At 44.7% G+C, this 288,358-nt stretch overlaps 3 protein-coding genes across 7 annotated transcripts in view; 2 read left to right on the forward strand and 1 right to left on the reverse strand.

The window, feature by feature from the left end:
- Nucleotides 1-28,131: 28,131 nt before the first annotated feature.
- Nucleotides 28,132-174,430, reverse strand: RPS19BP1 (ribosomal protein S19 binding protein 1). 3 transcript variants are annotated; one of them, XM_082266186.1, is made up of 5 exons: nt 174,427-174,430; nt 57,459-57,516; nt 40,509-40,661; nt 37,590-37,687; nt 28,132-28,298 (listed from the first exon to the last, which is right to left on the reverse strand). In XM_082266186.1, the coding sequence occupies exons 2-5, from the start codon at nt 57,511-57,513 to the stop codon at nt 28,152-28,154; spliced, it is 453 nt and encodes a 150-aa protein (XP_082122312.1). In that variant the 5' UTR covers nt 57,514-57,516; nt 174,427-174,430; the 3' UTR covers nt 28,132-28,151. The 3 variants fall into 3 exon arrangements, with proteins under 3 accessions (XP_082122312.1, XP_082122311.1, XP_082122313.1); XM_082266185.1 differs by lacking the exon at nt 174,427-174,430 and having other exon boundaries at nt 57,459-57,570; XM_082266187.1 differs by lacking the exon at nt 174,427-174,430 and having other exon boundaries at nt 57,406-57,523.
- HMGXB4 (HMG-box containing 4) lies at nt 71,034-172,879 on the forward strand. Of its 2 annotated transcripts, none has more exons than XM_082266181.1 (9): nt 71,034-71,178; nt 79,588-79,666; nt 106,263-107,089; nt 113,183-113,264; nt 123,175-123,239; nt 123,346-123,451; nt 123,810-124,006; nt 168,547-168,669; nt 172,741-172,879. In XM_082266181.1, exons 1-9 carry the CDS (start codon nt 71,053-71,055, stop codon nt 172,783-172,785), a joined length of 1,650 nt encoding a protein of 549 aa, XP_082122307.1. In that variant the 5' UTR covers nt 71,034-71,052; the 3' UTR covers nt 172,786-172,879. The 2 variants fall into 2 exon arrangements, with proteins under 2 accessions (XP_082122307.1, XP_082122308.1); XM_082266182.1 differs by having other exon boundaries at nt 123,810-123,985.
- A 69,877-nt stretch (nt 174,431-244,307) lies between the features above and the next one.
- TOM1 (target of myb1 membrane trafficking protein) overlaps nt 244,308-288,358 on the forward strand; it is a 400,254-nt gene continuing 356,203 nt past the window's right edge. For both annotated transcript variants that reach the window (XM_082266183.1, XM_082266184.1), the window contains exon 1: nt 244,308-244,444. In XM_082266183.1, the coding sequence (XP_082122309.1) occupies nt 244,393-244,444 (52 nt within the window). In that variant the 5' untranslated portion in view covers nt 244,308-244,392. The remainder of the gene's footprint in view (nt 244,445-288,358) is intronic.

Consider the following 288,358-nt stretch of genomic DNA (forward strand, 5'->3'; position numbering starts at 1 on the left):
TTCTGGGTTCCATTTCCCTTCCACTGACAACTGTGTCATCTCCTCCTCTCCTTATATCCATTCTGGGTTTTATTTCCCTTCCCCTGACAACTGTGTCATCTCCTCCCCTCCTTATATCCATTCTGGGTTCAATTTCCCTTCCTCTGTCAACTGTGTCATCTCCTCCCCCCCTTATATCCATTCTGGGTTTCATTTCCCTTCCCCTGACAACTGTGTGATCTCCTCCCCTCCTTATATCCATTCTGGGTTCTATTTCCCTTCCCCTGACAACTGTGTCATCTCCTCCCCTCCTTATATCCATTCTGGGTTTTATTTCCCTTCCCCTGACAACTGTGTCATCTCCTCCCCTCCTTATATCAATTCTGGGTTCCATTTCCCTTCCTCTGACAACTGTGTGATCTCCTCCCCTCCTTATATCCATTCTGGGTTCCATTTCCCTTCCTCTGACAACTGTGTAATCTCCTCATCTCCTTATATCCATTCTGGGTTCCATTTCCCTTCCTCTGACAACTGTGTCATCTCCTCCCCTCCTTATATCCATTCTGGGTTTAATTTCCCTTCCTCTGACAACTGTGTCATCTCCTCCCCTCCTTATATCCATTCTGGGTTCCATTTCCCTTCCTCTGACAACTGTGTAATCTCCTCATCTCCTTATATCCATTCTGGGTTCCATTTCCCTTCCTCTGACAACTGTGTCATCTCCTCCCCTCCTTATATCCATTTGGGGTTCCATTTCCCTTCTTCTGACAACTGTGTGATCTTCTCCTCTCCTAATATCCATTCTGGGTTCCATTTGCCTTCCTCTGACAACTGTGTCATCTCCTCCTCTCCTTATATCCATTCTGAGTTCCATTTCCTTTCCTCTGACAACTGTGTCATATCCTCCCCTCCTTATATCCATTCTGGGTTCCATTTCCCTTCCTCTGACAACTGTGTCATCTCCTCCCCTCCTTATATCCCTTCTGGGTTCCATTCCATTTCTCTGACAACTGTGTGATCTCCTCTTCTCCTTATATCCATTCTGGGTTCCATTTCCATTCCTCTGTCAACTGTGTCATCTCCTTCTCTCTTTATATCCATTCTGGGTTCTATTTCCCTTCCTCGGAGAACTGTGTGATCTCCTCCCCTCCTTATATCCATTCTGAGTTCCATTTACCTTCCTCTGACAACTGTGTCATCTCCTCCTCTCTGTATATCAATTCTGGATTCCATTTCCCTTCCCCCTGATAACTGTGTGATCTCCTCCTCTCTTTATATCCATTCTGGGTTCCATTCCCCTTCCTCTGACAAATGTGTCATTTTCTCTTCTCCTTATATCATTCTGGGTTCCATTTCCCTTCCTCAGACAACGGTGTCATCTCCTCCCCTCCTTATATCCATTCTGGGTTCCATTTCTCTTCCTCTGACAACTGTGTCATCTCCTCCCCTCCTTATATCCATTCTGGGTTTCATTTCCCTTCCTCTGACAACTGTGTCATCTCCTCCCCTCCTTATATCCATTCTGGGTTTCATTTCCCTTCCTCTGACAACTGTGTCATCTCCTCCCCTCCTTATATCCATTCTGAGTTTCATTTCCCTTCCTCTGACAACTGTGTCATCTCCTCCCCTCCTTATATCCATTCTGGGTTTCATTTCCCTCCCTCTGACAACTGTGTCGTCTCCTCCCCTCCTTATATCCATTCTGGGTTTCATTTCCCTTCCTCTGACAACTGTGTGATCTCCTCCCCTCCTTATATCCATTCTGAGTTTCATTTCCCTTCCCCTGACAACTGTGTGATCTCCTCCCCTCCTAATATCCATTCTGGGTTCCATTTCCCTTCCCCCGACAACTGTGTCATCTCCTCCCCTCCTTATATCCATTCTGGGTTCCATTTCCCTTCCTCTGACAACTGTGTCATCTCCTCCCCTCCTTATATCCATTTTGGGTTCCATTTCCCTTCCTCTGACAACTGTGTCATCTCCTCCCTTCCTTATATCCATTCGGGTTTCCATTTCCCTTCTTCTGACAACTGTGTGATCTCCTCCTTTCCTTATATCCATTCTGGGTTCCATTTCCATTCCTCTGTCAACTGTGTCATCTTCTTCTCTCTTTATATCCATTCTGGGTTCCATTTCCCTTCCTCTGAGAACTGTGTGATCTCCTCCCCTCCTTATATCCATTCTGAGTTCCATTTACCTTCCTCTGACAACTGTGTCATCTCCTCCTCTCTTTATATCAATTCTGTATTCCATTTCCCTTCCCCCTGATAACTGTGTGATCTCCTCCCCTCCTTATATCCATTCTGGGTTCCATTTCCCTTCCTCTGACAAATGTGTCAGTTTCTCTTCTCCTTATATCATTCTGGGTTCCATTTCCCTTCCTCAGACAACTGTGTCATCTCCTCCCCTCCTTATATCCATTCTGGGTTCCATTTCTCTTCCTCTGACAACTTTGTCATCTCCTCCCCTCCTTATATCCATTCTGGGTTCCATTTCCCTTCCTCTGACAACTGTGTCATCTTCTCCTCTCCTTATATCAATTCTGGGTTCAATTGTCCTTACCCCCATGTCTATGTAATCTCTTCCTCTCCTCTTACCTTTTCCTGTGTCAATCTCCCTTCCCCAGAAAACTGTCATTCCTGCAACATCAGCGCAGAAACATGTAATGGGGCAAGTAACCACTGAATCTCAGTTTCCTTTTTTTACTCTCACTGCCACCAATAATGGGCATTTTTTAATCAATTGATAGAAATTTAGATCCCCACTGACACCAAAACTGGGGTTTATTATATCCCTCTACACCAACAGCGAGGCTTTTTTATCCCACTGACACCAAAGAAGGTGCTTATGTTTATTCTCACTGATATCAAACATTGCCTTTTGTCTTTTATTATTTTTTATGTTATCCAAATGACACCAACAACCAGGTTTATTTTTTCTCCCACTGACCCAGATGTAGGGCTTTTTTTTACCAACTGACATTATAGATTGGAGGTTATTTTTATTCTCACTGATAACAATAACGCAGTTTATTTCATCCCACTGACATCAATGATGGGGCTTATTTTATCCCACTGATACCAATGATGGTACTTATTTTTATTCTCTCTGACAACAATGATGGGATTTATTTCATCCCACTGACTCCCAACAATGGGGTGTATTTTATCCCACTGACTCCAACAATGGAGTTTTACCCCCACTGACACAAATGCTGGGACTTATTTTACTCACACTTTCCCTTCAGGATACCGCCACAACCTGTTTTGTCTAGGTCTAGGACATAGCAAAGTATGGGAAAAATGATCCCCACTTTTAGACATTCCCCCCAAAGTGTTTGACATTTTTCTTCACCCTTCAAGTTGTCCCTCCTAATTATTTTCAGCTGTGGGAAGCACCTGTAATGCACCTGCACACCAGCCAGAAGACAACAGGAGATGTGTATAAAGTAATTAAAAAAATGTAGAAAAGCCTTTTGAAGGAGAAGGGGAGGGCAGGTGGTGGAAGTCAGAGAAGTTCCACTTTAAGACATCTATGCATCAAAAGCTTTTTCAGATGTCAATATCCTCTGTTCGGAATGTAATTAAGAAATGGCAGTCATCAGGAACAGTGGAAGTTAAAGCAAGATCTGGAAGACCAAGAAAAATATCAGACAGAACAGCTGGCAGGATTGTGAGGAAAACAATTCAAAACCACATTTGACTGCACGATCCCTCCAGAAAGATCTGTTAGACACTGGAGTTGTGGTACACTATTCCACTATAAAGAGATACCTGTATGAATATGGTCTTCATGGAACAGTCATCGGAAGAAAACCTCTTCTACGTCCTCACCACAAAAATCAGCATTTGAACTTTGCAAATGAATATACAGACAAGCCTGATGCATTTTGGAAACAAGTTCTGTGGACCGATGAGGTTCAAATTAAACTTTTTGGCCGGAATGAGCAAAGGTACAGTACGTTTGGAGAAGGAGGGGCACAGAATTTAATGAAAAGAACCTCTGTCCAACTGTTAAGCATGGGGGTGGATCAATCATGCTTTGGGGCCGTATTGCAGCCAGTGGCACAGGGAACATCTCACGAGTAGAAGGAAAAATGGATTCAATAAAATTTCAGCAAATTTTGGATGGTAACTTGATGCCATCTGTGAAAAAGCTGAAGTTAAAGAGAGGATGGCTTCTACAAATGGATAATGATCCTAAAAACACCTCAAAATCCATGGGGGATTACATCAAGAGGCATAAACTGAAGGTTTTGCCATGGCCTTCACAATCTCCTGACCGCGGTTTGGTTTCAACAGAACCCCTCATTTTCCACTTCTTGATTAGAGTTTAAACACTGCTGATTGGCATTTTAAATTCCTTGGATATCTTTTTACAATACGGTGCCTTGCGAAAGTATTCGGCCCCCTTGAATTTTGCAACCTTTTGCCACATTTCAGGCTTCAAACAAAGATATAAAACTGTAATTTTTTGTGAAGAATCAACAACAAGTGGGACACAATCATGAAGTGGAACGAAATTTATTGGATATTTCAAACTTTAACAAATAAAAAACTGAAAAATTGGGCGTGCAAAATTATTCAGCCCCTTTACTTTCAGTGCAGCAAACTCTCTCCAGAAGTTCAGTGAGGATCTCTGAATGATCCAATGTTGACCTAAAGGACTAATGATAATAGAATCCACCTGTGTGTAATCAAGTCTCCGTATAAATGCACCTGCACTGTGATACTCTCAGAGGTCCGTTTAAAGCGCAGAGAGCATCATGAAGAACAAGGAACACACCAGGCAGGTCCGAGATACTGTTGTGGAGAAGTTTAAAGCCGGATTTGGATACAAAAAGATTTCCCAAGCTTTAAACATCCCAAGGAGCACTGTGCAAATGATAATATTGAAATGGAAGGAGTATCAGACCACTGCAAATCTATGAAGACCTGGCCGTCCCTCTAAACTTTCAGCTCATACAAGGAGAAGACTGATCAGAGATGCAGCCAAGAGGCCCATGATCACTCTGGATGAACTGCAGAGATCTACAGCTGAGGTGGGAGACTCTGTCCATAGGACAACAATCAGTCTTAAACTGCACAAATCTGGCCTTTATGGAAGAGTGGCAAGAAGAAAGCCATTTCATAAAGATATCCATAAAAAGTGTTGTTTAAAGTTTGCCACAATCCACCTGGGAGACACACCAAACATGTGGAAGAAGGTGCTCTGGTCAGATGAAACCAAAATCAAACTTTTTGGCAACAATGCAAAACGTTATGTTTGGCAAAAAAACAACACAGCTCATCACCCTGAACACACCACCCCCCACTGTCAAACATGGTGGTGGCAGCATCATGGTTTGGGCCTGCTTTTCTTCAGCAGGGACAGGGAAGATGGTTAAAATTGATGGGAAGATGGATGGAGCCAAATACAGGACCATTCTGGAAGAAAACCTGATGGGAGTCTGCAAAAGACCTGAGACTGGGACGGAGATTTGTCTTCCAACAAGACAATGATCCAAAACATAAAGCAAAATCTACAATACAATGGTTCACAAATAAACATAACCAGGTGTTAGAATGGCCAAGTCAAAGTCCAGACCTGAATCCAATCGAGAATCTGTGGAAAGAACTGAAAACTGCTGTTCACAAAGGCTCTCCATCCAACCTCACTGAGCTCGAGCTGTTTTGCAAGGAGTAATGGGCAAAAAATTCAGTCTCTCCATGTGCAAAACTGATAGAGACATACCCCAAGCGACTTACAGCTGTAATCGCAGCAAAAGGTGGCTCTACAAAGTATTAACTTAAGGGGGCTGAATAATTTTGCACGCCCAATTTTTCTGTTTTTTATTTGTTAAAAAAGTTTGAAATATCCAATAAAATTTCGTTCCACTTCCTGATTGTGTCCCACTTGTTGTTGATTCTTCACAAAAAATTACAGTTTTATATCATTATGTTTGAAGCCTGAAATGTGGCAAAAGGTTGCAAAGTTCAAGGGGACCGAATACGTTCGCAAGGCACTGTAATTGAAAATCTATGGATAGACCTTAAAAGAGCAGTGCGTGACAGACAGCCCAGAAATCTCAAAGAACTGGAATACTTTTGTAAGGAAGAATGGGCAAAGATACCTCAAACAAGAATTGAAAGACTTTTTTTTAAATCAAGAAACAAAGTTTATTAAACTGTACAGAGTTACAACAGGTATCAAAAGTTAAGCATGACATAGAGCATAAAACATCCATACAGTAACAATGTAAAACATCCCCAAAGGAAAAAAAAAAACCCCAAAACAAAACAAAAAAGAAGGGTCCCCCAACAGCCCATACAGTCCCACCCCAATCATGCCAGATACATTAGGCAATACAAGCATAACGCCCCGTCCCACTAATATAGTCTAGGCATAAAAGTCTCCAACCTGACACACAGCAAGTAAATAGAATCATCAAGTTGAGCATGTCTGTGACCGACTGTAGCCATCTGTCCAAAATTGTTATATTTAGTAGAAAAGCCCCTGTTAATGTAAATGAGCCTTTTATATGGCAGAGAAGCATTCACCTCAGCAATCCACGCAGCCAAAGTAGGAGGCGAGGATTGCATCCAGCTCCGAGCCAACACTTTCATGCATAAACTTCAGCGAGTTCTTATCTACTTCCAAGTCCGGAAACAGCCCCAAGAGACATTGCCGAGGGTCCAGTGAGACCGGGAGCCCATCTGGTCATGCAGAAACTGTACCACTTGTTGCCAAAAACAGTTGACACGAGGGCAGTGCCAGATCAGGTGCTCAAAGGTTCCAGAGGACAAAAGGAATTTGGGACAGTCCGGACTATGGGAGGGATCAAACTTTGCCATTCTAACAGGGGTAAGGTAAGTCCTATGTAGAATATAGATCTGCGTGAGCCTGTCCGACATCTTAGGAGACACCAATTTACCCACCTCCAATACCTCACTCCAGTTCTCGTCATCCATCACCCCAGCACACTCCTCCCAGGCAGGCTGCAGAGAATAGGCCAGTTGTGTCACTGATAGAGTAATAAGCATATCATAAAACAGAGATCAGCTTCTTTGGTTCATCTCCCTTCATGACCATCAGTACATCTAAAGGTTGTAATTGGGGGGTAAGTGCCATCAAACTGAGTCTGTAGTGCATGACGCAACTGAAGGAACCGAAAGAACATGGAGTTCGGCAATCGAAACTCAGTCTTCAAGCGATCAAACTGTTAAAGCTGACCATCATGAAGAACATGGGAAAGCTGATAGATACCGTACTGGATCCAGATCCGTGGGTCCGGGACCAGCAGCAGCTCCCCCAACTGTCTATTGAACCAAGGGGCGTGTCGTCATGAAAAGGAGAGCAGCCTAATTTTACAACCGCCAAGTCCCAGATCCTATTATTGTGAAATGCAAACGTGAGTCTACGAGAGCCACCAGTGGTGCCTCTAAGGATATCACAAAAGGGGTGGGGGAAGTGGCAGAGTGACTCCGCACACACGAGTGACTCATAACGCTGCCTGTCAACCTTATCAGAATAAAAGAAATGTGACAACTGCCCTGCTATGTAGTATAGGCCAAGATCAGGAACTGCCAGTCCACCCAGGGATGTGGGACATTTCAAAGCCCTCCAAGACAACTTGTCTAGAGGAGCCCCAGATAAAGGATTTCAGGATAGACTCTAGAACCTTAAAATATTTCAACTGAATATAAACCGGCGAATGCCAGAGGACATAAAATCTTGGGGAGCAGGACCATTTTTACCAAGCCAATACGACCCATAACTCCCAACGGCAGCTTGGACCAGACCTGCGTCTTGCTCTTAGGTAACGAAATCAGGGGTTCGACGTTCAGAGGGACAAACTCCAACAAATCCAGAGACACCTGGATTCCCAAATATCTGATTGAGCTAACCCTCTGCAGAGGCAGGGAAGCTTGCTCCACCGGGGGGGGGGGGGATATATCGATAGGAAGGATCTGTGACTTGTCTCAATTGATCTTCAAACCAGAGAAGGTCCCAAAGGTCTCAATAAGGCAGAGGGCATTAGCAAGGGAAGGTCCGGAATCAGAGAGGTACAAAATCATATCGTCGGCATATAAGCCAATCTTCTCCTCCAGAGAACCGGAGCATAGTCCATTGACACCAGGGTGGGTTCTCAAAGCTATGGCTAGTGGTTCAACTGCCAAGGCATATAACAGGGGAGAAATGGGGCACCCCTGACGCGTCCCCCTAGAAGGGGGAAGGCGGCAGAGGTCCACCCATTTGCAACCACGTGCTCTCGGGGAGGTATATAGTATGGAAAGCCATTTGATAAAGTTGGGGCCAAAGCAGCGAAGGCACTGCCATAGATAAAACCATTCAACCGAGTCAAATGCCTTGGCCGCATCTAGGGATACTACTACCCTGGTGCCAATCTGTGAATGAGAAGCCTGGATGTTCATGTGCAGATGCCTAGTGTTGAATGCGGTATTCTTTGCGGGCATAAACCCAGTTTGATCCGGATGCACGAGCGAAATAATTACCTTGTTCAAGCGTAGGGCCAAAATCTTGGCTAGGATTTTAACATCCATCTGCAATAGGGATATCGGTCTGTACGAACCTGGCTCATTAGGGTCCTTACCTGGCTTAGGAATCAGCACAATAAGTGCTTCTCTCATTGAATCCGGTATATTATTAGCCTCAAACACCGCTTAGTACAATTCGAGAAGCCTGGGAATCAACGTATCTGGAAATGTTTGATAGAATTCAATCGGTAAACCATCCGACCCTGGGACCTTAGACCATGCAAAGAGGGACAGTGCAGCCACAATATCCCCCTTTGTAATAGGGGCCTCTAGAATCTGAAGCTGTGAGTCAGTAAGGGTAGGGAAGGTAAGTTCATCTAGAAAAGCGGAGAGTTCTTGAGGGGAGTACTCCGCCCTAGTCTCAAAAAAACCTCTCTGAAAAAAGTGATAAACTCAGCCGCAACTGCAGCTGGTTCTGTCACAAGGCCCACAGAGTGAGATTGCAACGTTATCACTATAGGAGGCCTAGAGTCAAGATGGGCTAGATAAGCCAATAACCTACCTTCTTCATGCTCAACGAAAACCGAGAAATCTTCCAAATGTTCTCAAAAGGAGGATTTTGAAGAAGAGATAATACCAAATTGAGACCGTCTCGGAGGAGCCATTTGGCGCACTCCCTGAATGAAAGTACGAATCAAAGCATGCATTGGAAATATATAGCCAAGGCCGATACTTGGCCTTTGATAGTGCCCAAAGCCAACCGCTGTTCAACCCCTTTCTGCAGAAAAGCCAAAATCCTAGCGATTGAAAACAAGCGAGGATGCAACTTCAGCGATTCGCACCATGAAATGTACGATTTCCACGTACAATGATATATCCTCCTGGAAGTCGACTTCCTAGCCTTCAACAGCGTAGGAATCACAGAGTCAGAAAGACCTCTATCTCTCAACACCTGGCTTTCAAAAGCCATGCCGTTAAAGCCAGCAACTGTAAAGCAGGATGGAAGACCTGACCTTGAGACAACAGATCTTCCCTGAGAGGAAGCCTCCAAGGAACATCGGCGACCAACCTTAATAGGTCTTATACTTAAAAGGCGAGGCCAGTCTGGGGCCACCAGAATGACCGGAATCCTTTCCACCTCTATCCTGCGTAGAAGCCTCGACAGGAGTTTCAGGTTTCAGCGGAGGAAAGGCAAAAAATCAGCCGATACCGACCCCCAATGAACCAACAGCGCGTCTGTGGCGTCAGCCAGAGGATCTCGAGGCCTGGCTACGAACCTCTGCACCTTCTTGTTGAGATGAGAAGCAACAGATCGACCTCGGGTGTCCCTCACCAAGCACACAGGAGATGAAAAACCTCTGGATGTAGGGACCACTCCCCTTGATCCAACACCTGATGATTTATGTAATCCGCTTGCCAATTCTCCACACCCGGAATGTGCTCAGCAGAGAGGGCTGGAACAAACCTTTCTGCCCAGGCCAGAATCTCTGCCACCTTCTTGGCCGCCAAGACCCTTTTTGTGCCCCTCTGGTGACATAGCCATGGCACTGTCTGATTGAGTCCAAACAGGACAATCTTGCAGACGAGTCGTCCAGTGATTCAGACAAAGCTTTATTGCTCTGAAGCTCCAAAATGTTTATCAGTAGTTTGGACTCTTCTACTGTCCAGGTTCCTTGGGCACAGAGCTTCCCCAGCACCCCACCCAAGCCTGGCAGGCTGGGGTCCCTGGTTACCACCGTCCTAAACAACGGGAGGAAAGTCTTGCCCAGGCATAGTGCTGTAGACTGAATTGCAAAGGTCTTGTATGGAACTGAGCAAATGGAAGCACCTCAAAAGGTTGATACTATCAGATCCAAGGCCCGCATGCAAGTCCGCAGTGAAGACAGATTGTTTGCCAACAACAACTGAATCGCCCCCTGCATTTTTTGCAGCTTGTCCAGGGGAAGAATAAAGCTGGATACACACTATCCAACTTTTGTGGTTAGATTTCCTTTAGATTTACATTTTCTATGTAGTGCAAGGGCCTGCCAGAATTTATACAAATTGAAAGTGTTTAGGTTTGACCTCATATTATATGGTTTTGGTAAGTCTAAAGGAAAAAGTCTTCAGAAAATCTTAGTGTGTATGGCCCTTTAGTCTCACCAAAGCGGAATCCAGAGTCAGGTCCAGATAATGTAGTCTGAAGGAAGGTATCAGGGCGGATTTGTTGAAATTGATGGTCCACCCGAACTCCTGCAGGGCTTTGACAGTGATTGTCAGGTCGCCCATTAGGGCTGAATGGAAGCTTGCTCTCTAGAGATCATCTAGGTACCCCAGTACCGCAATCCCCTGTTGGCGCAGCAATGCCAACACTGGTGGCAACACCTTGGTAAACACGCTGGGAGTGGAGGCGAGACCAAAGTGTAATGCCACAAATTGACAATGCTCTTCTGCTACCGCAAAGCTAAGAAACCGCTGGTGCCCAGCGTAAATAGGGATGTGTAGATATGCATCCTTGATATCTATGGAGGCTAAGAAGTCTCCCTGGTGCAGTGACGCCACTACAGTTCGAATGGATTCCATCTGAAACTCCTGTACCTGCACAAAGCGGTTCAGGGCCTTGAGATCTAGGATTTGCCGTACCTTGCCTTTCTTTCTGGGCATGGTGAACAGGTTTGAATCAAACCCATGAAAGTATTCCTAAGAAGGAACCGGAACAATCACTCCTTGCGACAGCAAATCCTGTACCGCCCCTCACAAGTCCCTTAACCGGTCCGGGCCATGTGGGAGACACAGCAAACATGTGGAAGAAGGTGCTCTAGTCAAACGAGACCAAAATGGAACTTTTCGGCCTAAAAACAAAACGCTATGTGCAGCAGAAAACTAACACTGCACATTACCTTAAACACATTATCCCTATTGTGAAACATGGTGCTGGCAGCATAATGTTGTGGAGATGCTTTTCTTCAGCAGGGACAGGGAAGCTGGTCAGAGTTGATGGGAAGATGAATAGAGCCAAATACAGAGCAATCTTAGAAGAAACCCTGTTGGAGTTTACGAGACTAGAGCCAGAGCAGAGGTTCACCTTCCAGCAGGACAACAATCCTAAACATACAGCCAGAGCTACACTGGAATGATAATGATCAAGCCTCCTCACTGCCAAACAAACCTATTTTATCACGCTCATCCAAACATTCTCTTCTAGTCCCCGTCATGTCTTCTCTACCTTTAACTCTACTCTGTCCTCCACCAACTCCACCCTCTAACTCGCTCACTGCCCAGGAGATCCCCAATCACTTAAAAAAAAAAGGATTGATACAATTCGCAAGGAGATCTCAAATAGGCAAAATCCCTCCCCCACTTAACCCATATCCACAGCTACAATCATTACTTCCCTCATTCCACCCTACTAGTATTTACGAGGTTGCTGTACTTTTATCTAACACCCATCTAAGCACCTGCCCCCTGGATCCTGCTCCCTCACACATGCTACACTCACCCTCTGACTCTATTCTACGCTCTCTAACTCACATCTTCAACCTCTCCCTCTCTTCAGGCATCTTCCCTAATTCTCTAAAACGCGCTAGTCACTCCCATCCTTAAAAAGCCTTCACGGCACCCCACCAACCTTCACAATCTATGCCCCGTCTCCTTACTCCTCTTCTCTTCCAAACTCCTTGAATGATTGGTCTACAACCGAGTGACCATCTGACTAAGAACAATCTTCTTGATCCCTTCAGTCCGGATTTCGCCCTCATCATTCCACTGAATCTGCTCTCCTTAAACTCACAAATGACCTACTAAAAGCAAACACCAATGGACACTATTCTGTACTACTCCTGGACCTCTCTGCTGCCTTTGACACAGTACACCACCCCCTCCGCCTCAAAAAACTCCACCCCTTTGGCCTCTGTGACCGTACTCTTCACTGGTTCTCATCCTACCTATCCCAACGCACCTTCAGTGCTACTTACAACTCTACTACCTCCTCTTCCTTTTTCTGTCGGGGTCCCCCAAGGTTATGTCCTTAGACCACTCCTTTTCTCAATCTACACCTCCTCCCTGGGTCAGCTGATTGCCTCCCATGGCTTTCAACATCATCTCTACGCTGATGACACCCAAATCTATCTCTCCACCCCTCAGCTCACTCCATCAGTCTCCTCACGCATTACCAGCTAACAGACATATCAGCCTGTATGCCACATCACTTCCTCAAACTCAACCTATCCAAAACCGAGCTCATATTTCCTCCTCCACTGATTTCTGTCAACATCAAACGGCACAACTATCAACCCGTCCCCCCATCCAAAGGTCCTAGGTATGATCCTGGCCTCTGAACTATCCTTTCGGCCACACATCCAGTCACTGTCCAAAGCTTGCCACCTCAACCTCCGCAATATCACCAAGATACATCCCTTCCTAACCAATGACAACACAAAGCTTCTAATCCACTCTCTGGTCATCTCTCGTCTCGATTACTGCAACTCCCTTCTCATTGGCTTACCTTTAAAAAGACTATCCCCCTTCAGTCCATCATGAACGCTGTTGCCAGGCTCATCCAACTTGCAAATCGCTGTGTCTGCTACCGTTCTTTGCCAATCCCTCCATTGGCTGCCACTCAACCAATTAATTAAATTCAAGTTACTAACCATAACTTACAAAGCCATCCATAACTTGGCGCCCAGCTACATCACTAATCTGGTCTCAAAATACCGACCAACTCATTCTCTTCGTTCCTCCCAGGAGCTCCTGCTCTCTAGCTCCCTTGTGACTACTTACCATGCTCGCCTCCAGGACTTCTCCCATCCCCTGGAATGCTCTACCCCCATCTATACGACTATCTCCTACTTTGTCTACTTTCAGACGATCCCTGAAAACACATCTCTTCAGAGAAACCTATCTGGCATCCACCTAACAACTGTACTTTTATTTTCTCCATCAGCCCATCCTCCACAGTTATTACCTCTTGTATTTCTTGACCCTTCCTCTTAGATTGTAAGCTCTAACGAGCAGGGCCCTCTGATTCCTACTGTATTAAAGTGGATTGTATGTGTACTGTCTACCCTCAAGTTGTAAAGCACTGCGTAAACTGTTGGCACTATATAAATCCTATATAATAATAATCAAAGCTTATTGATGTGCTAGAATGGCCCAAAGTCCAGACCTAAATCCAACTGAGAATCTGTGGCAAAACTTGAAAATTGCTGTTCAGACGCTCTGCATCCAATCTAACAAAGCTTGAGTTATTTTTCATATTAGAATGGGCAAAAATTTTACTCTCTAGATGAGCAAAGCTGGTAGAGACATACCAAAATAGACTTGCAGCTGTAAGTGCGGCAAAAGATGGTTCTACAAAGTATTGACTCAGCGGGGCTAAATACAAATGCACGCCACACTTTTCAGATATTTATTTGTAAAAAAAAAAGTTAAAAACCAGTTATCAATTTCCTTCCATTTCACAATTATGTGCCACTTTGTGTTGGTCTATAACGGGCATCACTAAATGGCGGCCCGCGGGCCGTCTCCGGCCCGCGCTGCTGCTCCATCAGGACCGCCGCCATCAGCTGCTGGATTTCTTCCCTGTCTCTGCTGCTGTCATTAGCAGAGCAGGGCGGATGGCAGGAGGCGGGACTGAGACTGGGGGCGGGACCGGCATTGAATGGAGGGAGGCAGCTGCCTGAATTAGCATTTCAGGCTGGAGGTGATTGGCTGCTGGGAGGCGAAAGGTGATTGGCTGCTGGGAGGCGGGAGGTGATTGGCTGCTGGGAGGCGGGAGGTGATTGGCTGCTGGGAAGCGGGAGGTGATTGGCTGCTGGGAAGCGGAAGGTGATTGGCTGCTGGGAGGCGGGAGGTGATTGGCTGCTGGGAGGCACACAGTCGGCTGCCTCTATGCATGCAGCGCTGCTGTTCCTCTGTCTTCCTCGAGATTGTCCCGCCTCCTGCTCTCCGCTCTGTGTAAGGTAGGAGAGTGAAGGGAGGACAGGGCTGTGAAGTTTGATTGGGGAGCAGGGGTCATGTGCAGGGGGGGGTAGTGTGGTGTTTCATGTAAAGGGGAGCAATGCTGTGGGGGTGATATGTTAAGAGGGTAGTGGTCTGTGTTGATGTAAAGGGGGGCAGTGCTATGGGGGTGTGTGTTAACAGGGCAGTGCTGTGTATGTGTGTGAGGGTGATGCAAAGGGGCAGGTCTGTGGGGGTGATATAAGGGGGCAGTGGTGTGTGTGTGTGTGTGTGGGGGGGTGATGTAAAGAGAGACAGTGCTGTTGGGGGGATATGCAAGAGGGACAGTGCTGTTGGGGGGATATATGAAGCGGACAGTGCTGTTGGGGGGATATATGAAGGGGACAGTGCTGATGGGGGGGATATATGAAGGGGACAGTGCTGATGGGGGGGATATATGAAGGGGACAGTGCTGATGGGGGGATATATGAAGGGGACAGTGCTGATGGGGGGGATATATGAAGGGGACAGTGCTGATGGGGGGATATATGAAGGGGACAGTGCTGATGGGGGGGATATATGAAGGGGACAGTGCTGATGGGGGGGATATATGAAGGGGACAGTGCTGATGGGGGGATATATCAAGGGGGCAGTGCTTTGTGTGTGTGTGGGGGGGGTGGTGATGTGAAGGGGGACAGTGCTGTGTGTGTGTGTGTGGGGGGGGGGGGGGACAGTGGTGATGTGAAGGGGGACAGTGCTGTGTGTGTGTGGGGGGGGGGGACAGTGGTGATGTGAAGGGGGACAGTGCTGTGAGTGGTGATGTAAAGGGGGATAAGCAGCTGCACAGAAAACGTGCAGGGGTACAATTGACTCTTAAATGCAATGAAATACAAGGTGCGGTTTCCCACACATGGAAATTGCATGGTACATACGCGCCATGCAGTTTCAATGCGACAGCGTTTTTAAAAAGGTGCCAGGGCCTTTTCCCAGCAGAAAACACAGACACAACAGCCCATTCAAATGAATGGGCTGTCGTGCCTGCACACCTGGGCTGTGATGTAAAGAATCCGAGTCATCACGCAAAAATGCAATCTGGACCTCTGCTGGAAGAAAATTTTGCTAATCGGACCTCCATGAATTTTAATTCAATACCCCTGGTCTATAACATACAATCCCAATAAAATGGGATTTTTCACTTACCATAAATTCATTTCGCTGATGCTCATTGATGGACACAGTTCCTGATATTCATAACCATTGATTATACTGCCCCCTAAAGGAGTAGGACACCAGGCAGAAAAAAAAAAGTCTCGCTATGCCCGTGGGCAGTTCAATGAGGTATACTTCCTCTCACTGCTATAGGCACTCAGTTTAGTTACAAGCAGTATCAGGAGAATTACAACTCCACAGAGGGGTGGGTGCTGTGTCCATCAATGAGCATCGGAGAAATGGATTTTACAGTAAGTCAAAAATCCCATTTTCTCTTTCGCTCATTGGTGGACACAGCTCCTGATATTCTTAACCATTGGGACATCCCAAAGTAGTGTAAAGCACGAGGGTTGGGAACAGAGAAAAATAAATTCCAAAGGCTAAACTATAGCCAACCAGGTAAACAGAAGCTCAACCAAACAAACTGGAGCCCACCTTAAAAAAAAAAAAAAAAAAAAAAAAAAAACACAATACACCCTCAAAGAGGATCAGGTCCTCCTAAACAGCAGCCTGCAAAACCTTGCGGCCAAAAGAAGCATCTGCAGATGCCCAACACATCCACTTTATAGAACTTTGTGAAAGTGTGCACAGACTAAGTGGCCGCCTTGCAAACCTGCATCACCGACGCCCGATGACGGAAAGCCCAGGAGGCACTAAGCGCCCGAGTAGAGTGCGCCTTAACAGAGAATGGAGGAACCTGACCCTTGATGGAATAGGTCTGAATCACTGTCTATCTGATCCATCTGGAAATGGTTGCAGAGGAAGCGGACAATCCTTTACGAGGCCCATCCGTGAGCAAAGAGAGAGTCTGACTTCCTGAAAGACTCCGTAGCTGCCAGGTACACCCCAATTGCCCGGACCACATCCAAGGCAATTTACTTTGGATGTTTAGGCCTGGGACACAGGGAAGGAAACACAATGTCTTCATTCAAATAGAAATCAGAAACAACCTTTGGAAGGAACGAAGGACAGGGACGAAGAACCACCTTATCTCTGTGAATCACCAGGTAAGGTGAACGACAGGATAACGCCACCAATTCCGACACCCTGTGCACAGAGGTGATAGCCACCAAAAAGGCCACCTTCTGGGACAGTGTAAGCAGGGGAATCTCCCAAAGATTCTCAGAGAGAGGCTTCTGGAGGACAGGAAGCACCAAAGTGAGGTCCCAAGGCGGCAACGGAGCCTGCACTGGAGGAACCAAATGTTGGACACCCTGAAGAAAAAGTACATACCAGGGAGTGCGTGGCCAAAAGGTCCTTGGAAAAAGACCGCCAGAGCCGACACCTGGCCCTTGCTGGTACTCAAGGCCAATTTCTTTTCAACCCCCTGTTGAAGGAAGGTCAAGATCCGAGCAAAACGAGAAGAAGGAGCGAGGATGAACCCCAAGAGACTCACACCACGCAATGTACGTCTTCCACGTACGATGGTAGATCCTCCTAGAAGTAGATTATCTAGCTTTAACAGTGTAGGAATCACCTACTCAGATAAACCTCTATCCTTCAGCACCTGGCGTTCAACAGCCAAGCCGCCAAAGCCAGCAACGGTAAAGCAGGATGAAAGATCAGTCCTTAGGACAGCAGATCCTCCATGAGACGAAGCTTCCAAGGAACGCCGGCGATCAGCCGCACCAGATCAGCGTACCAAGCCCGGCGAGGCCAGTCCGGAGCCACTAAAATGACAGGAAATTGCTTCTGCCTCGATCCTGCGTAGAAGTCTTGGCAGAAGCTTGAGATGAGGAGGATTGTGGAGCTGTGGACCAGCGACGTACCGGAACCGGAAGTGAGGGTTCGTGCGGCAAGGGAGAGAGGAGGAAGGAAGAGGAGCTGCGGGGACACGTGCGGGGGAAGCCGCACAAGGGGTGCGGGTGCACCGTGCAGGGACCAGCAACTGAGCGGAGGTGGAGGACGGGAGCCGAGGCAGAGAGCGGCGGCGGCGGCGGCGGTCAGAACCCGCCTTCCTTAGTGCCTGGAAGAAGAGGAGGAGGACCGTCCGTGCCCAGTGAGGAGGAGGAGACATCCGTCCCAGTGTGTGTGTGTGTGTGTGTGTGTGTGTGTGTGTCAGCAGCTGTGAGTAGAGCAGCAGCTGCAAACAGGGGGAAAGCTGTGTGACTGTACTCTGTAAGAAATCAATAGCTGTTTGTCTGTACTGCGACTGACTGCTGTGTGACTGTCTCTGCAACTGAGTACCTGGGAAGTCTGGTAAGTATCCTTGCGACTGGTGAGTATCCTTGCGACTGGTAAGTATCCTTGCGACTGGTGAGTGTCCTTGCGACTGGTGAGTGTCCTTGCGACTGGTGAGTATCCTTGCGACTGGTAAGTATCCTTGCGACTGGTGAGTATCTTTGCGACTGGTGAGTGTCTTTGCGACAGGTGAGTATCCTTGCGACTGGTGAGTATCCTTGCGACTGGTGAGTATCTTTGCGACTGGTGAGTGTCCTTGCGACTGGTGAGTATCTTTGCGACTGGTGAGTATCTTTGCGACTGGTGAGTGTCCTTGCGACTGGTGAGTATCCTTGCGACAGGTGAGTATCCTTGCGACTGGTGAGTATCTTTGCGACTGGTGAGTATCTTTGCGACTGGTGAGTATCTTTGCGACTGGTGAGTATCCTTGCGACTGGTGAGTATCTTTGCGACTGGTGAGTATCTTTGCGACTGGTGAGTGTCCTTGCGACTGGTGAGTATCTTTGCGACTGGTGAGTGTCCTTGCGACAGGTGAGTATCCTTGCGACTGGTGAGTATCTTTGCGACTGGTGAGTATCTTTGCGACTGGTGAGTATCTTTGCGACTGGTGAGTGTCCTTGCGACTGGTGAGTATCCTTGCGACAGGTGAGTATCCTTGCGACAGGTGAGTATCCCTGCGACTGGTGAGTATCATTGCGACTGGTGAGTATCATTGCGACTGGTGAGTATCTTTGCGACTGGTGAGTATCTTTGCGACTGGTGAGTGTCCTTGCGACTGGTGAGTATCTTTGCGACTGGTGAGTATCTTTGCGACTGGTGAGTATCCTTGCGACTGGTGAGTACCTTGTGACGGGTGAGTATCCTTGCAACTGGTGAGTATCCTTGCAACTGGTGAATATCCTTGCACTGGTGAGTATCCTTGCGACTGGTGAAGTAGCTTGCGACTGGTGAGTATCTTGCGACTGGTGAGTATCCTTGCGACTGGAAGTATCTTTGCGACTGGTGAGTGTCCTTGTGACTGGTGAGTATCTTTGCGACTGGTGAGGATCCTTGCGACTGGTGAGTATCTAGTGACTGGTGAGGGTATTAGCGACTGGTGGGTACCCCAGGTTTTGTACCAGGGAAGTTAGAGGTAGTGTAGGTAAGGAAGAGCAGGTCGTTAATATTATCCCCATAGAGTAGAGGGTAATAATGTCCGACAGGATTGGGGATGCCACTCAGTGCACTTCTTGCGGCATGTATGCGTTCCTTGATGAACCAATCGAGGACGAATACTGCTGTGCAAGATGTGAGCGACTTGTTGCTCTGGAAGCCCACATCGTGGATCTAGAGAACACAGTGACAAGACTGCGTGGCATCTACAACCTGGAAAGGAGCTTGGACTTTACCCATCAGGCGCTGGCAGGGGTCAGCAAAGAGGAGGAAGGAATAGAGGAGATGCAAGCAGCAGAGGTACGCAGCTGGGTGACTGTTAGGAATGTTAGGGGGAGGAGAGTCAGGGAGGCCAGTCCTGAGTTGGTACACCCTAACATGTTTGCCGAGTTGCAGGTTGAGGGGGATATCAGCTCAGGGGTGGCAGAGCTGGAGCATGCGCCCTCCCCCAGCTGCCAGGGGAGGGACGGCTCCAGGAAGAAGGGGGGCCGTAACTCAGGAAAGGTTAGAAAGGTTGTGGTAGTTGGGGACTCAATTATCAAGAGGACAGAGAGGGAAATCTGTAAAAAAGATCGCATGAACCGAACAGTTTGTTGTTTACCGGGCGCCCGAGTTCGGCACATCGCAGATCTGGCAGACAGATTGTTGGGCGGGGCTGGGGATGACCCAGCGGTCATGGTGCATGTGGGCACTAATGACAAAGTTAAAGGTAGGTGGAGGATCCTTAAGAACGATTTCAGGGACTTAGGTAATAGATTGAGGAAAAGGACCTCCAAGGTGGTTTTCTCTGAAATACTGCCTGTACCTCGAGACACACAGGAGAGGCAGAAGGAGCTTAGGGAAGTTAACAAGTGGCTGAGGAATTGGTGTAGGAAGGAGGGGTTTGGGTTCCTGGAGAACTGGGCTGACTTCTCAGTCGGCTACCGGCTCTTTAGTAAGGATGGGCTGCACCTTAATGGGGACGGTACAGCTCTTTTGGGGAGAAAGATGGCCACCGAGTTGGAGGGGCTTTTAAACTAGGAGACGGGGGGGAGGGCTCAGAAATAGAATCAGTCAGGAGGGAGCAGAGGACTGAAGGCAGTTGTAGGGTCAATAGCGACAGTAGGTCAACAACATCAATTGGCGGGTCTGTGCGGGAGAACAGCAGACCAAACAGAAATAAACAAAACCGCCAATCACGTTTAACTTCCGTAAAACTAAGAGGGGTATATGCTAATGCCAGGAGCCTAGCTAATAAGATGGATGAGTTGGACATGTTAGTACATGTGGAGGACATAGACCTTGTGGGAATAACGGAGACTTGGTTCGACCCCTCACATGACTGGCTGGCCAATATCCAAGGGTATTCGGTGTACCGGAAGGACAGGGTTGGTAAAAGAGGGGGAGGGGTATGTCTCTATGTCAAGAACAATATAAAGGTGCTAGAAAGGAGTGACATTACGGATGGGATGAGCATGGATTTAGAATCTGTGTGGGTTGAACTCGATAGGGAAGAAGATAAGGGAAAAGTAGTTGTGGGGGTTTGCTATAGGCCACCTAACCAAGGGGAGGAGGTAGAGCTGGAATTTTTAGCACTAATAGGTAAAGCGGCAAAACTAGGATCAGTCATCATATTGGGGGACTTCAATTATCCCGACATTGACTGGGAAGAGGGGACTGCACACTCGCATAAGGCCCGGCTATTCACGGAAACCTTACAGGATAACTACATGTCGCAGTTGGTGGATTCCCCTACTAGAGAGAATGCTATCCTGGATCTATTGATCACTAATGACCCAGACATAATCTCGGAGGTAGGAGTCCAGGACAACCTGGGCTCTAGCGATCACAGGATGATCACATTTAGTATAAATAACAATATAAAAAGGCAAGTGGGGAACATAAGAACCCTAAACTTCAGAAGGGCAGACTTTCCAAAATTGTACTCATTGATGGAAAGGGTAAACTGGGACCAAACCCTGGGATCACTGACCACAGAGGAAAAATGGGAATGCTTTAGAACAATATTAAGCAAAGGCATCTTGCAGTGCATTCCTATGGGGAATAAATTTAGAAGAGACAAAGCCAAACCTGGCTGGCTAAACCGTAGCGTTAAAAAACTTATTAGGGGAAAAAAATTGGCCTTCAAGAAATATAAATCAGAGGGCACCGTATCGGCCTTCCAGCAATACAAGGAGGAAAATAAGAAGTGTAAACACGAAATCAAGATGGCTAAAATCAACTTTGAGAGACAAATAGCGGAGGATAGTAAAAAAAACCCAAAGAAATTCTTTAAATATATCAACAGCAAAAAAACTAGGGCAGAGCATATTGCACACATAATTAGCGATGATGGGAGGATGGTTACAGAGGACACTGAAAAAGCAACCGTGCTGAATTCTTTTTTCTCGTCAGTCTTTACGCAGGAAAAGGAAGGGTACACTGACCATGACTGTATGGTTAGTAGTAATACACAGGACTTGCCACTATGGCTAACAGAGGGGGAAATCAGGGAAAGACTGGATAAACTTAACACAAACAAATCACCAGGCCCGGATGGCGTACATTCGAGAGTGCTCAAGGAACTCAGTATGGTTATATCTAGACCACTGTTCCTGATCTTTGCTGACAGTATTAGGACAGGAGATGTACCAGGGGATTGGAGGAAGGCTAACGTGATTCCGATATTCAAAAAGGGCCAGAGACATATCCCGGGAAATTATAGGCCTGTCAGTCTGACATCAATAATATGTAAACTTTTGGAGGGGATGATAAGGGACTATATCGTAGAGTATGCTAAAGACAACAACATCATCAGTAGTAACCAGCACGGGTTTACAAATGGGCGATCTTGTCAAACCAATCTCTTAGCATTCTACGAGGAAGTGAGCTGTGAGCTAGATAGGGGAGACCAGTGGATGTGGTGTACTTGGATTTCGCTAAGGCGTTTGATACAGTTCCCCACAAGCGCTTAATTTATAAAATAAGGTCTGCAGGTATCGACAGCAGGGTTTGCTCTTGGATACGGAATTGGCTAAAAGGCCGTGTCCAAAGGGTAGTAATAAACAGCGCATACTCAGACTGGTCTGAGGTAGTAAGCGGGGTGCCCCAGGGCTCAGTCCTGGGACCAACCTTGTTCAATTTATTCATAAACAGCATTGAGGACGGGATCAGTAGTTCGTTATCAGTTTTTGCAGATGACACAAAATTGGCCAGGGCAATAACTGCACAGCATGAAGCAGATATCCTACAGAATGACCTGGACAAAATTACCGAGTGGGCAACGACATGGCAAATGAGGTTTAATGTGGAGAAGTGTAAGGTTTTGCACTTGGGGACCAAAAACATAAAAACACAATACACGTTAGGAGGGGAACCCTTGGGGGAATCAAAAATGGAGAAGGATCTGGGAGTCTTAGTTGATGATAGATTAGGCAACAGCATGCAATGCCAAGCGGCAGCTTCCAAAGCCAACAGAATATTAGCATGCATAAAGAAAGGGATGTATTCCAGAGATAAGACTATAATCCTTCCACTTTATAAAACTCTGGTCCGACCGCATCTGGAGTATTCTGTCCAGTTCTGGTCGCCAGTCCTCAGGAGGGATGTGTTGGAGCTGGAGAAAGTCCAGAGAAGGGCAACTAAACTGATTAGGGGGTTGGAGGACCTTACCTATGAAGAGCGGCTGCAATCGCTCGATTTATTTTCCCTGGAGAAAAGACGTCTGAGAGGGGACATGATAGCAATTTATAAATATCTTAATGGGGATCTCAGCTTAGAAGAAAAGCTGTTCATTCGAAGGAATTGCATGAGGACTCGAGGACATACAATGCGATTAGAGGAGAAGCGTTTTAACCTCAGGCAACGTGGGGGGTTCTTTACTGTTAGGGCTACAAGATTGTGGAATTGTCTACCACAAGAGGTGGTTTCTGCGGGTAGTATGGTGACTTTCAAAAGACTCTTAGACTTACATCTCAAGGATCAGGAGATTGAGGGCTATGTTAGATGATTACAGTCACACACACCTACACAGGTTGAACTGGATGGACTATTGTCTTTATTCAACCTCACCTACTATGTAACTATGAGGGACAGGCATAAATCAGATGATACTAACCCCATGGGGGCCACCAGCACGTCTGTGGCGTCCGCCAGAGGATCTCGTTAGAGCTACAAACCTCTGCACCTTCCTGTTGAGCCAAAACGCCAAACAGATCCAACTCGGGGGTACCCCACTCGAGACACAACTGATGGGACCACTCCCCTTGGTCCAAACGCCTGCCGACTGAGGTAATCCGCCCGCCAGTTTTCCACCCTGGGAATGTGTACGGCGGAGAGGGCTGGAACAAACTGTTCTGCCCACCTTAGAATGTCGGCTACCGCCAGAGCCACCAGGACACTTCTCTGCCCCCTGTGTGATTGACATAAGCCACAGCCCTGGCATTGTCTGATTGAATGTGCACTGGACAGCCCTGAAGATCCATCCAATGGTTCAGACACAGTCTGATCGCTCAGAGTTCCAAGACATTGATCGGTAGTCTGGACTCTTCCACCATCCAGATCCCCTGAACAAAAAGCTCAGGGCACCTCCCCAGCCTGGCATCCGAGGTTACCACTGTCCAATACAAGGGGAGGAAGGATTTGCCCAGCCAGAGCGCAGGAGAACAAAGCAACCACATTAGGGACTCCTTCGTTCCCCAATGCAGCCGGTTCAGATTGTCCAGAGACTGCGGAGTTTTGTCCCATTTGGTCAGAATCTCCCTTTGCAGAGACCTCATATGGAACTGTGCAAATGGAACCGCCTCAAAAATGGTAGACACCTTTAGCTCCAGCAACCGCATGCAAGTCCGGAGGGATAACCATCTGTTGGTCAGCAGGAGATGAATTGCATCCTGCAATTTCTAGAGTTTGTCCAGAGGAAGGAGCATTCTGGGTAAGGCAGAGTCCAGAGTCAGGACCAGATAGTCCACCTTTGTGGACGGAACCATGGCAGACCTCTGAAAATTCAGAATCCAGCCAAACTCCTGCAGAGTTCGTATTGTGATCTCCAGGTTTTCCATCAGAGCAGGAGACTTCGCTCGCAGAAAGAGATCGTCCAAGTAGCCCAGCACCGTGATCCCCCATTGGTGTATCAAAGCTAGCACCGGGGCTAAGACTTTTGTGAAGACCCGAGGAGCAGACGCGAGACCAAAGAGTGACGCCACAAATTGATAATGCTCCTCTCCCACGGCAAAGCAGAGGAAGCGCTGGTGACTGGCACATATTGAAATGTAACGGTAAGCATTCTTGATGTTGATAGAGGCAAGGAAATCCCCCTGATGCAGGGATGCCACCACCATGCGAAGGAAAAAACCTTGCCGAGGGAAAAGAGCAAAAGTCGATCATGTAGCCAGACCGAATGACTGTGGACCCACTTGTCTTGCACCAGGGAAGTCCACGGGTCCGGAAACGAGCATAGACGTCCCCCCATCCCCGATACGTGCGAGGGCGCACCTTTATGCTGAAGGAACCTTGTCCATGGGTCTGGAGAAGTGGGCTCTCTGCTTGCCAGACCAGGTTTGTTTGCATCCTTCCGAGGAGGCCCTGAAAGGCTTCAAGCCTTTGCCAGTCAACCCCGAGGGATGAAAAAAATGTCTCTTACGAGTCAAAAAGGAAGGCCCATGTCTACGACGAGGTTTCTTGCCCTTAGTAGCCTGTGGAAGAAAAAAGGTACTCTTTCCCCCCCCTGAGAGACCTTTTATGATGTCATCCAGGGTAGCTCCAAACAGGCGATCTCCTTGAAAGGGAAGATCAGTCAAGGCCTTCTTTAGAAGTCTGGTCCTCAGACCAGCATTTGAGCCAAAAGACACGCAGAAGGACCACTCCAAAAACAGAGAGCCGAGCCACTAGGGGAGCTGCATCCAAAGAGGCATCACAGATAAACTGCAGCCCCTGGACCAGCTGGTCCACCAGCTCAGAAAAGGCAAAAGCTGTCCCTCCAGGTCACTGAAAAAAAGCTTAGCCCACTAGGTCAGAGTTTGCGAAACCAGGGCAATGGCGACTACCAGCCTCAGTGCCAAAGTGTACATATTGGGGGGCCACAGCCTCTGCCTTCCTGTCAGCCAGCCCCTTAAAGGCTGGGGACTCGGCAACCAGAATCATAGTTGCATTGTGCAATCTGGAAAGTTCGCTCCTTCTACAGTAATCCCAGAAGAATTCTGGGCTTTTCCCATAACGGTCATCTTTTCTTCTGCATAGTGAAACCTCACAATCCCATCTCTTGGTACACACCCCACCTCCCACCCTGACCCAGTACTGTATCTTGGCCTAGGCCAACAAGGCCCAGGCCTAGGGCAGCAAAAAAAAAGAGAAAAAAAAAAAAAAAAAAAGCCTTCTCCCGGCTTCCATGCAAAAAAGGGTCCCGCCAGCTTGCGCTACACTTTTAGTATTGTGCCAGTTTTTTGGAGCGAATTGGGAAGGGTCCAGGAGGCAAGTCAGTCTGGCACCCCCAAAAAGCGGTCACACTGCTACCTGCCAGTATGATAATACCGGCCGGTGAGGACATTCAGACAGACCGCAGGCCGTATACCACACTTAATACAAATGGCCTGACGGCCACCAATGCTATTAAGTGTGGCACTGCAGCCTAATGCTCCACTGAAGGCCACACTGATATGCTGCACTGATGAGTGGGCACTGATGGGCAGTAATGAGGCTGCACTGATATGCACTGATAAGGCTGCACTGATGGGCAGCAATGAGGCTGCACTGATGAGCACGAATAAAGGCTGCACTGATGGGCACTGATGAAGCTGAACTTATGGGAACTGATGAGGCTGCACTTATGGGCACTGATAGACTGTGGTTGTGGTCTGTGGTTTACAGATGACAGGACGGGCCATAAACAGGAAAGGGTGTGGCCTTTACAGGAAGGGGTGGGTCATATTTAAATTTGGGGGTGCCCAAGCTTAGTCAGGCCTAGGGCAGCACAAAACCTAAATACACCACTGCCCTGACCTCAATATCCTCAGGCCCTGTGCACGCTTGTCAATTTTTAAACGTTTATGGGGATTCCTTCCCCAGCATAGGATTAAAGAGACCCTGCATGGTCTTCCCGCTCAGGTTTCTCTGGCAAGCGCTTAATTAGGCCATTTTTGCTTCGACTCTCCTGATCTTCTAATCAATATAGTAAGGAACGATTATCTCTCTGCAGCTGCTACATTTGTTTACCAAAGTCCTCCAATACTCGATCATGTACACCTATCCTCTCCTCCACTTGGCTGAGTACCTGTCCAATATCTGCCCAGACTGCTGCTCTATCCGATTTCAAGGACGTTTCTATTTTAGCCAGCAGTCCACTAAAGCTTCCTTAATAAGAGGTAGACTTGCTTTGGGGTCCTCCAGGTCTTGATATGCTAAGGCTGGACTCTCCCCTTTAAATCCTCCACTTTGTGCTTTGGGTCCCCCTTGCGGGGCTCCTCCAATACGTTCTGGTCTAGTTGGCCCTAGGCCACTTATCCTCCCTGCTGAGAGCTCCTGCGCTATGGGTCTTTGCTTTCCTGTCCCAGGGCTCCTTATCTAGGGCTATTAGGGCCTTCTTCCATCATACTAGTCTCTGCTGACAAAGTATTACATGCCCTCTGGGCTAGGGACAGGTTGAGTTACTTTACTGGCTTTTTATTTCTTCTCATCCTTGGCTCCAGATGGTATTGACCGTGAGAAGAGGGGAGGGCACAAAAAAGAAACCGGTGCCCAAGCCACCAAAAGAATAATTCCCACCAAGAAAAGAGTGGCCGAGTGGATAAAGTAAAGGCAAGTCCAACATTCAGGGCAATCTGGCACAGCCTGCAGAGTTCAAATATGAACTCCGTCCCTTTGGGCCAACAGGTGAAGTTTATACCCAAGCGCATAAATGGAGTGGCTGTAAAGAACACAGTGGTCAAACAGAGCATACACAAAAAAAAAAAAAAAGCCCGCTGTTGATTGCTATAGGACGACAATAATCTCTAATAGTCTTCCCCCCCCCCCTTCTACTAATTTAGGGGGTCTTCATCCTATCTTCTTCCCCATATAGGGCTCTCACATTACTTGACACAAATCCCCCCTGAGGGCCGGCTTACCCTCTCCAGCACTACAGTCCAAAGACGGGCACAGCTCCTCTTCATCCACATCCTCTGTAGATGAAAGCGGAGGGGAGTTCTGGAACCTGTATAATGGTGAAGGGAGCAAACGTGTAGAGGTTTCCCAGCAGACGAAAGTGGCAGAACGATAGAAAAGGGATCAGAGACCCTGGGTCCAGCAGCACAGGGCCCCGCTTAGACGATCGAATGCCGTCTCACACTAGCGTGGGCTGCACGATGCTTCGGGAGGCGGCGGGGGAAATCGGGCAGCAGCCCGTCTACTCCAGAACTGCAATGTGGCCACTTGGTAAAACTTCTACTTTGTCTACAGAAAATTATATAGCACCTTATAGGTCTCCTTTGCTGCTAATGTCAACAAGCCCTAACAGATTTACTGGCAGGATAAAACACTTTTGGAAATGACTTTTCATCCCTTGAAAAGGACTAAATATAAAAAGTAATGCAATACCTTAACCCAGTTGGGATTTAATTGTCCTCACATTAAAGCTTTCAGTACCTTTTGACAAGCAATATTTTTATCAATGCCCAAACATTTTTAGACCCAACTGTCGGGCCATATCCACAAGTGAATAGACAAAACACCATGATAAACCACCAACCATGCAGATGGCACTTTACGTACAGAGTAGTAGTAAAACAGGCCAATTAGCTGGAGGTTTCATATTTCTATCAAAAGTACTGCCCTTATAAAAGAGTATACCATTATTAATATTATTGGCCTGTCACTGTGCATTGCAGTGCCTTGGTTTAAACAAATGTGAAATCATTCTTACAGTAGAGTATTAAAACCCAATAACATACTTCTCTACACCCTGTGCCTGTGTTAACAGTATCCAAAGCTTACAAATGTATCTATAATAATATACATTTTATTTTCTTCCCAATATTCTGAGTTTTGAATATTGAATAAAAAAAAAAAAAAAAAAAAGGGGGTGGGGAATAAAAATGCACTAACTGTATATACACTGCAGCAAAGAGACAAAGGCATGACACAAAATGTGTATACTGTTCTTTAAATGTAGCTGTCTCTGATCCAGAATTTCCATCACTGACATTTTTAGCTTTTTTGATTGAAAACAAAAATTTAGTTATGGAATAGAAGCATAGAAAATAGTCAGTCAATCTAGTCTCTAGTCTTCTACTTGGACAAAATCTGTCTGCTTCCAAAGTATTCCTTTTCAAAACGTTTGAAGTCTGAATCTGAGAACACAGATTTCTGTTGCACTCTCTTTTTCTTCTTTACTTTCTGGTCTCTTGCTTTCCGTCCGCAGTGCTGATTCACAATCTGTAAGGAAAGACGACATGCTTAGCATCAAAAGAACATCATATGCAGGTTGTGGTATAATAGGTGTACTTAGAGATACAACTTGGTAGACTTACAAACCAGTATACCATACATTTCTCATGTATCCCAGAAACTGCAAAGAGATAGTAAATTTGAAGTGTAGGTTAACCCTAAAACCATATGAAAGTGTGGAATAGCTCAATAAAATTGTCTTCACAGATAGTTTATGGATAGATTTTACTTTGCTTTTATTGTAAAAAGGAAATGGATGAGCACACATTGCCTACAAGCATCAAAATCACTTGTGTAAGAACAAATAGTATTTAAGTTACAACTATCAAGCTAAAACATCAAAGCGGTTTTATAGCTGAAGAAATGCGAGGTTGATTTGGACACTGGCAAACAAAAAAAAAAGCCATTGGACAGCCAAGTAAAACCCTCCCCATTACCAACATGCAAGTTTTGTAGAAAACCAGTATTTGGCATTAAATCACAAATACAGAGGGGTGGGCCCTGTGTCCTCCTGTCCTGCGACTTTAAGAACATACAGGAAGTATAAAAATTGTATTGTTTATTAGGGACACAGGATTCAGTTAATCTGAGACAGAGGGATGGGCAACACAGCAAACAAAACACGAAGAAGCCCACAAGCAAACAATAAATCTGGGACTGCCTGAAAGACCTTCTGCCAAAAACTGGCATCAAAGGAGACCTGAACAGCCATCTGGCAAAACCAGAACAGAAAACCAGGCAGCAGCCTTGAAAATGTGGGGAATAGATTCTTTTAATTTTTGGAGAGGGAGGCGGAACTCCGCTTTAAGGTGCACTCGATCGGTAAGTGCCCCTCCTGGATTTAAAGTCAGCAGCTACACATACTGTCGCTGTTGACTTTTAATATTAAGACACTTACCTGTCCTGGAGTCCATCGATGTCGGCACCGCAGCCGATGTTTCCATCGGCTGTCGGGTTCTGGCGCTGCCATTGCCGGTAAGGGAACCCGGCAGTGAAGCCTTGTGGCTTCACGGGCGGGTCCCTACTGCGCATGCGCGAAGCACGCTGCGCATTCCTACTGCCTCGGCGGCGGAGGAGGGGGCAGAGATTCCGAGGGACGGCACCGTATCCCGGAAGTGGTTGAAGGGTACCTGTCAAAAACAGGTACCAGTTCCCCCTACCCCTGAAAGGTGCCAAATGTGGCACCGGAGGGGGGGGGGGGGGTTGGAGGAAACAAAAGAGCGGAAGTTCCACTTTTGGGTGGAACTCCGCTTTAACAGGAAAAAGGTGGGATTTTATTTTTAAATCCTACATTTGGATTATTAACGGTCCTAGCCACTGGGAAATGTTAGAATGAGAAGACGGTTCCTCCTTATTGGGACCATCAGGTCTGCAAGTGCAGAATGCAGGTTTACTAACTGTTGCAGAGAAACGGGAAAGTTAAAACAAAGCTTGGTGGAGGCAGAGGATCTAGTCTAGTTTGTAGCCCCTGGAAGCCATGTTATCCAGGCATTAAAGATTTTTTCTGACCAGGTGTTCTAAAAGGCCAACAGATGATCCCATTCTTTGGGAAGTGGGGGCATGTCCCTTCAAACTGTTAGAGAAGCGCCAAAAAGACATCCGCCATCATTAACAATAGGCGTTTTTATATTGCCGTCTACAGACCAACAGCCATAGAAACCTTCTTATGTTTAGACGGGAGACTAATTCAGGAGTTAGAACAGAATATCAAATAGGGGTGTTGAAAATGATCGGCGCATCGATGCATTACTATGCAGCCTTAACGATTCTGCAGTGATGCAGAATTCAGGTTAATCACGATTGTGCATGACCTCATACTTGCTCCCTTGCTCTCAGCAGAGGAGAGAGGGCCATCCTCCAGGGACACTAGCAAAAGACTGAAGCATTTGGTTTGTCAGTGCCCATATCCTTCTGTAGGTGAAAGTATAATTAAAAGGTTTCAGATTATCTGAATACTTGGGTTCTTTAATGCAGAGGTTCCCAACCCTCGGACAACACAGCAGTTGAGTGAGCCAGTACAAACTGCACTGACATCCTCCACTCAATAGAATATGCTCATTTTCTTCTTCTCCCAGTACCACTTTCTGCCCCGAGAATTCATTCACAGTGTCCACAACTGCCACCATAATACCTGGAATGGTGCCCAACTGCCCCCGACAGCGCTCAGTCCCCATCTAGTCTACCACAACTGGACAAATGCTCCTGCTCACACCACGAGACTTGCAGCAAGTTCCTCTATTCAGGATTTCCCCCCCCTGCCCCCAGAGGCGACAGGCTGAGGGGAGAAAAATACACCTGCAGAATGAATAATCATTGTTATAGCCAATCAGAGGCTATCATAATGATGTGATTAAGATTTGGTTCCCCTGGGGCCCGTTAGTAGGAGACCCGGAGCGGTTGTGGACAGCCTGGTCTCAGTGACGGGAGTGCTCGATCAAGCGAACTTCCAGCACAAACATAGGAACACATATGCAGTGCCCAGGTTTAAAGCCCACCTCCTGGATGCCTCATATAGGTGTTAGGCGGTCGTAAAGATATTAAAAGGTCTCCTTGACAACATCAAAAAAGGTACACAAGTTTGTTTTGGCATACCCCGCTTGCAATACTATGCCATCTCATGTGGTCTTCCTTGTTCCTCATGCACAATACCACATTCTTAGGGCATGGCGAAAAAAATAAACATAAATTAGAGACGCACCGGAATTTTGGCAGACGAAACTGGTGTGTTGGCATTTTTGACGATAAAGAAAAAAGGTGCCGAAAAGCGATTTTACTGTGCGAATTGTATGCAAGAGAGATTTTTACCCCACAACAGAAGTGCAAGGAACCAGTGTGAGGACATAACATAGAATTTAAAGGGATGCATTTTTCTTGCGTTAAGGTGCAGATAATGGCCGACAATAAAATTTAGATTTAAGTTCATGATATTAAAAAGTCAAATGGAATACAACTATATAAAAATATTTAGGGCTGCAACTAACGATTTTCATAATCGATTAGTTGGCCATTTATGATTTTGATTAAATGGAATAAAAACCTAAAAAAAAATTTATATATTATACACATTATATATATATATATATATATATATATATATTATATATATATATACACATATATACACACACACACAGTGCCTTGCGAAAGTATTCAGCCCCCTTGAACTTTGCGACCTTTAGCCACATTTCAGACTTCAAACATAACTGTCATTTTTTGTGAAGAATCAACAAGTGGGACACAATCATGAAGTGGAACGAAATTTATTGGATATTTTAAACTTTAACAAATAAAAAAACAAAAATTGGGCGTGCAAAATTATTCAGCCCCCTTAAGTTAATACTTTGTAGCGCCACCTTTTGCTGCGATTACAGCTGTAAGTCGCTTGGGGTATGTCTCTTATCAGTTTTGCACATCGAGAGACTGAAATTTATGCCCATTCCTCCTTGCAAAACAGCTCGAGCTCAGTGAGGTTGGATGGAGAGCGTTTGTGAACAGCAGTTTTCAGTTCTTTCCACAGATTCTCGATTGGATTCAGGTCTGGACTTTGACTTGGCCATTCTAACACCTGGATATGTTTATTTGTGAACCATTCCATTGTAGATTTTGCTTTATGTTTTGGATCATTGTCTTGTTGGAAGACAAATCTCTGTCCCAGTCTCAGGTCTTTTGCAAACTCCATCAGGTTTTCTTCCAGAATGGTCCTGTATTTGGCTCCATCCATCTTCCCTGTCCCTGCTGAAGAAAAGCAGGCCCAAACCATGATGCTGCCACCACCATGTTTGACAGTGGGGATGGTGTGTTCAGGGTGATGAGCTGTGTTGCTTTTACACCAAGCATAACGTTTTGCATGGTTGCCAAAAAGTTTGATTTTGGTTTCATCTGACCAGAGCACCTTCTTCCACATGTTTGGTGTCTTGTGGCAAACTTTAAACTACACTTTTTATGGATATCTTTAAGAAATGGCTCTCTTCTTGCCACTCTTCCATAAAAGCCAGATTTGTGCAGTATAGGACTGATTGTTGTCCTATGGACAGAGTCTCCCACCTCAGCTGTAGATCTCTGCAGTTCATCCAGAGTGATCGTGGGCCTCTTGGCTGCATCTCTGATCAGTCTTCTCCTTGTATGAGCTGAAAGTTTAGAGAGACGGCCAGGTCTTCGTAGATTTGCAGTGGGCCGATACTCCTTCCATTTCAATATTATCGCTTGCAGTGCTCCTAGGGATGTTTAAAGCTCGGGAAATCTTTTTGAATCCAAATCCGGCTTTAAAGTTCTCCACAACAGTATCTTGGACCTGCCTGGTGTGTTCCTTGTTCTTCATGATGCTCTCTGCGCTTTAAACGGACCTCTGAGACTATCACAGTGCAGGTGCATTTATACGGAGACTTGATTACACACAGGTGGATTCTATTTATCATCATTAGTCATTTAGGTCAACATTGGATCATTCAGAGATCCTCACTGAACTTCTGGAGAGAGTTTGCTGCACTGAAAGTAAAGGGGTTGAATAATTTTGCACGCCCAATTTTTCAGTTTTTTATTTGTTAACAAAGTTTGAAATATCCAATAAATTTCGTTCCACTTCATGATTGTGTCCCACTGGTTGTTGATTCTTCACAAAAAATTTAAGTTTTATATCTTTAGGTTTGAAGCCTGAAATGTGGCAAAAGGTTGCAAAGTTTCGCAAGGCACTGTATGTATGTATGTATGTATGTATGTATGTATGTATGTATGTATGTATGTATGTATGTATGTATAAATATTATTCTTGAATATCTATATACAGTGGTAATTGTAAATATCCAGCAATTTAGTTGGATATTTAATCCACTCAGACAGATATATGTATTATTAGAAATTTAAATGTGGTACATAAACTCAGAGATTAAATTTTTTAAAGTCTGAAAACCTAAAACACTGTTTTACAAATTTTCAGACCGGATTATACAATATTCATGACAGACTCCCTTGTAATATGCCGGTAGCTTGATACAAGTTCCCTGCTCCTGCTGTCACTTATGCTGGCCATACACACTAATTTTTCTTTAGAAAATTTTTAAGAACATACAACCAATTTTCTAACCATTAGTGGAGTCCATTCGGTGTTCATTGTCAACTGCAGTGGCAGGAAAATTAGAAGGAACAGAATGAAAAACTTCTCAATCAAATGAGTCTTCAAATAGTGTATGTGGTTTTTGCTCAGAAGTTATAGTCATTTTAAAAAATTGAATGTTAAAGAGGAAGTAAACCCTCCTCTGCAAGTTGTACCTATAGGTGGTAAGCCTATGATAAGGCTCATCTATAGGTACTATAAATATCTCTTAAACATGTACTGTTTAGGAGCTATTTACCTTACATGCAGCCAGTGACATCACTGGCGCATGCGCTCTGAAGGAACGGCCGCTGGTGCCGTTCCTTCAGAGCCCCGTGCCGTGACCGTCGGCGTGCGCGGGAGTGACGTCACCGTGGCTCCGGCCAATCAGATGGCCGGATGCTGCGATCCCAGAAGACTGAACATGTCGCCCGTCAGAGGTAAGCGGGCGGCATGGCGGGGCTTGTTCTAAAGGTAAGTATTTCATAATGAGCTAGTATGGGATGCATACTAGCTTATTATGGGTTTCTCTTCAGGTTGGAAAAAAAAAAAAAAATTTAAAAAAATTTGGGTTTACAACCTCTTTAAAAGCAAGTGGAATTTTCAAACACCACTTATCCATTCAACGAATATTCATGCAAATATTCTTTTCCAAAAATCAATACATGTATGGGCAGCATAAGATATGTAGCAGCAGCATTTTTTTTTTTTTAAATCACCTGTCATGATGGGGTATTTATATAAGAAAAAAAAAAAGCCCTTTATAGAACAGCAGATAATCACTACTATAATTATAATTTCGGCTGTGAATGTATTATATCTTGTATCCAGTGGCGGCCCGTGCATAGCGGGCGCCAGGGCGCCGCCCCCCTACCCCTAAAAAAAAAGAAAAAAAAAAAAAATGACAAAGCGAACAAATAAAAAGTTTTACAAAAAAAAAAAAAAATTGGGTTCGCCGGCCTTTGTAATGGAAGTGGTGGCTGGGGGGGGGGTTACGTCCCAGAAGAGGCGCCGATCGGCAACCTTCTGGGGGCGTAACCCGATCGCAAGTCCTTGCGATTGGACACCCCCACTTTCGGATATCCTGGCTGTGATTGGTCCAGTCTCCAGCCTGGACCAATCATCATCCAGGACATCCGATCCCTGACGTCACAATGGGGGCGGTGCCGGTGCGTGAGTCAGTCACTCACCGTCACCGCCGCTCGGAGGACGAGGGAGAAGCCGCTCTCCTTCCCGCCGCCGCCGCAGAGAGGACGGACTGGATCGAGGAGGGAAGAACCTGCCGCCGCCGCCGCCAGGTAAGTGCATTAAATTGAAGGGAGCACGCACGCTGCACTCTGCAATCATTGGGGGGGACAATGCTGTGGCCACTCTGCAATCATTGGGGGGACAATGCTGTGGCCACTCTGCAATCATTGGGGGGGACAATGCTGTGGCCACTCTGCAATCATTGGGGGGGACAATGCTGTGGCCACTCTGCAATCATTGGGGGGGACAATGCTGTGGCCACTCTGCAATCATTGGGGGGGACAATGCTGTGGCCACTCTGCAATCATTGGGGGGGACAATGCTGTGGCCACTCTGCAATCATTGGGGGGGGGACAATGCTGTGGCCACTCTGCAATCATTGGGGGGGGGACAATGCTGTGGCCACTCTGCAATCATTGGGGGGGGGACAATGCTGTGGCCACTCTGCAATCATTGGGGGGGGGACAATGCTGTGGCCACTCTGCAATCATTGGGGGGGGGACAATGCTGTGGCCACTCTGCAATCATTGGGGGGGGGACAATGCTGTGGCCACTCTGCAATCATTGGGGGGGGGACAATGCTGTGGCCACTCTGTAATCATTGGGGGGGGGGACAATGCTGTGGCCACTCTGCAATCATTGGGGGGGGGACAATGCTGTGGCCACTCTGCAATCATTGGGGGGGGACAATGCTGTGGCCACTCTGCAATCATTGGGGGGGGGACAATGCTGTGGCCACTCTGCAATCATTGGGGGGGGGACAATGCTGTGGCCACTCTGCAATCATTGGGGGGGGGACAATGCTGTGGCCACTCTGCAATCATTGGGGGGGGGGACAATGCTGTGGCCACTCTGCAATCATTGGGGGGGACAATGCTGTGGCCACTCTGCAATCATTGGGGGGGACAATGCTGTGGCCACTCTGCAATCATTGGGGGGGGGGGACAATGCTGTGGCCACTCTGCAATCATTGGGGGGGGGACAATGCTGTGGCCACTCTGCAATCATTGGGGGGGGACAATGCTGTGGCCACTCTGCAATCATTGGGGGGGGACAATGCTGTGGCCACTCTGCAATCATTGGGGGGGGACAATGCTGTGGCCACTCTGCAATCATTGGGGGGGGACAATGCTGTGGCCACTCTGCAATCATTGGGGGGGACAATGCTGTGGCCACTCTGCAATCATTGGGGGGGACAATGCTGTGGCCACTCTGCAATCATTGGGGGGGACAATGCTGTGGCCACTCTGCAATCATTGGGGGGGACAATGCTGTGGCCACTCTGCAATCATTGGGGGGGACAATGCTGTGGCCACTCTGCAATCATTGGGGGGGACAATGCTGTGGCCACTCTGCAATCATTGGGGGGGACAATGCTGTGGCCACTCTGCAATCATTGGGGGGGACAATGCTGTGGCCACTCTGCAATCATTGGGGGGGACAATGCTGTGGCCACTCTGCAATCATTGGGGGGACAATGCTGTGGCCACTCTGCAATCATTGGGGGGACAATGCTGTGGCCACTCTGCAATCATTGGGGGGACAATGCTGTGGCCACTCTGCAATCATTGGGGGGACAATGCTGTGGCCACTCTGCAATCATTGGGGGGACAATGCTGTTGGCACTCTGCAATCATTGGGGGACAATGCTGTGGGCACTCTGCAGTGATTGGGGACAATGCTGTGGCGCTCTGCATTGTGGGGGCACAGCACAGTGTTCATTGCATTGAAGGGGGCACAGCACCGTGTTCATTGCATTGAAGGGGGCACAGCACCGTGTTCATTGCATTGAAGGGGGCACAGCACCGTGTTCATTGCATTGAAGGGGGCACAGCACCGTGTTCATTGCATTGAAGGGGGCACAGCTTCAAAGTCACGCAATTTTTTTACTGCGTTTTTTGGCGCGAAGCAATACCTATTACATTTTTCTTTTTGCGCCCCCCCAAAAATTTTGAGCACCAGCCGCCACTGCTTGTATCATGTGTATGTATATAATAAAAATTCCCAGAAGACGGATATGTCCCCCCCCCCCCCCTTTTTGTGCAAATTTAAAATGTAACCTTCATTTTGTAGCAAATATTTTGAAATAGCCAGAAAAGCCGACTTCACATAGCATTTATTATGGTTGTGTTTTAGGCATTTATTATTTCAAATGGAAATTTTGGTACCTAAAATGCAGGGTGCACATGGTAGAAACCCGAAAATGTATTATTTTTTGGGCTGAAACAACTAATCGATTGATAGACAACCAATTATGAAACTAGTTGTCAACTATTTTCATAATCGATTAGTTGGTCAGCCGAAAATATAGTGCAATGCAAATACAGCTCAGTACACCGTCCATACATGTCAGTAGATGGCAGAGAACTTATCAATGTGTGAGGAGCAATGTAGTCCTGGGCAAGAGAAGGAACCAAGTAATTCTAAAAAGGCAGAGATTTTTACCTTGCTAAAGGGACACTATATACAGTACTATTACTTTGCTGCTCCCTATAGGGGCACTTTGAAGGCAGGAGGAGCCAGAAGTGGAGGGGGAGGCAGAAGAGGAGAATCAGTGCTGCACTGTGCAAAACCATTGCACAGAGCAGGTAAGTATGACAAGTTTGTTTAAAAAAAAAAAAAAAAAAAAAAAAAAAAAAAACAACACACACAGCGAGCGTTTACAATCCCTTTAAGGGCTCTGTGCAGGGAAGATCAGCATCTGAACCCAGAGAAGCTAGAGGCTGATAGACTGGAGGTAATATAAGGCATTACAATTACATTAAAGTATAAGTTTACCAGTATTGTCCATTATATTTAAATTATATCCATGAAAAAAAAAAAAAAAAAAAAAAAAAAAAAAGTCTCAGGTTCTAGTACTACTTTAATATAAAAATTGTATTTCCCCCCTGCACCCTTCATATAGCTTCATGTCTGACTCCCAGTTAAAATACCCTGCTTACCTCTTTGACAACTTTTTTGTTTGCAGCAGTGTGGGATCCAAGCATATATTTGAGGTTTTTTGCAAGATAGTCTTGTGATGCATGTTTTTTATACTCCTCTGAGAAATAAAGAGAAAAAATAAGCGATATTATTCAGGCACTCGTTTATATAAGCCAGCGCTATGCTATACTTAGTGCTTCATTTCAGAATTCATTTTCCTGTATAAAACATATGGCTGGCCTCTGTCATTTAGCCCTCCTAAAAGGAGAAAAGAAAACCAGCAGGGATACAACAGCAATGAAAACCTGGTCTGGAAGCAAGTGGAAATCATTGGCGTATTGGTGTCTACTTCAGTGGATTTTCAGCTTCCAGGGGGATTGGCCAGGTATTGTATATATCAGGGGTCTCCTAACTTCTAAACAAAGGGCCAGTTTATTGTCCTTCCGACTTTAGAACGGCCGCAATGTGGCCAACAGAAGTGGAACTTTTCCTGCCATCAGTGGGAATAAACATCACATTTGGTATTAGGGTGAGGAAAAGTGTTCCATCATTGGTATAGGGTGAACTAGTGCCCAGTGTTTGGTGTCAGTGGGAGAAACACCACCCCATTGTTGGTGTCAGTTGGTAGAATAGCATCTCATATCTGTGGACGGAATGGTGCCCCAAGGGCCAGATAAGGCAAGCAAAGGGCCGCATCCAGCCCCCAGGCCGCAGTTTGGAGACCATTGGTATATCCATATACATCCATACAAGTTGAACCAATATGACCCCTATGCATGTTTTAGTGCGGTTTCAGTTTTGCAGAATCACACTACAGTCCATTTAACATGGTTTGCTATGGGTCACATTCACATGTGCATTTTATGGAAAGGGCTTCAATGGATCAAAAACGTGTATTTAATTTAAAATGCACCTGGAATATGCATCAACTGCAGGTGTGAACCAGGCCTTACACGTGAAAATCCACCAACACGCAGGCTTTTTAGAACATAGAGTCCCTAGCGGTTTCTTATCACAAATGCCCCACCTGTCTGTCAGTGGGATATATGATCTGAGCCGCACATGCGCAACTTGGACCACATTTACAGCCCACTGTGACGCGACTCCCCTTTACATGTGCGTGAATGATGTCACCTGCGGCATGGCTATTTAAGCACCTAAAACTTCACCACCGCTTTAAGACCAGGCCTTTTCTGACACTGTTTTCTAGCAAAAGATGATTTTTACTTGTAAGATTACTTTTTAAAAAACACTTCAAAAACACATAATTTATTATTGTTGTTATTATAATAAAAAAAATGAAATTAGTAAAAATTTTGGTCATTTGTTTTATATTGTACTAAAAAAAAAAAAAAAAAAATATGAGGAAGTTATGCTGAGCAGATAGATACCCAACATGTCACACTTTAAAATTGCCCAAAATTTTGGCTACTGCGTGGTCATCCAGTTGGGGGGGGGGGGAGACACGATCCAGTCCGCTGCTTCTAAAAGCGATCCAGCTGCTCAGATCGCTTTTATCAGAGCGAATGACTGGTTGGAAAAAAAGAACATCAAAATACTGGGGTTATGGCTAACCACTCCAGGCCATAGCCCCAGCAAACCACTTCAAAGCCACAACGTATATATTACACACGTAATGTGGTCCTGAAGTGGTTAAAACACGTATGAGCAGATTAATACAAAAGAGGGTGGGTTTTAAATCTGTCATACAGCAGTTATTGAGGTTACCTGCATGTTCACATTTCTAATCTTTGAAGAGAGTTTTCAAAAGGTGCAAACAATACCATGTGATATGATCTCCTTAATCCAGGAATTCAGCCACTTTTTAAAATGTTTTGGATTACTAGGCGGTAAGTCCAATTCTGTGAGTTTGCAGCAGAGGAGGGACAGGCAGAGCTGCTGTAGTACAAGAAGGCAATGTCTTCTGTCAGAGCACTGGCAGAATAGCGATAGCTGTACTCCCAATGCTCAGTATAACAGCTGTAGATGAAAGAAACATTTCCACAAGGTGGCCTGCACCCCACTGACTTAAGCCCCGTACACACGCACCGATTGTCGGCCGACCGTTCGGCCGTCTTTTGTCCGGTGCCGTCGTATAGGTTGAAAAGTGCTAAAGACTGCACACGAATTTTGTCGGCCAACAACAACCGACTGCAGAAGTGATGTCATGTGATGGTTAACTTTCCGTGTGTTTTTTTTTCTTCTCTGAGCATGCCCAGTCTTGCTCATCTGGCTTTTGTCGGCCGAAATCTGTACTGACTGACAAACAATCGGCCGTTCTTTGTTGGCCAACAAAAATTTTATAGCCTGCACACCAGATTTTGTTCGGCCGAAAAGTTGCAGTCGGTTGTCGGAAGCATCATACTAACAAGCCGACAATCGGTCGATCGGACGTTGTCCGAATATTTACGGCCGACAATCGGTACATGTGTACGGGCCTTTAGATCAGCAGATTTTAGAAAGTGGCTAAATTCCTGGAATTCTGCGTCTTTTTTTACCCTTTGCTACTGAGGTACACCCGAATAACCAATTGTTATCACAACACACTTTAACCCTTTCGTTGCTGCAAACAATTTGTCGGCAACAGAATTGAATTTACACAAAATGCTCAGCCACTATAGCAGCTGGGAGTTCCAGTAGTTTAACCTTTTAAAAGGTAAACCTCTGAGGACTTCTTACAGAGAACTTTTCACCAGCACTACGCTATCACATAGGGAGCTTATCTGAAGTGTGCATTTCAGCCACAGTTTTAAAACTCAACATATTTGATAGATAGAATATAATTATTTTTTTTTTTAAAACAAAACATTTCTTTTTCACCCAAAGAAATAAAAAGCAAATGGGAATATTGTGTTTGTGCAGTAAAAACGCAGATCATTCGATTGTTTTCAATCTTCCCACTTCCACCCCCACAGTCAATTGGGTGAACTTAGCCTTACCTATTGCTGATTTAATAACTCTGCCTTTGGCCGTCGCTCTCTGATTTTGTGGCTGTCCCTGATGTTTCAGTTTTCGGAGCCGTTTCTTCATTCCCATTTTGTTGCTGCTTAAGGCTTCATTCTTCTTGTGCTTTTCTGGTTGCTTTTTGAAACCTGGATTTGCATACATAATTAAATGACACAAAGTAAAAAGGTTGACCCATAAGTCCAGATTCACAACAGTACCCATGATGTGAGCGGGGGGGGGGGGGGGGGGCGCGCAACACCCGGACACATAGGGATCTCCTGCTTTGCAGACATCACAGCTCCACAGAATAAAATAACAGAGCACCAACTTCGTCAGAGCGATACGTCTTCGCTATCATGTCACGGGGGAAAGGTAACCATTGTGTAGCACCAACAAGCAGGAAGTAAAGCCTGCCTATGTTAATGTCTGATAATCCCCACTCCCTAAAAAATATGCTTTATCTAATGTTATTAACATTGTTAATCTGTAGCCATCCAGGACTTACAAAAAACAAAAATGTCCTTTTATAAAACATGACAGCATTAAAAGGCACTTTGAACACTCTTCAGTACCCAACACCCCCAGATATGAATTTCTTGCTCATGTAATAGGGGTTTTCTTTTTCCAGGATTAAAATTGTGATTATAGCAGACAGACTGTCCTGCGCAGAAGAGGAGATGTGACTGTATATCGGTTAACACAGAACAATTCGGTAGAATTCTGCAATAGGTGTAGCACTGCCCCCTTGGGAGCTGCTGAGTGTGGATTCCCCTGGGTTTCCCATTGCAAGTTTGTAAAATTGTATCGCTTTATACTTGGTTCAGTCAATGAACAGTCCAGGGGGATTTGGTTTTGTGTGTTTTATTTAGAATTGGGATGGGAGAAGGGATGAGTGGGATACTCCAACTTGACAACTATGCACAAATCTTGAGGACTTCTAACTGGATTGAGTGCAGCAAGGCCGCTGCTTCACCTTGCCACTGAAGCGAAGATTTGAAAGGTGAACTATTCCTTGAGTTACTCTTCAGGGTCTAACTTGACACCCCCTTTCTCACTTGCTGTGTGTGCTAGCTTCTGTCCACTGACCCCACTGGAGTGGTCCTCTTCCTGGCCAGACCCCTGGCAAGCTCCCGGGTACTCACGGACACTGTTTTTTCTCAGGTTGCTCTGCTTTTAACTCCACTGTCAGTATCCTGGACCTCCTGGCTCAGCACCACACTCTGGCTCACTAGGCCAACTGCCTGTGACCACCTTCCTTGCCGACAGGAGGAGAGAGACAGCCGTCACCCTCCTCCTGGGACCTAGCTTCACGCCCAAAGACCCCGTCACATGTGCCCCTGGCTTTTATGATCAATCACAGGATGCACTGCGGCTGTGCCCTCCCACTGGGACTGCCACAAAAGCCAGTGCATCATTGGCTGGGTTTTCTCCACTATCCCAACAGGCTCCCCTATTGGATACAGTGGGGACACTCCCTCAGACCAAATGAATCACACCGTGGACAAATGTAACAGGCATAACAATCAGACTCTCCTGATGAGCAGGCAGAGCCAAAAACTAAGCTTTTATCTAGCACCCATCTAGGAGGGTGGTACAGAAGTTTTGCCTAAATCCTTTTAATGTACAGCTGTGGCCAAAAGTTTTGAGAATGACTTTAACCACTTGCCGACCGCTCACATTGAGCGTACTGCGGCAAAGTGGTTCGTTATCGTCCAGCGACGTAGGTCTACGCTGGACACCTCCCCTTGTGGGTGGCGCACGCGCCCGCCGGAGGCTCACTCCCGCTGTTTTTAGTCACAGCGGGAGTCGGGCCAGGGGAGGAGCGGCGGTGATCACCGCCACTCTTCCCCGATCGTCGGGGGGGATCGAGTGAGGAGATCCGCCCGCTTGTGTAAACAAAGCAGGCAGATCTCCTAAGTGACAGATTACAGGATTCAGCATAGCTGAACCTGCGATCTGTGCCTGTGTCACACAGTCCCCTCCCCCCACACACGTCAGTAAGCACCAGGCATACATTAACCCCTTGATCACCAATAAAAGTTAACCCCTTCCCTGCCAGTGTCATTTTTACAGTAACAGTGCATATTTATAGCACTAAAATCTTTACAAAAAGTGCAGCGCTAAAGTAATTTGAATAATAATATGGCAAGTGGAAAACCACAAAAAAAAACATATACAATATAAGCTAAATAGTGTCCAAAATACTGAATAAAGTCCCAAAACAGAAATGCAAATGAATCCACATGCAAGGTGTTCAGGACAAAAATCCTTTTCAGTGACACCCAGGGAAAAGTGAAGGATGGGGACACCTCTGTGCACAAGTATCACAAGCAGCTTACCAGAACTCCTTGGCTACTCAATTTAATGAGACAGCCTCTCCCAGCAAGATGTTATACCAATGTCACCAGCGGTTGTCAAGCTCCAATGCTTCATAATCATTCCATCATATATGCATGAGTATATAAAAATAATAAAAGCCCATAGCGTAATTCCGTAACATATAAAATCCAATTTATTAAAAGAATACTACTCACAATGAGAAGGTAAAAAACAGGTACATAGAACAGTGCGGCGTCCCGCAATTGTCCAAAGCAGCATCAAGCAATGTAAAGCAGCCGGCTCCGTAAGGGGGCGTGTGGACTTTGCGTCTGGAGTTGCCAACGTTTCGTCATCAAAAGACTTCGTCACGCCCAGACAAAGTCTTTTGATGACGAAACGTTGGCAACTCCAGACGCAAAGTCCACACGCCCCCTTACGGAGCCGGCTGCTTTGGATTTTATTCTTTTTATATACTCATGCATATATAATGGAGTGATTATGAAGCATTGGAGCTTGACAACCGCTGGTGACATCGGTATAACATCTTGCTGGGAGAGGCTGTCTCATTAAATTGAGTAGCCAAGGAGTTCTGGTAAGCTGCTTGTGATACTTGTGCACAGAGGTGTCCCCATCCTTCACTTTTCCCTGGGTGTCACTGAAAAGGATTGTTCTCCTCAACACCTTGCATGCAGATTCATTTTCATTTGCATTTCTGTTTTGGGACTTTATTCAGTATTTTGGACACTATTTAGCTTATATTGTATATGTTTTTTTGTGGCTTTCCACTTGCCACATTATTATTCAAATTACTTTAGCGCTGCACTTTTTGTAAAGATTTTGGTTATTGATCACTGTTAGTTGATTTTGGTGCTAGCTGCTCACATAATTCATATTGAATACACTGTCATTTATTTAACTTAGCGCAGGAATTTTTTTCTCCCCTTTTATATTTATAGCACTAATTACTGTAGTAATGTCACTGGTACCCCCAAAAGTGTCAATGTCAGTCAAGGGTCCGATCTGAAAAATGACATAAATTTCCCGTAGTTAGTAGCTGCGATAACTTTTGCGCAAACCAATCAAAATACGCTTATTGCGATCTTTTTTTACCAAAAATATGTAGCAGAAAACAAATTGGCCTAAAATGTTAAAAAAACATTTTTTAGATTTTTACATTTTGGGGGGAATTTCATATAAAAAAAGTGAAAAATATTGTTATTTTTTCAAAATTGTCGCTCTTTTTTTGTTTATATCGCAAAAAGTAAAAATTGCACAGGTGATCAAATACCACCAAAAGAAAGCTCTATTTGTGGGGAAAAAAGGACAAATTTAATTTGGGTACAGCATCGCACAACCGTGCAATTGTCCATTAACCACTTAAGCCCCGGAGGATTTGGCTGCTAAAAGACCAGGGGGTATTTTGCGATTCGGCACTGCGTGAATTTAACGGACAATTGCGCGGTCGTGCGACGCTGTACCTAAACGAATTTGACATCCTTTTTTTCCCACAAACAGAGCTTTATTTTGGTGGTATTTGATCACCTGTGCGATTTTTTGATCACGCGCTATAAACAAAAAAAGAGCGTCAATTTTGCAAATATAACAATATTTTTCACATTTTTTTTATATGAAATTCCCCCCCAAAAAAAAAAAAAACGCAAAAAGCGTATTTTGATTGGTTTGCGCAAAAGTTATCGCGTTTACTAACAAAGGGAAAGATTTTTGTCATTTTTGTTGTTTTTTTTTTAAACGCGTAATGGCGGCGATCTGCGATTTTTTTGCGGTACTGCGACATTGGGGCGGACAGATCGGACCTTTGACTGACATTTGACACTTTTGGGGTTACCAGTGACATTTCTACAGTAATCAGTGCTATACATATGCACTGTTACTGTAAAATTACACTGGCATTGAAGTGGTTAACTTTATTTGAGAGGGAGGGGCTGTGTGTGTTCCTAGGGGCGTGATTCTAACTGTGATTGGCTGTGGCTTGAGCTGTAGGAACAATGATCAACGGTCCTACATAGTAGAACCGTATGATCAGTGTTTCTACACAGGGGAGAATGACAGGCAGCTTGTTTACACAAGCTGCCTGCCTTTCTCCCTCTCCCCCGACGATCGCAGAGTGACCGGCGGACATCGGGTCCGCCGGTCACACGCGCGTGGGGGGGTCCGTGACCGCGCGGGGGCGCGCGCTCACTCGCTCCCCAGAGCCTCACAGGCTAGTGACGTATATATACGTCACTTTGCCTGTGAGGGGCTGACCGCCGCAGTATATCTACTTGCGGCGGTCGGCAAGCGGTTAAAGTAACGCAGTGCTGAATCGCAAAACATGGCCTGGTCAGGAATGGGGTAAAATCTTCCGGTCTTAAAGCGGTTAAAAATACGCTCATTGAGAATTTTTTTGTCAAAGACATGTAGCTTAATACATTTTGGCCTAAATATATGACAACAATGTAATATATTGGATAGGTTTTAACTGTCAAAGTAGAAAAATATTTTTTCAAAATTGTCGCAAAAAATGAAAGCGCAGAGGTGATCAAATACCACCAAAGAAAGCTCTGTTTATGGGGAAAAAAAAAAAAAAAGGACGTAAATTTTGTTTGGGTACGGCGTTGCATGACCGCGCAATTGTCAGTTAAATTCGCACAGTAAAAGTGGCCTGGACATAAAGCAGGAAAATCCTCCGGTCCTAAAGTGGTTAAAATTTTCAAAGTCTGCTGCCTCAGTTTTTATTGTGGCAATTTGCATATACCCCAGAATGTTATGAAGAGTGATCAGATGATTTGCAACTAACTACATAGTCCCTCTTTGCCATGAAAATTAACTTAATCCCATTAAAAACATTTCCACTGCCTTTGTGAAGAAGGTTTCATGGCGCCCAAGAAAGTCCAGCAAGTCCCAGGACTGTCTCCTACATTTGATTCAGCTGCAGGATTGGGGCACCAGCAGTGCAGAGCTCATTTAGGAATGGCAGCAGGCAGGTGTGAGTGCATCTGAACACACAGACGAAGACTTTTGGAGGATGGCCTAGTGTCAAGAAGGGCAACAAAGCAGCCACTTCTCTGCAGGAAAAACCATCAAGGACAGACTGATATTCTTCAAAAAGTACAGGGATTGGACTGCTGGGGACTGGGGTAAAGTCATTTTCTCCGATGAGTCCTCTTTCTGATTGTTTGGGGCATCTGGAAAAAACCTTGTCCAAAGAAGAAATGATGACCACTACCATCAGTCCTGTGTCATGCCAACAGTAAAGCATCCTGAGACCATGTGTGGTGTTGCGTCAGAGCCAAGAAGTGGACTCACTCAAAATTGTGCCCAAGAACACAGCCATGAATAAAGAATAATACAAAAACATCCTCCGAGAGCAACTTCTCTCAACCATTAAGGAACAGTTTAGTGACAAACAATGCCTTTTCCAGCATGATGGAGCTCAATACCAGAAGGCAAAAGTGATAACCAAGTGGCTTGGTGATAACCAAGTGGCTTGGGGAACAAAACATCCAAATTTTGCATCTATGGCCAGGAAATTCCCTAGAACCTTATCCCATTGAGAACTTGTGGTCAATCCTCAAGAGGCAGGTAACAAAAAAATATTGACTATTTGCATAATCTTAATGTAATTGTCAATAAAAGCCTTTGACAATTACAAAATGCTTGTAATTATACTTCAGTATAGCATAGTAACATCTGACAAAAAAAAAATAAAAACACTAAGCAGACTTTGTGAAAATTAATATTTGTGTCATTCTCCAAACTTTCAAAACACCCTCCAAACCAGGGTGTGCTGGTTACGAAGTGTGACTTACTTTATTCCATTGAATTTCCCCCCATTGCTGGTAAAAGGCAAAATTTGAGCTGTGGCAAAAATTTTTTTTTTTTTACTTTATGCTATAAAAACATACTCAAAAAATAAAATCAAATGTATTCATCAGTTTAGGCAAATATGTATGCTGCAACATATTTCTTTTCATAAAAAAAGCCCCTATTTGACTTACTGGTAACAGTATTTCCATGAATCTTTCAGGACCGATACTTAGAGAGATGATTGACTCCGCCTTCTACAGGAAACACAAATCAGACACAATATAAAAAGCCTAAAGCCCCGTACACACGAGAAGAAATTCGACCGGGAAATTTCGTCCGACGACCGATCTGCCGATTTTCAGCTTGTTAGTATGGTGCTTCCGACAACCGACTCCGACTTTTCGTCCGAAAAAATCCTGGTGTGCAGGCTATATAATAATTTTTGTCGACCGTCAAAACACGTCCGATTTTCGTCTCATTAGTACAGATTTCGATGGGGGAAAATCTTATGAGCAAGACTAGGTATGCTCAGAGATTAAAGAACACATAGAAAGCAATCCAACACACGACATCACTTCTGAAGTAGAATTCTGTCGTGCGAGAAAATTTGTGCGCAGTCTAGAGCACATTCCAACCAACAGACACCACTCTGGACAAAAGACGGACGACCGTTCGGCGGAAATTAGTTGCGTGTGTACGAGGCTTTACCCTTCTTCCTCTGACCTTCAGTTATTTTGAAGATCAAAAAGAAACCTCCAGCAATGTGCAGAAGGCGAGGAAATAAAGAAAAAATTCAGTAACCACCACCAAACTATATGTCAGAAATGGTGTCCAAAGAAAGGATAGTGTGGGAATCGGTAGCTGTCCTGGAAGGTTTATGGAAATACCGTTACCGATAAGTCTAACAGAGGTTTTTCATCTTCCAGGACAGCTACTTAGAGAGGATAAGCAGCCTGCAGCACTTTCCTTCCAAAAGGAGAGGTCCTGGCTGGAGAGCATTTGTACTCTATAATGTCTGACGAACCCATGGGAAGAAGACCAAACTGCAGTCCTGGAAATTTTTTCCTACGATGCTCCTGCTCTTTCTGCCCAAGATGTGGGCACAGATCTGGTAGAATGCACCCTAATCCTGTTAGAAGGGACCAGACGAACTGTATGCTTCACAAATAGTTTCCCTGATCCACCAAGCAATGGAGATCCTGGATGCCCTAGATCCCCTCCTCCTGGATCCACTAAATGAAATTAGAAGCGGAGAGGATTTTCTAAAATGACTGGTCATTTCTTTTATTTTTTTAACAGAAACGTTTTATTGATATAAAACAAGTTATGGATACACCGTGTGCAAAAATGATAAACGATCCAAAGAGAGCAAATGCACATTAATAACAGACATATTAAACAAACAGAGATACTGGCCGTCATCTAAAGAGACAGTATGAAACTCAGGGCCTCAATAATGCACAGTCCCCCAAGACCCCGGGAGGAGGTGTCGGGGGGAGCTCCAGGAGGTCGAGCCGCGGGGGAGCCGGGACGCAAGAACGCCCCCGCACCCACCCACATGGTAACAAGCTCGCCACCAGGGCCCCGGGAGCAACAACAACACAACAGGGTTGGGTCTACAGTGGTCTAGCTGCAATCCAAACATCCCATATCTTCCCAAATTTTTGAGGGCATTGACGCCCCATATAGGTCAGCTTGTAGAGGGGCAGAGCCGCATCCACCAACGCCCTCCATTGTGCAACCTTGGGGGGGGGTCAGCCCCCTTCCATTTCAGCAGCAACGCCTTCCAGGCATAGAAGCAGAGGAAAAACAGTAGAAGCTTAGAATACTTCGCCTGGGTCACCAGCTCCCCCATCCCCAAAAGGAGGACCCTAGGGTCCAAGGGCACCAGCACCTGCAGCACCGCGCTGAGCTCCCGGACAACGCCCTTCCAATAATCCTGAAGGAGCTGGCATTCCCACGTTACATGGAGAAAGGTGCCTACCGCCTGCTGGCATTTAGTGCATAAGTCAGAGTGGGCGCTGTATATCCTAGCCAAGTGCTGCGGGGTGTAGTATGCCCTATGTAAGAACTTCAGTTGAATAAATGTATCTCTGGCCGAGATTACCGTGGGGATATAATGAGGAATACATTGATCCCAATCATCCTCCAACAATGTGTGGATATCCTGTCGCCACTGACGGAGCAGATGGGGGGTCATGAGCCTGCCGACCACATGTAAGTCTAAGGTAGATAGAGGACACTAGTTTATCAGCATTATGCGTGGTCAAAAACCTCTCCACCACGTGGGGGGCAAGTGTAGGAGATGCCGGGAATTGAGCCTGGGCCGCATGTCTAAGTTGTAGAAACCGAAACAGCATCCGGGACGGGAGATGGAATTTGTCTCGCAGGGCCTGAAAGGGCAGCAGGGAACCTGAGGGCATTATATGTTGTATCCTAGTCACTCCATACCGCGCCCACACCGCCGGATCAGGAATTGAGCGAAAATGAGGCAACCTGGGATTACCCCACAGAGGAGTGTACGGCGATATCGTGCCAGCCTCCCATCATTTGGTCCCACACTCGCACCACCATCCGCATAGGAAGCGTCACCTGAGGGGCAGCCCCAGCCCCCCTGTACACCAGGTTAGTCAACGCCGCATAGGAGCCCAAAATCACCGCCTCAAGATTGACCGCCGGATTGGACCTGGATTGAGCGAACCACCAACGAACGGAGACCAGCACCGCAGCCCAATAATATTTCCGAAAGCATGGTAGGGCCAGTCCCCCGGAGGATAAGGGCAACTGCAATTTACGTTGAGAAATACGCGGAACCAACCCCGCCCAGACGAAGGAAGAGACAACACTATCCAGGCGACGAAAAAAAGACGCCGGTATGGGCACGGGGGTATTTCTAAAAACGTACAAAAACTTGGGGAGAAAGGTCATTTTCAATAAGTTGATGCGTCCCACAGGGGTCAGGGGGAGCGTCCGCCAAACCTGGCACTTAGCGACCAGCTGCCGAAACACCGGCTCCAGATTATCTGCTAGGTAGCAAGAGAGATGCAGTTTCACGATGACCCCTAAATAGCGGAAATGAGAGACCCATTCCAGCGGGGCCACGGGGGGGGGGGGGGGGAGGGAGGGAGGAAGCGTCGCAGCATCAATAGGGAGTAGGCTCGATTTGGACCAGTTGATCCTCACCCCAGAGTATCTGCCATGGCGATCAATTATACTCAAGGCCGCCACCAGAGAATCAGTGGTGTCATTCAAGTATAACAGAGTGTCATCAGCATATAAAGAGATCCGCTCCACTACGGGGCCAACCCCCAATCCCCCCACCTCGTCCGACGTCCGCAGAAAGATGGCAAGAGGCTCAATAGCCAAGGCAAAGAGGACCGGGGAGAGCGGGCAACCCTGCCTGGTACCCCTGTATAACCGAAAAGATGGGGAGAGGAGGCCATTAGTGCGGACCGGAGTGACAGGGGCCTCATAGAGAAGGCGAACCCAGGCAATAAAGCGCTGTCCAATACCAAAGCGGGACATCACCTGCCACAGGTACTCCCACTCTACGGAATCAAAAGCCTTCTCGGCATCGAGAGGCCACTGCCCCCCGGGAACCGCTGCCTCCCCCGTGTGCCAGGTTAGTATGTAGGCGGCGAATGTTTGTGTCCATGCCCTTACCCGGCATAAAGCCAGTTTGGTCGCCGTGCACCAGAGACAGAATCACTGAGTTAAGGCGATTGGCCAATATTTTAGTAAGGATTTTTGCATCCACATTCAAAAGGGAAATAGGCCGGTAAGAGGCGCACAATTCGGGATCCTTCCCGGGCTTAGGCAGGACAACCACAACAGCCTCCGACATAGAGGGCGGCAGAGCACCCGCCTCGAGTGTGTCGCGGAATGTCTCGTGGAGGCGGGAGGCAACCATCTCCAGATTCGTCTTGTAGAATTCTGTAGGGAGCCCGTCAGGCCCAGGCGTCTTGCCCACAGAGAGAGACTTGATAGCCTTGCAAACCTCCTTCAAGGAGATGGGGGCGTCAAGGAGCTGGGCCTTGGCGGGAGTGAGTGAGGGAAAATCTATGCTCTCCAAGTACATTGACAGCTCAGAGGGGGAATAAGTAACCCTGGACTCATACAGCTGAGCATAGTATTCCGCAAACCGAGAGTTAATTAAGCCCGGATCCGACAGTAGGGTCCCGTCCCCCGCTCTAATATTGGCAATGCCCACCGTCCCCAAGCCCTCCCACGCCAACAATCGACCTGATCTCTCCCCCTGCTCAAACACTCGTTGGGACTGGGAGAGGAGAAACCTGCGGCAGGACTCCGCACGGATCAGTGCCACTTCCCTATAGGCCGCCTGCATGTCAGCATAAACCCCATTATCCCGCGAGGCCAGGTAACCCGCCTCAAGGGATGCCGCCGTGGACTCCGCCAAGGAGAGGCGGGCCCGTGAGTCCTTCTGAACCTTAGCTATTGTGTACTGGTAACGTCCCCTGGCAAACGCCTTAAATGCATCCCACACCATGGCCGGAGAGGCCGTGCCATCATTGTGACCCCAGTAGGCTTGCAGCTCAGAGGATACCGGCGGCACCACCCGCTCATCCGTGACCCAGAACCTAGACAGTCTCCACAGGCCCTGGCCCGCAGCAGTGTCCGTCATAAAACTCACCAGTACCGGAGCGTGGTCAGAGATGCCCCGGGGCAAGATGGTAGCCTCCTCCACCCACGACAATAGAGACGAGCCAACATAAACCACATCTATGCACTAAAAGGAGGCATGTGAGGCAGAGTGGCAAGTATATTGTCGTAGAGTGGGATGCTTCCAACGCCACGCATCCCCCAACCCTAGGGCCTCCGCCCAACGGGCCAGGGCCGAGTCAGACGCCGGGTCACCACGACTGGTCAATTCTAGAGAACGATATAAGCATCTTCTAACGTCAAGGCAACTAAACCTTTCCTCCCCGGATTACTGGAGGAGGTACAAAAACTAGGAAGGGTTACCTCTTGGGACCTGTTAAACCTGGAGAAAACCTTAGGTAAATACAGAGGGTCTGGCTAATAACCACCCTATCGTTCAAAATTATCAAAAAAGGGTCTTTACAGGAAAAGGACTCTAAATCTGAAATCCTTCTGCCAGAAGTGATGGCTAACAGGAAAGCCATCTTCATAGATATAGATTTTAGGGAAATCTCACCCAAGGGCTTGAAGGGGGCCTTGGCAAGCGCATTCAGCACTAAAGACAAATCCCAGGGAGGAATCTGAAGAACTAATCTAGGAGTACGTCTGGCTCCAGATAAAAGAAAACTTTAATTCATTGGCAATTGAATGGCAGAAATCTGTACTTTTAGGGTACTAACAGAAAGACCCTTTTCAACTCCTTCCTGTAAAAAATCCTGTCTATAATGGTACTAATAACCCTTTAAATGTAAACTCAGACACGATCCCTTTGTACTGGGTGGGGCGGGGCGATGGAAAGAGATTTTTAAGAGTTGCAAACCAACTCCTTCTGGGTCACCAAGGGGCTATTAGAAATACCTCCGCCTGTTCCAGAACAATCTTTCAGATCACCAGAGGCAAGATGGCAACTGGTGGGAAGGCATAAGAGATTGAAATTCCATGTAAGGGCCAGGGCATCTGTTCCCAATTCCGTTGTTTCCCTTTCCAGTGAGAAGGCTGGGAGCTTCGTGATCTGGCTGGATACAAATAGGTCCCCAGCGGCACTCCCCATCTATTTGTAATCTCCTGGAAGACTTCCCTGTTCAATTCCAAAATGCAGCTGCTGACTTACTCAGCTCAAATAATCTGCTAGAATATTCGTAGTGCCACTGATGGACAGCCCTGATTGAGGCAACACGCTTTCTACCCAGGTGAGGATCTGCTGGGTCAAGGATAAGAGACTGTAAGAGCGGGTGCCTCCCTGTTTGTTAAGGTATGCAACCACTGTGTCATTTTCTTAAAAAAGGAACCGCTCGCTTGCCTGGATTCTTGGTTTGAGAGCTAACAACGCTCTCTCCACTGCAAGCAGCTCTCTGAAGTTTGACAGAGATGCTTAATCTGTTGACCAGGCTCCCTGAGCCTACCATTCTTCTGAGAGCTCCCAACCCCAAAGACTGGCATCTGTGGTAACCTTTATAGGTGACCTCTGTGACCAAAACCTTCCCCTTCTCAGGTGTTCTGGATTTTCCCACCAGGAAAGACCTAGAGAATTTATATCAGAAAGATGAATCATGCGATTCAAAGATCCCTTCCTGCGATCCCTACATCTGAGAAGAAAGGACTGAAGGGGTCTGGAGTGCAACTGGGCCCATGGAACTCCTAGGATTGCTGCTGTCATGAGACCTAACAACTGCATAATCAAGGTCTGGAGAAATAACTTGAAATTCTGTATTGACAGAATGGTCTTTGATACTTTTACTTTTGGAAGAGATCTATTTTGTTTTGTGTCTATTTGGTAACCCAAGAAGGAGCGAACCTGAAAAGGCACCAGACACGATTTGTCTAAATTTATCTTCCAGCCCAGATCCTGAAGGGTCTGCAAGATAAATTCTAGATCTCTTATTAGCTTCTCCTCTTTTGCAAAGACCAAGAAATCCTCTATATAAGGCACGATTTAAATGTTTCGTAGCCAAAAATAAGCCATAACTTGACTCTGCCTTCTACAGGAAACACAAATCAGACAATATAAAAATCTTTTGTAGACGAAAATATTTTAGCCTTTAACCGTTTTTCAGAATATGGAGAACGAAGGCATTTTAGGCAATTTCTGCCCAATGGTCGACAAACATTGTCAACCTTCCTCCCACCCCTGTTCTGACGTCAATGTGAACTCTTGGTAGGGGCTGAAGGAGCAAAGAGAGCCCCCACCATTTGCCTGATCTTTATTGAATGACCATTTCTTTTTGGTCTGGAAACCACCTGACTTAAATTCAGATCTTTTCTGAAAGGGACAAAAAGGTTTTTTGCCCAGAAACCGCTTACTTTTTTCTGAAGAACGTGCCAGTACTTCTAAATTGGAACCAAACAAAAAAAGTTTTCCCTCAAAAGGAATACCATACAATTTATTTTTTGGAAATTAAATCCCCCCCCAAGATTTCTACCAGATAGAACGTCTACTGGAATTAGTAAGTGCTGGTGTTCTGGCTACAGACATAACAGATTCAGCTAAGACTGCCACCGACTTAGCTACCAAGTGAAGGGATTCCCTTATCTCCTCCACCGGAGTATCAGAGGAGAGCAAGCTATCCAATCTTTGAATCTATACATCCACATTTTCTAGCTACACAGGTGGAAGCTAGGGCTGAACCTAGGGAGAGAGATGATGCATCCCAGGCTTTACGCAGCAGTGCATCTGAATCTTCAAAGGAAAGATTCGATTTTTTTTTTAGATACTTGGGATAGAGGTGCGTCTAACCTAGGATATTTAAAAAATACATCTTCCACTTCAGATGGAAAAGGGAAACGTCTCTTGTGACCCTTTGACTCGAATAGGCTCCTTTCAGAAAGGATTATGCCCTTTAGGAACTGATGGACTGGAAAAGTTAGAATTTTACACCCCTGTAGACCCCTGTACATTTTATCCTGCACTGACTGAACCGGCTGAGGTAATTCAATTTGTTAGGAGGTATAGTTTTTAAAAATGTATCTTTGACTGTAAACAGATATTTAGGAGAGCTAACAGGTTCCTCAACTTGTGAAACAGAATGCTCATTGGAAGTAGAAACGGAATTCTCTCCTTCCTCTAAATCAGACATATCCCTAGAACTAAATGCTTAATTCTAGGGGGGGCAAGGGCCTAGCCAAAACTGTGGCTAGGGGCTCTTGCACTACTGTAACGGGCTTAGAGGTAGAAGGGCCTAAGCCAGCAAATCTAACAATAAAGGACTGAAAGGAGGACACTATCTCCTTCATCGAAGACATTAATTCCTTTAAAAAAGCAGCTGATTCTGAAACTGCAACAGAGGAATTACATTTGTCACAAAGCAGGTTCTTATAACTATCAAAAAGCCTAGACCTACAATTCCCACATTATTTCTTAGGAGTTTTGTCAGTCTGGAAAATAGAAAAAAGCAAAGAGTAGAAGCATAATTTCAACTGTTTGTAAATTAAGTCTCAACACTGACCCTTAGGCTGCATTCACATGTCAGCGTTTGGATCGCGGGCAGAACCGCCGCGGTTCCGCCCGCGATCCGGAGACGCCTGTGCGTTGCCCGTTGATTTGCAATAGCCCCCCAAACGCTGAGCGATGTTGCCGCGATTTCCGCCTGCCGAATCGCAGCAACATCGCGCAAACAAAATCGTGGGACGCAATACGCTCCAAAGAAGTACAAGAGCTTCTTTGGAAGCAGGCGGAAATCGCGGCAACATCGCTCGGCGTTTGGGGGGCTATTGCAAATCAACGGGCAACGCACAGGCGTCCCGCGATTTGCAATAATCTCCGGATCGCGGGCGGAACCGCGGCGGTTCTGCCCGCGATCCAAACGCTGACATGTGAACGGAGCCTAATGGGCGCATTTCAGAAAACACACGCCTTCGGGACAGTGATGGAAGAAGAGGAAGCCGCTGGATCAGTCTGAGCGGTGCTCTATCCACAGGGATGTCCTCACATAGCACGAAAACCTCCCTGGAGTGCACCGCTGGTACAGTGTCTCACCAACCAGGAAGTGCACTGCTGCCTGAGCCAGAGGACTCTCTGCAGCCAGAAATCAGCCACCATCTCCACTGGCTACTGGTAAGATAAGTGTCTCGGCGTCCGAAGTGTGACCCGCTACTTTCGGATCCAGGCCCTTTGCGGCGTCACCGGAAATACGTCATTAGACTAACACTGATATCGTGATACAGTTTTCAGCCATATCGCCCAGCCCTACATTAGGCGCTATCTTAGTACATCCAGAGTAAAGGAAGCATGTAGAGACTACCACACCGAATCCTCTCTCCATGTGCACCTAGCGGGAGCACACCTCAGAGCTTGGGGGCCAAAAATTGATAGTTGCCCTACCACGAAAAGGCAAGTATCAAAACATGGGAAATAAACCCTCAAAAAAATGGGGGGGGGGGGGTTACAGTAGACAGGCCACAACTAGTCTTAAAGCGGAGTTCCACCCGGGGAAAGCTTTTTTTAATAAAAATACCCCCGGGACAGTCAGGGCTAGTACATTCCACAATGGCTAGCCTCTGATCTGTCCCGGGTTGCACTTACCTTTTAGAAGAAATACTTACCTTGAAAAAGTATTGTCCAGCGCTGCCATCTCAGGTGTGGGCAGCTTGAAGCCAGCGCGATCCTCTTCTGTCTTCTTCGGTCCCACAATACACTGCACCGGCCCCGCCGTCACTTCCGGTGCCGCAGCGTCATCCCTGAACAGCTTCTGGACATGCCCAGAAGCTGTTTAGCAAGGTATGACGGCGCCTGCACCGGAACTGACGTCGGGGCCGGTGCAGGCGCATTGATTCCTGGGAGCGATGACGTTCAGCTCCCAGGAATCATTGCAAGCCAGGAAGTGATGAATCGCCGTGGCCGCCGAGGGGAGGAAGAGGAAGTAAGGCAAGTATATTTTCTTCTAAACCAGGTAAGTAAAAAAATGCGATTATCCATTTGTTTTTCAGGTGACCCCGGGCATGAAGATGGAGGTAAGTTTAATTTTAGGGTGGAACTCCGCTTTAACACATGTAACCTATAGAGGGTGGGGTCCACCAACCACAGTAACCAGACCCAAGACAAATAACAAATGTAACGTTGTGTGTACTCCTTGAGGTCTGGAAACACAAAAAACTAAGGGTCAGAGGAAGGGGAGGGCTTTCTAAATTGGGTCTGATTTGTGTTTCCTGTAGCAGGTAGAGTCAATCATCTAAGTAGCTGTCCTGGAAGATGAAGGGGGAAAATACCAGTAAGTGTATATTGATTGGTTTGCGCAAAACTTATAGCATCTACAAACTATGGGATATTTTTATTTACTATTAATGGCAGCGATCTTTAGCAGTAATGTCACATTGCAGCAGACAAATTTGACACTTTTTTTGGGAACAGTGACACTAATACAGTGATCAGTGCTAACAAAAAGGAATTGTCAAAGTCTTATTGACAGTGGGAGGGAAGGATTACCATCAGGGGTGACCAAAGGGTTAAATTTGCTCCTAGGGAGTGCTTTCTGTGTGGGGGGTGGCTTACCTGGAGAATGGCATAGATCTGTGCGTTTGCTTAGCAGAAACACTACATCTTCCTCTATGACAGAACAGTTGTCTGCCTTGTTTACAAAGGCAGACCACTGTTCTACCTCGCCTGTGAAAAATAGGTGGGTCCCGGCGGACTACGCGTCCCCCAGACCCACCAATTGGCTCCCCGCTGTGTCCAATCACAGCAGGAGCGGGTCTCCGACGGTGCACACGACTCAGACCCTGTGCATGAAGTTACGTACAGGTCGCACAGGAAGGCCACCTTGCCGCTGTATATCTGCGAGGGACGGTCCATAAGAGGATAATGAAGGACTCATGCATACTGGATGTTTAGCCTGTGGGTCAATGTACACAGGAGTTTGCAGAGGGGAAAAAACTCAGTGCCAGTGTGACCAGAAGCAGTTTCTGTTTAGGCAGAAAAACGAATAAATAAAATGAAAGGTCCTGTGTGCATGAGGCCTTATACATGCACCGATCCCTATGGTGCTGCATTCAGGTACATACAAAACTACATGCTGTACTCTTCTAAACACCGGAAGCTGTTTGAAGGGACAGTAAGCGCTCACAGCCATGTCAATGTTCTTTAAGGCAAAGTGACACAACGTCCCCACATACACAGAACAGATCCATACTGGTAATAAGGCCCGGCTCTCATACTATAGCCTCACCAATGGAATCCGAACACACCAGCGCCAGCCCTTTCTTCAGCAGTGACCGAGACATCTCCGCACTCTGCCAGATCTCCACATATCACACATGGGTGTTCAGAGCGGAAGTGACGTTGAAGAAAAGCGCGGAGGGGCGGGGCTCGTGCTGTGTTGTGTATGAGGGACACACGGAGAGAATATAGGCGGGAGGCTGCTTGGGTGAGTATTCTGTCTGGGTTCATAGTCAGTATGTGGAATATGAAGGCTGAACGTAGCAAATCGTATTCCTCTGTGTTTACAATGTAACTAGAAACATTTTCCATTACTAGAGCTGTGCTGTACAGTCAGGGAAGGATGATGGTGCTTTGTTTTGTAGACTATGGGATTCTACATATCTTCCATACAGAGTCTGACATTCATGACCTTTTTTCTGGAGCAGAATGAATTACACCCAGGTAGATACACATCACCATGCATGGAATAACACAGACCTGACTCATCCACATTACAGTGACAGACACGCATGACAATGTAATACGCAGTATTGTCAGGGCTGTATTATGACATGCACTGTAATGTGGATATGTCAGAGCTGTAGTATTATTTGTATTATTAACCACTCAAGCCCCGGAAGATTTTACCCCCTTCCTGACCAGGGTTTTTTTTGCGTTTTTTTTTTTTACTGGGTGACTTTAACGGACAATTGCGCGGTCGTGCGACGCTGTACCTAAACAAATTTGACGTCCTTTTTTTCCCACAAACAAGGATTTCTTTTGGTGGTATTTGATCACCTGTGCGATTTTTTGATCATGCGCTATAAACAAAAAAATAGCATAAATTTTGCAAAAATAACAATATTTTTCACATTTTTTATATGAAATTCCCCCAAAAATAATGTAAAAAATCAAAATTTTTTAACATTTTCAGCCAATTTGTTTTATGCTACATATGTTTGGTAAGAAAAATCGCAAAAAGCGTATTTTGATTGGTTTGTGCAAAAGTTATCGCGTTTACTAACAAAGGGAAAGATTTTTGTCATTTTTGGTGTTTTTTTTTTTTTTAACGAGATCTGCGTTTTTTTTTTTTTGCGGTACTGCGACATTGCGGCGGACAGATCGGACCCTTGACTGACATTTTTGACACTTTTGGGGTTACCAGTGACATTACTGCAGTAATCAGTGCTAAACATATGCACTGTTACTGTAAAAATGACACTGGCAGGGAAGGGGTTAACTGTGTGGCAGCCAAGAAACCTTTAGGATTTAGAGAAGATCTGTGAAAAAGAGTGGACCAAAATCCCTCCTGAAATATGTGCAAACCTGGTCACCAACTACAAGAAACATCTTACCTCTTTGCTTACCAACACGGGTTTCTCCACCAAGTTTTAAGTCATGTTTTGCTTGGGGATCAAATACTTCTTTTAGTCACTGAACTGCAACTCAAGTTCCAACATTGGCATCATGTGTTTTTTCTGGATTTTTGGTTGATATTAGTCTCTATCATTTAAAATACACCTATGATTAAAATTATAGACCCTTCATTTCTTTGTAAGTGGGCAAACTTACAAAATCTGCAGGGGAACAAATAATTATAGGAGGGCCAGGGCCCTCCTAGCTCTGTTGTATGGAATGATATTGTCACTGTACTTTCTCCCTTTATGATGTAAAGTTTTGCACAAACTTGGTGCTATAAAAACCAGGTTTAACCGCTTGCCGACCGCCGCAAGTAGATATACTGCGGCGGTCAGCCCCGGCTCGGCAAAGTGACGTATATATATGTCACTAGCCTGTGACCGGTTTGTGAGCCAATAGCGGGCGAGCGCGCGCGCGCCCGCCCCGGCTCGTTCACGGAGGAGTCCGCACGTGTGACCGGCGGACCCACTACGATCGTCGGTAGAGCGGGAGAAAGGCGGGCGGCTTATGTAAACAAGCCGCCTGTCATTCTCCCCTGTGTAAAAATGGAGATCAGACGGTTCTACTATGTAATTTTAGGAGCAGTGCGCTCTGAATTACATGTGATCTCTGTGATCGCACAAATGTGAACCGGCACTAAGGCTGGATTCACACTGGATTGCATAGCAGCTCGCTGTAGGAGAGTCCCCTTCACCATTTCAGGTCCGAATTTGGTTCAAATTTTTACTAGAAGATGCACATGAATTTCCTGCAAACCATTCAGCAGCTATCCCGGAGCTGTGTGAACCGGCTCCATTGAGAGCCAGTCACACTCTCCTGACATGTGAATTAGATGCAGTAAAAAACCCACATCCAATTCACACCAGTGTGAACCCAGCCTTAGTAGAGAAACAGCCCCAAAGCATATAATGTTTCCACCTGTGTGCTTGCCTGTAGGGATGGTGTCCTTAGCGTCATAGTCAGCTTTGTTCTTCCTCCAAACATGAGGAGTCCCCCTCCTCAAGAAGGCACATGTAAAGGATGTCTGTAGTTTACCAATGAACATCTAAACGGTTCGGGGAAAGATTGGGAGAAAGTGCTGTGTTCAGATGAGACCAAAAATTTAGCTCTTTGGCATTAACTCGACTTGCCATGTTTGGAGGAAGAAAAATGCTTACAATGACCTAGAGCTGCGTGAATAATCGTTAAAGAATCACAATCTCGATTCAACCCCACTCACGATCTTAATCGGGCAATTCCATGATTCATGTAAGTGCAGTGCAGTTCTGTGCTCACAGCTGTAAAAAATAAAAATAGCCGGCAAAGTTTATAACAACATTTCTCAGCTCTGAGAGATAAAGAGAAACATTGTATCATTTTGTTCTTTTAGATCAAAGGGATGAACTTCGGTCTGTAAATTAGGTCAGTTTAACCACCTAAAGACTAAGGCTCCATGTACACGGGACCTTGTAAATGGCCGTTTAGGAACAGTTGGGCGTTTTTTTCAGAAGCCCCTGAACCCACCTGCATGTTACCTTATCTGTCCATGTACACAGGGTCGTTTACAGTCATTTGCAGGCAGTTGAGTTCAGGGACGTTTTTTGGAACGCAATTATTTGCGTTCGAACGTGTGTTTCCTGGCGTTTCAAACGCAAAAACGGGACCAAACGTGATGAAGTACGTTCAGCCACGTTATACTTTTTTTTTTTCTTCCATTCAAAATCAATGGTTCCCTATGAGAGCCTATTGATTTGAATGGAAGGCGCACTGCAAGTCGGATCAGGATGATCCGACTTGCGGTGCGACTTGCGCTGTGAGAATCTTAAAGGGGGAACTCCACGCCAAAAATGGGAATAAAACTGCGTGGGGGTCCCCCCCAGGTTCCAAACCAGGCCCTTCGGGTCTGGTATGGAATTTGAGGGTAGACCCACGCCGAAAAAGGGGCGTGGGGTCCCCCCCAAAATCCATACCAGACCCTTATCCGAGCATGCAGCCTGGTAGGGCAGGAAGGGGGAGGGGACGAGCGAGCGGCCCCACCCCCCCGGACCATACCAGGCCACATGGGGGGTGTTGGTGCTTTGGGGCAGGGGGAGCTCTGCACCCCCCACCTCAAAGCACCTTGCCCCCATGTTGATGAAGACAAGGGCCTCATCCCCACAACCCTGGCCGGTGGTTGTGGGGGTCTGCGGGCAGGGGGCTTCTGGTATCTGGAAGCCCCCTTTAACAAGGGTGGCCTCCCAGATCCCGGACCCCCTCCCTATGTGAATGGGTATGGGGTACACTGTACCCCTACCCATTCACCCCATAAAAGGCAGTGTATGTAAATAACGACAGGAGACGTTTTGGAAAGTTTATTAAAAATCTTCATCCAGTCTTCTCCCTCTCCGCTCTTCTGCTCTTTTGCTGTCCGCTCTTCTGCTCTTTGGACCTCGGCTCTTCTTCTTCCTCCGGTCCTCCTCCGACGATGTCTCCGGTGATTATGCCGGAACCATTGATTTTGAATGGAGGCAGAAAAAACGCTGCTAAAAGCAACGTGGCCAAACGTGCAATAATGCCAATGGAAAAAGCTACTGAAAGCACGTTTAACAGCTGCTTTTTCCCGGCGTCAGAACTAGCTTTGCAGCACGTTTTTTCTAACGTCCCGTGTACATAGAGCCTAAGCCTTTTTCTGACACTTGTTGCTTAGAAGCTAAAATAGTATTGTTTGCTAGAAAATTACTTAGCACCTCAAACATACTATATATATTAGGGATGCACCGAAATTTCGGTCACCAAAATTTTCGGCCGAAAATGGGCCTATCCCATTTTGGCCGAAAATGGGTTAAAAATGCCGAAATTAACGATCTGTGCATTAATGAACTAACAGACCGGGCGGGAGGGAGGGCGGGCGAGCGGCCGCTAATAGCTGTCACTATGTGAGCCTTAACTTCTCTTCAATTCCCTGTCAGCGGCACGATGTACATGAATTAACTGACACTCCGGGCGGGGGGAGCGGCCGCTAATGGATATAACTATGCGATCCTTCCCTGTCAGCGGGACTGTGTGTGAATGAACTGACTATAACTATGTGAGCCTTCACTTCCCTGTCAGGCATGTATCTCCGCTGACAGGGAAGTGAAGGATCACATAGTTATATCTATTAGCGGCCGCTCCCCCCGCCCCCCCGCCCGGAGTGTCAGTTAATTCATGTACATCGTGCCGCTGACAGGGAATTGAAGAGAAGTTAAGGCTCACATAGTGACCGCTATTAGCGGCCGCTCACCCGCCCGGTCTGTCACTTCATTCATATACAGATCGTAGTAGTAGTGACATCACCGGGAGGCTGGCGGCCGGCCAGAGGTGGGACTTTTGAATAATGGACACCGTGACAGGAGGAGCTGAGTGAGTAGGAGAGGGATGCTGAGGCTGATGCGGGGGGGGGAGGGGGGGGTGATAGCTGAGGCAGCTTACCATTGGTATTAGTATTAATTATGCAGCATGAGGGGGTTAATGTATTGTCACTGCTGCATTAGTGACCGACCAGTGACAGTTAATTAACCCCTTTGTGCTGCATTAGTGCAACCAGTAGCAGTGCAACCAGTGTTAATTAACACTGATACTGGTTGCATTAATGCAGCACAAAGGGGTTAATTAACTGCAACTGGTCGGTCACTAATGCAGCAGTAACCAGCAGTGACAATACATTAACCCCCTTATGCTGCATAATAGAAATACCATTGGTAATTAAATTAACCTCTTGCCAACCCATCACAGTACATATACTGTGACAGGGTGGCAGCGACAGGTGTACGTCGCTGCCTGTTTTTGGTGTATGCCCCTGTTCTATCTATTTTAAAATTATTTGGGGGAAAAATAAATTTTCAGTTTAGTTTCGGTTTTTGGCCAAGGGCATCCTGCATTTTCGGTTTCGGCCCAAAATTTTCATTTCGGTGCATCCCTATTATATATATATAAATATCTCACAAAAGTGAGTACACACCGCTCACATTAATGTAAATAATTAATTATATCTTTTCATGCGACAACAGTGAAGAAATTACACTTTGCTACAATGTAAAGTAGTGAGTGTACAGCTTGTATAACAGTGTAAATTTGCTGTCCCCCGCAAAATAACTCACACAGCCATTAATGTCTAAACCGCTGGTAACAAAAATGAGTACTCCCCTAAGTGAAAATTGGGCCCAAAGTGTCAATATTTTGTGTGGCCACCATTCTTTTCCAGCACTGCCTTAATCCTCTTGGGCATTGAGTTCACCAGAGCTTCACAGGTTGCCACTGGAGTCCTCTTCCACTCCTCCATGACGACATCACAGAGCTGGTAAATGTTAGACACCTTGCGCTCCTCCACCTTCCGTTTGAGGATGCTCAACAGATGCTCAATAGGGTTTAGGTCTGGAGACATGCTTGGCCAGTCCATCACCTTTACCCTCAGCTTCTTTAGCGAGCCAGTGGTCATCTTGGAGGTGTGTTTGGGGTTGTTATCATGTTGGAAGACTGCCCTGCAGCCCAGTCTCAGAAGGGAGGGGATCATGCTCTGCTTCCTTATCTCATAGAACATTCATAGTTCCCCCAATGAACTGTATACAGCTCTCCAGTGCCGGCAGCAATCATGCAGCCCCAGACCATGACACTCCCACCACCATGCTTGACTGTAGGCAAGACACACTTGTCTTTGTACTCCTCATCTGGTTGTCCCCACACACACTTAACACCATCTGAACCATATACGTTTATTTTGATCTCATCAAACCACAGGACATGGTTCCAGTAATCCATGTCCTTGTCTTCATCAAACTGTTTGCAGGCTTTCTTGTGCATTATCTTTAGAAGAGGCTTCTTTCTGGGACGACAGCCATACAGACCAATTTGATGCAGTGTGCGGCGTATGGTCTGAGCACTGACAGGCTGAACCCTTCACCCTTTCAACCTCTACAGCAATGCTGGCAGCACTCGTATATGTCTATTTCCCAAAGACAACCTCTGGATATGACGCTGAGCACGTGCACGCAACCTCTTTGGTCGAACATGGTGAGGCCTGTTCTGAGTAGAACCTATCCTCTTAAACCGCTGTATGGCCTTGGACACTGTACTGCAGCTCAGTCTCAGGGTTTTAGCAATTTTCTTATAGACTAGGCCATCTTTATGTAGAGCAACAATTCTTTTTTTTTCAGACCCTCAGAGAGTTCTTTGCCTAGAGGTGCCATGTTTATCTTCCAGTGACCATTATGAGAGAGTGAGAGCGATAACACTAAATTTTAACACACCTGCTCCCCATTCACACCTGAGACCTTGTAACACCAATGAGTCACATGACATCGGAGAGGGAAAATGGCTAATTGGGCTCATATTTGACATTTTCACTTAGGGGTGTACTCACTTTTGTTGCCAGCGGTTTAGACATTAATGGCTGTGTGTTGAGTTATTTTGAGGGGACAGCAATTTTACATTGTTATACAAGTTGTACACTCACTACTTTACATTGTAGCAAAGTGTAATTTCTTCAGTGTTATCACATGAAAATATGAAATAAAATATTTACAAAAATGTGAGGGGTGTGCTCACTTTTGTGGGGTGTAGTGTGTGTGTGTGTATATATATATATATATATATATATATATATATATATATATATATATATATATATATATTTAGCAGAGGTCCTAGAGAATAAAATGGCGGTCATTGAAATATTTTATGTCACACTGTGTTTGCGCAGCGGTCTTTTGAACACAAGTTTTTGGGAAAAAATACACTTCAGGCTGGGTATCCCTGCATCCAATTCGCATGTCAGGAGATTGTGACCGGCTCTCTATGGAGTTGGATAACATATCTCCGGAGAGGCTCCAGAGAAAATTGCACAGGAGTCCTGTGCATCTTCTGGTCCGTTACAGATCCAAATTCGGACTGAAGTCGGACCTGAAACGGTGAACAGGGACGCAGTGGACCCCTGTTGTGAGCCGCTCCATCTGGCAGTGTGATCCCAGCCTTAATGATTTAAAAAAAAAAAAAAAACAGTAAAGTTAGCCTAATTTTTGTTTATATAATGTGAAAAATTATGTTATAATGAGAATCGTGATCTTTATTCTAAGCAAATAAATCATGATTCTCATTTCATCTAAAATGGTGCAGCTCTCCTATGACCCTAAGAACACCATCCCTACAGTCAAGCACAGAGGTAGAAACATGATTCTTTGGGGCTATTTTTCTGCTAAAGGCCAACTTTACCGCATAGAGGGGCCAATGGATGGAGCCATGTATTGTAAAATCTTGGATGAGAACTTTCTTCCCTCAGCCTGAACACTGAAGATGGGTCTTCCAGCATGACAATAACCCAAAACATACCGCCAAGGCAACAAAGGACTGGCTCAAGAAGAAGCACATTAAGGTCATGGAGTGGCCTAGTCAGTCTCCAGACCTTAATCCTATAGAAAATATACGGAGGGAGCTGAAACTTCAAGTTGCCAAGAGACAGCCAAGAAAACCTTAGAGTGGATGGAAACCCTCACATATACCCAGTGAAGTGAACAGCCTCAGATGATACAAAGAGATGAAACAAATCTCCTCACATAAGTTTTACCTGCATATCTGCTGTCTTGAGCTTTATATATACTTTAAAATGTGCACATCATGTTAGAGATTTTCTCTTACTGTTTAGCACTGGGAGTGTAGTGAAGTCTTACACTGTGTGACAGCTGATTGGAGGAAAGGCACACACCCCCCACTCCACATAGGCTGAAACATAAAGAGCTCTGCTGTCACAAGATATACTCTCTGCTAATCTATTTATAGCAACCTCCCACTCAAATTTCAGCCTGGTTTTATCTGGAAGAATGGAGCAGGAGAGAGCAAGGGGACTCAGGGCTTTGGAGAGAGAAAAGAAAACACTACAGATAGATGTACATGGGTCAAATTTTATCAATCAGGTTTACATCCACGTTAAGGATTTAGAGAAGATCTGTAAAGAAGAGTGGACCAAAATCCCTCCTGAGATGTGTGAACCTGGTCACCAACTATAAGAAACATCCTACCTCTGTGCTTGCCAACAAGGGTTTTTCCATCAAGTACTAAGTCGTGTTCTGCTTGGGGATCAAATACTTATTTTACTCACTGAACTGCAATTTACGTTATTGCATTTGTTTTGTGTTTTTTTCTGGATTTTTGGTTGATATCCTATCTCTATAATTTAAAATACACCTATGACAAAAATTATACACCCTTCATTTCCTTGTAAGTGGGCAAATTTACAAAATCTGCAGGGGATCAAATAATTATTTTCCCTACTATATGTACTTGTCAGGGTTCTATAACTACATGGACTGTGATGTGGATCTGTCAGTTACAGAGCTCTATCCCTGCATATGTATTGTGATGTATACTTGTCAGGGATGTACTGTTAGAGTCCATTCACACTGCCACGACTTTTCAGGCGACTTGTGTGCCCTCAAGTCGCCCCAAGTCACTTGACATAACAAAAGCAATGTTAATCAATGAGTGCCGTCTTAATCGGCACTACTGAAGTCGCTCCGACTTCTGAAAAGGGTCCTGTACTACCTTGAGGCGACTTGTATCCGACTTGTCCCATTGACTTCAATGGGAGTCGCCTCCTTATCTTATTTGAAGCGACTTGTGATCCGACTTTCCATTAAAATGGTCCTGAAACAGAAAAAATATACTTTTTCTTAGAATTTTTAGTAGCACAGGCATAGGGCTCCTCTCCACCTGGGCGTTTTTGTTGCAGGCATTTTTGGAGGCAGGCATGACTTTTTTTTGGATTTAGTATCTGGGGTGTCTAAAAAGTGTACCTGTGAAGTTTCAGCTCTGTAGCATGTCCAGAACCAGAAAAAAAGATAATTTTTCTTAGAATTTTTAGTAACACATGGATATGGCTCCGCTTCACCTGGGCGTTTTTGTTGCAGGCATTTATCGGGCATTTTTTGGGCCTCTTTGGAGGAGTCATATGCCTGTGCTACTAAAAATTCTAAGAAAAATTATCTTTTTTTTCTGGTTCTGGACATGCTACAGAGCTGAAAGTTCACAGGTACGCTTTTTAGACCCCCCCCAGACACTAATCCAAAGAAAACTCTTTTTTTTTTCAATAAATTTTTAATAATTGGCTCTCTATCAAAAACGACAATTTTTAAGAACTTTTTTTGTGTGATTGAGCATGACCCAGAAATATCATATTCAGATTGGCCAAATACAAAGTCGTCTATCATACATGTCGCGCTAACCAGTCGCCCCTTATGAGGCGACTTAGAGGTGGCGGCAGTGTGAACCGGCTCTTACACACATTGTGTTGTGGATTTGTCAGGGTTGTATTACAATATACACAGTATTGTGGATCTGTCAGGGTTTAATTACTACATGAATTGTGATGTATACTTTTCAGGGCTATATTTCTACATGCATGGTAATGTGGATCTGTCAGGCCTGTAGTACTTCATGTATAGTGATGTACAGTATACCTGTCGGGGTTGTGATGTACAGTAGATCTGTCAGAGCTCTATTACAACATGCTGGATAAGTCCGGGCTGTACTTATACCTGTATTGTGATGTGGAATGATCAGAGCTGTATTAATACATGTATTGTGATGTAGATCTGTCAGAGCTCTGTTACTACATGTATTATGATGTGGATCTGTCAGGGCTGTATTGCTACATGCATTGTGATGTATATGTCAGAGACTATATTCTTGCACTGTGACATGGATCTGTACATTGCATTGTAGTATGAATTATTCTGAGGAGATCTGTGTGGACAAGCTGTGATCATCTGTGGCTGACATCAAATTGTGATGCTTCTCAGAGTATTCAGAATTGATTGACAGGTGCATTTGACCTGCTGTTGATCTCCTGAACTGCAAGTGGGTTTTGCATTCCAATAGACTTTTGTATGGAACTGCAAAACCTCCATGAAGCAATCATAAGCCTATGGACACAAGCCCTTAAATTGTCTGAAGGTGTACATGAAATGACAACCCCTAAACCTTTCTGTTTTTCAATAGGATCCTAAGAAGATCTGCTTTATGTGGTGCACCAGGAGACCCAGCCAGTCAAGGTTTATTTGGGGGCAATATGACAAGCTGGAAAACCTGTGTTTGATTTCATATTGTTTTCAGGGGTATGAACCTCTCTTCATTGTATTACTAAATGCTGTCAATGTGAAGATAATAAATGCCTTATAGCACATTCATATTGAAATATCACAACATGATTCTGCCACCATTACAGTGGGCATGGTGTGTTCCGGGTGATGTGCAGTGTTCATTTTCCGACATACATAGCGTTTTGCTTTTAGGCCAAAAAGTTCAGTTGTGGCCTCATTTGACCAGAGTACCTTCTTCCACATGTTTGCTGTGTCCCCCATATGGCTTCTCACAAACTGTAATGGGGACTTCTTATGGCGTTCTTTTAACAATGGTTTTCTTCTTGCCACTCTTCCATAAAGGCCAGATTTCTGGAGTGCACGACTAATAGTTGTCCTGTGGACAGATTCTCTCATCTGAGCTGTGGATCTCTGCAGCTCCTTCAGCGTTACCATGGGCCGCTTGGCTGTTTCTCTGATTAATGTTCTCCTTGTCCGGCCTGTCAGTTTAGGTGGACGGCCATGTCTTGGTAGGTTGGCAGTTGTGCCATACTCTTTCCATTTTCGGATGATGGATTGAACAGTGCTCCGTGAGATTTTCAAAGCTTGGGATATTTTTTTTTTTCTGACCTAACCCTGCTTTAAACTTCTCCTGACCTGTCTGGTTTGTTCCTTGGCCTTCATGATGCTGTTTGTTCACTAAGGTTTTCTAACAAAACTCTGAGGGCTTCACAGAACAGCTGTATTTATACTGAGACTGAATTACACACAGTTGGACTCTATTTACTAATTAGGTTACTTCTGATGGCAATTGGTTCCACTAGATTTTAATTAGGGGTATCGGAGTAAAGCTGGCTGAATACAAATGAAAGCTACACTTTTCAAATATTATATTTATTTGTAAAAAATTTTGAAAACCATTTATTATTTTCCTTCCACTTCACAATTGTGTGCCACTTTGTGTTGGTCTATCACATAAAATCCCAATAAAATATATTTACGTTTTTGGTTGTAACATGACAAATTGTGGAAAATTTCAAGGGGCATGAATACTTTTTCAAAGCACTGTATCTCTTAGAAGCAGAGGCCAAATTATTATTGTACACTTAAAGCAGAGTTCTACCCGTTTTTGTGTTTACAGTGCCTTGCGAAAGTATTTGGCCCCCTTGAACTTTTCAACCTTTTGGCACATTTCAGGCTTCAAACATAAAGATATAAAACTGTAATTTTTTGTGAAGAATCAACAACAAGTGGGACACAATCATGAAGTGGAACGAAATTTATTGCATATTTCAAACTTTGTTAACAAATAAAAAACTGAAAAATTGGGCGTGCAAAATTATTCAGCCCTTTACTTTCAGTGCAGCAAACTCTCTCCAGAAGTTCAGTGAGGATCTCTGAATGATCCAATGTTGACCTAAATGACTAATGATGATAAATAGAATCCACCTGTGTGTAATCAAGTCTCCGTATAAATGCACCTGCACTGTGATAGTCTCAGAGGTCCGTTTAAAGCGCAGAGAGCATCATGAAGAACAAGGAACACACCAGGCAGGACTGAGATACTGTTGTGGAGAAGTTTAAAGCCGGATTTGGATACAAAAAGATTTCCTAAGCTTTAAACATCCCAAGGAGCACTGTGCAAGCGATAATATTGAAATGGAAGGAGGATCGGACCACTGCAAATCTACGAAGACCTGGCCGTCCCTCTAAACTTTCAGCTCATACAAGGAGAAGACTGATCAGAGATGCAGCCAAGAGGCCCATGATCACTCTGGATGAACTGCAGAGATCTACAGCTGAGGTGGGAGACTCTGTCCATAGGACAACAATCAGTCGTATACTGCACAAATCTGGCCTTTATGGAAGAGTGGCAAGAAGAAAGTCATTTCTTAAAGATATCCATAAAAAGTGTCGTTTAAAGCTTGCCACAAGCCACCTGGGAGACACACCAAACATGTGGAAGAAGGTGCTCTAGTCAGATGAAACCAAAATCGAACTTTTTGGCAACAATGCAAAACGTTATGTTTGGCGTAAAAGCAACACAGCTCATCACCCTGAACACACCATCCCCACTGTCAAACATGGTGGTGGCAGCATCATGATTTGGGCCTGCTTTTCTTCAGCAGGGACAGGGACACACCTGCCTGGTGTGTTCCTTGTTCTTCATGATGCTCTCTGCGCTTTAAACGGACCTCTGAGACTATCACAGTGCAGGTGCATTTATACGGAGACTTGATTACAGACAGGTGGATTCTGTTTATCATCATTAGTCATTTAGGTCAACATTGGATCATTCAGAGATCCTCACTGAACTTCTGGAGAGAGTTTGCTGCACTGAAAGTAAAGGGGCTGAATAATTTTGCATGCCCAATTTTTCTGTTTTTTATTTGTTAACAAAGTTTGAAATATCCAATAAATTTCGTTCCACTTCATGATTGTGTCCCACTTGTTGTTGTTTCTTCACAAAAAATTAGTTTTATATCTTTATGTTTGAAGCCTGAAATGTGGCAAAAGGTCGAAAAGTTCAAGGGGGCCGAATACTTTCGCAAGGCACTGTATTAAAAGTCAGCAGCTAAAAAAAGTGTATTTGCTGACTTTTAATAAACACACACCTGTCCCATGGTCTAGCGATACAGCCGGCGGGAGCCTCGGATCTCTCCCTCTTCTCCCCACACCGCCGGCATTTCTAGTGTGGGCACCCATCTGTGAAAGCTTGCAGCTTCACAGCCGGGTGTGCACTGAGGCGGCCTGAGCAGAAGTTGGAACAGGTACCTGTCAAATCTTGGTACCCGCTCCTCCCCCCAAAAAAAATGACATGCCAAATGTAGCATGTCAGGGGGTCAGAAGGCCTTAGAGTGGAAGTTCCACTTTTTTTACTTTTAAGCAAAAAAAAAAAAATAGGACATATTATAGATCCTTCAAGAACACAGAACTGTAAATGGCAGCTAAACAAGTTCTATTGGGCATTTTTCATTTAATGCCTGGTCTTTGCTAAAAATAAATGGCATTGAATCAAGCAGGAATACTGCTCAGTTTTCCAGCATTTGATGCATGGGACTGTTGGAGTTCTGAGTGCCTAATTACTTGACATGCTGTTTTTGTTTATAATCAGAAAATCTGGACACAGATTGTGGAATGGAGGATGTGAGTTTGGCAGTTGGCAGGAGCCAGCGGGAGAAAAAGAGATCATACAAGGATCTTTTACGTGAGGAAGAAGAGATTGCCGAACAAGTGCGTAAATCTTCTAAAAAAAGATCCAAGGTAAGAGTTGTTTTTTCAGGTACTGTATCTTATTTGAACATCTGTAAAAAAAAACGTATTAAAAGAAATGTTAGCAGTCAAGTGAAGATCCCCTATGAGAAAATTTTTTGTCAATGTTGAGGATGCAGCCATCGTTGGCACTCGAGGTAAGGTATGCTTCAAGGGAACAGTGTGAGATTGCGTCTGCAGGGAGCGAGATTGAGCTTCAAATATTTGAAGAATGATTGATTGTTTACATAACTGAAATTGTTCTGATAGAGAGTGCAAAGGAAGTAAAACATCATTATTAATTACTGTTAAATTAAGAGAATGCCAGCCTGTTTCTAGTTCCCTTACCCCTCAAATTTGGATAGTCCATTAAGACACAGAGCTGCGGTTCGGCCCTATCTCTCCTGATTGCCTAACTGACTTTGATCAACACCCGCAGGAGCCAATGGCGCCTCTGCTGTGTCTCAGCCAATCAGGAGGGAGAGTCCTGGATGGCCAAGGCACTCGTGGAGATTGCTGGATAGAGGTGGGGTTTAGGTAAGTATTAGGGGGTGCTGGGTAGGCTGCTACACACAGAAGGCTTTATATCTTTTTTTAAAGGTAGAAGGCTTTATATCTTAATGCATAGAATGCATTAAGATAAAAAAACCTTCTGACTTTACAACTCCTTTAACCACTTGCTGACTGCCGACAGTAATCCTACTGCGGCTGTGCGGCTCCCCTGGGTCCAGCGGTATAGACCTACGTCGCTGGACTCCTAGTGATCTCGGCGGCGTGCACGTGCTGCCTGAGGCTCGCTCCGGCTGTGTTTAGACACAGCGGGAGTCAGGCCAGAGGGGGAGAGGCGGCGATTGCCACCTCCCTTCCCCAATCATCGGGGAAAGTGTGAGAAGACCCGCCTGCTTATGTAAAGCAGGTGGGTCTTCTCAGTGACAAACAGGAAGAGCTCAAAGGATTCAGCATAGCTGAAACTGCGATCTCTGTCTGTGTCACAGAACTCCCCCCCCCCCCCACACGTCAATAAGCATGAGGCTCACATTTAACCTTTTGATCACCCATAGGGTTAACCCCTTTCGTGGCAGTTTCATTATTACAGTAACAGTGCATATTTTTATATTACTGTAGTAATGTCACTGGTCCCCCCAAAAGTGTCAAAAATGTCAGGAGTCCGATCTGTCCTCTGCAATGTCGCAGTCCCGCAAAAAATCGGAGATCGCTGCCATTACTAGTAAAAAAAATAAAAACAATAAAAATGACAAATCTTTCCCATAGTTAGTAAACGCGATAACTTTTTATATATTTTTTTTTAATTTTCAAAATTGTCGGTTTTTTGTTTTATAGCGCAAAAATTAAAAATCGCACAGGTGATCAAATACCACCAAAAGAAAGCTCTATTTGTGGGGAAAAAAAGGGCGTAAATTTTTCTTGGGTACAGTGTTGCACGACTGCGCAATTGTCCGTTAAAGTAACGCAGTGGTGAATCCCAAAATAGGGCCTGGCCAGGAAGGGGGTCAAATCTTCCGGTCTTAAAGTGGTTAAGCTTTGACAGTAAGGGCCGATTCACACTGGTCCGACATACGCTCTGACTTCGAGAGCACAAGTCACGTAACATGTCAAAGTAAATGGTTCCCTATGAGAGCCGTCTTAACTGGTACGACTTTGAAAAAGGTTCCTACACTACTTTGGTCCGACTTGGGCATGATTTCAGCGCAAAATCCCAAAAAATGTTTGAAAATGCTGCGCAAATACCTTGTGACATAACAGATTGGCAAACCCACCAAATTATTCTCAAGGGCCTCTGCTTTAAAGATAATATTTCATTTTTGGGGCTTATAACTAATTTCGCTATTGTTAATTGACAGACGCAGCTCCATATCTTCTTGACCATTAGGTTATGCCGCCCCCTACAGGAGTAGGACACTAGGTAGTAAAAAGCTTTACCATGCCTATGGGGCAGTCCCTGCAGGCATACACCCACACACTCTGCTATAGCCCTCAGTTTGTTCCTGCCTAGTTTAGGAGTAGGACCTAGTTTCCTGCTGGGACTTGGGTCTTCGCTGTTTATTTTTGGGAACCTTTGTTTTGTGATTAATTTCTTTTAGTTAGAGTTCCTTTAGAACTACAAGCAACAGCCGGCGGGGTTTCGGACTGGATATTCTAGATCCTTAAGATCTCCCAGCCTGGCCAGCGAGCGTCAGCAGGTTATAGTCCAGTACCAGGCCTCACCACGACAGAGCCCCGATGGACGGGTCGAGCCGGCGAGTGGACCGTCTCACTGGGACGCGAACGACCTGGAATGCCCTGAGTCGCAGCGTACCCCTGGCTGTCAGCACCCCCACCACGGGTGGGAGGTAGTCTGTTCGGAGTGGTGTCCACCTGATACCGTGGTATGGTGAGTAAGTGTCCCCCCAATCCTCTGGTGGTCTCGAGGAGGACGTGGGCCCCCTCCATGGAATAGTCGGACCCTCGGTTCCCCTGGCCCTTCGGGCGTACCAGGCCCCCCTTAGCTTGTCACCCCACCCCCTGTAGCAGGTTTCTACCTCATGGGGGGCGGTTATTTTGCGGCCACTGCGGCGGTTCTGCGGAGGCATCTGTGCTAGTGGGGTCTCCTTTGGGGGGACCCTCCGATGCCTCTCATATGATGACCCCCCTAAAGGGTCCTGGAGACCGCATGGCGCACCCTGGAGGCCGCCATTTTGCTTTAGACATTTTGCTCTGCATTAATGTAAAAAGGTTTTCTTATTACAATGCATGGGCGGCCATGTTTTCATAGTTCCCCATAGCAATGCATAGGGCGGCCATTTTCTTGCAGTCCACGATCGCTGGACAGCAAGGGGAGACACTAAAAGCTCTAGGCATGACCCAGGTGCTTTTTTATTTCCTGTGCCAGATCGTTTCTATCTTCTATACAGAACGTTCCTAAAGCCTCTAGACAGGTTTTGCAGTAATGTTTTTGGGGTCCCTGTAGGTATTCCTCACTCACACTGCTGCTGACTGTGTTAGGCTGGGACTTGTAGTACTGCTGGTGCAGCGATGTGGATCGCGTTCTTGCGACTTTTTTAAAGTGACACTGCATTTTTTTTATATTCAGTGCCAATGGAGTCCTAGAACAAAGTTTCACCTACAGACCCCCTCAGTGCGGCTGCGGGACCCTCTGGGTCGCAGCCCGTCTGCTTTTACAGCAGTTTTGGAAAGCCTGGTGTCAAAAGTGGATTGAGTCTCTGTCCCGCCATTTACATGTGTTAGTGGGCTCAATACTAAAACCAGTATTTGTGATCACATCAGTGTCACAGACCATTACAGAATGGGCAAAGTTGCTAAAAGGTGACTTGGAATCAAAGCAGCTCTCTCCGGGTCTGTTTGAGCTAACGGACCAAATGGTTCAAGCCCTGCTGTATATATGTGATGCGTTGCTGGATGTGGCTCCCCTTGTGGCCAGAGTGTCTGTGTTGGGGATTGCTATTAGACGCATGGTGTGGTTAAAGAGCTGGTCTGAGGAGCAGGTCTGCAAGGCGGCTCTTTCTGACCTTCCCTTTAAAGGGGGACAGGTTATTTGGATCCTCCTTGGATGAGCTGATCAAAGGCCTTACGGGTAGGAAGAGTACTCTTCTTCCACATTCATCCAAGAGTAAGGCACCACGTACTAGATGGGGGCCCTCTTTCACTGCTCATAGGCGACCCTTTCGTACATCGCGGTCACAGTAGAAAGGAGCAAAGCCATTCCGGTCTTCTGGGGGTTCCAAGAAGACATGGTCGGGTAAGCCAAAAGAGGCCAGTCTGGATCTGTGGACAAATCCTCATCTGCATGAAGAGACGCCCTCACCCGTTTCTGGGGTGGGGGCGGCATCTTAGATTATTTCCAGAACCATGGACTTCGATTCAGGACAAATGGATCCACGAACTGATCCGTTTGGGATACAAGATCGAATTCTGGTCTTGACCGTCGGACAGGTTTCTCCCGTCCAATCTACGCCTATCTCCAGACAAGTTAAGGGACCTACGAGAGACGGTATAAGACCTGCTATCGCAAGGGGTGATTGTGACGCTTCCCTCTTGGGAATGTTTTCAGGGACTCTATTCAAACCTGTTTACTGTGCCTAGAAAAGAAGGCAAAGTATGTCCAATTCTGGACCTCAAGGCTCTGAACTGCTTTGTGCGGGTACAGAAGTTTAGAATGGAATCCATTCGAACAGTAGTGGCGTCTCTACACCAAGGAGACTTTTTGACCGCTATAGATATTAAGGACGCATCCCTATCTTCGCTAGACATGAAGCGTCAAGGTGCTGGCTCCAGTGTTGGCATTACTGTGCCAATGGGGAATTTCGGTTCTGGGATACCTGGATGATCTCCTATTGAGGGCGGACTCTCATTCAGCCCTGTTGGGCAACTTGACGATCATTGCAAGAGTTCGATTGGAACATCAGTTTCAAAAATTCTGCCCTGATACCTTCATTAAGACTGGATTATCTGGGCCTGACTCTGGATTCCGCTTTGGTGAGGGTCTTTCTTCCTCCAGACAAGCTGCACAAGTTGCAGGGGGCGATCCGTTTGCTGTTGGCAAACACTCTGTCCTCTCTGCGGACTTGCATGCGGGCCTTGGGTCTGATGGTGTCAACCTTCGAGGCGGCTCCGTTTGCTCAGTTCCACATGAGAACCTTACAAAGGGAGATTCTCGTCAAATGGAACAAAGATCCAAAGTCCTTGGACGCTTTGATTTGGTTGAGTCACAACACAAAGACTGCTCTACTATGGTGGCTTCACTCGTTGGCACTACGCCAGGGCATGTCCTTCCTTCCGTTGTATTGGACAGTGGTAACCACGGACGCCAGCCTATCAGGTTGGGGAGGAGTGCTGGGGAAGTTCTCCCCAGGGGTCCTGGACAGTAGAAGAGTCCAAACTTCCGATTAAATATTTTGGAGCTCAGAGCGATAAAGCTTTGCCTGAGCCACTGGACAACTCGTCTGCAATATTGTCCGGTCCAGATTCAATCGGACAATGCCACGGCCGTGGCTTGCATCAATCATCAAGTGGGCAGCAAGAGTGTCTTGTCGGCTCGGAAAGTGGCCGAGATCCTGGCTTGGGCAGAAAAGTTTGTTCCAGCCCTCTCTGCTGTGCACATCCCAGGTGTGGAGAACTGGCAGGCGGATTACTTGAGTCGTCAGGTGTTGGATCCAGGGGAGTGGTCCTTACACCCGGAGGGGTTTCATCTCCTGTGTGTCCGGTGGGGGAGACCCGACGTCGACCTGTTTGCTTCTCGACTCAACAAGAAGGTTCAGAGGTTCGTAGCCAGGTCTCGGGATCCTCTGGCCGACGCCACAGACGCACTGGTTGCTCCTTGGAGTCACTATCGGCTGATTTATGCATTCCCCCTGCTAAAACATCTGCCGAGGCTTCATCGCAGGATAGAAGTGGAAGGGGTTCCGATCATTCTGGTGGCCCCAGACTTTTTTCTTCAAAAAGGCGTTTAAAAGCGAATGGGTTTGGGCACTATCAAAGGCCCAAGTGTCGGCTCTGGCTGTGTTTTTGCAATGCCCTTTAGCTACGTATGCCCTAAATCGCACTTTTTTTCAGGGGGTTCGCCATATGGCTCCTCCGAGGCAATCCCCGCTACTTTCGAGGGATCTGAATTTTGTATTATCTGTTCTTCAAAAACCTCCATTTGAGAACATAAGGGAGATTCCTCTGCTTGCCTTTTCTCAGAAGGTTGCCTTTTTGGTGGCTATTACTTCTGCCCGCAGAGTATCTGAATTGGCGGCGTTGTCCTGCCGCTCACCTTATCTTGTGGTCCACAGAGATAAAGTGGTACTCCTCCCTAATCAGTCATTTCTTCCTGAGGCGGTTTCTGATTTTCATTTGAATGAAGACATTGTGCTACCTTCACTCTGTCCTAAGCCCAATCTTCCCAAGGAAATTAAAAATAAATAAGGATCCTGCGAGCAACCTCCCTACAATAAATTAATAAATTAATATATTGCTGCAAACACTCCACTTCTCATAACAGTGTAATCAATGTAATATAAATAAATAGTGCTGCGCAAATAAATAACTATATAAATATTATCTATCAAGCAGTGGATAACTAATGATAAGTACCAAAAAATATATATACCTAAATAAATAAAGCAAATAAGGGACATGCAATAAAATACATATAGATGCAAAAGTGCAAAGTGATAAATAGTGCAAAATACAAAAAAGTCCAATATAAGATAGTCCCCGTGTATCTTGGTGATAAAACAACAGCCCTATGAAAGTGATCAGGCTACCTTAAAGTGGCTAGTGCTTCCCAATGGTGAGTGACCAGAGTGTCACAGCTAAACGGCAACTGTGCACCCCCTTGTGAGTGGGTGCTCACCTTAGAATATATACGATAAAGCGTATATGCAGGGGATCTCAATATGTGCCCATCCGGGTCTGTATGGCTCCTTCCAATCAAGACATCTTTGGCGCGTGAACCGTATCCCTCAATGCAGCGTCATATGCAAATGTGAGAGTGAGAATTATGGCCATAACTGTAATGAATCCAACCCGGAATATGATGATATCGTGGTGGTATAGTGAGTGACGCCGTTCCTGTCTGCCTGCTTGTGTAACCCGGCAGCCGCCAGTCTCACCAGATAGTAGCGAAGCGTTCCGTCCGTCCTTGCCCCTCCCCTACGCGTGACGACACAAGGGACCACGTGTCTTCATCAGGGGGATATATGCACCTGTACATTGAGTGTGATTTGATTTCTTTATATAAATAAAAGTTTAATAAGGATTTCAGCACTATTGTGAGTCTTCTTACATTTGCTTATGACGCTGCATTGAGGGATACGGTTCACCAGCCAAAGTTGTCTTGATTGGAAGGAGCCATACAGACCCGGATGCACACATATTGAGATCCCCTGCATATACGCTTTATCGTATATATATTTTTAGGTGAGCACCCACTCACAAGGGGGTGCACGATTGCCGTTTAGCTGTGACACTCTGGTCACTCACCATTAGGAAGCACTAGCCATTTTAAGGTGGCCTGATCACTTTCATAGGACTGTTGTTTTATCACCAAGATACACGGGGACTATCTTATATTGAACTTTTTTGTATTTTGCACTATTTATCACTTTGCACTTTTGCATCTATATGTATTTTATTGCATGTCCCATATTTGCTTTATTTATTTACGTATATATATTTTTTGGTACTTATTAGTTATCCACTGCTTGATAGATAATATTTATATATTTATTTATCTATTTTCACAGCACTATTTATTTATATTACATCCCAAGGAATTGCTTTGCATTCTTTGGATGTGGTTCGGACAGTTTAGAGTTTACCTGGTGACTGAGTTGTTCAGAAAATCAGATGCTCTATTTGTCCTTACTGAAAAATCTTGTGAAGGATTGGCTGCGTCTGCTGCGACCCTATCCAGATGGATCAGACAGACGACAGTTCAGGCTTAGTCACTGAAGGGTCAGATTCCTCCTTTCCCTGTTAAGGCGCATTCTACTAAGACGCTGAGTGCTTCCTAGGCTTTTTGCCATCAGGCGTCAGTGCTGTAAGTTTGCAAGGCGTCTACTTGGTCGTCAGTGCACACGTTTTCAAAATTCTACAAAGTAGATGTGTTGGCATCTTCGGATACCCCTTTTTGCTGCAAGGTTTTGCAGGCTGCCGTTTAAAAGAAAATGTATTTTCTCTTTGAGGGTGTATTATTTTTCTAGGCGAGCTCCAGTTGTTCCTGGTTGAGCTCCATGTTACCTGGTTGGCTAAGTTTAGCCTTGGGGAATTACATTCTGTTTTGCATTGTTTTTTTTCCCACCCCTCATGCATATAATGCTTTGGGACGTCCCGATGGTCAAGAAGATATGGAGCTGCATCTTTCAATGAACCATAGAAAAAATTGGATTTTTGACTTACCGTAAAATCCTTTTCTCTGAAGTTCATTGACAGACGCAGCACCCACCCCTCTAATTATGAGTGGGATGGGTTTTTTTCCTTCTAAACACTGCTTGCAACAAAACCGAGGGCTATAGCAGAGTGTGTGGGTGTATGCCTGCAGGGACTGCCCCATAGGTGTGGTAAAGCTTTTTCCTGCCTAGTGTTCTACTCCTGTAGGGGGCAACATAACCCAATGGTCAAGAAGATATGGAGCTTCGTCTGTCGATGAACTTCAGAGAAAAGGATTTTATGATATGTCAAAAATCCAGTTTTTCTAGCAAAAAAAAAAGTGCTGCTCTTCAAAAGGTTAAGACATTTGTTTCTTATACTTTGGAGTGCTGCCTGATTTGCCTCATATTCGTTTTCATGTACTTTTGTCAAGAAATACCACATTTATTGTATAAAGCATGCAGTATTAGTATTTTAACTACGTACAGTATGAATCCAAATTGTGTATTCCACAAAATCATATAGTACTATACTTATGTGTGTTTGTAGGACATAGAAATTACTCCTTTGGCAACAGATTCTCATAAGAAGAAAAAGAAGCATTCCTCTGATGACACATATTATCCAGGTGTGTATCTGCAGCAATTGTATAACAACTTTTAGTGGTTCTAACTAGCCAATATTATCTCTCCTACATCTGGACTATACATATGTTGACTAGAAAGGTGCATTGCTAACAGTGTTAATTTCGTCAACGAAAACATTTTCCTCACAATTTTTAGTCAGCGACCTTTGTACAGTGATGAAAATGAAACAAAAAGTAAACCATGTTTTTATCCACTGATGTAAACTTTCAAGAAAACCAATACCTTTTTCGTTGCCGAACCAAAACCAAATGAAAATGTGAGGGAGTTTTACCCTCAGAACTTCTGGTTTTCACTGAGCTCCATGCCTAGCAGTTAGTACTAGGGATGTTGGCTGCATCTCTCACACGAGTGCCTGAGCTACGAGCAACTGGACAGCACATTCTCCCCACACACGAATGGGAGAGGCTGGATATGCTCTCCCTTCCTGTGCCTATCTACTGTGGTACCTGTGGAAGACTCCCCGGTGTTTACGGACCCGGTGGACAGACGGGTGGAATCCCTTTCCCGTCATCTACATTTATTAACCCGTATTCGCATCTTTCCTGGTTTCTTGGACGGTTACTGAATGGGTTAAGGTACTTAGGGGTAACTTGAACCCTGACACAGTTTCCCCGACTCTGATTGAGCTCACCGACCAGATATCCCAGGCCATGGTATATCTGTGCGATGCCACCCTGGATGCGGCTACTCTGTTGCCAGAGTGTTTGTGATGGGGATTGCCATGCGCCACATGGTGTGGCTGAAGAGCTGGTCGGCGGACGAGACTTCTTTGGATGAGGTAATCAAGGGCCTAACGGGGGGTAAGAGTACTCTTCTTCCCCAATCCTCAAAAGGTAAGGTACCTCGCAGTAGGTGGGGGCATTCCTTCACGGCTCACAGGCGGCTTTTTCGTGCAAGAAAAAAGTAAACCGTTCGGAGCCTCCAGAGGGAACAAGAAGGCTTGGTCAGGTAAGCCCAAGACCAGCCAGTCCGGCTCAGCGGACAAGTCCTCCTCTGCATGAAGGGACGCCCTCACCCAAATCGGACAGGGGGTGATTGTGCCGGTTCATCAGCAGGAAAGGTTTTGAGGCTTTTATTAAAAAGTTTTCACAGTGCACAGAAAGAGTGCAAGGTGCGTCCAATTGTGGACCTCAAATCACTGAACCACTTTGTGCGGGTGCAGAAGTTTAAGTTTCGGATGGAATCCATTCGGTAGGGGGCACCAGTAGCATCTTTATATCAAGGGGACTTTCTGGCCTCCATCGATATAAAAGATCCTTATCTGCACATCCCTATCTACGGGGGTCATCAGCGGTATCTCCATTTTGCAGTGGCGGAGGAGCACTTTCATTTTGTGGCATTACCCTTTAGTCTAGCCTCCGCTCCCAGAGTCTTCACCAAGGTTTTGGCCCCGGTTTAGCCTTGTTCCGCAAAAAGGTGATTATGGTCCTCGGATATCTGGACGATCTCCTGTTGAGGCCAGATTCTGTCTATCAACTTCAAGAAGTCTGCGCTGACCCCGTCAGTGTGCCTGAATTACCTGGGTATGATTTTGGACTCCTCTCTGTTGAGGGTCTTTCTCCCATGGGAAAAACTTCAGACTTTGCAGAGCGAGATCAGGTTGCTGATGGACACCGATCTCTCCTCTCTGCGGACTTGTATGAGGTCTCTGGGGCTGATGGTGTCGACCTTCGAGGCGGTCCCGTTTGCTCATTTTCACACAAGAGCTCTACAAAAGGAGATTCTTGTCAAGTGGGACAAGGATCTGCAGTCCTTAGACAGAATGATATGTCTAAGCCGTTTCACGAGGTCGGAGCTCTCATGGTGGCTTCAGTCACCCGCTCTGAGCCAGGGCAGGTCCTTTTACCATTGTTGTGGATGGTGGTCACCACGGATGCCAGCCTGTTGGGCTGGGGTGGTATGCTGGACTACCTCTGTGCCCAGGGCAGCTGGTCAACGGAGGAATCCTCCTTACCGATAAATGTCCTGGAGCTCAGGGCGATCAAGCTCTGCCTGCTCCATTGGACGACTCGGCTGCACGGTCTTTCGGTTCGGGTACAATCCGACAATGCCATGGCCGTAGCTTAAGTCAATCACCAAGGGGTTACCAAGAGTGTCTGGGCGGCCAGGGAAGTGGCCGAGATTCTGTCTTGGGCCGAGGAACATCTTTCGGCTCTCTCCGCAGTTCACATTCCCGGTGTGGAGAATTGGCAGGCGGATTACCTGAGTTGTCAGGTTCTGGATCAGGGAGAATGGTCCCTGCATCCGGAGGTTTTTCACCTCCTGTGTGCCCGATGGGGAAAACCGGAGGTTGATTTGTTTGCGTCTCGTCTGAACGAAAAGGTACAGAGGTTTGTGGCCAGGGCTCGAGACCCGCTGGCCGAAGCCACAGACGCATTGGTGGTATCTTGGAGCCAATATCAGCTGATTTATGCCTTTTCTCCGATAAAGCTGTTGTCGAGGTTGCTCCGCAGGTTGGCGGTGGAAAAGGTGACGGTGATTCTGGTAGCTCCAGACTGGCCTCGCCGGTCTTGATATGCACATCTGGTATAGATGGTCGTCGAGCCTCCTTGGCAGCTGCCTCTGAGAGAGGATCTGCTGTCTCAAGGGCTGATCTTCCATCCTGCTTTACGGTCGCTGGCTTTAATGGCGTGGCTGTTGAAGGCCAGGTATTGAGAGAACAGGGGTCTCTCTGATTCTGTGATTCCTACCCTGTTGAAGGCTAGAAAGGCGACTTCCAGAAAGATTTTGTATATTGCCTGGTGTGAATTGCAAAAGTTGCATCCTCACTCATTTTCGAGGGTCTTGGCTTTCTTGCAGAAAGGAGTTGAGCAATGTTTGGCTTTAGGCACAAGTGTCGGCCTTAGCTATTTATTTCCAATGCCGGTTGACGACTAATTCCTGATCCGCACCTTTATTCAAGAGGTGCGTCATCTGGCTCCTCCAAGATGATCCCCTTTGCCTCCGTGGGATCTAAATTTGTTTTTTTCTGTTCTTCAACAGCCTCCTTTTGAAAATAATAGGGACATATCTCTGCCTTTGTTGTCTCAGAAGGTCGCCTTTCTGGTGGCTATCACTTCTGCTCAGAGTTTTTGAGTTGCGCTGCGCTTTCCTGTCGTTCGCCTTATTTGGCCGTTCATAGAGATAAGGTTGTTCTCCGATCGAATCAATCTTTCCTTCCTAAGGTGGTGTCTGCTTTCCACCTCAAGGAAGATTTTTTAAAAGGTTTTACCTTCGCTCTGTCCTAAGCCTAAGCATCCCAAGGAATTTGCCTTACATTCTCTGGATGTGGTTCGGGCGATCAGGATTTACCTGTCGGCCACAGAGCCTTTTTGGACATCTGATTCTCTGTTTGTCCTCACTGAGGGATCTCGTAAGGGTTTGGCTGCATCTGCTGCGACCATTTCCAAATGGATCATGCAGACAAATTGTTCAGTCCTATTCATTGAAGGGTCAGGTTCCTCCTTTCCCGGTGAAGGCGCATTCTACTAGAGCGCTCAGTGCCTCTTGGACTTTTCGCCATCAGGCATCTGTTGCTCAAGTGTGTAAAGCAGCGATTTGGTCGTCTGTAAATACTTTTACAAAATTCTTCAAAGTTGATTTGATGGCATCTTCGGATGCTTCCTTTGGCCTCAAGGTTTTGCAGGTTGCTGTTTAAAAAGAGGCTTGGTTTTTTTTCTCTTTACGGGGTTGGATTTTTGTTTTGGGGGCAGGCTCCTGTTAGTACGGGTTGAGCTTTTTGTTACCCAGTTGGCTATGTTTTTTGCCCTGGAAATACATGAACAGTTTTGGTTGCGTTCTTCCCACCCCTCATGCCTATACTGCTTTGGGACATACCAATAGTGAAGAAGCATTAGAGCTGCGGCTGTCAATGGACGATAGAGAAAACTGGATTTTTGTAAGAACTTACTAAAAAATCCTTTTCTCTGAAGTCCAATGACAGCTGCAGCACCCGCCCCTCTGATGGGGATGGTTTTGTCTTCTTTTCGCTGCTTGCTACAAAACTGATATGAGAGGACAGTGTGTCTGGGTGTGTCGTGAGGGACAGCCCCTATAGGCATGTTGAGTGAAAAATTTTCACTGCCTAGTCTACTCCTGTAGATGGCGCATAACCCAATAGTGAAGAAGCATTAGAGCTGCGGCTGTCAATGGACTTCAGAGAAAAGGATTTTACGGTAATTTCTTACAAAAATACTCCAGGAGTATATAACCGGTTTGGAAATTCTAGAGAAATGCCTAAATATTGCATTACAATTTTTAATTAACCGCTTGCCACCCACCCGCCATCATATTGCGGCGGAGCGGTGCGACCATTGTTCTGGGCCGCCGTCATATGACGGCGGCACTTTCAGCAGGGCAGGCGCGCGATCGTGTGCGCGCCTCCCTGCACTGCCGGTGTCGGTGTGTCCCCGGGACACCCCCCGTCACTGGCAGGGGGGAAACAGCCAATGGGCATGGCTGTTTCCCACGTGATCGGCTGTGTTCCAATGACACAGCCGATCACAATAGAGGAGCCCAGAAGATGACCGCGCATGCGCGATCGGGAGCGCGCAGCGCGTCATGTCGGTGGCGCTGTGTTCCCTAGGAACACAGCTGTCACCGGCGGTAGTAAACAGTCACTGACAGTGGCTGTTTGCTATGTGATCGGCTGTGAATCCATTCACTACCGATCACAAAATGTAAACACAGAGCAGTAACTCACTGTTACTAGCTCTTCTCCCCTCACACAGTTTCCAGTGTGAGGAGAGCAGAGCTAGAAACAGTGAGTTACTGCTCTGTACACCTGTCAAATGTAAAACCACAAAAATAAATGTCCCCACACAGTCCTTAGCCCCCCCCCAATTGCACCTGTCACCCAACAGTCACCTCATCAGTGCCCAGAAATTGACACCCATAAGGCTACGTTCACATGTGAGCGTAGCGATCGCAGGCAGAATCACCGCGACTCTGACCGCGATCCGGAAACCATTGCAAATCGCGGGGCGCCTGTGCGTTGCCCGTGATTTGCAATAGCACCCAAACGCTGTGCGATGTTGCCGTGATTTCCGCCTGCCGAATCGCAGTAACATCGCGCAAACAACGCATGCCGCCCAAAAAAAGGTACAAGAGTTTCTTTGGGGCGTCATGCGTTGTTTGCGCCATGTTACCGCGATTCAGCAGGCGGAAATCGCGGCAACATCGCACAGCGTTTGGGGTGCTATTGCAAATCACGGGCAACGCACAGGCGCCCTGCGATTTGCAATGATTTCCGGATCGCGGGCAGAATCCACATGTGAACGTAGCCTAAAGTTCAACGGTCACCAGAGACTGCCATCAGTACCGCCGTGCACCATCGCCCGTCACCTGTCACCCATCGGTGACCAACGCCCGTCACCTGTCACCCCATCAATCACCGTCACCTGTCACCCCATCAGTCATCGTCACCTGTCACCCCATCGGTCACCTGTCACCCCATCAGTGATCATCACTTGTCACCCCATCAGTCATCGTCACCTGTCACCCCATCAATCATCGCCACTTGTCACCCCATCAGTGATCGTCACTTGTCACCCCATCAATCGTCGTCACTTGTCACCCCATCAGTGATCGTCATCTGTCACCCCATCAGTGATCGTCATCTCTCACCCCATCAATCATTGTCACCTGTCACCCCATCAGTGATAGTCATCTGTCAACCCATCAATCATCGTCGCCTGTCATCCCATCAGTCATCGTCACCTGTCACCCCATCAGTCATCGTCATCTCTCACCCCATTAGTCATCGTCACCTGTCACCCTATCAGTCATCGTCATCTGTCAACCCATCAGTCATCGTCATCTGTCAACCCATCAGTCATCCTTATCTGTCAACCCATCAGTGACAGTCACCTGCCACCCATCAGTGATCATCCGCAGTCAACCGTCACCCGTCGCGCAGCCCATCACAGCCAGCATGTCAAAAAGGATGTACAGCAACGAGGAGGCCCTTCAGGTCCTCTCCATGACTGATGAGAGCACCGGGGAGCTCTCATCAGTATCCGAATCCAATTCCGAATACGATTCGGAATTTGAAATGGCTAATAGTAGCAGATCGAAGATGGACTTGGACTATTCCTGTACACTTTCCTTTTATAGAATGTATTTTGGGGTGCAATTTTTGCTATATACATGCAACCACTTACCGACCGCCTAACGACTATATACGTCGGCCATTAAAAGCTAAATACTGGGGTTATAGCAGCAGATAGCTGCCATAACCCCGGTATTTCTTTAAATGGCGGGCGGTTGGCTTTCAGATAAGGGTGGTCCCAGTGGCGGATTCGCCGCAGAATTACCCTTACAGTGCAGGTAAGAAGGTGCCCCACCCGCCGCGTCCCAGACGTTTTCCCAGCTTACCGGACCCGCCGGCAGCGGGGAAAACTATCCGGTCCCGGATCCTCAGAGACAGGAAGTCGAGTGAGGGCAAGATGGCCCTCACTCGACTCTATGGTCTTGGAGGACCGGAGCTACGTCAAAAGTCGTTGCTTAGCAACCGGTTTAAAGGGCCGTTTTTTTTTCTTTTTTAGTGTAGTTGTGAGGTCTTTTTGACCCCAGATCTCACAATAAAGAGGACCTGTCATGCCTATTTCTATTACAAGGGATGTTTACATTCCTTGTAATAGGAATAAAAATGATCAAAACATTTTTTTTTTTAAACTGTGTAAAATAAAAAAATAATAAATAAAATAAATAGGGAAAAAAAAATGAAAACGCCCTGTCCCCGTTAGCTCGCGCGCAGAAGCGAATGCATACGCAAGTCCCGCCCACATATGTAAACGGTGTTCAAACCACACATGTGAGGTATTGCCGCGATCGTTAGAGCGAGAGCAATAATTTGAGCCCTAGACCTCCTCTGTAACTCTAGGCTAGTAACCTGTAGAAATTTTTAAAATGTTGCCTATGGGGATTTTTAAGTACCAATGTTTGGCGCCATTCCGTGAGCGTGCGCAATTTTGAAGCATGACATGTTGGGTATCTAACTACTCGGCGTAACATTATCTTTCACATTATGGAAAAAAATTGGGCTAAATTTACTGTTTTCTTATATTTTAATTAAAAAAAGTGAATATTTTTCAAAAAAATTGCATTTGGAAGACTGCTGCGCAAATATGGTGTGATAAAAAATATTACAACAATCTCCATTTTATTCTCTAGGGTCTCTGCTAAAAAAATATATATAATGTTTGGGGGTTCTAAGTAGTTTTCTAGCAAAAAAAATTATTTTAGCTTGTAAACACCAAGTGTCAAAAATAGGCCCAGTTTTAAAGTGGATAAATGGACAACTTTGTGAAAAGTGCTACTTGGATGTTAGGACTCTGTATGTGGCTAGGCTGTGTAAAAGTGTTACACATGTGGATACTAATTGGGAGCTGCCCCTTTGGTGCCATAATCCTAATATTGCATAACAAGAAGAAAATGGATGGTACAACAAAAGTTGTTCAAGCATATATTGGCGGACTTTCAGGGCACACGCTGAGTTAGCACACTTATTACTTTAAAATAATTTACTTTTTATTAAGAAATTTTAAAAGAAACAAAAAGCACTTTACAAGTATTGACATAAAAATAGTTTCTTGTATGTTCAAAATTGGTATGCAAGCATTGTTGACAATAGGTGAGGGTTACAGTTGTTATACAAATCTGATAGGGTCAACGCGTTTCGCATTTACGCTTCCTCAGGACCTCAGATGATTGGGTAACCTCTCCTAAACGTGCAGTGCATCATACTGTTCGACCGGGGGCTAAGCTCGATGGAGGGGGGCACCTCGGACCATAACCACCTTAGAATATATTTGATGGATATGGGAAGAGATAGGACGGCTGGGTAGAGGATGATACGTGGATCAGTTAAGCCAACGGCTGGGACACGAGTGTGGATAAAGCAACATCATGAGGGGATCTTTTTACTATAACCAGCTGGATGCGGGTCTGCTTAATTCCTTTTAATAGCAAGCCATCAGTGATTGTCCACAACAAGGACACCTTATTTTTGATGCATAAAAATACAAGTGAATTGTATAAGACGCTTAATTGATCCACGTATCATCCTCTACCCAGCCGTCCTATCTCTTCCCATATCCATCAAATATATTCTAAGGTGGTTATGGTCCGAGGTGCCCCCCTCCATCGAGCTTAGCCCCCGGTCGAACAGTATGATGCACTGCACGTTTAGGAGAGGTTACCCAATCATCTGAGGTCCTGAGGAAGCGTAAATGCGAAACGCGTTGACCCTATCAGATTTGTATAACAACTGTAACCCTCACCTATTGTCAACAATGCTTGCATACCAATTTTGAACATACAAGAAACTATTTTTATGTCAATACTTGTAAAGTGCTTTTTGTTTCTTTTAAAATTTCTTAATAAAAAGTAAATTATTTTAAAGTAATAAGTGTGCTTACTCAGCGTGTGCCCTGAAAGTCCGCCAATATATGCTTGGACAACTTTTGTTGTACCATCCATTTTCTTCTTGTTACACATGTGGTATCGCCATACTCAGGAGGAATAGCAGAATGCATTTTGGGGTGCAATTTTTGCTATGTACATGCTATGTGTTGGAAATATTTCATAAATGGACAACTTTGTGTAAAAAAAAATGCATTTTCATTTTCTTTCCACATTTTCCAAAAACTTGTGGAAAAAATTACATGTTCAAAAGACTCATTATGCCTCAAAAATTATACGTTGGGGTGTTTGCTTTCCAAAATGGGGTCATTTTATGGGGGTTTCCATTGTCCTGGTGCTCCAGGACCTTCAAAAGTGCGATAGGTTGTCAGGAAATTATATGTGTAATTTGTGTTCCTAGAATGCCGTACGGTGCTACTTGGATGTTAGGCCTCTGTATGTGGCCAAGCTGTGAAAAAGTCTCACACGTGGTATTGCCATACTCAGGAGGAGTAGTAGAATGTGTTTTGGGGTGTAGTTCCAAGTATACATATGCCGTGTGAGAGAAATAACCTGTTATTACGTCAATTTGTAAAAAAAAAAAAAAAATCTTCATTTCGCAAAGAATTGTGGGAAAAAATTACAACTTCAAAAAACTCACCATGCCCCTTATTAAATACCTTGGAATGTCTACTTTCCAAAAAGGGGTCATTTGGGGGGTATTTGTACTTTCCTGACCTTTTAGTGTCTCAAGAAATGAGATAGGCCTTCAGTACATCAGGTGTGATCAAGTGTGATCAATTTTCAATGAATAGCACCATAGCTTGTGGACTCTATAACTTTCACAAAGACCAAATAATATACACTTATTTGGGTTATTTTTACCAAAGATAAGTAGCAGTATAAATTTTGGCCAAAATTTGTGAAGAAAAATTACTAATTTGCAAAATTTTATGACTGACAGAAACAAAGAAAAATGCGTTTTTTCACGATATTTTCAGTCTTTTTTTATTTATAGCACAAAAAATAAAAAACCCAGTAGTGATTAAATACCATCAAAAGAAAGCTATATTTGTGTGAAGAAAAGGACACAAATTTTTTATTCAAAGTGTGAGAGCGCTGAAAGCTGAAAATCGGTCTGGGCAGGAAGGGGGTGAAAGTGCACTGTAGGCAAGTGGTTAAACTCGTTAGATTTTAGTCGACTAAAATGTACTGCAGATTTAGTCGACTAAAACTAAACCAGTTGCAGATGACTAAAATGGGACTAAAACTAAAATGGCATTTTAGTCAAAAGACTAAAACTAAATCCAAATTTGCTGCAAAAATTAACACTGAAAATAACCCACTTCACTGTGTGCCATAGTAGAATGTGAGACCCACCATCCTCTGCATTGTTGCTTTTCTTTAGGACTATCGGAAAGGGGTCCTTATTGTCATCAGATGTCTTAGAGTGCTAGAAAAGAAAAGCAACCTATTTTTGTTACTTTTAAGATGCTACAATATAAAATATTCAAATAATCTTAAAATTATCATGATTTTATTACATACAAGAAGTGAAAAACTATGAAAACCTAATAAAAGATACTAATACATACAGTATAATACTAAGTAATTTAACATGGAAACCTCCACACTGGGCCCGACAGACTGTATTAAAGAGGAAGTAAACCCTCCTCTACAACTTGTACCTATAGGAAAGCCTATGATAAGGCTTACCTATAGGTACTGTAAATATCTCCTAAACATGTACCGTTTAGGAGATATTTACCTTACATGCCGCCAGTGACGTCACTGGCGCATGCGCTCTGAAGGAACGGCCGATCGTGCCATTCCTTCAGAGTCCCGTGCCGTGACTATCGGCTCTCGCGCGCGTGCGCGGGAGTGACGTCACCGCGGCTCCGACCAATCAGATGGCCGGATGCCACAATCCCGGAAGACGGGCGACTGGACATGTCGCCCGTCATAGAGGTGAGTGAGCGGCACGGCGGGGGCTCGTTCTAAGGTAAGTATTGCATAATGAGCTAGTATGTGATGCATACTAGCTCATTATGTCTTTCTCTTGCAGGGTGTAAAAAAAAATAAATAATGAGTTTACAACCTCTTTAAGCTCCTAATATATTGGCAACATGTCAACCTAATGAAGTTATTCTTAAGAATATCTAGCTGTAATGGCCACACAGCACCTTGACACATTTAAAGGAGTTGTAAAGGCAGAAGTTTTTTTTTATCTTTTTTTTTTTTTTTTAAAGAGGTTTATTAATTTAAAAAAAAAAAAAGACATACAGAAAAAAAACCCAGCACAACACAGTCTGCAATGTACACAATAAATAATGTGCAAAAAAGTAAACAATAAACAGTATTTGCAAAACTGTCTCATATATATCTTATAGACATTGAATGTACAAGTTATACAGAATTCCATCTAAAGTTTTATTGTAGGCAAGCATATGATTTCTCAGTGTGTGGTGTATAACTAGCAAAGTGAGGTAGGGACATATCAATTATAGGAATTCAGGGGTGAGAGTCAAGGGACTAGCTAACTATCGATCCCAAACTTTGTGAAATGTTTTAACTCTTTTCCGATTCTCAAAAGTGAGTTTGTACAGTGGAAGAGAGTCATTGACTAATTTCAGCCAAAGGGATCTTAGAGATAACAATCCTTTCCATGACAGAAGGAGAGACTTCTTTGCATAAAAATAAAGCATACAAAGCAATCTCCTAGCATGAGAAGGGATGGCCAAATCACAGAAAATACCCAAAAGACAATTCTTAGGGTTTACAATATTTAGTAGGCCCAATGCGGAGGAGATAAAAGAATTTATATCTATCCAGAATTCCCGAACTATAGGGCATGTCCAGAACAGTGGAGAAAATCAGCATCCTGACCACAGCCCCTGAAGCATTTGGCTGAGGGAGATAACCCCATTTTAAATAGTCTGGCAGGAGTAAAATGGGAGTGGTGGAAGACTTTAAGTTGTATAATACGGTTTTTGGAGGAGATGACAGAGGTACCATACATATCACTGAACTCAGACCAGTCCAACTTCGTGAAAGATGTATCCATGGAAGCCCATCTGGCCTGTGCGGCCTGGCATCTAAGGTTGGAGTCAGCAATGAGAGCAGTATAATAAGTGGAAATAAGTTTAGTAGAGTCTGGGTGTCTCAACATTTTCTCCTGGGGTGGAACCTGAATAGGGTTATCCAAAGAACCAAATTGTGCACGCACTGCATGTCTGTGTTGATAGTAGAATAGGTATATTCGTGGCTGGTTGAATTCCATGCACATTTGGTAGAAGGATTTGAACCCCTGTGTGGTATACAAGTGACCCCTTTAGAATACCATCTCTGTGGGTCAGGTATGAAACATAGTTTCTTAAATTTGGGATTAAACCACAAGGGAGTATTGGGGGATGTGGACCACAAACCCCTGGAAATTTTAGCTACTATACACTGGAACAGGGATAGGGATGTACGTAGAAGTGATGTGCCCAGACAATCTTGAATACAGCCCCTATAGATAACATTATGGAGAGTTGCTAGGGATGAGGCAATAGCCCCCTTTCCAAGTGGTACAGGCATTAGCAGAAACCGGATGCAGCTAATCATGAACGGAACTAGTTGGGATGCCAAGTAATACAGGTAGAAGATGGGGGAACGCCAGTCCTGACAAATGATTTAGGAGTTGCAATGTTTCATGCACTAATAGCATGCAATGCCAAGCTGCTGTTTCCAAAGCAAGCAAAGTCCTTTCTTGTATTAACAGAGGCATGAACTCCAGAGAGAGAGAGAGAGAGAGATCATTTTGCCCCTGTACAGATCATTAGTAAAACCTCATCTGGAATATGCAGTTCAGTTTTGGGCACCAGTTCTTAAAAAGGATATCGGGGAACAGGGGAAAGTGCAGAGAAGGGCAACCAAACTGATAAGAGGCATGGAGGACCTCAGCTATGATAAAAAGATTAGAGGAACTGAATTTATTCTCTTGAGAAGAGGAGATTAAGGGGGGATATGCTCATCATGTATAAATACATAAGGGGTCCATATAGTGAACTTGGTGTTGAGTTGTTCACTTTAAGGTCAACACAGAGGACAAGGGGGCACTCTTTATGTCTAGAGGAAAACAGAATTTGTCTCCAAATACGGAAAGGTTTCTTCACCATAAGAGCTGTGAAAATGTGGAATAGACTCCCTCCAGAGGTGGTTCTGGCTAGCTCACTATATTGCTTTAAAAAAATGCCTGGATTCTTTCCTAGGTGTACATAATATAAATAAGTACTAAAATTTTTTTAGGTAAAGTTGATCCAGGGAATATCCGATTGCCTCTAGGGGGTTCAGGAAATAATTTTTTTCCCCTGCTGTAGCAAATTGGATCATGCTTTCCAGGGGTTTTTTTTCGCCTTCCTCTGGATCAACTGCGGGTATAGGATTGTGTATATGGGATTGTATGGTTGGGTTTTCAATACTGTTTTTTTTTTCTTTTTTTTGGTTGAACCAGATGGACTTGTGTCTTTTTTCAACCTGACTAACTATGTAACTACTCTAGGGGGACAGCCATTCCACAGGAATGCCGTGCATATTGTGTCAATACGTTTAAAAAATTGATTTGGGGATTTTACATGGAGAGTTGGCCATAACATAGAGACGTTTTTAGGGAGATAAATCATCTTAATGACATTGGCCCTTCCCATGAGGTCTAGAGGTAGATCCATCCATTGCTTAGTTTGTGTTTGCAGCTGATACAGCAGGGGACACAAATTATTGCTAATATACGAGGATAGGGGTAGTTGAACCACAACACCTAAGTATCTAAATGGGGATACAACCTGTAGTCTGGAATCCGGGTGGATCCTGGGAATAGTATCTTGATCTAGAGGGGAGAGAATGGATTTGTCCCAGTTCACCCGGAAGCCAGAGTAATCACCAAATGTATTAATTTCGGACAAAAGATTGAATCATGAGGATCAGCCAAATAGACCAATGCGTCATCAGCGTAGAGAGAAATATTTTCCTCTATGGTGCCAAAGGGGAGGCCTTTAATTAAAGCGGAGCTATGAATCCGTACAGCAAGTGGTTCCATAGTTAGGGCAAATAGGAGAGGCGACAAAGGACACCCCTGCCTAGTGCCCCTGGTTATTGGGAAGGTGTTAGTGACATGAGAGTTGACCTGTATACGGGCCATCGGGGAAGTGTAGAGGAGCCATATCCATTTTATAATACGAGGGCCAAAGCCATAAAGCTGCAGTACACAAAATAGATAGGGCCACTCCATGCTGTCAAAAGCTTTACATGTATCTAGAGAAACTATGGCACGGATGGGGGGACAGTCATGTGGATACTGTAAGTTGTGGAACCACCTACGAATATTCATTCTGGTAGAATGACCGGTAATAAAACCTCCTTGGTCACTACTTACCAAATTCGCAACCACCTGGTTCAAACGGTCGGCCAACACTTTGGATGGTATCTTTACGTCCACACTTATAAGGAAAATCGGACGATAAGAATTACATTTAGGAGGATATTTATCCGTTTTTAGTAACAAAATAATTAATGCTTCACGCATAGTAGGGGGGAGAATTTTGGCTTCAAAATCTTAGTTATAAGTATGTAGAAGAAACAGACACAATAAGTGTTTAAAATGGACATACCATTCAGCCGAGAATCCATCTAGACCAGGCGTCTTGTGAACCGGTAGTTGCAAAATGGCCAGGGCGAGTTCCTCAGCAGAGAGCGGTGCCTCCAGTTCATCTCGTGCCCTTTCAGACAGAATGGGGAGAGATACCTGTGACAAGTATCCATCTAGCTGATCCTCAGTATATCAAACTCTAGTAGCATTCTTATCCTTATAAAAGGATAGAAAGGCCTCTACTATGTCCTGAGGGGCGTCACTAATCTCACCTTGGGAGGTTATTATTCGAGGGATAGACATAGGGGCGTGGTCCGGTCTAGTCAGTCAGTACATAATAAGCAAAGTATAGATAGTGAATAGTAGAGTAGTTGTTTTTGTGGTTTTATTGTATTTTGGGATAGGAGAAGGGACGAGTGGGATACTCCAACTGTTGAACTATTTATAATTCAGAGCACTTCTAGCTTGAGAATGCGGCAAGGCCGCTACTTCATCCTGCCACTTGAATGAAGCTGAGGTAAGTGTTCCTATTTGTATTTCTCTTCAGGGTACTCCCCCAGTACCCCCTTTCTATGCACTTGCTGAGACCTATCCACTGACTATACTCCTGGAGTGGTTCCCTTCTGTAACGCTCCTGCGTTTCTTATATGGTGTGGATTTTCAGCTGCAGAAATAGTTCCACGTCAGTTGTCATGTAAGAGATATGCTGAGATACCATTCCCAACCTCAATGACTCATCATGTGTGGAAGGTCTTATTTCAGCCAGTAAATACACACAATTAGCAAGCTGGTTCCTAGAGTGACTTTATATATGTGGTAACACAATGATGAAGGTTTGAGGGATAGGTTGAGTGGAGGTGGTAGGTGATAGACACTTGAAGGTGAGACAGTAGCAGATGGATGCAGGAAGGTTTAACAATGTTGTATGATAGCAGATGATAGAATAGCAGGTGGACATACAAAAGAGATCAACCCAGTGCAGAAAAGTAGCAGTAGTCTCAAGAGCTAGCAATCTAGTTTATGCAGATGTGATAAACAGTCTCTACTATGCAGAGCTAGATAGTGTAAGCTTGGTATAAGTTTATAGAGAATTCCCCTGCGGGGTACTTAGCACTATTAGCGATACAGCCGAAGGGTGGTTCAGGAGAGGCGGATGATCCAGTAGCGGGATACAGGGATCAGCGCAGCCAGGTTCCGTCAGCGAAGTAAGCTTGCAAGCATGGAAGCTTCAAGCAAGGTTAGCATCCAGATAAGGGTGTTTGAACGAACACATGTGAGTGAGAGCCGACGCCTTAAATAGCCATCTAGTCCGGCGCTGAGTGATGACAGCTCCAGTCTTAAAGGTGTATGCACACCTTTCCAAAAGTAAATGGTAGGGCGCATACACTTGTGGAAAGTGTAATTTAGGGTACCAAAGGTACCGGAACATTACAATACCCCCCCTTTAAGGCCTGCTCCTGAAGGCCTCTGGAGCTGGTTTGTCTGGGTATCTCGCATGAAAATTGCGGATTAATCTAGGGGCATGTATGTCAGAGGTGTTTAGCCAGGTGTCCTCTTGGGGCCCATAGTTCTTCCATCTAACCAAGTACTGAAGTCTTCTTCTGCAGATACGAGAATCCAGAATCTCTTTTATCTCGTATTCTTCTCCACCTTCAACTTGTACAGGAGGGGGAGGTGGAATATTAGGCCTTATTCCTTGGTCCGGAACATGGGGTTTTAGTAGCGACACATGGAAAATGGGATGGATTTTTAGGTCCATTGGCAATGTAAGCTGCACTGCAGCTTTTCCAATAAGTTTCTTGATTGGGAAAGGTCCCAAGAACAGAGGTCCAAGCTTTTTGCTAGGGATCTTCAGTCTCAAGTTTTTTGTTGAGAGCCAAACGAGGTCCCCGATAGTATACTGTGGAGAAGGTCTTCTACGAAGATCATAGTACTTCTTTTGTTGACTGTGAGCGTGTGCAATGGTAGTATTTAGTAAACCCAGAGAATCCTTTATTTGGGAAAGATAGTCTGAGGCTACTGGGTTATTTGAAGGAAGGATGCGTGGAGGGAGAATAGAGGGATGGAACCCATAGTTCAAGTAGAACGGACTCTGCTTGGTTGTACTGTGAGTTGCATTGTTGTAGGCAAATTCTGCCAGGGGGAGAAGATCCAACCAATCATCCTGTTGGTAAGAAGTGTAACAACGTAAATACTGCTCGATGCATTGGTTGACTCTTTCAGTCTGTCCGTTGGTCTGCGGATGGTAAGGAGAAGTGAGCTTCCGCTCAATCCGTAGTATGTGACATAGTTCTTGCCAGAATTTAGAAATAAATTGGGATCCACGGTCAGACAAAAGAGTTTTTGGGATACCATGTAATCTGAAGACCTGTTTAATCAGGAGTTCTGCCGTTTGTTTGGACGAAGGTAGTCTGCAAATAGCAATGAAATGTGCCATCTTTGTCAGATGGTCCACTGACACCAAGATGGTATTAAATCCTTTGGAAGGAGGCAATTCTACGATGAAGTCCAATGACAGAACCTCCCATGGAGTTTGGGGTATTGGTAGACTGCATAGTAGGCCGGATGGTCTCGTAGTGTCAATTTTGGACCTGGCACAGACATTGCATGAAGAGACGAATTTTTGTATAGATGTTTTCATGTCAGGCCACCAGAATTGCCGAGAAATCAAATTGAAAGTCTTTGTCATACCCATATGTCCTGCCATAGGCACATCATGCGATAATTCCAAGATCTTGGAGCGTAGGGTAGGTGGTATGTAAAGTTTGTCGTTGTAGTAGAGGAAGCCTTCTGCATCGGTATTTAGTTGTGGTGGGGGTGAATCCAACCTTATACCATGCAGAACCTTTTCCTTCAAGGAACGGACAACTCCAATAATGCGTTTGTGAGGTATTATAGGAACGGAAGGAATTTCAAAGTAATTTTCTTCAGTTAGTCGTGATAGTGCATCCGCCTTTTTGTTCTTATCTGCAGGTGTGTAGGTCACTAGGAAGTTAAACCTTAGAAAGAATAGTGACCATCGTACCTGTCGATGCGAGAGAGTTTTGCTAGTCTGAAGATATTGGAGGTTTTTATGGTCCGTGTATATAATTATTGGTAATTGGGTGCCTTCGAGTAAATGTCGCCAATTCTCCAGAGCCAATTTTATAGCAAGCAGTTCCTTCTCACCCACGGGGTAATTTACCTCGGGACTGCTCAGGGATTTAGAAAAAAAGGCGACTGGATGAAGTGGTGAAGTGGGGGTAGGTCGTTGGGAGAGTATTGCTCCTACTGCCAGGTTTGACGCATCTACCTCCAGAATGTATTGGAGGGATGGGTCTGGATGGCGTAATATGGGAGCGGAAGTAAACCTTGTCTTTAACAAGTGGAAAGCCTTATTTGCTTCTTCTGACCATTTAAATGGTATTTTTATGCTAGTGAGCTGTGTGAGGGGTCTCACAATAGCAGAAAAGTTTTTTATGAACTTCCTGTAGAAATTTGAAAATCCCAGGAATCGCTGTAGCGCCTTGCGTGTAGTTGGTGTAGGCCAATCCTGAATGCAGGATATTTTACTCATGTCCATCTCGATTCCTGTTTTGGATATGATGTAGCCTAGAAAGAGTACCTCATCTTTATGGAACAAGCATTTCTTCAGCTTCACATAAAGATTATGTGCAAGCAATCTCGATAATACAAGTCTTACATGTCTTATGTGTTCAGACAGGGTCCGTGAATATATAAGTATATCGTCCAGATATACCACAACACAGACATCTAGTAAGTCTTTAAAAATATCGTTTATAAATCGTTGGAAAACTGCAGGGGCATTGCATAGGCCGAATGGCATCACAAGATACTCGAACAATCCGTATCTAGTTCTGAACGCAGTCTTCCACTCGTGTCCATCACGGATTCGAATGAGATTGTATGCTCCTTTCAGGTCTAATTTTGAAAAATAGGTAGCTCCACGCACCTGCTCAATGAGCTCAGGGATAAGTGGTAGAGGATAGCGATCTTTTATTGTGATAGCATTCAATTTCCTGTAGTCGATGATAGGTCTGAGACTTGAATCTTTATTGCGAACAAAAAAGAGTCCTGCTGCTGTGGAAGAAGTGGAAGGTCTAATAAAACCTTTTTCCAAGTTCTCATCCAAATAGGTTTTGAGATGGGCAAGTTCATCCTGTGAAAGAGGATAAACATGACCGAACGGCAATTTGCTATTTGGGAGTAGATCAATGCTACAATCATAGTCTCGATGAGGAGGTAATGCTTGAGCATTTTTCTCAAGAAAAACCTCAGAAAGATCCTGATAACATAGTGGTGCAATCTCATCTGTCACCACAGACAGAATCTTCCCGGAAAACGGGAGGTTACACGTTTCCTCGCAATAACAAGAAGGGAAGGTCAAGGACCGTTTCTTCCAATCTATGGTTGGTTGGTGTGTGTGCAACCAGGGAAGTCCCAACACAATGGGAAAGTGGGGTGATGGTATTAAATCGAAGGTAGAAGTCTCCCTATGAGACTCGTTAACAGTGTCTAGAAGTGCTTGTGTCTGATCGGTGATCGGACCAGAGGATAACGGAACACCGGTAATAAGACTTACTGAGACAGGTTTGAGTTTAGAAATAATAGAAATTTTATTTAAAGCAGCAAAACATATATCCATATAATTTCCACAAGATCCTGTGTCAATCATGGCCTTAGTAGTAATCCTGTTCTGGTCCCACTGTAATGTCAAAAAAACAGAAATGTAGGGGTTAGTGAATGAAGTTGTCAATCCTCCTAGAGAGACATGTGAACACTCACCCTTCTTTTTGTTGACTAGGGGACAGACGTTTATCTTGTGATCCGGGGATGCACAGTACAAGCAGAGATTTTCATTTCGTCTTTTGGCTTTTTCCATAGTTGATAGCGGTGGGCGTATGGTTCCTATCTCCATAGGAACGGGGTCAACGGCCAGACTCCGAGAGGAAACGGATAATGGCATTCCCATCTTTTCAGCCTTTCTTTCTCGTAGTCTTCTATCTATGGTAATACTGAGTTGTATTAATGCATCCAGGGTTTTTGGCAGATCCGCTCGGGCGAGCTCGTCCTTAACGGCTTCTGATAGGCCAAGCCTAAATTGGGTTTTCAGAGATGCATCATTCCATTCTGAATCAAGGGTCCATCTCTTGAACTCTGCGACAAAGTCTTCCACAGGCCTCCTTCCTTGTTTCAAGGATCTTAACTGAAGATCAGCAGTACTCTGCCTATTGGGGTCATCATATAGGCTAGTGAGCTCTGCCAGGAACAAGGCATAGGAGTTGAGAAGCTGGTCGTTTTTCTCAAAAAGAGAATCTGCCCAGGCTCGAGGATCGCTTGATAGGTAAGAAATAATAGTACAAACCTTAATGTGATCAGTAAGGTAGGTACGAGGTTTTAGCAAAAAAAGTAACTCACATGCGTTTTTAAATTCGCAAATTTTTTTGCGATCGCCTGTAAATGCCAAAGGGGGATTTATCTTGGGTTCAGGGGACTGAGCAGAGGTAAGTTGTGTCAGTCTAATTACCTGCTGCGACAGAGCCTGATTGTCTTCTTTTAATTCAGCAAGTGCGTGTATTAACGCAGATACTTGCTGTTTTAATTGTGTCACCTGAGTGGCTATTTCTGCTGAATCCATTTTTTATGTTCGTTCAATCTGTAACGCTCCTGCGTTTCTTATATGGTGTGGATTTTCAGCTGCAGAAATAGTTCCACGTCAGTTGTCATGTAAGAGATATGCTGAGATACCATTCCCAACCTCAATGACTCATCATGTGTGGAAGGTCTTATTTCAGCCAGTAAATACACACAATTAGCAAGCTGGTTCCTAGAGTGAATTTATATATGTGGTAACACAATGATGAAGGTTTGAGGGATAGGTTGAGTGGAGGTGGTAGGTGATAGACACTTGAAGGTGAGACAGTAGCAGATGGATGCAGGAAGGTTTAACAATGTTGTATGATAGCAGATGATAGAATAGCAGGTGGACATACAAAAGAGATCAACCCAGTGCAGAAAAGTAGCAGTAGTCTCAAGAGCTAGCAATCTAGTTTATGCAGATGTGATAAACAGTCTCTACTATGCAGAGCTAGATAGTGTAAGCTTGGTATAAGTTTATAGAGAATTCCCCTGCGGGGTACTTAGCACTATTAGCGATACAGCCGAAGGGTGGTTCAGGAGAGGCGGATGATCCAGTAGCGGGATACAGGGATCAGCGCAGCGAGGTTCCGTCAGCGAAGTAAGCTTGCAAGCATGGAAGCTTCAAGCAAGGTTAGCATCCAGATAAGGGTGTTTGAACGAACACATGTGAGTGAGAGCCGACGCCTTAAATAGCCATCTAGTCCGGCGCTGAGTGATGACAGCTCCAGTCTTAAAGGTGTATGCGCACCTTTCCAAAAGTAAATGGTAGGGCGCATACACTTGTGGAAAGTGTAATTTAGGGTACCAAAGGTACCGGAACATTACACCTTCCTAGGCAGACCCTTGGGCAAGGTCCTCTGTACTCACGGTACAGTTTTTCCAGAGTCTCGCAGTGCCCCAACTCCTGTAGTCAGCTCTCCTGAACCTCTGGGTTCAGCCTCACTCCAGTGTCTCACCATGCTGACTGCCTGTTACCATCACCAACTGCTGCAGAAGAGGAGGCAGCCGCCACCCTCCTTCTGGGACTCTGCTTTCCGCCAAGATCTCTACCTCATGTGCCCATGGCTTTTTATACCCTGCCCCATAATGCACTGAGACCAACTGTCTGTGCCAATCCCTGGAGCAGTACCAAAAGCCTGTGGGTCATTGGCCAGGTTTCCTCCAACATCCAATGTGCCTCCCCATTGGATCAGCTGGGGACACTCCCTTAGACCAGATCAGTCACACACTGAGCAGACCTAACTCACAGATCCTGCTCCCTGATAAGCAAAGTGGAATATAGATTTTGCCTGCTGCTCCTCTGATAGTCAGACAGAGCCCAAACTATACTCACTACCTAGCACCTGACTAGGAGGGTGCTAAATACTAATACGCTCCTCTGTCGCCCCTGTCCTCTCATGCAGATTTTGTACATCTTGATTTAAAAGGGAGAAATCAACATGTAGAGTTTCTTTTTGTGCAGTGAGAGAAGCTTTGCAATCTTGTATGGCCAGCATAATGTGTGCCAGCATGGGTTCTGTCTGGGGAGAGTCAGATATCTGGGCATTCGCAGCATCAGGAGGGGAACCCTGGGGTGAAAGATGGTCTGATGGAGTGGAGAAGACATCAGGGGTAGAAGCACTCACGCAGGGAGTAGATGGTTGTGCAGAAGAAGATGGCTGCAGCTTGTCTCCAGGCATGGCAGGGGAGTCGGCGCCATCTTTTCTGTGGAATTTAGGTAGCTGTTCAGCCGTGAATGGGGGCGCAGGCGGCCTGAATTTCACCATCGATGCCCCCCGCTGTAGGGGACGACACAGTTCCTTTGGGGTGAAGGTAGGACACAGGTTGCCTTCAGGATGTCTGTTTAGAGCCGGAGCCTCGGATCTACACGTCTGTTCGCTCCGCCATTAAGCCACGCCTCCAATGTTTTTTATCTTTATGCATTAGGAGAAAAAGCCTTCTGTGTGTAGCAGCCGCCCCAGCACCCCCTAATACATACCTGAACCCCCTCTTGATCCAGTGATCTCCACGAGTCCCTTGGCCGTCCGGGTCTCTCTCTCCTGATTGGCTGAGACACAGCAGTGGCGCCATTGGCTCCCACTGCTGTCAATCAAAGTCAGTTAGCCAAACAGGAGACAGATGGGGTGGGGCCGAACAGCGGCTCAGTGTCTGAATGGAAACACGGAGCTGCAGCTCGGCTCGGGTGCCCCCATAGCAGGTTGGGGGAGGTGCCAGGAACAGCAAAGAGGGACCCGAGATGAGGAGGATAGTGTACAATGTTGAATATTGTTAATAAAAAATATTATGCCTTCAGTATTGTGTGCATCTGTTACTAGTTTTTTTTTTTTTTCTAAATTTTATTTATCATTTTTTTTCCATATACATTTACATACATTCATGGTATCAAACATTATTTACATTGTAGCAGAGGTTATGATTTATAACTTCAGTGCCCTTCCCACAATGGGGAAAGATTACACCATCAATATAAAACAATCATAGCTTAAGTATTCCCCAGGTAACTGGGCTTTTTATACACCTTTTGTAATCTAACCTCTGAGGGACCATGACACAAAACAAAACATTAAACATAAAACAGACCCCAAAAAAAAAAAAAAAATTATAGGGGGGGGGGGGGGGGAGTGGCTGGAATAGGGGATTCTCTCTGGACTTAGGGTTCCCTCTATCTCCTAGTCCTTCATACAGGGTTCTGTCTTCCCGAGGTTACATATTCATTCCATCCGTTCCATATTAATTTATATTTTCCTATTTTATGATTAGCATTTAATACAAGGTTTTCTAATTTGTTAACCTCTTCCACCTTATTGATCCACATATTCAAATCTGGTGGTTCCTCTTTTTTCATCTTTAAAGGAATGCACATTTTTGCTGCATTAAGTAAATGGGGTATTATTGAATTTTTATATTGTTTTCTTGAGATGTTAGTTTTGTGGAGAAGGAAGAAAGCTGGATCCATTACCAATTGGTGCTCTGTCAGAGGTTGTATAATTTCATAGATCTGTTTCCAGAATTTTTCCATTTTGGGACACGACCAAAAAATGTGTAGTAGTGTCCCCTCACCCTCTCCACACCTCCAACATCTATCTGTATTTGTTGGAGATATTTTATGCATTTTTACTGGGGTTTGGTACCATCTCAACAGTATTTTAAAGTTCATCTCTTGTATTTTTGTATTGATGGATGTTGAATAGACCATCTGGTATATCTGCCTTCTCTCTACCTCCGAAAAAGTCTTATTCAATTCTTTCTCCCATTCGTTTATGTATGTTGGCTATTATCTTCATTGTCACTCAACAATGCGGACAATTTAGATATGGAATGTAATAGCGTCCCATTTTGTACACAGATCTCTTCGAATTTTGTATATTGTAGTACCACCTCATTTGGCTTTGGTAGAGTCCCCAGGAAATGTCCAAGCTGAATAGCTCTCCAGCGGTCCAGCCGGAAATCCCCTAGAGGGTCCATCAGCTCCTTCTCTGTTATCCATCCCTCCGGTTTCATATAATGATCCACCTGAAAAAGTCCTTTTTCCATCAAATCCCTACATTTTTTATCCTGAAAGCCAGGTGTAAATTCAGGGTTGCCCAGGACCGGGAATAAGGCAGAGTATTTTCTTGTCAGTTTATATTGTTGAAAATTTTTTTCACGGCCTTAACTGTAAGGCCTATGAGCGGATGCGCTCTCATAGGGGCTGGCAAGCAATGGCTACAGAATGGAGCTCTTTCCAATGGGATTTCAAATTGTGTCTGTTCCATAATTGGCCATAGTTTTGTATTCCTGTGACGACACCAATCTACGAATCTACCCAGCTGTATGGTCTGGTCCATTCTGACTATTTCATCTTGCAATAGGCTTTCATTAAGCCTCCACATTCAATGTCCCCCCCCCCCTTGTACATTACCTAGTTCATATTCCATCATAATTGGAGCATGGTCTGACCAGGTAATCGGACCTATCTGTATATTCTTGATAGCGTGTAGCTGATTATGTGGGGTGAAAAAGTAGTCTATCCTCGAGTATTGCTGGTATACCGAGGAGAAGTACGTGTAGTCACGTTCACCTGGATGCATTAATCGCCACACGTCTATCAATTGAGCACTATACAGGGTATTTGATATGTGTTTCCTAGTCCTTGCTGGTATTGAAGAGTTTCCTACTGAGGTATCCTCTGAAGGAATTAGAGGGATATTAAAGTCGCCTCCCACTATTAGATGACCTTCTTTATAGTCTGATAGTTCCCTGATCTTATTCCCTATAAATACATTTTGTTGACTGTTGGGTACATATAATGTGGCTAGGGTGACCTTGACATTACCTATGGTTCCCTTTAAGAAAAGTGATCTCCCATTAGGGTCTTTGGACATCTGTTCATATTTCCATGGCACGTTGCGAGCTATGATAATCGATACCCCCCTAGATTTGGTCTCTATATTTGTTGCGTGGTACTGTTACTAGTTTGTTTTTAAAGCGGTTGTATCCCGCTTTTTGACACTTTTACCTACAGGTAAGCCTATAATAAGGCTTACCTGTAGGTACAAATAATATCTCCTAAACCGGCACGGTTTAGGAGATATTTACAGTGCATGCAGCCGCTCGGGCGAGCGGCGCATGCGCTCTGAAGGTTGCCGGGAGCTTGCCGGAAAAATCACTCCCGCGCGCATGCGCGGGAGTGACGTCATCGCGGCTCCGGCCAATCAGCGCGCTGGAGCGTCTCTTCCGGCCAATCAGCGCGCCGGAGCCGCCGAACCCGGAAGAGACGACGAGGGATCATGGCAGCGCCCGCATCGATGTCCGGGGGTCCGTGTCGGGGCTTCGTTTTAAGGTAAGTTAAACATAATGGGCTAGTATGTGTTGCATACTAGCTCATTATGCCTTTGTCTTGCAGGTTTTTTTTTTTTTTTTTTTATAGGGTTTACAACCGCTTTAAATTTTCTATCCAATAAAATCATGATAATTTCAAACATAGTTAATTATTTGGATTATTGTGGCACATTAAAAGTCCCAAATAGGTTGGTTATCTTTGACTAGTTCTATGCATTAGGTATGTGGTACACCCTTAAAGGAAAAAGTTGTTGAGGGACCATTTATTTTCTTCATATTGTATATTCCAGAGTATCAAGATAGTCCTTTGGGGCAAAAAGGATAAGTATCCCTTTAGAACATTATTAAGAGAGATTTTATGAAGAGCTTAATGTGTACAACATGCACCTTTTCTAACTTTTCTTTTTTCACTTATCTGCGATGTCCTTTCATGTATGTATTTACCTAGTGTATTATAAGGAGGAAAAATTCATGTGGCTAATTGAAATGGTAATGCATACTAGTAGTAACTGTATATCTGTTAAGGCATATATTGTAACAAATTAACCATTTGTCTCCTCAAGAGAAGCAGATATTTAAAGCGGTAGTATACCAAAAAAAAAAAAAACCCTGCAAGACAAAGGCATAATGAGCTAGATTTTGGGGTGTCATTTTTGCTATGTACATGCTATGTGTTAGAAATATCTTATAAATGGACAATTTTGTGTAAAAAAAAAAAAAAAAAAAAAAAAAAGAGGGGGTTTCATTTTTCTTTCTTTCAAAATCTTGTGGGAAAAAATGACATGTTCAAAAGCCGCATTATGCCTCCTAGATTATGTGTTGGGGTGTTTTCATTCTAAAATGGGGTCATTTTGTGGGCGTTTCAATTGTCCTGGTGCTCCAGGACCTTCAAAAGTGTGATAGGTTGTCAGGAAATTATATGTGTAATTTTTGCTCCTAGAACACCTGCAGGTGCTACTTGGATGTTGGGCCTCTGTATGTGGTCAGGCTGTGGAAAAGTCCCACACATGTGGTATCGCTATACCCAGGAGGAGTAGCAGAATGTATTTTGGGGTGTAGTTGCAAGTATGCCAATAAAGTCTGTGAGAAATAACTTGGTAATATTACCATTTTGTGAAAAATAAAAAATTTTAAAGAAAAATCTTAATTTTGCAAAGAATTGTGGAAAAAAATTACAACTTCAAAAAACTTACCATGCCTCTTACTAAATACCTTGGAATGTCTACTTTCCAAAAAGGGGTCATTTGGGGGGGTATTTGTACTTTCCTGGCTTGTTAGGGTCTCCAGAAATTAGGCTGTCAGTACATCAGGTGTAATCAATTTTCAATGATTGGCACCATAGCTTGTAGACTCTATAACCTTTACAAAGACCAAAAAATGTATACTTATTTGGGTTATTTTTACTAAAGATATGTAGCAGTATAAATTTTGGCCAAAATTTATGAAGAAAAATTACTAAATTTGCAAAATTTTGAAACCGAAACGAAAAAAATGCATTTTTTTTACAACATCTTCGGTATTTTTTCATTTATAGCGCAAAAAATAAAAAACCCAATTATGATTAAATACTACCAAAAGAAAGCTCTGTTTGTGTGAAAAAAAGGACAAAAATTTCATATGGGTACAGTGTTGCATGATCGAGTAATTGTCATTCAAAATGTGAGAGCACTGAAAGCTGAAAATCGGTCTGGTTAGGAAGGGGGTTTAAGTGCCTAGTGGGTAAGTGGTTAAATATATTTCAACTTAAATGGTTTGGAAGAAACAAACTCTGTTTTTCTTGTTTGGCTTTATGTAAACTGTGCTGTCAGTCAGCGAGCTGTCATCAAGGGGGCTAGTAAACATTGTCACATGCTAAACTAAATTTTGGCTGTTCTCCTATTGTAAGGTAAAATGTCAATAAATGTATTTTTAGTGATTTGAACAGATCTTAATTTTAAAACAATATTTTGCTTGATTAGACTTTTTTTTTTCTTTTATTCCTGTGCATTCTAACCAAGTTTCAACCTTTTTCTTTTGCAGTGTTGTAGTTTTTCCATGCTTGCGTAAGTCCCTCTCCATCTTTCCTATAGAATTCTGCTTACATAAGTCCTTCTCTGTTTTAACTACAGAATTATCTTCTTCAGACGTGAAGAAGAAGAAAAAGCATTCTCATCCCAGCTCTTCTTCTCCATCCTCGGATACAGCTATGGATCTTCTCAACTCCATTTCCTCCCCTGTAGTTTCTTCAAGCAAACACTCTTCTAAAAAAGCTGAAAAGATAGTGGCGTCCCCTGTTGGGTTTCAGTCTTCAGTCCAAGTACCTCGAAAAGAACATCGTAAAAAGGGCGGTGAAGACACTCCTGAGGATCTCTCCCACAAATCAAAAAAGCCAAAGCCTCTAACTTTACGTGAGCCTGAAGGTCTAAAGATGAAACTAATTATTTCTCCCAAAGAAAAGACTAGTGAACGCCCACTGATAGCACAGGAAAATCCAGCATGTAGTGACAGAAGTTCTTCTAAAAAGAGCAGCAAGAAATCTAGAGATGAAACTGAGAAGAGCAGTCACAGGAAACACAAAAAAGAAACTCACACACCACGGCATGTTGGCACTCCAGATACAGCTTCTTCTTCTGGAGGGGATGTTGAGACTGGAGAACTTGTGATTGATGATTCCTTTCGGGAAATGAAGAAGAAAAAGAAATCAAAAAAGAGTAAAAAGAAAAAGGATAAACACAAGGAAGACAAACATAGGAAACACAACAAGAGCAAGAGGGAGCATGAATTAGAAAGCCCGAAACCAATGGCATCTTCTGTACTCTCCTCATCGCCAGCTGCAACATCCTCTCCTCCACCATTACCAAGTCCGCCAGCCACTGTACTTCTGTCAACACCTGTTGTCTTGCCTCATCCTGAAGGAGCAACGGAAAAAAAAAAGAAGAAAGAAGAGGTAGAAAAGGTAAACAAAGAAAATTACCATTGCACCCTCTTGAATCACCTGATTGTTGCCATTCATTTTTGGGCCTTGTATGGACATCCATACGCTTAATGTTAATGTCACGAACCGGCAGGACTGGTAGTGGATCCTCTGGACCAGAGAGGTGATGGCACGGGTTGTACTAGAGGACCGGTTCTAAGCAGTTACTGGTCTTCACCAGAGCCCGCCGCAAGGCGGGATGGATTTGCTGCGGCGGTAACTACCAGGTCGTGTCCCCTAGTAACAACTCGACCCCTCTGGCAGCTGATATGGCGTGGTACACAGGGAGTAGGCAAGAGCGTAGTCGGACGTAGCAGCGGTCAGGGCAGGCGGCAAAGGTTCAAAGGCGAGTAGTCGGTAGCAACGGGTTCGGCAAAACAGGCAAAGCAAACAAACACAGCAGGGAACGCTTTCTCAAAGGCACAAGGCACAAAGATCCGGCAGGAAGCTGTGGGAGAAGAAGGTATTTATGGGTAGTGCACAGGTGAAGCCTAATTAAGTCAGCACTACCTCTCACAAACCTTAACCCTTAATAACCACTTTAGGCCAGGCACCAATCACTGGTGCACTGGCCCTTTGAATCTAAGAGGCCCGGCGCGCGCGCGCCCTAGAGAGCGGGGATGCACACGCCGAGATGCTGGAGTGCTGCCTGGAGGCATACGCTGTGAGCGCTCCGAGGCCAGCAGGGGGCCCGGAGCGCTCAGCGTAACAGTTAATATCAGTATTTGCAGTACTTGCTGTTTGTTAAAGCGGAACTTAACAGTATCTGAACACTACAAACTAAAAATGCAATTTAATCACTTCCCAACCACGCTATAGCCAAAAAAAAAGGCTACAGCATGGTCATCCAATTCTGGGAGGGTGTCCATTGATGTCTCCCAGAACCACGCAGCTTGCATGCCCCCTGCATACGGCTTGCTCTGTGATCCCTATGTCCTTTGAACACAACTGAACACAGTTCGCGATAAAAGGATAATCACAGTGGCCCTTCATACACATACACATTCAGTACACATTTACACTGATAATCAGGCCACTGATCATCAGTGCCATAGTGATCAGTGCAGCCTCATCAGTTCTCATCAGTGCTGCCTCATCAGCGCACATCAGTGAAGGAGAAAAATTACTTATTTTCCAAAATTCTATAACTGAAAGTAAGAAAATTTTTTTTAAAACATTTTCTGCCTTTTTTTAATTTGTTTAGCAGAAATAAAAAAAAAACCCCAGTGGTGATTAAATACCACCAAAAGAAAGCTCTAAAGGCCACCAAAAGAAAGCTAAAAAAAAAAAAAAGGTCACATGGGTACGGTGTTGCATGACCACTCAATTGTCATTCAAAGTGTGACAGCGCTAAAAGCTGAAGATTTGGCCTGGGCAGGAAGGGGGTGAAAGTGCCCAGTATTGAAGTGGTAATTCACTTTTCTCATTCAAAACAAACTTACCCATCCATCCAAATCTCCATGCTTTTATTTTGTTGCAAAATCACTCTGAAAACACCCCCTTAGCATTTCTAGTGGCGGCCATCTTGAGTAAAGGCAGATGATTCATCTAGCATTTATTTCCTGGAATCCATCTGCCCTCAGCTCAGGCATGCAGACAGTAAGGTGTTCTTAGCTAAGAAAGCCCCAGCTGGTCAATAGCACCACCATTTAAGTATACATTAATATCCAAATTGGTATAAAAAAAAAAAAGACATACGGTTCAACAATTTTCTAATTATTTTATGAATGATCTTGCCAACGCCTCTAAAGAGACCCTCCTTTTTTTATGATCCACCGGACCCAAGTGTACTTACCAATGGAGTAAAAATGGTCCATTGTGACCTGTTGAATGGTTAATTAAATGTTCCTTACTAAAAATCTCAAAGTTGGAATATATCCTTTCTTGTATTAAACAGGTATTGGTATAAGAATTAAACTGTATGATTTATTTATACTGATTTTGATATTTTTGTATATTTATCTGGTGACACTATTGACCCAGTTAGCATTTTTGTTCATTTTATCATAAGCAGAACAAAAATGGGTGAGCCAAAATGAAAATTTACAGAAATGCAGAATAGACGTTTGCAACTGAAATGATTATCAGAGGTGGTAAGAGGGGATGGGGTTGCAGTGGGGTGGTGAGGCCTGAGGCCTCAAAATATGCGGGTGGGAAGAGGCTTTAAGGATCTGTCCCCTTCTGATCTGTTCAGGTAGATTGTCTGTTCTAAGCAGACATTATTATTCATGTGGCTGATCGTCCTTCATAATTACACTAAGGTGCTTATGGACCATCAACTGAAATGTATTCCAAATGGTGGTGATATTGTTTTAGGACATAGAACCTTGGTTATGGCTGTGCTATATTGTTAAAGGATTGGGGGAGATTCATGCCAGATTCTATGAACATTATCCAGTTAGCATTTTTAGTTGATTTTATTATTCTTTGTCTAATACAATAAAATATATTGATTAAAATTATAGTAATACAGTGTTGTATATTTTTGTACTTATAGATTTAAAGTAGTTGTAAAAGTACATTTTTTTTTTTTTTTAAATAACAAAACGTGTTATACCTACCTGCTGAGTGGTCCCAAACCTCTCTTCTTGGAACACCCGCTGGTGCTCCTGGCCCCTCCTCTATGTCCAGTGCCCCTGTAGGAAGCTGCTTCCTGTGGAAACACTTATGCTCCAGAGTCCCGCTGCTGAGTCAGTTTACACAGGTAGTGGGACTTGACCCCACCCTCCCACTCCCTCATCACTGGCTTTGATTGACAGAGTGGGAGTCAATGGCTCCTGGTGCCCCAGCAAAGCCAGTGAGACCCAGAAGTGAGGGGAGAGGAGCTGCAGACGTGCACAATACCAGATCGAATGAAGGGCTCAGGTAAGTAAAAGGTTGGGGTTAGTGGGGATACTGATGCCTAAACATTTCTTGCCTTAATGCAACGGATGCATTAAGGTAAAAAATGCTTAGGCTTTAGAACCACTTTACCTTATGATTCATTTAGAGGTACAGTTAATTGCCATTTCTTTTGCAGGGAGTTTTCTTTTTTTTTTTTTTTGAAGTTTGTTTAAGTGAGAGATGTGATTAAAGTGGTATTAAACTCCCTGGCATTTCCATCTTTGCATGGTCTTCCTTCCAGGTTCTGTCTCTTTGACCACTTGAATGGCCAGGCCGCGGTGATACATAGTTACATAGTAGGTGAGGTTGAATAAAGACACTAGTCCATCCAGTTCAACCTGTGTAGGTGTGTGTGGACCTATTCATTTCCCATATCCCTGAATGTTTCGATCCTTGAGATGTACGTCCAAGAGTCTTTTAGCCATACTCCTCGCAGTTACTACCATTTGTGGCAGGGAATTCCACAGTCTTGTAGCCCTTACAGTAAAGAACCCCCTTTGTAGCCTGAGGTTAAATCTCTTCTCCTCTAAACGCATTGTATGACCTTGTGTCCTCATGCATTCCTTGTGACTGAATAGTTTTTTTTCTATGCTCTGATCACCGTTGAGCTATTTGTAAATCGCTATCATGTCCCCTCTCAGGTGTCTCTTCTCCAGGGAGAATAAATCTAGTACTTCTAAACGCTCTTCGTAATTAAGATCCTCTAATCCCCTAATAAGTTTTGTTGCCCTTCTCTGTACTCTCTCAAGCTCCAATACATCCCTTCTGAGGACTGGCAACCAGAACTGGACAGAATACTCCAGATGTGGTCGGACCAGAGTTTTATAAAGTGGTAGGATTATAGTTTTATCTCTGGAATACATCCCCTTCCTTATGCATGCCAAAATTCTGGCAGCTTTGGCAGCTGCAGCTTGACATTGCATGCTATTGCCTTATCTATCTTCCACTAAGACCCCCAGATCTTTCTGCATTTTTGATACCCCCAGAGGTTCCCCCCCTAGCTTGTATATTGCTTTTATGTTATTGGTCCCTAAGTGCAATACCTTGCACTTATCCACATTAAATCTCATTTGCCATGTAGTTGCCCACTCTGTTATTTTGTTCAGGTCATTCTGTAAGATTTCTGTCTCACGATGTGAAGTTATTGCCCTGCTCAATTTTGTGTCATCTGCAAAAACTGAGATCGAGCTACTGATTCCATCCTCAATGCTTTTTATGAATAAATTGAACAAAATTGGTCCCAGAACTGAGCCTTGGGGGACCCCACATACCACCCCAGACCAGTCCGAGTATGCTTTGTTTATTATCACACTTTGGACACGCCCCCTTAACCAGTTCCATATCCAAGAGCAAACCATGTGGTCAATGCCTGTTGCCCTTCATTTATAAATCAAGTGTTTTTGGGGAACCGTACCAAATGCCTTAGCAAAATCCATGTACACCACATCCACAGGTCTCCCACTGTATAGCTCACAACTAACCTCCTCGTAGAATGTTAACAGATTGGTTTGACAAGAACGCCCCTTTGTAAACCCGTGCTGATTACTGCTGATGATGTTGTTTTCTTTAACAAACTCTTGGATATAGTCCCTTATCATTCCCTCCAGAAGTTTACATACTATTGACGTCAGGCTTACCAGCCTATAATTTCCCCGGACATGCCTCTGCCCTTTTTTTGAATTTCGGTATCACGTTAGCTTTTCTCCAGTCCCTTGGTACATTTCCTGTCAAAATACTGTCAGCAAAGATCAGGAACAGTGGTCTAGATATAACCTTACTGAGTTATTTAAGTACTCTCAGATGTGCGCCATCTGGGCCTGGTGATTTATTTGTGTTAATGTTATCCAGCTTTTCCCTGATTTCACCCTCTGTTAGCCATAGCGGCAAGTCCTTTGAAGTACTGCTAACCAAACCGTCATGGTCAGTGTACCCCTCCATTTCCTGTGTAAAGACTGAGGAGAAGAAAGCATTAAGCACAGTTGCCTTATCCGTGTCCTCTGTAACCATCCTCCCCTCATCGTTAATGTCACTCCCATGCATGCAAATGGGTGTCACATCACTATGGCACAACTAGGGTGCCGTAAATGTTATGTGAGCTACGCATGCGTGCTCAGATTATTTTACCCCTGACAAGCTGGGAGAGGCATTCATGACGGAAGAGACCACAAGGGTCTCTTCTGTTATAGAAACTTTGCCTGTCAATGTTTTTTTTTTTTTTTATAAAATTGACTGCAATGCTGCATTAAAGCAAACTTTTTTAACATTAAGGCTCGGTTCACACTGATGCGATGCGGGAAGGCTGCGAATCCGCAGCCTGTTCCCGCATCGCACACGCACCCCCGGCAGTTCACACTGCCATATGTGATACGCTGGGGGTGTCAATGTAATCTTAACGACACCCCCAGTTTGATCGCATGTCGCAGTGCGATCGTGCAGTTCGCACAGGATCGGATCGCACAAGTGTGAACCGCTCTGCGATCCGATCCTGATGCGGCAGCAAAAATGCCTCCTGTGCGTGTTAGCTGCGGGTGCGATGCAAATTTAGCCATACAAACTGTATAGCTAAACTCGCACCGCACAGCTGATCGCATGTAATGTCGGAGCAGTGCGCTCCGACATTACATGCGAACCCCGCACACGCAGAAGTGTGAACCGGGGCTAAAGGGAAAGCTTACTTTCAGGTAAGTTAAACTTGCACTTTACCTAGCCATCCTAACCGACACTAACACACCTGCCCCAATCTCAGCTGCCTACCTATCCGAATAGGACCACTGTGGCCCACCCCAGTATTCAAATCCTGCTGCCGAAAATGTTCACCTGTGAAGTGAGCCCGTTAATAAACCTTACAGTAAACTAGTATAATGTGCACCTTTAGGCGCCAGCATTTTTCCTATTTTTTAATACTCTAATATCTAGGCCTATTTTTATGTAAGTCTAATGCAGTAAAAGTCACGCACTGAACTTCTTATTACACCTAGTCCAATTTCCTTTAGAGTGAGGGGCAGCTTCAGTAACCCACAATAAAGTGCAGGAGCGGGGTGTGTGAGTCATCATTATAGCCAAAAAAACAAGACATTTCAGAGGAAGTTGGTAATGACAGCTTTAATGTTGTGAAGTACTGTTGTCTTTTCTAGACTCTGCTAACAAAAATATATATATATTTTTTTTTTTTACTCCCATATGTATAATCAGCCCAAGAAGAAGAATATGTCTGCATATCAAGTGTTCTCTAAAGAGTATCGAAGCAGCATTATAGCAGAACATCCAGGAATTGGTAAGAAGCACTTACTTGTTGCTGTACAAATATATACCCTGTATACACTGAATGTCTTAAGGCTCGTACACACGAAAATCGGACAAAATATCCTCTGATTTTTCTGTCTCATGCTCAGCGGTCATAACCGGTTTTAGTTGACAGTGCATAATGTTCACGAAATTTCTTGTCCGATTTTTTTTTTTTTTTTTTGGGACATTTGTTTCTAGACTTCCGAGTCGTCAGCAACTTCAGATCATGCGCGGTCTTTTGTATCCGATTTTTCGCGGACGTACTGCATACATATTAAATGAAAATTGGTCATCTGGGGACGGACGATAAAAATTTTGGTGCTTCTCCCTCCATTTTTTTTTCGTTGAAAATGTCTGCATCGGCTGCTGAAAGTTGTGTACACACCAGCCGAAAATCGTACGATTTTACCTCGGACGGGAATTTTCAGCAGATTTTCTACTAGTGTGTACCCCACTTTACTGCAGATTACCTGCAGTTGCTTTTCCAGCCAGATAAAGATTTAGCCCTGTTTTTGCAAAACTCTATTTGCAGTACATACTGCTATCCTACTAATACCAAAAATGTAAGAATCTTTGTTAATATAGATATATATTGTACAAGATATAATATGCCTAACCAGGACATATCATTTGTATGGTATATGTCTGGAGATTGCAGCTGGTCCAGATTCACAGATGCCAAAGCCATATTTGTGCCAGAAATACTTTCGGGCTAAAGTGAAGGACTCTGTAGATTCAGTGCTTTCGTATTAGATGACTAATAGGTTTTCATCTCTTTACCCTCTCATACTTTGAGCAACTAAAAGTGTAACACACAGGAAACCCCTTTGTAGGTAAGTTTAGAGGTCATAGTCTGTGATCCTTTGTTATTTGATAATATTCTTTGGCTCAAACTAGCTGATCAAAAATTTACTAACCCTATCACCCAAGACTCTTGACTGTATCAAGAGTTGCTCTGGTCTGCTTTCCCTGCACGCCCTGCTACTTTCCTATGTAGAGAACACATCATTCTATCCTGCATACATAGCTCCAACTTATTTTACTGATTACATCTTACTAGGCTATCCCATTTAGTAGGCCTAAATGGATTTATCCCATTACCTATGCAACAGGATAAACATAAAATATCAAGTACAGAAATGTTTAGATATCTCCAGATCAAGCACTTCTACTCTGAGTACTTCTACTCAGTCTTCTCTAAATCAATTCAACTCCTTTGAAAACATGTGTATCATGAGCCTTATCCCACAGCTATACCAGCAAATACTAATTAAGCTCTTCTTGCATACCCCCTTGCACATAGATAAATGGACAGTTGTTCTTGGTGTCACATTGAAACCTGAAGACTGGTCTGCAACAAAGTCCTGCTCACAGAGTGTGACTGTTTTGGAAACCTTCTATAAAGTACTATCCCAATGCCTGGTACCTGTTAGAATAGCTAAATATATCCCTTCATATCCACCCAACTGCTTTGGAGGATGCAATGTATTAGCCATTCATATGCACATCTGTAGAACTTGTCCAGTAATCAAATATTTTTGGACCAATGTTTTTATTGTTCTCTCTTCTTTACCTAAACTATCTCTCACCTGAGATCCAATCACTACACTACTTAACAAGAAAACACTGTATCTCAAAAATGCACATTTCTGACTGCTTCTGCAGGTTCTAAACGCTGCTAAGCAAATGGTAGAAAAGGCCTGGAAAACCCCAGTAATGAATCTTGCAGAGACCAAACATAGGGTCACACAAACCATGATACACGGCTAAAGTGAAGCCACTCTTCTAGTCCGTATTCACCTAAAATGGGACAGCCATGACTAACATTCCTTTTACCTCCTGGATTTAAGTCTTCCCTCTTGGAACTAGGGCTGCAACTAATTAGTTTCATAATCAAGCTGATTATTGTGTTGATTACTTGATTAATTGGATAAAAACCTGAAAAAACAAGTGTGGTGTGTAATTTTGGTAATATGTGAATTTTGTAAAAAAATAACGAAATATTCTTGAATATCAATATGCAGTAGTAAATATAAATAACCAGCTATAAGGAAAGGAAGAAAAAAGAAAGAAAGAGAAAATAAATGTAAAAAAGACCTCAAACACTGTTTTGCAGCTTTTTCTGACAAGACTGTAATATAAATATATATATATTATATTAAATATACCCAGAACAGAAGTAGGATATATGGGGTATTTTAACTGGGAGTCAGACATGAAGCTGCAATAACATACTTATGCATACCTGCTCTGTGAAATGGTTTTGCACAGAGCAACCCCAAATCTCCTCTTCTGAGTTCCCCTGCCTGCGCTCCTTTTTCCTCCTGCCTTCACAATGTCCTCATAGCAAGCCGTTTGCTATTTAGGCACCCGTGTGGGCTCGATCCTTGTCTGCACTGTGTGCTGGGACCTGCCGCCTGCTCCCTCTTTGCTGGTTGTGTATTGTGTATTTTGATTTCTGCTGCGTCTGAATCCTGAGAGGAGGGAGAGAGAAAAGCAGCACTGCTGCTCCCAGGCATGGGGATCAGGTAAGTATACAGGGGAGGCTGGGGGGGAAACTGGTCACTGAAGGCTTCTTACCCTAATGTATACAATGCATTAGGGTAAAAAACCTTCTGCCCTTAGAATCATTATAAATCTCTTCTTTCTCCTGCCCAGGACTCCATGTCCTATGAGTCATTGCCCCTCCCATATTCACAAGTTCTCAGGCACTTACTGACATGTATGGACAGTATACTGAGTATATGTATTGTACTATGTTTACAGACGTGTGAATGGTGTACTGAGCTGTATGTCTGCTGCACTATGTATACTGCAGACATACAGCTCTGCACACCATTCATACAAGCCGTATACACAGTGCAGCAGACATACGGCTCAGTACACTGTTCATACAGTAAATAATGTGTTCTGTATGAAGGCCAACCAATCGGTCGACCACTAATTTATGATGAATATTGTTGACATCTTTTTTTATTAGCCTTCATATTCGATTACGTCGATTAGTTGTTTCAGCCCTAGTTGAGACCAGGATCTAAAAATAGATCCAAGATCTGAAAATAGATTGAACAGTTGTGACCAGGATCTAAAGATAGATCAAGAATCTTAAAATGGATTGAACAGTTAAAACCAGGATCTAAATGTAGATCTAACTGTTAACACCAAAATAACAAAAATAACAAAATAACAAAAATAGATCCAGGATCTAAAAATAGATGAAACAGTTGAAACCAGGATCTAAAAATGGATTGAACAGTTAAGACTAGCGCTGTAACTAATGATTATTTTCATAATCAATTGGCTAAATTATTGTTTTGACTTAATCGGATAAAAACCTAAAAAAAGGATGCTGAGCAATTTAGTTATATTATAACTGGGTATATAATAAATATAGTGTACCAAAAAACAGCGCTTGCAAGAAATATAGTGACTTACAAAATCAATATGGGTCACCGATATGGTGGTGATCCTGAAGTGCAATGGTGCTAAATACAAAATGATTTGGTACAATGAATAATCACAAATACAAAGTGCAATAGTGCTGACTACAATAATAATTGGTGCAATAAATGCAAGGTGCAAAAAATGCTAGATATGATGCCTAGTGCAATAAGTAATCCCAAATGCAAAAAAAGTGCTGGTATAATAGTCCAATATAACTCCTCAAATATAGTCCAATAATGGGTGCAAACGTGCTCAAAGTGCTGCTGGCATAAAGTGCAATGAGTGCTTCAAACGGTGCAAGGTGTCACGAAACCCTTCGGGAATGCACTCACCAGAACCGATGGACCTTCAAAGAAGGTCAAATGAGCCTTGTGATAAATCCAAATGAACGGGACTCCTCAAGAGAAAAAAACAGTAGATCCCCTTCCCCTGTGTCACTCAAAAGAAAGGATGGACCAACATCGTGAAGCCCAAATGTATATGTTTAATAATAAGTAATATGCTCACAAATGTATAATAGAGGTCCGCATATAAAACACAAGAGTAATCTCGCAATACGCCCTTGTAGGTGGGCGAAACGCGTTAACGTATTTACGGTTGCTGCAACCAACGACATCACTTCCTGGATCCGTGAAATGCACGTCGGCTGCGTTCCCGGACGTATTGTGAGATTACTCTTGTGTTTTATATGCGGACCTCTAGTATACATATGTGAGTATATTAATTAATAAACCTATAAATTCAGGCTTCACGATGTTGGTCCATCCTTTCTTTTGAGTGGCACAGGGGAAGGGGATCTACTGGTTTTTTCTCTTGAGGAGTCCCGTTAATTTGGATTTATCACAAGGCTCATTTGACCTTCTTTGAAGGTCCATCGGTTCTGGTGAGTGCATTCCCGAGGGATTTCGTGACACCTTGCACCGTTTGAAGCACTCATTGCACTTTATGCCAGCACCACATTGCTTTTCAGGATCACCACCATATCGGTGACCCATATTTATTTTGTAAGTCACTATATTTCTTGCAAGCGCTGTTTTTTTGGTACACTATCTTTCCTAAGTTTACGCTTAGTGAACAGCAGCTGTAAAAACTGTTTATACATTACTTTTTTGCACATTTTCTGTTCCTAGTTCCTAATTACTTATCATATATAATAAATATACCCAGAACAGTACAGGGTATTTTAATTGGGAGACAGACATGACGCTGCATGAAGGGTTCACAAGTTCTCATGCACTTACTGTGCTGTATGTGAGTGCGTATTGACATGTATACACAGTGCAGCAGATATTTACCTCAGTACAATGTTCATACAGTAAATAATACATTCTGTATGAAGGTCAACTAATTGGCTGACAAACTATTCCATAATTAATTAGTTTTATTATCCATTATGTTGATTAGTTGTTTTAGCCCTGGCTGGAACCATGATGAACACAATATCTTAAACCATTTCATGCTCTTCCTTCAAGCACCTACTGGAACTGGGAAGCCTCTCCCTACCCCTAACCCCCAATCTTTCTTCTATTTCTGTGTTATTTTCATTTAGGCTGCATTCACATGTGAGCGTTTGGATCGCGGGAAGAACCGCCGCGGTTCCGCCCGCGATCCGGAGATTATTGCAAATCGCGGGACGCCTAGCGTTGCCCGTTGATTTGCAATAGCCCCCCAAACGCCGAGCGATGTTGCCGCGATTTCCGCCTGCCGAATCGCGGCAACATCGCGCAAACAAAATCGCGGGACGCAATACGCTCCAAAGAAGCTCTTGTACTTCTTTGGAGCGTATTGCGTCCCGCGATTTTGTTTGCGCGATGTTGCCGCGATTCGGCAGGCGGAAATCGCGGCAACATCGCTCGGTGTTTGGGGGGCTATTGCAAATCAACGGGCAACGCTAGGCGTCCCGCGATTTGCAATAAATCTCCGGATCGCGGGCGGAACCGCGGCGGTTCTGCCCGCGATCCATACGCTCACATGTGAACGGAGCCTTACTGTTGATGTACTACATTTTCCATTCTTTACTTGAACAAATACACACTTCATTATGTTCATATGTCTTTACTCTACTGTGTTGCACAGTACTGCATGAATCACATGTCATCTTTATAATACTAATGTCTCATATTTTTAAAACAGTGTCCTATCCATGATTGATATGTCAGTTGACAATTTGCACTAGTTTTAAATAAAATTTTAAGCAAGAAAGTGGAACTATGGACACACAAAATACAGTATATATAGTATATTTGCTAATTCACCTGAAAAATAAATGTGTCTTTCTGTTAGGCCAGTCTTGTGATTTACACAGGTGATTTACATGTTTTGGGGGTTTGGGTTTTGAACTCTAGTAAGACTATAGGTTTTGATATATATATATATATATATATATCTTAATAGTAGTGTGCCAACATCCCTGGGTTGTTTTCTACAAGTATTTGGTTCCTCAGGCTAGTAAGGGGTGGGACTTTGAGGCAAGTTTAAACAAATGCTATTCATGCAATTTGTGCGATTTTTTTTCAAGTTTTTTCATAAAAACATATTTATTTCCAACTTCATACAAGTATATTGTGCTTTGTTGGGCAAGAGGCCCATCAGTGAATAGGTGAAAGAAGGTAAAGGTATGACAATTGTGATTATGGTGACTTTAGAAACATATTCCCTGTCATCCATGCGTTTTTGAATGTTCAGGGAGCGTCTAAAATCCAACGCGTTTTGGCTTCTGCCTGTTCGGCTTGTGCCTTTATCAAGGGTTCACCATGTCTACAATCATATTGTTCAGTGTTAGTTCAATATAAATGGATCGTTTCTTTTAATTGTATCATGTACAGCAGTGGTCCTCATTGAAAATGAAATCTGCTTTATCACTTCATCAGCTATGTCCAGTGAGCGGGCGCTGGACCAGGAAGTATTGAAATAATCTTTTTTTCTCTTACGTCCTCCGACAGTCGCCGCCGCCTCTAAGTCATCACTGTTGGGTATTGACTTCCGCTCCGCAGGAGTAGCTAGGCATATAGACTTCGTCAAAAGACAAAAGGCATTAGCATATACACACCCATGGGGGCTGTCCCATCTGGTCAATACCCCCCTGCATAACCACTCCCAACTCAGTTTTAATCTGCCTAGCGTCAGGAGTAGTCAGGCTTCCCTGTGCTGGGGCTTCAGTCTCAGCCTTCCTAATCTTTTATTTGATTTTCTTTAAAAATGTCAGTTTTTTTCTTACTTTAATAGCTGTTTATTTTGTCAGCTTCTAATGTTAGTCGTTTCTTCAGATGAAGATGGATCATGCAGTGCTGGGATTCGGACTGACCGCCCTGGTTCTCCAGGGCAGAAGGGTCAGATGGACCCCCAGCCCGCCATCGAGCGTTCGGCTATGGTTCGCCCTGGCATTACGAACGACCCATCCCTGCTCGCTGCAAGGATGCAGCCGTGAGGTGGCTACCTCACAGGACACATCTGCAATGCTGCGGTGTCATGTCCCTGGCTCACGGCACTCCCTGTCAGATGAGGACAGCGGTTTTCCGTTCATAAGAGGCATCCCACGCCATCTGGTACAGGTAAGTACTTCTGTGTGGGGCCTCTGTCTGGGGTGGCAGTCTGTGTTGCTGTGTGTTCCCCATGTCTGTGCCTGTGTGACTCCCTATGCGGTCCCTGTGGGGATCGCTTGTGCAGATACTGTATGTTTTCTGGGGGTCCCCTTCCCTGTGTCACTTCGGTGCATTGTTGGGGGTGCAGACGTTTTTGTGTGGCGACCGCAGCGGTGTGTATTAGCGCGGTCCGCCATCTTGGATATGGGCAGGCATGTGTAGCTTCCCTGGGGGCGATACTGCATGCTGTTTTGGCGCCATCCGCCGCCATTTTGTGGGTGGTGGACGATCGGTCCGACCGCATGTTCGGCGGCCATTTTGGCGTAGCCTCCAATGCATTCCTATGGGGCAGCCATTTTCCCTAAGTCTGGCAGTCTATAGTTCAGCCTACTTCAGCAGCACTTCCTTTCCATCTGCAGCAGGACATCGGTAGCAACACTCTGCGGGCTCTGCAGGTTATCACTCTCAATTCCCTATCTGGGAATGATTCTGGACTCTGCTCAGGCAAAGGTGTTCTTGCTGGAGGACAAGCTCCGGACCTTGCAGGACGAGATAAGGTCCCTCAGGGACAACCCGTTCTCATCACTCAGAACCTGTATGAGGTCTCTGGGGTTGATGGTATCAGCCTTTGAGGCGATACCCTTTGCTCAGTTTCACACGCGGGCTCTCCAGACGGAGATCATGGCCAGGTGGGACAGACTGCCTCAGTCCCTGGATCTGAGTGTCTCCTTGAGTCGTCAGACCAGATTGGCTCTTCTGTGGTGGCTCCAGTCCCCGTCGGTGGCGGAAGGCAAGTCCTTCCGTCCGTTGGTGTGGACGGTGATTTCCACGGATGCCAGCCTGTCGGGCTGGGGTGGAGTCCTGGGCAACCTGTCTGCCCAGGGCACTTGGTCGGAGGAGGAGTCCTCCCTCCCGATAAACGTGCTGAAATTGCGAGCGATAAAACTCTGTCTCTTCCAGTGGTCGGACCGTCTTCAGGGCCTTCCTGTCCGAGTACAGATGGACAATGCTACCTCGTGGCTTACATCCACCACCAAGGGGGCACCAGGAGTGCTTGTGCGGCCCTGGAGGTGACCGACATTCTATCGTGGGCCGAGACTCATGTCCCGGCGATCTCAGCAGTTCACATTCCGGGTGTGGAGAATTGGCAGGCCGACTATCTGAGCCGCCAGACCCTGGACCAGGGGGAATGGTCCCTACACCCGGAGGTCTTCCAAATGCTGTGTGCGAGGTGGGGGATCCCCGGACGTGGATCTGTTCGCATCTCGACTAAACCGAAAGGTTCGTGGCAAGAACGCGCGATCCTCTGGCAGTCGCCTCGGACGCGTTGGTGGCCCCTTGGCATCAGTATCGTCTGATGTATGCCTTTCCTCCGATTCAGTTGCTATCCAGGTTTCTTCGCAGGCTAGCCTCGGAACCGCACCTGGTGATTCTGGTGGCTCCAGACTGGCCACGACGGTCCTGGTACGCCGACGTTGTTCATCTGGCAGTGGCGCCTCCGTGGCGGCTGCCCCTGCGGGAAGATCTCCTGTCTCAGGGTCCGATCTTCCATCCTGCTTTACAGTCGCTGGCTTTAACGGCCTGGCTGTTGAGACCCAGGTCCTGAGGGACAGGGGTCTCTCCTCTGAGGTCATCCCTACTCTTGTCAAGGCTAGGAAGACCCCCTCTGGAAAGATTTATTACCGTACCTGGAAGGCTTACTTCGCCTGGTGCGAGTCCAGGGGGTTCTCCCCTCGTTCGTACTCGGTGTCGAGATTGTTGGCCTTTCTCCAGGTGGGAGTGGACCAGCGCCTGGCGCTGGCCATGATCAAGGGCCAGGTGTCCGCACTGGCTATTCTTTTCCAACACCCTGTGGCATCTCATTCTCTGGTTCGCACCTTCATTCAAGGTGTGCGACATTTGGCTCCTCCCAGGAAGGAGCCCTTACCTCCGTGGGACTTGAACTTGGTTCTGTCCGTGTTACTTTTTTTTCAGTAGAGATGCGTGTTGGGCAAAATTAAAACTCCCGTAGAAGGTACAGGGGTAAATGTATATACATTTTAACAGTGTGATTTGTATGCGAGTTAGTTATTTGAAAAAAAGATCCATAGCCAAAAGCCTAAAATAAAAAAACAGGGACCCACTGTGCTACTTGTAATGGTAATCAAAAAGCCTGTAAGCATTACTTTAAAATGAATATAGGGGAGAATAAAAGGGATTAAGAATAGTGGGGGTGCGATTTTGCCTCCAGTTTCTAATGCTGGAATTCCCTCCTAATAATCCTATACTAGCATAGTCCAATTTTGCTATGGAGAGGATCCTTTATTTTAGTTTCTCTTAAAGTGAACAGATTATCTATATATTTTAGGCAATAATTAATTTGTTAAAATGGTTGTAAACCCTTGCATATACCCAGTGAATTGACTGGCATCAGGTGATAGACAGAGATGAAACCAATCCTCCGACATAAGTTGTTCCGGTTTATCTGCAGCGATCTCTTCTCTACATTTATTCAAAGTCTAGTTTTTTAAAGCTTGTGTGAGAGTTCATAAAAAAAGAGGCAGCGAACTAAAATTACACTCTGCGCAGCTTAGTGAAGGAGAGCTGATTGATGAGAAGAGGCACCCCCCCCCTTCACACAGCACACTGGAACAGAGCTGAGACTTTCAATCACAAGCTGTGTGCTGGAGCTCCCTCCCTATCACCTTTTTTTTCTCTTGGTGTCAGGAAAACCTGTCAAAAGTAATTCATGTTGATAGCAGAAAAATTAAGCAACAGACAGGAATGACAGTGCTCTGGATTGAGCCAAGTATACACTATAGAGGGATATGCTTTGTTCATATTTTTGTCTGAGGTTTACATCCACTTTAATCTTTCTTTTTAATCTGTTGCCAGACTTTGGAGAACTTAGTAAGAAGTTGGCTGAAGTGTGGAAACAACTGCCAGAAAAGGATAAACTTGTAAGTTAAAACTGTAGAAGAAGGAAGCTCTGCCTGTTACAAATGTGTATGTTAATTTAGGTTTGTCTATATATTGAATTCAAAATTCTGTTCATCCTGGCTGCAGGTCTGGAAGCAGAAGGCTCAGTATCTTCAGCACAAGCAAAACAAAGCAGAGGCCACTACTGTGAAACGCAAGTCTAGCCCAACAGAGTCCACTTCAAAGAGCAAAGGTATGAAAAAAATGCTAGGAGGTGTTGATTTTCCCTCTGCTAGGAATGTGCACAGATGTATCATTTATTATGTAAATAAAATCTTGCTCTGATATAAAGTAATGGCCTACCATCCCCCCCCCCCCCCCCACTTTCTTATCAAAACTAGTTGCTTGCTATTTTGATCCATTAACTTCCAATACTTTAATTCACCAATCTAGAACTATGCAGTTCGTAAAGTCGGACCCTGTCTCTGTAGTTTATGCATAGGTTGCCTTGAAAACATCAAACGCATATTGATTAGTCATTTAGTTCTGGATCTATAAAGTGTAGTCATTTTTGCCCTTATTTTAGTCATTTGTGTGTGCTTGTTCTCTAGGTTCACCTTCTTCCTCAGGCTTGACTTCACCCCATAAGAAGTCCTCAAGTAGTACTCTGTCTTTCTCTTCTTCACCAGCCAAAGTCCCTGACACAGAGCCAATCGATGTGGCAGCCCATCTACAGCTGTTGGGCGAGTCTTTGAGCCTGATTGGACATAGACTACAAGAAACTGAGGTGATGATCAGCAAAAACCCTGTAGGTTACTACAAAAATGAATATTTTTCACAAGTTAATATATGCACAATTACACAATTAAAAATTGCAGGCATTAAAGTGCAACTCCAGAAAACTTAACATTCTTAGTTGAAGTGGGGCTAGGTTTGTTTACTTTAGGGAACAGTAACAGCATTTTTATTGTACTTGATCCTCTGCTGGCCTGGCAGACTGCACTCCCCTATGTTCCAGTGGTGGACTGTGTACCTCCACGTTTTTAGTGTTACTAAACCCAGGACTCTGCATTCACTATATCTGGTCTCCCACAATACATAGAACATGGAAATGTAATAGTTTCAGTAAATATAATCTGCTAAATACCTTTTCTTATCAGCAGTTAGAGCAATCTTCTGACTTCTAGTAGTGTACAGCAAAGCACTGGTCAAAGCTTGTAGGAGCAGTTTTCATTCTCCCCTGATTTTCCTATGAGGCTGCAGGATGCCTGACCTTCTGTCTGGACAGTGCTGATTGGCCCTGTGCTGATCCCATGCACTCTCTCTAAAAAAGAAAAAAAAAACTCTCTAGCACTACACACCAAACTGAGCATGTGCAGCTTTCCCCTAAGGCTCTGTACTATCAGGAGATAGTTTGGTGACTGTAGTAGAAGGGGAGGATCAGGGATGACAGGATCAGCCCTTTTACACAATGCATGCTTTACTGCATACTGTATACACACTGATTTTACTGTTGTGGGTTTAGTAACACTTTAAGTCCAGTGCAGGGCTATAGATCCTGTATTGGTTTTATTAATGTAAGAGGACCTTATACCGCTGGCGCCTGGGGTGAAGAGGTTGTAGGGACCAGTCTAACAGTGCAGAGGAGCCTGCAGGAGCGAAGGATTGGTTTGTAAATATGCCTTTCCTAATTCCCTAGACAGAAATGAGCAGTTAACCTTTACAGTGCACAATCCCACTGCAAGGGATAATTTTTAGGTTTCTTAGAGTCTATAATCCATGTTGCAGATTGTTAAAATAGTTTTCTCTATCGTTCATTGACGGACGCAGTTCTCCCTGATTCATATCAGTAGGGTAATACTGCCCCCTATAGGAGTAGGACACTAGGCAGAAAAAAGTTCTGTCTATGCCTTTGGGCAGTCCCGGAGGGTACACCCTCTCTCTTCCTGCATAGGATGCCAGTTTTTATCTACCTAGTCAGGAGTAAGGACCTAGTTCCTTGCTGGGATCTCTGGTCCTGGCATAGAAGTAATTTTTTTATGTAGATTTTTTTTTTTAGCTAGTCTTTTTTTCTCCGGATCGTTTTTCCTGTGAGATCTTCTAACAATTATGTCGGGCTGGGCGACAGACTGGACCCCCATATCCAGTAGTCACCCCAGTCTGGCCATCGAGTGCGTGCAGGCCTTCGCTCCGCACTGGGTCGGCCGCGACATGGTCCCGCTGGACGGGGACTGGCCCGCAAGTTAAACGTTGCACACAAACAGGGTCTAGGCTAATGTCGCAGCTTTCCTATTTGGCCGACAGCCCCCCACTCCGGTGCCGTGGGGTCCTGTCAAGAGATGGCGCCCGCCTATGTTCCCGGTATGGTGAGTAAACACCCCCCCCCCCCTTCCCTGGCGGATTTTGGGGTGGACGTGGGCCCTCTCGCTGGGATAGTCGGACCCTCACACTCCAGAGTTCCCTCTGTCCTGTTGTGACCCCGCCCCTCTCCACCACCTCCCCCCTACCCCCGCTCCCCCCTCCTACGTGGGGGACTGTTTGGGCCTACCTGAGGTGGGGGCCTAGTGTGCAGGCCGCATGGGGGGGCGGGGGAGTGCGCTGTCCTCAGCTCTTGACCAATCCTGCACAGGGGGCCCTGCTGTGGCTACCTTCACATCCTGTTATGTTCGGGGCACCCACGGGTTCTCAGTTTTTTGCTGTGGGGAAGGATCTCTATCGGTTTGTGGCATTGCCCTTGGGTCTCGCTTATGCTACTAGGTCTTCACAATGGTGTGGCTGCGGTCCTGGTGCTGTTGCGGCAGCAGGGCGTATCGGTCCGAGGGTTCCTGGCCGATCTGCTTCTCCGTGTGGAGTCTCCTACGGTGCTGAAAAACGGATTTGGAGGTCACCACGAGAACTCTGGAGGAGTTCATGTGGGTTATGAACGTTCAGAAGTCATCCATGGTCCCTTCCATGAGACTCGACTATCTGGGCCTGAATTTGGACTCGCCCTCAGTCAGGGTGTTTTCTCCCTCCGGGCAAAAGACTCTTGGAACTTCAGACTGCAGTTCATGTCCCACACATGGTCGCCCCTTCGGACCTGTATGCGTCTTTTTTTGAGACAGTCCCTTTCGCTCTATCCCTCTCGGGGATCCCCCAGAAGGCGATCCTTCTCGAATGGGACTAGAGTTTAAACTCTCTGGACTTTTGGATCCTGCTGAGCTGGCTGACCAGGTAGTCTTGAGCTGGAATCCTCCCTCCCCTTTTTCCTGAACACTTATCACGGCCGATGCAAGCCTGTCTGGGTGGGAAGGAGTCCTCGGCAGGTTCTCTCCTTCGGGAGTATGGTCCCTGGAGGATCCAGGTTACCGATCAATGTCCTGGGGCTAAGAACGATCCAGCTTTACCTGGTTCACTGGATCAGGCACCTGCAGCTGCCCGATGCACGTTCAATCGACTGCGCCACGACCGTGGCTTATGTCATTCACCAAGGGGGCACCAAAGGTGTACTTGCGGCCTTGTATGTGTCAATTCTTCGTTGGGCAGTGCGCCTTGTTCCAGCTCTTCTGCTGTTTCCTTTTCAGGTGTGGAAACCTTGGCGGGCGGATTGCCTCAGTCGACAGGCTTTGAATGCAGGGGAATGATACCTTCATCTGGAGGGGTTTCTGCAGTTTTGCCTTCGTTGGGGGCACTCCAGACGTGGACCTGATGGTGTTGCATCTACAGGATAGTGCTGAGGTTTGTGACTCTCTCCCAGGACCTTCTGGCGGGTGTAATGGTGGCCCAATGGGTTCTGTCATTGGCAAGAACATTCGCTAGGTTCAACTTGAACGATACCGTGGAGTTTGGCATGGTCACCTGCGCACGGCTGCTGCCGGCATGGTCGTGTGTGCGTGCTCACGGATGGGCCAAGGTCAGTCTCAACTGTGGTCTGCCTTTACTCCTCCCAAGTTGCTGCCAAGAATTTTTGGCAGGATCGAGGCGGAAGGGATTTCGGTCTTTTTCGTGGCTCCGGACGGGCCTCGCCGAGTTTGGTACGCCGGCCTGGTCAGGCTGGCCGCAGATGCTCCTTGGTGAATTCCTCTCAGGGAGGAGTTATTGTCTCCAGGGCCTATCTCCCGTCCGACTTTGCGATCGCTAACTTTGCCGACTTGGCTGTTGAATGCCAGGTGCTGAAGGACGGGGGTTTGGCTGCTTCATTGATTCCCACCCTGCTTGAAGCGCGGGAAGCGCTTCTATGGTGATTTTTGTTCATCATACAAGACATATTGCGTGGGTTCCCCCTCGCTCTTACTCTGTGGCCCGGATCTTGGCTTCCTTCAATGGGGAGTTGATCACAAGTTGGCCTTGAGTACTGTCAAGGGTCGGTTTCGATTTTGGAAAATTTCTTCTGAAGGCCGTTGCCCGTTTCAATTAGGGGTCAGGTCCTGCCTTTCCCTGTTTCGACGCGTTCTCCTTGGGCGCCAAGTGCTTCTGGGCTTTTTCGCCTTGTGGGCATCTGTGCTCCTGGTTGCAAGTCGGCTACTTGGTAGTCTGTTCACACATTTACCACGTTTTATAAGGTGGATGTGCTGGAATCTGCAGATGCTATTTTTCGGCCGCAAGGTTTTTTGCTGGCTGCTGTTTGGAGGGCTTTTGGCCTTCCTTTAGGGTGTTTTCTATTGTTTTCAGGTGGGCCTCATCTTTTGTGCTGATGGGTTCTATGTTGCTGTTCCCACCCCTCATTTTATGGCACTGCTTTGGGACATCCCTACTGATATGAATCAGGGAGAACTGCGTCCGTCAATGAACGATAGAGAAAACTGGATTTTTGACTTACCGTAAAATCCTTTTAAGTTCATTGAAGGACGCAGTACCCGCCCCTCTATTTTGAGTTGGGTTGGTGTTACTTTTCTGACACTGCTTTGATACAAAACTGGCATCCTATGCAGGAAGAGAGAGGTAGTACCCTCCGGGACTGCCCATAGGCATAGCCAGAACTTTTTTCTGCCTAGTGTCCTACTCCTGTAGGGGGCAATATTACCCTACTGATATGAATCAGGGAGAACTGCATTCGTTAATAAACTTAAGAGAAAAGGATTTTACGGTAAGTCAAAAATCCAGTTTTTCGCAAATACTCCTCCCATACAGTACATAGGAGATAGGCTCCTATGGAATAGTTTTCACTTCTCTGGCCAAGTTCATTCTCCTCACTCCCACTTTGTGCCACTACAATAATAAATGCTCCAGGAGAGACCACAAGAGAGTAGTATATAGTATAGTACCTTTTAATAAGGTAAAAAACACGTACAAAGTAAAGCAGATGTACTCGCATGTCAGCAGTAAAAAGCACATGTTCAGCATGTGCAGCTCCCAGCTGTCTCATACTATACATTAGTTGTGCTACAAACTGGCATGTATTTCACCATCAGGGTACTCTGGGACACGTCTTCGGAAGTTTGCCAGAGAAGTGAAAATTGTTCCATTGAGAAGTGGATCTGTTTATTTTCTGCTTGGTGGTGACCTGGTGGCCAAAAGGTTCCAGTGAGCATGGATATATATATATATATATATATATATATATATATATATATATATATATATATATATATATATAGTTTTTGGGGTTTTTTTTTCATCTGGAGGAGCACAATATTTGGAGGATTTGAGCACTATCACTTGTAAAGGAGCACGATGTTTGGTCATTCTTCAACATGTAATACTTTCATGTTGTGGAAGATTTATTTTGACATGTTATTCTATTTCATATTTACATTTGTATGATTGATGTATGGATTAGATTTATGAACATATGCACACTTTAGTTCCATTTACAGGGGCAGCACCTTTTTTTTTTTTTTTTTTCTTGGTATCACTATAGTGTGGCTAGCACTAATAAAGGGGCAGCAGCCTTATATTATATAGGAGTAACACAGTCAGTATTAGTGGCAGTCGGCGCCACTATATTTGATTGTACTTTATAATCAATAATATTTGCCTGTTATGGCTTAGCCATCACACAAAGCTTCCGTCTTGATTCTCACAGTGGACTCTCCCATGCTATTCAGCTATGGATGGGCGACTCGTCCTAGATGGAGAAGAGCTTACCACACAGAGTTCCAACGTAGTATAATAGTGTAGTATTTATTATAAGGTTGATAAAATGTACAACAGCTAAAATCCAAGCAGACAAATCACGTCTTTTCAGTCTAGCTCAACAGGTAGTAACTATTTTGTGAACTCACGTAATATATTGGAAGTACAAGGGGTGTCAAACTGACAGCCCTCCAGCTGTTGTGGAACTACAAGTCCCATGAGGCATTGCGAGGCTGACAGTTACAAGCATGACTCCTACAGACAGAGGCATGATGGGACTTGTAGTTACGCTGGAGGGCCGCCAGCTTGACACCCCTAATTGAGAGATTTTTGTTGAGTGCTGCACTATTAACCACTTTATGACCGGAAGGATTTGCCCCATTAATGACCAGGCCCTATTTTGCGATTCGGCACTGCGTTACTTTAACGGGCAGTTGTGCGGTCATGCGAAGCTGTACCCAAATAAAATTGATGTCCTTTTTTTCCCACAAATAGAGCTTTCTTTTGGTGGTATTTGATCACCTCTACGATTTTTATTTTTTGCGCTATAAACAAAAAAAGAGCAACAATTTTGAAAAAAAAAATAAAATAATAATAATAATTTTCACATTCTGCTATATGACATTCTCAAAAAAAAAATTTAAAAATCAAAATTTTTTAAAATTTTAGGCCAATTTGTTTTCCGCTACATATTTTTGGTAAAAAAATCGGGTCTACTAGCTACGGGAAAGATTTATGTCATTTTTATTTCTTTTACTAGTAATGGTGGCGAACTGCAGTTTTTTGCGGGACTGCGACATTGCGGCAGACAGATCGGACCCCTAACTGACATTTTTGACACTTTTGGGGGTACCAGTGACATTACTACAGTAATCAGTGCTAAAAATATGCACTGTTACTGTAATATAGACACTGGCAGGGAAGGGGTTAACAGTATAGGTGATCAAGAGGTTAAATGTGACCCTAGGGGAGTGATTCTAACTGTGGGGGGGGGGGCATGGCTTCTGAGGTGACCATAGAGACATGTGATCCTATATAGAAGGATCACATGAGCTCTGTGATCATTTAAACAGCCGACTGTCCTTCTCTCTTAGCGAGGAGCGATCGCGGGTGTCAGGCGGCAATCGGAGCTGCCTGATCAGTGCATCGGCTTCCCCGTTGCCGAGTGGGGGTGGGAGCTCGCCCCCTAGCTTCCCATGCGTGACCGACGGTTTGCGCAGGAGAGCCCTGCCGCAGTGAATAGGCGGCGGGTGGTCGGGAAGTGGTTAAATATATTGAGTGAGATTGGTTGTCTTTTTGTGCTAGCCGCTCTTAATCCTGTAGCGCTCACTCTTTTTGTTATACATAACAATATTACATTTAGGAGATCAGATGACCGGATCAAACTGGCTCACACCATCTCGATGCATGAGGCCCATCTAGAAGAATTATATAACAGATTCAACTATAAAAATAATTAAGACCCATAAGGCCTGTGGCACCATCAGTACATAAAATCGGTGAGATTAAAAGAGAAGTACAGCCAAATGCTTGTGTCTTTAGTGATATGTTACCATAGTAACCGAATATATAAGGGAATGGATCAAAAAACGACAAACTTTAGGGCAAATCCAAATGTGCAGAGTCGTGCCCATCTGGCCACAACCCCTGAAGCAGGAGGCCGACAAGCCTAGGTACATCTTCAAAAAGCGATCCAGTACCAAGTACCACCTGGCATAAACTTAATACCCTGCTTTATTCAGAGAAATATTAAGAATTGCTTTGTAAATACGGGTGCTCCATTCAGCTATGCCCAAATCTTTTTCCCACGCCACCTGATATCAAAGTTTATCAGCTGGGGTGATGAAAAGTTTGTACAGCATGGAAAAGCACCCCTGTAGTTGAGTCACTTGCATACATCTGTTTTCAAACATGGTGTGTACTGCTAGGTCAGAAAAAGAATTACACTCACAATTATAAGGAGTCTGGGGCAATTCCAAAGTCGCTGCTGTACAGTATACAGTGTACTGTATGTGGCCAGAGCTCCGGGACCCCTGGTGGCTCCCAGCGCTTCCTGCAGAACTCAAGGACACTCCTAGCTAGGCGGAGCACCCAGAATAGACTGGGCGGTTGTCACCATGGATGGCAGCTTGTCCGTCTGGGTAGGCATCTCCGGTACAGCTTGTGCTCAGGGAGTCTAGACTCGGGAAGAGTCCAGACTTCCGATCAATGTACTGGGACACCGAGCGATCAGTCTTTGTCTGGATCATTGGACAATTCGTCTTCAGGGGTGTCCAATACAAATTCAATCGGACAATGCCACGGCCTGGCATATGTCAATCACCATAGGGGCACAAGAAGTGTCCTGGCGGATCGGGAAGTAGCTTGCATTCTAAGGTGGGTAGAACGATCGTTCCAGCCCTCTCTGCTGTACACATTTCATGGAAGGTACAGAGGTTTGTGGCATGATCTCGTGATCCTTTGGTCAACGGCGCAGACGCATTTGTGGCTCCTTGGCGTCAGTATTGTCTGATTTATGCCTTTCTCAAAATTCTGCCAAGACTCCTGTGCAGGATCAAGGCAGCATAGGATTCCTGGTCCTTCCAGTGGCTCCAGACTGGCCTCGCCAGTCTTGGTACGCCGATCTGGTATGGCTGGTCGCCGATGCTCCTTGGAGACTTCGTCTCAGGGAAGATCTGCTGTCCCAAGGGCCAATCTTCCATCCTGCTTTACAGTCGCTGGTTTTAACAGCTTGGATGTTAAAAGCCAGGTACTGAAGGATAGAGGTTTGTCTGAATCAGTGATTCCTACGCTGTTAAAGGTTAGAAAATCTACCTCTAGGAAGATCAACCATCGTACTTGGAAGATGTGTGTTGGGTGGTGTGAGTCTTTTGGGGTTCTCCCTCGCTCCTTTTTGGTGGCTCAGATCTTGGCTTTCCTTGAGCAATGCCTGGCCTTGAGTACCATTAAGGGCCAGGTTTCGGCCTTGGCAGTTTTCTTTCCTTGGTGCGTATCTTTATCCAGGGAGCTCGACACTTGGTTCCTCCAGTGCAGTCTCCATTACCGCCGTGGGTCCTCAAATTGGTGTTGTCAGTTATCCTGAAATTTCCTTTCGAATAATCGGGAGGTTTCCCTGCTTGCATTGTCCCAGAAGGTGGCCTTTTTGGTGACTATTACTTTTGCGTGCAGGGTGTCGGAGCTGGCAGCGTTTTCTTGTCGTTCACCTTCTCTGTTGGTTTACAGAGTAAAGGTGGTTCTTCATCCCTGTTCGTTGTTCCTTCCAAAGGTCGTCTCTGATTTCCATTTAAATGAAAACAATGTGCTGCCTTCCCTATGTCCCAGGCCTAAACATCCTAAGGAAATTGCTCTGCATTCCTTGGATGTGGTTCGGGCAATCAGGGTGTACCTGGCAGCTAGGGAGTCTTTCTTAGGGAGTCAGACTCACTATTTGTACTCACGGTGACCTTGAAAAGGGTTGGCCGCTTCTGCTGCGACCATTTCCAGATTTATCAGCCAGACAGTGATTCAGACCTATTCAATTGGGGGTCAGGTTCCTCCTTTTCCTGTTAAGGCCCACGCTACTTGGGCACTTAGTGCCTCCTGGACCTTCTGTCATCAGGCATCAGTGATGCAGGTTTGCAGGCGGCAATCTGGTCGTCTGTGCACACTTTTACAATTTTTTTTAAAATGGATGTGTTGGCATCTGCGGATGCTTCTTTTGGCCGCAAGGTTTGGCTGGCTGCTGTTTAGAGACCTAGTTCTCTTTGAGGGTGTGTTTTTTTTTTTTTTAGGTGAGCTGTTTTCCCACCCTTCATGTTTGACACTGCTTTGGGACGTCCCAATGGTTAAGAAGAATCAGGAGCTGTGTCTGTAAAAAAAAAAAAGAGAAAATGGGATTTTTAACTTACTGTACAATCCATTTCTCTGATTTTCATTGACGTACACAGCACCCACCCCTCTGTGGACTTGGCTTTCTTCTTACACTGCTTGTAACAAAACTGAGTGCCTATAGCTAAGTGTGGGTCTATACCCCCTGGGACTGCCTATAGGCATAGTCAAGCTTTTTCCTGCCTAGCGTCCTACTCCTTAAGGGGACTTTATCACCCAATGGTTAAGAAGAATCAGGAGCTGTGTCCGTTAATGAACATGAGAGAAAAGGATTTTACGGTAAGTCAAAAATCCCTTTTTTTTTGTATAATCTGAGAGGTGTAACATCCTCTGAAAGATGATGTTACACCGAGTAAATAGATACCTAACATGTCAAGCTTTAAGTTTGCGCACACTCGTGGAATGGCACCAAACTTCAGTACTTCAAAATCTCCATAGGCTACGCTTTAAAAATGTTTACAAGTTACCAGTTTAGAGTTACAGAGTAGGTCTTGTGCTAGAATTATTGCTTTCGCTCTAACATTTGCGGCAATACCTCAGGTGTGGTTTGAATGTTGTCATATACGTACATATGCTGACGCAACCTATGTAGCTGCAGGCATTATTCAGATATCTCCACTCAAAGCTAAGGACGTCATATGATGGCTGGCGGTATAGAAGTGGTTAAAGGCCACATACTGTTACTGTGAGAAATGAACTAGTAACTGTTCACTCTTAAAGCTATACTCCAGCTAAACATGACTTTTTTGCTCCACAATAACAGTTACAGCCAGCTCAAAGCAGATCTAAGCTCAATGATATTTACCTATCCTTAAAACAATGTCCTGTACCGACATCTTCTATCTGGCTTTTTCTGGGTGCTGGGCTACGGCCATCTTCATTGAATATGCAGAAGCACGGTCATCTTGACAGACAAGCGCTGTGCCAGAATGTAAAATGAGCTGAGCTTGTGCAGATCAGCGTACATTCTAAAGAGGACGGCAAGCAGGCAGGTAGATTTCTTTTATTCAAGAGGAGACAATGCAGGTTGTTGAAGTTTTTGAAGACTAGACTTTAGTTCTTTTTTTAATAAATGACTCTAATTTTCATCCTGACATTCATTTAGTGCATATACAAAAAACCCTAACTAAAGAAAGGAGGACTTTAAAGGTACCACATAAATTGTAATAAAATTGAGTAACGTTTATTATACAAATGTTAAGGCCCTTCACACTTGTGCGACTTGTCCTGCGACTTGGGACTGAAAAGTCGCATGACGAGTCGTACTCTATGCTTTCTATGGTTTCCATGGTTTCGTCACATTTGCAATTTGTACAACTTTTTTTTTACTCTCTTTGTATTTAATGTATAGGTGTATTACTGCATAATTAGTAATTTTTTATTTACCGCTACTTTTTTGGTATTTATGCTTTTTGTTTCTTTGCAATGCAAAATGTCTTAGTGTAGACACAGGGCCCAATCCTGCTGTACCGGGTGCTGCCAGCTCACTCTCCACTATCGTTCTGGGGATGACTGCAGCATTTCTACTGATGCTGGCAGCCTGGAGCTTTGTCCTCTGCTAGAGTCTTTTCTATCTTTGAAGGCTTCCCTTGCTCTATCGGGTTTGGCTACTTCTCCTTTGTCCAAGGAGGATTTCAATGCAGTCATGCAGAAGTTCATGGACCAAATTGAACTGATTATTGCTTTCTATTCTCTATCTGGCCTGCCCTTAGTGGCCCTTAAGCCATCAGCTGCTGAGACACTCTGGTGATGAATCTCTCCATTACTTAACAGACAAACCTACTTCTGAGGAGTTTTAGTTCGCAGTGCTGGCAGAAGACTGCAAGAAACTGTTTTAGCTCCTCTTGATGCAGTAGTCACTACTTTAAAACTTGAGAATCAGCCTGTAGGCACTATCAGCACTGTCCCCAGTCTAGGCTCATTTAGAGCTCCTAAGTCCTTTCCAGGGTACCCAATGTTCCTAGTCTTCCTTTTATGGAAACTGGAAACATCCTAACAAGATGTTTGTACCTCCCAAGAGATTATCATTCCTGTACCCTTTTTTGGAGGAATTTGTTAAAAAATGGTCTACCCCCTCTGTTGATCCAGCACTATCCCTTTTTAACAAATGATCTGCTATTTAAGTGCTGGCTCAGGAATCTGGCTTTGGAATCAAGGAAGTGTTTTCTTCTGTTTTCATAAAGAGTCTCACAACAGATGCCAGCCTGTCCTTGACACATTATTGGGGCAGGGGATTTGGACATCAGAGGAATCTCATCTCCCTATCAACATTTTGGAATTTGAGGTGATTTGGTTAAACCTAAAAGTTAGGAGGTTTACAACTGTACAAAACTGGACAGGTTTAACTCCAGATACAGGGACCCTCTAGCGGAAGCAGTGCATATTTTGGTGGCTTCTTGAGATCAGAACACCCTGATCTATGCTCCCCACCTCTTTTATGAAATTCCTTTGTTTGCTTTACAGGATTAAGGTGGAGGGCATTCTGGTGATCCTCATAGCTTCAGATTGACCCAGGTGGATGTGGTACTTCAGTCTGAGAAGACTCCTGGCAGAAAGGGCTTTCCTGATTTGTCTGTCTTAAGGACTGATTTACCATCCTGCTTCACAGTAGTATTATTAGACCAGAACATGACAATTCATTCTCCTCAAGTAGCCGTCTTGGATCATCCAATAACTGTAGCAAAACAAACAATGGTGGTGCAACTGCACCCTCAAGTTCTGTCTACAGTTCCGTGAACTAAGCTCAAGATCTGGGCAGTAGACAGGGGTCATGGTCAGGCAGAGTGCAACAGGCAAATCAGCTGCCAGGCAGTGTCTATGTGACCTCGCATGTAAGGTCTGTGCACAATAGCACAGAGCAATAGGGCATTCAGTGGCATATAACAATGGCATACTTGGATCCAACAAGAAAAGTAGAACTGCAATATCCCTGGCTTACTCCACACGAATTGTGAGGTCCTCCAAATCAGAACATAGAAGAGAGGATGCTTGGTAGTAACTGTAGGCGCTTGGTAGACATCAGAACAGAAAGTAGGTAACATAAAATCGCCATTATCTGCATCAGGTTGCTGTCGCAAATCCACTTCAGGGGCGTCAATCCAGTCAGAGGCTAAGGGTGCAGACTCGAAGAAATGTGCTTATCCGCCAGCAGAGATGCGGAGTCTGCCTGGATACAGCATGGCATAAGTAGCTTGAAGACGCTGCAGGCGTTTACGAACATCTGTAAACTTCGCCCTACTCTTCTGCACCTCAGCCAAAAAGTCTGTGTAGAAGGAAACCCTGTATGAGATCCCAGACAATCCTGCTCTCTTCCTGCTTCATGTATCCAATATACCGGTTCAAAAATATATGATTAACATACAGATAATTCTAATTTCAGTTATCATACCAGCGGGAATCCAGAACGGACCGCAAGACTATAAGTAGACAATAAAGACAACTTGTGGTATATAATACAAGCTAATAATATATATATAATTGTAAACTTCTTCTTGCTGTATTGTCTATTTGATCTGTTTGTATATGCCTGTTCATCCTTTTCTGAATAAATAAAATATTTGAAAAAAAAAAAAAAAAAAAAGAAGGAAACCCTGGCGCTGTTACTGAATATTTCTGTGCTCACGAGCTATATGTAGAATAGTCTCCCTGTCACGATAGTTGAGTATGCAAGCCAGCATGGGCCTAGGTGGGTTACCCTGTGGTAACGGTCTAGTGGGTGTTCAGTGAGAACGTTCCACTGAGAAGTGGGGTTTGAAGGCATCTTTGCCAAATATATCAAGGAATCAGCGTTTGATCAATTCTGTAGGGCCACGACCCTCTGTTTTCTCTGGGAGAGCAATGATGCGAACGTTGTTTCATCTCATGCAATTTTTCCAGGTCTTTGACCCTGGCTAGTTGTTTAGTAGTCTGTGAGTCCCGTATAAGATTTGGCAATTTATCTTCCAAGTCGCTAATGCGACACTCTGTGGCTGTTGTGCGTTCTCTAATTTTCTGTAGATTGTGTCTAATCAGAGCAACAGGCTCCCCAAGTGTTTTTGAAGCTCATCAACTGAAGCAGTGCATTTATTAACAGCTTTCAGGATTTCCCACAGTGTAGACTGTTCCTGCTCATCAGGATTTTCTCCCTGTTCCTCCTGCTCTGTATCTTCCTGGACAGTTAACAGGGCCTTCGCACCTCTGCGCTGCTGCCCTCCTCCTCTCCTATCATGTCAGCGGACCCTTGTTCCACAGAGTGAGTGCAGGGCAGGGGCAGCTTCTGGGCATAAAGGAGCATGTCTCTGGGGCCATCTTTACCTCATGATTTGGCAGACTTGTGTTTGGAGGCTCAAGTTCTTTCTCTTAGTACTTGTCAGCATCTCATGGCGTCTTCTGAGGCATGGCGGTGGCGCTATTGTTGGGAGTCTGAGGTTGCACCTTCCTCCTTCCTAGATCTGGTCATTCCGGCTGTGTACCGATATGGGAGAGATACCGATCGATGCAGCTGACTGTAGGGACTAAGTGTATTGCTTGGGGCGTGGCTAAGACATGGCTGTGAGCCAGGGAGAGGATCAGTGTCACAGGAGCTCAGAGAAGCAAGTCCTCTCACATGCTGTGCTTAGCTCTGCCCTCCCCCCTACACCACCATCCTGCTTCACAGTTACTGACTTTAATGACATGTCTCTTAAAGCCCAGGTCCTGAGGGAAAGAGGCATCTGTGAATCGATTACTCCAATGTTGCTAAAATGCTAAGGAGGTCTACTTCTTGATAACCGCATGTGGAAGGCATCCTTCACTTGGAGCGAGGGGAGAGGTTTTTACTGCAGGAAATTCTCTCTGGGACGTATCTTTGTCTTTTTACAGATGCGTCTGTACCATTATAAGACCCTCAGCACTAACAACAATGGTCTAGTATCTGCTCTCACTATCCTGACATATAGTAGTTACATAGTTGGTAAGGATTGAATAAAGACGCAAATCCATCCAGTTCAGTGTGTGTGTGTCACTACCATTTTCAATATTCCTGCACATTGTGTTTGCTAAAAACACATCAAATTATTATTTTTTTTTAATTAATGTACGCTCTCCTCTGACACCACCATCTGTGGAAGGGTTTTCACATCCTTGTGTTAGAGGCCTTAGTTTAAACCGTTTCCTACCAATCCTAGAGACATAATTTAAAGATTTGTATATTGTTTTCATATTTGCTCTTAAGTGCCTCTTCTGAAGTTTAAAGCTTGTAGTTTACCTCATAACTGAGATCATTTAATTCCCTTATTATCTTTGTTACCCTTCCCTGGACTCTTTCTAATTCAAGGACATCATTCCTGGGGGTTGGTGACCAAAACTGGACGACGTAATCCAGATGTGGCCAAGCCATAGTTTTATAAAGTGGTAGAATTACAGTTTTATCTCTTGAGTAAATACCCTTTTTAATGCAAGCTAGCCACTTGACCTCCAGAAGGTTTAACCCCCATTCCTGACCAAACCTTTTTTTGCTATTCGGCACTGCGCTACTTTAACTGGTAATTGTGTGGTCATGTATATTAAAAAAGAATAGCGCACACATGCAAAAGAAATGACTATCAAATATGGAGACAATCCATAAATAAAGTTATTTTTTAATATACATGTCGCTTGGTTCATAGCTGCACCGGCTTTAGATATACATGTTCAGGGTTTGCTCCCCCAATTTTTTGCTTGTTTATTAATTGTGTGGTCATGCAACGCTGTACAAATAGAGCTTTCTTTTGGTCGTTTTTGATCACCACTGGGTTTTTTTGCCATATAAAAAAAAAAACAGATATTTCTACTTTTTGTTATAAAAAAATATTCAAAAAACTCAAATTTTCTCATAAATTTAGGCCAAAATGTATTCTGCTACATGCCTTTGGTAAAATAAATCCTAACAAGCGTATATATTGATTGGTTTGTGCAAAGGGTATAGCATCTACAAACTATGTTGTATATATACTGGACTTAACGCAGCTTTTTTTTCTGGTTGCCTATTACATTTCTTAAGAGGCTAAAATGCCAGGGCAGTTCAACCCCCCCCCCCCCCCCCCCCACCCAATTACCCCTTTTTGGAAAGTAGACACAAAGTTGTCATTTAAATGATATATTGCTCACACATGCCATGGGTATTTGTGGGAATTACACCTCATAATACATTCTGCTGCTTTTCCTGAGTATAGGGATACCACATGTGTGAGACTTTTTGTGAGCCTAGTCTTGGATCAGTGCTAAAAACCAATCACTGCCTTGAGGCTTTTAAAGGGCGTAAATGGCTAGTTTCACTTCCTCACTACCTATCACAGCTTCGGAAGCCCTGAAATGTCAACCCCTTTTCTTTTAAGTGACAAACTTGTGGCAAAAAATAAAAATATTCCATGGGCATAACATGTCTCCGCAAATACCTTAGGGTGTCTACTTTCCAAAAAGGGGTCATTTGGGGGGTGTTTGAACTGTTCTGGCATTTTATGCCTAACATTAAAAGCTTATGGCACACCCACTCTTCTAACTACTTGAAGACCAAGCCTTTTTGTGTATATGAAAATATATATATTTTTATTTGCTAGAAAATTACATGAAACCCCCAAACATTATATATTTTTTAAAAGCAGAGGCCCTACGGAATTAAATGGTGGGTGTTGCAAATTTTTTTTTTTGTCACATAGTATTTGCGCAGTGATTTTTTATTTTTTCAAATGCAAATTTGTTGGAAAAAAATACACTTTTTTGAATTTTTTGAATGCACAAAAACAAATATATTGCCCAATTGTTCAGTAAAATATAAAAGATGATCTTACACCAAGTAAATAGATACCAAACATGAAATGCTTTAAAATTGCGCACGTACCCGCTCTTTAAGTAGGTTGTCTCATAGCCTCTTGCTATGTGACAACCTACTTAAAGAGCGGGTACGATACGTCTCCTTACCCCGCTCACAAAGTCACGCCCACTGACGTAACGTGTATGGTGGGGAGGAATCTGACGTCACCCGCGGCCGCCCGATGTTCTGACCGTCTTTTACATGCCTGCAATGAGCACTGTGTCAGTGCCATGTCTGTAAGTGTGATTTTATGCCTTTTACCATTAAAATGTCATTGACAGAGAGCATTAGATCCTCTTTATTTTATTTTTTTGGATGATATGTCTGCATTGAGTCTGCTTTGGTCTGAGATCTCCTAAGAAGATTGCTGTCCACAGTGATTGTACAAAGCTAAGTGACCCCTAGTGGTCGAATGCTGGAGGTGAGAGGCTTTAATACCCTATGGTGAAGGAGTCATGGCTTTAGTGGTGTATATCACTTACCTTTCCTGCACTGGAGACTTCCTAATTTTGCTGTGGACTTTATGGACTCTCATATCATATCACACCTTAATGCATTGTCATTTTTAGCACTGCACTTTTGTATATATTCTTGTATTTACCCCTGGCCATGGCAGCAGAAAACACGGGCATATGATGAATCGAGTGTATAGACCAATATGACCACAAATCATTCTTTTTAATAATGCCCATGTTAAGGGTTAGGCCCAAAAATGTCTTTCTTTCGGAAACCGTTATATGTGTCCATGTGAATTGTCTAGCAAGATTTCAATTCGGATTTGAGTCAATACATTGTTTGGCAAAGAAATTGCTTTGGTTACAATCTATCTGTATCTCTTCTTCATCATCTGAGCTATCTGTCAGGGTGCCGCTCGCTCTCTACAGATTTGTATTCAGAGCCTAATTCTGACAGTGAGGACTCCCCATTATTCTCATCTGTCATGCTCAGAATCCTGTAGGCCTCTTCACTACTGTACTTTTCTTTGGACATTTTGGCCACTAAATTTATAGGTACCTAGTGTGACTCACAGGTAAAAAAAGCACCTGGCAGTCGGGGAGTGCTTAAACCATTACAAAAAAAATGTACCTGCTGATGCTAGCAGAGATCAGACACCAGTGACAGGGCAGTGAAAGAGTTAATTGGTGCAATCAGGGGTTTAAACTTTATTAGGGAATATGTGGCCGGCACAATGACCAGTGACACTAATACAGTGATCAGCAAAAAAAATCTGTGCACTGTACCTAATGACACTATGACAGGAGTGAAAGGGTTAACTGGGAGGGGGGAAAAGGGGGTTAAATGGGACTAACTTTGTGATCTAGTGTCAGTGTAGTGCTTTAACTCGCAGTATGATGTTTTCTCTTCTCTGTATCAAATCGAAAAGGGCTCCATAAGAGAAGATGATATAGTTTCCTGTGTCTGTGTTTTGTAAACACAGGCAAATGCTGTTTGCTGATTCGCCAGAACAGATCAGCAGGTCTAGGCCAAAAATCATTGGCCTGGACCTGTTAAGTAATCCTGCTGGAACGGCACCGCGTGAGTCTAAAAGAGCCCAAATCGCTTCTTTGCACTTAAAAGCATTTAAAACGCCAAGTTTGGCTGTTTTTTATGCTGTCATGTTTTTTAAAATATGGCTCTAGTACCCTGAAGTGATGTCATGACATCGCTTCCGGGTTTTTACATTGAAGGCCCCATCAAAGTCGACATTCGGCTTTGTTCCGGTCTTCGACCTGCTTGCAGGTGTGTGTCGGCTGGTCGCTTGGGTCTCCCGGTGGGACAGGAGGCCCGGGCGAGCCACGGGAGGGAGGGGGGGGTGACGTCCCCTCCTCCTCCTTGTAATAAAAGCCGAGTGGCTGCTCAGCCGCATCAGTTGTCCTAACAGAAAAGCCGACCCTCGGCTTTAATCAACGGTACCAGGGTGATGCCTCTAGCTGCAGGCATCACCCCGGTACAACCCCCTGAAGCCGAGGCTGCATATTTGCGTTCCGTCGTTGTGAAGGGGTTAAGAAAAATGAAGTGGGAGGAGTCGTTTTTGATGCCAGTTCACCGAATTTGTATTTGGTGAGCTGATGATCTGCGCATTGTGGAAAATGGGTGGTGTGAGGTAGATGGCGCTGCCTATGTTATTGTTCCACTCAGGGTGTGATAAATTAGTGTATATGTATATATATATATATATATATATATATATATATATATATATATATATATATAGTGTATTAGTGTATATCAATCTTCATATAATAATAATGCCACATAAATTACATCACATTGAAATAAAGTTTGCACACATAAAGATATATATAAAAGTGCAAATAGTGCAATGACATGACGAGTGGTTATGCGAAAAAAGTGCTTGCTGGTATTGTAGAGGTTACCAATATATAACTCAATAAATGTATAAAAGTGACTGTAGTGCTAAAAGGTGCTGGGTGATAGTGCAAAAAATGCTTGATGATATTATAAAAAATCAGTTGATCACATTAAATAAATATCTATAAATATTCTGCATATGATGCAAGGTGGAAAATTATCTAAAAACAGTGGTTGTGTAAATAATTAATTTAAATAAAGGTCTATAATAAGTGGATAAGGTGCAATAATATCAGGTCAGGTATTAAAGTGACTAGTGCCATACAATCCCACTTGGTCCACTGTCCAGTGGGTTAACCAATGGAGGGATGGTAATAGCTATTATTAAATTAATAGGTGACTGGAGTAGTAAGTAATACATAAACAGCCATATAGTGGTATTCAGTGCAGAGTCCAAAGAATTTATATTGGGCAATTCCTTGAGGTGATCCGAAGTGGATGTGCGGGTGAGTAATCTTGTGCTCCCCTCTCAATTCAGCCTGCACTTACCAGAGCTATGTACCCCTACAGGGGTGACCAGCGTGTATTGTATGCTGGGATTCACTCCTATACGGCAGGGATCCTGGACCCTGGTATCAATAGCTGTAGTCTTCTAGTCAGATCATCTCTCAAGGGTAATAAATTATACTCGATGGGATCGGTGAACATCAGCTTGAGCGTAACCACGTCATTTCCGCTTTTGGTTTGGAACGCACATTCGGCGTTTCGGAAGTCTACCGCTATACGAGGAGGTTGCGGTTCCTAAGACATGCATGCTCGTTTATCTTTACTGTTAAGTGAGTACCTTTTTTAACTTCAATAAAATTATTATATAGTTACAATACTTCACTATATGAGGCATTCTTTCCTTATATATGATCTGGATCCATCCTCAAATATATTTTGGATGCTGATGTTCACTGATCCCATTGAGTATAATTTATTACCCTTGAGAGATGATCTGACTAGAAGACTACAGCTATTGATACCAGGGTCCGGGATCCCTGCCGTATAGGAGTGAATCCCAGTATACAATACACGCTGGTCACCCTTGTAGGGGTACATAGCTGTGGTAAATGTGGGCTGAATTGAGAGGGGAGCACAAGATTCCTCACCCGCACATCCATTTCGGATCACCTCAAGGAATTGCCCAATAAAAATTCTTTGGACTCTGCTCTGAATTAGTGTTGAGCGAACACGGACTGTATTATTCGTGTTCGTACCGAATAATTGGATTTTTGTTACCCGAACACGGACACGGACACTTTACTGTATGTTCGGGTAAAAAATCCGTGTTCGGTCGTTTTATTTCCGGGTTTTGCATGTTTTGGCGCTCTTTTCATGGCGGGCTTTCAACAGCCAATCAACAATCGTTTAACTGGTGTGCCTTAAGCTATCCCAGCCATGCCTGCAAATGTATGAGTAGCTGTGATTGGCCGTCTGAAGCATGTGACCAAGTCTTTATAAGTTCGAGGCAGCCGCAGCGGCGTCATTCTGCTGCTTAGCTCAGGGACAGAGCACACATACGTGCTGGCTGCTGATTAGGGAAAGACAGGCAGGGAAAACGAATTGGTGTCCGGATAGAATTTAGGGTCAGGTCGGAGTGTTTAGGCAGGGCGAGTTGTAGGCATTTTAGGGATAGAGTCTGCTGAATTATAGGGTCAGTGTGTTCTACAAACTACAATCGATATTGCTGTGTGGTGTGGGATAGGAGATAGGCAGGTGTCAGTGATCCACATCCATTTTTCTGTGTGTGGGCTGCAGTGAACACAATCTTTTTGGGGTGCAGTGAACACAATCCTTTTGGGGTGCAGTGAACAAAATCTTTGTGGGGTACAGTGAACACAATCTTTGTGGGGTGCAGTGAAGACAATCCTTGTGGGGTGCAGTGAAGACAATCCTTGTGGGGTACAGTGAACACAATCTTTGTGGGGTGCAGTGAAGACAATCCTTTTGGGGTGCAGTGAAAACAATCTTTGTGGGGTGCAGTGAACAAAATCTTTGTGGGGTACAGTGAACACAATCTTTGTGGGGTACAGTGAACAAAATCTTTGTGGGGTACAGTGAACACAATCCTTGTGGGGTGCAGTGAAGACAATCCTTGTGGGGTGCAGTGAAGACAATCTTTGGGGGGTACAGTGAACACAATCTTTGGGGGGTACAGTGAACACAATCTTTGTGGGGTGCAGTGAAGACAATCCTTGTGGGGTGCAGTGAAGACAATCCTTGTGGGGTGCAGTGAACAAAATCTTTGGGGGGTACAGTGAACACAATCTTTGTGGGGTACAGTGAACACAATCTTTGTGGGGTGCAGTGAACACAATCTTTGTGGGGTACAGTGAAGACAATCCTTGTGGGGTGCAGTGAAGACAATCCTTGTGGGGTACAGTGAACACAATCCTTTTGGGGTGCAGTGAACACAATCTTTGTGGGGTGCAGTGAACACAATCTTTGTGGGGTGCAGTGAACAAAATCTTTGTGGGGTACAGTGAACACAATCTTTGTGGGGTACAGTGAACACAATCCTTGTGGGGTGCAGTGAAGACAATCCTTGTGGGGTACAGTGAACACAATCTTTGTGGGGTGCAGTGAAGACAATCCTTTTGGGGTGCAGTGAACAAAATCTTTGTGGGGTGCAGTGAACAAAATCTTTGTGGGGTACAGTGAACACAATCTTTGTGGGGTACAGTGAACACAATCTTTGTGGGGTGCAGTGAAGACAATCCTTGTGGGGTGCAGTGAACAAAATCTTTGGGGGGTACAGTGAACACAATCTTTGTGGGGTACAGTGAACACAATCTTTGTGGGGTGCAGTGAAGACAATCCTTGTGGGGTACAGTGAACACAATCTTTGTGGGGTGCAATGAAGACAATCCTTTTGGGGTGCAGTGAACACAATCTTTGTGGGGTACAGTGAACACAATCTTTGTGGGGTACAGTGAACACAATCTTTGTGGGGTGCAGTGAAGACAATCCTTGTGGGGTGCAGTGAACAAAATCTTTGTGGGGTACAGTGAACACAATCTTTGTGGATTACAGTGAACACAATCTTTGTGGGGTGCAGTGAAGACAATCCTTTTGGGGTGCAGTGAACACAATCTTTGTGGGGTACAGTGAACACAATCTTTGTGGGGTGCAGTGAAGACAATCCTTGTGGGGGGCAGTGATCAAAATCTTTGTGGGGTACAGTGAACACAATCTTTGTGGGGTGCAGTGAACACAATCTTTGTGGGGTGCAGTGAACACAATCTTTGTGGGGTGCAGGGAACACAATCTTTGTGGGGTACAGTGAACACAATCTTTGTGGGGTGCAGTGAGGACAATCCTTTTGGGGTGCAGTGAACACAATCTTTGTGGGGTACAGTGAACACAATCTTTGTGGGGTGCAGTGAACAAAATCTTTGTGGGGTACAGTGAACACAATCTTTGTGGGGTACAGTGAACACAATCTTTGTGGGGTGCAGTGAAGACAATCCTTTTGTGGTGCAGTGAACACAATCTTTGTGGGGTACAGTGAACACAATCTTTGTGGGGTGCAGTGAAGACAATCCTTGTGGGGTGCAGTGAAGACAATCCTTGTGGGGTACAGTGAACACAATCTTTGTGGGGTGCAGTGAAGACAATCCTTTTGGGGTGCAGTGAACACAATCTTTGTGGGGTACAGTGAACACAATCTTTGTGGGGCGCAGTGAAGACAATCCTTGTGGGGTGCAGTGAAGACAATCCTTGTGGGGTGCAGTGAACAAAATCTTTGGGGGGTGCAGTGAGCACAATCTTTGTGGGGTACAGTGAACACAATCTTTGTGGGGTGCAGTGAAGACAATCCTTTTGGGGTGCAGTGAACACAATCTTTGTGGGGTACAGTGAACACAATCTTTGTGGGGTACAGTGAACACAATCTTTGTGGGGTGCAGTGAAGACAATCCTTGTGGGGGGCAGTGATCAAAATCTTTGTGGGGTACAGTGAACACAATCTTTGTGGGGTGCAGTGAACACAATCTTTGTGGGGTGCAGTGAACAAAATCTTTGTGGGGTACAGTGAACACAATCTTTGTGGGGTACAGTGAACACAATCTTTGTGGGGTGCAGTGAGGACAATCCTTTTGGGGTGCAGTGAACACAATCTTTGTGGGGTACAGTGAACACAATCTTTGTGGGGTGCAGTGAAGACAATCCTTTTGGGGTGCAGTGAACACAATCTTTGTGGGGTACAGTGAACACAATCTTTGTGGGGCGCAGTGAAGACAATCCTTGTGGGGTGCAGTGAAGACAATCCTTGTGGGGTGCAGTGAACAAAATCTTTGTGGGGTACAGTGAACACAATCTTTGTGGGGTACAGTGAACACAATCTTTGTGGGGTGCAGTGAAGACACTCCTTTTGTGGTGCAGTGAACACAATCTTTGTGGGGTACAGTGAACACAATCTTTGTGGGGTGCAGTGAAGACAATCCTTGTGGGGTGCAGTGAAGACAATCCTTGTGGGGTACAGTGAACACAATCTTTGTGGGGTGCAGTGAAGACAATCCTTTTGGGGTGCAGTGAACACAATCTTTGTGGGGTACAGTGAACACAATCTTTGTGGGGCGCAGTGAAGACAATCCTTGTGGGGTGCAGTGAAGACAATCCTTGTGGGGTGCAGTGAACAAAATCTTTGGGGGGTGCAGTGAGCACAATCTTTGTGGGGTACAGTGAACACAATCTTTGTGGGGTGCAGTGAAGACAATCCTTTTGGGGTGCAGTGAACACAATCTTTGTGGGGTACAGTGAACACAATCTTTGTGGGGTACAGTGAACACAATCTTTGTGGGGTGCAGTGAAGACAATACTTGTGGGGTGCAGTGAAGACAATCCTTGTGGGGTGCAGTGAACAAAATCTTTGTGGGGTACAGTGAACACAATCTTTGTGGGGTGCAGTGAACAAAATCTTTGGGGGGTACAGTGAACACAATCTTTGTGGATTACAGTGAACACAATCTTTGTGGGGTGCAGTGAAGACAATCCTTTTGGGGTGCAGTGAACACAATCTTTGTGGGGTACAGTGAACACAATCTCATACTTCTGAAGATTTGAGGGTGCTGCCTGTTTCATCCTCCTCCTCTTCATCCATCCTTTTAGGGGTACAAACAATAGTAATTGGGGCCTAGTGTGCTTCTGTACGTGTGAAAAACATACACTTTTTTTTGATCATATTTCCTATTCCGCTATTCAATAAAAACCTTTGGGGATCAATTAAATTGCGGGATAGTCTGTGTCGGTACGTGTGAGATCCACCTTTCCAAGTTTTTGGGGTTCATCTCATACTTCTGAAGCTTTGAGGGTGCTGCCTGTTCCATACTCCTCCTCCTCCATCCTTTTAGGTGTACAAACAATAGTAATTGGGGCCTAGTGTGCTTCTGTACGTGTGAGATACATACACTTTTTTTGATCATATTTCCTATTCCGCTATTCAATAAAAACCTTTGGGGATCAATTAAATTGCGGAATAGTCTGTGTCGGTACGTGTGAGATCCACCTTTCCAAGTTTCTGGGGTTCATCTCATACTTCTGAAGCTTTGAGGGTGCTGCCTGTTCCATACTCCTCCTCCTCCTCCTCCATCCTTTTAGGTGTACAAACAATAGTAATTGGGGCCTAGTGTGCTTCTGTACGTGTGAGATACATACACTTTTTTTGATCATATTTCCTATTCCGCTATTCAATAAAAACCTTTGGGGATCAATTAAATTGCAGAATAGTCTGTGTCGGTACGTGTGAGATCCACCTTTCCAAGTTTTTGGGGTTCATCTCATACTTCTGAAGCTTTGAGGGTGCTGCCTGTTCCATACTCCTCCTCCTCCTCATCCATCCTTTTAGGTGTACAAACAATAGTAATTGGGGCCTAGTGTGCTTCTGTACGTGTGAGATACATACACTTTTTTTGATCATATTTCCTATTCCGCTATTCAATAAAAACCTTTGGGCATCAATTAAATTGCGGAATAGTCTGTGTCGGTACGTGTGAGATCCACCTTTCCAAGTTTTTGGGGTTCATCTCATACTTCTGAAGCTTTGAGGGTGCTGCCTGTTCCATACTCCTCCTCCTCCTCCTCCATCCTTTTAGGTGTACAAACAATAGTAATTGGGGCCTAGTGTGCTTCTGTACGTGTGAGATACATACACTTTTTTTGATCATATTTCCTATTCCGCTATTCAATAAAAACCTTTGGGAATCAATTAAATTGCGGAATAGTCTGTGTCGGTACGTGTGAGATCCACCTTTCCAAGTTTTTGGGGTTCATCTCATACTTCTGAAGCTTTGAGGGTGCTGCCTGTTCCATACTACTCCTCCTCCTCCTCCTCCATCCTTTTAGGTGTACAAACAATAGTAATTGGGGCCTAGTGTGCTTCTGTACGTGTGAGATACATACACTTTTTTTGATCATATTTCCTATTCCGCTATTCAATAAAAACCTTTGGGGATCAATGAAATTGCGGAATAGTCTGTGTCGGTACGTGTGAGATCCACCTTTCCAAGTTTTTGGGGTTCATCTCATACTTCTGAAGCTTTGAGGGTGCTGCCTGTTCCATACTCCTCCTCCTCCATCCTTTTAGGTGTACAAACAATAGTAATTGGGGCCTAGTGTGCTTCTGTACGTGTGAGATGCATACACTTTTTTTGATCATATTTCCTATTCCGCTATTCAATAAAAACCTTTGGGGATCAATTAAATTGCGGAATAGTCTGTGTCGGTACGTGTGAGATCCACCTTTGCAAGTTTTTGGGGTTCATCTCATACTTCTGAAGCTTTGAGGGTGCTGCCTGTTCCATACTCCTCCTCCTCCTCCTCCTCCATCCTTTTAGGTGTACAAACAATAGTAATTGGGGCCTAGTGTGCTTCTGTACGTGTGAGATACATACACTTTTTTTGATCATATTTCCTATTCCGCTATTCAATAAAAACCTTTGGGGATCAATTAAATTGCGGAATAGTCTGTGTCGGTACGTGTGAGATCCACCTTTCCAAGTTTTTGGGGTTCATCTCATACTTCTGAAGCTTTGAGGGTCCTGCCTGTTCCATACTCCTCCTCCTCCTCCATCCTTTTAGGTGTACAAACAATAGTAATTGGGGCCTAGTGTGCTTCTGTACGTGTGAGATACATACACTTTTTTTGATCATATTTCCTATTCCGCTATTCAATAAAAACCTTTGGGGATCAATTAAATTGCGGAATAGTCTGTGTCGGTACGTGTGAGATCCACCTTTCCAAGTTTTTGAGGTTCATCTCATACTTCTAAAGATTTGAGGGTGCTGCCTGTTCCATACTCCTCCTCCTCCTCATCCATCCTTTTAGGTGTACAAACAATAGTAATTGGGGCCTAGTGTGCTTCTGTACGTGTGAGATACATACACTTTTTTTGATCATATTTCCTATTCCGCTATTCAATAAAAACCTTTGGGGATCAATGAAATTGCGGAATAGTCTGTGTCGGTACGTGTGAGATCCACCTTTCCAAGTTTTTGGGGTTCATCTCATACTTCTGAAGCTTTGAGGGTGCTGCCTGTTCCATACTCCTCCTCCTCCATCCTTTTAGGTGTACAAACAATAGTAATTGGGGCCTAGTGTGCTTCTGTACGTGTGAGATGCATACACTTTTTTTGATCATATTTCCTATTCCGCTATTCAATAAAAACCTTTGGGGATCAATTAAATTGCGGAATAGTCTGTGTCGGTACGTGTGAGATCCACCTTTGCAAGTTTTTGGGGTTCATCTCATACTTCTGAAGCTTTGAGGGTGCTGCCTGTTCCATACTCCTCCTCCTCCTCCTCCTCCATCCTTTTAGGTGTACAAACAATAGTAATTGGGGCCTAGTGTGCTTCTGTACGTGTGAGATACATACACTTTTTTTGATCATATTTCCTATTCCGCTATTCAATAAAAACCTTTGGGGATCAATTAAATTGCGGAATAGTCTGTGTCGGTACGTGTGAGATCCACCTTTCCAAGTTTTTGGGGTTCATCTCATACTTCTGAAGCTTTGAGGGTCCTGCCTGTTCCATACTCCTCCTCCTCCTCCATCCTTTTAGGTGTACAAACAATAGTAATTGGGGCCTAGTGTGCTTCTGTACGTGTGAGATACATACACTTTTTTTGATCATATTTCCTATTCCGCTATTCAATAAAAACCTTTGGGGATCAATTAAATTGCGGAATAGTCTGTGTCGGTACGTGTGAGATCCACCTTTCCAAGTTTTTGAGGTTCATCTCATACTTCTAAAGATTTGAGGGTGCTGCCTGTTCCATACTCCTCCTCCTCCTCATCCATCCTTTTAGGTGTACAAACAATAGTAATTGGGGCCTAGTGTGCTTCTGTACGTGTGAGATACATACACTTTTTTGATCATATTTCCCATTCCGCTATTCAATAAAAACCTTTGGGGATCAATTAAATTGCGGAATAGTCTGTGTCGGTACGTGTGAGATCCACCTTTCCAAGTTTTTGAGGTTCATCTCATACTTCTGAAGATTTGAGGGTGCTGCCTGTTCCATACTCCTCTTCCTCATCCTCCCTTTAGGGTAGGAAAAAATTTAAACGGGCCTAGTCTGTGTTTGTACGTGTGAGATACACAGTTTTTTATCCTATTCCGCTATTCAATACACACCCTTTTGGTGTAAAAAACATTAAATTGCGGCATAGTTTGCATATTTGACTGTGAGATACACCCGTGCGATACTGTTGTTCTTTTGTTCTGCTATTCAATAAAGACCTTTCTAGGGCAAGATCTTAAATTTCAGAAATATGAGGAGAGCGTCAAATAGGGGCCGTGGCCGGGGTCGTGGTGCTGCTGCTAGAGCTCCTGTTGCAAGGAGAGGACGTGGTCGATCTGTGCCAGCTACACGCACAAGTGAAACACCTTCCTCAAGTGTGAGTAGGCGACAGAACCTGCAGCAGTATTTGGTAGGGCATCATACGCCTCTAGAAGTGATGAGGCCAGAACACAGAGAGGCGATAGTAGATTGGTTTGCTGCTGACAGTGCCTCCAGTTCCTTCACATTGTCTCCCACCCAGTCTACTGCAGAAAGGTCAGAGTTGGCACCTGCAGCCAATGTCCAACCGTCTTTCACCTCACCCCCTTGCAAATCAGGCAAGCAGTCTGAGCCCCAAGCCATACAGCAGTCTCTTATTCTTTTTGAGGACTCTGTCAGCAGGGTTTCCCAGGGCCATCCACCTAGCCCTGCCCCAGAAGTGGAAGAGATTGAGTGCAGCGATGCCCAACCACTTATTTCTCAAGATGAGTACATGGAAGGACCATCACAGCACGTCTCCGATGATGACGAAACGCAGGTGCCAACTGCTGCGGCGTTCAGCATTGTGGAGACCGACAGGGAGGGCAGGGGTGAAGACTGGGTGGAAGATGATGTGGAGGACGATGAGGTCCTCGACCCCACATGGAATGAAGGTCATGCAGGTGACCTGAGTATTTTGGAGGAAGAGGCGGTGGTCGCACAGAGCCACCAGCACAGCAGAAGAGGGAGCAGGGTGCAGAAGCGGAGCGGCCGTGCCCTAGACACTACGCCTGCTACTGCCCAACGCAGCAAGGTAACGAGCGCACCAAAGTCAGCTCAAAAGAGTTCTCTAGCGTGGAAGTTCTTTAGAAAATGTGCTGATGACAGGACACGAGTGGTTTGCACCCTGTGCAATCAGAGCCTGAAGCGAGGCATAAACCTTCTCAACCTGAGCACAACCTGCATGATCAGGCTTTTAAGTGCAAAGCACGAGCTGCAGTGGAGTACACACCTTCAAAACCAAGAAACGTCTCTGGCTCATCCTGCTTCCTCTTCTGCTGCAGTCTCGGCCGCTCCAGCCACCTCTGTAGTCATACCGGCACCTGCCACCCCGCAAACAGACGATCTGTCAGCAACACCACCACCTGGGTCACCAACAACCATCTCCACAATGTCCCGTGGAAGTGTTCAGCTTTCCATCTCCCAAACACTTGAGAGGAAGAGGAAGTACCCCCCTACCCACCCGCGATCCCTGGCCCTGAATGCCAGCATTTCACAATTATTGGCCTTTGAAATGCTGTCATTCCGTCTGGTGGAGACGCCCAGTTTTAAAAAGCTTATGTCGGTGGCTGTCCCACAGTACGTCGTGCCCAGCCGCCACTACTTTTCCAGGCAAGCCATCCCTTCCCTGCACAACCAAGTGGGGGAAAAAATCAGGTGTGCACTGCGCAACGCCATCTGTGCCAAGGTCCACCTAACTACCGATACGTGGACCAGTAAGCACGGTCAGGGGCGTTATATCTCCCTAACGGCACACTGGGTAAATGCAGTGGCGGATGGGCCTGAGGCGGATAGCAATTTGGCGCATGTCCTTCCACCACCGAGGATTGCAGGGCGCTTCAGTTTGCCTCCTGTTCCTAACTCATCCTACTCCGCTACCTCATCCTCTACCGCCTCCTCATCCGGACAGCGTAATACCTTCACCACCAACTTCAGCACGGCCAGGGCTAAACGACAGCAGGCAGTTTTACAACTTGCCTGTTTGGGGGACAAACCACACACCGCGCAGGAGTTGTGGAGGAGCATGGAACAGCAGACAAATGAGTGGTTGCTGCCAGCGAGCCTCAAGCCCGGCCTGGTGGTGTGCGATAATGGGCGAAATCTCATAGCAGCTCTGGGCCTAGCCGGTTTGACGCACATCCCTTGCCTGGCGCATGTGCTGAATTTGGTGGTGCAGAGGTTCCTTAAAAACTACCCCGATATGTCAGAGCTGCTGCAGAAAGTGCGGGCCGTCTGTGCGCACTTTCGGCGTTCTCACCCTGCTGCTGCTCGCCTGGCAGCGCTGCAGCGTAACTTCGGCCTTCCCGCTCACCGCCTCATATGTGACGTGCCCACAAGGTGGAACTCCACCTTGCACATGCTGCAAAGACTGTGCGAGCAGCAGCAGGCCATAGTGGAGTTTCAGCTGCAGCACGCACGCGTGAGTCGCTCTGCGGAACAGCACCACTTCACCACCAATAACTGGGCCTCCATGCGAGACCTGTGTGCCTTGTTACGCTGTTTTGAGTACTCCACCAACATGGCCAGTGGCAATGACGCCGTTCTCAGCTTAACTATCCCACTTCTATGCCTCCTTGAAAAAACAATTCGGGCGATGATGGAAGAGGATGTGGCACAGGATGAGGAGGAGGAGGATGAAGAGGTAACATTTCAAAGGCTTTCAGGGCAGTCATTCGCAAGGGGCTCCGAGGGTGGGTTCCTGCACACACAAATGCCAGGGACACAATTGTCCAGCAGGGGCACAGTTCTGGAGGATGAGGAGGAGGAGGAGCTGGAGGAGGAGATGGAACCATGTTCACAGCAGGGTGGCACCCAGGCCAGCTCATGGCCATCACTGGTGCGTGGCTGGGGGGATACAGAGGACACGGATTATACACCTCCCACAGAGGACAGCCTTTCGTCGCCTCTGGGCAGCCTGGCACACATGAGCGATTACATGCTGCAGTGTCTCCACAACGACCGCCGAGTTGCCCACATTCTAACTTGTGCTGATTACTGGGTGGCCACGCTGCTGGATCCCCGTTACAAGGACAACGTACCGTCCTTAATTCACTCACTGGAGCACGATCGCAAGATGCGCGAGTACAAGCGCACGCTGGTAGATGCGATGCTGCTGGCATTCCCATCTGACAGCGGGGCCACAGTGGAAGCACAAGGCAGAGGAGGAGGAGGAGGAGGTCGCCAACGCAACCAGGGCACCGCCAGCACCTCAGAAGGCAGGGTTAGCATGGCCGAAATGTGGAAAAGCTTTGTCAGCACGCCACAACAAACAGCAGCACCAGCAGCTCAGATGGAACGTCTTAGCAGGAGGCAGCATTTTACCAACATGGTGGAGCAGTATGTGTGCACACGCCTACATGTAGTGAATGAGGGGTCTGCCCCCTTCAACTTCTGGGTCTCCAAATTGGGCACATGGCCTGAGCTTGCCCTTTACGCCTTGAAAGTGCTGGCGTGCCCTGCAGCCAGTGTATTATCTGAATGGGTATTTAGCACGGCTGGGGGCGTTATAACAGACAAGCGCAGCCGCCTGTCCAGAGACAATGTGGACAAGCTCACGTTCATTAAAATGAACCAGGCATGGATCCCACGGGACTTTTCCGTACCTTGTGCAGAATAGCAATGGATACCGACCTTACCCACCCATTGTTCCATTTTTGCTCTTTCTCACTCTTTTGGGGTGTACCCTCATTTAAAATTTGTGAAAAGAAGCAGTGTTGGCTACCTCGTCCTCCTCCTCAGGGCCAGATTAACGTAGGGGCTATTGGAGCTGCAGCTCCAGGCCCCTACCTTTTATATAGGCCCCGGGTTGGCCATATTCACTGTGACCGCTCTTCTGTCACTTGTAAACACAGAAGTCTGGCTTCTATGCTCGCTTCCCCAGGCAGCACCCTCAGAACCTCCCCACACAGCGCGAAGGCCTGACAAGGAGGGACAGTTGCCGATGCATGGATGTGTTTATGGGCTTCAGAGACAGCATCCCATGTTGAATTAGGCATGCATGGCTGCACCCTTCCTCCTCTGGGTGCATGCCAAGGCACGGCCCTTAAGGCCCTTCAAAATCCTCAGCACCAAGACCATGATGCTCTTAATCCGGCCCTGGTCCTCCTCCACCGCCGCTTCCACCTACACCGCCCATAGGTGTGCGCAGCCTATTGCATTAGGGTGTGCACCCCAAAGTTGAAATACACATGCATGTGTTTGCCTACATGTACATGGCCCCGATACATTACTCTCCCTGCTGGCAAAGAGAAATAGAGCAGAGCAGGTCCGAGGGAGATCTTTCCCATCTCCTCACTGGCAAACAGAGCGATAATGCTATGTGCCCTAGGTGATTAGGGTGTGCCCAGGTACACCCGGCACACCCTGTGCGCACGCCTATGACACCGCCACATCCACCACCACCTCAACCTCCCTCCTACTCCATATGGGCCTCGTCCTTCAGAGATGAAGAACATTGTTTTATTTTTCTGTTTTTTTTTTTATTGTTTTAAGTTATTTCCCTATCCACATTTGTTTGCAGAGCACTTGCCATGCTCTTAACTACGTTTTGCTGCCATTTGCAGCACTCTAGCCCTTTCCATTGGTGTTTTAGAGCCATTTTAGTGCCTTAAAGTTCGGGTCCCCATTGACTTCAATGGGGTTCGGTGTCCTGGAAAAGTTCGGTAAAAGTCCTGGACACGGACCCGGACTTTTTTTTAAAGTTCGGCCGAACCCGTCGAACACGGACATCTAGGTGTCCGCTCAACCCTACTCTGAATACCACTATATGGACTTTTATGTATTACTTTACTACTCCAGTCACCTATTAATTTAATAATATCTATTACCATCCCTCCATTGGTTAACCCACTGGACAGTGGACCAAGTGGGATTGTATGGCACTAGTCACTTTAATACCTGACTTGATTATTGCACCTTATCCACTTATTATAGACCTTTATTTAAATGAATTATTTACACAACCACTGTTTTCAGATAATTTTCCACCTTGCATCATATGCAGAATATTTAGAGAGATTTATTTAATGTCATCAACTGATTTTTTATAATATCATCAAGCATTTTTATAATATCAAGCATTTTTTGCACTATCACCCAGCACTTTTTAGCACTACAGTCACTTTGATACATTTATTGAGTTATATATTGGTAACCTCTACAATACCAGCAAGTACTTTTTTTGCATAACCACTAGTCACTTATTGCACTATTTGCACTTTTATATATATATCTTTTTGTGTGCAAACTTTATTTCAATGTGATGTAATTTATGTGGCATTATTATTATATGAGGATTGATATATATCTATACACTAATTTATCACACCCTGAGTGGAACAATAACATAGGCAGCGCCATCTACCTCACACCACCCATTTTCCAATTACCATATATCCCTTTCAGGGCTATATTTTGAGGTGGACTGCAGCATGACCCTTATTCCTTAGCGCGGATTCCTTTACTTTATAGATCTGCGCATTGTACCTGTACCTTTTTGTGAGTGTTTTTATTAATAAATATAGTTTGAGCAGAGAGCACTATGCTTTCTCCATTTTGTTTTTATGGTATATCCAATGAATATCGAGTTTAAGAGGTGGAGGACTAATGATTCAGAGGTGCCACCAGAGGGAATGTTCCAGTACCATCTTAAGTAGAGGACACTAAGGCTGTTTTGACACTGGTGAGGTTATACAGTGCCTTGCGAAAGTATTCTGCCCCCTTAAACTTTTCGACCTTTTGCCACATTTCAGGCTTCAAACATAAAGATATAAAACTGTAATTTTTTGTGAAGAATCAACAACAAGTGGGACACAATCATGAAGTGGAACGAAATTTATTGGATATTTCAAACTTTTTTAACAAATAAAAAACTGAAAAATTGGGCGTGCAAAATTATTCAGCCCCCTTAAGTTAATACTTTGTAGCGCCACCTTTTTTTTACATAGTTACATAGTTAGTGAGGTTGAAAAAAGACATCAGTCCATCCAGTTCAACCTATGAAGCGTGTGTGTGTTTGCTTTTAACCGTACATTGTATACCCCTGTATGTTGTGGTCTTTAAGGTGTCCATCTAATAGTTTTTTGAAACTATCAATGCTCCCTGCTGATATGACTGCTTGTGGAAGAGAATTCCACATCCTTACCGTTCTTACAGTGAAGAACCCCTTACGCACTTTAAGGTTAAACCGCCTTTCCTCTAGTTTTAGTGAGTGGCCACGTGTCTTATTGTATCTCCTTTCTCTGAATAGTTTGTTCCTTATGCTCGGGTCACCAGTACAGTATTTGTACATTGATATCATATCCCCCCTCAATCGTCTTTTCTCCAGAGAGAAAAGGTTCAGGGCTTGTAGTCTTTCCTCATAGCTGATGTCCTCCATTCCCCTAATTATTTTTGTTGCCCTTCTCTGGACTTTCTCCAGTTCTAGCACATCCTTCCTGAGGACCGGTGCCCAGAACTGGACAGCATACTCCAGATGTGGCCGGACCAGAGTCTTGTAGAGTGGGAGAATAATCTCTTTATTTCTGGAGTGAATCCCCTTTTTTATACATCCCAGTATTCTGTTGGCTTTGCTTGCGGCGGCTTGGCATTGCATGCCACTGCCAAGCTTGTTGTCTACCAGTACCCCCAAGTCCTTTTCCATCCTAGACTCACCCAGAGATTCCCCCCCTAGTGAGTAGCTTGCTTTCTGGTTTCTGGCCCCCAAGTGCATTACTTTACATTTATCAACATTAAACCTCATCTGCCATGTAGTTGCCCACCCCGTTATTTTGTTCAGGTCTGCTTGCAAGGTTTCCACATCCTGCATAGAAGATATTGGCATGCCTAGTTTAGTATCATCTGCAAATACTGAGATTGTACTAGATATCCCCTCCTCTAGATCATTTATGAACAAATTAAACAGGATTGGTCCCAGGACAGAACCCTGGGGGACCCCACTTTCCACACCCGCCCAATCCGAGTACTCCCCATTAATCACCACCCTCTGTACTCTCCCCTGGAGCCAGTTCTCTATCCAGGTACTCACCTTCTGATCCATACCTACCTTCCTTAGTTTGTACAGTAATCGTTTGTGGGGAACGGTGTCAAAGGCCTTTGCAAAGTCCAGATACACCACATCCACAGGCTTACCTTTATCTAGGTGGCTGCTCACTTCATCGTAGAAGGTTAATAGATTGGTTTGGCACGAACGATTTTTCATGAATCCATGCTGATTACTACTTATAATACCGTTTTCATTACTAAAGTCTTGAATGTGGTCCCTTAACATCCCCTCCAAAATTTTGCAGACTACAGATGTTAGGCTGACCGGCCTATAGTTACCCGGGATATATCTCGGCCCCTTCTTAAATATTGGTACCACGTTGGCTTTTTTCCAATCAGCTGGCACCATACCCGTCTGTAAACTATCCTTAAAGATCAAGAATAATGGTCTGGCAATCACCTGGCTGAGCTCATTAAGAACCCTCGGGTGCAAGCCATCCGGTCCCGGGGATTTATTTATGTTAAGTTTCTCTAGTTTGGCTCTAAGTCTATCTTCTGTTAGCCATGGTGGCACTTCCTGAGGTGTATTATTTAGTTCGGCCTTACAAGCTGGGTTAGTGTAGCCCCCCGATTCTTTTGTGAAGACTGAAGAGAAGAAATTATTTAACACTTCCGCCTTTTCTCTGTCCTCAGTGGCCATATTTCCTTTATCATCTTTTATGGGGCCAATGTGTTCTGGCCTCGCTTTCTTACTGTTTATATACTTAAAAAACTTCTTGGGGTTCTTTTTGCTCTCCTCCGCTATATGTCTCTCGTGTTCTATTTTAGCCGCCCTGATTTCGTCTTTACATTTCTTATTACACTCTTTGTAATGCTTAAATGCTGCCAATGACCCCTCAGTCTTGTATTTTTTGAAGGCCTTTTCCTTAGCACTAATATGCATTTTTATGTTGGAGTTTAGCCATCCAGGGTTTATTTTTGCTCTTTTAAATTTATTTCCCTTTGGAATGCACTGGTCAATCCCCCTGTTTAGTATACTCTTGAAGCACTCCCATTTTTCCTCCGTGTTCTTTGTTCCCAGGCTTCTATCCCAATTGATATTTTCTAGCAGTGAGCGCAGTTTAGGGAAATTGGCTCTTTTGAAATTCAGTGTCCTTATATTACCCCTCTGCTTCCTATTACTGTAATTAATACTGAAACTTATTGACCTATGGTCACTGTTTCCCAAGTTGTCCCGTATTTCTATATCCGTGATCAGGTCTGTATCGTTGGTAATCAGTAGGTCAAGTACCGCATTGTTTCTTGTCGGTGCATTCACCATCTGACCCATGAAATTGTCCTGCAAAACATTTAGGAACTGCCTAGCCTTGGCTGAGTGCGCGGTTCCTTCTGCCCAGTCTATATCTGGATAATTAAAGTCCCCCATTATAATGACATTTCCCATCCTTGCTGCCAATCCTATCTGTAAAAGGAGGTCCGCCTCACCCTCCTCCCTCTGGTTGGGGGGCCTATAGCATACGCCCAATATTACCTTCCCCGCCGTGCCATCCCTTTGAAGCTCTACCCATAGGGATTCTGCCTCGTCCTTAGCTCCATTATTAATATCATCCCTCATATTTACCTGTATGCTGTTCTTAATATACAGACATACCCCTCCCCCTTTTTTACCCTCTCTATCTCTGCGATAAAGGGAATACCCCTGAATGGTCGCCATCCAGTCATGAGAGCTGTCAAACCAAGTCTCAGTTATCCCCACAAAATCTAAGTCCTCCTCAAACATCAGTAGCTCCAGCTCTCCCATCTTGTTGGCCAGGCTTCTGGCATTGGTATACAAACCTCTTAATTTTGATCGGTTACAAATATCCTCATTTGATGTTTTTAGGCTGCTCTCTTGAATTTTCCCCATACCCACCCTGGGTACAGGAGCTCCGAACACCCTACCGCTAATGCCCCCATTTCTGCTCTCTGAAACTTGCTTTCCACTGGCTAATTCTACATCTGTACCCTCCCCCCCATTCCCTAGTTTAAAAGCCCCTCTAACTTTTTGGCCATCCTCTCACCCAGTACGGCTGCACCCACCCCATTTAGGTGCAATCCGTCCCTACCAAAGAGCCGGTGACCGACTGAGAAGTCGGCCCAGTTCTCCAGGAACCCGAAACCCTCCTTACTACACCAGCTCCTCAGCCACTCGTTAACTTTCCTAATCTCCCGCTGCCTCTCTGGTGTGGCTCGAGGTACAGGTAGTATTTCGGAAAATACTACCTTGGAGGTCCTACTCCTCAACTTAGCGCCTAAGTCCCTGAAATCGTTTAGGACTCTCCGTCTTCCTCTGCCTATGTCATTGGTACCCACGTGTACCATGACAGCTGGGTCTTCCCCAGCCCCACCCAATAATCTGTCCATCCGATCCGCAATGTGCCGAACCCGAGCGCCCGGCAAACAACAGACTGTTCGGCACACACGGTCTTTGTCACAGATTACACTGTCTGTCCTTCTAATAATTGAGTGCCCTACCACCAGCACCTGTCTTTCCTTTCCCTTTCTCCCGGCCTCACTGGAGGAGTTCTTCCCCTGGCTGCTAGGGGCGTCACTCTGCTCCAGCACTACTGGTCCCTGACTGGTTTCCCCAACATCACACAACGGGGCGTATCTATTGGGGTGCTCCAGCCCAGGATCAGCCTCCTTGCCTTGTTCCCTTCTACCCCTCCTGTCACCCCTCTAAACTGCTCTGATGCCTGCACCTCCGATACTCCGCCCACCTCTGTGCAGACCCCTGCCTGCACCTGATTGGTACGATCCTGGCTCTCCTCCGGTATGGACATTCGTCTCAGTGTTGCCAGCTGCCTCCCTAGATTCAGGACCTGAGCTTCCAGGGAAGCAACTTGCTTACATTTTGCGCATTCGTATTCGCCCTCGATCACATGTCCGAGGAACGCATACATATCACAAGATGTACACCGAGTCGAATCTCCACACCCGCCGGGCATTGTACCTACTATCTAATCTAATGGGGATTCAGTAATTTAAGTCTATCCTATGTGGCTATTTCCTGACTTCCTAACTCTACCTTCTCACCCTCTGGTACTCCGCTTCACTCACTTGACACTCAGTTGCACAACACTCACAATCTCACAGCCCGGTCAGTCGCCCAACTCTCCTGTCGCACACACTCAGTCTCACAGCCCGATTTAGTTGCACCACACTCACAATCGCACAGCCGGTCAGTCGCACATCACTCTCAGTTGCCCAACACTCAGTTGCACAGCCCAGTCAGTCGCACCACACTCAGTCGCAAGGATACTCACCAGTCGCACGGACACTCACCAGTCGCAAGGACACTCACCAGTCGCAAGGACACTCAGCAGTCGCACGGACACTCACCAGTCGCAAGGACACTCACCAGTCGCACGGACACTCACCAGTCGCACGGACACTCACCAGTCGCACAGACACTCACCAGTCGCAAGGACACTCACCAGTCGCAAGGACACTCACCAGTCACAAGGACACTCACCAGTCTCAAAGATGCTCACCAGTCGCACAGACACTCACCGGTCACACGGACACTCACCAGTCGCAAGGACACTCACCAGTCGCAAGGACACTCACCAGTCGCAAGGATACTCACCAGTCGCACGGACACTCACCAGTCGCACGGACACTCACCAGTCGCAAGATGCTCACCAGTCGCTAGGACACTCACCAGTCGCAAGATGCTCACCAGTCGCTAGGATACTCCCCAGTCGCAAAGATACTCACCAGGTACTCTCAGAGCCTCAGTGTTCAACCTCAGTGACCAGTCCTGTGTGTGTCCCTTTAAGCCTGACACTTGCTTAAGCTCCTGCCTCCCTCCTCTGTCACTTGCCTATCAGTCTCCCCTCAGCTCCTCTCCCTGCCAATTGTCAGGTCTTGTGCGTCTCCTCTGCCCCCCTGCCCTCTCTCTGTCTGTCTGCCGCCCGCTCGCCCTTGCAGGGGGGGGGTTACCACACCGCTCGCTGCCCGCACACCACGCTCTTTCCTCTGGGGGGGGGTTCTCGCACCGCTCGCCGCCGCTCTTGTTAGGGAGGGGGGGGGTGTTCACACACACTCACTCGCTCCTTCAGTCACACACACGTCCTCCTTGTCCGCCTCTGCTCCCTCGCCTTGTCAGCCTCCGCTCCCGCGCTGCTCAAGTCCGCAGCTCAGCACCACCTGTCGGCCGCAGCACCAGCCTCTGGTCCCGAGCACACGATCGCGCTATGCGGCAGGAAAGTCCGCGGCTTCGCGTCAGGCACTAGGCCGCGATTTCAGAATGTCCCCAAACTCGCAAATCTTGGTCGCAAAATGTTGCTGGGGGTCAGATGGAACCCGATGGGGTGAAGAAAGGCCAGTAGAAAGCGCCCTGCTGGAGGATTGCTGCAGATAGAGTCCGGGGTCGGCGGAGCTCTCACCTCGCACGTCCGTTCAGCTTTGCTGCAATTACAGCTGTAAGTCGCTTGGGGTATGTCTCTATCAGTTTTGCACATCGAGAGACTGAAATTTTTGCCCATTCCTCCTTGCAAAACAGCTCGAGCTCAGTGAGGTTGGATGGAGAGCGTTTGTGAACAGCAATTTTCAGTTCTTTCCACAGATTCTCGATTGGATTCAGGTCTGGACTTTGACTTGGCCATTCTAACACCTGGATATGTTTATTATTATGTTTTGGATCACTGTCTTGTTGGAAGACAAATCTCCGTCCCAGTCTCAGGTCTTTTGCAGACTCCATCAGGTTTTCTTTCAGAATGGTCCTGTATTTGGCTCCATCCATCTTCCCATCAATTTTAACCATCTTCCCTGTCCCTGCTGAAGAAAAGCAGGCCCAAACCATGATGCTGCCACCACCATGTTTGACAGTGGGGATGGTGTGTTCAGGGTGATGAGCTGTGTTGCTTTTACGCCAAACAACGTTTTGCATTGTTGCCAAAAAGTTCGATTTTGGTTTCATCTGACCAGAGCACCTTCTTCCACATGTTTGGTGTGTGTCCCAGGTGGCTTATGGCAAACTTTAAACAACACTTTTTATGGATATCTTTAAGAAATGGCTTTCTTCTTGCCACTCTTCCATAAAGGCCAGATTTGTGCAGTATACGACTGATTGTTGTCCTATGGACAGAGTCTCCCACCTCAGCTGTAGATCTCTGCAGTTCATCCAGAGTGATCATGGGCCTCTTGGCTGCATCTCTGATCAGTCTTCTCCTTGTATGAGCTGAAAGTTTAGAGGGACGGCCAGGTCTTCGTAGATTTGCAGTGGTCCGATACTCCTTCCATTTCAATATTATCGCTTGCACAGTGCTCCTTGGGATGTTTAAAGCTTGGGAAATCTTTTTGTATCCAAATCCGGCTTTAAACTTCTCCACAACAGTATCTCGGACCTGCCTGGTGTGTTCCTTGTTCTTCATGATGCTCTCTACACTTTAAACGGACCTCTGAGACTATCACAGTGCAGGTGCATTTATACGGAAACTTGATTACACACAGGTGGATTCTATTTATGATCAGTCATTTAGGTCAACATTGGATCATTCAGAGATCTTCACTGAACTTCTGGAGAGAGTTTGCTGCACTGAAAGTAATGCCCGATACACACGTGCAGATTATCTGAAGACTTTTGTCTGCAGACTTACCAAAACCATATAATATGAGGTCAAACCTAAACACTTTCAATTTGTATGCAATCCGGCAGGCCCTTGCACTACCTAGAAAAGGTAAATCTGAAGACAAAAGTCTTCAGATAATCTGCACGTGTGTACGGGGCATAAAGGGGCTGAATAATTTTGCACGCCCAATTTTTCAGTTTTTTATTTGTTAACAAAGTTTGAAATATCCAATAAATTTCATTCATGATTGTGTCCCACTTGTTGTTGATTCTTCACAAAAAATTACAGTTTTATATCTTTATGTTTGAAGCCTGAAATGTGGCAAAAGGTCGCAAAGTTCAAGGGGGCCGAATACTTTTGCAAGGCACTGTAAATTGGAGGTGAGCAGGAATTTTGCCAGAAGGTGGTGGGCACTGAACATGTTGGATATAAGCAATTTATGTCACTATATCTGCACTATGGTGGAATTCCATGAATGGGACTTTGACTTTTATATTGTTTTGTTATCACAAATATGGTTTAACACTAGTTAGATTATGTTATTTATATGTTTTTGTTATTAATTGACAGCGCTGCACTTATATGTTGTACTATAGTATATGTCAGAGGGCTTGTCAGAATTCAGTGATAATTATCATATCTGCAGTTATACCGTTTGTGCTGTTCAACCTGAAAACAGAACTACTGAATCTGCCCCATGCATAAACATGCTCTTTTTTTTCCTAACCCTTTAAGGCCCGGTTTCCACTGCTGCGGCTACAGAGTCGCGTGACTCTGTAGAGTTCACTTGTTCGCGGCTTTCAGTGAGACTTGTCCCTCATTATAGAAGGAAGTTGCACTGAAGTCAGCGCAAAAGTAGTGCACAAACTACTTTTCAAGTCGCCGCAACTCAAGTCGCGGCAGTGAGAACGGGCCAAATAGAAATTAATGACTTCTGACTTGCTGTGCGACTTGACATGTGTCAAGTCGCACAGCAAGTCGCAATAGTGGAAACCGAGCCTTAGTTCCAGGTGTTACAATTACACAGTTTAACCCTGCCCAGAGATTTTCCAACTTACAGGACAGCAATCAAAGCACCAGCAGTGATCATTACTGGGACAGGTGCAGGAAATATTTACAGAAAAGATAATAAAAAAACAGACATACGCAACAATAAAATAAAAGGGTTTAAAAATGATATAGTTAAGTAGAATCTGCTTGTTCTTTGGTGCTGTACAGTGTAAAGTTTGCCATACATGGTTCAAAATTCCTCCGCTTCCTGCTAAATGAGCAGGAACCACACGAATTTCAATCCATTTATGGACACTGTGGTTGAACAGAAGTCAATCTGCCGGTTCAACTAGCCTGTTGGAAAATGTCCACTCGATCAGTGCTGCAGGGTACCGGTCTCCCTGCTGTTAGAATACAAAGACACAGCGGGGAGGATTCCCCCATCCACATCAAGTGTGTGGATGTTGGAATCAAGTCAGTTTTTTTTTTTTATAATTGAAACAGCAAAACTGACCCATTTATGGTCAGTTTAAGTCTTGTACATCCAGTTTAATGAGCAAGAGTAAATGGGCCCTCTTATTGTAACTATCCTTAGCAGTCGTGATGAAAAACACAAGAGCACACAGCTTTTTCTTGACCCTAGAAAGTGTATCCCAAAACTAACCCTACCAAATGAAAGGGTCTAAGGCTCCGTTCACATGTAGGCGTTTTGGGGCGTTTTTGGGGAGTTTTTCTGCTCTAGGATCAGCTCTCAAAACACCCAACAAGACAAATCCTATTCATTTCAATGGCCCCTGTTCACATCTGAGCGTTTTGACGCTGTGAGCAAAACGCCCAATGCTCAAAAAAGTACATGAGCTTCTTTTTGGGCAGATTACAGGCATTTTCCATTGGTCTCTATTCAATCTAAAAACACCTGCACAAAAAAACGCCTGTAAAACGCCTGCAAAAACGCCCATAAAAACACCTAAAAAAACGCCCATGAAAACGCCTGTAATAGCAATGCCAAGATGTGAACGTAGCCTTAGGCTCCGTTCACATTATAGCGTATGGATCACGGGCAGAGCCGCCGCGGTTCCGCCCACGATCCGGAGATTATTGCAAATCGCGGGACGCCTGTGCGTTGCCCGTTGATTTGCAATAGACCCCCAAACGCTGAGCGATGTTGCCGCGATTTCCGCCTGCCGAATCGCGGTAACATCGCGCAAAAAAAATCGCGGGACGCAATACGATCCAAAGAAGCTCTTGTACTTTTTTGGTCGTCATGCTTCCCACGATTTTTTTTTGCGCGATGTTACCGCGATTCGGCAGGTGGAAATCGCGGCAACATCGCTCAGCGTTTGGGGAGTCTATTGCAAATCAACGGGCAACGCACAGGCGTCCCGCGATTTGCAATAATCTCCGGATCGCGGGCGGAACCGCGGCGGTTCTGCCCCTGATCCATACGCTATAATATGAACGGAGCCTAAGGGTTGTGGTGGAGGTGTGTTGGAGACTGGAGAGTATTTTATTATGTTCAACACTTTTTAATACTAATTATCCTAAATACATCTACATTTACATTTGACAAGATTTCACAATCTGACAGAATATTATTTAGTAGAATGAAATTATGATTTGTAGCAGATATATTGATCTTACTGTATGTATATTTCTTCCTGGGAGGTCTAAGATGTCTTTATTCTATATTCTTCTAGATCTTGTAATATAGGCATTTTTGGTGTCTGAGGCCTCATGCACACTCTTCCTGCCTAGCACAGACATGAGATGAACGTTTTTGTTACATATTGTATATTCTATTAAATACCATATGTATATTATATGCTTTTATATGTATAAGATTTTACAAATAAATTCTTGGAGTACACATTGATCTGCAACAAGCGTTCCTATTTCAGGTCCTTAGTGCTTTAAAATGCCATTTTAAAATGACTTAAGGGTCTCAAGTGGTTAAAATTAGGCAAAACTGAATACAAAGGAACTGATTGTTCCTTCCTTTTTTTTTTTTTCTTTTCTTTTGTTGTTGTAAGTTATTTCGTTTCTGAACTACAGGGTAGGAGCAGGTTTGATGGATTGATAACAGGAGTAGTTTGGCCTCTCAAATATTAAAGTATTCTTACCACTTGAAATTTTTCACATTTTTTTCACATTTTGTGATGTCACAATCAAAAAGGTAAATGTATTTTCCTGGGAGTTTATGTGATAGACCAACACAAAGTGGCACATCATTGTGAAGTGGAAGGGAAATGATAAATGGTTATCAAAATGTTTCAAAAAATAAATATCTGAAAAGTGTTTTGTGCCTCTGTATTTAGCCCCCCCGAGTCAATACTTTGTAGAACCACCTTTCCATGAAATTACAGCTGCAAGTCTTTTTAGGGCATGTCTCTACCAGCTTTGCACATCTAGAGAGTGACATTTTTGCCCATTCTTCTTTGTAAAATAGCTCAAGCTCTGTCAGATTGGATGGAGAGCGTCTGTGAACAGCAATTTTCAAGTCTTGCCACAAATTACTAATTAGATTTAGGTCTGGACTTTGACTGGCCATTCTAACACATTATTATGCTTTGATTTAAACCTAACAATTTTAGCTCTGGCTGTATGTTTAGGGTCATTGTCCTGATGGATGGTGAACCTCCACCCCAGTCTCAAGGCTTTTGCAGACAACAGGTTTTCTTCTAATTTTATCCTGTATTTGGCTCCATCCATCTTCCCATCAATTCTGACCAGCTTCCCTGTCCCTGCTGAAGAAAAGCAACCCCGAAACATGATGCTGACACCACCATGTTTCACGGTGGGGATGGTGTGTTCAGGGTGATGTGCAGTGTTCATTTTCTGTCACACATAGCGTTTTGCTTTTAGGCGAAAAGGTTAAATTTTGTTCTTATCTAACCAGAGCACCTTCTTTCACGTTTGCTGTGTCCCCCACATGGCTTCACGCAAACTGCAAACAGGACTTCTTGTGGCTTTCTTTCAACAATGGCTTTCTTCTTGTCACTATTCCCTAAAGGCCAGATTTGTGGAGTGCATAGTTGTCCTGTGGACAGGTTCTCCCACCTGAGCTGTGGATCTCTGCAACTCCTCCAGAGTTACCATGGGCCTCTTGGCCGCTTCTTTGATTCATGCTCTTCTTGCTCGGTCCTGTCAACTTGGTCGGATGGCCATGTCTTGGTAGGTTTGCAGTTGTGCCATACTCTTTCCATTTTAAGGTGCTTCGTGAGATGTTCAAAGCTTGGGACATTTTTTTTATAACCTAACCCTGCTTTAAACTTCTCCACAACTTTATCGCTGACCTGTCTGGTGTGTTCCTTGGCCTTCATGATGCTGTTTGTTCACTAAGTTTCTCTAGCAAACCTCTGAGGGCAACACAGAACAGCTGTATATATGCTGAGATTAAATTACAAATGGGTGGAGTCTATGGATTCCATTAGATTTTAGTCATTCGAGTAAAGGGAGCTGAATACAAATGCACGCCACACTTTTCAGATATTTATTTGTAAAATATTTTGAAAACCATTTATCATTTTCCTTCCACTTCACAATTATGTTCCACTTTGTGTTGGTCTATCATATAAAATCCCAATAAACGACATTTACATTTTTGGTTTTAACATGACAAAATGTGGAATATTTCAAGGAGTATGAATACTTTTTCAAGGCACTGTAGTTCTCTCATTCTCTCCTCCTTTCTACAGTGTTGATATTGCTTGTAAAATAAATGTATTGTGTATGTATGTACTTTAAACTTTGATCCGCTTTGTGTACTGTGACTAACTGTTATCAGTATTACCATTGTACTTTGTCTGTGTTATTCTGCTTTTGATATACAGTACTGCATAGTTTAAATATTTAAATTTAATGTTGTACAGAATTTTATATGTGAACACCTTTTCCTACTTATCTTTATAAAAGTAATTTGCTGCAGCATATATTTTTCTGTTTGATGGAAGGATGCCGTCCCATGTTTGACTTTGCTAGCTGAGTTTAAATTTACATCTATAAAGGTCTATCCTGGCTTCCCTAAGGGCCTCATTTCATTTATGATATCAGATTATGACTCTGAATGTAAGCACTTTTTTTTTATTAAACCTTATTCTGTCATAGCCTCAGTTATCTCACTTTTTTCATTTTTAAGGGCATGGTTGCTGTATCTGGTAGTCTCTCTGTACTTCTGGACTCTGTGCTCTGTGCCCTGGGTCCCTTGGTCTGCCTTACAAGCCACATTCCACAGCTGAATGCATGTCCCAAGCAAGTTTTGGTAAGTGCTTTCATATTCCATTTTATTCATAATTTTGTAACTGGGGATTTCCTGAGGGGTCCCAAAACTCCCACAAATTGCTGCTATTTGGGGCGGTAAAAATAGGTGGTTGAGCCACAGTTTATTCACAACCTGCCACCCCCCTTATTGAACACAGAGGCTGAAGGGGCTTGTACACACGGCACAATGCTTTGCGGCGAGCATTTTACCCCCTGCTGGTTGCGGCCAAGTTAATGGGGCTGTGCTGTATCCGCCCTGCAACTGTATACAATGCACATGGTTGTGGTGTGGTTGTGCGGGATTTACAGGGTTAAAAGAGGCGTTGAGGAGTTGACATGCCTCCCAGCCACCTGTTAATCACCCTCTGAAAAGCAATCCACTGCAGATGTAAACACACTCTTTGTGTCAGAGAATGACAATTGCAACTTAACCTGTTTACAACCGTGCAATACATATATGCAACATGCAGAAAAGGGGCTTTTTTCTGTGCACTGCGTATATGCAGTCCTATGTTTGTGATGGAAGCGTGTTTCTTCCATATTTTCTATATCAAACATTTTATTAAGATTTCAGGTAACAATAAAAATGTTAAAGTAGCAAAATCTAGTACAAAAATCGTCATCATGGTCGATATATGAGATAATGGATTACAATAACCTAAATGAAGAAAGGGGGGGGGGGTTCAGCCAGAATGAGTTTTGTACTTCTTTTTTAAAGTTGTCTAAAAAATCAGTACAACATCTGTTTCTAAATCCTTTATTAAAGAATGCAGGGTCAGAAGTTTTACTGAGAAAACTAGGTTATGCTGCTGCCTACAGGAGAATTGGACGCAGGCAAGGGCAACCAAAAAAAACTGTTAACTAGTCAGGTATAATTACACCAAAACAAATGCGATGCTGTAGCTCTTCTCTCCTGCGCTCAGAAACAGCGCCCACCTATCTATTTCACACCATGGCTTCCCAAATGCCTACGGCTTTGCTGCCCTATAACACTGGTGTTTTCCGAAGGCACTAATATCAAAAAACAAACAAAGGGTGCACCGGCCTAGCCCATTATCCTCAATAATAGGCTTTATTAATTAAAAGAGTGTATACTCACAAACAAAATTTGTAAAACAGCATATCCAATCCAAACATCTGGAACAATCTATGTCTGTGACCACTGTCCTCAATAGATGATGGCTGATGCGTTTTGAGCCTAAGCCCCTTCTTCAGAGCCACTGAATGGCTTTAAAGAAGGGGCTTAGCCTCAAAACGCATCAGCCATCATCCATCATCTATTGAGGAAAGTGGTCACAGACCTAGATTGTTCCAGGTGTTTGGATTGGATATGCTGTTTTATAGTTTTGTTTGTGAGTTTACACTCTTTTAATTATTAAAGCCTATTATTGAGGATAATGCACTAGGTCGGTGCGCCCTTTGTTTGTTTTTTGATTTTAGGTATAATTACACCCCTTCCCCCCCAACACACTCATCATGCTCCAGTTTCTTGCTAGTGTCCTAGCAGAATGTGTGTATTTTTTTCTTTAGAGAAAAGTAACCCCATAAAAAGTATTTCAATTACATGAAGATTTTTTTGTTACCTGCTGAGCTTACAGGGCTCTATTTGCAGCTTTCTGGATCAGCTGATCCTCAGCGACATCTTGGAGGTGGTGCCTGGTCCTTACCATGGCAAAGACACGGACTGCTTTTAATGTGACATTTGGACACTGGACTGTGCTTGGGGCTCTCTTAAGACACTGCATATACTGTGTTATCATCAAAGTGCTTTACAGGTACAGGGCTATGATACGTACACTGATGGTAATCCTGTCCTTGAACACTCCCCTGGGAGTTTGTTCACCTGAGGGGCGAAGACTGTCTAGAAAGTGACATTTTTCACTGGGTCCAGACCTCAGGGGGGTCCTTCTCCTGCCGCCTGAATTTGTCCAGGGCAGGGACAGCGGAGGACTTCGTTCGCGGTGGCGACATGCTGCGGGGGACCTGCGGCACAAGTGCGGTTAGTACAGGGCTGGAGGAGAGCGGCTGAACACCCAGGATGGTTGAAGAAGGAGACGGTGAGAGCGGAGCTCACTTGCGTCCTACGCCATTGCTGTCCAGGCCACACCATAGGTGACATTTTAACAGTCTTTACAGGTTATCAATTGAGAGTTAACCTTGAATGGTGGCCTTCGAAATTTTGTTCTCAAGTGTTAATCGTGATAACTCATTTGTGCAACCCAATAATCATTTCAAATGTAGGCACGCTTGACCCATGTTTATTTGCATGTACATATGAGCATGTAAACTTAAAGTTGTTGTAAAGCCTTGGGGTTTTTTTTTTTTTACCTTTAGGCCCCTTTCACACAAGGGAGTCCGTCGGCAGACTCCATTTATCTCATCTGGGGATCGATCCCCCGACCCCCGCTGAGCAGGCGGATGGCAGCTCTGTCTCCACGCTGTGTGTGGAGACAGAGCTGTCAGGTCCCCACTGTTCTCTATGGGGGAATCGGATGGGAACGGACCGGACCACCTGTCCGTTCTCATCTGATCCCATCCGCTGGACAGGTGGAAAATAGGGTTTCCATCCGTCCAGATTTGACGGACTGGATCGGATGTCAGCGGACATGTCTCCGCTGACATCCGATGCCCCATAGAGATGCATGGGGCATCCATTCAGATCCGCCTGAAAAACTGACAGGCGGATCTGAACGGTCCGCTAGTGTGAAAGGGGCCTTATGCATTCTATAAAACCTGTGCTGCAGGTGTCCCTCCTTACTCCCCTTATACTTACCTGAACCCGATACAGCGACGTGTATGAGAGCAGTGGCTTTCCCGACTCCGTCCCTCTGCACAGATTGATAGCAGTGGGAGCCATTGGCTCCCGCTACTCTCAATCAAATTCTGCGACTAGAGGGGCAACTGTCTGGGTCAATGGATGCAGACAAGGCGGATCGGAAGTGAGCCCTCACGAGTGCCCCCATGGAAAGCGAGTTCCTATGGGAGCACTCGCTGAGGAGGAGCCGCCTCAGTAAGTGTAGCATGTTTGTCATGAAATGAAATTAAATGAAAAAAAAACCCAAACCTTTAGTGTTATTTTAACGTTATTGCTGATAGCCCCCTATACGATTGAATAATATAAATGAAAACAAGAGTATGCAGCGCTTGGTGGAAAACACAAAAAAATGAGCAATCTATATTAGATACATAGTGTCACAATATATCAATGTACAGTAGAAAAACAGTGAAAGAAGAGTCCGTGGAGAGGAAAAACGTCCAACAGGAAGCTCAGGTGGTGTGTTGAATAGATGTGACCTTCACCAAAACACCCAAAGTAATAGCCTCTTACCAGACTTATATGATCCCCATGACAGAGATCATATAGCGCTTGCAACAAGGGCTCCTCACACTCCACAGCACTCCTCGATTCTTGTACATGTAAAGGATCACCTCCAGCAAAGAACTGCCTTAGTACCATCAAACAATATCCTCTCGTGGGGACATATAGTCATGTCACAGACCTCGCATGGTGTAATACGTTCAAGATATTACTTTAATAAGAAGTAGATTTTACACTCACATGTGAATCACGACATATAGGCATCAAGTTATGGTCTTGCGGGGATCTCCAGATGAAATGTGCGGTAGCTGCAGCCCGGTCTCCTGAGTGAAGTAACAGGACACTAAAGGGTGTGCATAAAGCAGACGATCACCGGTCCCCTACCGGTTTCATCAAAGTATGACATCATCAGGGGGCGTATAAATAACAGTTCCTCTTTAAGAAGATATGAAGAATCTTTTAGACAGAAAGCCAAAAGTCGGCTTGACGGTAGTAAAGCGCATTTCTGGCTGCTATAGCAGCTGGGAATGTCTGTAAAAGCCCCTGCTACCAGATCAAAGAAAATTATTTTACAGTAAGTAAATACCTATTTTTTAATGTGTTTATTATTGTTTGTTTAATTGTAGTTAAAGCCATGTACTTGCTAATAATGTATTATGTTTGCAATAATTCAGAGTTTAGGATAGAATGTCACTTTGTTAATCGTGCATGACAGATGTGCATAGCTAATAAATATTTTTACATTTTCTCTAGTCCAATACTTTGGATAACATCGCCTATGTTATGCCTGGCTTGTGACCGCAGAAGAGGAGTGAAACAAGAGAACTTTTCTTACTGTACAGTGTTGTATGATATGTATAAATAATGTGGATTGTTTTAGAACACTCTGTAATGTTTTATTCTGCAGCACAGAATCATCTTTTCTCTTTCGTTCATTGACGGACACAGCTCCGGATTCTTCTTAACCATTGGGTTATACTGCCCCCTACAGGAGTAGAACACTAGGCAGGAAAAAGCTGAACTACGTCTCTAGGTAGACCCAGTCTCAGCTATAGGCACTCAGTTTTTTTTCTATTTAGCAAAGGGAAAAGAGATCGCTTCAGGTTGAGGCTTAAGTAAGAGTCTGCGGCAATGTAAATCACAATGTATATGACACTTCACATCAGCGCTGTTGATAAAAGCCACAAAAGTTTGTCACACAAGGCAATGATTAAAACAAACGATTTAATCACATTGACAGGAAAGAAAGGGTACCAGGCTGTGCCTGTCTACTTTCCCCACAGCAGTGAGTCCACAGAGAGATGGTGGGCTGCTAATGCCACTTGAACAGCAACCCGCTGTGCCGCACGGGCGGTGCAGCTGGTCAATGTAGTGTGAATGGAGTATCGAGCAGTGTGAGACACGATCTGTCAGGTGGGGGCGCCTGACAGACTTTGACAAGGCGCGGAAGCACGAAACGTTGTCATGGTGACAGGACCTTTCTCCTTTTGGCTTGCTCCCCACTGACAGTCGGCTCACTGGCTGAAGCCTGCCTCCTGGGCGCGGTGATTGATGTCAGGGGGGGCAGGGTTGAAAAGAAATTGGCCTTGAGAACCATCAAGGGCCAGGAATCTGTTTTGGCGGTCTTTTTCCAACGACCTTTAGCCTCACATTCCCTGGCGCGTACCTTTCTTTAGGGTGTCCGACATTTGGTTCCTTCAGTGCAGGCTCCGTTGCCACCCTGGGATCTTAATGTGGTGCTTTTCGCTCTACAGAAGCCTCCCTTTGAAAATATTCAGGAGGTTTCCCTGCTTGCGCTGCCCCAGAATGTGGCCTGTTTTGGTGGCTCTCACCTCTACCCGCAGTTCCCGGTGTTGGAACTGGCAGCGTTATACTGTTGTTTATGTTGTTTACCTTATTTGTAATTCACAAGAATAAGGTGCTGCTTCGCCCCTGTCCGTCATTCCTTCCTAAGGTGGTCTCTGACTGTCATTTGAACGAAGACATTGTGTTGCCTTCCCTGTGTCCCAGGCCAAACATCCAAGGGAAATTTGCCTTGCATGCCTTGGATGTGGTCCAGGCAATTAGGGTGTACCTGGCAGCTACAGAGTTTTTTTTAGGAAGTCAGACTCTTTGTGCTCACGGACGGACCTCACAAAGGCATGTCTGCTTCTTCTGCGACCATTTCAAGATGGATCAGACAGACAGTGGTTCAGGCCAATTGCATCAGGGGTCAGGTTTCTCCTTTCTCTGTCAAGGAGAACTCTACTAGGGCCCTTAGTGTCTCCTGAACTTCTGTCATCAAGTGTCAGTGACGCAGGTTTGCAAGGCAGCCACCTGGTCGTTGGTGCACACTTTTACAAAAATGTTTTTAAAGTGGACGTGTTGGCATCTGCAGATGCTTCTTTTTGCTGCAAGGTTTTGCTTGGTCCTCTTTGATGGTGTATTGTTTTTTTCAGGTACACTCCAGTTGTTTATGGTTGAACTCCATGTTACCTGGTTGGCTATGGTTAGCCTTGGGAATTTTTTTCTGCTTTTTTCCCACCCCTCATGTTTAACACTGCTTTGGGACATCCCAATGGCTAGGAAGAATCAGGAGCTGTGTCTGTCAATGAACGAAAGAGAAAATGGGATTTTTGACTTACTGTAAAATCCATTTCTCTGATGTTCATTGATGGAGACAGCACCCAACCCTCTGTGGAGTTGGCTTTCTTCTGACACTGCTTGTAACAAAACTGAGTGCCTAGTGGGTGTGGTAGTGGGTGTGTACCACCTGGGACTGCCCATAGGCATAGTCAAGCTTTTTCCTGCCTAGTGTCGGACTCCTTTAGGGGGCAGTATAACTCAATAGTTAAGAATCAGGAGCTGTGTCCGTCAATGAACATCAGAGTATTGGATTTTACGGTAAGTCAAAAATCCCTTTTTTTTATTGTAAGCTAATGTATGTGTTTGCGTTATAATCATGAATATGCTGTCTTCTATCATGGCTTCTTTGATTTATAAGATAATTGTAATTTTAAAAAGGACCTTCAACTGCCTGAATTCTTATTTATTTTACATTACTAGAAAGTATTAAAATCTATAAAACTGACACAAACCCATTTTAGTTTTAGTTATCTCCGATTCCCATAAAACAACTGTTCTCTTAATGACCCTCATCCAGATGTAGGTGCATTGCTTGTTTTTGTTGAGCTTTCTATGTGCCTCTAATGTCTGAGGCATCAGCAGTCAAGGCTATTTAAAGGAGTATTTTCCAGACTTAGAAATGTATTGTCCAATTATTATTGTTTTCTCTTTATAAGCCAATGCCCAGGCTTTCCGTGGTTCATCTCTGACACCTCTCTTTATAGTCTAAACATAAGCAGTCGTACAATACAGCTATCCATTCATATTTGGGGAAATGCTAGAAGTTTTAGATGCCTGAGAGCAGTTGGTTTATGCTTGCATGGCCATGCACTCTCTAATGTTAATGGTAGTCTTTACTTAAACTGTCGACTGTTTGCAGATGTGCCAACTAGATCATATAGATCTAAAATAATTAGTGTATTTAAACCTAGGAACAAAATTGTAATATATTGCAGCTTACAAGGCCTTAGATAAGGTGACGTTAGGTTTTATTTTTCAGACTTCATCTTCACCATGTAATTGTGCCAGTAACTCACATCCTGTTCTAGTTTTAAAAAATTAACTTGGTGGACTCTATGTATAGAGGAGTGCTGTTGTCACCCTAGGACAGGAATTTTGTAAGGACTACAGAATACTTCCCCATTTCTAATCTCCATAACCTGTAGTTCAGAGGGAACAAGCCAGGGATGATACTACTGCTTAATATAACCCTGCAGAATGCACAGTACATCACTTGATTTCTGTCCGGAAGAACAGTTTTCTTGGGGGGGTTTTATGCTCTTATCAAACCAATATAACAAAACACTTTCAAGATAATTTATTATTTATGGACAGACTTAAAGAAAGCAAAACTGTAAAACTAAAACTAAACATACCCATTGTTTAAGATGCGGTACTTTGGAGTGTGGGTGTGTGTGTGCATATATTTGCTATTAGGAATTCTTGTTTCTGCCCAGCCCTGAGTGTTACCTCCCCTCCTCCATTAATGCTCAAATATTTAAAGTGAATTAAAACCACAACTGGGAGAGGGAGCCCTCTTTAGCACTTTTGCAAGCCTGGGAACATGCTGGCAGAAACCCTATCACCAGAATCTGAAAGAAAATAAAATAAAGGATATATACAGTGCCTTGCGAAAGTATTCGACCCCCTTGAACTTTGGGACCCTTTGCCACATTTCAGGCTTCAAACATAAAGATATAAAACTGTAATTTTTTTGTGAAGAATCAACAACAAGTGGGACACAATCATGAAGTGGAACGAAATTTATTGGATATTTCAAACTTTTTTAACAAATAAAAAACTGAAAAATTGGGCGTGCAAAATTATTCAGCCCCCTTAAGTTAATACTTTGTAGCGCCACCTTTTGCTGCGATTACAGCTGTAAGTCGCTTGGGGTATGTCTCTATCAGTTTTGCACATCGAGAGACTGAAATTTTTGCCCATTCCTCCTTGCAAAACAGCTCAAGCTCAGTGAGGTTGGATGGAGAGCGTTTGTGAACAGCAGTTTTCAGTTCTTTCCACAGATTCTCAATTGGATTCAGGTCTGGACTTTGACTTGGCCATTCTAACACCTGGATATGTTTATTTGTGAACCATTCCATTGTAGATTTTGCTTTATGTTTTGGATCATTGTCTTGTTGGAAGACAAATCTCCGTCCCAGTCTCAGGTCTTTTGCAGACTCCATCAGGTTTTCTTCCAGAATGGTCCTGTATTTGGCTCCATACATCTTCCCATCAATTTTAACCATCTTCCCTGTCCCTGCTGAAGAAAAGCAGGCCCAAACCATGATGCTGCCACCACCATGTTTGACAGTGGGGATGGTGCGTTCAGGGTGATGAGCTGTGTTGCTTTTACGCCAAACATAACATTTTGCATTGTTGCCAAAAAGTTAAATTTCGTTTCATCTGACCAGAGTACCTTCTTCCATATGTTTGGTGTGTCTCCCAGGTGGCTTGTGGCAAACTTTATACGACACTTTTTATTGATATCTTTAAGAAATGTCTTTCTTCCTCCCACTCTTCCATAAAGGCCAGATTTGTGCAGTATACGACTGATTGTTGTCCTATGGACAGAGTCTCCCACCTCAGCTGTAGATCTCTGCAGGTCATCCAGAGTGATCAAGGGCCTCTTGGCTCCATCTCTGATCAGTCTTCTCCTTGCATGAGCTGAAAGTTTAGAGGGACGGCCAGGTCTTCGTAGATTTGCAGTGGTCCGATACTCCTTCCATTTCAATATTATCACTTGCACAGTGCTCCTTGGGATGTTTAAAGCTTGGGAAATCTTTTTGTATCCAAATCTGGCTTTAAACTTCTCCACAACAGTATCTCGGACCTGCCTGGTGTGTTCCTTGTTCTTCATGATGCTCTCTGCGCATTAAACAGACCTCTGAGACTATCACAGTGCAGGTGCATTTATACGGAGACTTGATTACACACAGGTGGATTCTATTTATCATCATTAGTCATTTGGGTCAACATTGGATCATTCAGAGATTCTCACTGAACTTCTAGAGAGAGTTTGCTGCACTGAAAGTAAAGGGGCTGAATAATTTTGCACGCCCAATTTTTCAGTTTTTTATTTGTTAATAAAGTTTGAAATATCCAATAAATTTCGTTCCACTTCATGATTGTGTCCCACTTGTTGATTCTTCACAGAAAATTACAGTTTTATATCTTTATGTCTGAAGCCTGAAATGTGGCAAAAGGTGGCAAAGTTCAAGGGGGCCGAATACTTTCACAAGGCACTGTATATATATATATATATACACACAGTATCTCACAAAAGTGAGTACACCCCTCACATTTTTGTAAATATTTTATTATAACTTTTCATGTGACAACACTGAGGAAATGACACTTTGCTACATTGTAAAGCTGTGAGTGTACAGCTTGTTTAACAGTGTAAATTTGCTGCCCCCTCAAAACAACTGAAAACAGCCATTAATGTCTAAACCGCTGGCTACAAAAGTGAGTACACCTCACTTTACACTGTTAAGCAAGCTGTACACTCACTGCTTTACATTGTAGGAAAGTGTAATTTCTTCAGTGTTGCCACATGAAAAGATATACTAAAATATTTACAAAAATGAGAGGGGTGTACTCACTTTTGTGAGATACTGTGTGTGTGTGTATATATATATATATATATATATATATATATATATATATATATATATTGCTTTCTTTTTTCAGCTTGTAGTGGATTAATACTTTTATTGTGGCTATAATAAATATATTTTTATTCATTCATCTTTAAGGCCTCATGCACACAGGGCTGTAAAGCCAGTACCGACGCCAGGAAAAGGCAGCTGTAAAAACACGCTTTTAGAAGCCTTCTGCGTTGGCGCTAATGTGCGTTTAGCAGCGTTTCTCTGTCCCCTTTTATTTTCCACTCCCAAATCCAATTACTACAGCTTAAAAATGCTTTACAAGCCGTGTTAGGCGTTTTTACAGCTGTAACGCTGCTGCTTGAGAACGCACTGGCCCTGGGGTTTTTTTTTGCAGCTTGAAAACGCCTATGCCACACAGCTTTTAAATGTTTGTGTGCACATGAACACACAGAATAACATTAAGAGGCGTTTTCAAGCTGTAAAAATAAAAAAATAATAATGCCTGATGCCCATAGAAGCAGCTGTAAAAACATCCATTGTGCATGAGGCCTAAATGTTTAAATCTGGATAGTTATTAAAAAAGAATGTGTGGCCTTTTCAACTCATTTGATGCTGTACTAAAGAGACAAGTGTCAAATTGTACATTACTGTAAGAAAGGACATTATATTTGCTTTTAAAGTGAAGTGATTTGCTAGAAATGTATCCAGTTCAATTTGTCTTGTAATATTTGCTATTTTTTAACTTTTTATATGTTTTTAAAAATAAATTATATAAATGTGTTTCCTGACTTCTGCTGTCCGTTGTCCTAATAATTGCAACTTTTTTTGGCTGTTATTCTCTCCAACGTAAAAGAAACTTATGAATCTCTTGGTTAAATGTATTTGGCTGTTTGTTCATTGGTGCTGGACCTTTTTAACATATAATCATGAATTAGTGTTTTGTTAAGCAACAGTTGTAAGTTTTATTATATTTTATTATATAAATTAATATAAGGTGTCCCCGTGACACTGGATTCAAAGCTGTATGTTTTTATTTGTAATTAGAGCACACAGAAGAGTTGGTTCTCTCTCACACTCACATGGGTGAGGTGAGTTACTCCTGTTTCCCACAGTTGTATGTACAGCGGAAAAAATAATTATTTGTTCCCCTGCAGATTTTGTAAGTTTTCCCACTTCCAAAGAAATAAAGGGTCTATATTTGTTATCGTAGAAGTATTTTTAATGATAGAGACAGAATATCAACCAAAAATCCAGAATAAACACATGATACAAATGTTTTAAATTGAGTTGCAGTTCAGTGAGTAAAATAAGTATTTGATCCCCTACCAACCAGCAATAATTCTGGCTCCCACAGACTGGCTACCGCATTTGCTCATGTGGTGCACAAATTAGTCCTGTCAATAAAAGAAGGTGCTCCTAATGACAACTCATTATGTGTATAAAAGACACCTGTCCCCAGAATCTTTCTTCCATTCAAACCTCACCATCATGACCAAGACCAAAAAGCTGTCAAAGAACATCAGGGTACAAGATTGTAGACTTGCAGAAGGCTGGAATGGGCTACAAGAACATCCGCAAAAAGCTTAGTGCGAAGGAGACAACTGTTAGAGCAATTATTCGCAAATGGGAGAAATACAAATAACCATCAATCGCCCTCAGTCTGGAGCTCCAAGCAAGACTTTGCTCATGGGGTAAGGATGATCATGAGAAAAGTGAGGGATCAGTCCAGAACTACACGGGAGAAGCTTGTGAATGATTTCAAGGCAGTTGGGACCACAGTCCCCAAACAAACTATTGGTAACACAATATGCCACCGTAGATTGAAATCCTGCAGCACCTGGTCCCCCTACTCAAGAAGATACATGTACAGGTCCGTCTGAAGTTTGTCAAGAACATCTAAATGATTCAGAGAAGAATTAGGAGATGAGACCAAATCTGAGCTCCTTCGCATGAACTTGACTCGCTGTGTTTGGAGGAGGAAAAATTCTGACTATAACTCTAAGAACACCATCTCTACAGTTAACGCAGAGTTCTGGCCAATTTTATATATTTTTTTTTTAACTAAAAATACCCCTATAGTCATTGTTTGTGCATTTAAACAATGATATTCTCTAACCTGTCCCCTGTTCCCCTGTACCTGCAGAATGAATTATTTACCTTGTGAAGGTCTTGTCCAGTGCTGCCATCTGCGGTGTGGGCAGCTGAAGCCGCAGTGTCCCTCTTCCTGGATTTCGGAGTCCCAGAATGCTATACCTCGTCACTTCCGGGCAGGCGTGTCATCCCACAGCTGGTTCTGCGCATGCCCAGAAGCTGTTCTCAATCATTCAGCAGGGAATGACGCGCCTGCACCGGAAGTGACGAGGGACACAGGTACAGGCACATTGACTCCTGGGATTGATGACACTCATCTCCCAGGAGTCAGTGCAAAGGAGGAAATTACGTCGGCGGCCGCGGCCGCATAAGGAGGAAGTGGAAGGAAGGGAAGATATTTTTCATTAAAAATAAGGTAAGTGAACAAAAAAAAAAATTTCTAATTCGTTTTTAGAATGTGTTAATGCTATGTATGGTGTTAATTTGAAAATTAGGGTGGAACTCCGCTTTAAGCACGGTGGTGGAAACATTATGCTGTGGGGCCGTTTCTCTGCTAAAGGTACAGGCTGACTTTGCCACATTAAGGGGCCAATGGACAGGGACATATATTGTAAAGTCTTGGATCATCTGTGCGTTATGCAGTGCTGTGTTTTTTTTAAAAAGGGGCAGGGACTTTTTTCACGCAGTAGATTGCATTTTGCGTGTAATAGACTTTAATGTAGTTGCACACAAAAACGCAAGTGTTTTATATTTTTGTTTTTTTCCCCTTTAAAAACGTTGTATATAGCTGGTTAAGGAGTGGGCCGAGAAGCCGGTTGCTGCTTCCTTAACCACCGATGAGTCATCAGCTGGTAGGTAGGCATGGTCTAGTGCCGATGTGAGCAGTGCATTCTTTTCATTAAAATAAAAAGCCTTCTGTGTGTAGCAGCCACGGCCCCCCCCCCCAGCACCCCTAATACTTACCTGTGCCCCCTCACTGTTTAGTGATGTCCACGAGTCCCTCGACCATCCTGGAACTCTCCCTCCTGATTGGCTGAGATACATCCACAGCGCCATTGGCTCCTGCTGCTGTCAATCAAAGTCAGTTCACCAATCAGGAGAGAGAGTGGCAGGGCCGAACGGCTGCTCCATGTCTGAATGGACACACAGAGCTTCAGCTCAGCTCGGGTGCCCCCATAGCAAGCTGCTTGCTGTGGGGGCACTTGACATGAGAGAGGGGCCAGGAGCAATGAAGAGGGACACGAGAAGAGGAGGATCCAGGCTGCCCTGTTTAAAACCACTGCACAGGGCAGGTAAGTATAACATGTTGGTTATTTAAAAAAAAAAAGACTTTACAGTCACCTTAAGGGGTCAAGCTCAAGTTTGAGTAGCAAACCTTCAGCACCCTCTAACCGTGGGGGATTACATGATCTTTCTGCTTTAGAAGTTTCAATGGCAGAGGAACCATCCTTAAAGCGAATCTTCACTGCATCCACAAACTAACCTATACTTAAACTCCCCCATCCATTTATGTCTCTGTGCTTTATTGTGGTAAGAAATCACTTTGAAAAATACTCCTCAGCATTTCTGGCTGTGACCATCTTAAATATGGGCAAATGATTAATACAGCATTTGCTTCCTACCCTTAGCTCAAGTATGCATGCAGGAGAGTGTGCTTAGCTGAGAAAACCCCTCCTCCCCTCCCGAAGGCTCCTGGGATGTATGACGTCATTTGGCTAGGCATGAAAACCAAAAAGTAACTGAAGAAATGTAAAAAAAGTTTAAAACAAGTAATTATGCTATACTTTCCTATCTATTTACTAATGCCAGCAGCTTGAGGATTAAAATAATAAATGTTGATTGGGAGAGTGAAGTTCCACTTTAAGAGAGGTATTAATGGTGGTCAATGGTCAATGGGCGCAAATCTGTCCTGTCAGAAATGATAGACCACTTGAAATGTATCAAGGAGACGTTGTTAGACATGACCTACAAAAAGTGCAGGATGGCACTCCGGAACTGGAAAGCAGAATTAATGAAGTTGAGGATGCAATAATACCTATGAAGCAGGAAATTGAACTCCTAAAAGGAAACAGTCAAGAAAGAAAAATGATAAATTATAGGACTTGAAAAACCGACTGAGAAGGAACAATGTTCACATATTTGGTTTATCAGAGAGAAGTGAAGGGAATAGCATGAGACTTTTTGGAAAAGTGGCAATTGCAAAAGAGAGGGCTCATAGAGTACCCTTGAGAACCCCCGTTTCAGGAGGGATACCAAGACCAATGATTATGAAACTCCTTTTTTTCCAAGGACATATTGTGAAAAGCGAGAGAAATTAAAGAAATAATGTTTAATGTTGTGAAAATCTAATTTTTCCAGACTTTTCTGCAGAAGTACAGAGAAGGAGAGAGATTTGTAGATATGAAGAGGCGGCTGTGGCAGTTGAATGTGCAGTATGCTATGTTATACCCATTTTTATTTTTTTTTTTTTTTTTGATGCACCAGCTTGGTTAGAAGGAAAGGCAATCTATATAACATCAGTAAAGTTTTGGGGCAAGTAGGAACAAATCCTGGTCCTTGCACAAGTAGATCATGGAGCCACAATCATTACCCCCAGGGGGATTTGGGTGGGGGAGGGTGAGTGCTTTCCATTTTTTGGAAAACTTAAGATAGAAAAAACAGGTTCACTTATTTGGCACAGAAAAAAAGAAAATGTTCACGGGCAAGGTACACTGGAAGCTAAATACGAGTGCATGTTGAAAAATTTGTTTAAAAAATTTCAGGCAGAGTATAAGGTATAGGGGTTATGGGTTAAGAAATATGGCCCAAATCTATATATATATATATATATATATATATATATATATAATATATAGGGGTTCACAGTTGATATATGTCTATTTTATTTGGATTTAAGATGAGTGGGAGAGGTGACGATCTGCTCATGGAATGTGAGGGGATTGAGAGATTTGTTAAAAAGAACAGCCTTATTTAAGACTACCTCAACTCTTAGAGCATCTGTCCTTTGCCTGCAGGAGACACACTTAACTAAAGAAGCAGTGTCGCGTTTAAAATGTCATGGATTTTCTCATCTGTACCTTTCAGTGTACACATTCAAGAGGTATCTTAACCCCTTAGCGCTGATGGAACGCAAATATACGGCCTCAGCTTTAGGGGGTGGTACCGGGGTGATGCCTGCAGCTAGAGGTACTGTTGTTTAGAGCCAACGGTTGGCTTTCTTGTAATGATAACCGATGCGGCTCAGCAGCCACTTCGCTATCATTACCAGGAGCGGGAGGGGACATCCCCGTCCCCCCCTCCCACCGCCTTCCGTGGCTCGCCTTGGTCTCCCGTCCCACCGGAAGACCCAAACAACCCGTTGACACATCCACCGGCTGGTCAAAGACCCGAACAGATCTTGAGAATGTGTCATGCAATGGGGAGTGAAATGTATAGTCCCTTGTCTGGGGGTGTTGGATTCAGTATCTCACAAAAGTGTTTCACTTGCTCCATCAGCTCATCCCCCACAGCTATTGCCTTTTTGTATCAATTGACCCTCCCTTTTAGATTGTAAGCTCTAACGAGCAGGGCCCTTTGATTCCTTTTGTTCCGAATTGTATTGTAACTGTAATGTCTGCCTTCATTTAGTTAAGCGCTGCGCAAACTGTTGGCGCTATATAAATCCTGTATAACAATAATACACCCCTCACATTTGTGTTAATATTTTATTCTATCTTTTCATGTGACAACACTGAGGAAATTACACTTTGCTACAATGTAAAGTAGTGAGTATAAAGCTTGTATAACAGTGTAAATTTTCTGTCCCCTCAAAATAACTCAACACACAGCCATTAATGTATAAACAGCTGGCAACAAAAGTGAGTACACCTCTAAGTGACAATGTCCGAATCGGGCCCAAAGTGTCAATATTTTGTGTGGCCACTATTATTTTCCAGCACTGCCTTAACCCTCTTGGGCATGGAGTTCACTAGAGCTTCACAGGTCACCACTGGAGTCCTCTTCCACTCCTTCATGACGACATCACAGAGCTAGTGGATGTTAGAGACCTTACGCTCCTCCACCTTCCATTTGAGGATGCCCCACAGATTCTCAATGGGGTTTAGGTCTGGAGACATGCTTGGCCAGTCCATCACCTTTACTCTCAGCTTCTTCAGAAAGACAGTGGTCGTCTCTGAGGTGTGTTTGGGGTCGTTATGTTGGCATACTGCCCTGCGGCCCATTTTCCGAAGGGAGGGTATCATGCTCTGTTTCAGTATGTCACAGTACATGTTGGCATTCATGGTTCCCTCAATGAACTGTAACACCAGTTGACCTTGGTGTAATTTCTTTTCTACCGTACTGTCTAATTTTAGGTCCAAGCAGAAGTTGCTGCTCTCCGTAGGGGTAGGACACTAGGTGGAAAAGGGTTAACAAAGCTTGACTACGCCTATAGGGCAGTCCCATGGGGTATACTCCCACTTTCTGCTCTGGGATCTCCATTTTTTTCTGCCTATTCAGGAGTAAGAACCTAGCTCCTTGCTGGGATCTCTGGTCCTGGCATTTTTTCCTTTTTTAATTTGAAGTTTTTTCCTTTTGTTGTTTTTTCTTCTACAATCAAGTCTGTTCCTGTGAGAACTACAGTTAACTGCCGGACTAGGTGACACACTGGATATCCTATCCTACATCATAACAGTCCCCCCAGTCTTGCCAGCGAGCTCATGCAGACTGCAGCTCCGCGCTAGTCGGCCGTGACATAGCCCCACTGGACAGGGGGCTGGTTTGCGAGTGAAACCCCTCGCGAGGAAGCACACAACCTGGGCGTGGCCTGAGTCGCAGTGTACCTCTGGCTGCAGCACCCCCGTTCCAAGATGGGGAGGTGACCTGCCCGGAGTGGTGCCTGCTCTTTTCCAAAGGTGTGGTGAGTAGTGCCCCCCTCTTCCTCTGGGAAATTTGGGGTGGACGCGGGCCGCTCCCAGAGTCAGTAGGTCCCCCAGGTGCCTTTCCTACCCATGTGCACCCCCCTCTCACTAGCGGGGTTTCCCCTGCACTAGAAACCCCTCCCCTATTCCAGTTGGATTGCCTGAGCGGAGTTACTGTTGTTTTAACCGTTTTTAAATGGGTTTAAACTGTAATTCTTCTGTGGAGTGTGAGGTTAACTGTGGCTGGAGGGGGGGGGGGGGGGGGGTGGAGGGAGCACGCTGATGGCGTGTCTCTGGTTGCATTTTTTTGTGCAGTATATCCCTGGGGGGGTCCCCATATAGCCCCCCTGGCCGGTTACAGTATACCTCTTGGGCCTCTGAAGGGTCCCTGGAATCACACGGCACCGCCGTTTTCCTGTAGCCACATGTTTGGAAGCTCGGTGGCCATCTTCCTATAGTTCGTTTGGTGGTGAGTCCTGGGGTGGTATATCTCCCTGCCTTTCTGCTATTACAGCGCTGCTGGGACCTGTAGTGCCACCGGAGACAGCAGTGGGGTGTGTTTCACAGTGTGCCTAATAGTTTTTACATTGCTGACGGCCCCCAGGGTACCGTGGAGCCCCTAGAACACGTGTCACCACTTGACCCGCTCTCAGAGTGTGCGGGACCCTCTGGGTCTCAGTCTGCCATGGCAGCCATGACAGCAGTCCTGCAGTCATTGGTGTCTAAAGTGGACATGGTTTTACAAAAGAGACCTAGTAAAAAGTGCCCTCTACCTTCACCTGTTTCCTCTGCCTCCTCAGATTTTGAGGCTGATTTGGCCACCGCGGACGCAAGTAACCCCACGGAGTCCATGCACTTTGAGTGCTCTGACATTTGAGGGTGATTCCTCTTCCACTACATCTGCACAGGAAAATGCGCTTGTGGAATCACTGATTGTATCAGTGCGGGAAATTTTAAAAATGGAGGACACATCGGATGCTGCGTTGGCTGCACCGGTGCAATTTGGCACCCGTAAACCATTCAAGGTGACTAAGGTGTTCCCCTTTCCTGTCTATGTCAACGAGATTGTCGCTAGTCAGTGGGGGTCCCTTAAAACACATGGTTGGGATACCTCAGTGTTTCGCTAGGAGGTATCTTTTTGAGGAGTCCCTCTTAAAGAAACTGACTGTACCACCGGTGGTGGACTCTCAGGTTTCTAGGTTAAATAAAGTCGCGTTACTACTGGTGAAGGACGCCCCGTCCTTTAAAGACCCTGCAGATAGGAAGGCTGAATCTCTGGTCAGCTATCTTTTTACTGTGGCAGATTCAATCTTGAGGCCGGAGTTTGCCATAACCTTGGTCTCTCAGATCTTGACGGAATGGGCAGAAAAAACTGTTGAAATTGCAGAATGCGATTTGGCTCTTGTCCAATCGCGGGACATCTCTCAGAACTTGCATGCAGGTGCTGGGCCTGATGGTCTCCACCTTTTGAGGCTGTTCCATTTGCTCAGTTCCATACCATACCTCTGCAAAAAGAGATTCTAACCAATCTCGGCGCACGGCTATTGCTATCCACAGAGCATGTCCCTTTCAGCCTATAGATCACTTGGTGGACCCCCATGGCCGCTATGTGTTCCTGAAAGGCACGATCATGGGTAAAATGTACACGTTTGCTTCTGTTAATGCCCCCAACACGGGTCAGCTTACTTTTATTGACGCGACTCTTGAGCGCCTGGCTTCGTTCAGGGAAGGCTCCCTGATCATTGGCGGCGACTTCAATGTCTGCTCAGATCCCCTCCTTGACACCTCTCATGGTCGCTCCTCCCACTCATTCAACTTCTTAAAACACTACCGTAAAACTCTTCAGTCCCATCTCCTTGTAGACCCCTGGCGCATTCTTCATCCCTAGGAAAAGGACTTTAGTTATTTTTCTCCTCTGCATGAGGTGTATACGAGGATTGATGTCATCTACATTGACCACCCCACCCTGGAGTTCCTCCTGCGGTCGTCCCTTGGTAATATCACGATCTCGTGATCTCGGATAATGCTCCAATTGTGATGGAGCTTGCCTTGCCTCCTGGTTCCTCTAGGTCCTGGACCTGGAAGCTGAACTAAAACTTGTTGGACGATTCGCAGGTGGTCTCCAGGGTCTCGGAGGTCTTGCGGTGCTATTTTGCGGAGAATGCGTCTGAGGACCTGAGTGGGGGACTGATATGGGAAGCGCATAAAGTGGTAGTGCGGGGAGAGCTCATTTCCCTGGGGGCTAAGCTTAAAAGGGAGCGCCAGGTGGATTTTCACCACTGACCTCTTTACAGCAGGCTGAACTCTCCCACAAGCAGACTGGTGCCCCTGACGCACTGACAAGACGCGTTGAATTGCGCCTCCTTTTTTCTCATCTTTTGGACAGATATACCCGGGCTCGCTTGCGCCACGTATCTCACAAGTTTTTGAACAGGGCAATAAATGTGGCCGCATGCTTGCCCGAGCCCTGTGTCGGAAACGTGCCCAGATGTGTGTGCACAAGCTGCGCTCCCCTTCTGGCGGCTCGGTTTTTAAGCCCTCGGAGATCGCTGACCAGTTTCGCAGTTATTATGCAGACCTTTACGACCTGTCCGGGTTCCACCACGGCAGACTCCCAAACTGCTAAGTTGACGGCAATCAGGGACTACCTCTCTGACCATGTCTTCCCCTCCTTGTCCACGGACCAGCGCTCTGACCTAGACGCTCCCATTACGCTGGACGAACTGGAACGCACGATACTCTCCCTACCTAATGGCAAAAGCCCTGGCCCTGACGGCTACACAAAGACCTATTACAAGACGTTCCTCCCTCTCCTACAGAAACCCATGTGTGACTGTTTTAACTCGCTGGCCGCAAATGGGGAGATACCGTCGGAAGCCTTAATGGCCCATATTACGGTGATTCCAAAGGCCAACAAAGATCCCACGGCTCCACAAAGCTACCGTCCCATTTCATTGCTTAACGTGGATATCAAAATTTTAGCTAAACTCCTGGCAAACCGCCTGAAACACCTTATGCCCCAGGTTATCCATCTTGATCAGACCGGTTTCATTACCGACAGGGAGGCTCGGGATAATGCCATTCGGGCGATACAGTTAATCTATTGGGCCACCACCCATCCCGACTCGCCGCCTTACCTGATCCTCTCGACCGACGCCGAAAAAGGCATTAGATCGGGTGGACTGGACTTATTTGCAGGGTTTTCTGGAGTCGCTGGGACTGGATCCACACATGCTAACCTGGATCATGGAACTGTACAGAGACCCTAGTGCTAGGTTCTGTGTTAATGGATGTCTTTCCGCCGGGTTCCGGATCCGGAACGGTACCAGACAGGGATGCCCTCTTTCGCCCCTTCTTTTCGCCCTGTTCCTAGAGCCCTTTCTGGCTAAGGTCAGGGAGAATGGCGATATCAGAGGTGTGCGAGTTGGTACGATGGAACATAAACTCTCGGCTTATGCTGATGACATCTTGTTCCATCTTACCGACCCCCTGCTTTCTTTGCCGGTCCTGATGCGAGAGCTTGAGCGATTTAACCATGTCTCCAATTTTAAGATCAACCATGGCAAATCCGAGATTCTCGCCGTCTGTGTGCCCACGTCCTTGTCTGGTTCCCTGCGGGCTGCCTTCCCTTTCACATGGACCCCCTCCTCCTTGACATACCTTGGAGTACAACTTACGGACGGTTTTGACACACTTTATGCGGCCAACTACCCCCGCCTCTTAGCAGCCATCAAACAAGACCTCCTGCATTGGACCAAGACGGCCTTTACTTGGTTGGGGAGGGTTAACATTATCAAGATGAATGTTCTCCCCAGGGTGTTGTTCTACCTCCAGATGCTACCTATCCCCTTGCCTCGTAGTTTTTTCCGCCTTCTGGACGGCCTGATTACGGGCTTTGTCTGGAATGGTAAACGCCCCCGCATTGCCCTGGCTACCCTAAAGCGCCCTAAACACTTGGGAGGCCTTGGCCTTCCGGACGTTCAACGCTATTATCGCGCAATTGTCCTTCACGCATCCTCAACTGGCGCTTCCATACCCACTCTGAACTCTGGGTCCCTCTCGAAAAGTTTATGGCGGGCAGGAATCTATCCTTTGCCCCTTGGCTTTCCTGGGAGTACCGGGGGCTGTCAGACAACGTCTCTCCCCTCACGGTCCACGCGCTTGCAGTGTGGGACCGGGTGAATAAGCTCCTAGATCTGGCACCCCCTGTATCCCCGTTGCCCCCCCTGGGGGACAGATGGCCTTTTTTGACCCATGGGTGGACGATGGTAACGCTGGTTGTGGGAAATTGATGGATCGCGGTAAGCTCCTGTCCTATGACATCTTAAAGGCACGCCACGGCGGGTCCCCTATGAACTTTTGGAAATATAGGCACCTCCACCATTTCTTTGCCGTTCATGGCCCTGCAATCTGCCCCAGGCCTCTCTTAAGCCCTTTGAACGTTTGTTCATCCAGGACGATCCCATCCCTCATATGGTTTCTGAGTTGTACCAATTACTGGGTGCTGCATCCTCCACTTCTGCGCCCATATGTACTCGGCTGTGGGAGCGGGACCTGGGAATACAGCTTACTGATGCCCAGCTTTCTTGTCTTTACCAACTAACCCACTCGAGCTCAGTAGACTCTAAGATGCAAGAAACAAATTATAAGCTCCTGACGCGCTGGTACCGAGTACCAGCGGACTTGGCCCGCATCTATCCCTCGGCCTCCTCTGCATGTTGGCGGAATTGTGGCGGTGTTGGTACCCTGCTTCACTTGTGGTGGGAGTGCCCGGTGATTGCACCCTTTTGGCACGACGTCCAGGAACAGGTCGAGTCCGTCCTTGGCCTGGACGTGCCTTTCAGCCCCCTCCACTTTCTCCTGCACGTGCCCTGCATGCCGCTCAGCCGCTATAGACGCAGCTTACTGCCTCATCTCCTAAACGCTGCGAGGAGATTGATCCCGATTTATTGGAAGCAGCCGCAGGTTCCGGACAGGACGGAGTGGCGGCGGATGGTGGACACTATCAGAGATGCAGAGGACTGGGTCGCTAGATGTCGAGGGACAAGGGAGCGCAATGACTCGAGATGGAGACCGTGGATCGATTACTCAGGTGACCCGGCCATGGTACCCTCGAGCCTTGACCATGCCCTGTTAGTGCTGGCCAACCCGTCCCTGGCTGCCCTTCCCCAGCCCTGCCCTTCAGGCCCCTTTCCGTAGGGTGTCTTTGACTTTCAGATGGACAGGAGGACCCCGTGGGGGCGCGGTGCTGGCGGTGCTCCAGATTCCGGCAGGTACGACCTTCCCCCCTTCTTTTTTCTCCTTCCCTAGGCCTTTCCTCTACCCCCTCATTCTCCCTCACTTCTCCTTTTTGTCTTCCTCTTCTTGGTATCCCCTATCTCTTTGACTCTTCTATTTGTTCTCCCTCCCCACATACAGCCCAATCTACCTCAGGTGGGCGACTTTGTGAATATGTTGGGCAGACTGCCGGAGTTAGCTATGTTGTGTCTCCCTTTCCTCAGGCCCCTCCGGCCATGGAGCTGGCCTGGGGGTTGTGCTGCTCTTCCGTGGGGTCCCGCTCTGTTGCTATGTACCCCCCCTGCGCCCGATTAAGGTGGTTGGGGGTGCCCGGGAGGGCGCCTGGTGGGGGCGCCGCACTGGGGGTGGTCTGATGGAGGCTGTTGCCCCCCTCCCCCTGCGGTGTGCCTCGGCCTGGAGTTCCCCCAGGCTGCATCTCACATCTCCTGGGACTCAAGGATGATCATGGCTGACTGTGGCGCATGGCACCCGGCAGGCCGCCCTCTATTTTCTACTGAATGCTGGTTTTTGCATTGTATTATGTTGATCATTTCTGCTCCTTTTTCACTGTGTTATGTACCACGTTACACTTTTATACCCCCTGGGTTGTGGCACTGTTTGGCTAACACCCCTCCCTCGCACTTTTGTCATTGTTGTCTCATTATTATCTGTTCCCTTGTTAAAACTAAATAAAGATTCATTAAAAAAAAAAAAAAAGAGGGATTCTAACCAAATGGGACAAGAATCCACAGTCTCTGGACAATCTGACACAATAACAATAACCAGCGCTCAGGGAGTAAAACAGACTGCACAATATATTGTGTGAGTGTCGATGCACTACACACAGATTAGTCCTTTAGGAAGTCCATGGGGAGGAAAATGTATAAAGGGAAAACCGCACTGCTGGGACGGCCACCAGCTCTGGAGAGAGCTAGAAGGAACTCTGTAGGCAGATAAGGATAGCGAAAGAGAGCAGCGCCCTCTGAGTGTGGTAAAACTGATTTATTGGTACACACAGTAATAGTGACTCACAGGAATATTGTAGAGATGCACCAAGAAGTAATGTTCATCCGCTCTGTGGAGCTGGAGTAGGTGTGCAGCCTCAGGTCCCCGGCTGTGTCGTGGTTTCTGGCACTTCCTGGATCTCCGGAGTTTCCGCTTCACTTGATGTCGTCACGTCCAGTTAGAGCAGGGGAATGCACACATTATATTCTGGTAGGGGAGCTGCAGTTGTTCCTGGTTTACCAGGAGGGGCTTTAAAAATCTCCTTCTCCCTAACATCTCCTGTGATAGGTCCGCGAAGATCTGGAGTTTGGTGCCTTCGTATTCAATAGGTGGCTTTCCTCTCATGTTTCCCCAAATTTAAGCTTTTTCTTTAAAGTTTTGGAATCTTATGATTACGTCTCTTGGGGCCTCTCCTACAACACCTTTTGTTCGTGTAATCCTGGGCACTCTTTCTATTTTAATTGGTTCTTTCTCTTCTATGCCTAATAGTGGAATAAATATTTTTTTCATTTTTTCTGTTAAGTCCTCTCCATGTGTTCTGGTATGCCACTATTTCTTAAATTCTTCCTTCTATTCTCATATTCCTGGTCTTCCAGCCTATATGCCTGATTCATTTGTTCAGTTCTTAACATCTTTAATTCTCCTTCATTTACTGTGAACATGGCCACCATTTCTTTCTTTGTAGGAAGCTGTGTGTTCATATTTTGGCCCTCTCAGTCTCCTGGCCCTGGATCACTTTCTAGGCCCTGGTCGATTCTTGGCTGGCTCACTGTATTTGTACCTACTGATAGCCTATTGTGTCAGTTTTTATCCTTTGCTTCCACCTGTTTTAGACGTGTTCCTTGTTGTTTTTCGGGGTTCTGTTTGTCTATACTTACCTCCGGGGACATATTTGAACTTATTTTTGGGGACTTTGTGTCCCCCCTCCTCTTGCTATCTTCCCTCTCATTTTTCCTTCTTTTCTTTCTTTCTCCCTTCTCTTCCTTTTCCTTTTCCCTTCTACTTTCACCTGCTTAGTGACTTATTTTTCAGTAACTTTGTTTATCCAGTCCTCCCCCCTCTCATACAGCCCCCTCTGAGTTTCCAGTTATATCCCCAGTGCCTTTATAGTTACTTGGTCAGACTATTCCTTAACATTATAGCCCTTATGATGCCAGAGAGAGAAAGGGGACTTGATTCACTTGTTGTGGAGATGTCCAAGGTTGCACAGGTACTGGTCCACGGTGATATCTGCCAATAATGGGGCTCTGGGGGTGGACATCCCTAGGGATCCCAGACACTGTATTCTTGGGATACTGGAGTCGATAGTGGAGGATAGGTTTCTGAGAGAGGCCGCCACTCGGACGCTCTTTCAGGCCTGTTTAATCATCCTGAGACACTGGATAGCACAGGAATCACCTACGTATAGGATGTGGCTGGAACAGATGGGTTCTACTTTACGTATGGAGAAGGTTATATACCCGCATCGTGGGGTGCCTCAGAAATCTTCAAAGGTATGGGGAGTATGGTTGAACAGTCCGGGCATGGCCCCTGATGATCTCGTTCTGGACCGTTTGTTTTTGTAATTCCTTGGGTGGTACTTCTGTTGATTTCTGGTTTGAATGTCTGGGGTGGGGGAGTTCCCTGCATTTCCATATAGTATGTTCTCTTTTCTGTGGATCGAACTGTACCTATGTGTGATAAACTTGGGGGGACTGTGGCATGGTGTGGACTATGTAATGTTTATGGTTTGATGCTGCCATCCGACAGTGTTTCTTTTATTGAATGTAATGGTGTGAATTTTTCTCAATAAAGCTTTTACTTGATTTAAAAAAAAAAACAAAACATTATAGCCCTTGGTTTTAGGTTATTACAGACCAGGGGAAAAAAATTAAAAATATAAAAAGACATTCGGTTCCATTCACAGACTTTAGGCACTCACCGCTTTTTAATCCAGAGGAAAGAGAAAATAAAATAGGAAACTAAATTTCTTACTTGCTGAACGAGTCCCTGGAGATATCAAAAGCAACAACATGGGCGCTCTGCCCTCGCTCGTCAGCCGGGGAGCCAGTACGTGTGACAGGCAGCTCCGATTGCCGCCGGCCACTCGCGATCTCCCCCTGCTGACAGAGAAGGACGGACGGCTGATGTAAACACAGCCGTCTGTCATTCTCCCTGAAGTGATCACAGAGGCTATGTGATCCTGCTATATAGGATCACATGTCCCTGTGATGATCTCACAAGCCCAACCCCCCCACAGTTAGAATCACTCCCCTAGGCTTAGGCAATCTCCCGGTTGGGCAGAATAAACATGTTCAAAATGGTAATTCTGCCCAAGATATTATATAGATTTCAAATGCTGCCCATTGCTATTCCGTCTGCATATTTAAAACGATAAGAACAATGCTGCTGAAATTTATCTGGCAGGGAAAAAAAGGTAGGGTGCACTATGCGGTTCTCAGCAGAAATAAGACACAAGGGGGGAGTTTTGTTTGTATACTCTTCCCTCCTTTCTGCAGTGCTTCATACTTGCTTCTTTTTACATGTGGTGTTTGGCTTCTCTGTTCACCTTTGGGCGTCGCCTGCTCCACTGTGGGTTTATATCCTTTTCCTTTCTATTACTTCCAGGGTTACCTCCCTGTTTGCTTCCCTATATACTGTATACACGTGCTCAGTGCAGTGCTCCTTGCCTGAGCAACTTCACTGTTCTCTGAGCTCCCATCTTCAGCTGGGCCTACCTGGTTCCAGCCTGCTGCAAGTCCATCCTCACCATCAGGGGCCCTGGTGAAGATGCAGGCTGGGGCTTAGGCTCGCATCCTGGGGAATCCTGAGCTGGGGATCCATAAGGGCTCACTATCATAGATCTGCTGACACACATTATACTTCACACCAGGATTGGAGAAACAATTTGGAGGCGGGAAAGGAGATCTCCGGTTAAAAGATATTACACATAAAGGGAAAATTAGATCACTTCACGATTTAATCACAATAGGAAAATGGACTCTAAATTATTAGAGTTATATATACGATTAAAACACAAGTTTTGTTAACCACTTGCCGACCGCCGCACGACTATCTACGTCGGCGGTCAGCCCCTCACAGGCAAAGTGACGTAGGGCTACGTCACTAGCTTGTGAGGGTCTAGGGAGCGAGCGCGCGCCGCCACGGACCCCCCCCCCCCCGCGCGTGTGTGACCGGCGGACCCGATGTCCGCCGGCCACTCTGCGATCGGCGGGGGAGAGGGAGAAAGTCAGGCAGCTTGTGTAAACAAGCTGCCTGTCATTCTCCCCTCTGTATGAGAGATGATCATATGGATCTACTATGTAGATCCGTTGATCACTCTGCATACAGCTGAAGCCACAGCCAATCACAGTTAGAATCACACCCCTAGGGACACACACAGCCCCTCCCTCTCAAATAAAGTTAACCCCTTCACTACCAGTGTATTTTTACAGTAACAGTGCATATGTATAGCACTGATTACTGTAGAAATGTCACTGGTAACCCCAAAAGTGTCAAAAATGTCAGTCAAAGGTCCGATCTGTCCGCCGCAATGTCGCAGTACCGCAAAAAAAAACGCAGATCGCCGCCATTACGCGTTAAAAAAAAACAACAAAAATGACAAAAATCTTTCCCTTAGTTAGTAAATGCAATAACTTTTGCGCAAACCAATCAAAATACGCTTTTTGCGATTTTTTTTTACCAAACATATGTAGCATAAAACAAATTGGCCGAAAATGTTAAAAAATTTTGATTTTTACATTTTTTTTGGGGGGAATTTCATATAAAAAAAAGGGAAAAATATTGCTATTTTTGCAAAATTTACGCTCTTTTTTTGTTTATAGCGCGTGATCAAAAAATCGCACAGGTGATCAAATACCGCCAAAAGAAAGCTCTGTTTGTGGGAAAAAAAGGACGCCAAATTCGTTTAGGTACAGCTTCGCACGACCGTGCAATTGTCTGTTAAAGTCACGCAGTGCCGAATCGCAAAATACCCCCTGGTCGTTTAGCAACCAAATCCTCCGGGGCTTAAGTGGTTAAAGTGCTGCGCATAAAATTATACGTGCTAAAAATTTAAATAATTATAACAAAATTTTTTTTTATAAATAATCCGTTACTAATATTACTTTTTAAATGGTGTATAATCAATTGTGATGTGAACCTTATAAGTGCAAACCCATTCCTGAATGTGCTTAATTAAAAATCAGTGATAGTTATAAACCAATAATATAACCACATGCCACTTGCTGAAAAAAAATATTTATGTGTGTCATAAACCCTATGAATAAACAAGTGTATCCACTAAAGTGATTTAAACGGGGGCGTGGCCGAACCTTGCATGTGAGCGGACGTGCGCCTCGATAGCTCCCTGAGAATCCTGCTATCTTCTCCTTTACTCGACCGTCTCTTCGGGTTCCTCCTTCCCGCACGGTGCCGGTGTCCTCTCCGATCTTCAGCGTGCCTCCGGTGAGTCGATCCACTGTCCCCCGACCATGCAGAAGCGCCAGAAGGAGGGGAAAGGTCCCGCGGCCGGCCAGGCCAAAAATGGCGCCGCCGGGCAGAAGGTGCCGCACAAGGACACTTACCTTGAGGCTGCCCAGAAACTTTTCAATAGACCTGCTTCCAGGGATCGTTCCTCCACTCCTGGGACCCTCCCGAGCGTCTCGCCTAGCTCTCCAGCAGACGATACGGTGCCCTTGGGAGACATTTCAGATCAGCTGCAGGACTGGGATCAAGCCTGCTCTGACCCGGCCCGCATGCAGTCCTCATCCTCCCCTGATCCTGAGCCCACACTCCGAGATGTCATGGCGGCGGTGAATACTTGCAGCTCTTCTATCACTGCCCTGACTGCTGAGCTGAAGGGGGTGAAAACAGAACTTTCATTTGTACGCCAGGATATGCAAAAGTTGAGAGAAAGGACTTCTGCTGTGGAGGGTCGGGTCAGCTCCCTGGAGGATGATCTGGTTCCCCTGCAAAGAGAAGTCAAACATACTGCTTTATTGTCAGCTCAGCAAGCTGCCAGGTTAGATGACCTGGAGAACAGGATGAGAAGGAGTAATGTGAGGGCAATCGGTATCCCGGAACGTGCTGAGGGGAAGAATCCGGTCGCCTTCATTGAAAGCTGGCTCATCTCCACCTTTGGGCAGGACGCTTTTACCCCCATGTTCTCAGTGGAGCGGGCTCACAGGGTTCCCATGCGCCCGCTCCCTCCTGGCGCCCCACCTCGCACCTTCATATTCAAGCTCCTTAATTACAAGGACAGAGACACTATCTTGTCTAAGGCCAGTACCATGAAACTGGCCATGGATAACGCTAAAATCTCTCTGTTCCCGGATTATTCTGCGGAGGTGCAGAAGCAAAAGGCTCGATTTGTTGACGTCAAGCGGAGGCTCAGAGATCTTGATATGCAATATGCCATGTTGTACCCTTCCAAGCTCAGAGTTGTGGCAGGTGGCGAAGTTTTGTTCTTTGACAGGCCAGCGGCTGCTGCCCAGTGGCTGGATACAAATGGCAGGGCTTTAAGGGCTGCCCCTTCCCCTGGGCGGGAGGCACCGTGATCACAGATACTTTGTGGAATGCACTAAACAATATCCCCGTAATTTCGGGGGGGGGGGGGCTGCTGCTGGCTGACCTGGTCGAGTTTTTTCTATGCTCCTGGACTGGCGGATGCACCCCTACTGCGACTACTGATCTGCCTTCTTCCCTTTTGGAAATGTTCAAGATTCTGCAGGAGATTGCATTGTCAGCTGTGATCCCTCACTGGATTCCCCCTATTTGTCCATGTTGGACGCTCCCCTGTGCCCCCTTTTTGCTTTCCTCCCTGGACGATGTGTCTCCCCCCCCCCCCATCCCTTTGTCCGTTTTGCTCCTTGCCTCTGTCTTCACCAATTCATCCGGACCAGGACGCCTGTCCCTCTACCCTACAACCTCGGTCCCCTGTGCCTTCCTCCCGTGCAGGACCTGGAGGCAGCTGAGGGTGCTTTTTCTTTTGCTATGTGACTACAATACATTGTTGCTATGGTCTCTGAACATTCCCTGCTTGCTCTGTGCTGAGAATACTGACGGATGGGCGCTTAGGCTGTGGCGGGCGTCTCCCACTGTTCTCTCTCCTGCTGGATTACTTCTTCCCCTACCCTATGGCTGATACGATCTGTGTAATTTCTTGGAATGTCAGGGGCCTTAACAACCCTGTCAAACTGTAACGCTCCTGCGTTTTACGTATGATGTGGATTTTCAGCTGCAGAAATATTCCACTTCAGTAGTCATGTAGAGAAACGCTGAGACACCAATCCCAACTCTCAATGACTCATCATGTGTGGATGATCTCAATTCAGCAAGTAAATACACACACTCAATAAGATGTTTCCTAGAGTGACTTATGTATATAGTAACACAGTGATGATAGGCTGAAGAGACAGGTTGGGTAGAGATGGTAGATGACAGACACTTGAAAGGAAATGTTCTTGAAAGTAAGATAGTAGCAGATGGGATGCAGATAGGTTTAGCAATCATGTATGGTAGCAGATGACAGAGTAGCAGGTGGACATACAAGAGAGATCAACCCAGTGCAAGAACAGGTGGTAGTAGGCTCAAGAGCTAGCAATCTTAGATAATGCAGATGTAGTAATAGTCCTTAGTATGCAGAGCTAGATAGTGTAAGCTTTAGTATAAAGGTTATAGAGGTTTCCCCTGTGGGGTACTTATCACTAATAGCAATGTAGCAGAGGAGAGGTTCGGCAAGAGCGGATGATCCGGTAGCGGGATACAGGGATCAGCGCAGCGTGGTTCCGACAGCGAGGTATGCTTGCAAGCATGAGAGCTTCAAGACAGGTTAGCATCAAGGCACAAAGCAGTTTGAACGAACACATGTGAGTGAGAGCCGGCGATCTAAATAGCCATCCAGTCCGTCGCTCAGTGATGACAGCATCAGTCTTAAAGGTGTATGCGCACCTTACCAAAAGAGAATGGTGGGGCGCATACACTTATGAAAGAGTAATTAGGGTACCCAAAGGTACCAGAACATTACACAAACGAACTGCTGTCATCAGGAACGTTCGGAGGTTGCAGGCCAACATTGTGTGTCTGCAGGAGACCCATGTGGCTCCTGCGGACAGATACAATTTGGCACCCAGTATGTTTGGTTCTCAATACCATTCTGTTTTCTCTAACTACTCTAGAGGTGTTTGTATACTGGTTAGAAAGGGGGTGCAATTCACGTGTTTACAGTCGATACTGGACCCTGAGGGCCGCTTTGTTATTCTGCTGAGTTGGGTGGGAGTCTGACTTGTGTGTTTGCTGCGGTCTATGTCCCGCCGCCCTACTCAGCTAGAGTGCTCCGGCTGGTGCTAGACCAGGTGCTTAAATTTCCTGATGTGCCGTTATTACTCATGGGTGATTTTAATACTGTCTTGACGCTGCTCTTGATAGATTTGCTCCGCACTCTGTGGGTCCCTCGCCGGCTGGGGGCCCTACTCCGTTTGCCTGGCTGGTGGGGGAGCTCGGACTGACAGACGTCTGGAGAATGGCCAATCCGGGAGTGAGACAGTTCTCATGTTTCACGGCTGCCCATGCTGGTCTCTCTCGGATTGACAAGGGTCTGGAGAACGGTTGTCTCCTGCCTTTGGTGTCCTCGGCGGGCTATGGGCTGAGGTTGGTCTCAGACCACTCACCATTGTGGGTCCGACTAGCACTTCCTGCTGGTCGGGGTAGGCCTTTGTGGAAGCTGAATGCCTTTTGGTTGATGCTCTTCCCCAGCCCTGACCCCTTCCTGGCCCTGCTGACCTCCTCCTTTGATCAAAACCTCCATTCTGCTGATAGGGTTGTGTGGGATGCTGCTAAGGCATTTATGAGGGGGCATTTTAATGATCTCATCAATGGGATAAAAACTAAGACAAAGGCCTGGGAAGATGCGGTTCTGGTTGAGGTCACGAGGTCTGAGGCTGCCAATGTTGCAGATCCCTCCGAGGCTGCTCGTAGGTCATGGTTGGCCGCCCCGTCCCTTGCGGGCACGGTGTCACTCCAGAGAGCGGAGAACAAGTGTTTCTTCCTGCAGCAGAGGTACTTTGAAGAGGGTGAAACTACTGGCCACATGTTGGCGATGATGGTGAGGGCCCAGCAGCCTACCACTTTCATTCCTGTACTTACTCACCTGCAGGGTAGGCAATGGAGTACTAACGTTGATATTGGGAGGGTGCTGAGCGAGTTCTACAGAGATCTCTACTCTTCTAATGTGGTGGCTGGTTCCCAGGGGATAGAGAGCTTTCTGGATGGTTGTGCCCTTCCCACTTTCTCGGAGGTGGACGCGGCCTCATTGTGTGCCCCACTGACGGAGGACGAGATATACACTGCCCTGGGGTCTGCTCCCCATGGTAAATCACCGGGGGCCGATGGGATCCCTTCTGAGGTGTACAGTAGATATGCGGAGCAGCTGGTGCCCAGATTGCTCCGGGTGTATAACTCGGCCCTCCGGGAGGGTAGGTTGCCCACATCTATGACGGAGGCTATTGTGGTGCTCATCCTGAAGCCAGACAAAGATCCGACTCTACCTAAATCCTACCGACCTATTTCGCTACTCACGTCGGACGTCAAGATCTTGGCTAAGGTCTTGGCAACCCAGCTCTCATTGTTTATACACAAGGTTATACATCAGGATCAGTCAGGATTTATTTTGGCGCGATCGACAGCTTTGAATCTCCGTTGTCTTTTTCTCAATCTTCAGGTGCCAATAGACAATCCTGGAAATAGAGCGATTTTTTTGTTGGATGCCGCTAAGGCATTTGATAGCGTTGAGTGGACGTATTTATGGGCGGTGCTGCGTCGCTTTGGTGTCGTGGACTCTTCGCTGGGCGCAGCTATTATACTCGGGTCCCACGGCTAGACTACGGTTTAACGGGGAATTATCTGAGCCTGTTAGCCTCTACAGGGGTACCCGACAGGGATGCCCGCTGTCTCCGCTATTATTCCCCATGGCGCTAGAGCCTCGTGCGGCGCGGGTCCGGGCTTCTACCGGGATTGTGGGGTTCCGGCGGGCATCGCGTGCAGACGTTATCTCCTTATATGCAGATGACACCCTCCTTTATCTAGGCGATACCCAGGGCTCCCTGCGATCGGTAATGTCCCTTATCAATTATTTTGGCTCGCTGTCGGGATTTTCCATTAAGTGGGACAAATCAGTGTTGATGCCTTTAGACCCTCTCCCTGCCCCACTCCCCCCATGTGCATCCTCAGTGCGTACAGTTGACAAGTTTAAATATTTGGGCATAATGGTAACTCTGGACCCCTCTGACTATTTGACTTTGAACTTGGTGCCTCTGCTGCGGAAGTTTTGCCTTAAATGCACAAGCTGGTGTAAGCTGCCACTCTCTGTTGCCGGTCGCATTAATCTTATAAAAATGATCTGGGCACCCCAGCTACTCTGTTTTTCATAATACTCCAGTGTGGATCCCCAGGCGGTGGTTCCACAGGATAGAATCCCAATTTTGTGAGTTGATTTGGTGCAAGAAGGTAGCTAGAATTAGTCTATCCACCCTCCAGTTGGGGAAGGATGGGGGCGGAATGGCGGTGCCAGACCCCCGGGTGTGTTTTCTAGCCTCCCAGGTTCAACACATGGGGGCTGGGAGAAACCGGACCCGCTGGATCCTATTGGGGCTATGCTGGCTCCGGTGGACTCCCCTGCTCCTGTCCTGGTCCACCTGGAGGCTGGCTTCACGCACCTCCCGGCGGGACTGCCAACGGTGGCTCTGCTTCGCCTGGTATGGAGGAGTGTCAAGACGATGCTCCAGGTTGGGGGCTTCTTGCCTGAGACCCCCATCTGGGACAATAGAAATTATAGGGAGCTTCTTCCCCTGCAGGGGGCAGAAATCTGGAGGAGGTTGGGAGTTTGTTTCGTGACTCAATTATTTAGAGGTGGAGTGTTGAAATCTTTTCAGGACTTGCAAGAGGAGTTTGATGTGCCCCGTCAGTACTTTTATAGGTTTCTGCAGCTCAGACATGCCATTACAGCTCAGGCCCGGCTTACGCCATTGAGACTCACTCCCAATAGACTGCTGGCGGAGGTCCTCCAAGCCAGCGATAAGAAAGGTATGATCTCTGATGTGTATGTTGCTCTTTTGGGCTCTTTCCAGGACCCGGCCGCTCTTTCTGCCCGGGCGGCTTGGGAGGAGGATCTTGGCCCCATTGATGGGGAACGGTGGGAGCTCTGCCTTTCCTCCATCCCCCTGGTTTCGGTCTCGGCCTCACACAAGGTTTCCCACCTTATGCTTTTTCACAGAGCATATAAAACGCCTGTTCGACTACACCGTTCGGGCTGTAGACCTTGTGTCCGAAATGTGATAGAGACCAAGGCACATTGATCCATATGATGTGGAGATGCCCAAAACTCTTTAGATACTGGTCCACGATTATAGCCACAATATCCAGAGTCTATAATTTTCAACTGCTTCATGACCCGTTGATTTGTCTGTTGGGGGCCCTGAAGGTGGAGACCCTGACCCCCAACGCTCATGTGGCGGTCCTTAGACTACTCTATATTGCCTGCAAACTGATTGCTAGACACTGGATTTCTCCTAGGGTCCCATCGGTGAAACAGTGGATCACCCAGGTTAATAGTACCTTACTTCGAGAAAAGTTGACCTACCAACATAGAAAGGCACAGAAAAAGTTTTATTCAATCTGGCAGCCTTGGTTGGATGACCCAGCCTTGGCTCCCCCTCAACTGGTTATGCAAAGGTTGTTTGAAGTGTAACTACATCTGACTGAACGGTTGCAGGTGACTGTGGATGGTGAAGTGCCCCCCTCCCCTTTATGTTTTTCCTTTTTTTCTTTTTCCTCTCTTCCCTTCTTTCTTTCTTCCCCTATCCCCCCCCCCCCCCATCCCTCCGTTGTCTCTCTCCCTGCTCTCCCTTCCCTTTTGTTCCCCTGCTTTTACCTCACTCCTGATCTATTGATTACCACTCAGCTCCTTACTAGATGTTTTATGCTTTGTGGTTCTTTTGCATTCATTGTACCACCATTTGTTGTCTCAAATGTGCCCTTTTTGTACTTTCTAATTTGATTATGGTGCAATTTCTACTGTTTGTACAATGTTTGCCATTTTTCCTTAATAAAAGTTCTTTTTCTTGAAAAAAAAAAAGTGATTTAAACAATCTTGCAAAGACTGTGCCTTTTTGAATGTAGAAACACTGTTGCAATGTGCAAGTTCACAGTTCTGTGTAGAATCTGTGGTGGTGAATGATTAATCACCCTTGTTAGATTAATACTCCGGTTAGTGATCACCCGTTATAGAAATGTAGATGAGCAATTATGGATGTTCCTTCTTTTAGTAACTCCCCCTAACTCAGCCATCCATGTGGGGGGCAAAATAAAGCAGATCCATAGTGCAATAACGTATAAAAAGGGGTATTTTATTACAAAAGTTAAAAATTCACTCACATGATACTGGTGCTAGAGTGCACCAGTCTATGCAGACAATTTATCCAAAGGGGCACTAACACTTAGTAGGAAAATCTGCCTCCTCTGCTGCATATATCAGAGCGGTCTCTCCCTTCACCGACAGTTGCCAAGCCCCTCCCCTATGCGCATGACGGCACCAGGACTGAATTGGTCGGTGAACCCTCTGTGTTTATTCAAATAGTTAATTACTCCCAGGTGTATTTTAACATGGTATTTATATTTAACCCCATGAAATGCCTATTATCAGCTATGTCTGCAAGCAGCACTAGGCAGCAGAGTGCCCGAACCAAATAAGGTAACCACATCAGGTAACATAAAAATATAAAGTGTATATTCAAAATTACATTTCAAATTAAATACAAATCAATATCTTTGTTTTCATATGCTCAAGAACCTCTTAGTTTGCTACTTTGATATGAAATGTGTGTTTTTATCTTAAAGGGAATCAGAGTTTGCTCGTATGATGGTGTGTGTCGTGCTTTGGCCTGTGGATGATTTATTATGTCTAACCATTACATCAATGTGGGTGTTAGAGTATATTTGTAATACTATCCAATTTTTGTGTAAAATAGAGATTATGCCACTTTTAGATGGTTGAATTAAGTAAATTAAATAGATGTAAGTGGTTTATACCAATTATAACAATATGCTGACATATTCACATTTATGCATTCCTAATAACAACAATGTCACCGCCACAAAAGATTTAGATCGGCATGTGTGGGGCATGCAAAGGTAAGGGGAGAGATAAAGTTGGCACATTGGGAGGTTCTTGCTACATCATTCAATATTTATACATGTCCTGTTCTTATTTTGAGGTAACATGTACAGTGCTTTGCGAAAGTATTCGGCCCCCTTGAACTTTTCGACCTTTTGCCACATTTCAGGCTTCAAACATAAAGATATAAAACTGTAATTTTTTTGTGAAGAATCAACAACAAGTGGGACACAATCATGAAGTGGAACGAAATTTATTGGATATTTCAAACTTTTTTAACAAATAAAAAACTGAAAAATTGGGCGTGCAAAATTATTTAGCCCCCTTAAGTTAATACTTTGTAGCGCCACCTTTTGCTGCGACTACAGCTGTAAGTCGCTTGGGGTATGTCTCTATCAGTTTTGCATATCGAGAGACTGAAATTTTTGCCCATCCCTCCTTGCAAAACAGCTCAAGCTCAATGAGGTTGGATGGAGAGCGTTTGTGAACAGCAGTTTTCAGTTCTTTCCACAGATTCTCGATTGGATTCAGGTCTGGACTTTGACTTGGCCATTCTAACACCTGGATATGTTTATTTGTGAACCATTCCATTGTAGATTTTGCTTTATGTTTTGGATCATTGTCTTGTTGGAAGACAAATCTCCGTCCCAGTCTCAGGTCTTTTGCAGACTCCATCAGGTTTTCTTCCAGAATGGTCCTGTATTTGGCTCCATCCATCTTCCCATCAATTTTAACCATCTTCCCTGTCCCTGCTGAAGAAAAGCAGGCCCAAACAATGATGCTGCCACCACCATGTTTGACAGTGGGGATGGTGTGTTCAGGGTGATGAGCTGTGTTGCTTTTACGCCAAACATAACGTTTTGCATTGTTGCCAAAAAGTTAGATTTTGGTTTCATCTGACCAGAACACCTTCTTCCACATGTTTGGTGTGTGTCCCAGGTGGCTTGTGGCAAACTTTAAACAACACTTTTTATGGATATCTTTAAGAAATGTCTTTCTTCTTGCCACTCTTCCATAAAGGCCAGATTTGTGCAGTATACGACTGATTGTTGTCCTATGGACAGAGTCTCCCACCTCAGCTGTAGATCTCTGCAGTTCATCCAGAGTGATCATGGGCCTCTTGGCTGCATCTCTGATCAGTCTTCTCCTTGTATGAGCTGAAAGTTTAGAGGGACAGCCAGGTCTTCGTAGATTTGCAGTGGTCCGATACTCCTTCCATTTCAATATTATCGCTTGCACAGTGCTCCTTGGGATGTTTAAAGCTTGGGAAATCTTTTTGTATCCAAATCCGGCTTTAAACTTCTCCACAACAGTATCTCGGACCTGCCTGGTGTGTTCCTTGTTCTTCATGATGCTCTCTGCGCTTTAAACGGACCTCTGAGACTATCACAGTGCAGGTGCATTTATACGGAGACTTGATTACACACAGGTGGATTCTATTTATCATCATTAGTCATTTAGGTCAACATTGGATCATTCAGAGATCCTCACTGAACTTCTGGAGAGAGTTTGCTGCACTGAAAGTAAAAGGGCTGAATAATTTTGCACGCCCAATTTTTCAGTTTTTTATTTGTCAACAAAGTTTGAAATATCCAATAAATTTCGTTCTACTTCATGATTGTGTCCCACTTGTTGTTGATTCTTCACAAAAAATTACAGTTTTATATCTTTATGTTTGAAGCCTGAAGCAAAAAGGTCGCAAAGTTAAAGGGGGCCGAATACTTTCGCAAGGCACTGTATATGGCGCTATTAGTATTACATGCATCTGATATGCGGAAGTATTTAGTTAACCACTTAGCAACTCTCCGCCGCAGTTTTACTGCAGCAGACATCTGCTCCCAGGCAAAGCAACGTAGTACTATGTCGCTTGCTCCCGCGCGCCCCTGGCCCCGCTGATGGTATGATTGGTTTCAGAACTGATCAGTCATCAGGTCCAGACCAATGAATTTTGGCCTGAACCGGTTGATCGGTCCTGACCAATCAGAGACTGACCTGTGCCTGTGTAATGTAAACACAGGCACAGAAATGACCCGCTCTCTCCTCCCAAAATCCTTTTTGGATTCAATGAGAGAAGGGAGAGGATCAAAACTGTGAGTACTGCACCAAGCACACTTTCACACACCTAACTAGGCACGTATAACCCCTGATCAACCCCCCCCCCCCAGTTAACCCCTACACCCCCTGTCACATCCCACACTGTATACACTGTATACAGTATATAGCGATTTCCTATATTTCTGTATTACATATAGTTAGTCAGGTTGATAAAAGAAAAAAGTCCATCCGGTTCAACCGAAAAATAGAAAAAAAAACAGTATTGAAAACCCAACCATACAATCCCATATACACAATCCTATACCTGCTGTTGATCCAGAGGAAGGCGAAAAAAAACCCCAGCAAAGCATGATCCAATTTGCTACAGCAGGGGAAAAAAATTCCTTCCTGATTCCCCAAGAGGCAATCGGATATTCCCTGGATCCACTTTACCTAAAAAAAATGTTAGTACCCATTTATATTATGTACAACTAGGAAAGAATCCAGGCCTTTTTTAAAGCAATCTAGTTAGCTAGCCAGAACCTCCCCTGGAGGGAGTCTATTCCACATTTTCACAGCTCTTACGATGAAGAAACCTTTCCGTATTTGGAGACGAAATATGTTTTCCTCTAGACGTAAAGAGTGCCCCCTTGTCCTCTGTGTTGACCTTAAAGTGAACAACTCAACACCAAGTTCACTATATGGACCCCTTATGTATTTATACATGTTGATCATATCCCCCCTTAATCTGAATAAATTCAGTTCCTCTAATCTTTTCTCATAGCTGAGGTCCTCCATGCCTCTTATCAGTTTGGTTGCCTTCTCTGCACTTTCTCCAGTTTCCTGATATCCTTTTTAAGAACAGGTGCCCAAAACTGAACTGCATATTCCAGATGAGGTCTTACTAATGATTTGTACAGGGGGCAAAATGATATCTCTCTCTCTGGAGTCCATGCCTCTATTAATACAAGAAAGGACTTTGCTTGCTTTGGAAACAGCAGCTTGGCATTGCATGCTATTATTAAGCTTATGATTTACGAGAACACCCAGATCCTTCTCCGCTATGGATTCCCCAGTTCTACTCCACCTAGTATATATGATGCATGCATATTCTTAGCCACCAAGTGCATAACTTTACATTTATCAACATTAAACCTCATTTGCCACATAGTTGTCCAATGAAACATGCAATGTCAGCTTGTAAGTTGTAGTGTGACTTGTGACTTGGTTTAGTACTTACGACCGTTACTTTTAGGCTTAGGATACCTGCCGACCCCCTAATAAAGATTTAACCCCCTGATCCCCCCGATCACCCCCAGTTAACTCCTTCCCCCCTGTTACATTGCACACTATATACAGGTAATATAGTGGTCCTCTGTATTTCTGTTTTAGTGTGATTGTGACTTCAGTTAGCGCTAGCGAGTTCGTTTCTGTCCCAAGTAGGTTTAGGGTCCCCGCCACTCCCCCCCCATAAAGATTTAACCCCTGATCACCCCCAGTTAACCCCTACACCCCCTGTCACATTGCACACTATAGACAGTATATAGCATTTGTCTATATTTCTGTAATAGTGTGACTTGGTTTAGCGCTTGCGACCGTTACTTTTAGGCTTACGATACCCGCCCCCCCATAAAGATTTAACCCCCTGATCACCACCAGGTAACCCCATTCATTGCCGTGTCACAGTGTCACTTTTATAGTGTACAGTTTTTTTTCTGATCACTATTATTAGTGTCACAGGTGACATTAGTTAGCGTTAGTCTAGGACAGTGCAGATCCCTGGCGCATAGATAGAAATATTAGTTAACTCCTTGATTACCACATACACACACAAACATACACATACACCTCCATTACTAGTATAGTATCTGAACGGATCAATATCTTTGATCTGATCAGAACTATACTAGTGTCCCTAATAGTTTAGGGTTCCCAAAATGCAGCGTTAGCAGGATCGGTCACGACACCTGCCAGCACCTGCGTTTAGCCCCTCCGCCCAGCCCACACCACCCCACCCAGGCAAGTGCAGTATTCAATAGATTTGGTCCCACCATATGGCCATATCGTGCTCAAGCCCACCACTACGTCAAAGTACCCCATTGTCAGTGGGTCCTACACTATCCATAAAAAAGGATGAATCCAGCTTCTCTAACCCTTGGAGATAACACTCCTTGCAGGGAGAGATGTGCAACTGCACTACAAGGGACTCCTCCTATATCTACTTGATAGTGGACACTGATAGAGTACAGGTGTGTGTGGGGGGTGGGGTGCTCAACCTCAGAAGTCTGGTCAGACCGAATACATAATAAACAAGCAAAAAAAAAAAAAAATGGGGGAGCACACCCTGAACATGTATATCTAAAGCCGGTGCAGCTATGAACCAAGCGACATGTATATTAAAAAAAGAATAGCGCACACATGAAAAAGAAATGACTATCAAATATGGAGACTCAGAAGAGTGGGTGATGTGTGGCTAAGATTGAGCATAAAATGCCAGGACAGTTCAAACACCCCCCAAATGACCCCTTTCTGGAAAGAAGACACCCAAAGCTATTTGCTGAGAGGCATATTGAGTCCATGGAGTATTTTATATTTTGCCCTAAGTCTCAGGAAGGTGACAATTTTTTTTTTTTTTTTACACAAAGTTGTCACTAAATGATATATTGCTCACGCATGCTATGGGTATATGTGAAATTACCCCCACAAAATACATTCTGCTGCTTCTCCTGAGTACAGGGATACCACATGTGTGAGACTTTTTGGGAGTCTAGCTGTGCACGGGACCCCCAAAAGCCAATCACCACCTTCAGGTTTTCTAATGGCGTAAATTGCTTTTTTTTACCTCCGCACTACCTGTCACAGTTTCAGAGGCCCTGAAATTTCAAGATAGCACAACCCCCCCCCCACATGACCCCATTTTGCAAAGTAGACACTCCAAGCTATTTGCTGAGAGGCATGGTGAGTCCGTGGAATATTTTATATTTTGCCACAAGGTTTAGGAAAAGTATTTTATTTTTTTTTAAACAAAGTTGTCACTAAATGATATATTGCTCCCACATGCCATGGGTATATGTGAAATGACACCCCAAAATCCATTCTGCTGCTTCTCCTGAGTACAGGGATACCACATGTGTGAGACTTTTTGGGAGCCTAGCTGTGTACGGGACCCCCGAAGCCAATCACCACCTTCGGGTTTTCTAATGGTGTAAATTGCTTATTTTACCTCCGCACTACCTGTCACAGTTTCAGAGGCCCTGAAATTTCAAGAAAGCACAACCCCCCCCCCCCCCCCCAAATGACCCCATTTTGCAAAGTAAACACTCCAAGCTATTTGCTGATAGGCATGGTGAGTCCATTAAATATTTTATATTGTGCCACAAGTTTCGGGAAAATTATTATTATTTTTTTTGTTTTTTTACACAAGGTTGTCACTAAATGATATATTGATCACACATGCCATGGGTATATGTGAAATGACACCCCAAAATACATTCTGCTGCTTATCCTGAGTACAGAGATACCCCATGTGTGAGACTTTTTGGCAGACGTACAGGACCCCGAAAACCAATCACCGCATTCAGACTTTCTAAGGGCGTATATTGTTGATTTCACTCCTCACTACCTATCACAGTTTTGAAGGCCATGAAATGCCAAGACAGCACAACCCCCCCTCCCCCCCCCCAAATTACACCTTTTCTGAAAGTAGATATTGAGTCCATGGAGTATTTTATATTTTGCCCTAAGTTTCAGGAAGGTGAGTTTGTTTGTTTTTTTTTTTACACAAAGTTGTCAAATATGTAGACAGAGGACTATTTGTTGAGTGATAGAGGATTAGTAGTGAGAATATGACATAGGGAAATGCTGTGCATCCGCAGCTCCCGCGGCTACCTCCTTATAGGGGGTGTCTCATATAACTTCATTCAAACATCTAAAATTGGCATAATCTCCATTTTACACAAAAATTGGATAGTATTAAAATATACTCTAACACCCACATTGATGTAATGGTTAGACATAATAAATCATCCACAGGCCAAAGCCTGACATACACCATCATACGAGCAAACTCTGATTCCCTTTAAGATAAAAAGACACATTTCATATCAAAGTAGCAAACTAAGAGGTTCTTGAGCATATGAAAACAAAGATATTGATTTGTATTTAATTTGAAATGTAATTTTGAATACACTTTTTATATTTTCCCATTTGGGGTTACATTTTGTGTCCAAATAGACTTTTTGAGACATTTAAGGTAAAGGTTCTTGTACATATTCTCATTTTGGTACTTTTTCTATTACCTTTTGATGTTCTGGTGCAACGATGCATAAATTCCTTTCCCCTTTCTTAGACACTTTTCCTGTACCCAATGCTCCTGATGAATGGACGGAGGTCCAAGAAACGCGTTGAGCCTACAAATAACTCAGATGCCTAATCCTATCCCCTTTTTACTCCAGTTATCAATTAATTGACAAACAAACAGTTTTTATATTGATATTATTATGTTTAGCGATCCTATGTGAGATCCTATTTTTATGTAATTATGTTTTCAATATAAATTGTATACTATGTAATATGTTGTCCTTTTACAAATTTTGTAACTGTTTATAACTACATGTATCATATATATTCATCTTTTATACAATAAATTTCCCCTCTTTTTTACTTAAATGCCTCATTTAACCACTTAAGCCCCGGAAGATTTTACCCCCTTCCTGACCAAGGCCTATTTTGCGATTCGGCACTGCGTGATTTTAACGGACAATTGCGCGGTCGTGCGATGCTGTACCTAAAAGAATTTGATGTCCTTTTTTTCCCATAAACAGAGCTTTCTTTTGGTGGTATTTGATCACCTGTGCGATTTTTTTTGATCATCCGCTATAAACAAAAAAAGAGCGTCAATTTTGCAAAAATAACAATATTTTTCACATTTTTTTTATATGAAATTCCCCAAAAAAAATTAAAAATCAAAATTTTTTAACATTTTAGGCCAATTTGTTTTATGCTACATATGTTTGGTAAAAAAAATCGCAAAAAGCGTATTTTGATTGGTTTGCACAAAAGTTATTGCGTTTACTAACTAAGGGAAAGATTTTTGTCATTTTTGTTGTTTTTTCTTTTTAACGAGTAATGGCGGCGATCTGCGATTTTTTTGCGGGACTGCGACATTGCGGCGGACAGATCGGACCCTTGACTGAAATGTTTGACACTTTTGAGGTTACCACAGACATTACTACAGTAATCAGTGCTATACATATGCACTGTTACTGTAAAAATGACACTGGCAGTGAAGGGTTTAACTTTATTTGAGAGGGAGGGGTTAAGTGTGTCCCTAGGGGAGTGTTTCTTTCTGTGATTGGATGTGGCTTGATGTGTAAGAACAGAGATCAACGGTCCTACATAGCAGAACCGTGTGATCTCCATTCTTACACAGGGAAGAATGACACACGGCTTCGTTTACATTAGCCGCCTGCCTTTCTTCCCGTGTAACGGACGATCGCGAGTGCCCGCACATGCACGGGGGGGTCTGTGACCGAGCAGGAGCGGGAGCGCGCCTCTGGCGGGGCGCGCTCGCTCCCTAGAGCCTCACAGGCTAGCGTTGTAGCCCTACGTCGCTTTGCCTGTGAGGGGCTGACCGCTGCAGTAAATAGTCGTGCGGCGGTCGGCAAGTGGTTTAAGTCCCATTGCCCTGGTTCTCTTTTTTTCTTTATATTTTTTATGTTTTTTATGTATTTTTACCTGATGTAAAGCATTTGGTTCGGGCACTCTGCTGCCTAGTGCTACATGTCGACATAGCTGATAATAGGCATTTCATGGGGTTAAATACAAATACCATGTTAAAATACACCTGGGAGTAATTAACTATTCAAATAATATACAGAGGTTTCACCGACCAATCAGATCCCCCTGAGGAAGGCAAGGTGCCGTCACGCGCGTAGGGGAGGGGCTTGGCAACTGTCGGTGAAGGGAGAGACAGATATATGTAGCTGTGATATATGTAGCAGAGGCGGCACATTTTCCTACTAAGTGTTAGTGCCTCTTTGGATAAATTGTCTGCATAGGCTGGTGCACTTTAGCACCAGTATCACGTGAGTGAATTTTTAACTTTTGTAATAAAATACCCCTTTTTATACGTTATTGCAATATGGATCTGCATTATTTTGCCCCCCACATGGATGGCTGAGTAATTGAACAATCCATCAGAAATGTATCCCTCTGGGTGATTACAATCGAGGAGTGAATGGTGGAAATCCAGGAGAGCATCACATAAATCCAAGCGCAATTATTCACCCCGTGAGGTAAGCACATACCCTTAGTGGGAGTTACTAAAAGAAGAAACATATAACGGCTAACTAACCGGAGTATTAATCTAACAAGGGTGATTAATCACCACCACAGACTACACAGAACTGTAAACTTGCACATTGCAACAGTGTTTCTACATTCAAAAAGGCACAGTCTTTCCAACATTGTTTAAATCACTTTAGTGGATACACTTGTTTATTCATAGGGTTTATGACACACATAAATATTTTTTTTCAGCAAGTGGCATGTGGTTATATTATTGGTTTATAACTATCACTGATTTTTAATTAAACACATTCAGGAATTTGTTTGCACTTATATGGTTCACATCACAATTGATTATACACTATTCATAAATACTGAAGTAATATTAGTAATGGATTATTTATAAAAAAAAATTTTTGTTATAATTATTTAGATTTTTAGCACGTATAATTTTATGCGCAGCACTTAAACAAAACTTTTGATTATTAGCACCTACTTAAAGGGAAGTGATCAGTGCTTGCAGCAATTAAAAATCATCTTTACATAGCTGCTCACGGAATTCGCTTATTTTACAATTAAAACACTTTGTAGGTTGTTTGCCCCAACCTATCAGGTCAGAAAAAGAGTTGAATCTTGTAGAAAAACTTTGTAATCCATTAACAAAAATATTGACATGGCTTATCTCAGATATATGGGGTGTTAAAGCGGAGTTCCACCCTAAAAACTATCTTTGCACCGTCCTCTACCTTAGATGAACCTAAAAAAGAATTGGATAATTAAATTTTTTTTTTTTGTTTCACTGACCTTGTTTTTAATGAAAATATACTTACCTTCCTTCCTCTTCCTCCCTCTGCGGCTGTGGCCCACAAAGTCACTTCCTCCTTGCATTGACTCCAGGGAGATGAGCGTCATCGATCCCAGGAGTCAATGCGCCTGCACCGGAGTCACTCGTCACTTCCGGTGCAGGCGCATCATTCCCTGCTGAACAGCTTCTGGGCATGCGCAGAAGCTGTTCAAGGATGACACGCCTGCACCGGAAGTGACGAGCAGGGCATTCTGGGACTCCGACGTCACCGAAGAGGACACGCTCCGGCTTCAGCTGCCCACACCTGAGATGGCAGCGCTTGACAAGACATTTTCAAGGTAACTATTTCTTCTTACCGGTAAGTGAAACGGGACAGTTCAGAGGCTATCGTTGCTTAAATGCACTAGCCCTGACTGTCCCGGGGGTATTTATAGCTTAAAAACATTTTTTAGCCCAGAACTCTGCTTTACCTGACCTGGTAGGATTGAGGAAACCTACATTTATAGAGAGTTGGGAAACTGAAATAGTATCTGAATTGAATGAGCACGAGGAAAATATTGTGTTGGGAGCCACACACTGTACCTGTAGAGATATTACCACCACTGAGTTGAACTATAAATGTCTTTCAAGATGGTATATTACACCGGTAATTGCACACAGCTATCAGCCAGCAAAGTCAAATTTGTGCTGGCGAGGTTGTCAGAAGGTGGGAACGATGTTTCGTATCTGGTTAAGATCTGGAAATACTGGCTTAAAATAGAACTGCTTATTAAAAAAAAATTACAGGAGAGATTAATGTAGCTGACCCTTGGACATGTTTATTCCATAAAACAAACAAATCTTTAAAATACTATATTATAAAAACTTGATAGCCCCCAAATCTGCTGAACGCAGCGAAGGGGGACTATCCCAAAAGAATGTCTCGAAATAGAAGCCCCTGATATAAGGGAATGGTGTGGCAGAGTTTATTATATATATATATATATATATATATATATATATATATATGAGATGGAAGTTTGGTGTAGCAGAGAAGAACAACAAGAAGATGTTTTTTTGGATCAGTGGAAAAAATGGACCGCATTTAAAAAAACTAGAGAATACATGGATTTATGGATAAGAATAGGGGAATGACCTAAGAGTAAAACAGGATAATTTATTAAGAAGGAGCAGTAGGACTGCAATTTTAGATTGGGATAGATATAGGTGAATAGGGGGAGGGGGTGGGGGTTTGGGATTTGGGGAAGAAATATAGATTTTGTAATAATTGAAAATTGCTTTTTCACATTGTGTATTTTGTGAAGAAGTTGAATAAAAATGAAAGTAAAAAAAAAAAAGAAAAGATGAGTAGGGAAAAAAATGTCAGTGGCCTCCACCTATAAAACCATTCCTGTTTTGGAGGTCTTATTGTTGCCCATCTAGTGCACCTGTTTTTTATTTAACACCAAAGCCACTGAAACTGATTAACAACCCCCTCTGCTACTTAACTGACTAGATCAGTATCCCAGGAGTTTAGTTGACTTGATGCTATACTCTGATTGAAAAGTGTTTCTTTATTTTTTTTGAGCAGTGTATAATGGTTAAAGACCTTAAGACCAAAAAGTTTCACTGTCCTGCCCAGGCCGTTTTCAGCGCTGTTCTTTTTTTTTTTTTTAATTCTTTTTATTTAGGTTTTCATTGACAATTTCAAGCAGAGAAACAGTCAACATTCAGCACTACAATGCATCAGCACCAGTGAACAATGCAGCTCCCATAAAACAATCATAACAAACTCATGCAAAGAATGGAATACAGAGCACATATGTAAGCACTTATACCTTGAAATCCCAACACCTCATGAGAAGCAATAGCAACTATACCAGTTTCCCACCAAGGCATTCATATAATCAGCACTATGCCCTCTGTACAAACTTTTTTTTAGCTAACAATCAATCAGAGGCAGTAGAATTATCATTAATCCAACTACCTCAAATCTTATTAAATTTAGATGGTACACCTCTACTCAGATATGTGGCTTTGTATAATGGTAGGGTAATATTCACTACCACCTTCCAGGCCTTAATGGTAGGGGCCACCAGTTTGTTAGAACAAAAGAAGTCTGAGCAGCGTATAGATCACCTTTTTGGGTGCTATAGAGTCAATCAGACCTAGTAAACATATTTCTGTATAGGGTCTAATGTTGATTGTTGTAACTGACTGGATACAATCCATAACTTCAGACCAGAACCATTGGATGAGTGTGCAATGACAGAAAATGTGAATAAAACCCACCGCAGGTCCCCTTAAGGATAGGCCCTCTATTACAGTCTACCATTTTGGCTCTCTGGGATCGCCTAAGGCTTAATTCTTTGCTGATCTCTTCATATACCCCATTGGCACACATATTTCATAATCCTGATTTTCCTCTGGGTATGGATAATAGGACATTTAAATGGTGGACAGACAAAGGTCTATACCGCATCAGTCACTTTTTCATGCACTACGGATCTTTTACCTTAACTCATTGCTGTTCGGTCTTAGAGATGCCCCCTTTCTAGAAATACATTTTTTTTCCAAATATCTCACTTTTTACACTCTATCTGGCCCTCTGGAGATCCCCCTCCCCCCTTAGTGCCAGCTTATGAACAATGGTGTAGCAAAGTCCAGGGTACAAGAGGTGGTATTTCTATGGTGTACAAGTCGCTACTTACCCTGGTCCAGAAACGGCTATACATGCTGGCTTGGGAGAGACCTTAATTCGGAGGATGATTCAGACACCTAGTCATCTAGATCTAGGTCACTCCAGATTTCCTATAAAGTTGTCCTGAATGTTTCATTGATAGAAGCTAGTCTTAAAGTCCAGATGGTACTTGGTTCCTGCTCGCCTAGCCAGGATGTATACTACGACTCCCGTAGAATGTTTCCGAAATTGCAAACTGAGAGGTTCTATGCTGCATACAGTATATGGTGGGAATGCCTCAGCTTAGGGATTTCTGTAACAGGGTGTATTCGATGCTCTGAAAGCTGGCTGGATTGTCTATTGACCAACAGCCCAGTTTAGCATTGCTTAATGAGTTCCCACCCAGTGGCTCCATCCATTAAAGTGCCTGGTGTACTTAGTTCTATTAGCTGCTAAGATCTTTCCAGAAGGAGCATGGAAGACTCCCTCAGAGTCATTCAGAAGGTTGAAACATAAAATTTTGTGGATTATGATTCATGAAAAAGTTGCAAGTATTGTCATTGACGTCAGACCCTCTTTGAAGGCACCTGGGAACCTTGGGCAACATACCTCTACGTTCCTCTATCTCAGCTTGCGAATGCGGTAAGGTCTCCAGGCTCCTCCTCCCCTGCTTCGTCCCCTTACTTAACCTAGATCTTCCTTCTTTCTCGGGGTTCTCCATTCCCCATAAATGAGGCACGGATGGGCATAAATGAGGCACGGGTGAGGCACGGATGGGCATAAATGATAAGGTGGAGTGCTGGACAATCTCTGTTCCCAGGGAACATGGTCGACTGAGGAGTCACGTAGTTACATAGTTAGTGAGGTTGAAAAAAAGACATCAGTCCATCCAGTTCAACCTATGATGTGTGTGTGTGTTTGCTGTTAACCGTACATTGTATACCCCTGTATGTTGTGGTCTTTAAGGTGCCCATCTAATAGTTTTTGAAACTATCGATGCTCCCTGTTGATACGACTGTTTGCGGAAGAGAATTCCACATTCTTACTGCTCTTACAGTGAAGAACCTCCTACGTATTTTAAGGTTAAACCGCTTTTCCTCTAGTTTTAGTGAGTGGCCACGTGTCTTATTGTATTCCCATTCTCTGAATAGTTTTTTCCTTATGCTAGGGTTGCCAGTACAGTATTTGTACATTGATATAATATCCCCCCTCAATCGTCTCTTCTCCAGAGAGAATAAGTTAAGTGCTTGTAGTCTTTCCTCATAGCTGATGTCCTCCATTCCCCTAATTATTTTTGTTGCCCTTCTCTGGACTCTCTCCAGTTACAGCATATCCTTCCTGAGGACCGGTGCCCAGAACTGGACAGAATACTCCAGATGTGGCCGGACCAGAATCTTGTAGAGAGGGAGAATAATCTCTTTATTTGTGGAGTGAATCCCCTTTTTTATACATCCCAGTATTCTTTTGGCTTTGCTTGCAGCGGCTTGGCATTGCATGCCACTGCCAAGCCTGTTGTCTGCCAGTACCCCCAGGTCCTTTTCCATCCTAGACTCACCCAGAGGTTCCCCCCCTAGTGAGTAGCTTGCTTTCTGGTTTCTGGCACCCAAGTGCATTACTTTACATTTTTCAATATTAAACCTTATCTGCCATGTAGTTGCCAACCCCATTATTTTGTTCAGGTCCTGCATAGAAGATATTGGCATGCTTAGTTTAGTATCATCCGCAAATACTGAGATTGTACTAGATATCCCCCTCCTGTAGATCATTTATGAATAAATTAAACAGGATTGGCCCCAGGACAGAACCCTGGGGGACCTCACTTTCCACACCCTCCCAATCCGAGTACTCCCCATTAATTACCACCCTTTGCACTCTCCCCTGGAGCCAGTTCTCTATCCAGGTACTCACCTTATGGTCCATACCTACCTTTCTTAGTTTGAACAGTAAGCGTTTGTGGGGAACGGTGTCAAAGGCCTTTGCAAAGTCCAGATACACCACATCCACAGGCTTACCTTTATCTAGGTGGCAGCTCCCTTGATCATAGAAGGTTAATAGATTGGTTTGGCAAGAACGATTTTTCATTAATCCATGCTGATTACTACTAATAATACCATTTTCATTACTAAAGTCTTGTATGTGGTCCCTTATCATTCCCTCCAAAATCTTGCAGACTACTGATGTTAGGCTGACCGGCCTATAGTTACCCGGGATATATCTCTGCCCTTTTTTAAATATTGGTACCACGTTGGCTTTTTTCAAATCAGCTGGCACCATACCCGTCTGTAAACTATCCTTAAAGATCAAGAATAATGGTCTGGCAATCACCTGGCTGAGCTCTTTAAGAACCATCGGGTGCAAGCCATCCGGTCCCTGTGATTTATTTATGTTAAGTTTCTCTAGTTTAGTTCTAAGTCTATCTTCTGTTAGCCATGGGGGTACTTCCTGAGGTGTGTTATTTAGTTTGGCCTTACAAGCTGGGTTAGTGTAGCCCCCCAATTCTTTTGTGAAGATGGAAGAGAAGAAATTATTTAACACTACCGCCTTTTCCCTGTCCTCTGTGGCCAAATCTCCTTTGCCGTCTTTTATGGGGCCAATGTGTTCTGGCCTTGCTTTCTTACTGTTTATATACTTAAAGAATTTCTTGGGGTTCTTTTTACTCTCTTCCGCTATATGTCTCTCGTGTTCTATTTTAGCCGCCTTGATTTCGTCTTTACATTTCTTATTACACTCGTTGTAATGCTTGAATGCTGCCAATTACCCCATCAGCCTTGTATTTTTTGAAGGCCTTTTCTTTAGCATTAATATGCATTTTCATGTTGGAGTTTAGCCACCCAGGGTTTAGTTTTGCTCTTTTAACCACTTCCCGCCCGCCCTATAACAGATTGACTGCGGGAATGTGGTTGTATTATCCTGACCGGACGTCATATGACGGCGGCAGGATAATACAGCTCTGCGCACCCCCCGTCCCCATCCCACCAGGGATGGCAATCAGGGCTCAGGGAGCCCCCCATTTCCCTCCCCATCAGTGCTGCCAGCCAGTGCCCTCCCTATCAGTGCTGCCCACTAGTGCCCATCATTGCCAGATTTCAGTGTCGCCCACCAGTGCCCATTATTGCCCACCAGTGCCGCCTATCAGTGCTGCCCGTCAGTGCCACCCATCAGTGCCCACCAGTGCCGCCTATCAGTGCCCGTCAGTGCCACCTATCAGTGCCCATCAATGCCGCCTATCAGTGCCTAGCAGTGCTGCCTATCAGTGCCCACCAATGCTGCATATCTGTGCTACCTATCAGTGCCACCTATCAGTGCCACCCCATCCGTGCCTCCTCATCAGTGTCTGTCAGTGCAGTCTCATCAGTGCTCATCAGTGCAGGAAAAAAATTATTTATTTACAAAATTGTATAACATAAACAAAAAAACTTTTTTTTTTTTTCAAACTTTTCGGTCTTTTTTTATTTGTTTAGCAAAAAGGAAAAAACCCAAAGGTGATCAAATACCACCAAAAGAAAGCTCTATTTGTGGGGGGGAAATGACATAAATTTGGTGTAGGTACAGTATTTCATGACATTCATGTCATTCAAAAATGCAACAGCGCTAAAAGGGGAAAATTGGCCTGGGCAGGAAGGGAGGAAAGTGCCCTGTATTGAAGTGGTTACATTTATTTCCCTTTGGAATGCACTGGCCAATCCCTTTGTTAAGTATGCTCTTGAAGCACTCCCATTTTTCCTCCGTGTTCTTTGTTCCCAGAGTTCTATCCCATTTGATATTTTCTAGCAAAGAGCACAGTTTTGGGAAATTGGCTCTTTTGAAATTCAGTGTCCTTATATTACCCTTGTGTTTCCTATTACTATGATTGATACTGAAACGAATTGACCTATGGTCACTGTTTCCGAAGTTGCCCCGTATTTCTATATCCGTGAGCAGGTCTGTATTGTTGGTAATCAGTAGGTCAAGTACCGCATTGTTCCTTGTCGGTGCATTCACCATCTGACCCATGAAATTGACCTGCAAAACATTTAGGAACTGCTGAGCCTTGGCTGAATGCGCGGTTCCTTCTGCCCAGTCTATATCTGGATAATTAAAGTCCCCCATTATAATGACATTTCCCATCCTTGCTGGCAATCCTATCTGTAAAAGGAAGTCCGCCTCCCCCTCCTCCCTCTGGTTGGGGGGCCTATAGCATACGCCCAATATTACCTTCCCCACCGTGCCTTCCCTTTGAAGTTCTACCCATAGCGATTCTACCTTGTCCATAGCTCCATTATTAATATCATCCCTCATATTTACCTGTACACTGTTCTTAATATACAGACATACCCCTCCCCCTCCTCTTTATCGATCAATCTTCTGGAACTCAGAGCAATCAAGCTTTGCCTGCTCCACTGGACAAATCGGCTACAAGGTTCCCAGGTTCGGATTCAATCGGACAATGCCACGGCTGTGGCCTACATCAATCACCAAGTGGGCACAAAGAGTGCCCGGGTGGCCCCGGAGGTGGCCGAGATTCTGACTTGGGCAGAGGAACATGTTCTGGCTCTCTCCGCAGTTCACATTCCAGGAGTGGAGAACTGGCAAGCAGATTACTTGAGTCGTCAGGTTCTGAACCAAGGGGAATGGTCCCTGCACCCAGAGGTATTTAATCTTCTGTGTGTCCGGTAGGGCACCCCGGAGGTCGACCTGTTTGCGTCTCGTCTGAACAAAAAGGTGCAAAGGTTCGTGGCCAGGGCTCGAAAACCTCTGGCTGATGCCACAGACGCATTGGTAGCTCCTTGGAATCAGTATCAGCCAATTTATGCCTTCCCTCCGATACAGCTGTTGTCGAGGTTTCTCTGCAGGATAGTGGTGGAAAATGTTCCAGTGATTACGTCGGTCTTGGCACACAGACCTGGTAAAGATGGTCGTCGTGCCTCCTTGGCGGCTGCCTCTAAGGGAGGACCTGCTGTCTCAGGGGCCAATCTTCCATCCTGCTTTATGGTCGGTGGCTTTAACGGCATGGCTGTTGAAGGCCAGGTGTTGAGAGACAGAGGTCTCTCTGAGTCTGTAAACCCTACCCTGTTGAGGGCTAGGAAAGCGACTTTGGATTCTCTTTTTGTCCTTACTGAAGGATCTGGGACCATATCCAGATGGATTAGGCAGACGGTTGCTCAGGCCTATTTGTTGAAGGGTCAGGTTACTCCTTTCTCTGTGAAAGTGCATTCTACTAGAGCACTGAGTGCCTCTTGGGCTTTTTGCAATCAGGCGTCTGTTACTCAAGTGTGTAAAGCGGCGACTTGGATGTCCGTGCATACTTTTACAAAATTCTACAAGGTAGATTTATTGGCGTCTTCGGGTGCCTCCTTTAGCCGCAAGGTTTTGAAGGCTGCTGTTTAAAGAGGCTTGTTTTTTCTCTTTAATGGGTTGATTTTTTTTTCTTTCATGGGCAAGCTCCTGTTGTTACTGGTTGAGCTTTCTTGTTACCCAGTTGGCTACGTTTTAGCCTTGCAAATACATTAACTGTTGTTGGTTTAGTTTCTTCCCACCCCTCATGCCTATACTGCTTTGAGACATCCCAATTTTAAAGAAGCATAGCTGCTGCGTCTGTCAATGGACGATAGAGAAAATTGGATTTTTGTAAGAACTTACCGTAAAATCCTTTTCTCTGAAGTCCATTGACAGACGCAGCACCCGCCCCTCTGTTATAAGGATGATTTGTGTCTTCTTTTCACTGCTTGCTACAAAACTGATTTGAGAGCACAATGTGTGCTGGGTTATGCCGAGAAGGACAGCCCCTATAGGCGTGCCAGTGCATTTTTTCACTGCCTGTAGATGGCGCATAACCCAATGGTGAAGAAGAATAGCTGCTGCGTCTTTTAATGGACTTCAGAGAAAAGGATTTTATGATAAGTTCTTACAAAAATCAATTTTTTTTTTGTGTTTTCACTATGGATCATGAGCATGTGTGAGGAAATGGTCCAGATGTTGCTAAGGCTCCAAAAAGACATAGAAAAGTTGTGTGAGAGGACCTACTGGACTCGTAGCTACTGGACTCCATTGATGCAGGCAACAGCATGTGGTAAAATTTAGTGTTTTTTCAATTTTTTTTTATTTATTAAAAAATTATCAGATCTTTTTTCCCCTTTAAAAATACCTTTAAAGGCAAACACTCATAAACATGGTTACAAGAATTTGGCATTTGAAATGCCAGTAAGGACAGTCCTGAACACGATTTTTCTGCTTTCAAAAAAATTCCTGTAACCTCAACAGCCTCTAAACTACTATAAACGGTTGAGTCTACATGTACACATAATATAATATAGAGGCTAGGGGCTGCTGAAAAAAATGCCCAACTGCTCCTAAACTTACTTTTAGGAGTTGTAGTGTACATGAGGCCTTAAAGGCTTTTTCACACCAGCATACTGCAGCATATGCCCATGCAAGGGCAGTGTTTACCTGCATGAGGATGCACAGATGTCCCATTAAAATCAATTGGGATGCAGCAGCTGCATGGACACAGCCGCTGTTCCCAATTTGACGTCCATGTAGATGCACAGCCCGGAATGCAGACAGCGTGGGTTCAGGGCCGTGCACCTTCATAGATGTCAAATTCAGGAGCAGCGTCTGTGTCCCAATTGACATGAATAGGACTGCCTGCACTGGAATGGACGGAACACCTGTGAACCCCTGTACGGGTAAACACGGCCCTTGCACAGGTGTAATATTGTATATTTTAGTATGCCCATGTGAATAAAGCCTCATGAACAACCCATACCAAGTACAGTTGTCCAATAGGGTGCAAATTATGTTTATTTTTACAGGTACTTATATAGTGCCATCAATTTAAACAGCACCTTACACATATATTGTACGTTCACATCAGTCCCTGCCCTCAAGGAGCTTATAATCCAAAGCCCCTAACTCATACATACTGGGGCCAGTTTAGACAGGAGAAAATTCATATACCAGCATGTCTTTGGAGTGAGGGGGGAAACTGGAGTACCCAGAGGAAGCTCACACAAGTAGTGCTGTGGTTGGGATTTGAACCAACAACCCTAGTGTTCAGATTAGGCAATAGCTTTTTCCTGGTGCCAACATAGATGTGTTAGTATCCCGCCATGGACTGGCGCCAGGAAAAGAAAATTACACTAAGTATTTGATAAAATTCTCTGTTATATTTTTTTTTTTTTATACCATTCCTGGCATCTTACTTGCAGAAAGACTGCATCAGCCAATTTCTATTAAATAAATATGCACATGAGCATGTTGATGCACAAAATCATTGGCATATACCCAAGTATGGACGCATACAGCCTTAAGCTTTTTTGCCTGGCTGTTCCCACCACAGGGATAAAAACACTGGGACTTTACACTATAAAATATTTTATGCCTCAAAGCATCCATCAGTTCTGTAACTTTTGACTCCAAATGTTCATGTTTGGAATTCTTTAGGCTGGATCCAAGACAACCTTGTCTCTGTCGTTTTTGAAAAGCATCGCCAAAGTCAGCAAAAGCAAACCTACCTCATTTGCTTGGTTTGTGTCATACACTGTACTTTAGCAAAGTGTCTCTTTCCTCAGAACACCCAGATTTTCCCAGATTTCAGTGTTAGGATAAAACACTTGTCTGTACCTCCTACACACACAGTAAGCAAGCTATTCCTATATAAAATTCATCTTAAGGAGGATTGTAGCCACAATAAATGGGGCCAGCTACAGTATAGTGCTTGCTGTAGGTAAACTATTGCTGGATAATTGCTTAGCCAATGCAGATAGTTTCAGTTAAGTTGTATGATAGCCTTTAAATCATAAATGGTGCAGTAAACCTTGGTAAGGTGCTTGGTGCTAGTTTCAAAAATTATATGTGATGAGATTTGTATTTAAAATAATCAACGTATAGAATTATAAATAGCAATAACCTTGGGATGCTATTAAAAAGGTAATGTGCCACAGTATTATGCAAATCTAAATAAATAAATAAATGCAGTGCAATATAAATACAATTAATATATCAAAAAAGAAATAGGTGATGGAAGGTGCAGTCTCTGTAGTGATTCAATCAAAAGGTGCTCAGAATTGATGCAAAATAGTTCATAAATAGCAGTTCATGGGTGACTTTGATACAATTATGCAAATAGTGCAATGTGGATATAAAGTGCAGGTGCTCTGTGTGGGATCCTCCAATGATCCACTGCTGGTACTTGGTATCACCGTAAGGAATAATAGGATATAACACTCACTATTATATACCTTAAGACCTAATAGCGCTTGTTTGGCCTCCTGGACCAGAGTGGGTGCCGCTGGGCCTTGTGGTGCCACAGGGCTCCGGATTGCCCTCTCCTGGATGTCCTCCTTCCGTGGGTTACGGTCAGGGTATAAGGAATAAAATGCTCCAGATAGCGTATTACCATTTAAAACTCTTTAATAAGTTTAGGTACAGTGCCTTGCGAAAGTATTCGGCCCCCTTGAACTTTGCGACCTTTTGCCACATTTCAGGCTTCAAACATAAAGATATAAAACTGTAAATTTTTGTGAAGAATCAACAACAAGTGGGACACAATCATGAAGTGGAATGAAATTTATTGGATATTTCAAACTTTGTTAACAAATAAAAAACTGAAAAATTGGGCATGCAAAATTATTCAGCCCCTTTACTTTCAGTGCAGCAAACTCTCCAGAAGTTCAGTGAGGATCTCTGAATGATCCAATGTTGACCTAAATGACTAATGATGATAAATAGAATCCACCTGTGTGTAATCAAGTGTCCGTATAAATGCACCTGCACTGTGATAGTCTCAGAGGTTTGTTTAAAGCGCAGAGAGCATCATGAAGAACAAGGAACACACCAGGCAGGTCCGAGATACTGTTGTGGAGAAGTTTAAAGCCGGATTTGGATACAAAAAGATTTCCTAAGCTTTTAACATCCCAAGGAGCACTGTGCAAGCGATAATATTGAAATTGAAGGAGTATCAGACCACTGCAAATCTACGAAGACCTGGCCGTCCCTCTAAACTTTCAGCTCATACAAGGAGAAGACTGATCAGAGATGCAGCCAAGAGGCCCATGATCACTCTGGATGAACTGCAGAGATCTACAGCTGAGGTGGGAGACTGTCCAAAGGACAACAAACAGTCGTATACTGCACAAATCTGGCCTTTATGGAAGAGTGGCAAGAAGAAAGACATTCCTTAAAGATATCCATAAAAAGTGTCGTTTAAATTTTGCCACAAGCCACCTGGGACACACACCAAACGTGGAAGCAGGTGCTGTGGTCAAATGGAACCAAAATCGAACTTTTTGGCAACAATGCAAAACGTTATGTTTGGCGTAAAAGCAACACAGCTCATCACCCTGAACACACCATCCCCACTGTCAATGGTGGTGGCAACATCATGGTTTGGGCCTGCTTTTCTTCAGCAGGGACAGGAAGATGGTTAAAATTCATGGGAAGATGGATGGAGCCAAATACAGGACAATTCTGGAAGAAAACCTGATGGAGTCTGCAAAAGACCAGAGACTGGGACAGAGATTTGTCTTCCAACAAGACAATGATCCAAAACATAAAGCAAAATCTACAATGGAATGGTTCACAAATAAACATATTCAGGTGTTAGAATGGCCAAGTCAAAGTCCAGACCTGAATCCAATCGATAATCTGTGGAAAGAACTGAAAACTGCTGTTCACAAACGCTCTCCATCCAACCTCACTGAGCTCCAGCTGTTTTGCAAGGAGGAATGGGCAAAATTTTCAGTCATTCGATGTGCAAAACTGATAGAGACATACCCCAAGCGACTTACAGCTGTAATCGCAGCAAAAGGTGGCTGAATAATTTTGCACGCCCAATTATTCCGTTTTTTATTTGTTAAAAAAGTTTGAAACGTCCAATAAATTTCGTTCCACTATATGATTTTGTCCCACTTGGTGTTGGGTCTTCACAAAAAAGTACAGTTTTATATCTTTATGTTTGAAGTCTGAAATGTAGCAAAAGGTCGAAAAGTTCAAGGGGGCCGAATACTTTCGCAAAGCACTGTATAATACACAGGACATATAAAGTAAAAAAGTAAAAACTGCCAGCTAGGTATAGAGCTTGTGAGTGGAGAGCGGTGAATACCGGCTTGCATTCCACTCAGGCTCCCATGACGTAGACGGCGTGCGTTCCACCTTACGCGCCTTTCGTCAATGCGTTTGACGTCTTCAGAAGATGAAAAACCAAGTTTGGCACCAAACTTGGCACCCTGAAAGCCATGCATTTCAAAGGGAAATTCGGAATAAGAAGCCAAGCTGTTCATATATGAAAACCATCTTGGCTCACCCAAATTCCACTTGTATAACCATTGAGCATCCTTCTATATAGTAAAGTTCAATTTGTCCTGAGCCAAGTGATATAAATCATAAAATATGGCACCAAACTTGTCACCGTCATCCATGCATTTCAATGGGAAATTCCTGAGCAGTTTCTGTATGAAGCGAAGTTGGTGAGAGTTGGGTACATACATGTTTACTAGAGTATACGGATTGGAATTTAGAAGACATAACAGAATGATGAAGCGTCCTTCCAGGTCCAAGATAGATTGAGTTCAAAGGATAACGAGTCTCGTATAGCTAAGAGGACAACCCTCTTTTTTCCTGGAGCAGATGCTAAGAAGACATGGGGGTAGGGTTGCCTGTGTATGAAAGTGTGTTTTCAGTATAAGAAGAATATCTGTTTGCAGGCATCGTTCCACATAGAGGCCCTTTTGGCAGGGTGATTGAGGCCCTTAACAATTAATGATAGTAGATTAAAGACCATGATGACTTGAGAAAGCAGACATTAGTAGGGAAACGTGAACTTCATCTGACATGGGGCGGTGGTTCTGTGATGTTGAGGTGTGCAAGTCCAGTAGGGCTGCAAGCTCAGCTCCTGGGAGGACTTGAGAGGCAAGCGTCAGTTTTTCCAGGTGGCAAGGGGGACATTGAAGAGTGTGTACAGACCTGTGTACATGTAGCTGCATGGTGTCCCAAACAAAACAAATCTCAAACAAGGAACATATAAAGGTAATGTGTGAACAACAGAAAAAACTGTAAAAAACTTACCCCCTCTCCTGAGAAGTGAGAGGGGTTAGAAGTATGGTGGTATCACTCCTGTGGTCACCGGGAGCTAATGGAGCGCTTATGTGCGGTAGAGACGCAGAAGAGCCCTAGATAGAGATCATTGGTTAGGGTTGTAGTGAACTTGTTGCCATTCAGGAGTAACTTTGGAGGGGAGTTGACCTATTGGTTGATCTAAAGGTGATGTAAGAATTATGTCCCACTTGCTAAGTGCAGCAATACCTTCATCATCTATTTCCAGCTTTGCCGGGTATGTCCATTTGTATGGCACATTATGGTTGCGAAAAGCCCTTGTGATGGACAGCATGTTTTTACGCTGCTGCAAGGTATACTAAGATAAGTAAGGTAGCAAGCGAAGACCTGAGGCTTTCTCTGGCAGTTGGGACGGGTGGCGGAAAGCTTTTAGAAGCAGTTCTTTTACCTGGATGAAATGGATGCGTAGGATCACATCTCTGGGGATTTCGGCAAGCAGGAATGAAGGCTTGGGTAACCGATGGACCCTGTTTATCATCAGGTCTGCAGAAGTGAGGTTCGGTATTACTGCCAGGAATAGCTCTCTCACATAATGGGAAAGTGTGATGGCTGAACGGATTTCAGAATACCTCTTATCTTCAGGTTGTTTCTGCGGGACCTGTCTTCTAATGCCTCGTACACAGGCAACGATTATCGGCCGACCGATCGGCCAACTTTTGTCCAGAGTTGTGTTTTGTTGGTTGGAATGTGCCTAGACTGCACACGAATTTTCTCGGCCAACAAAAATCAACTTCAGAAGTGATGTCATGTGCTGGTTTACTTTCCGTGTGTTTTTTCTTCTCTGAGCATGCCCAGTCTTGCTCATCAGATTTTTGTCTGCCGAAATCTGTACTGACTGACGGAAAATCGGCCGTTGTGTTGACGGCCAACAAAAATTTTATAGCCTGCACACCAGATTTTATTTGGCCGAAAAGTCGGAGTCGATTGTCGAAAAGCATCATACTAACAAGCCGAAAATCGACCGATCGGACGTTGGCCGAAAATTCCCGGCCAACTATCGACGCGTGTGTACGGGGCATTGGTCTGCCAACTTTGCTTTTATTCAGGATATCTCTTCTGTTTGAGCTGTATAGGAGTCAACAAGGATATTGTAATTATAAAAAAGGGAGGAATTAAGGGGACAAATAGGGGGGCATTGGGACTTTGAGTGAGGTCAGTCATGTTAGTAAATATCGAAAACGATATGAAATAACAAAAATATTAATGCATTATTTAATGAGTATTTCATAGAGGATACAATGATGTAAAAATAGACATGCAAAAATCAAGAACTATACATGCAATATATAAATTCATATAAATATATTTCGTAAATTCAATAAATGAATAACATTTTGGTCAACGCATTGTATATATAAACAACATGTAATCATTCTTCAAATGGTCTGTCTTCATATCTTCTAATCTCTACGCATTTCGTGGCTCAACGTCCACTCATCAGGAGCTGATTAAAACTATGATCTATAAACCAACATTAAAACATACACATATCAGATATACAGTGGGTACAGAAAGTATTCAGACCCCCTTAAATTTTTCACTCTTTGTTATATTGCAGCCATTTGCTAAAATCATTTAAGTTCATTCTTCTTCCTCATGAATGTACACACAGCTCCCCATATTGACGGAAAAACACAGAATTGTTGACATTGTTGCAGATTTATTAAAAAAGAAAAACTGAAATATCACATGGTCCTAAGTATTCAGACCCTTTGCTGTGACACTCATATATTTAACTCAGGTGCTTTCCATTTCTTCTGATCATCCTTGAGATGGTTCTACACCTTCATTTGAGTCCAGCTGTGTTTGATTATACTGATTGGACTTGATTAGGAAAGCCACACACCTGTCTATATAAGACCTTCCAGATCACAATGCATGTCAGAGCAAATGAGAATCATGAGGTCAAAGGAACTGCCTGAAGAGCTCAGAGACAGAATTGTGGCAAGGCACAGATCTGGCCAAGGTTACAAAAAGATTTCTGCTGCACTTAAGGTTCCTAAGAGCACAGTGGCCTCCATAATCCTCAAATGGAAGACGTTTGGGACGACCAGAACCCTTCCTAGAGCTGGCCGTCCGGCCAAACTGAGCTATCGGGGGAGAAGAGCCTTGGTGAGAGAGGTAAAGAAGAACCCAAAGATCCCTGTGGCTGAGCTCCAGAGATGCAGTCAGGAGATGGGAGAAAGTTGTAGAAAGTCAACCATCACTGCAGCCCTCCACCAGTCGGGGCTTTATGGCAGAGTGGCCCGACGGAAGCCTCTCCTCAGTGTAAGACACATGAAAGCCCGTATGGAGTTTGCTAAAAAACACCTGAAGGACTCCAAGATGGTGAGAAATAAGATTCTCTGGTCTGATGAGACCAAAATAGAACTTTTTGGCCTTAATTCTAAGCGGTATGTGTGGAGAAAACCAGGCACTGCTCATCACCTGTCCAATACAGTCCCAACAGTGAAGCATGGTGGTGGCAGCATCATGCTGTGGGGGTGTTTTTCAGCTGCAGGGAAAGGACGACTCGTTGCAATCGAGGGAAAGATGAATGCGGCCAATTACAGGGATATCCTGGACAAAAACCTTCTCCAGAGTGCTCTGGACCTCAGACTGGGCCGAAGGTTTACCTTCCAACAAGACAATGACCCCAAGCACACAGCTAAAATAACGAAGGAGTGGCTTCAGAACAACTCCGTGACTGTTCTTGAATGGCCCAGCCAGAGCCCTGACTTAAACCCAATTGAGCATCTCTGGAGAGACCTAAAAATGGCTGTCCACCAACGTTTACCATCCAACCTGACAGAACTGGAGAGGATCTGCAAGGAGGAATGGCAGAGGATCCCCAAATCCAGGTGTGAAAGACTTGTTGCATCTTTCCCAAAAAGACTTCTGGCTGTATTAGATCAAAAGGGGGCTTCTACTAAATACTGAGCAAAGGGTCTGAATACTTAGGACCATGGCTGCAATATAACAAAGAGTGAAAAATTTAAGGGGGTCTGAATACTTTCCGTACCCACTGTATGTAGGGAATATAACGCCTTGCTCCAATGTAAAACATACAAAATTTAGCTACTTACTAGGCTCAACCAAATTCTAAGGGAGAAAAAAGAATTGCCCCCCAATAGACAGTTGCTATTGGGGGGTAATTCTTTTTTCTCCCTTAGAATTTGGTTGACCCTAGTAAGTAGCTGAGTTAATCTTACCAAGGGAGAGGGTAAAATAGGGAACACCAGGAAATCCACTCAAGACCCCTGGATCGGGGTGTGAGGATGTGACATTAATTCTGTAAAATATAACACCTATAACCCACCGGTGTACAACCTGTGAGCCAAGCAACTAGAACAAAAGTCAAAACAAAAAGAAAAAGAAATTGCAATTATGGCTCCAACAAGGGTAAGGTGTGTATAAAACAAGATACTTTATTGAAGCAAATTTGGAAATAAATATGAACCAGCAACATCAAAAATAAATGAAGAAAATGAAAAAATGTTTGCTCATTGACATAAGGATAAAATCAAGTGTTCAAGGTCCTGTCTCATGAAAAGCCACTGCTACGCATATCTCAGACTCCACCCACCACCCCATCTATACACCTCATGAAGTGGAAGGAAAAAGGGACTGCCACTGGGGAAAGGGAAAACCGGTTTGAAGGTGGGCTCCAGGGGGCTCCCAATGTGCGGTGAATTCCCAGCTGTAAGTAATGTTCATCCAGTGGTTGGACTTGTATAGGTTATCTCGGCTTATAGGCAAAGAGGCCACCACTTGTAGATAATTGGTGACTGGTCTTCACACCCGCAGTTGATATATGACACAGCTTGCGGCTCAACCACTATTCACTCTGCCATACGGACTTAGAACTTGATTGATGGCACCAACACTTGGATGAAGTCCTGTAGGGACAGAATGTGGCAAGGACACGGCAAATGCACGGCAGGACAGCAGCAAAAGCAGACTTAAGCAAAGCAGACGGACATGAAGCAATAAGCAGCAGTAACATGCATGTGGTCTGGCAAATGTAAAGTTCTCCAGGTCCAGGTACCTAGTCAGTCAATGCACCCAAGGGGTTAATCGTCACCTGTTGCGGTGAATAAGACAGTCCGGAATGGGTGATTGTATGTCACAGGTGGATGCTGTAGGCATGTGTCAGGACTCAGGACATGTGCAGCCAGCCACTAAAAGCAATGTTGCAGAGGGTATGTCAGCAAAACAAACAGGCGTCTTGTCACATAGAGCAGCCGTTTACTGACCATAAAAGTCCTGTTGGTCTGTGTTCCGTGCATCGGTTACCGAGCAGTCAGGGATCATCCAGCAACGATCCTGCCGTGGTGCCAAGTACCGCTTCCTAGGTGTGGAGGTATGCCGATGTGTCCGCCAGAGGATGTGGGAGCTTCCTGCCCATCAACGAGGGTTTGGCGCCAAGCAGCCGATAGACGTTGGAGCGGTCCGTGTGACGATCAGGGTGGAGGGTGGAGTCCGTTGCGCAGCAGCGTGTGACGTTGACGCGTTTCGCGTGACGCAGCACGCTTCTTAGCTGAGTTTTGTATGTTTTACATTGGAGCAAGGCGTTATATTCCCTACATATATCTGATATGTGTATGTTTTAATGTTGGTTTATAGATCATAGTTTTTATCAGCTCCTGATGAGTGGACGTTGAGCCACGAAACGCGTAGAGCTTAGAAGATATGAAGACAGACCATTTGAAGAATGATTATATGTTGTTTATATATACAATGCGTTGACCAAAATGTTATTCATTTATTGAATTTACGAAATATATTTATATGAATTTATATATTGCATGTATAGTTCTTGATTTTTTGTATGTCTATTTTTACATCATTGTACCCTCTATGAAATACTCATTAAATAATGCATTAATATTTTTGTTATTTCATATCGTTTTCGATATTTACTAACATGACTGACCTCACTCAAAGTCCCAATGCCCCCCTATTTGTCCCCTTATTTCCTCCCTTTTTTATACGTATACCAAGGATGGAGGTCTAGTCACCATTTACACCACAGATCATGTTCCTCTTTTTAATCTTAAAGGGTATTGTAATTTTCGGTGAACTCACTAAGTGAAGTTTCCACAGGATCTATCCGTTCTCCCAGTTCCTTGACTTCTATTCTATGTTGATTAATACAGAAGGTCAGCTTGTAAAGCATGTCTTTTAACCGGAATTCCAGCCATTGTTGTGTTTATTTAAAGTCAGCATCCTAAAATCCTAAATAAATAACTGCTGCCCCTGTAAATGTGAATCACACATAAATCTGAAAAAAACTATATAAAGTGTGGCGCTGTTTGTTGAATCGTACAAATTCTAACATAAAGGTGATAGTATGTAACAATCATACAACAGATTGTTACATACTATCACCTTTATGTTAGAATTTTTACAGTTGAACAAACAGCGCCACACTTTATATAAATTTTTATGCACTCACCTGTCTTACGATCCAGCGATGCAGCTGGCGGGAGCCTCGGTTCTCTCCCTCTTCTCCCCGTGGTGCCGGCATCACAAGTGTGGGCACCCAGCTGTGACAGCTTGTGGCTTCACAGCAAGGTGTGCACTGCGCGAGTCGCGCTGCGCTTCCTTAGAAGCTGGGCAATATTCTGGGACCTGTGACATGTCCCAGAAGGCTGCAGGGAGGGAGGGGAGAGGAGAACTTCCACCTAGGCGGCTCGAGCAGAAGTGGGAGCGGGTACCTGTTAAAACTAGGTACCTGCTCCCCCACAAAAAAAATGACATGCCAAATGTGGTATGTCAGGGTGTCAGGAGCACTTAAAGCAGAAGTTCTACTTTTGGGTTTTGGGCGGAAGTTCCACGCTTTAAGCATCATATCTGACACTCGTTAGCCAGTGGTTGGGAACGCTGCAATAGGGTCCAAAGCAGGAGATGATGTATGTGGTGGATCAGTCTCAGCCTCCCCCAGCAAATCCTCCTCACATGGCTGTGGAGGGTCGTTGCGGGGTTAGATTTGACAGGGCTTGCAAATGGCACCAAACTTGGCACCCTGAAAGTTATGCATTTCAAAGGAAAATTTCCAAATAAGAAGCCGAGCTATTCCTACTTGAAAACTATTTTGGCTCACTCAAATTCCACTTGTTTTATACTCATTGGGCATCCTTCTATATAGGAAAGTTCCATTTGGCCTAAGCCAAGTGATATAAATCATGAAATATGGCACCAAACTTGTCACCCTGTCATTAATGCATTTCTATGGGAAATTCAGAATAAGAAAAAAGAAATTCCACTATGAAAACTATTTTGGCTCACCCAAACTACACTTTTTTTTTCATACTAATTGGACAAGGACTTCATGATTTCATTATAAACTTTGCAAATGATTGTTTAGTAAATAATCACTTTTGTGAATGAATAAACATCCCACCTGAATAAGAAGCTGTGTTAAAAAGAAGCTAACTTCTGCATTCGAATAAGTCCCAGTTCACACTCCCTCGATGCGGGAACGCTGCGAATATGCAGCATGTTCCCGTAGGTCATGTGTGTGTATAGTGCGATTGCGGTGCAAATTCAGCCATACAAACTGGCTGAAATTTGCACCGCACAGAGATCGGATGTAATTTAGGAGCAGTGCGCTCCAAATTACATGCGATCTCTGTGATCGCATTAATGTGAACCGGCCCTTAGAAGCTGGCCGAATAAGGAGCCAACTTCAGCATCATGGTACAATAGAGGTCTATACCTTCTACACACACAGCCCCCTGCAATCTACACTGGCCTGTTCTGCTGCATATGAGAGTATAATGTAGGTCTGTACCTTCTATACACAGCACCCTGTAATCTACACTGGTCTGTTCTGGTGTATATGAGGGTACAAACTAGGTCTATACCTTCTACACACACAGCTCCCTGTAATTTACACTGGCCTGTTCTGGTGTATATGACAGGGATGACCAGACGTCCCACAGACATATGCACTGAGGACACTGTCCCCGGACCAAGTCTGTACCCGGTTTTATCCCCGGATTAGATTTGAACAGGGGCCCGGGCAATTTAAAAAACAATCAGTGCAGAATTTAAAAAAAAATTGTGAATTACACACCTCTGCTCCTACTAGCTTAGCGGCGTGTATTTTTTCCATTATCTGTTGATCATGTGCTGGTTGGAGCAGAGGGACTCTTTTTTCAGTTTCTGATGCATGCCCATTCCACTCGCATGTTCTTCTGCCTTGGCTCAAGTCCCAGTCAGCTGCCTGCCTATCTCTTTGTCATCCCCCGGCAGAGTGATCTTCTTCCGTTTAGCTCAGCTCCCCACCCAGTAGAAGCCGGGTCCCAGAGAGTGAGACTTGAGAGGCTGCCAGTGCCTTCAATACAGGTGTGCTTTGGGGGTGTGTGTTTATAGACTACATTGCCATACCTCCCAACTTTTTGACATGAGAATGAGGGACACCTATTAGCAAAAGTATGTAGGCATAGGACACACCCCCTGACCCTGCCACACCCCCTTAACCACTTGCCGACCGCCGCACGACTATTAACTGCGGCAGTCAGCCTCCCACAGGCAAACCGACGTAGGGCTACGTTGCTTATTCCTGGCGCTCTGGGGCGCGCTCCCACGCGCCCCCACCGCCGCTTATGGCTTGATTGGGTTCAGAACCGATCAGATTCTATGCTGAGCCTGTGTAATGTAAACACAGGCTCAGAAAAGACGTGCTCTCCCCTCCCATGATCCTTTTTGGATTCATCGAGAGGAGAGAGCACATCTAGTACTGCCCTAAGCACACATACACACACTTAGATAGGCACATTTAACCCCCGATCGCCCCCCCAGTTATCCCCTGCACCCCTTGTCACAATACACACTGTATACTGTATATAGCATTTTCCTATATACCTGTATAAGTGTGATTTGTGACCAGGTGTAGCGCTTGAGGCCGTTCCTTTACATTTAAAATATCCGCCACCCCCTCCCAATAAAGATTTAACCCCCTGATCCCCTACCCCCTGATCACCCCCAGTTAACCCCTTCCCCCCTGTCACATTGCACACTAATAAACAAGTAATATTGTATTTTACTGTATTTTCTATTAGTATGATTGTGACTTGAGTTAGCGCTGGCGACTTAGTTTCTGTCCCAAGGAGGTTTAGGGTCCCCGCCACCCACCCCCAATAAAGATTTAACCCCCTGACCCCCCCCCGATCACCCCTACACCCCCCTGTCACAACACACACTGTATACAGTATATAGCATTTTCGTATATACCCGTATAAGTGTGACTTGTGACCAGATTTAGCGCTTGCGGCCGTTTCTTTTATCCTTAGGATACCCGCCACCCCCCAATAAAGATTTAACCCCCTGATCCCCCCCACTTTACCCCTTCCCCCCTGTCAAATTGCACACTAATAAACAAGTAATATAGTGTTTTACTGTATTTTCTATTAGTGTGATTGTGACTTGAGTTAGCGCTAGTGAGTTAGTTTCTGTCCCAAGGAGGTTTACGGGTCCCCGCCACCCACCCCCAATAAAGATTTAACCCCCTGATCCCCCCTACACCCCCTGTCACAACACACACTGTATACAGTATATAGCATTTTCTATATACCCGTATAAGTGTGACTTGTGACCAGGTTTAAGCGCTTCCTGCCTTTCCTTTTATACTTAGGATACCCGCCACCCCCTCCCAATAAAGATTTAACCCCCTGATCCCCCCTGATCACATCCAGTTAACCCCTTCCCCCCGTCACATTAATACACATGTAATATAGTGTTTTATTTTATTTTTTATTAGTGTGATTGCGACTTGAGTTAGCGCTAGCGAGTTTGTTTCTGTCCCAGCCACCCCCCCATAAAGATTTAACCCCCTGATCCCCCCCGATCACCCCCAGTTAACCCCCTTCATTGCCCTGTCACAGTGTCACTTTTATAGTGTACAGTATTTTTTCTGATCACTATTATTAGTGACACAGGTGACATTAGCTAGTGTTAGTGTCAGTCTAAAATAGCGCAGATCCCCGGCGCATAGTTAGAAATAACCCCTTGATTACCACACACACACACACACACACACACTTCCATTACTAGTATAGTGTTTGAACAGATCAATATCTGATCAGAACTATTCTAGCATCCCCATAGTTTAGGGTTCTCAAAACGCGGTGTTTGCACGATCAGCACTGATTCCTGCCAGCACCTGCGTTTAACCCCCTCCGCCCAGCCCACCCCACTCAGGCAAGAGTAGTAATCAATAGATTACTGTCACTTACAAAAAACACAACACATAAAACCGCTGTGTTAGCAGAGTCAGGCCTGATCCCTGCTAGCATTAGCAGTTTTTTTTGGTAGCGGTTGAAATAGTCCTTGACAACCAGGTGCTTTTATTACCTGTGAGTCACACTACTGTACCGGTAAATTTAGTTACCAAAATGTCCAAACAGTGGTACAGTAGTGCAGAGACTTACAGTATACTGACCATGTCAGATGAGAGCGATGGGGAAGCCTCACTAGCAGAATCAGGGTCAGTATATGAACCTGATGACCGCAGCGGCTCCCTGACAGATAGCTCCGACGACAGATGGGTCCCTGTTAGACCCAGGTGTACCCGATCCCATTCTGGAGTTGTTGAGATGCAGGAATCGCAGGGTGCTCGTATGGAGCAGAGTGCCGGTACTAGTGACGCTCATCCTTCTGGTGGCCTGGCAAATGCCAGCGGCCTAGTACACCCTGGACCTAGTACAACCAGCACTGCAGTAACACTTGGTGACGTGGCGAGTCCCATAAGTGCAGTTGAAGCTGGTGCGGTGGCTAGCATGAGTAGTGGCCCGCAGCCACCGCGTATTCGAAGACAGGCCCGTAGAGCCCATAGTGCCCTCCCTGATGCGCTGGCATATCCCAATTGGCAATCCACTGATTCTACAGCGCCAGTACTTCCCCCATTTACTGCTCAACCTGGAATCCACGTGGAGACAGCTGGTTTTACGCCCCTGAACTTTTTTGAGCTGTTCTTCACAGAAGATCTTTTCGGATCTATTGTGGATCAATCAAATTTTTATGCACAACAATTCTTTGCCGCCAACCCAAATTCGTCCCTTGCCAGACAATTCGCCTGGAAACCTATAACGGTTCCCGATTTTAAAATCTTTCTGGGCCTTTCCCTCAACATGGGCATAACCAAAAAGAGTGAATTGCGGCTATATTGGTCCACTAGCCCACTTCACCATATGCATGTGTACTCTGCCTCCATGTCCAGGGGGAGATACGAGCAAATTCTGCGATTTATGCATTTCAGTGACAATGAACTCTGTCGTCCTCGGGGGAGACCCTGAATATGATCGGCTCCACAAAATTCGGCCCCTAATAGACCACTTCAATCAGCAGTTTGCAACCTTGTTTATGCTTGAACAAGTTGTCTGCGTTGAGGAGTCCCTGATTAAATTTACTGGCAGCCTTGCTATGAAACAGTACCTCCCCAGCAAGCATGCCAAGTACAGGGTCAAGCTGTACAAGCTCTGTGACAGGGCCACAGGCTATACAGTTTGTTTCCGGGTCTATGAGGGAAAAGATAGCACTGTGGAGCCCCCCAACTGCCCAGACTACATAGGGAGCAGTGGCAAGATAGTTTGGGACTTGGTGTCACCCTTATCCGGAAAGGGGTACCATTTGTACGTGGACAACTTTTACACAAGCGTGCCACAATTTAGTCACCTTCTCGATTTACAAATTGGCGCATGTGGCACCGCGCGACCTAATCACCGGGACTTCCCCCAACGGCTTGTAAATTCCTGTCTTAGTCGGGGGGCGAGAGCCTGCTTGAAAATGGACAAATTGCTTGCAGTGAAGTAGAGGGATACACTGGATGTTTTCGTTCTGTCCTCCATTTACCCAGACACGACAGTCCAAATTTCTATGGCAACTGGCGTTATGGAGAAACCCCTCTGTGTCCACAACTACAACCTTAATATGGGAGGGGTGGACCTTAACGACCAGCTTTTGGCGCCGTATTTATTTGCCCATAAAGCCAGACGCTGGTACAAAAAAGTGTCTGTTTATTTATTCCAATTGGCTATGCTGAACGCCTTTGTCCTATACAGGGCGTCAGGACGAACTGGATCCTTCCGAGAACTTCAGGAAGCGATCATCGAAGGCTACCTGTACCCAGGAGGTATGCCTGCCCAACTTCCCCTTCCAGATGCAGTGAGCCGGCTGCATGAGAGGCATTTTCCGAATGTCCTCCCGCGTACCCCTACCCAAACTCACCCCCAAAGAAGATGTTGTGTCTGTAGCAGGCGCTGATTTAGGCGTGACATCGGCTATTATTGTCCCACCTGTCCTGACCAACCTGGTCTCTGCATGGGGGACTGTTTCCGTCGCTACCATACACTAGTAGAGTTTTAGTGTAGAGTTCAGCACGACACAGTGTAGGGCACACAAACACAGGGTCTCGAAAGATGTTCGAAGGCTATCGACATTTTGAGAGACCCAAACTGGAAAATCGCAGTTCACAGAAAAAACAGTGTTACAAAAAAAAAAAAAAATCCAAAAACAGTTGTCGTGTCAGTCATTTTTATGTTCTTCTTCTCTTCCTACTGTACTTTTACTGTACTTTGTTTTTCATTCTTTTGTTAACCTGTTTCTCTTGCAGGTACCCGTCGGCTGCCACATTGATTTTATATATTCTGACACAAACAGCGTTTGCGCACAGCATATATGGATACCTCTGATGGCAGCAGCTGTGGTAGGCTGATTTCACCACTGCAGTTAAAATACCTTTAGGTATATGTGGAATATTGTCATGTATACCCACCATTAAATCAGTGGGTTTGGCTGTTTGGGCGGTTAATGGTGTGTAATACTACACAATATTCCTGTTCGGTTCTCTTTTTTTTCATTCAGCCCACAGGCTGCATGAAAAAAACAAAAAACCTACACTATATGCCAAACAAGGGCCAGCAATGTACTGGTACGTTGCTGAACTTTGAGTGGTTATATCAGGATGATGCCTGCAGATTTAGGCATCATCTTGGTATCGTTTTTTACAGCCAGTGGTCGGCTTACATGTAAAAGCAATTCTAGTGGATAATTCGCTGCTAGACTGATTTTACATGCAGTGGGAGGGGACTCCCCCTCCCTCCCACCGCCTTCCGTGGTTTTTCTCGGGCTCTCCTGTCGCACCGATTAACCAGAGAGTGAAGCCGGTGGTTCAATTATCTAACCATAGAGCTGATTGGAGATGAGAATGGCTCCAATCATCTCTATGGCCTAAGATACCAGAAGCTACGAGCATTTAATGACTTCTGTTTCGCCAGAAATAAACAGCGCCATTGGGAAATTGGGAAAGTATTTTATCACACCAATTTTGGTGTGGTCAGATACGTTAAGGTCAGAGGAGAGATCCAGAGTCTAAAAGACCCCAATTTTTTAAAAAAAGAGTACCTGTCACTACAGATTGCTGGATATTTAAATTCATTGTGATAACATTAAAAATGATTAAAATAAAAAAGAAAATGAAAGGAAAGGTGTCAAAATAATATAAAAAAGCAAAATAAATAAGAAAAAAAAAATCAAGCCCCTCCTGTCCTCCCGTGCTTGCGCGCAAAGGTGCACACAAGCGTTGGTCTAGTGTCATATGTAAACCGCAATTGCAGCATGCATGTGAGGTATTGCCGTGAACGCCAGGTCGAGGGCAGTAATTCTTGCAGTAGACCTCCTCTGTAAGTCTAAAGTGGTAACCTGTAAAGACTTTTAAAAATGTACGTAGTTTGTTGCCGCTGCACAAGCGTGCGCAATTTTTAAAGCATGTCATGTTTGGTATCTATGTACTCGGCATAAGATCATCTTTTAAATTTTACCAAACAATTTGGAATTATATAGTGAATTTGTGCATTAAATTTAAAAAAAATTATTTTTTTGCAGAAATTGCGTTTGGAAAATCTGTGCGCAAATACAGTGTGACAAAAAAATTTGCAACATCCACCATTTTGTTCTATAGAGCCTCTGCTTTAAAGAAATATATAATGTTTGGGGGGTTCAAAGTAATTTTCTAGTAAAAAAAAATATTTTTTCATGTAAACAAAAAGTCACAGAAAAGGCTTGGTTTTCAAGTGGTTAGAAGAGTGGTTGATGTGCGGCTAAGATTGAGCATAAAATGCCGGGACAGTTCAAACAACCCCCAAATGACCCCTTTTTGAAAAGTAGACACCCAAAGCTATTTGCTGAGAGGCATATTGAGTCCATGGAGTATTTTATATTTTGCCCTAAGTTTCGGGAAGGTGACAATTTTTTTTTTTTTACAGAAAGTTGTCACTAAATGATATATTGCTCACGCATGCCATGGGTATATGTGTAATTATTCTGCTGCTTCTCCTGAGTACAGGGATACCACATGTGTGAGACTTTTTGGGAGCCTAGCTGTGTACGGGACCCCGAAAACCAATCCCCATCTTCAGGTTTTCTAATGGCGTAAATTGCTAATTTTACCTCTGCACTACCTGTCATAGTTTCAGAGGCCCTGAAATTTCAAGATGGCACAAAACCCCCCCAAATGACTCAATTTTTCAAAGTAGACACTCCAAGTTATTAGTTAAGGGGCATGGTGAGTCCATGGAATAGATTATATTTTGCCACAAGTTTTGGGAAAATGATTATTATTATTTTTTTACACAAAGTTGTCAGTAAATGATATAATGCTTACACATGCCATGGGTATATGTGAAATGACACCCCAAAATACATTCTGCTGCTTCTCCTGAGTACAGGGATACCCCATGTGTGAGACTTTTTGACAGTCTAGCCGCTTACAGGACCCCGAAAACCAATCACCGCCTTTAGGCTTCCTAAGGGTGTAAATTGTTGATTTCACTCCTCACTACCTATCACAGTTTTGAAGGCCATGAAATGCCAAGATAGCACAACCCCCCCCCCCCCCCAAATGACTACTTTTTGAAAAGTAGACACCCCATAGTATTTGCTAAGATGCATGGTGAGTATTTTGCAGCTCTCATTTATTTTGGAAAATGAAGAAAAAAAAAGAAAAATGCATTTTTTCCCCTCTATTTTAAATTTCCAAAACTTTGTGACAAAAAGTGAGATCTGCAAAACACTCAACATGCCTCTCTGCAAATAGCTTAGGGTGTCTACTTTCCGAAAAGGGGTCATTTGGGGGGGGGTTGTGCTGTCTTGGCATTTCATGGCCTCTGAAACTGTGATAGGTAGTCAGGAGTGAAATCAACAATTTACGCCCTAGGAAAGCCTGAAAGTGGGGATTGGTTTTCGGGGTCCTGTACTCGGCTAGACTGCAAAAAAGTCTCACACTTGGGGTATCCCTGTATTCAGGAGAAGCAGCAGAATGTATTTTGGGGTGTCATTTCACATATACCATGTGTGAGCAATATATCATTTAGTGACAACTTTGTGTAAAAAAAAAAAAAATAATAATAATATATTTCCCGGAATTTGTGGCAAAATATTCCATGGACTCATCAGGCCTCTCAGCAAATAGCTCTGGGTGTCTACTTTCCAAAATAGGGTCATTTGGGGGGGTTTTGTGCTATTTTGGAATTTTAGTGCCTCCGAAACTGTGACAGGTAGTGCGGAGGTGAAATGCACAATTTACGCCATTAGAAAACCTGAGAATGTTGATTGGTTTTCGGGGACCTGTACACAGCTAGGCTCCCAAAAAGTCTCACACGTGGTATCCCTGTACTCAGGGGAAGCAGTAGAATGTATTTTAGGGTGTCATTCCACATATATCCATGGCATGTGTGAGCAATTTATCTTTTAGTGACAACTTTGTGTTAAAAAAAAATTAGTTTCCCGAACCTTGTGGCAAAATATAAAATATTCCATGGACTCACCATGCCTCTCAGCAAATAGCTTGGGTTGTCTACTTTCCAAAATGGGGTCATTGGGGGGGGGGGGGGTTGTGGTGTCTTGACATTTCAGGGCCTTCTAAACCGTTATAGGTAGTGAGAAAATGCAATGAAAAATGTACGCCCTGAAATTCTGATGGTGGGGATTGGTTTTCGGGGTCCCGTACACAGCTAGGCTCCCAAAAAGTCTCACATATGTGGTATCCCTGTACTCAGGAGAAGCAGCAGAACAATTACACATATACCCATGGCATGTGTGAGCAATATATCATTTCAGTGTAAAAAAAAAAAAAAAATGTTTTTTAGTCATTTTTCAAACACCTGTGACAAAAAAATGAAATATTCAATGAGCTCAACATGCCTCTCAGGACATTCCTTAGGATGTCTTCTTTCCAAAAAGTGGTAATTGGGGGGGGGGGGGGGGTTGTACTGCCCTGCCATTTTAGCACTTCATGAAATGAGATAGGCAGTCAAAAATTAAAGCAGCGTAAATTCCAGTATTCACACCATAGTTTGTAGACGCTATAACTTTTGCATGGAATAGGTAAGTCGCGCTAATGAGTGATGTTGTCAAATATTCACATAAATGTCAAATCATATAAAATCGGGAAAAATGTCCACATAGACTGTCCAATGGTCAAATAAATGTCCCAAAACTCAGGAGTTCTTCCAAACTCTTCAATTTGAAATATAAGTCACCAGATGAATGATCTCCTTACCAGATAGATGAAGGGAATAGACCCTCAAAGCACCAGATGAAGTGGGTCTGCAGCCTCGAATCCAAAAATTGATGTGGTTCCCCGATAATGTTTGCATGTGAAGAGAAATTACATATCCCTAGCTTGACACTGTATGATAATCTCTCAAACACCCAATATGTGAACCTTCACTATGAAAGGTGAAAGGAAAGGCCACCACACCAGTACAATTAACACTGCCAAACGGCCAGGTAATACGTGAATAGAACAGCCCAATAGCCACCAAGAGGATACAGAACCGCCACCAAAATCACTGCCTCTTACCAGAGTCTGATTTATGCAAGCCAAACGATCACAGAAATGACTTCAGTGTGTGCCAAATACCATAAGGAAGTAGGTGCAGCAATGTGAAAAGACACTCAGAGGTCTGATGAACCAAGCCAAAATCACTGCCGCTTACCAGACTGTAACAGGTGACAAGCAAAAGGTCTCAAAACGATCCTCTGGATATCTGATATCAATTGCTCCAAGTCCAGCCGACCAAGCCAAAGAGGGGGACAAAAAAGCACTCCATAGTGTAAAACCCAACAAACTTTAATTCAGAATATGAAGAGCAACTTACAAAAATGTTGATTAAGAAAGCGTGGATAGGATGCGAGCCGCCGGCCGGTCGGCTCCTTCGCCCGTCCTCAAATTCAAAGCAGTGACCTTAGCACGCCGTGACCGACGCACGTTTCGTCAGATATGACGTTTTCAAGGTGTATAACTTTTGCGCAAACCAATAAAAATACGCTCATTGGGATTTTTTTTGGCAAAGACATGTAGCTAAATACATTTTGCCCAAAAAATATGACATAAATTGAGTATATTGGATATTTTTTAAAAGACAGAAATGAAAATGTCATTTTTTCTCAAAATTTTCACTCTTTTTTTATTAATATAGCATAAAATAAAAAGCGCAGAGGTGATCAAATGCCACCAAAAGAAAGCTCTGTTTGTGGGAAAAAAGGACGTCAATTTTGTTTGGGTACAGCATTGCATGACCGCGCAATTGTCAGTTAAAGTCACACAGTGCCAAGTTGAAAAAAGGGCTCTGGTCTTTGAGCAGGAAAATGCTCCGGGGCTTAAGTGGTTAAAGGAGAATTATACATAAAAAATGATTAGTTAAACCTACAAGTGCTTTTTATTGCCACTACTATTCCTTTATATTGGCTTTAAAAATTGACAAATTCAGCAATTTAGAAATTGGATGGAAGGTTTAGCACTTGGAAACTCTTTTTGAAAGATAAAAAGTGAAATTTATAAACAACTTTATAGAGCAGACCAAAATGAGGGACAAATGAGGAGGAAATAGGGACAGAGGGACTTTGTTGCCAATCAGGGAGAGTTGGGAACTATGCATTGCACTGTGTCTGTCTTTCTGGCATAATGGATGGTATCATAACTCAATCATGGCTCTGGCTGGCAGTGCACTGTCACATAACATGGCTGCTATTAACTTATTGGTCACCAAGCAGCCATGTTATGTGACACACTGTGACAGAGCTAGCCAGAGCCATGATAGAGTGCCTGCTGTCCGTTCTGTCAGTATGAAAGACATTGATCCTGTGTTCCTGCAAAGCAGCATGGATCCATGCCTTCCCTTAGTAAAAGCACCTCCCCACAGTGAGAAAACACTTGTTAGGCACACAGTTACCATTTGATCACCCCTGATGTTAACCTCTTCCCAGCCAGTGTCATTAGTATGGTGACACTATATATTTTTTAGCACTGATCACTGTATTAATGTCACTGGTTCCCACAAAGTGTCACTTAGTGTCCTATATATCTGCCACAAAACTGAAGTCACAATATAAGTCGCAGATTGCCACCATTACTAGTAAAAAAAAAAAAAAAACATGTCCCTGGATTTTATTTTAAAAATCTGGTTACCATATGAGAGTATAATGTAGGTCTGTAGCTTCTACACACAGCTCCCTGTAATCTACACTGGTCTGTTCTGCTGCATATGAGGGTACAATCTAAGCTTCTACACACAGCTCCCTGTAATCTACACTGGTCTGTTCTGCTGTATATGAGGGTACAATCTAAGCTTCGTGACACACGAAATTCACTGCAATCAGAATGTTGTCACCCAATGACACAAACCACATTTATGAACTGCTTTAGCCATCAAACCCCGCCTCCCTTCCAGCTCTTTGAGCGTGTCCTATGACCAGCACGTGTTTCCTGTGGGGGCGTGTAATACAAGTTTGTTCCTTGAGTGACGCAGTGAGGTGGGCGTGCCCGGGTGGAAGCTGAGTGTCATGTGACTTGGCTGTAGAGTTGTAGCTGCGCTTGCCGTGTGAAGTAGTAACCTTAGTCGTAGTGCACCATGGAGTTCTTGTTGGGAAACCCTTTTGGCACTCCGGTGGGGCAGCGCGTTGGTGAGTCCGCCATTCTATTGTACGCTATGCAGCAGATAGAATCCTTACTTTCCAGACACTTGTCTGTTTCATTTGAGGCAAAGGGAAGTTGCTCAAACCTGAATGGTAAACCGATTACAGAACGCTGTGGCCTATAGCATGTGAGCTGCTTGTGGGTCTGACCAATAGACGCGTGACTTGCTTTGCAGACGTCCTGCGTAGGCCAATGGGGGGATAGATGTGTTCCAGTAGGTGGGATTGGAGTTCAGTCACCCGGTCCCCTCCCTCATTGTAAATAAATAGCTGGAAAGGTGTTTGGTAATGCGGTGATGACACACGGAACTAAAAAAAGTGCAGACGGTGATGCTGCAAATTCCTAATTGAAGTTAATATAAATGTCATCTTTATTATTCCTTCCTCGCCTGGATTTTGTTGCTTTTTTATAGTTTCATTACAGAGTCCACACCTTCCCAGTCCTAAGGCTTTAGGGTGTTATTACTTTGTTTTGAAATCGTTGGATATACAGCGCTATTTATAGTTGCTTGCTCACTATTTGTCATTTGTACACCAAATTTATCAATGTGCCGGTTCACACTATTGCGATGCGGCAACTCTGCGAATATACAGCGTGTTCCCGCATCGCATCCGCAGCACAGGCAGTTAGCACTGCCATATGCGATACGCTGGGGGTGTCAATTCAAAGTTAACACCCCCAGATCGGATCGCATATCGCAGTGCTATCTGACAGTTCGCACATGAATCGGATCGTACTGATGAGAACCATGCGATCCGATTCCAAAAAAAGGGTCCTGTGCGAGTTCACTGCGATTGTGGTGCAAATTCAGCCATGCAGTGCGCTCCAAATCACATGCGATATCTGTCATCGCAATAGTGTGAACCGGCACTAAAGTGGAGCTGATCTTCCACCTTCGCCTCCTCCTCATCTGCCTTTGCTGTGGCGATCAGTCAAGACCCCCAGCCCTTTAATGGTTTGACTGAGCGTTAAAGTGGTTGTAAACCTCGGACATGAAATCTGAACAAAGCATATCCCTCTATAGCAGTGTTTCTTAACCTCTTATTCGGTCCAGGCCCCCTTTAACCACTTCTGGACCAGAAGGCTTTCCCCCTTAATGACCAGATCATTTTTTGCGATACGGCACTGCGTTACTTTAACTGACATTTGCAACGCTGTACCCTAATAAAATTGATGTCCTTTTTTTTTTTTTTTTTTTACACGCTATAACCAAAATAAGAGTGACAATTCTGAAAAAAAATATATATATTTTATTTTCTGCTATAAAACATTCCCAATAAAAAAAAATTTCACAATTAATTTTTTTTTCATCATTTTAAGCCAATGTGTATTCTGCTACATATAGTAAAAAAGACCCCAATAAGTGTGTATTGATTGGTTTGTGCAAATGTTATTGCATCTACAAACTAGGAAAAATATTTGTCGTCATTATTATTATTTTTTTTTCTTACTAGTAATGGCGGCGATCAGTGATTTTTAGCGGGACTGCGACATTGCAGTGTAGAGATCGGACACCTGACGCTTTTGAGTGGACCAGTGACATTACTACAGTAATCAGTGCTAAAAATATGCACTGTTACTGTACTAATGACACTGGCAGGGAAGGGGCTAACACTAAAGGGTTAAATATCTCCCTAGGGGATGCTTTCTAACTGTATGAGGGATGGACTCACTAGAGGAACATAGAGATCCGTGTTTCTAAATAGCAGGAACACAAGATCCCTGTGACAGAACGGTGGTCTGCTTTGTTTACATGGGCAGACTGCCATTCTGTGTCTCTAGGGAGTGATCGCGGGTGGCTGGCGGACATCGTGTCTGCCGGACCCGCTGGTTGGCTCCCACTTCTGGCTGCGGCATGCGCTCACGGCCCAACTGGCTATTGCATGTAACGACATGCAGGTACGTAGTTTGGTGCAATAGAGACGACCTGTCGCAGTATATGTACTGCTGGCGATCGACAAGTGGTTAAAAACATAGACAATCTCAAGGCACCCTTTACAATTATGGACAGTCTTGAGGCACTCCATTCTAAAATGTGTAAATATATTGGAATAGTTGTGGTACAACGCAGCAACATCCACATGTAGGACACCCAACGTTAAATGTGATTTATTCTTCCAAAGCAAATGCGCTTTTGCGCACCGGTACTGACTATTCCAGTGTTTCTTTTCTCCCTCAATTTCTTAGTCAGCTAATGTCACCCCAGTGCTGAGGGTCAAACAAGGATGCTGTGGAGGCAACAGACATCCTCCTTATTAACTGATGATGTCATTGGTTGTTAGGATGCCAGGGTCTAGAAAGTCGTAATGGTGCATAATGAAACCCTGTGGCTTTGTGTAACTGCAAGGCAAGCTTGATCCACCTGCTGGCTTGTATACAATTTATGTTTAATTTGTAAGAATTTTGCCAAGGCACCCTGGTTGAAAATGGCTGCTCTATAGTATGTCCTGGTCTCAATAAAGAGCACAACGTGTCATTTTGGTCTGCTGCTGTGTTCCTCTGCTATCTGCATGAATCCCTTCTGACAAGTTTTCCTGACATCAAGAGAAAAATGTTTATGGGGAGAGATCTCTAGCAGATTGATAACCTCAGCTCTGTTCCTGTGAGCTGTATGGAGGGGGTAGAGATGGGAAGGCTTGAAAGAAAGAAAAATGGAAGGGGAAAAAAAAAAATAAAATTATATACACACAGTGATAAAGAATGTATATATTACATGGTATTTAACTACCTCAATACTGGGCACTTAAACCCCCTTCCTTCCCAGGCCAATTTTCAGCTTTTAGCGCTGGTGCATTTTGAATGACAATTGTGCGGTCATGCAACACTGTACCTAAACCAAATTTTGTGTAATTTTTTTCCCCACAAATAGAGCATTCTTTTGGTGGTATTTGATCACCGCCAGGTTTTTTATTTTTTGGTGCACAAATAAAAAAAATACCCAAAAGTTTGAAAAAAAAAAATCATTTTTTTTGTTTAGGTTATAAAATTTTGTAAATAGATACGTTTTTTTTTCCTGCACTGATGACGCCGCACTGATGGGGTGGCACTGATATGCAGCGCTGATGGGCACTGATATGCAGCGCTGATGGGCACTGATAGGCGGCGCTGGTGGGCAGCACTGATAGATTGCAATAATGGGCACTGGTGGGCAGCACTGATAGATGGCATTGGTGGGCAGTTTGCCATCCCTGGTGGTCATGGGTGGGCATCCCTGGTGGCTCTAGTGGCACCCCCCCCCCCGGGCTGCACTGGTAATCAATGTTATGATTACCAGCACAGACCCCCCTGTGATTAGTGAGTAATTAGAAATACTCACTGATTTCCACCCCCCCCCCCCGGTTGCAGTACAGATCCCCTCTTGTTCTCCTCACTGACAGGATCTGTCAGGAGGAGATTGGACACAGCCGTCATGTGATCAGGGGGGCCAATCACAGGGCCCTCCTGCCGCATCTTGTTGCTCTGTGTCCGAGGGACACATGCACATCGAGATCGCACCGCTGCGTGTGCCCGCGGCGGCGCGATCTCGCTCCTTCTGAAGGACGTTCCGGAACGTCCGATCAGAAGGACGAGACTCCCACCCGGCCGTATATGTACAGTGGCCGGGTGGGAGGTGGTTAATCTATATTACGTGAAGAATTTAATGAAATGTTTCTTAAACTTTATAAAGTCTTTAAAATATTACAAGTTCTCTCAGCTAAAGACAAGCAAATCCTGGAATACAATTCAAGTAACATTACTTCTGCAGTTCTCAAACAAGACTAATTTGCATTTCTGCCACTAGGGGGCACTGCATGGGAAAGGCTCCAGTTCAGTTTGCTTGTGGGCTCCATCTTGTACCACCTACAGTTGGGTGGTTGTTGGGATACGGTAGATTATAGTCGCTGTCCTATCACGTCTTAATTGACAGGTAATAGGGTAGCTTATCTATATAACCTTTAAACGTTTCCTTTTTATTGTTCTCCAATCTCACAGCATAATGTTTACCTATAGTCTGCGTAGTACATTCCTCCTCTCAGTAAAATGGTGAAACCAACATCTAGAAACTGGAAACATTTCCACAGTGCAGTTTGCAAAATATTGTGAGATAAAATTATGGGATAGTAGACTGGACTTTTTCCCTTATTGCTTAAACTTATCTATAAAATGATGACACTTCACACTAAACTTGGATTTTAAAAGGCAGCGGCCGTTTAATACTTGTTTAAATAATTAACTTTAAAACATCAATAAAAGCATTTAAAATAATCCGACCACTATGATCCAGGTTAAACAAACTTAATATCAAAGAATTATCCAAACACATGAATATCATAAATAACTGTATAATGTATCAAAATCGTCCCCCTTTGCACTACGCAAAGGTGACCCTACAAGTAAAAACTGTCTGCGACAAACAAAAGGGGAGGAGGGGAACAGAACAGCTTGAGATCTTGAGGTGAAGTGAAATCCTCTCATTCTGAGCCCCCTTAAATATCACTTAGGCGAGCTCTGAAGGCGTTAGAAAAGCAGGGGAAAACCGGTTACCTACCTAATCTCCCTAGCTACAGGGGAGGCTCATTCGGATTGGGGCAAATTCTGACCTAACAGAAACCTGCCTACTTAAGCAGGGTTCACACTAGTAGAAAATCTGCCGAAAATTCCCGCCCGATGTGAAATCGTCCGATTTTCGCCTAGTGTGTAAACAACTTTCAGCAGCCGACATTTTCAACGAAAAAAAACGAAGGGACAAACACCAAAATTTTTTTTGTCCGTCCCCAGACGACCGATTTTCGTTTAATGTGTATGCAGTACGTCCGTGAAAAATCGGATACGAAAGACCGCGCATGATCTGAAGTTGCTGACAACCCCGAAGTCTACGAACAAATGTGCCAAAAAAAAGAAAAATTGGACGAGAAATTTTGTGAACATTTATGCACTGTCAACTAAAAACGGTAATGAACACTGAGAAGACAGAGGATATTTCGTCCGATTTTCGTCAAGTGTGTATGGCCCTTTATTCTGACCCAGCAACAGATTTCCCTCACACTTATACCCGCTAAAATGGTTCTTAGATGCTAAGCTGTGCCTGTCACTATCCCATTCAAACTCTTTTTTTCTTTCCATTCTTTTCCAAATGCTTCAAAGATGACAAAACACATCCTTGCAATCCAGAGGTGTCCTGAAGACATAAAATAATGCAATACATGATCCTGGACTTCCAGGTAACAGGCGTGAGTGTACGCTGCCAGCAGCTTGTTCCCACTGTGATTTTTACTCAGCAAAAACTGATCAGCAGGTCCCTCGGACCCGAGGTCCACCGTCACCTGCGGCTTGTTCTGTACACAGGCAGAATGCCAGTCTGCCTATGTAAACAAGGCAGATCGCCGTTCGGTTAGTACAGAAGGCATGAATCTTGTGCTTCTGTAAAGCAGGGACACAGATCCATGCCTTCCACTAATAAAAGCACCTCCCCCACTACACTGAAACATTAGCTAGGCACACATTTAACCCTTTGATTGCCCTAATCTTAACCCCCTTCTTTGCCAGTATCATTAGTACAGTGACAGTGCATATTTTTATCACTGTATTAGTGCCACTGGTTCCCAAAACGTGTCAGGTATTTGATTTGTCCACCGCAATATCTGTCCCGCTGTAAGTCGATAATCGCTGCCATTACTAGTAAAAAAAATAAATAAATATCCCATAGTTAGAAAACTCTAAGTTCTGTGCAAACCAATCCATATACATAAAGCGACGTGGCCAAACGTACAATAACGCAAATGGAAAAAGCTCCTAAAAGCATGTTTTTACAGCTGCTTTTTCCTGGCGTCAAGAAACCGCTTTGGAGCTCATTTTTATGACGCCCTGTGTGCATGGAGCCTAAGATGGCAGATTTCTTGCTACCAACGACCGAAGGGGTTATTTCCATTTTAAAGCAGAACTAAACCATTGATTTTTAACTATTTCCCAAAACTGACATTTCAAGATATGCCATGGATGGTAACTGTTACAAGTGCTTGTGCTCCTGCTCGAACTGTCAAGCCATGAAATGGCTAGTGTCATAACTGATCACATATGCAGCATCCACAGCAACTGCGGTAGGGCTAAAACAACTAATCGATCGACTATGAAAATAGTTGTCAACTTTTTTCATAATCGATTAGTTAGTTAGCCGATTACTTGGCCTGCATGCAGAATGCATTTTTTGTTTACATATTAGGAAATGCAGTGCAGCACACATACAGCTCAGTACACCCTTCATACATGTCAGAAGATACAGTGCAGCACACATACAGCTCTGCACAACCCTCCCCCCGCCCCCCTCATACATGTCAGAAGATACAGTGCAGCACACATACAGCTCTGCACAACCCTCCCCCCGCCCCCCTCATACATGTCAGAAGATACAGTGCAGCACACATACAGCTCTGCACAACTCTCCCCCCGCCCCCCTCATACATGTCAGAAGATACAGTGCAGCACACATACAGCTCTGCACAACTCTCCCCCCGCCCCCCTCATACATGTCAGAAGACAGTGCAGCACACATACAGCTCTGCACAACCCTCCCCCCGCCCCCCTCATACATGTCAGAAGATACAGTGCAGCACACATACAGCTCTGCACAACTCTCCCCCCGCCCCCCTCATACATGTCAGAAGACAGTGCAGCACACATACAGCTCTGCACAACTCTCCCCCCGCCCCCCTCATACATGTCAGAAGATACAGTGCAGCACACATACAGCTCTGCACAACCCTCCCCCCGCCCCCCTCATACATGTCAGAAGACAGTGCAGCACACATACAGCTCTGCACAACTCTCCCCCCACCCCCCTCATACATGTCAGAAGACAGTGCAGCACACATACAGCTCTGCACAACTCTCCCCCCACCCCCCTCATACATGTCAGAAGATACAGTGCAGCACACATACAGCTGAGTACACCTCCATTAGAGATGGGTTTGGGCGTGTTCGGGATCCCACCTCCCCGATCCTGCCTGGAAGCCGACACTGCACATAGCTAATCACAGGTAATGAGACATCTCCTGACCTGTACAGCTGCGGATCAGGATCTGTCTCACACACATACAGCTCAGTACACCCTCCATACATGTCGGTATACACAGTGCACCACACACATACAGCCCAGTACACCCTACTTAAATGTCAGTAAGCTTGTGAATGTGTGAGGAGCAATGCCTCATGGGACATGTAGTCCTGGCAAGGAGAAGGAAGTGATTTTAAGTGATTCTAAATGCAGATTTTTATTTTTTACCTTGCTCTGGGGGAACTCCATATTATTATACTTCACGGCTTGCTTTAGGGGCACTCTTAAAACAGGAGGAGCAAAAAGCACTGACGGCACCCCAGAAGAGGAAGTACTGATACTTTTTCTCAAGAACTCCCCAATATCAATTACTGATACATATTTTTAATGTCGTAACAGTTTTTTTTTTTTTTATTTAAGACTAATGAAAAATTATTACCGTTTCTATATAATTATGAAGAACAGTTCTTCTGTGGCTTTGAAATTGCACTACTTCAGAGTGATTTCAAAGCCGCAGATCAGTGTGATTTGGACCTCCCTGATTTCTTTGCAGCTTGCAACTTCATTTAACAGAACCTCAGTTCACAAGTGCAAATGCTTAGTATCGGCACCAATACCGGTATCGGTACAACACTAGTGTGTCTATGCATCTATCTATCTATCTATCTATCTATATCTATCCATTTTGTTCCCTCACCATATAGCTACAAATTCTGGATGGACGCTCTGCACACTGCTATACACCCTTTCCAAGAAACTATGCAATGAGAAACAGGGATATTTAATTTGCATATAGTCCATCCAGAATTTGTAGTGTTAATTTGTGGTCACACCCTTTTTGTACCTGATTGATTATATACATGTACAAGCTTTTGGGATTTGAGCACAGGTATATCTTTTCTCTATTGTAACGCAGGTCAGTGACCAGACCTGAACCTAGTAGCGCTCCCCCACCTTGTGTCTCTATGCCCCATGTTGGCATGATACCCACCGTAGCATTTGCAGTGGCAGAGCAGTGTAGGACTGGCCATAAGAGGGATTACTTTGATGCATTTGGTCAGTTTAAAATTGTTTTGCAATATACATTAACTAAATATCCCTGATTTACATCGCAAAAGTTTGCTGGAAAGGGTGTAGCAGTGTACAGAGGGTTATCCTGAATTTGTAGTGTTAACCACTTGCAGACCGCCGCACGACTATCTACGTCGGCGGTCAGCCCCTCACAGGCAAAGTGACGTAGGGCTACGTCGCTAGCTTGTGAGGGTCTAGGGAGCGAGCGGCTTGTGTAAACAAGCTGCCTGTCATTCTCCCCTGTGTATGAAGGATGATCATACGGTTCTACTATGTAGAACCGTTGATCACTCTTCTTACATCCGAAGCCACAGCCAATCACAGTAGAAAGCATGCCCCTAGGGACACACATAGCCCCTCCCTTTCAAAAAAAGTTAACCCCTTCACTGCCAGTGTATTTTTACAGTAACAGTGCATATGTATAGCACTGATTACTGTACAAATGTCACTGGTAACCCCAAAAGTGGCAAAAATGTCAGTCAAGGGTCCGATCTGTCCGCCGCAATGTCGCAGTACCGCAAAAAAAATCGCAGATCGCCGCCATTACGCGTTAAAAAAAAAACAACAAAAATGACAAAAATCTTTCCCTTTGTTAGTAAACGCGATAACTTTTGCGCAAACCAATCAAAATACGCTTTTTTTTTTTTTCTTTTCTAAACATAGGTAGCATAAAACAAATTGGCCGAAAATGTTAAAAAATTTTGATTTTTACATTTTTTTGGGGGGGAATTTCACATAAAAAAAATGTGAAAAATATTGCTATTTTTGCAAAATTTACGCTCTTTTTTTTGTTTATAGCGCGTGATCAAAAAATCGCACAGGTGATCAAATACCACCAAAAGAAAGCTCTGTTTGTGGGAAAAAAAGGACGCCAAATTCGTTTAGATACAGTGTCGCACGACCGCCCAATTGTCAGTTAAAGTCACGCAGTGCCGAATCGCAAAATACCCCCTGGTCAGGAAGGGGGTAAAATCTTCCTGGGCTTAAGTGGTTAATATGTGGTCACACCCCTTTAGCACCTAATAGTTTAAATACATGCACAAGCTATTGGGATTTGAGCATCGTATAGCTGGTTATTCGTATTTACCACCGCATAGAGATATTCGAGAATAAATTGTCTTTTTTAAACTTTACATAATAACTAAATTCTACGCCACACTTTTTTTTTTTTTTTTCATTTTATCCGATTAATCCAAACCATTGGCCAACTAATCGATTATCAAAATAATCGTTCCTTGCAGCCCTATACTGTAGATCAAATGGAGGCTAAGATGGCCGCTTCCTTGGCAGAGAAATAAGGGTTTAGTTCTACTTTAAAGTAATTATGATTCGTTACAAATACCTAGTGAAGTGACTGGTCTCAGTTGATACACTGAGATTAAACAAAGCTTCTCTGAGCTGTCAGAAAAAAGGGGGCAGAGAGTTAAAATTACATTGCAGAGCGCAGTAAGTAGAGCTCTGAGAGCTGATTGGAGGGAAGGGACACATCCCTTCTTCACACTGCACACACGAACATAGCTGAGGCTGTCAATCAGCTGGAACTCCCTCCCCTGTCACCTTTTAATCTCAGTGTATCAACTGAGACCAGTCACTTCACTAGGTATTCTTCTTTTTTTTTTTTTTCCCTAAAACGTCTTTCAGGACAGCACCTTAGAGAGATGGCTCCTCCCTCTCCTCATCAGGAAACACCCCATCCACCAGATTTTAAAAAGGAGGCTTCTCCCACCATTCATCAGTTTTTGTGTTTCCTCCGGCCGAGGAACACCTCTGTGGGGAGCTGGGCTCTTAAGGTGCTATCCTGAGAGACCGGGCTTCCTACGTCCACCTACCCTTTTTTTGGAGACGGTTGCTTCTCCCATTCACGCGACCGACTGCAGTGCATGGGCTCCTTCTTCCTCTTCAGTGCTCTAGGCTGAGTCAGGACCCCGCAGAGCACAGCCCTGGGAAGGCATCTTGGAGGAGCGGAACGATTTTTCTTAGGCTTCCGCCGCCTTTTTTTCAAATTTGCCGCCATTTCTCCGGATCGAGTGACGCTCGTCCGGACCGGAAGTGAGGTTCCGGAAAGGGCAGCGTTCTGCAGGGGGCGTATGGCGTCATTTCCGCCGGACGCAGAGGAAGAAGGGAGGAGCAAGCTGGTGCCTTATTCCGGATCCGGTCCAGTGCAGGTGCGCTTTGGTCTCCGGAACCGGTACCGAAGCCACGGGTGATACCGCTGCCAAGCGATGGAAGCTTCTTCAGCGAGTGGGACAGGCACAGGCACCAGTAAGGCCCAGGTAAGGGGTATCTTTATATGGCCTATCTTACTGTGGGGTCTCTCTCCATCCCTTTTACTATCCCCCCGGTGGCTGGGGGCCTGTCAGGGCACATGGGACTTCCCTTTAAATGTCTTTCTGTGCACCTTTGGTGGCCCTGAGAATCAGGCTGACTTTTAAGAAGCATGTGTATGTTTTCCCATTCATGTCTTCCAGGCTAAAAGCTCTGAAACTGTTTTCAAGAGAAAGTGTCCTTCATGCAAAGCAAAGTTGTCGGAAAGTTGGAAAAAGACACTTTGCCAGGGATGTATTGATGCACTAGTAAAGGAAGAAGCATCTGCAGTTTGTGGCGATTTAGTCGCATCTGTGAGGAAGGAATTGGATGCTACCATCCAATCTTTTCGGTCATCCCTACAGGACCCTGCCCTGAGTCAGCCATCAGCCTCACTGTCCTCTCAGGGTTCACAATTGCTTCCTTCGGTGGGGACAGAAGGGGTTCCTTCCACCCAAGGAGATAATTCCCCCTCATATTCCAAGGAGGATTCAGAGGAAGAAGAGGAGGGAGGGGCACAAAGCAGGCCCACTAAATACAAACTATCCTTAGAGCAAGTGGATGGTCTCCTGAGGGCAGTTTATATCACCCTGGGTCTAGAGGAAGAAAAGAAGGAACTGTCCCTACATGACAAAATGTATGCAGGCTTGGAAGAGCCTAAGGGCTGTATCTTCCCAGTACATCAGACCATCTCAGATGCAATAAAACATGAGTGGACTGATCCGGAAAAGAAAACCTTCTTCCCTAAAGCCTTTAAAAGGCGATTTCCTTTTGATGAGGACCCAGGAGCTCCCTGGAATAAGATGCCAAAGATTGATGCAGCCTTCTCCCAGGTTTCTAGGTCAACAGACCTAGCATTTGAAGACATGGGAATACTGAGGGATCCCATGGATAAGAAGATGGACCAGCAACTTAAGAGATCCTGGCAATCCATCATGGGGAGTCTGAAACCTGCCATGGCAGTAACCTGTGTGTCCAGGAATCTGGAATACTGGCTTAGCCAGCTAAAAGCACACATCACAGCAGACTCACCTAAACAGGAAATTTTGGATTCCTTTTCCACGCTCTCCACGGCCATAGCCTTCATTTCTGACGCTTCAGCAGAGTCAGTGAAGATGACCGCAAGATCTGCAGCTTTATCCAACTCAGCCAGAAGGGCTCTTTGGTTAAAGACATGGCCTGGAGATACAGCTTCTAAAAATAAGCTATGTGGACTTCCTTTTCAAGGGGATCTACTATTCGGGCCTGGGCTAGACTCTGTTCTAGATAGAACAGCAGACAAAAAGAAGTCTTTTCCTGTGAAGAAGAAACAGGCAGCAAAGAAGCTTTTTCGACCTCAAAAAGCTCAGCAAAATAGCAGACCCCAGGAGAAGAGAAGAAACTGGTCGACACAAAAACCCAAAGGGAAAGGAGGTGTTCTCTTCCATCCTCCTGTGTCAACCAACAAAACACAACGACAAGACATTGCCGGTGGGAGGAAGATTGAGGGAATTCCTCCCCTATTGGGCAGCCATAACAGAAAATCAATACATTCTGGGTATGCTGTCCCAAGGCTACAACATAGAGTTTTCAGAGACGCCACCCGAAAGGTTCTTTGTCACAAACCTCCCAAGAGATGCAGAAAAAGCCCTGGCTATGATGGACCTGTTAAAGGACCTGAGGCGACAGGGAGTTGTCTGTCCAGTTCCAGTGGAGGAACAACATCAGGGATTCTATTCCCACATATTTTTGATAAAGAAACCATCGGGGGATTTTCGTCTTATACTGAATCTGAAACCATTAAACAGGTCAGTTCTGTACAAAAAGTTTCGAATGGACTCAATTCTTACAGTCAGAACCCTGTTAACAAAAGGATGCTTCATGGCATCAATCGACTTAAGGGATGCTTACCTACATATCCCTATTGCCCCTCGCTCACAGAGATTCCTAAGGTTGGCAGTAAATCTGGGAAAGGAAATGCTCCATATCCAATTCAAAGCACTCCCTTTCGGGCTATCATCCTCCCCTCGTATTTTTACGAAGGTAATGGCAGAGTGTCTAGCTCCCCTCCGCCTTCAGGGAATCTCTGTGGTGCCTTACCTGGACGACCTGCTTTTCTTTGCCCCGTCAAAGGAAAAACTTCAAGAGGACCTGCACAAGGCAAGAGGTCATCTAGAAGCTCTGGGATGGATAGTGAACATCAAGAAATCGAATCTCACACCGGCTCAGCGGGTTCAGTTCCTAGGGTTTCAGTTATGCTCTGTGGAACAAAGAATCTTCCTACCAGAAGACAAACAGGTCAAAATACAGAATTTGGTAGCAAGGCTGCAAACAAATCAGTGGTGGTCGATCAGAGAGATCATGTCAGTCCTTGGAAACCTGACTGCATCAATTCCAGCTGTCCAATGGGCAAGGCTGCATTTTCGACCACTCCAATATTTCCTCCTCAGAATCTGGGATCACAATCCAGAGACTTTGGACTTAAAGGTAAAAATCCCCACCAAGGTCAAGAGGTCCCTTTGGTGGTGGAGAAATCAGACAACCTTGTCTCAGGGTTTGGCCTGGTCCTTCCCGGCAGACCAGAGGTTAACAACGGATGCCAGCAGGTGGGGGTGGGGAGCCCACTGGAACCAAAACCTGGCACAGGGGGTTTGGTCTCAGACCGAGACAAGAAAATCCTCAAATTGGAAGGAATTAAAGGCAGTCGGCCTAGCCCTAACTGCCTTCTCTCAAAATCTTCAGGGGACTCATGTTCAAGTCCTTTCAGACAACGCCACTACAGTGGCATATCTAAACAAGCAAGGGGGCACAAGAAGCAAAACCCTACAGCTTTTGGCAACGGAAATTCTGCAATGGGCGGAAAGGCAGTTACTTTCCTTGTCAGCAATCCACCTAAAAGGTACACTAAACAGTGTGGCGGATTATTTAAGCAGGCAGAAGATCCGAGAAGCAGAATGGAGCTTGAACCCAGAAGTCTTCATGTTGATAACCAAGACTTGGGGAAAGCCAGAGGTGGATCTGTTTGCAACGAAAGAAAACGCAAAACTTCCACTTTACTTCTCACTCCACAGAAGCGACAACTCTCTGGGAGTAGATTCCCTGGCACATCCCTGGAGGTTCAGGTTGGGGTATGCCTTCCCCCCCTTCCAGCTCATTCCGTTGGTATTGAGAAAAATCCAAATGGAAAGAGCCTCAGTGATCCTGATCACACCCTATTGGCCCAAAAGGGTTTGGTTTTCGACTGTCCTTCAACTGTCAGTCAAACCTGCTTTTCAGCTCCCTCTTCGTCAAGACCTACTGCTTCAAGGTCCAGTCTATCATCCAGAAGTGGAAAAGCTAAAGCTCACCGCCTGGTATCTGAGGAGCAACTGCTGAAAAGGAAAGGATTTTCAGACGCATTAATTGCTACTCTACTTTCCAGTAGGAAAAAAGTCACAAGGAATATATATGCAAAAGTTTGGAAGACATATAATACCTGGTGTGAATCGAAAGATCAAAAATTGAACAGTACTACTTCAATTTTGGAGTTCCTACAGGAGGGCGCAGGAAAAGGTTTGGCAGTAAGTACCCTCAAGGTACAAGTTACAGCCCTGGGGGTATTCTTGGAAAGGCCCATTTCTTCAGAATCTTTAATCATCAGATTTTTCAGGGCCCTTACCCGCTCCAGACCAGTGCCTGTCAGAAGCTTCCCCAAATGGGACTTGTCGGTGGTCCTTCAGGCCTTCACAAAGGAACCTTTTGAACCACTAGAAACGGTTACACTAAAAAACCTTACCCTCAAGACGGTCTTCTTGGTGGCAATAACATCAGCAAGAAGAATCAGTGAATTACATGCTTTATCAGCTATCGAACCTTTCTTGTCCATATATCCAGACAGGATAATTCTCAAGACAGATCCAGGGTTTCTCCCAAAAGTAGCTTCAACGAGAAACCGCTCACAAGAAATTGTGTTACCTACCTTCTGCCCTAATCCATCAGGAGATAAGGAAGAAGGCTTTCACTACCTAGATGTAAGAAGGGTTCTTATACACTACTTGGAGGTTACTAAAGAGTTTAGATCATCAAACTCTCTTTTTGTTCTTTTCTCTGGCAACAAAAAAGGTCGCCAGGCATCAAAAGGATCAATAGCCAGATGGCTCAGATCCGCTATTTCAGAGGCTTACTCCCAAATGAAATTGTCTCCCCCACAGGGGATCAGAGCTCACTCTACTAGAGCGTTAGCCACTACATGGGCAGAGAAAGCTGGTGCCACTCCAGATCAGATCTGCAAAGCGGCTACGTGGTCAAGCTACTTTACATTTGCAAGACACTATAGGTTGGACCTTTTGGCAGCTGAAGATCAGGCTTTTGGCAGAAAGGTCCTGCAAGCTGTGGTCCCTCCCTAAATTGAGTAAGTCTCGATAATCCTCTCTAAGGTGCTGTCCTGAAAGACGTTTTAGGGAAAATTCAAGTTAGACTTACCGGTAACTTGTTTTCCAATAGTCTTTCAGGACAGCAGGAGGATCCCGCCCTATTGTATAAAATGTATTGCTGTGATTAACCATATCTGTTTATGTGTTCCAGCATGGGCCGGAGGTACTCTTCTACAAACTGATGAATGGTGGGAGAAGCCTCCTTTTTAAAATCTGGTGGATGGGGTGTTTCCTGATGAGGAGAGGGAGGAGCCATCTCTCTAAGGTGCTGTCCTGAAAGACTATTGGAAAACAAGTTACCGGTAAGTCTAACTTGAATTTTTTTTTTAGTGTCGGAAAACTTTTCAGAAGTAATTCATGCTGATAGAGTAACGATGCAGTAGAAAGAAATGATACGTGGTGCTCTTAATTGAGACTATTACACATTATAGAGGGATATGCTTTGTTCATATTTTAACTCTCCCTCCCTCTCCCCAGCAGAATTGCTGGAACAAAAATTGCTTTTTTTGCCCCCACTCCCTGCCACCTTTCCAGCCTAGGCCAGAATGATGTGTACCTGGTCCTGCAGCCTCCTGGGCACGTCTGCCAGGATGCTTCATGATCGGTACACAGAGCTGCTGGTGAGTTGGCCTGGTGTGTCATCGGACCTGCTTCTGGAAGAGGCAGACAACTGAAGCGTACCAAGTTAGTGGCACAGGATCTCCTGTATGTCACCCAAACAGCCAGGACAACAGGACAACACTGGATTCGCTGTGCAGGTGAGTGAGTGTAGAAAATGATACAGGCAACTTGGAGTGCCCTCTGAGGAGTGATGGTGAAGGAGCTCAAACGGTTAAATCAATGGGTTTAGTGCCGCTTTAAAATTCTCAAGGCATGTCTCTGGTGATATTCAACACAGCTGCCATTGTTTTTATGTCCACTCTCAACCAAACTTTCAAGCCCTCGTGCCTGTTTGTCATAGCTGATCACATGTGCACTCCCATTCCTCATAAACTGGCTGAAATTCACTCAATGGGTGGCCCTGTCTGCCACCTTCCGCCTCAATATCCCATGACTGAAATTTCGTAGATGCCAGGCTGAAAATGGTCAGCCGAACAGGGGCTGCATCGGGTACGGTTTGGCTATTGTTATCAAGTGTTAGTTAACCACTTCAGCTCTGGAAGGTTTTACCCACTTAATGACCAGGCCATTTTTTGCGATTTGGCACTGCACTACTTTAACGAAAAATTGCGCGGTCATGCGACGCTGTACCCAAATACAATTGATGTACTTTTTTTTCCCCCCAGAAATAGAGCTCTCTTTTGGTGGGATTTGACCACCTCTGCATTTTTTAGATTTTGTATTATAAACAAAAGAGCGAAAATTTTGAAAAAAACACAATATTTTTTACTTTCTGCTATTTTCCCAATAAAAAAAATTTGATGTTTTTACATTTTTTTTTTTTTTATCATTTAAGGCCAATTTGTATTCTGCTACATATTTTTGGTAAACAAAAAAAATCCCAAAAAGCATATTTTAATTGGTTTACGCAAAAGTTATATCGTTTACAAACTACAGGATAGATTTCTGGACTTTTTATTTATTTTTTTTGTTAGTGATTTTTAGCGTGACTGCGACATTGCGGCAGACTGATCGGACCCCCTAACTGCCATTTTTGACACTTTTTGGGGCCCAGTGACATTAATACAGTAATCAGTGCTAAATAATATGCACTGTTACTGTATAAATGACACTGGCAGGGAAGGGGTTAACACCGGGGGTGATCAAAGCAGTTAATGTATGCCTAAAACAATGCTTACTGACTGTGGGGGAAGGGCTCTGTGGCAGGCACAGAGATCGGGGTTTAGCTGAAACTCCTGATCTCTCTCTGCCTGTGTGACAGAAGACCCGCCTGCTTTGTTTACATACACAGGCGTGTCTTCTGTAAGTTTCTCTGACAATAGCTCCTCCTGCAGCCCGCCTCCCACTGTGTCTAATCACAGCGGGAGCGCGGCTCCAGAGGCGAGACCGCGTACATGAAATCGCAAAGATATATGTGATTTTGCGCAGCCGAGCCGCCCTGCCGCAGTATATCTGCGATTGTCGGTCGGCAACTGGTTAAAGCTGAACTACAAGCAAACCACTAAATGCACAATTTTTTTTTTTTTTTTACACAGCTCTGCCACACCGCCCAGCCCTGCCTGGCAGGGGAGGGGACCTGATCTCTTTTTATAGTTTTATTTAAAGTGGTTGTAACTTGTAACCTCACTGTGTTAAATTCAGGCATTCACCTGTCTTCCTTAATGCAATGTGCCCTGTGTATCTGTTTCACAAAAAAAATGCCGTTCTGTATTGTATTTCCGAGTAGTGCTCATGTGACCTCCCTCTCCTGATCTGACAGGTACAGCAGGAGGAGCCGAGAATCCCCCGCTGACGACAGTCGGGAGAGGTGTCCGGTCACAGGAGCACCGCTTGGAAATATACTATAGAACGGCATTTTTTAAATAAACAGATACACAGGGCACATTGCATTAAAGGAGTTGTCAAGTCAGAAGGTTTTTTTTTTTTATCTTAATGTAGTCTATGCATTAAGATGATAAACCTTCTGTGTGCAGCAGCCCCCCTCAGTCCCAGTAATACTTACCTGAACCCCATCTCTCTCTAGTAATGTCTACGAGTGTCTCAGCCATCTGAGACTCTCCTTCCTTATTGGCTGAGACAGCAGTGGCGCCATTGGCTCCCGCTGCTGTCAATCAAAGTCAGTAAGCCAATCAGGAGGGAGGGAGTGGGGCCTGGCCACAGCTCTGTGTCTGAATGGACACAGGGAGCTGTGACTCGGCTCGGGTGCCCCCATAACAAGCCAAATTTTTTGTCACGCGTTATTTGTGCAATGGTTTTTCGAATGCAAATTGTTTGGAAAAAATACACTTTAATGACTTTTAGGCCCCATGCACACAGGACGTTTTTGCAGCTGCAGAACGTCCATCCATGTTATTCTATGGCCTCATGCACACATAGAGCTTTTAGGAGCTCCAAGTGGCATAGGCGTTTAATAGCTGCAAAAAGAAAAAAACCAGGACCAGTGCGTTCTGGAGCTGCGGTGTCAAGCTGTAAAAACGTCTGACGCTGCTAAAGGCTGAATAACGTTGCTTAAAGTGCGTTAACCCGAAGCGCCTGGTTTGGAACCTGGGGGGGGACCGCCACGCAGTTTTATTTTACCCATTTTTGGCGTGGAGTTCCCCCTCAAGATTCTCACAGCGCAAGTCGGATCATCCTGATCCGACTTGCGATGCGCCTTCCATTCAAATCAATAGGCTCCAAAAGGGAACTATTGATTTTGAATGGAGGCAGAAAAAGTGCTGCTAAAAGCGACGTGGCCAAACCTGCAACAACGCCAGTGGAAAAAGCTACTGAAAGCACGTTTTTACAGCTGCTTTTTCCTGGCGTTAGAAGTGGCTCTGCAGCTCATTTTTTTCTGACGCCCTGTGTGCATGGGGGCTTAGTGCACACAAACACAATACCCAATTTTTAGGTAAAATGTAAATAGATTCCAAATGTGTCTTGCTTTAAAATTGCGTATGCCTGTGGAACAGCAACAAACTACGGTATATTATCGGCAACATTTTAAAAACAGGTTACCAATTTAGAGTTCTGACTCTAGAATTATTGTTCTTGTTCTGATATTTGTGGTGATGGCTCACATGTGGTGTGATCACCGTTTACATATACATGCGGGACCAATGGACGCGTTCGCCTTTGCTCATGAGCGCAGGGACGTGTTTAAAAAATTTTGGTTTATGTAAATTGATTTATTTTTTTATGGTACTTTAATTTTTTTTTTATCAACTTTATTGCTATCACAAGGGATAAACAACATCCCTTGTGATAGTATGGATCATGACCGGTCCTCTCCTCTGGCCTCCAAGGCGGCAGATCAAACCAAGATCGCTTTGATCTGCTGCTTCACAAGCTAGTCAACAATCAAAGCGAAAGTGACAAAATCCTTGTTGCTGTTTCTGATCTCAGGGAGGAAGGGACAACGTCCAGTTCCTTTCTCTGTGCCCTGCACCGGATGCCATCGGACGGAGCGGTCCGGGGTCCTCCCTCAGACAGGAGAGCCTGAAAAAGGCGGAGGGAGGGGACCCTTTTCTGCTGCCTGTAAAAGTGATTCATCCGCTGTATATTCGCTTGGATTACTTTTACTAGAAAGGGTTATGTAAAAAAGAAACCGGGATCATGGTTGTAGCCTCAACCACGATGCAGGTTTAACCACCTCAATATGAGGGCGTATAAATTCGGTCGTATTGAGATTTTCATTAAATGCACTGCTTGGGTTTTTATTGAAGGTTAATAAATGGAAAAAGTTCAGACAAAAGTTGGAACCCCCTAGGGAAAGCAGCCCCTGTGCTTAGTGTGCAGAGGGGCACCCCCCTTCCCTGGGCCTTGGATGATCACAGCTATCACTGTAGTAGTGCCGATTACTAGGGGGACTTGCAACTTCTCCACTGGTCCCTCAGGTATGAGCTATGCATACATTGTGCCACTCTAGACAAGTTTAAAGGGTAACTCCACTTTAGTGGGGAAAAAAAATCAGCAAATAGGGATAAAATATAGCGTATACAATTGTGACCCAAATCGTATTCTAATTGAATGTTATTAAAAATTACCTTTTTTTTTTTTTAATTTTTTTTTTTATTTTTTTTTTTAGGGGGAGGGGGGTAATATAGCGCCTTTCTTGACACTTACCCTCTAAGGTGGACTATGAGGTCCGCGGTGGGTGGGATACAAACCCTCTCCAAGTTTGGGGAGATGGGTGGGGGGGATGGGGATGTTTGAACATTACTCTGTTATTGTATTTATTGTATTTTTTTAGTTATTTTTTTTTTTTCTCTTTTTTTTTTTTTTCCTTCTCTTCCCCCCCCCCTCCCTTTTTTTTTTTTTTTTTTTGCACATAAATTTATATATACAAAAATGGCTAGTTATAACATAAATGAATACCGAATGGACCAGCCTCCACCCGGCTCCTAGGGAATACTGTAATATTTACTGCTCAATATTTTTTCTTATCCTTTATACACTGTTTTATGAGTGGATATGGACTCTTTAAGGATGATTTCTTGGAACACTAGGGGTTTGAATTCCCCGCAGAAACGCTCCTTAGTGTTCCAATATTTAAAATCGTTTAATCCTCATATATGTGTCCTGCAGGAGACTCACTTGTTGGGTACCCGAACGCTGGCTCTCAAGAAACCATGGGTTGGGCATCATTACCACTCTACGTTTTCTACCTATGCTCGTGGAGTCAGCGTTCTTATCCATAAGTCTCTCCAGTTTAGACTATTGGATCTTTCCCTGGACCCGGATGGACGTTTTGTTTTGCTTAATCTGCAGATATCATCTTTTACTTTACTGCTGGTAGGGTTATATATACCCCCGCCGGCTTCAGTCAGGCTGCTACATAAAATTTTTAAAGAAATTGCAAAATATGAGAATGATAATATACTTATTGTGGGTGATTTTAATATGGTTCCAGACCCGAACATGGACAGAATGAATGGAGATTCTTCTACCAGATCGGATCTTGCTGAATGGGCTGAGACTTATGGGTTGACGGATCTATGGCGTTGGCACCATCCCCATTCTAGGGAATATACCTGCCATTCCGCCACTTATAAATCCTTTTCTCGAATCGATTTAATGTTTGCAGGTGGCTCACTCTTATCTCGGGTGCGGGAGATTCGGGTTCTTCCTCGTGGGATCTCTGACCATGCTCCACTTCTTTTAAATATGGAACTATCTGGCAAACCCTCTGACAGACTATGGCGACTATCCAGATATTGGATTTCTGACCCTGATATAATCCCTTTAGTCGCGCCCCAAATAGCGGCCTTTTGGGAGATAAACCCGGGCACGTCATCAGTGGCTATGGTCTGGGAAGCCTTTAAGGTCTGCACTCGGGGGTATTATCAGTCAGCTATTGGCAAGATCCAAAGATATAGGCGAACAAGTCTATTGCAAAAAGAAAAAGAGGCGAGAGATACGGAAAACTTGTATATTCAAACTAGAGACCCCACTCATTATACACGATTTCAATCTTTGACCAGGGAGGTAATGGGAATACGCACAGCTCTCACACAGAAAAAACTGTTTTCTTTATCCCAACGTATTTTTGTACAAGGAGAGTATAACGGTAAAATGCTGGCGCAAATTTCTAGGGAACAGACAAGTGGGTATAGTATAGCACATATTCATGATCAATCAGGTACTCTTCATTCTAATCCAGAAACTATCAATCACAATTTCACTGATTATTATCAGGCCCTATATAATACTAGGGTCAATTATTCAGGAGATGAATTGGATCACTATTTGCAGGCAGTGGACTTTCCGGTCTTAACTGATAGAGATAGGGCCAAATTAGACGCCCCTATTACTCTCTTGGAGATCCAGAAAGTGGTGGCTTCCTTACAACCTGATAAAACACCAGGACCGGATGGAATTCCTGTTGAATTCTATAAGGCCCATATGGACCTCTTGGGTCCGCATCTATTAGCCACTCTTGTAGGATCTCTAAATGATGGGGATCTCCCTAAAACAATGAGCGAAGCGGTTATCGTCGTGATCCCTAAATTAGGGAAGGATCCATCATTATGTTCATCATATAGACCTATCTCTTTATTAAATGTAGATGGGAAGATCCTTTCTAAGATTTTGGCCACTCGACTTAATAGTGTTATTATAGACTTGATTCATCCGGACCAAACCGGATTTATACCTGAACGTGGTACGGATATTAATATCCGGAGACTGTTTACACATATGGCCTTGGCGTCGGGGGGGGGGGGGGGGGGAGCAGGTGTGGTCGCCTCCCTTGACGCCGAGAAAGCATTTGATTCTGTTGAGTGGCCATTTCTTTGGAAGATCCTAGCTAGCTTCGGGTTTGGCCCTAACTTTGTCTCATGGATTAAACTTCTTTATGGGAATCCTATGGCTAGAGTCCGCACTAATTCATCCCTGTCGGATAAATTCCCTCTACTGAGGGGCACCCGACAGGGATGTCCGTTATCCCCGGCCTTGTTTGCCTTGGCTTTGGAGCCGCTCGCGATTATGTTGCGGGTGGACCCACAAGTCCGAGGCATTAAAGTGGGGGTTATTGAAGAGAAGCTGTCCTTATATGCAGACGACACCTTGATTTATTTGGCTGACGCTTCCACCTCATTACATAGGGCCCTACAATTATTCGACATCTTTGGTCGTTTTTCAGGTATACGTATTAATTGGTCTAAGTCTGTCCTTTTTCCACTACACCCATCGGTACCTTTAATTGATACTCAGACACCGTTGAAATGGGTACAGGATATGGTATATTTAGGTATCAAAGTGGGTCCAACACTGGATGTGTACCAGCAAAATAACATCGACCCTTTAGTTTCACAATTAAATAAAAGGTGTGCGTCATGGCGCATGCTTCCTTTGTCCCCGGTTGGCAGAATTAATTTATTAAAAATGAGTTATCTTCCGAAATTTCTGTATTTTTTTCGTAACTCCCCCACTGATATGACTAGAACCTTTTTTTCGAGATTAGATAGTATGGTAACAACTTTTGTATGGGCCGGGCGTACTCCACGAGTTGCAAGGCGCACGTTATATCTTCCTCTTGCAAGAGGAGGTTTAGCGTTTCCTAACTTTAAGTTGTATTTTTGGGCGGCTGTACTGGTCACGGTCCGGTGGTGGTTCTCCCAGCCCAAAACTAACTCCGCAGTTACATTAGAAGCAGCATTGCTGGGTTCCTATGCGGCCCTTAGTAATCTGTTTTTTCGGGGTGAACGGGCACATCCTCAAATAACCAGTCTGATGAAGACGGTGCTGCGGATATGGTCTCGGGCGCGGGTGATATATAACACACCTCTACATATATCCCCCCACACTCCGCTGTGGGGTAATCCTAATCTAATACATTTGTACCAACTCCCTGACCCCCAGGTATGGGCTGCCAGAGGGATTGTGACCATGAAACATGTTATTAAAGATGGAAGACTTCAAGGCTTTGATGTTCTCCAGTCTACCCACTCATTGCCTCCCACTATGGGGTTCCATTACCGCCAGCTTAGTCATGCTATGCGGGCCCAGTTCCAAGACCCTGTTGTCTTGGAATCAGACCCTTTGGAGAAAATGCTAACTTTTAAGGTAATAGGGAAAACTCTCTCTGCTATATATTATATACTCTCAACAGATCATAGTCAGTCTCTTGAGAAAACCTATAATAAGTGGAAGGATGACATCCCAGACCTGACTGTTGAAGATTGGGAGGAGTCGGTTAATAATTATATCCCCTCAATGATAGCGGCTAGGGACAGATTTATACAACTCAAATTCTTACACAGAGCATACTACACGCCGCAACGTCTTGCTAGGATATATCCCAGGAAGGATCCCTCGTGCACCAGATGTGGGCATGAAATTGGTACTTTTCTACACGTTGTTTGGTCGTGCTCTAAGCTTGCAACATTTTGGAAAGCGGTGACGGATACTATTGGGGAAATTTTTGACACTATGATTACTTTGGACCCAAAGGTAACTCTACTGAGTAACCTTACAGAAGTGGTTGGGGATAAATATGCTAAAATGTGTATTATGTATACCCTGTTTTATGCCAGGAGAGAAATCCTTTTGCGATGGAAGTTACCTGAACCTCCCACCCGATCAACCTGGATAGCTGCCGTTACTAAGACACTTCCATTCTACCGTTTTACATACGGTAGTAGGAACTGCCCAAAAAAATTTGATAAAGTGTGGTCAGCCTGGATTGATGCTGTAGGCGTGCCAATGTCACCTGTTTCATAAGGACAGAAGCAGGAACTTATTAACTAATTGATGATATTCCATTTTTTTTTATATTATATTTTTTATATATTTTTTTTTTTTTTCTTTTTCTGCCCCTAAATTGGTTTACTGATATTCCCCTTCCCTTCCTCTCCCAAATTTTTTTTTTTTTTTTTTTTTTTTCTTTTCTTTTTTCTGTGTTTGTATGTATGGATAATACTTTTTTTTGGTGCAGAGTAATGTACTGTAGATGTAAATATTTGTTTTGTTTATATGTCTAACAATAAAATAAAAATTTAATTGTGAAAAAAATTACCTTTCCAATTTTAATCTGCAGCTGTTGTAATGTTCTGAAAATGCAGTATGGCTACCTGGAGTTTTACTGTACACAGAATGTGTACTGACCACACCTCAGAAACCTAATTTCCTGCTTGTGTGATTGGCTCACAAATTTTCCCAGAAGTCTGCCTAAGACACAAGTCAGATTTCTGGCATCCCCTGCAACCAAAGTGTATTTTTATGGTGAGATAATCCTAATAGTAACATGTCTAAAGGGGCAGAGGCCCAGCGGCTTTCCTCAGTAGAGCCCTACAGCTGCCACAACTGACAGATAATTAGAAAACAACTCCCAATTGATCCACGAAGCACAGCAAAACAAACAATGATTTCTTCAGAATACCACAAGGTAGGAATCTGCAACAAAGTTTGTTAAAATCGCTGCTATGTACATAGATCACTCGGAGGGGAATGTTTTTTTTTTTTCTCTCAACAAAAGTAGAGTTAACAGAAAAAGTGGTTGAGGGAAAATTTCAAACACTCGCCCTGCGCTTGTGATGTCAGAGATATTCCATAAAAGATTAAAATCACTTTAGAATATCATAAAATTCACTGATAGCAGCCGCTGTAAAAATTAAGAAATCTCTAAAAATGCAATAAATACTAAAAGTGAAAAATGTTTAGCACCAATCACATTCAGCAGCGCTCAATATGTTCATGCATATTGTTAATCATAAAAGTCCTCATGCAATAAATGAGTCTATGTAAATACGGTCTTTTCTGGAAAAAACAAGCTTCCACAATAACGTTGGTACTCCCAGTGCTCCACACCTAGATCTGGCGTTCGCCTTCACCACGCCATAAGTGCTCCCCTTAGGTATGGGCACTCACCAGAAAATCAATGATCATTCGCCTGTAATCATAGGTTGCTTGCACCCTTGATAACCACGAACAGGAACGCTCCTATTGGATGACCACTGCTACCTGGTGTTCATCAGAAACCGGACCGTTTCTGAGGAACACCAGGGTTCCGGCCGTCACATAGTCGTCACGGCCGGAATCCGGAACTCGCTGCGGACAAGCTGTGGGAGGGCCCATCAGCAGCGGTGAGCTGGCCAGAACGCCATGGTTGCCATTTTTATGAATTACTGCCTTGTCTTTTACATTTTGATGTAAGCAGATTGGATTAGGGGGGGTTTGGTGTTTGTATTTTTGATTTATGGAATAAAACTGCAAAACAGTATTACACTATTGTGCCTCCTATCCTATCTTTATTGGTACGGTCTGGTTTCTGAGGAACACCAGGTAGCAGTGGTCATCCAATAGGAGCGTTCCTGTTCGTGGTTCTCAAGGGTGCAAGCAACCTATGCTTACAGGCGAATGATCATTGATTTTCTGGTGAGTGCCCATTCCTAAGGGGAGCACTTATGGTGTGGTGAAGGCGAACGCCAGATCTAGGTGTGGAGCACTGGGAGTACCAACGTTATTGTGGAAGCTTGTTTTTTCCAGAAAAGACTATTTACATAGACTCATTTATTGCATGAGGACTTTTATGATTAACAATATGCATGAACATATTGAGCGCTGCTGAATGTGATTGGTGCTAAACATTTTTCACTTTTAGTATTTATTGCATTTTATAGAAAAGTAAGTTAAGCTTTAAAGAGGTTGTAAATCATACAATTATTATTTTTTTTTCCCAACCTGAAAGAGAAACACATAATGAGCTAGTATGCATCTCATACTAGCTCATTATGAAATGCCTACCTTAGAACGAGCCCCCGCCGTGCCGCCTGCTTACCTGTATGACATGTTCAGTCGCCCGTCTTCCCGGGATCGTGGCATCCAGCCATCTGATTGGCCGGACCCGCGATAATGTCACTCTCGCGCATGCGCACGGGAGCCGCCGTTCACGGCATAGGGCTCTGAAGGAACGGCACGGGTGACCGTTCCTTCAGAGCGCATGCGCCGATGACGTTATCGGCTGTATGCAATGTAAATATCTCCTAAACGGTACATGTTTAGGATATATTTACAGTACCTATAGGTAAGCCTTATCATAGGCTTACCTATAGGTAAAAGTTGCAGAGGAGGGTTTACTTCCTCTTTAAGTACACAATCCAAATAATTCCTGGAGTTCAGCTTTAATTCAAACTGTAACTGTCAGAAACAGAGTAGTCAGGCAGATAAGTGCCCATGCCTCTGCATGTTCCCAGCCGTCAAATGGGGAATGCGCATTTTGCAGATATTCCCATGGTATGTTGATTTATATCAGGGAACATTGTCACAGATTTGTGACGCCTAGCAGTTTAAATCTTGTTTACGACTCTAGATTAATTCATTAAAAAATTTATTATTTTTGTGCAGTCAGGACCAGAAAACTGAGCATCAGCGGTTTTCAGCAGGTCCAAGACCTAAGATAAATGAGTTGACTCAGATACTTCATTGTGTGATTAAAATCTGCTACTGATTGTTTTTGAGGTGCCGCAGAAGATTGCTTGGGTGTTGTTATAAGAATAATATGAGGGACTGCATATTTTGCAGAAATTTAGAGGAAATTAAAAAACCTGCTAGAGTTTTTAAGATGATTGGTTGCAGATAAATTTGACAAAGCAGTTCCCCCCCCCCCCAAATGTTTTATCAAAGGTTTTGTCATTTTACATACAACAAAATAAACTAAACATGAAATATTCATGAAAAACAGAACATAAGGCAATTGCCCAATAAGCAGTACATTTGGTCTCATGTAATGTATTTGTTATACCAATTCAAGAGACAGAACCAGTAAGAATTTACTGTTAAATCCTAACATGAAACAAGTAAAAATAAAACCCTGAGGATTTTGGAAACTCAAAAATATGTTCTTTCTTGTGGCAATTGACTGTGTGGTGAGGTAAAGCAAATGTATGCCCAAAAAAGTAAAACACTGAACAATTCAAGCTTTAAAACCATCCTATTGCTAACACCACACTATAAACATGTCAATTCTTCTGATGAGCAATCAAAAATGACTAGCCCCCTAGCATTCCTTGGTTAGCCTATTTAAACAAATCATTGGTAAAGCAATTAGCATTGCAGGAGGTGTAAAGAAACAAGGACTAGTGGGGCCAAAGTCAAACCCGGTACTTGTAACCAGGGATCCAATCATTTGTTGAACTTAAAGGAGTACAACCGTGCTTCAAAATGTCTTTTAAGCAATGCAGAATTAACTTGGATACACCATTCCTCAAACGCAGGAGGTAAAGGCGATATTTATTTTAACAGAATACATTTGGGTGCCAGAAACAAAAAGTTGGGAGATGGTGGTCCGGGCATGGGGTGTGAATAATTCTTCATCTAAAAACCCCAATATACCTGTACATGTCAAGTCATTATGTAGGGACACCTGATATGTTTGATTCATCTCCAGAACATATGTAAATGGTCAGCAGGGGTACCTCTGCATCTGGGACATTCTGACCTCTCACTACAGTGTCTAATATACAATTTAACCACTTAAGCCCCAGAAGATTTTACCCCCTTCCTGACCAGGCCCTATTTTGCGATTTGGCACTGCGTGAATTTAACATACAATTGCGCGGTGGTGCGACGCTGTACCCAAATGAAATTGACGTCCTTTTTTTCCCCACAAACGGAGCTTTCTTTTGGTGGTATTTGATCACCTGTGCGATTATTTTATTTTATTTTTTTTTACTTTTTGCGCTATAAACAAAATAATAGTGTAAATTTTGAAAAAATAACTATTTGGCCAATTTGTTTTCTGCTACATATGTTTGGTAAAAAAATCGCAATAAGCGTATTTTGATTGGTTTGTGCAAAAGTTATTGCGTTTTACTAACTAAGGCCTCTTGCACACGATACTCCTGTTTGAGCATCTCCTTTTGGCCTCTTGCACACAATACTCCTGTTTGAGCATCTACTTTTTTCCAGACCTTTTTTCTTGTATGTATTTGCGAGTATTTGAGAGTATTCGCGTGTATTCGCGAGTATTGAGGCTTAAATTACTGACCAAAAATGCAGATTTTTCTATTTTGTTCTTACTGAAGAATACACAGCGCTTGTTTAAGCGCCTGTGTGCATAGGCACATTACAATTAATGGGCTGTATTTTAGCTCAAAAAGCTGTACTGAGCATTTTTAAGCCGCAAGATGCCCAGACAGGAGTATCGTGTGCAAGGGGCCTAAGGGAAACATTTCTTTCATTTTTGGTGGTTTTTTTTTTTTTTTTTTTTGCGGGACTGCTACATTGCGGCAGACAAATCAGACCCTTGACTGACATTTTTGACACTTTTGGGGGTACCATTGACATTACTACAGTAATCAGTGCTATACATATGCACTGTTACTGTAAAAATGACACTGGCAGGGAAGGGGTTAACTTTATTTTTTGATGCAGGGGTTAAGTGTGTCCCTAGGGGCGTGCTTCTAACTGTAAAGGGGTGTGGCTAGTGATGTAACCACAGAGACATACGATCCTACATAGCAGGATCGTATGATCTCTGCAGTTAGATCAGGGAGAATGACAGGCGGCTTTGTTTACATCAGCCGCCTGCCTTTCTCCCTCTCCACGGGGAGATCGCGTGTGACCAGCGGACATCGGGTCCGCCGGTCACACGCGCTGACTTTTTAGTTCACAGGCTAGCGACGTAGTACTACGTCACTTTGCCTGTACGGGGCTGACCGCCGCAGTAAATAGTCGTACGGCGGTCGGCAAGCGGTTAAGGGGAGTTCTATGTACTCAGTGAATGACAAAAAAGTTATGACAAGCGTTTGGTAGGAGAAATGGGCATTAAATGTACTTTTTGTGGTATGGACTGCCATCTCTCTACATCTAAGGTAGAGATATCTAAAGACCATCCTTGCCAGCCATGAAGCTGCAGAGTACTTTGGGAGCGAACCAGAAGAGACCCATACAGAGCGGATATAAAACGTTTAGCTAGTTGATCTATGACGTACGAAGTATCTATCAGGAAAGAGACAAAAAGGGTTTTATCAGCATCTCCCAAACATAATGCATCATCGGCATTAACGGCCAATTTATCTTTAGTTAATCCCTGCCTAAAGCCTACAATGGTGTCCGATTGACGAACTGCAACTGCTAAGGGTTCAATCGCTAAGGCGAATAAAAGAGGGGACAGAGGACACCCCTGACATGTTCCACTGTAAGTGGACATATGTGAACCGGAAATGACAGACATTGCTTGTGAATCGGAGTGCACTACTCTGAAAATCACATGCAATGTCTGTGCGATGCGAATTCAGCCATACAGATTGTATGGCTGAATTCGCATCGCATTTGAATACATCTCGCACAGGACCCTTTTTTGAGTCTGCACCAGAATCAGATCGCATGGGTGTTTACACCCATGCGATCCGATTCATGTCCGAACTGACAGTTTGCAATGCTATTTGCGAACTAATCTGGGGGTCTTGTTTACTTTGTATTGACACCCTCAGGGATTTGCATATGGCAGTGTGAACTGCCTGCTAGTTGAATGCGATGCGGGAATCCGCAGTGGATTCGCATGGTTCCCTCATCACATATATGTGAACCAGCACTTAAGGCCCCTTTCACACTGTCCGCTCCGTCGGCGGACTCCGTTTTTCTCAGCGGGGGATCGATCCGCCCATCCCCCGCTGAGCAGGCGGATGGCAGCTCCGTCTCCATTCTGTGTGCGGAGACGATCAGGTCCCCGCTGTCCTCTATCGGGGAATCATATTAGAATGGACCGCCTGTCCGTTCTCATCCGATCCGATCCGCCAGATGGATGGAAAATAGGGTTTCCATCTGTCTGGATTTGACGGACAGGATCGGATGTCAGAGGACATGTCTCAGCTGACATCCACTGCCCCATAGAGATGCATGGGGCATCCGTTCAGATCCGCCTGAAAAACTGAAATGCGGTCCGCATGTGTGAAAGGGGCCTTGGGGGGGGGGGGATTCTGAAAAGATTCTGATTTGGGAACTGTTAATTAGCAAAGATGCTTGCAAGGTAATTGTACCCATTTGATAAATTGGTTCCCCGAAGAAAAGTTTAAAAAAAAAAAAAAACAAAAAAAAAAAAAACAACTTTTCATACTTTCCACAGGTATGGCTATTCCACGCTGTTGAAAGCTTTGGCAGCAGAAAATACCCCTACTACTCTCTTTATCTGATGGATTTTGCTGATTTGAGAAAAAGCCTTTGGATATAACCTGACTGGTCCCAGCCGATTACATTTAACTGATGTACCAGAGCTTGTAAATATTTTAAAGCACCTTTTTGGGGCAAACCTAAATAAATACATCTATTAATATTGTGTGTGTATGTATGTATGTATATGTATGTATATATATATATATATATATATATATATATATAATATATATAAAATTTTATCTCTCCCCTTGATAATACTACACTTATGTTCGCCAATGCATATCCTAAGTGGGCGTGAAGTCCGGCCGACGTATAGTAAGCCTTAAGGCCATAGAATGCCATTCATTACAAAAGAGGCCCCACAGTTGATTGTTTTAATCCAATGTGTTTTGCCATCAGTACATAGAATAACCTGTTACGATGTACAAATAATTACAAGTGCCACAATTTCTAACTCCACAGTTGTAATTGCCATTTTGGTCAAAGAATGAAGACCATTGGTCTAATTGGCTTCTACAAGCTTTTTTGGGTTTCTGTACCTTACTGAGAGCAACTAGGCTCCTCAGATCTCGAGGTTTCCTATAGATGAAGCGGGGCTTAACTGCAATCTGGCTACCTAGAATCGGATACTTTTTTAGGATGTCCTAATGTTTATGAAAGATCTGCTGCATGTGCCAGGCCTTGTTATATCGGGTTTAAAAGTGCACCTATTGTATGTCATACTTCTTGGGAGCCCTACTCTTTCTCGATTTTATGTTTATGTGGATGTTCGGGCTCTCCTGTAAGAGTAAATATTTGTTATAAGACTCTTTTATGTGGATATCTAGGTAGCCCTTATCCTTAAATTTCTTTTTGAGGTTCCATATAGTCACACATGAGGGTGCGGGTACGCCTAAGCCTACAAAATTGTGCAAAAGGATAATTTTTTTTACCCAACGTGGATGGTGTGATTACTGTTGGCATGCAGGTAAGAATTACCTACACTAGGCTTCAAATGAGTATTGGACAAAATAGACCCATCCGCCCCTGACCTCGGCTCCAAGTCTGAAAAGATCAGTGAATCCCTGTCCAGATCATGTGTGAAATGGATGCTATATGGATTGTTCTGGAAGTGACTCAAAAAGCCTTCAAGTTGAACATCCTTGCCACTCCAAATTATTAGGATGTCATCCATATACCTAGCGTACAGGACCAGGTTCGCTCACTAAACGGATTCTGGGACCAGATGTATATAAGTTCTCAGTATCCCATAAAAAGGTTTGTATAACTCGGTGCAAACCTGGCCCAATGGCAGTGCCCTGCTTCTGTTTGTAATGTTTTCCCATGAAGGAAAACTTGAGTAAGGGCATAATGGATACTATTGTACAGAAACTAGGCCTGTTTTTTAGTAAAAAAACACTGTGCTTTGCATATGAAATGTTGGATAGCCAATAGGCTAAATTCACGTTTGTTGAAGTATACAAGGATTTCACGTCTAATGAAAGCCAACGGTACCCATCCTGCCATGTATAGTTGGATATAGTGGCCTGAGTCTTTAACATCAGAGGAAAGATTCTGGATCTGGACCAGATCTTGCAGATAGTAGTCGATGTAACAGCCGAGGTTACTAGTAAGGCTCTCAATACCTGCTATAATGGGTCTCCCAGGGGGATTCTTGTCATCTTTATTAATTTTTTGGGTATGTTAGAAATAAGGTGTGGCAGTGTATTTTTTATGTAAGAAATTATATTTATCCTTGTTCAATACTCCATTACCTAAGGCCTGATCTAACAAAGTCCTAAATTTCTATTTGGTATTCTCCCACCGGATCCTTGGGAGTGTTTCATAGGTCCCACTATCGCCCAAAAATCTGAAAGAGTCTAGGACAACACCTAGGACCTTGGCATGCGGGCATGGGCTGATGGCAATGCCATCGATATTGACAGAGAGAGATCAGGGGAAGGAGCATGCGGTGGAGGAAAAATTATAAGCTTGGTTTTGGTTGGATTGAGTTTGAGGAAGTGGTGAGACATCCAGACTGATATATCTGATAGTAAATTGGTGATAAGTGATGAAACTGAGGGAGTGAGCTGAGGGGTGGATAAATAGATAGATTTGGGTATCGTCAGCGTAGAGATGGTATTGGAAGCCGAGGGAGGCTATCAGCTGACCCAGAGTTGAGGTGTAGATTGAAAACAGGAGGGGTCCAAGAACAGAGCCTTGGGGGACCCCAACAGAGAAGGGAAGAGGAGAGGAGGAAGTAGAATTGTAAGTAACGCTAAAGGTGTGGTTGCATAAGTAAGAAGATAACCAGTGAAGAGTACAGTCACAGAGACCAAAGGCATGGAGTTTTTTGAGGAGTGGTGGTTGTCAACCGTATTAAAGGCAGCAGAAAGGTCCAGGAGTCTGAGTACAGAATAGTGTCCATTGGTTTCGGCCGTTAGTAGATCGTTTGTCAGTTTTAGGAGAGCAGTTTCAGTGAAGTGTTGAGGCCGAAATCCAGACTGAAGGGGATTAAGGAGGCTATTCTCGGCAAGGTGGTCGCACAGTCGGTTGTAGACCAGACGTTCAAGGAGTTTGGATAAAAAGGGGAGCAAGATCTCTTTGGGGCAGTGCAAGACTTGTTACTTCAAGGGTGATTGTTCGGGTCCGACTTTGGAACTTTTTCAGGGGTTTTACTCAAACCTCTTTTACAGTTTCCAAGGAGGAAGGCGAGTTATGTTCAATTCTGGACTTGAAGGCAATAAACTGCTTTGTACAGAAGTTCTGAATGGAGTCCATTCGCATGGTAGTGGCATCTCTACATCAGGGATTTTTTCGCTTCCTTTACATTCCAATATGTTCCGTCACCAGAGCTTCCTCCCCTTTGCCGTGGGCTAGGAGTATTATCCGTTTGTGGTGTTACCCTTGGGTTTCGCCTCAGGTCTTCACAAAAGTGTTTGCCCCAGTGCTAGCATTGTTGCATCAGTGGGGGATCGAGATACTGGGGTACTTAGACAATCTTCTTCTGTGATCGGAGCCTATGACTGCTCTGATGGACAACTTGGAGATTAATCTGCAAACTCTGAGGGAGTTTGGTTGGATTTTGAACCTTCAGAAGTCTGCTCTGATTCCGTTCACAAAACTGGACTATCTGTGTCTGACTCAGGCCTCAGCCAGAGTGTTTCTTCTTCTGGAAAAATTCCAGACATTGCAGGAGGCAATCCAGCAGAAGGTCATCCTTCCAAGCTTGCATGTGGGTGCTGGGCCTGATGGTGTCTACCTTCGAGGTGGTTCCGTTTGCACAGTTCCACGCGAGCTCTCTGCAAAAAGATTCTGGTGAATTCTCCGGCACTTCAACAGGGAAAATCCTTTCTCCCCCTATACTGGACGATTATCCCCACAGATGCCAGCTTGTCCGGGTGGGGAGGCGTCCTCGGCACAGATTGTGCTCAGGGGGTCTGGACTCTGGTAGAGTCCAGACTGCTGAATTATGTACTGGAACGCCGAGCGATCAGACTTTGTCCGGATCAATAAAAGATTCGTCTTCAGGGGTGGCTGGTACGAATTCAATCGGACGATGCCACGGCCGTGTTCGTCAATCACCAAGGGGGCACAAGAAGTATCCTGGTGGCTCAGGAAGTAGCTGGCAGTCTAAGGTGGGCAGACCAATTTTGTTCCAGCCCTCTCTGCTGTACACATTTCAAGGAAGATACAGAAGTTTGTGACACGGTCTCCAGATCCTCTGGCCGACGCCACAAACTTATTCTAGTGGTTCCAGACTGGCCTAGTCGGTCCTGGTATGCCGATCTAGTATGGCTGGTCTCCATTGCTCATTGGAGACTTCCTCTCAGGGAATGTCTGCTGTCCCAACCGCCAATCTTCCATCCTGCTTTAGTTACTGGCTTTAATGGCTTGGCTGTTAAAAGCCAGGTGTTGAAGGATAGCGGTTTGTCTGAATTGGTGAGTCCTACACTGTTAAAGGCTAGAAGATCTACCATCGGACTTTGAGGATGTACATTGCGTTGTGTGAGTCTCTTGGGGTTCCCCCTTTTCCGCCAATGAGGGGTTGAGCAGTGCCTGTCCTTGTGTAACATTAAGGGCCAGGTGTCAGCCTTAGCGGTTTTCTTTCAATGTCCATTGGCCACACATTCCTTGGGAGTACCTTTTTCCAGGGAGTTTGACACTTGGCTCCTCCAGTGTGGCCTACGTCGCCATGGGACCTCAATTTGGTTCTCAGTTCTCCAGAAACCTCACTTTTAAAAATATTCGGGAGGTTCCCCTGCTGTTTACGTTGTCTTGGAAGGTGGCCTTTTTGGTGGCTATTACTGCTGCGCGCAGGGTGTCAGAGCTGGTGGCGTCTTGTCGTTCACCTTACCTGGTGGTTCACAGAGATAAGGTGGTTCTTCTTCCCTGTCTGTTGTGCTTTCCAAAGGTCGTCTCTAAATTCCATTTGAATGAAGACATTGTGTTGCCTTTCCTATGTCCCAGGCCTAAACATCCTAAGGAAATTGCCTTTGCTTTCCCTGTAGGTGGTTGGAGCAATCAGGGTGTACCTAGCAGCTACGGAGTCTTTCAGGAAGTCAGACTTCTTATTAATACTCACGGATGGACCTCGGAAAAGGTTGGCCGCTTCTGCTGTGACCATTTCCAGATGGATCAGACAGGCAGTGATTCAGGCCTATTCCGTTAGAGGTCAGGTTCCTCCTTTCCCTGTTTAGGCACAATCTTCTCGGGCGTTTAGTGCCTCCTTGGCATTCCGTCATCAGACGTCACTGCTGCAGGTTTGCAAGGCGGCCACCTGGTCGTCTGTGCACACTTTCACAAAGTTTTTATAATGTGGATGTGTTTGCATCTGTGAATGCTTCTTTTGGCTGCAAGGTTTTGCAGGCTGCTGTTTAGAGCACCTGGTCCTCTTTTGAGCGTACATTTTTTATTTTTTTTTATTTTCAGGTGAGCTCCAGTTTATGGTTTGAGCTCCGTATTACCTTGTTGGCTATGGTTTAGCCTTTGAAATTGTTTCTTGCTGTTCCCACCCCTCATGTTTGACACAGCTTTGGGATGTCCCAATGGTCAAGAAGATAAGGAGCTGTGTCCATCAATGAACGAAAGAGAAAATGGCATTTTTGACTTGCTGTAAAATACATTTCTCTGATTTTCATTAACAGACACAGCACTCACCCCTCTGTGGAGTTGTCTGTCTTTTGACACGGCTTGTAACAAAATGGAGTGCCTATAGCTGAGAGTGGGAGTATACCCTCTGGGACTGCCCCATAGGCGTAGTCAGGGGCGGACTGAGCGGTCGGGCACTTCGGACGTGGTCCGAGGGCCCGGCCGGGAAGGCAACACCTGCTGCCCAGTAGAATTAATTCACCCGATGTGGTCTCTGAGACCATATCGGGCTATCGGAGGCCAACACCGTTATCGCTACGTGAGGAGGGGAGGGGCCCGGCTCTGGGTTTCCATGGTGTCCACTGTCCTGTGAGTGGGGCGTGTCGGCGTCGCATACTGACGTCCTGTTGTGACGTTGTCGTGCGCCACCTCCACAGGACGTGATACAGCCAGCCAGGGTAACCTTCCTGCCTGCTGATGCCTCCCCTGCGATTGCAAAGGAAGGAATTCCTTCTTCCTCAGAGGCTGAGCCCTACCCTGTTTTGTAATTGTGAGTAACTTTTTTTTTTTATAATTTAAAATGTATTTTTATTAGAATTTGTGGCAGTGACAGACGGTAAAAAAGTGTTGCAAATGGGAACTACTAGTTCCTATTTGCAACACTTTTTTTTACAGTCTGTTGCTTCCACAAATTCTTAAAGAAATACCACCATATAAGTGATCGGGGAAGTGGCGGTAACTAAGATCATTTTTTTTTTTTTCCTGGCGTAAATTGTGTTGTACATACAGATATTTTGACACGGACAAGTATGCAACAGATTCATGTACCTTGCCAACAAGTACATAAATATGTCTTCATTTGTTGTGCTATGTGTCACAGCACTCTTTTTTTTTTATGAATTTCAGCAAATTATTAGGGCATTTTGCAGATTCTGTGCATTGTTTGGTATTTTTTCTTTAACGGAGTTCGTTTTAATAAAATGAATAAAATAGCTTTGCTAAAATGGTGCATTATAAAGACTGATCTCTAGCAAAACTATTTTATTAAAAGAAACTCGGTTAAAGAAAAATAATACCAAACCATGCACGGAATCTGCAAAATGCCCTAAAAATTTGCTGAAATGTATACAAGAGTGATGTGACACAGCACAACAAATGAAGACATATTTATGTACTTTTTGGCAAGGTACATGAATCTGTTGCATAGTTGTCTGAGTCAAAATATCTGTATGTACAACACAATTTACACCAGAAGAAAAAAAAAAAGATCTTAGTTACCGCCACTTCGCTGATCACTTATATGGCGGTATTTCTTTAAGAATTTCTGGCAGCAACAGACGGTAAAAAAGTGTTGCGACTAGGACTACCCAAATTTGGTGCACACATTGCATAGTTGCCAACATTTGAAAAACATTTTCAGGGACACTTTGCAGCATAGCTATCAATTTCTACATTAAAAATTTACCACACCCACTTCCCAAAGCTCCGCCAACTCTGCATAATTAATCTTCACCTACTTATAGTGCAGATTACAGGGCCTACTCAATAAAGAGAGAATTACAAGGAATTGAGATGGTAATTTTTAAACTTAAGGCCAAAATAGTTGAGTTGGGAAAATTCTCCCATTCAGTTGCACTGTTTCAGCCTAAAGTTTGAAATTTCCATAATCTCTAGGGCAGGGTGCTGACTCTTATTGTCAGGGCATGCTGATACTTGTAGTTCCTGTCATGGGATGTAGTATATGTACTGTATAGGTGGGTATCTGTAGGGGAGGGGTCCTGACTCTCCTTGTCAGGGCATGCTGATACTTGTAGTTCCTGTGATGGGATGTATCATATGATGTGATACATCCCATCACAGGAACTACAATTATCAGCATCCCCGACAATGAGAGTCAGGTCCCTCCCCTACAGATACCCACCTATACAGTACATATGATACATCCCACCACAGGAACTACTAGTATCAGCATGCTCTGACAATGATAGCCAGGACTGCAGATCCCCCATACCCACCTATAGATGATATAGATATTATACATCCCACAAGAGCAACTACAAATATCCTCATCATGTCAATGACTGCTAGGGATGTCCCACCCCCCTACAGACACCCGTACATGACACATCTCATCGGAGGAACTACAAGTACCACCGTGTCCCAGAATAATAGAGATGTGTGATCTCTGCTGAAGGGCCATACATTGTCACTATATGTATAGTGCCCCCCCATACCACTCTTGTTATCAGATGATATATATTTACCATCACAGGAACTACAAGTACAATCATGTCCTGGCAATCGGCTTGCAGTCTCTCACCCATACATAACCTGCTGACCACCCTGAAGACACAACAGCTTAGCAGAGACCCCTGGGCATAAAACAACAACAAGAAGCCCTCCTGTTCCCCGCCTTCTAACGTGTCATTCATGTCACAGCTACTTGCCTCGCTCTGGTTGGTACCTGGCTTTCACAGCAGCTCAGCTGAGCTGCCTGCTGAGTGCTCCCAGACAGCAGGCGGTGATAAGCGTGTGTCAGGGCTGCGGCTGGGGAAAGGATGTGAGCGGGATCTCAGAAAGACATGCCTGGAGCCACGTGCCCCAGCGCGATGACGTCACGTAACCTACGATCACGTGACACGGAAGTGCTTCGGTGAAAAATCGCATTTGCTGGGACTAGTCCCGGCAGAGTAAATTACCCGGGACAGGCTCCTACTTGCCGGAATTGTCCCGGCAAAAACGGGACAGTTGGCAATCATGACATTGGTAGTACTAACCGTGAAACTTGCATAGGTTTCATAGATTTGGTGCAGGGCTTCTGGCAAGCACCAGAAATGAGACCCAACTGCCATACTTAATGCACTGTTCTTGGTTTGTCTGATTATCATTGGTAATGCACTTGTTTCGGTTTGTGCATTTGTTATTTATTTTACACTGTTTGGTTTTTGCATTCGTTATTTATATTGCACTTGTTTATAAATTATTGCACTTTTGTTCCTTGGGTCTAAAGATTGTGTAGGGTGTGGCTGGAGGCGAGATGTGGCTGGGGGCGGGATGTGGGGTGGCTGGAGGCGGGGAAAGGGTGTGACTGGAGGCGGAACATGGGTGGGGCCTGGAAGGGGGCCCTTGATTTTTTTTTTTTTGCCCGGGGCCCTGAGGGTTCTCAGTCAGCCCCTGGGCGTAGTTAAGCTTTTTGCTGCCTAGTGTCCTACTCCTGTATGGGGCAGTATAACCCAATGGTCAAGAATATAAGGCGCGGTGTCCATCAATGAACAGCAGAGAAAGGGATTTTACAGTAAGTCGAATTCCCCTTTTTCCACAGATGTCCCAGACTTACGCAGGTTATAGGTTGCTGGAATGTGTTTTCCTGAAAGCACTCATGTAACACTTACATGTAAGCTCATTTGAATGCTATGAGGTCATCTGAAGCATGCCAGTGCTGCTAGTAATCTTTAAAATATGCACAAGCTGAAACCAATGTATAAGGAATGTACCAAAATACCTCCTTAATCTCTGTGCAGGGTTGTTTAGCAGCTTGTTGGTCAGCTAGGGAGCATTTTGTTGAGGTTATTGCTCTAAAGGAGGTTGCATTACTAAATCCCTATTTTTTTTCCCTATAGTAATTTGAAGCTCATTTCCAGAAGCGCTTCAATACACAGGTTATGCAAGTATAGGTGGTTGAATGAAAAAACTGACAGTTCCTTGCGCACACACAAGTAGTGTGAATGCTAGGTTCTCTCCTGCTGTGCTATTGTATTGTGACAGTAGTCAGAATACACTGATCAGTATTGCAGCCATTGGCTGCAAGCACTGATTGAATGCTGCTTTTCCAGCAGGACCATTTGACAGAAGCAGGTCTAATGACTGGCTTCTGTTGACAGCAGTACACATAAGAGCAAATTTTGGCCAGTTCCTGCCGAACCGCCTGAATTTTGATACGTGTAAACACAAGTCAGCACAAGTACGTCTGCACCTCTTCCGGACGAGCGGATCTGATTGGATCGCTCGTGTGAAAGGTTTCTAAGACTGGACATTACTCTTTTTTCAGCCAGCTAGCTAATTAAAAAAAAAAATAATATCCCCATCCATACAAGCTAGGTGAATGGAGGAATCCTGCCAGCTGTGCTATTGTATTTTGACAGGAATGAAGACTCCTGCTGTCAGAATACACTGCCGCAGTCCATAGATCGAGAAACAATTTTCAGCATTCCCATTCCACAGATATCGATCATTAGATTGACTGCTTTCTAGTTCCTGCCTAGTTCCTTGCTATGATTTCTTGTTTTTCTTTTTCAAATGACATTTTTTTTTCTGTTCCTATGAGAACTACAATCAATTCTGTTCCTGTGAGAATTAGAATCAACTGCCAGATTGGGTGACATGCTGGCTATCCTAGATCCTTACGGTCTTCCCAGTCTGGCCAGCGAACGCGACCCAACCTAAGCTCAACGCTAGGTTGGTTGCGTCATAGCCCCACTGGATGGGGGCTGGCCGGCGAGTTAAAAGCCTCGTAAGGACACATAGCCCTAGTCACAACCTGAGTTGCAGCGTGCCTCTGCCTGGAGCAGTGCCCGCCCAGTCCCAAGGTGTGGTAAGTTGGGTCCCCCCTCTCTTCTGGTGGTTTTTCCAGGGTGGACGTGTTTTTTCTGTTTGGGGGTGTGGAGCGGGGGGTTGCCGCGCACCACTGGCTGCGCAAAACGCGGTTTTTGGGGGGGATCCTAGGAGCCTCGTGTAGCCGCCATTTTGCCATAGATTACTGCATGTATATTTGGCGGCCATGTTTGTGTAGTCCGGCGGCCATTTTCTTAGTGTTTTCCATTGCTATAAATCAGCGGCCATGTTTTTGAAGCCTGTGGAGCAGTGAATTTGCGGTGGGCCTCTAGTGGCAGTTCCTGTACTTCCTCTCTCTTTGATCACCGCATGGCCTCAGCTCCTCGGGTGTTCACAAAAGTTTTGGCCCCGGTGTTAGCATTGCTAAGGCAGAAGGGGATTGTGGTACTGGGGTACTTGGGTGATCTCCTTCTGCGAGCAGAGTCTCTGAATGCCTTTTTAAAAGACAGTCTGGACATTTCGGTGCAAACTCTACAAGAGTTCGAATGGAAAATTAATTTCCAAAAATCTGCTCTGGTCCCGTCCACCAAGCTGGACTATCTGGGCCTGACCCTAGACATGGCCTCAGCCGGAGTGTTTCTTCCGGAGGTGAAACTTCCAGAAGTTGCAGGATGCGATACGACTACTGTCATCCAACCGCCGGTCATCTCTCAGGACTTGCATGCAAATACTGGGTTTGATGGTCTCCACCTTTTGAGGCGGCTCCATTTGCTCAGTTTCATACCAGACCTCTGAAAAAGGAGATTTTGGCCAAATGGGACAAGAATCTTAAGTCCATCTGGCGGTCATCTCTCAGGACTTGTATGCAAGTACTGGGCTTGGTGGTCTCCACCTTCGACGCGGTTCGGTTTGCTCAGTTCCATACTAGATCTCTGCAAAAGGAACAAGAACCCACAGTCTCTATATAATCTGATCCTGTTGAGCCAGGGTACGAGGGGATTCCTGATCTGGTGGCTCCTATCTCGGGCGCGGATTGTGCTCAGGGGGTTTGGACTCTGAAGGAAATTCGGGCGATCAGGCTTTGCCTGACCCAATGGACAGATCGTCTGGAGGAGCACCCAGTAATGATTAAACCAAACAATGCCATGGCTGTGGCATATGTCAATAATCAAGGGGGCACCAAAAGTGCCCTAGCGGCCCGGGAAGTAGCTGGCATTTTGAGGGGGGCAGAACGTTGTGTTCCAGCTTTCTCTGCTGTGCATATTCCAGGGGTGGAAAATTGGCAGATGGACTACCTCAGTTGGCAGTTGTTGGATCAGGGAGAATGGTCTTTCCACCCGGAGGTGTTCCATTAATTGTGTCTCCGGTGGGGGACTCCTGATGTAGACCTGTTGGCCTCTCGTCTCAACAGGAAGGTGCAGAGGTTAATAGCAAGGTCTCGGGATCCTCTGGCCAATGCCCCAGAAGCTCTGGTGGCCACTTGGGGCCAGTATCGCCTGGTATACGCATTTCCTTCGATTAACTCTTCTTTCAAGACTCCTGTGAAGAATCGAGGCAGAAGGGATTCCAGTCATCCTAGTGGTGCCGGACTGGCCTCTTGATACGCAGACCTGGTGCGGCTGGTCGCTGATGTTCCTTGGAGACTCCCTCTCAGAGAAGATCTTTTAGCTCAAGGGCTGATCTTCCATTTTACAGTCGCTGGCTTTAGTTGGGGCTTGGCTGTGGGTGTAGATCAGCGTTTGGCCTTGGCTACCATCAAAGGCCAGATCTTGGCCCTGGCGATTTTTTTTTTTTTTTTTTTTCCCCAGCTCCCATTGGCCACGAATTCCTTGGTTCACACTTTTGTTCAGGGGGTCCTCCACCTGGCTCCCCCGGTGAGATCTGTTCTACTTCCGTGGGACCTCAATATGGTGCTGTTGGTTCTTCAGAAACCACCTTTTGAAAACATTTGGAGGATTCTCTGCTTACTCTGTCACAGAAGGTACCCTTCTTGGTGGCTAGTACTTCTGCATGCAGGGTGTTGGAGTTGTCTTTTCGTTCACCCTATCTGGTGGTTCACAGAGACAAAGTGGTGCTTCGTCCCTGCCAGTCGTTCCTTACTAAAGTCTTCTCTGGTTTGCATTTAAATTAAGACATTGTGTTGCCTTCTTTGTGGCCTAAGCCTTACATTCTTTGGATGTGGTTCGGGTAATCAGGGTGTACCTGGTGGCGACTGAGTGGTTCAGAAAATCTGATTCTTTTTGTTTGCTAGCCTCGTCTGCTGTCACCATTTCTAGATGGATCAGATAGATGGTGGTGCAGGCCTATTCCATTAAAGGTCAGGATCCACCTCTGTTGAGGCGCATTCTATGAAGGCGCTTAGTGCTTCTTGAGTCTTCCGTCAGGCGTCAGTAGTGCAGGTTTGCAAGGCGGCCACCTGGTCGTCCGTGCACACTTCCACAAACTTTTATAAGGGGGAGGTGTTGGCATCTGTGGACGCTTCTTTTGGCCGCAAGGCTTTGCAGGCCGCTGTTGGCAGAGGATTAGTCCACTTTGATGGTGTTTTTGGTCAGGTTAGCTCCAGTTGTGTCTGGTTGAGCTCCTGTTTTACCTGCTTGGCTATGTTTAACCTTTAGGAAGTGTGTTTTCTTGCTGTGTTCTTCCCACCCCTCATGTTGACAATGCTTTGGGACGTCCCAAGAGTCAAGAGGATCTGGAGCTGTGTCAGTCAATGAACGAATGAGAAAACTGGAATTTTTTGTCTTAACGTAAAATCCTTTTCTCTGATATTCATTGACGGACACAGCACCCACTTCTTTATTGATCGTTGCAATCTTTTATGTCACACTGTGTTTGCACAGAAGTCTTTCAAACGCAGTTTTTTGGGGAAAAAATACATTTTAATGAATTTAAAAAACTTAACAGTAAAGTTAAGAGAGGGGGAAAAAGAGATTGGACTTTTTAGGCACCAATGTAAAATGATATGTTCTTTATTAGAAAGATTTTTTACAAAAACACATACATAATAAACCACAAAAAAGGGGGGACATATAAAAAGAGCAACATGTCATATACATTAATAATTGTGGTATGGCGGCAGAGCCTACAAAAAGTAGTACCAGTCACATAGCCTTATCAGATATTGATTATTATACAGTGTTCACAAGTGATACAAGGAAAACCTATATTCCTGAGGCGGCCCTGGAGAAGGGGTGACCGTCTCCAAAGGGTCGTCTGTATATAGTAGACACAGATGTTAGGTTGAATCCCAGCTGCTCTACATGTTTCGCTTAACCTATTAAGCTTCTTCTGGAGCATATGGTAAAGACAAACATCTGCATAGAGACAAAGCATTAACAATGAATGTTCTTATGTAAGGACACAACGTTTACATTTTTAATCAAACACAAAACAAGACAAGTTGTTATACAGTCATGACTGAGTAGATCTAATAGTCAGTCAGCATATAATTGCATTCTAAGGCTGCATGCCATACCCTTGTCACAGCAGAGAAACAGGAGAAAAATAAGTAGGAAAAATGAAAATAAGAAAGCCGGGTGGCAAAGAAGGAAGGAAAGGAAAGAGGAAGTGAACTGGGGAAAGGAGAAAAGGAGAGAAACAGAAAAGGTAAGAAGGATAAGGAGAGGGAGAAAAGAAAAAAGGGGTTTGGAAAGAAAAGAAAGGAGCCTGAGCGCTTAGGAGTGCTAGCCATGCCCAGAGACATAGAGCCAGACGTAGGGACCAAGGCTTGGTATTAACGTAGACTGGGGTATAACCGGAAAGATGAGCAAAACAGCAACAATATACTAAGCAAAGTACATACCTGAAAAAAGATATTACAGGTGAAAGAACTTTCTGATGAATCCTGCCATAAAGGCTGGAAAGGGTAATAACGAGGGGGATCGGTACGCTGCAGTTAGAAAAAGGAGCCAGGTAGAAACGTCCAAACTATCATAAGATATAAAGCTTGGAGTAGCCTAAAATAAATGGTGTAATAAGTATGATATACAATGTTTGAAAATAAGTCATTTTGAAGGAAAAATTTAGGATGGGGATAGTTGTCCAGCACTTCACCTCCGTGCAACTAGATGGATATAGTTTAAGCAAGATGATCACCCCGGTAAGCAGGCACCTGGACCTGTACCATAATTTCAATACTATGAATGTCAATTTCATTGTCTTGGAGATCATACCCCGTGACCCCAGGGGCGGCGATTGGAATCAGCGTATCCTCCAGAGGGAATCCCTCTGGATTGAACGTCTGAATGCCAACGTCCGCCCAGGGCTCA

This window comes from Pelophylax lessonae (assembly GCF_965119305.1).
Source record: "Pelophylax lessonae genome assembly, chromosome: 8".
NCBI classification, from domain to species: domain Eukaryota; kingdom Metazoa; phylum Chordata; class Amphibia; order Anura; family Ranidae; genus Pelophylax; species Pelophylax lessonae.

Bases quoted from the DNA above. Each gene is read 5' to 3' on its own strand.
- RPS19BP1 (XM_082266186.1), bottom strand. From the start codon at position 57,513: ATGTCTCGGTCACTGCTGAAGAAAGGGCTGGCGCTGGTGTGTTCGGAT. The intron at 40,662-57,458 runs GTGAGGCTATAG...ATGCAAATCCAG, and splicing joins GGTGTGTTCGGATTCCATTG to GTTTCAAAAAGCAACCAGAA. The intron at 28,299-37,589 runs GTAAGCAGGGTA...CTTTCCTTACAG, and splicing joins ACAAAAAAGTTGTCAAAGAG to ATTGTGAATCAGCACTGCGG.
- HMGXB4 (XM_082266181.1), top strand. From the start codon at position 71,053: ATGGAGGATGTGAGTTTGGCAGTTGGCAGGAGCCAGCGGGAGAAAAAG. The intron at 79,667-106,262 runs GTGTGTATCTGC...TTTTAACTACAG, and splicing joins TGATGACACATATTATCCAG to AATTATCTTCTTCAGACGTG. The intron at 168,670-172,740 runs GTAAGTGCTTTC...CATTTTCTCTAG, and splicing joins CATGTCCCAAGCAAGTTTTG to TCCAATACTTTGGATAACAT.